The sequence below is a fragment of the Agelaius phoeniceus genome, chromosome 20 (assembly GCF_051311805.1).
Source record: "Agelaius phoeniceus isolate bAgePho1 chromosome 20, bAgePho1.hap1, whole genome shotgun sequence".
NCBI classification, from domain to species: Eukaryota; Metazoa; Chordata; class Aves; order Passeriformes; family Icteridae; genus Agelaius; species Agelaius phoeniceus.
In genome coordinates, this window is record NC_135284.1 from 883,385 (window position 1) to 1,111,425 (window position 228,041).

The 228,041-nt window shown below is 49.9% G+C and overlaps 1 protein-coding gene and 2 long non-coding RNA genes across 13 annotated transcripts; 1 reads left to right on the top strand and 2 right to left on the bottom strand.

Moving 5' to 3' along the window:
• The first annotated feature begins 8,617 nt into the window (after nt 1–8,617).
• On the top strand, nt 8,618–209,484 carry MSI2 (musashi RNA binding protein 2). Of its 11 annotated transcripts, none has more exons than XR_013184893.1 (15): nt 8,619–8,750; nt 8,922–8,962; nt 9,091–9,172; nt 9,540–9,624; nt 13,789–13,830; nt 79,797–79,889; nt 130,121–130,169; nt 159,929–160,011; nt 164,239–164,353; nt 170,067–170,141; nt 183,675–183,782; nt 187,352–187,443; nt 200,462–200,616; nt 202,479–202,556; nt 204,656–209,484. XR_013184893.1 is itself a non-coding variant. In XM_077188823.1 (14 exons), exons 1-13 carry the CDS (start codon nt 8,689–8,691, stop codon nt 200,567–200,569), a joined length of 1,035 nt encoding a protein of 344 aa, XP_077044938.1. In that variant the 5' UTR covers nt 8,618–8,688; the 3' UTR covers nt 200,570–200,616; nt 204,656–209,484. The 11 variants fall into 11 exon arrangements, 9 of the variants coding, with proteins under 9 accessions (XP_077044938.1, XP_077044937.1, XP_077044936.1 ...); XR_013184894.1 differs by having other exon boundaries at nt 183,675–183,737; XM_077188823.1 differs by lacking the exon at nt 202,479–202,556 and having other exon boundaries at nt 8,618–8,750.
• Nucleotides 202,188–204,721, bottom strand: LOC143695555 (uncharacterized). The gene is made up of 2 exons (XR_013184895.1): nt 204,606–204,721; nt 202,188–204,436 (listed from the first exon to the last, which is right to left on the bottom strand). It is a non-coding gene; the product is annotated as an uncharacterized LOC143695555 (long non-coding RNA).
• LOC143695556 (uncharacterized) lies at nt 208,281–212,201 on the bottom strand. Its single transcript, XR_013184896.1, has 2 exons — nt 211,917–212,201; nt 208,281–211,149 (listed from the first exon to the last, which is right to left on the bottom strand). It is a non-coding gene; the product is annotated as an uncharacterized LOC143695556 (long non-coding RNA).
• Between the last annotated feature and the right edge of the window lie 15,840 nt (nt 212,202–228,041).

A 228,041-nucleotide genomic window follows, 5' to 3' on the forward strand; every position in this document is an offset into this window, starting at 1 on the left:
ATTGAGTTTGCCTTCTTATTACTTTCTCAGCTAAGTTTGTGTTGGTTTGAATTTTATTTTGTTGTTGTTGTTGGTACAGAACAGCAAAACACTGTCCCTGAGCTGCTTCAGACCAGCAGAGTCCCATCTGTGGTGAACTGCAGCCACACAGGGAGGTGAGCAAAGAGGGGAGGGGGAATGACTGCAAGAAGTTATGTGCAGTGTAAGAAATGTTACACACTCCATCCTCACTGGAGCAGTGCTGCTCTGATGGTGCATCACAGTAATGCCCCACGAGAGCCACAGAGCTTTAGTGCTGCATCAATCCAAAATGGCCTCAGCCAGGAAGAACACATCCAAGAGCCTCTGCCCACTCCAGCCTTAGTATTTTTCAGTTTCCCCAAGGTTTTCCTTCCCTTGAAAGAGCACCCTAGTATGAAATAGCAGGAAGAATATCTGCTGGGCTCCCGAGGGCCTCCCGGCGTGGTTCCCCAATGATGCAGAGAGTTTCATTTGCAAAGGTGAAGCTGAGGTGCTCCCAAGTGCCAGCGAGGCAAATGTCACCTCCTGGAGCGCTGCTGGGCCGTGGGCTGGGCACGGCTGCTGGCTCAGCCCAGACAGCCCCAGCTCAGCACCTGCTCCTGCAAAATTGGGCAAGCAATGGTGCATGCAGGAGCCGTTTGCTGGTACTGTGTTATCCCACTAATATTTCAAGGATAATGGAAGAGGCTGCTGTCAATCCTGACCTCAAAGCAAAACACATCATCCTTGTTTCCTTTCTCTGCTCACTAAGTGATAGCCATGTATATTTTTAAGGGGATTGTCCTTTGGATTCTTTTTATTTGTCACCCAGTATCAAAGCTCTAAAGGTCACATTTTTCAAGTTCTTTCCTTGGAGCTTCAAAGACTATACATTTACTTTAAACAAAAACTAAAAACCTGGCAGTTTTAGAAAACCACTCCACACCCAGGGACTCGGAAAAGCTCTAAATATCACTGCCAAAGCCCAGGGCTCTCAGCTCAGCTTAAGAGCAGTTTGCTTTTGCTTCATTATCACCAGTCTGTTAGTGTATTTACACTTAGAAACTGCACGTTTGTAATTGTGCCCGTTTGTAAGCAAGCTATGGCAAACAAGTGTTGAGTGCCCAGTTCTCATTTCAGGCAGTTAAATGTTCAGTCCTGCTCGCCCCATCTCCAGGCTCTGACCCAGTCTGGGAGCACAAAGGCTCCAGGTGGAGCAGGGCTGTCACTCAGGGCTGTGGCAGGGAGCACACACAGGCACCGGTGCCAGTCTGACCTGGCCGGGTGCCACCTCCAGGACAACACGTGGTGCCCAATCTGGCACCGAGGCAGAGGGGAGGGAGATGATGCCTGACCCAGCTGAGAGCCTTCAGTGCAAAATTAACCCATCAATGTAATTTGGGTAAGTCTGAAGTGGCAGAGTGACTTCATTACAAGGCAGAGCTCCATGTGGGATCCCAGCCTTTCTTCCTTCAGTGTCTGGAGCCTGGAAGCCATTTCTGCTGGGTTGTCAGCTGGGCCTCACACAGGTTTTCATACAGTTCTCAGTGTGAGCCTTAGGCAGGTGGATGAGCCTGGAAGGGAAATGAAGGACCTAAAGGTCTGGATCCAGCTCAGAAGCAAGGAGGGGAGCATTGTTACAGACCTGTCACCCAAAATCTCTTTCGGATCTTACTCTCCTGACAAAGCTTGTTCTAATTATTTGCATAGCTTGATCTTCACATCAATGGAAATTCCAGCTGAATTTTGGCCAAGAAAGGACGGGTATGTCAGGGCCAGTTGCTTAATTATGTTTACAACTAAATTGCTGCAGTACATCTTCACTTCCTCAAAAGTAATTTTCCTCTGCTCTTTAATTTCATAGAACAATATGAAAGACATGAATCTTCATGAAACTCCTCTCCTAATGCAGCAGAGACTCCACAGTGTTTGCAGGCTTTGCTTTTCATCACATGAGGTCCCAGGGGAGGTTCAAGGTAGGATCCTTGCCATCCCGGCTCAGCAATCACAGAAAGCCAAATAAATAAAGCAGGAAGTTGGCAAAGCCCTGATTCAGCAAAGGCAGAAGCACAAGTTCAGCATTAACCTCTGCTAAAAATGATTTGGAACAGAAGAGTTAATCTCATGGCTGCCCAAAAGTCAGACCAGGGATCCAGGGCCTTGACAGTCACTATATCAGTGCTTTAAATCTAGTGGGAGAGGGTGCTTAAAGCTGAGGAATCTCTTAAATATGGGAAAAGCACTTTCCCTGGTAGGAGGTAGTAACTCAAAGAATGGTTTCCAGTCTGTGGCCAGACGTAGTGGTCGGGTGTGACTGTGGCCAAGGCACTGATGCCCTGAGCGTGGCTGATGTTGGATGGCAGTGGATGGGTGACTCCAGGGGAGGCTGCCACGGCCCCAGCAGCTCCTCCTCACCCCATCCCTCGCGTGGGGAGGCCAGAGATCCCTGGGCAGTGCGAGGAAGGCTGGGCACTGGAGGGTGTCAGGGCAGCAGCTCAGCCAGGGGCTGCAGTGCTCCCCCTGCTCACCAGCACCGCCCTGGCCAAGCCTCTGGGGTGCGGGAAGGACGGTGTAGGATCGGGGTAAGGGCCCTTGTGGATGAAAATCCCCTCCCAGGAGAGGGGTGCAGGGTCTGCCTTTGGGCTGCAGGGGTGACGCTGGGCTGGAGCAGAGGGAGGGAGTGCAGGACGCCGCCTGGAGAGGTGGGTTTGCGCTTTAAACCCGTGGGACAGCCCCGGAGGAGGGAGCGCGATGCTCCCCCAGCCCCGAGCGGCGGGACGCGGCTCCCGCAGCAGCGCAGCCCGGCTCCCTCGCTCTCCGTGCTTATCTGATCTGCACCTCCGTAATGATGTGGTTAGAATTGAATTATGGTGCTTTAATGTAGTTACAGCTACATTTCCCAGGCACATTTCTTCCTGACGTACAGTGCTGGAATTTCGGATGTGGCCAGGGGCTGTGTGTGACTCCTTGTCTCCCGGGCTCGCTCAGCCTTGCCACGTGCTGTGCCAGGCCCTGGCCGGAAAGGCAAACCCAGGAGCTCGAGCCACATCTGCTGCTGAAAATCAGCGAATGACATGGAAAGCCAGGGAACTGCATTAAAGGCAAGCCCAGGGTGACAGCCCTGTGTGCAGGGAGTGAGGCTCCTGCCTGTGGCCAGGCATGGCTGGACAACAGCTCCTGACACGGACGGCATCCCACAGCTGGCTCTGTTTTGTCCTTGTTTTCCAGCTGCAGGAAAATCCCTTCAAAGATCCATGGAGGAAGGGGTGATCTTTAGCCAATACACGTGGTAGTGTGACTTGTGAGGATCTTGTGCCCATTGAAGATCTGGGCCAAGATAGTCTAAAGCCCCATGGAAACTTTCTTGCTCTGTGTGTCCTTTGATGCGAACTTAATGGTCATGGAATTTGCTGTATCAGCAATAAGAATAATTTGATTAACTGGGAAGGAGCAAACAAAGTAGTTAACTCTAAAGTCAGACAGGAAATGATGGGTTTGCCATTTCCATCATGCCAGGGGTGCAGGAAAGCCCAAACTTCAAAATGTGAGGGATCCCCACAATCTACAGTGGGAGCTTTGCAACCTCTCAGGGTGTTTTCATCAATTCTGATCTGCCTGTTGTTAATTTAGAGCGATGGTGTCCTCTGGGGAGTGACTTGTTTTTCCTACCCCTGATTCAGCTCCACACTTGTGAATTTTAAATTCATGTGCATATATAAATGAGTGTCTGTATTTATCCAGATCCTGCCAGTACATGTTTTGCAATAATTCTCCTTGGATGCTCTTGCTTTCTCCCGCAGTCGATTTTTTTGAATGACATGGAACTGATAATGGATGTGGTTTCAGTGTGATCGGGCTGACTCGTCTCATTCCACCTCTCCTGCTTTTGAGCAAGAATGTGAGGACTTGCTGTGTCTATTTTAGATTCCGTCATGAAAGGAATAATTGAGATTGAGATTCTTAGTCACCCAATGCGGAAGGTCAGGGAATTAATGCTGTGTTACACCAGACCATTCATTTACTGGGCCTCCTTTTTTTTTCCCCTTAACTGTCTGTAGAGGAAAACAAATGTGGCTCAGAGAAGGTAACGCATCTTCAACACCGTACACAGCCCCAGCCTCTGATAATACACACTGTTTATCTTTATTTTGGGGGTGTTCCAGGGTAGTTTTATCATCATAATTGATTAGTGGCGACAGGGAGAAAAAAATCCAAGAGTAATAGGAAGAAATGATTCCAGTGAATCCATTGACTCAGTGGTAGCATTGATCTACTTCTGGGAATTATTTATAGGAGAAGATTCATAGTTAATAATATTAGTTAGGACTTTGGGAGCAGTTTATCAGAGGCTCTTAAAGGCCTTTGGTAAAAATTAATCAGGGAGAGAAATAAGGTAGACAGCCTGGTTTCAGGAGAGGGAAGGAAATGGGATTTCTGCCATAACGCCGTCCACCCCAGGGTGAGAGACAACACAAGGGCTAACTTGGGGTGCGTGGATCTGTCCAAGCACAGGAGTGAGAGGCTGGATTTCCAGCTGCTCTATCAGACAGCAGAGCTGGGGAAGTCTTTGGCAAATTCCCCACTAACCCCCTCTTTCAGGTGAGGCCAAGGTGCCCACAGGACAGTGACCCCCCCAGATGCAGCAGCGAGAGCTGCCCAGGGACAGCACAAACCCTCCTCTTCCCCTTCCTCTCCTCCCTGCTTTGTTTTTGGCTTTAACTTAATTGATCCGTATCCTGCAATCCTACCCGCAGGAGGAATGACACATCTGAAAAAAGCAGGAGGATTTGTTTAAAGTGAGCTGCTTGGGTTTTTCGCTGTGTGTATATATAGAATTGCCTGGAAGTAGTAAATAGAATTAAACACTGTGGTTCTGAAGAACAGAATTCTCAGGGCTGTCTGTTGATTTCAAAGCTGACGAAAACAAAGCAGGGTTTGAAATCTTTCCTTGCAGAGCTTCCCCCTCCTCCCTTATCATATGAAAGATGGGCCTGATAATATTTGGGTTTTATTCTTCTTTTGAAACAGTTGAAAAAAATGCTGTTTTCTCAGTTAAGATGAAAATCACGATGTTTTTAATAAGGTCAGTGTAATGTCTTCATTAGCAAATGCTGAAATAATTTGATGCAGATCTGGAACTTGACAGGGAAAAACTCCAGTGTCTACCCAAAATATAGAGCCACATTTGCACCAGGTGTGAACCAGTACTGCTTCCCTAAAATTACTGGTTCTGGGCTAACCTATTCCTGTTTAGGGACTGGCTGCTGTGTTTTTAAGTCACTCCCTCCTGCGCAGCCAGACTCAGTGGTTTTTGTTTGTTTGCCTGCCTGGCCCTGGGCTGCTGAGAGCCCCAGGGCTGGGCAGTGCTCATGGGCATTGGGTTTGGTGGTTTCCTTTCAGCTGATGGAGCAGGTGGAAACAGAGGGGCAGGCAACATGAGAAGAGGTGTAGAGCTCACCACGAGGAAACACAGGTGACGTTAATGGATGGGCAGCCTAAAATGAAATCAAAAATATCCAACGCCTGAAGTCTGCACTCTGCTGAAATTTTGTCTAGAGATATCACAACCAAAGCTGCTGAGTGCTGTGCAGTTAAAAGTGTATCCTCTGCTGTGAATCCCAGGGACACACAGGAAGTCTTTGCCCAGCTCTTGGGAGATGTGGATGGTACCTAGGCAGCCCTGACCAGTCTGACACCACAGACCCTGAAGACATCTCCTACATGCCCTGTGCTGTGTCTCCTCCCTCCGGAGCAGGGCTGGCACAGCCCCCTCCTGGTGTGGCTCTGTGGGTGCTGCAGGCACTGGGGTAACGCCCGAGGCAGAGATGCACCAAGAACACCGATTGTTTGGAATGTCATGTTCTGCATTTTAAATGATCTTTGACTTCCTGGCAGCTCCCCAGCATATCACCCCCTGGAATTCTGTCTAAATAATGTTTGTCAGGTGAAGCCACAGCTGGGCAGCAGGCAGGGCCCTGCTCCTCACTGGGGACCTCGAAACCCACCGGCCGATCAATCTCCACAACCTGCTAAATGATAGATGGAATGTAATATAGGTCATTATTCCTTCCCTATGCGTGAAAATGAATTATTCAGTAAAGATTTAGATCCTTTTTATTATGACACTGAATTTATAGAGCATACAACACATAAATGCAGATTTCTACAGCCCCAGATAGATGAACTCATTCTCCAGGCAGCCTGAGGTGGATGCAGCCCCTTGGCATTGCTGCACAGCAAAGACAGGATGTCCAAGGAACACACTGCTGTCTGGGAGATTGGGACCTGCCACTTCCATACCTGGAACAGCATTCCCAATCCATGCCCAGCAGGTTTAGGAGTCCAAGATCTCTTTGTTTCAGGAATCAGGCTCTCAGGGCCCATGTATCTCCAAGGAGATTTGGGGTCTCATGTCACTTTTTGGCCTTATAAATGCTGATCCTAACAAACTCTGCATCTCAGTCTCTGATATGAAAGGGGAGTTGTAAAATTTGAAAGGAAATTGGTGAGGCTAAAACCTGCTAATGAGAGTAGGGGCTACGTGAGTATGTGGACAGGTGTGATTGTCCCAAATTCCTGTGTCCTGCAGAGCCACCATGGAGGATCTGGGCTGGTTTGAATCAATAGCAGTAACTTTCCTTGTTATTGGACCAAATGCTTCAACTTTTAATTGTGCAGCTAGGGAGAATGTTATCCCTGGCCGGCAGTTACAGATGTCAGCTTTGCAGTTCATTAGCTACTTCCCAAATTCCGCTGGGACTTTGGACTTTTAGCATGAACATTAGAGGCTGGAGAGGAGGAGAGCAGAGGGCAAGCCTGCAAACTCTCAGTGGGCTGGAGGAAAATCTGGGATTGGGGCTGGAACAGCACCTTTGGGGCTGGGTGCTGTCAACTGCTGCCAAAGGAGCAGGACAGCAGCTCCTGGTTTGTCACCCCTGGGCTTCAGGTGCCCAGCGTGTCCCCAGAGCATCCCTGGTGCCATGGGTTTGGCTTCTGCTGTGACAGCAGAGTGCTCAGAAAGAGCAAAACCGACTGAGCAGATTGAAACTGGTCACATCCCTGAACCCAGCCTCAGCTCTGAGGGAGGTGGAGAGAGAACATACTGATAAAGTCTTCCCAAAGCCGTTTGACCTGTAACGTTGCTGATGGAAGGGATAGCAGTGGAGATTTCCTTTTAATATATAGCAATCAAAATTTCTTTCTGAGCCATAAGCAGCTGCACTGAAGTTCCCTCTGTCCATCAGCAAAATCTGTCTTGTGCTTGTTCATTCTGGAACCCCTTTAAAATTCTGCACCGCTGCCAGAGAGATTAAAGGGGTAATATAACCCCAGGAACCGCTCTCCTGACTAGTAATTTCCCGGTGATTATTACAAGAAATAGCTAAGATCTAAAGGAAGCTCAAAGGGGGAGAAAAAGACTGTTCTTTAATCCCCCCCATCCATTTCCTTTGCACATTGGTGCTGCTCACCCTGCTGGGGCAGGGCCGGGTCAGCCCCTCTTCCCTGCCCGCTCTGAGGGAGCAGAGCCTGCCCCACTGCTGAGCCAGAGTTCAGCACTTCATGGCAAAACAAACCAAATAAAGGGAATTATATCCTGTTTTACAGCGGTCAGCATCAGAGCATGAAGAGAGGTGTTTCTCCAGTGGGCCTGACCTCCCAGCCCTGCGCACGTCGGCTCATTCCCACCTTGTTCATTAGTCCCTGCTGGAAAGTACATCCACATACTGCCCCCAGCCCCAGTGAAAATATTATAATCCCTGAGCTGGAAATAGTTGGCAACCCCAAAACAGCTCTTGCAGGCTTGGCTGCTGAGCTGGGAGGTCTTTGGGTGGGAGGCACTCAGTGCTGGACAGGTGGAGGAACTCAAAACCCACTGATGTCTCTGAAAATTTCCCGAGTCCCTAAAATTTAATTTTCCTCTCCTGGACACCCAGCAGGCACTTCCCAGCCCCCGGAATTGTCCCCGGACGCCCGGCTGGGCTGTGTGGGGTGGGGAGCAGAGCAGGGGGCCGGCAGGAACAGCCAGTTTCAGCCAAAGGCCACCCTTCGTGAGGGTCGGGGGGCCTGGACAGGGTGTGAGGGGCTCAGGGGGACAGTTCCGTGAGGGGGGGACAGTCTCAGGGTACAGTCCCATGAGAACAGTCCCGGGGATACAGTCCCATGAGGACAGTCCCACGAGGACAGTCCCGGGGGTACACTCCCATGAGGACAGTTTCTTGTGGACAGTTTCGGGGTACACTCCAATGAGGGCAGTGCCATGAGGACAGTCCCGGGTGTCGCGGACACGCGTGAGGGACGGACGCGCGCGGGGGGGGCGGTAGCTGCGCGGGGAGGGCGCGGTGACGTCACAGTGACGTCACAGAGGGCCACGCGCCGGCGGAGACCCCGCCCCCGCGAGGAGGGGCGGGATGGAGGGAGGGGAGGATGGCGGCGGGGGGAGGGAGCGCCGGCGCGGCGCTGAGCTAAGCCGATCCCACGTGTGACGGATCTGGCTGCTGCCCCAGCGCCTCTCCAGTGAGATCCTCCGGTAGCGGAGGGAGGAGGAGGAGGAGGAGGAGGAGGAGGAGGAGGAGGGGGGAAGGGAAAAAGGGGCAAAGCAAGCGGAGCGAACCGAGCCGGAGCCGGGCCGGGGGGGGCGGGTTGGGCGGGCGGGGGGGGTTCTCTAAGGGGCTCTCACTCGGCGCGGCCATGGAGGCGGACGGGAGCCAGGCTACCTCGGGGAGCCCCGGAGAGGCGCAGCACGACCCCGGGTAAGTCGGCGGGGCGGCGGGGGCGCGGAGCGCGGCGGTGAGGGGCGGTCAGGCGGGCCCGCCCCGCTCCGCGCCGCTCCGCTCCGCGCCCCTCCGCCCCGCCGGGAGCTGCCCCGTCAAAATGGCCGATCCCGCACCGGCGCTCAACTCCGCTCTGCTCTCTCCCTCCAGCAAGATGTTCATCGGCGGCCTCAGCTGGCAAACCTCACCAGGTAACCCCCGCCCGCCGCCCCCTCCCCACGCGTGTCCCGCCCCGCGTGGGCCGCGTCCCGCCGGCCGGGCCCTGCCCGCGCCCCCCATCCCTGACCCTCCTCTCCCTCTCTCTGCTATCTCTCCGCAGACAGCCTTAGAGACTATTTTAGCAAATTCGGAGAAATTAGGGAGTGTATGGTCATGCGGGACCCCACCACCAAGCGCTCCAGGTAAAACCGCCGCCCACCCCGCTCGGGCTGACAAACTTCGCGAGTTGCGGTCGGGGCGGGTGGACCCGCAGCCCCCGGTGCCGGCCCAGAATCGCAGCCCCGCATCCCCCCGCACGCGTGGGGCGCTGCGGGAGGGCTCTCCCCGGCCGCATCCCTCCAGCCCGGAGCAGGAAACAAAGCGGCCGGTGGAGCCGGAGAGGGGCCGGGGGTCGGAGCCGGCCGCCCCTGCTCCCGGAGGCTTCGGGGGAGGGCAGTGGAAGGAGGGGGACCCAGCGGTTTATTTTTATGACTTCTCCCTTTGGCTCTAATTCTCATCACCACCCCCCCCCACCCCCCCCGCCATCCCCTCGCTCTTTGTCTCTCGCAGAGGCTTCGGGTTCGTTACGTTCGCGGATCCGGCGAGTGTAGACAAAGTCCTGGCCCAGCCGCACCACGAGCTGGACTCCAAGACGGTAGGTGCTGCTGCGGGGGCTGCCCGCCGCCCTTCCCGCACCCGCGGACGCGACCCGGCCGCTCCGAGCCCCGCTCGGGCCGGTGCCGCGGGCGGTGCCAGGCTGTCATTGAACCGGGACCTTGCGTGCCTCGGCTTTTCCTTTATATTTTTATAGACTCTGCGTTTTAACTTGCCAAAAGCGGTAACTTTCTTTTTTTTTTTTTTCTTTTTTTTTTTTTTTTTTTTTGAAATCGGAATTCACCCATACCGACCGCTGGCTCCTCCCCCGGCCTTATATTTTATTGAGCGGTGACATTGAAAAAGCCGTGGAGTAAAATCCAACTTTTTTTGGTGTTGGGCTGCGGCGTGCTTTCTGCAGGGAACTTTGTGATTCTTTTGATTGATTATTTATGTATTGTTGAGCGCGTTTCAAGGTGGGAGTGACTTACTGTCAAACCGAGAAAGCTGCTGCTGCTCGTGTCATTTCCCAAAGTCATTTTTTGGAGAGGTCCCCTCACCTGTGATGGCAGGGCCCCGGCGAAATGCACGCGGTAATTTATGGGAAGCTCTGCAAGAGCTGGAGAGTGGATGTGGTAGAGAAGCACAAGTCTTAATGTGTTGTTGTTTCTCCAGAGCTTTTTTGCTGCGCTCAGTCTCCAGTGCATAATATGAGGAAAAAAATGCTTGGGAGATGCAGCTGATTTTTTTTTTTTTTTAATAAACATTACATTTTTAGGGGGTTTTTTAAACAAAAATTCCACACCTGAGTTTGCCCCCTGCCCCATTGTGGTGCTTTCAGTGTTGGGTCAAACAAAAGGTGTCGGGCAAGTGGAGCTCTGGGCCCTGTTTTCTCCCTGTGAGCAAGGCCAAGCAAAAAGATGAAGTTTTGTGCCTCCTACTTGGTTGTAGTTTTGAGCCTCGGCAGAGCTGGGAGGGGAGGGGGGAAGGACACTGCTAGAGGTCATCAGCGCTCTGGTGCTGCTGGCTCTGGAGGGGGCTGTGTTTTGGGAAGGGAGCTGTCTGCAGAGACATTCTGCTGGGCACATCGAGCGTGCTCCTTGCTGTCACTGGGGTTTACAGGCGGCGTTCTGGGGCTTAAGGGGTTTATTTTAACCTGAGCCTGCTGTTAGGAGCAATCCTGTCTCGGTGCTGCAACATCTCACGGGTGCCTGTGTGTGTGCGAGATTATAGTTCAATGAGGAAAGGGAGAAGCAGGGAGCAAACATGAGGATGTGTTTTTTTTAAAAATGTAATTTATATGGAAACAAAAAGCCTAAAGCTCTTGTAGAAGCAGGTGGAATCTAGTGTTTTAATTCGACCTACAGATTCTGCTGGGCTTGCCTGAACATGAAGCCCATGCTTTCACATGCCTTAATAATTTGATTTTAGGTTTAATCAGATATGGTAAGATAACTGATTCAACCGTGCTCCTGAAATTAAACTCGCCGTACTTTTCATGTACAGCTATATTCTCTATGTGTTTTTAAAGATAAATTTAGATAAGAAGAACAAAGGCAAACAGTATCTTGAACAAGAGTTTAAAAAAAAAATCATGGGAGGACACCCTGTCATATTTCTGACTATAATTAGGTCCTCCCCCAGCTTTTTTCTTGTATCACAGTCTAGTCCCTGCAATGTATTAATTTGCTCTTCTCTGGGGGAGGGGTGAAGAGCTTCACTGGGGCAAATCTGCCTCGGTTTTGGTTGTGTGATAATGATTGAATCAATCCAAATACAAAACTGACCTTAGAATCAGTAATTCAGCTTAAAAGTGAAGCACGGAGGCAGGCAGGTCCTTTCAGGCGTGTATTTGTAGAGTATTGTAGTAACTGTTGTGCAGTATAACAAGGCATTTGACTCTGTTTCAACGTTCAGCACAGGAGGCAGATCGGTTGGGTATTGGCATGGAAACGTCGCTCTTGTTTACAGTTACGTTAAAAGCTTTGTTTAGGTAATGGCCATTCATATCAGAAATAGTATTATAGTCATTTCCTAGAGGACTTGTAGATACAGTAAGTAGAATTGTACCTAACTAACTAATTTTTTGGTAGAACTTTGGTTTTTTGTTTTTGTTTTTTTTTTTTTCTTTTTGGTTGTTGTTTAAATAGTTGACAGGGTTATGCAAAAGGTATGGATTTGCCACATTCGTTGCTAGTGTTTGTTTTCAAAGGCTGGTGGTGTTTATGCAAAAGGTTGTGGGAAGGAAAATTCAGTTCTTTTAGAAAATCTGTCGCTGTGGTGCAAGGGACTCCATGCTCTTTGAACTGACCTTCAAAAATGAATGTGTTGCTTTGGAGTTTAATGGCTCTCCCAGCTTTTTACCAGCAGGACTTTGCAGTGATGTCCCTCTGGTGGGCCTGGTGTTCTTTGGTGGGAAAACCTGTAGGTTTGGAGCAAACGTAGAAAAGTGCATATTTTTCCACCTTTGGGTATTGCTGTGGAAAATCCGTACCTGTTGTATTTCCCCAGTAGACAAATGCCTAGTCAGTGCTGAATATATTTGTAGATAATGTTAATCTCTATGAAAAGGTTAGCTCTCTAGATAAATAATTTTACTTTTTATGCTTTTTGAACAATAAATGGCATGTAATCGCTCATTTCTCAGGTGTGTCCTAAAAAAGGTACAACATTTGTATCTGATAGAGGCAAATCAGTTTATCAGTTGCACATCAAATGTCTGCGGTATTTCCCATTTTGACAAATTAATTGAGTAAAACTGCTTTTTAGGAGAGACCCGTGGTTATTTAGCAGTGACAGGAATATTTATCACCACAGGAATAACAATACCAAATGGAAGCATCTCCTTTTCATCATCAGGGTTTGCTTGAGGGGGGAGAAACACAACAAAAGCCAGTCCCAAACTCTAAAAAAGCCCGTCCTCCTGAATATGCTTAACACTGCCAGCGTTAGTGGCATCACTTGGTTGCACAGGCAAGGACAGCACTGAAAGCAGTTGCAGGTTGCACGGTTCAGGTAGGATCCAGTACTTCAGCACATCCTTTTCCAGACCCTTGTTGTGGAAGATGCCTGTGTGCAGGTGCTGCTGAGAGCCGGCAGCGAAGCCGGCAGCGCCCAGGCGCTGTATGGCGATGTAGGGGAGCTGCTGGTGGAAGGTCTGGTGGTTTTGTTTACATCCAGCCTTCAGCTGCCTGCTCCCTCCCAACACCACCGGCTGCCATTTCTTTGTGTCTGCGGCGGTGCCTTTTTGGTTTCGTGTAATTTTTGAATGGGAGAGAGGAGTCCCTTTTTAGAGATGACCCCCGTGGAAGTTGTGTGGGGTTGCAGAATTAGCATTTGGGAATGCAGAGGGGACGTGCTAATTCATGCAGCGCAAGGGGAGCCAACGCTGCATCTTAAAACAGGCCAGGGGGGTAAAGCAAGGATTTTTTTCCCCCCCTTTCTTTTTGTCTGTGGTGACGTGCTTCATACATGGATAGTTCGAGTAACTCCTTAATGGAAAACCTTGTTTAGGAAGTTGTTTACTTTGAGTTCAGTGCGTGTATATTTACACACATGAAACTCGTTTGTACCTTACTCCCCTCCCTTCCCGCCCCAGCCCAGAAATGCCCCTTTGGAGCTTTCTATTGCTCACATATTTTCTTTGAGAGTGAGTAAATCTCATCAGTTGGGCATATTACTATGGAGGAGACTCTAGTCCTTCAAATGTTTCAGTTTTAATAATTGAAATGTGAATAATTTGACTTTGCTTTCCTTTTTTGTATGGTGTTGCCTGTCAGTTATCAAAACAAAGCAGAAAAAAAGAAGTAACTGTAAACCCAAGTGCAGGAAGGGGCAGGTGTCAAAGCCACCAAGTTAAGATGTTGGTCAGGAATGCTGGCCCTCTTTCTGTGCAACCTCTAGGGCATGTGGGTAGTCCTCAACATGCAGTTTTGGTGGTGGTCCAGAGCTCCCTGAGCACCCACGGGGATTGCTGCCCAGAAGATGATGGAGGAGAAGTGCAGGACAGGTGTTTTCTTCCTGTCTTCCCATCTCCCCACCCCTGCCAAACTCCCCAGACAAACCCAGACTGTGACCTATCATTTCCAGAGTAGCTCTGGATGACCCGGTGTGCTGAATTGCAAGCCTGAGAAATGAGGGATTAATAATTCAGTGATTTAAAATCAAAATAATGTGAAATGACAACCAAAGCTACCCTGTTGATTTCCCCTTTCTTTTTCCTCAGATTGACCCTAAAGTTGCGTTTCCCCGACGAGCACAGCCCAAGGTAAGTAGGAGGATCGATAATAGGATTTCAGGCACACAGAGAATCATTGTTGCCAGGCAGTTCGGGTTTCAGCCGGGGAATTGGCAATGAAAGCTTTTAAAGCTGCTGCTGGGGGGGTCAGTGCGTGGCTGAGGCCCAGGAGGCTGCTCTGGGTCCGTGCAGAGCTGCTGGGTCGGGCTGGGCAGCGGGAGCGGTGCCTGGGCGCCGGGCTGGGTTTATGAACAGTGCTTGGATTAAGTGCAGGCTTCAGGCTTGTTTTGAGCTGAGCTTTCAGTTCTGTGGTTGTGATGGATGGGGATCTATCTCTGCCTTCATTGTTTGCAAATTTTCTTTTGTGTAACTCAAGAGATGTGTGCGGAGTTGTGTGTAAGGCTCGCAGGGCAGTTCCTGGTGAGGCTCTGGGGGCTGCTGGCTGTTCTGGGAGTGTCCAGCTGTGAGGAGTGTCCAGCTGTGAGGAGTGTCCAGCTGTGAGGAGTGTCCAGCTGGTCAGGCTGGCCGGAGCAGTGGCCTGGCGATGGAGTGGCCGCTCCTGGCCGTGGCACGGGGACCTGCAGGGACCCAGGCCCTTGTGCCCCTGCGCTCCCTCCAAATGCCCCTGGTGCCGTTTCTCCTGCAGGAGCTGCCCGTGGAATACAAGTGCTTGTTGCTCTTTAGGTTGTGCCTAATGAAAACAAATCAGTTTCAAAGCCAGACTTGCAGCGTGTGGATTTTGAAAGCCAGAGGCTGAAAGAAAACTTTTGCAATTGACTTTTTTTAAATTTGTTTTTGAGAGTCTATTGGAAAAACTTAATTTAACTGATGTATGGCACTTGTGTACACACTTGTCATCTTGGGTAACTTCAGTCTTCTGGTAACAACGGGAGAAAAAGGCTGCAAAGTTGTACATGCAAGTCAATAAGGAAGAGAGGTTTAAAGTTGGTGGTGGGAAACTACCTGACCAGAAGCCTGAACTGTTATTGCATACAGCTCCTCATGAAAGCAAGCAGTGTAACTGGGTGTGTTGAACCATGATGTTAAGAATTGCACAAAACAGGCATCCAGGAAAAACCCTGTGTCATTTCAAACCCCCAGGCATGGCACAGGAGAGGTGCTGGGGAGCTCTTAAAAAAGAAAGAGAGCAAACCCCAACAGCCTACTCGCAGAATTTTAAACCAGACTAATGTAGGCAAATGTTTAGAGGTTCTTTTCTTCCTAGGACATATCTAATTACTTATTGGTGAATAATAGTGTGCCTGGCTTGCTTCTGCACTGAGCAAAGAGTTTATAGTGTGTGGGGCTCGTGGCTTCTGGATTATGTTGTTGGATTGATGCCCTCTGTAATATACAATTTAAAGTTAACAGAATTTTGATCTTGAGCTTGATGGGCCTATCCCCCTTCCCAATACCTTTTAAAGGTTAATTTACATTTTAAACTGTCTTCAGTGCCAGTTATCTGTTTCTACAGTGTTACTTGGAGAAGTTTGTAATGGGCACAACAGAGCTGTTAAGCTGTCCCATGTGATTTCTTCTCTAACAATTAAAAAAATGAGGATGTGTTTTGTGTTGAGCATATTAGTGACTTAAATTTTTGCGTTAAAGAATGCAAAACCAGGTTGTATTGACAAAGGGGGTTTTGTTTTTCTACACGTAGGGGGTTTTTTCCCTTGTTTTTTGGTAACAGACATCTTTCAAGCGTGGGGCAAATGCTGGAATGGACATCAAATTCCACTCTTAGCAGGAGCTCGCTCTCTCTGGAGAGGTCAGCAGTGTCTGCTGCTGCTTTTTACACAGTTGTCCTTTCTAAAGTGTTGGGATTTCTACGGGGCACTTGAAAAAAATCTGAAGATTGAAAACAGCCTGATTTGGAGACTGGAGAAAATCAGATGCAATAAAGAGCAGATTTTACATCAATTACGATGTATTATTCTGGCAACCATTTCATAATCTGAATATTTTGTTTTCTGTTCTTTTAATTAGATACTGAATTAAGGTTTTGGACTTTACTTGTTCATTTATCCCAGTTGAATAGCGAATGCTCAGCGTTAAAATGTGACTGTACTTTAGTCTAATTAACTAGCTAATGCTTGGGTCTGTGGAGATTAATGGCATTTAATGAAATGTCTCTGTCTCTCTAGGTGCAAGGAGAGAATTTGTGTTTTGTTTTGTTTTGGTTTTTTTCCCTGAGTAATCTTCCTTCCTGGTATGTTTAGTAAAATGGGGATTTGTTTGGGGTTTTTTCTTTTCCTGTGCTTTTCCTGGCAGTGCTGGGGGCTGGGGTGAAGCAAGGCTGGGGGTGCATTCCCCCTTCTCGTGCCTCCATCCATCCATCCATCCATCCATCCATCCATCCATCCATCCATCCATCATCCATCCCTGTCCTTACAGCTGGGCTTTGCCCCTGCCTTTTCCAGCCCACACTCACTTGTTCCTCCCCTCTCGATCAGTGGAGTTGCCCAGCCCTGCCCTTTCCAGCCCCAGCCCAGTGAAACGCTTTATTTCGGGTTTTCACACCTCTCTGGTGATGCAAATGCTCCCGAGCCGGCAGTGGCAGGTTGGAACAGCCCAGCGTTCTTCCCTGCTTTCCTTAGAATGAGCCTGCAGAAACCCTCCTGAGTGCCTCCCCTGGCTTCCCGGCTGTGCAATCCTGCTCTCCTTGGGAAGGCCAGCACCCCTTGAAGCTGTTGTTTCAGGAAATCTGCTGCAGGGTTGAGCTCCTTGGGCTTCTGGTGAATATATGTCTCCTTCCTCGGGGCTGCTGTTCCTTGATAAAAATCTGCCTTGCTTCCAGTGCTGGAAGGCACTCTGTAACAGGAGATCATTTGTAACTCTGCTGATTTAACAAGTCCTTCAAACGCAGCAGTGATGGGGTGCCAGGAGTTTTGTACCCCCCTTTAGAATACTGAAGACCACAATAATTGACTCACTATTACACATAGCCTGCCTGCTCTGTTGGGTTGGAGAATATTCATCACAGGGCTTGGTGCAGGACTGTCCTGGCCCCCTGTGCCCCAGCCAGCCCCGGATCCACGCGGTGCCCGTGGCCAGCTGGGTTTCCTGTCTGCTGGGCACTGTCTGAGCAGTTGTGCACATCTGGTCCTTCTTGGGCAGGAGGCAGTGCCAGCAGCTCTCCTTTGGCGTGGGACTGGGGAGCTGCCTGCTCCAGAGCAGCAAATGGAGGGCATGGCCTTTGGGGATAGCACCCAGGCTAACCTGGGATTGTGTTTTAAAGCTAACCAGTGGATTTGGATGTCTGATTCCAATTAAGTTAGCTGTGGGTGGGGTGTGACGTCCCTTGGCTGTCTGATAAGCCTCAGCCAGAGTAGCAGGGAGAGATTTTATTCCAAAGCAAATGATGGACCTTGAAAATCAAGAGTTCTGTTTGTTTTCTCCCCTGCTTCTGCCTATAAACTCCTCCAGGTTAGTCCTACTACTTCCCATCTTATTTTAGGTGTTAGGTAGACTTTGAAGTTTCTTTTTTTTTTTTTTTCTCAAAAGAGAGTGAACTGGACACAGTAGCAGAACTCAGGATTCTTCCCTTCCTGCCCACCCTTCCTTCCCCACCAGGCTGTAAAGAGCAGCAAGGTCAGACCTTTTCCCAACGATTTTTAAAGATTCTTTTTAGATTCCCCTGCATTTGCAGGTCTGGGTGGAGTAAGAGAGGAAGTATTTCCTGATCTTGGCATCAGGCCTGGATGAGTAGCTCGATGATAATCATGGTACCATCTGTGTGCAGAGCAGAGTGAAGTCCTTCCCAGATGGTCTGGGGGATTTCTTTGGGTGGTCCACGGCCACTGTTTGGGTGTCTTGGATCCCTGGTGCAGGGTAAGCTGCTCCTGGAATCTGCTTCCCTCTGGCTTGGATGGGCCAGTGGAAAAGTTTCAGAGTCTGAGTGAACGCAGCCCCAGGCAGTGGAGGGTCAGGGTTTAGGAACCCAGGCAGTGGAGGGTCAGGGTTTAGGAACCCAGGCAGTGGAGGGTCAGGGTTTAGGAACCCTTGTCTGTGGGCTGGGGTTTGTGCTCTCTGTGCTGTGGCAGAGGGGGACCTCTGTCCCTGCATGTCACAGCCAGAGGAAGAAGGGGCTGTGCAGGGCCTTCTGTGGAGTGCAGTGAGTTCTGTCAGAAGCAGGAGCTGAGCTGGATTTCTGTACCTGCTGTATTTTGGAGATGTAAACATGTATTTCTTCTCCCCAATCACTCAGGTAGATTGTTCATGTTGTCCTGAATCCCCACAGACTGTCTTGTGCTTGTTAAAATGTCTGTATTTCCATTCTCATTGCCTAAGGATGTCTTTCATGTTAGGAATAGTCCTAATGTACTTTCCTTCCCTTTGACATGCTGCTAACTAAAAATTAAAATTGAACACTGTCTGACCTGGGATTTTTTTAAAAAAGGAGGTTCTACATTGCCTGTGTTTTCCTGAATTGTTGGATTATTTTTAATGGCATCTACCAGGTGACTTTTGTGCACTTGAAAATGCCAGGAAAGGTTCTGAGGTAGGGAGGTCAGGGAAATGGAAGGAGAGCAGCATGCTAACACCCCTGTGCATCCCCTCTGCTTCCAGATTGAGTACATCTCCTCTGCAAAGTGCTGAGCCTTTATCAGCCCGGGGGTAGGTCTACTAATGACTGATCTAAAACCATCAAATTCATTTATTTGTCACTGCCAGTGACAGGCCAGTTAATGCTAATGGATTCTTTTTTTAGCCTGTTGACTCTGGTGATAGTCTCATAAATGTTGTGAAATCCAGAGCATTAAAGGCAACTTGGAACTTATTTTTAGAGGAGAGCCACTGAAACAGGGCAAGATGGGATGTGTGCATCAAGATGTATGTTGTGCTGAGAAGGAGCAAAGAACAATTCTAGTTCATTGAGCTCTACCTTGGGTCCTGCTGCTCCTGAGAGTTATTTGACTTTTCAGTTGTACTTAAGTGTTCTCTTCAAATGCACTTTGGGTCATGCTATAAAGTGAAGAGAAGCTGTAAATAGTCAGTCATCTTAGGGAAAACCAGCTTGTTTCAGAAAATGGTTCATCTCAGGGCCTGAGTCTTCTCTGCCCCTATTGTGTGAAAGCACTTAAGCATATACTTAAGTTGGCATAAGCATGTGGGTAAGTGCTTTGCTGAATCAGCATGGGCTCAAAGCACGTTATTAAATGCTTTGTTGAACTGTGAAGCCCGTAGCAGAAAAGATTAAAAGATTACTTTGTGTATTTGACAGTACTTTGTATATGGTCAGCTCCATCACTTCTCCTTCAGATAGGCAGTTTTATCTCTCTCATATTCCCCCCTCCACCAGAGGATCTCACTCACGAGAAAATACTATTCTGCTGTTTCCTCAAAAAACTGATTACAGGTCAGTGTGGCATCAGACTTAAAAAAAAAAGTCATTATTGAAGCTTAATTTAGTCTCTAGCCCTGAAATCACACGTTCTGTTTGCCTTAGTCACTGGAATAATTCTGTAAACTATGTGAGTAGTGTTCAACGTGGCCTATGATTTTTAGGATATTACTGCTGCAGAAATTGTGGTTTGCTGAGTAATTTGAAAGTTACTGTGAAACTTTGTAGCCAGATCAGCATGCGGTATTAATAAGTTACTTCTAAACTTTGGCATTTTACTGCTCTCCTGTTGAAAGTATTGCTTCTATTTTTTGAGTGCAGAGAAAATCTGAAGAATGTTGGGAAGTTGTTCTCCCCTGCTCAGTCATTCCCCGTGCTGGGACATCTGCAGCTGGGTGCATTGTTGTGACTGAGTGGGCTTAAATGAAGATTGGGAACTTTGTATTATAAAGAAGGACCCTGCTAAGGCTTATGCAATTCTGCACATGAGGAATAATCCCAGAGACCTCAGCGAGCACAGTGAGATGAAGACAAGGCTCCTTAATATGTTGGTGAAGTGTAGGTGGCAGGAAGGGTGAAGGAAAAGAAGTATTGACAGCAGCAGAAAGTGCCTCTGCCCTGCCCTCCCCCAGCAAAGACTTGCATTAATTTCCCATTGACTCTGATGTACAATAGGGAAGAGGTTTCAAGCTGACTGAAGGGGCAAAGGTCCAAGAAAACTACTGTAGCAAGAACTGATGCAGAGTGACAGTAATGAGGTGGCCTGGCAGGTGGGAGGGAAAAATGGTGGGGTGGGGGAAAGAAACTAATATCTGGTGAATTAAGTAGTTCCCAGGGTTCAAAGTTAAGTCCCCCTGGTTTTATTTTCCTTCGTGTGTGCCACACAACTGTGGGATGGGGCTGGGCAGGGCTCCTTGGGTCCTGGTGCAGCTCCAGCCCTCGTGGCTCAGGGCTGGGCCCCTGGGAGTGCTGGCGTGGCCCAGAGGGTACAGAATTCCTCTGTAGTGCTCCCAGACCTGGGCTGTGCTGTTTTAATCAGTGTTTTAGTATGCCTGACTCAGAGCTCATTTTTATGTTGTTCTGTGGGTCAGTTTTGCATCAAAGGGAAGGTGAGGAGCATAGGGTGAAGAGGGGTTTTGAAGTTTGGATTTATTTAAAATAGGGACTGTGAAGTGCAGACAAGACTTTGAGCTTCATGAATGCTGGTGTAAAGAGAATGCCTGCTGGATAGAGAGTCTGGGGAGGCTTTAACCACTTGCTGGATGAACACTGCTCAGGAATCTTCCCAAAGGGCAGTGTGGTGTGGTGTGAAGGAGGGTGCTGGGTGTGCTAAGTCTCCATGAATCCCACTGGACTGGGAGATGCTGCTCAAGTCAGGGGCCTGGTTTATGGCAGAAGCTTGCCAGCTGCAAGCCCTCAGCACTGGCAGGTTTGGTGCTTGTTGCACTGCTGGAAGAAGGTGTTGATGAAGGGGATGTTGCCAGGGATTCTTCTGCAGTGCTTGCTGAAGGAGTGAAGCTCCTGTTTTGTTATCCTTTTGGCTGTGTAATCAGTCATTTCTGTTCAGAGCTGTGTTGGTGTGATTCCCTGCTCCAGCCCGAGCTGTGTGCAGGGCTCCATATGTACATGGAGCATTTATCCTTTTGCCAAAGGTTTGCAAAGTGTGGGAATGAGTGTAAAGATGTTTCTTTGCCGGTGAAATTCGCCTACTTCTGCTGTTGTGTTTGGCAGACCTGCAGAGCCTATAGGAAGCAGCATGGTGTGTTCAATGAATTGTGGGAGGGAACAGAAAAAATGGAAAAGAAATCCAAAGGTAATGCTGAGATGGGAAATACGATAGGAATTTTCTGAGGATGGGGAGTATTGCCCCACCTTTCGGTCTGGGACTGCTACCAGCCACTGTGTTGGGTGGTGTCAGGTCTTGTTCTCTGCCATGCCTCAGGATCCCTGAGAGATCTCTCCTGTGAGTACTGAGCAAGCCCTGAGACCACTACAGCAAAAACTGCTGGCTTCTTGCAGCTCGAGTTCCCTCTCCTCACAGTCTCTACTGTAAAGTGCTTGGGGTTGTTTTGATTGATTTGCACCAACATCTCATCTTCCTCCCCAGTCACTTTCTGTAGGTCAGCCCTGAGACTCCGGCCCTGGACGGCTGCTGGCCTGCTGAGCACACACCAAACATTTAACTGTACCCTCTTCAAACGCTGCCTGGTGAAAAAACCCCTCCTAAACCTGCTATGGCAATGTCCCAGGCCCCCTGTTGGCTGGGTTTGTCCTGCTGTTGGCTGGGGTTGGGAGCTGAGGCAGCAGAGTCACTGTTGGTCGGACTCTGGTGGTCCTGGCACAGCGTGTAGGACCCCAACCAAGGCCCTGTGGGCCTGGTGCTGATGCTGCCATTGAGGCTGGAGATGAGGGGTCAGAGGAGGAAGGGCAGCAGGGGATTTTGCAGAGATGTCAGCGTGGCACAGAGCTTCCTGAGCCCGGTTTGGTGCGGCACTGAACGGCTGCTCTGTCTGAGGGGATGTTGGCAGCATCCCTGGGCTGGGGAGGAAGTGTGGGAGGCAGAGCAGCACTGTACGCTGCCAGCTCTTTATGCCACTTGTCTTTGAGGGGTTAACCTGGGGTTTTTTGTTGTTTTTAACGGCTTTTGACTGTGAAATTGGTGAGGGAGGCCCTGCCTGGAGTGGCAGTGCTCTGGTTCAGGCAGGAGCTGTAACTGCTGAGGCTCCTGCGTGCGCCGGCACTTCCGAGCTCCAGGGAGGGGAAGCAAGATAAGGATGCACAGCCACAGCATGTGAAAGGGAGCTGGTGCCATGAATTATGGCTCATGCTGGTCTCATGGCTGCAAACCAGCCTGGGGGCTGGGGCACAGTGCTGGGGGCAAGGGGGGAGCCTGCCAGAGGACTGTGGTGGGCTCGGAGGGCTGCCCTCAGTAACGGAGGAGAGGGGAATCGTGCTGAACTGCAGGTGTCCTGGGGGCCTCTGCCTCCAGATAAGCCTTGGCTGCTCTTCCCCACAGCCATGCCAGAGGCTCCTCTGGGGGCTGGCTGGCTCCTTTGTGCCGCAGGCCGTGCCCACTCCCCTCTGGGTGCCCATGGGAGCAGCTGGGAGGGATGGTGCCGTGCTGTCCCAGTCCTGTGCAGATGGGGATCCTGTCCTGATGTGTTTGCAGAGCTCTGGGGACAGGCTGCCCCAGCATCCTGAGCCTCTGTCCCCCCACCATGCCTGCCTGGGGGCATTTCCAGCCCACCTGGGACCCCAGGGGTGGGTGGCAATGGGGATCTCCTGCCACAGCACCTTTTGTGCTCTAAACTCCTGCCTCACCTAATCCCAGGAGCTGGGATTGAAGCAGCAGGCTCTGTGTGACATGCCTGGCAGTTTATGTATGAGAAGGGAATTGTGATCGTCCTGTGTTTTATTTTTTCCCCTCTCTTTTTCATCTGGTCACAGCCACTATGTCATTAATCTTCCCCATCAAATACAATGATAGTTGAAAGTCTTCCACGGTTATGATTCCCCCAAAGTTTTGTGAGCATGGCTTTGATTTTGTGGTAGTCATAAGGAGTCAGTTTAGATTTTTGGACCTCTTTTTGTAGGTATTTCCAGTGGATGTTTTAGTAGAGGCATTTGTCTCCTCTCTCGATTAAGCATGTATATGCAATAGGAAAAGAACAAAATAGGGAATAGAAAAAAATATTAAAACAATTCAGTTACCAGTCCAAAAGCCTTAGTGCTAAAGAGCCATGAAGAAGCTTTATTGGAACTATAATTGCAGACATAAGCAGTGATTATCTGTCTTGGTGCCTTTATAGTCCCCATCACTGTCATCTGAACGCATGAAGCTGATGATAGAGTGAGCAGAACATTATTCAGCTGGTGCTGTGTAATCCTGATCTCTTGCAGTGTGTGGAAAGTAACATAAAGAGTCAATTCACTTGAAAGTGATGGGGAGAGAAGCAGGTAGGAGAGGACAAGTATTGTTGCAGAACACCTTACTCATGAATCTTATTTCATCCTGGTTGCAGCTGAAGGAATGCAGGGGCAGGGTAAACTTCTTACATGGACATGGTCAGACAAATTTTGCTGCTTCTTAATGTTCGTAGAGGTCTTGGGCAGGTGCAGCCCTTGGTGGTTGAGGAGTGCCTTGGTGTGTTTCCTTGAAATGCTCTAAATTGGCTCCAGCTGAGAGAAGGGCAGCAGCACCTGCTTGTCCTGCATTCCTGAGAACTGGCGATTGTTGGATCAAGGCAGGCAAATGAAGCTGCCAAGCACTTCTTGAGGTGGAACAGAGATCAGAGAGCAAGTCCTGAATTTCTTGGCTGATTATTGGTGCTGGTTATGCAGGTGAAAATGTGCTCTGGGCTGTGAAGAGGCAGAGGGAGGAAGAGGTGATTGGTGGCTGGGCAGCTGAAGCAGCAGCAGCAGCATGTGCAGAGGCTGGGCATTTTTTGGGTGAGGCCAGGATGGGGCCCAGGTGATTTGAGTTAACCTCACCGTTGCTCCCCTGCTGATGAGGCAGGTGTGTCCCTCACCTGAAAGCAGTTATCAACCCCAGGTCTGGTTGTAGTTGTGTGCTCTGCTGAGGGCAGTCACTGGAGGAGGTGGTAGGAGCCAGAGCTGCTGTGGTCTCCTCACAGACAGTCTACCATGGTCTGGGGCTGCTTTGAGCCATAAGAAGGTAATGCTTTGGGGGTGATTTTTGGGGTGGGGGAGGCATTTGTTTAATGGGAGACTGGTTGTACTTTTTTTCCTTTTTTTTTCCCCTGTAGTTTTGAGGCAAAAGAGCTATTTTAAAGGAGGACAGTAGATGCAGGGGAATCCAAAACTTGTAAGCCTGCTTTTTTATTTACTCTTGCACTGCATTAGGACCAGGTGAAAAACTGATCTGATCATGCATGTTTTTGATGGACTTTTCTTCATTTCTTAGTGATGATTGTGTTTATGTTGGAGTTAGCAGGACATATTCCATAACTTCTGTTAGAGCAGCTCAAAGCAAAGCTTTTAAGTTGCTTAGTATGCTCCAAGGGCATTTCAAAAACAAAACCAGAAATCTGCTAGCAAAGTGCCTAGGTAGACAGAGAATAGGGAGTGCAGTTTTTGGAGCTGTGTGCCTGCCTGCCCACTATGTGAAAATAAAGTGAGATAGTGATGGTTTGAAAGTTTCTGGTCTTGAGCTGAGTGAGCTGTGAGTGAAAAACCGATTCTTGGAGAAGTTTTATTGAAAATGTTAGTTGATAATCTGTGGTATGTAGATTCCTAGAGACATCACCATCCTACTTTCAGGAAAGACTTGTGTGCTGAAATGACTTTAAACTAGTTTAAATGTGGCCCTTGTTCTTACCACACAGAAATGAGGTAAGTGATTGTCATCACCCTTGTTTTATGGATGTGCAAAACAGAAGTGCTGCTCACGTGTTCTGCAATACTTGAAACAGGGAATTGCTGGTGCCTTAGAGGAGGGTTATTCCAAACCTGAAGTGTGCTGGGGCTGCACCTGCTGGGCTGTGTGTTCCCAGGTGCTGGGGAGGAGGGGACAGGCAGGGTTTGGGGGCTGAGGTGTCCTGGCTGTGCTGTGGGCAGTGCTGGCTGAGGAGCTGCAGTCCCCAAAGTGCGTGAGGCCATGTGTGGAAATGGCCTGGGTGTTGCATCATTGGAGATGGGAGTGAGTCAGTCATGAAACCCTCTGCAAAAGGCTTTTGTAACTAGTACTGCCTTACTAGAAACAGGTGTTGAGGATAGGCCTGGCTTTACTGGGCAGGTGAAGCCTCTTAAGAGTGGTGCAAGTGGTGCCCTGAGTGAGCAGAGCACAGGCAGACACAGGGAAGGCTGTGCAGTGTTTAAGAGGGAGGGGTAAGAGCAGACTGAGCACGATGCCTGTGTGACATCTGCTTGGAGCTTCCAGACCTGTGGTGAGCTCCCGTGGTATGGGGAGAGAAATGGGGAGCACGGTGCCTTTCTGGGGGAAGCTCTGTGTGTGTGTGTGAGTGCACAGCAGTGCTGCATGCACAGAGGTGTGCTGGGGAGCTGGGGCTCTGCTGTGGGCATGGAGAGGGGAGGCAGGATTGGGCTGGAGCTGTGGTTCTGAGTGCTCTGGGCCTCAACCTCTGCCTTCCCCTGTGGCTGAGAGATGCGGGGTTCCAGCCCTGGCTCATCCCTGCCCTTCCTGGGTTCCAGCCCCACATCCCTGGCACATCCCTGCACTGAGGCAATGCCAGGGCAGCAGGGGCAGTTCAGTTCCATCCCCACAGGGCCAGGGCAGCAGGGACAGTTCCAGTTCCATCCCCACAGTGCCCGGGCAGCAGGGACAGTTCCAGTTCCATCCCCACAGTGCCAGGGCAGCAGGGACAGTTCAGTTCCATCCCCACAGGGCCAGGGCAGCAGGGGCAGTTCCAGTTCCATCCCCACAGTGCCAGGGCAGCAGGGACAGTTCCAGTTCCATCCCCACAGTGCCAGGGCAGCAGGGACAGTGCTGCCAGGCTCTGGTGCCCGCGGTGGCTCTGCCGGATGCTCCCAGGCTTCGGGCTCCTCTGGCAGCAGCGCTGCAGAAATGAGGAGTATCATTGTGTTTTATTGTGGCTTCTAAGAAACGCAGCGTGTTTGTGCTTCGGGGAGCCCCAGGGGCTTTGTTTTTCACCAGGCCTGAGCTATTCTTCAGCAGAGCCTTCCTGGAGCGTGAGCCAGTTCTGCCCATTAGGACCGAGAGACGGGCCTGACTGATTTCTGCTCCCTGCTGCATAATAAATCTGATACTAAAATTAGTGTTGGTCTCCCTAGGCCATAATTCTTGCTGAGATTATAGAGAATCGTGTGTGCAGAGAGGAACTGTGGTTATGTGTGTTTGGGTTTTTTTTATAACCTTGAGTGTCCAATTTCCAGGTTTTTTACTTAACCCTCCCATCTCTTTCCCCTTTTCCTCTCTTTTGGGAAGTGCTTAGCCTTTCTGTGTATTTTGGCTATTTAAGCCTCTGTCACTGCAGGCAGATGAGTTCCTTGGGAGCTCTTCTGAAGGTTTTGTAATTGAGTCTTTTACCACGGCGACAGGATATTATTAACCTTCAGTAAAGCAATTTATTTCATACTCCTTTGTGGGGATAAGCCTTTTTTCCCCCAGGAAAATATGTACGTGGAAAGGGTTTTGCGTACAGAGGTAGCTCGACTTGCAGCAGTGATTATGATTTTAGGAAAATTAATAATTTACACAAAAAATAGGCAGTTCTATTTGCATCAATTTAAAAAAACCCTTTGGTCCTGAATGATCCCACTCCTGACCAGTGTTTTATTTTCAAGAACAGACTTTTTGCCTGTTGGTGGCTTTGAAAAGAGGTTGTATTTCATGTTAGAGCTCTTGATATTTAGCCTGTGTGAGCAGTAAACCATTTTGTTGTGGTCTTTCAGATGGCCTTAGGAGCGACCTGAGAGCTGCAGGGAGGAGTTCCTCATGGGGTCTCCCTCTGGGCATGGCCTTTGCCCTGAAATCAAATGCAGACTAGTCCAGAAGTCGTTAAAGATTGGGTACTGCCAGAATAGCAATTTCTAGCCAGGGGGGAATGCTGGATAAGTGGCCAGCCTGGCTGAATCCCTTGTGCTCCCTATTGAGCACAGTGACAAAGGCTCTGGGGTTTGGGGGATCCAGGCTCAGGTGTCACTGCAGCTCCCTGTGCTCTGGTTTTTATTTTAAATAGAGGATCAGAATTTTTCTTTTCCCATCTCTAGTTGGACTTTTTACTTCAGTATTCTGTTAACTTAAAAAAATTAAATTTACAATGCACTTGGCCTGTTGTTCAAGATACTTGCTGTTACAATGCTGCTTTCAAGGGAGTTCAGCACACCTTGCAGGAAGAATATGTTATTTTGGCAATTATATCAGATGGAGTAGGGGTATTATTCCCACATTATACAACGGAGCTTGGACGAGAGGCAAAGTGCTTTGTCCAGAGCTTTAGGTTTATTAACACACTTGAGTCTCTTGGCGCCGTGCGGAGGCTCTAATTGCAGAGTCATCATTTCCCCACTCTCCACTGCTGCTGCTGCCTTGGAGTGAAATGGGCATCCTGGGCAAGGATGTGTCTGTGGGGACTTCTGGTGGCCTTGGGTAGGGCCGCCCAGCCATCTATCTCCTCCTGCTCTTCCCGTGCTCAGCCCCGTGCTGCTTTTCTGCCTGTGCTCCCAGCCCTGTCCCATGAGATGGGCTTTTCCACCTGTGGCAGAGGTGTTCTGTGCATCTGGGCAGTGCAGGCTGCCCGTGGCAGGGGCTGCAGCTCTGCTGGGGCTCACCTGGGCGCTCTGGGGTGTCCTGCTGGGTGCCCTGTGTCCTGTGCCTGGGGGTTCATGCAATGGACCTGTCCCTCCCTGGCAGTTGGTGGCTGTTGCTGTGTTTTGTTGGTAGCAGTCAGCTGAGACTTGTAAGAACACAGGTGAGCACCGTGGCTTTGCTTTTGTCCTGCAGCTCCCCAGGCCTGGCTGTGCTGCAGGGGGACACGGGGGCTTCTCCAGAGCCCCGTGGGTGCCTGGCCTGTGCTCAGCCCCGTGGGAAAGGGCCCTTTCCTGGCAGGTCCTTCAGCCTCTCCTAAAATTCCAGAGACACGTTACATGCGAGAAAATGTTCTTGCTACAGAAAGACTTCCTGGCCCCTTCACATGCTGCTTTTGTAAAACTTTGCAGCTGGTAGATTTATTCTTAAATCTTCAACCAGAGAATCTTTCTATTTTAAAAATGCTTAAAATATAAAATACATTTCCCCCCTTTTTTGCTCCGTTGTTGTAAATGAGCCCCACAATCCGAATTTTTTTTTTTCCTTTAAATCTTCCCCACCAGAGATTTAATTAAAATATTGTGAAAGGCAGTCATTGAAAATGAGAAACCTTTTGAGTGGAAGGCACCCTGATTTCCCTCTGCAGAGCTTTTTGTCACCATAGAGATGAAAAGAGAAGCTCAAAATTGCACTTTCCCCTTGTGTGTTGCTACTGAGGGGCCGTGGCTGCAGGTAGCAGCTGCACTAAGATCAGCAGGGCTGGCTGGGGCTGAGGCTTTAACTCTTTGCAGGGCACGAGCTCTGGGTCAGGATTTCCTTCCCTGCTGGAGGCGTTTTTCTTAGTCTATTATTCTGTTTTAATTTCCTGTACTTCGGGGCTGGAATTTATCTGGGTTTGTGGAGGGAAGGCACGCAGGGGCCCATCCTTTTGTCTCCAGAACAGCAGAGCTCAGCACCTCTGAGCACAGCGGGTCTGCTCTGAGCACTGCCAGTGTCCTGAGGTGTTTGTGCACTGGGGAATGTGTTGGAATCCCACTCAGCCTTTTTCATTTTCTTTCTTAAATTTTTTTTAGTATATAAATCATAATTTGTCTTTAGTATTCGAGCCTATCTGATTCTCCCTTAAAATAACTAAATGTTGGGCTTTTTTGTTGGTTTTCTTTTTAAAATCAATGGGTTAATGGTATCTTTTTTTTTCCTTCCAGTAACCCCTCTGGAAGTGTAGGGATTACTAAATCAAAAATACATGCTGTGAGTGGTAAAACTGCTCTGCTACGGTTTCAAAGACAGTCCCACAAATTGAAGATTATTGGAGGGGACATGACACTGGGCAGCGTTATGCTTTTAATCATTTTAAAAACAAATTTTTCTCCCTAATCGAGTGAAGAGCAGGCTCAAGTGGATTCTTGGCACAAACATCTCAGACAAATGAAAGTAAAATGTATATTGAAGCTGTCTGCTGTTGTATACTTTATACCATACCTGTTGTGGTGACTGATCTCAAATGGGAGCAGTGGTTTAATTTTAAGCTGTTTGAGTGAGACCTGTTGTGGTTAAACTTCCAGATAGAAAGTGAACATAACCCATGTAATGGCATTATTAACGGGGAGTATTACTAAATTGTAAGTTGCAAATTAATGGTTTAACTCTGAGACTAAATATACAGCTGTGTTCTTGTGTAATGTTACAAGACAAAATTAGATCAAGTATTTAAAAACAGAAGGGCCTCATCCAGACCCCGTGAGTGTCTTCCCAAGGACTTCACTGGGCTTTCCCACCTGCAGTCAGGGTGCAGACCTGTAACCCCAGCACAGTCACTAAAATGTGTGTGTGCCCTCCGCCCTGGGCTGCTAACATCTGATTACCCAAGGTACTCACATTTGGAGCAAAATAATGGCATTGTTTCCATGGTGGTGGGGACTCGGTTGGGTTCAGCATGTACCTCATGGAAGCAATGCTGTTGTCTGTGTGTATCTGAGTTCCTGCAGGATTATATATTAATTTTGAAATGAAACAATATTTGGGAGCTAGGCTTGGCTCTGATGCAATTTGCCCTTGTGCTTTCCTTGACTGTTGCTAATAAGAAGTGCTGGCCTAAATCAGCATCTTGAAGAATCATCGATTTGCTAATTGCAGATAATCAAGTCTCTGCTCCCTGCTCACGCTGAGACCACTTTTGTTTCCTGCCATTCTGGCAGGATTCAGGCAGCATCTCCCAGCCTCTGACGTAACCAACAAAGTGGGTTTGGAGCACCCACGTGGCTCGTTCTCAGAGGTGACAAAGTTATTGGTATTCAGGCTTGATGAATGAGGAGCTGTGATAGCACTGACCTTTCTGGCCAGAATGAGCTGTGGAGGTCACAGCTGGGGAAGGGGATGTTCAGAGAGCTGTGCTGGCACAGCTTTGCAGTGCTCACCTTGGTTAGTGCAGCCCTGGGCAGTGTGTGCTGACATCAGCCTCTGAAATTGTTCTGAATGTGTGTGGTAGTTGCTTGTTATTTTATTTGTTTTGTAAATGTGCTTCCTCCCCCTCTGTGTTCAGCTAGGGGGATGTTCCTGTGAGCTGTAGACTTTGCAGAGTGTTTAAATGAAGCAGGGGCTGATGAAAATTTGTGTCCCATGGTTAGCACTGTCAGGAGAGTTGAGGACAGGAGGTGCTGCTCTGTGTCTTGTCCCAGGTGTCCTGGCCTGTGGGCACAGCAGGTTGTGTGGGTGCTCTGTGTTCTCTCCTGCCCACCTGAGCCTGCCACCCTGTGCCCATCAGGCCTTTTTCATTCCCAGGCTGGATCAAGTCTCACTGAAGGCTGGTGAGCTTTTCTGATGACTTCATGTAGAACAGCAGTTTAACTCAGACCATGAGGAAACAGGAGGGAATAAGAGCCTTTCTGAGGAGGATTCTGTTAGCTGATGGGCATTGTCCTTCTGTGGGTATTGGTCCTCTGGAGAGCAGGGCAGGCCCTCTGAAGCCCCTTGCCTGGCAGGTCAGGAGCTGCAGCATATTGCCTTGGCTGAAGCATTTTGATGCAATAAGGAGGGTTTTTCCTGCAGCCCATCTGGCTGGGAGCTGCTGTGTGTGTGTGCCCCAGAGCTGGACACACAGCTCTGCTCTGCCAGTGCTCGCTGCAGGGCTGGTGCTCAGCTGGCAGAGCCCAGCTGCCCGGGGCCTGCCCCTGCTCTGGGTGCTGTGGGGTGTGCTGGTGGGGCACCCAGGGTGGCAGTGCCCCTCTCAGGGGTCACAGGGACAGCAGGGAGTGCTCCCTGTGGGTGGGTGGCTGCTGGAGCCGGTGCCAGCCCCGCTGCCGCTTTAAAGCCACACCAGAGGAACAGATGAGCACTGGACAGCTTAGGTTACATAATCTCTTTTGGGTTTAATGTCAGGCCTCCCTGAGCCCCATCCAGTGCCAGCTCCCAATCTGGCTCGTAATACTGCTGAATGTCCTTTTAATTTTTATTAATAGTTCTCTTACTGTAGTGTTGCCTCTGCCTGGCTTTGTGTGCTGTGCGTGCCTCGGAGTTCAGTGCTCTGCCCCCTGAGGCATCCCCTGCCTGGGCTTCCTGCTCCTGCACCAGCCTGGAGCCATTCCCATGGGCCTGCTTTGCTGCTTCCAGAGGTTTTTTCCAAGGGTGTTGTGGGGAGGGAGGCAGGAGGATTGTCCAGGGTCAGAGCCTGTGTGGGTCTGGCTCCTCTTCTTTGTGAACAGAGCCTGGTCAGAGCAGAGCAGGACAGGGGTGCTGGAAGTGATGAAGGTGATGGGGAAGGTGAGACAGCAGAGACCACAAGCTCTGGCTCCACCTGGATGGGCTCTTACTCTTTGCAAGCACAGATTTGTCAACTGGACTAACTTTTTTTTGAGTTTGGTTTGTTCATGTCTAAATGAGCTGGTTTGTTTCTGTATTGAGTTTTTATCTTTTGTAAACAAAGTTCAAGCTCCTCACTGTTTTTCTCTCTGATCACTTGGATGTAGTAAAGATCAGCAGTGATTTTGGGTGCTGAAGAGTTGTGTGTTTCAGAATACCAGTGCTTTTTGCTCATCCCCAATTCCATAAGTAGGTGCCTCTGCAGGTGTTCTCCACTCCTGCTAGGATTGGTGCTAATTCTGTGTGTGTCCCCTGATGGCTGGTGTTTCTCTGACAGCCACTGATTGTTTAGTATTTAAAAGAATAACATAATTAAAATATATGCAGAGGGGAGAAGGAACTGAGATGTTATTTCAGACCTGGGTCTAGGAACCAAGTAGAAACCACAGAATAGGTGTGTTTCAAGAGGACATGGTTGAGCAGCCACATCAAGCCTTGGATTACTTCTGTGTTCCCTGGGACAGCTTCCCTTGCATTAGCTCCTGCATGACATTCTGTGCCAGTTAAATAGCTGAAAAATATTGCAGGGAGGATCTTTAATGCCTTGTGAACATCAGTGTGTTGTAGCAGCTGTTTGAAAAATGAATAATAAAGCCCTGAAGAGCAGAGTGCAGTACCCAGACTGCTCTGTGTGGATGCTTTGGGAGCATGCTGGACCAAGGCAGGGCTCTGAGCTCCTGGAATGTTTTACTCCCTCCTTTGATTTAATTTTACTGCTTTAAATGATTTCTTTGCTGGGAGGGAGGCAGGGTTAGCTGAGGGGGGAAGGATGGATCTGTTTAGTTTCTTTGCAAGCCTCACACACCAGTAGCTGGTGCTCCCTAAACTCTTCCTGTGAGTAAACCATGGAGCAGAACTGATAATGCCATCATGGTCTTGACTGTGAGCCAAACTGTGCAAAATCCAGTAGTGTGTCTGAATGGCTAAAAAAGCCCAGAATAAATCATGAAGTGCTGGTAATGCAGTCACTGCTGCTGTTTGCCACAGGGGTGGATTGCAGTCTGTGATCCCTGGGTGAGTAAGTCTCTAAATTGTATTCAGAGGTGGTGTGTGGCATAGCTGGAGTACCACAGCATCACTGCTCTGTAGCATCAAGGACCAAGAATCCAGCACTATTGTTTTATTTTGTTTGTTTAATTTTATTTATTTATTTTTATTCATGTGTTTTTTGGGCTGTTTCATTTTGCTAGTAGATCTGTGCAAATGAAAGTCAAGACCAAGATGTGTGGAGAACATTAATTTTATTTTATCTATAAATATATGTATGAACACACACATAATGGGTGCCAGAATCTCTTACATATTTGTGTTTGTTCAAGTGTACAAGAAATGTGATTGACACCACAGAAAAGGGAGAGGGAAAACGAAATGAGTTATAGCTTTTGGTCCCTAAACTGCCATTTCTTAGTGTATCCTAGAAAAGCCTTCACCCTAATGGTGCTGAGCAATAAATAACACAGGGAAGAGTAATAGCTGCCTATGGTAGCAAATTATAGTTGATTTATTGCACATAATATATACAGGTGCAGCTAATTTAATTAAACACAAGACCTTTTAAATGCTGTAAAGCCATCCCTCTCTAAAGCCAATCAGCCCTGTGGTGCTGTAATAAGGCTTTAAGTGAAATAAGCAGCATTACAAGCACAGTTCTATTGGTCTGATCAGCCTTGCATGTGTTTGAGGGAGGGAGTGTTTTTCCATAACCATTAAAGCCACTTTAAGTCAACTTATGCCATGACAAAGTCCAATTTAATGTACTGATGGAAGTTATCCCATTTCTGCCTCATCATGGAGCAGCAGCTCCCATGAACCAGCATATGCAGCTTGTTATTTTCTTGGCCAGCTGAGGGGTGCTGTGCAGGGGTGGAGGCTTGGGTGGTGTGGGATCTCACCCTGGGGATGGGAACAAATAACAAACAGAACTTGTGGTTCCCTGGAGCCTCTCTGCTTGTCTCCTATTCATTCCCCATCTGAGATGGGAAAAAGGGGGCTGTGGAAACTCCTGTACAAGAGCTTGTGCATCACAGGCTGCTGAAAAGGCTTGGGATGGAAGGGGCTTTGTTAAAGATCACCCAGTTCCAACCCTCTGCCCCCATTCACTACTTCAGGTTGCTCAGGACCCTGTCCAGCCTGGCCTGGAACATTTCCAGGGACGGGGCAGCCACAGCTTCTGTGGGCAGCCTGTGCCGGGGTGTCCCCACCCTCACAGGGAGGGATTTCTTTCCAAGGTCCCATCTAAGCCTGCCCTCTGTCAGGGTGAAGCCACTGCCCCTTGTCCTGTCACTCTGTGCCCATATGAGAACTCCCTCCCCATCACACAGGTGAGCACAGCAGCACTCTGGGGTCCTTATCCCCTGTGCTCCTTTTCCCAAATCAGAGGTGTCCGTGGGTGTATGTGTGGGTGTGTTTGCACAGAAATACACCTCCAGCCTGGCTGGGAGCTGCTCCCCCTGCTCCCTGCTGCTGGAATTTCCCCAGCAGGGCTGCTGCCTGCCCTGCAGTGCCCTCAGCTCATCACCATGCTGAGCTGAGTCCCCACCCTGGGATAATGGGGGAAATGCTCCACGATACTTTGGCACCATCACTTGATTATTTGTGAAAGCCTAAAAGGCTCAAGTAGCTGATTGATTAATTTTTCTCTAAGTTTTTCTTCCCTCTGTTGCCTTCATTTGGAACATGTAATCAGGGAAGGAAGAGGCATTAAGAATAGATGGGTATGCATATGAATGCTTAATTTTTTCTAATTCAGGCATTCATGTGGGCACATGTATCCTGCTGCACGCTGTGCTAAACAAACCTCTGCCAGCAGTTCTGGGGGCAGATGAGTGAGTTTGGTGTGGTTTTCTAAACCTGCAGTGCTGGAGTTCTCTGCTCTGGAGCAGCTGCTGTTCCAGCACTTGGGCAGTGTGAGGAGTGTCCCTGGGCATGGCTGGGGTGGGTGAGTGCTGGGCTTGGTATCTGGGAGCACAAATCAAACTTGTACTTGACCTTTCTATCCCTCAGCACTGGAGGAAGGCCAGCAGCTCTGCTGTAAATCTTTCTGGCCCCTTTGCTCCGGTCCAACACTCCTGTCTGTGGCACTTGGGGCTTCCAGGTGCAGGTGTGGAAAGGTGATTGTTGGCAGGGGCTGCTGGGGGGGTGTGCAGCCAGGCAGGAGCATCCTGGGCTCAGGAAGGGAGCAGGGCCTGGTCCCACCTGAGCCTCAGGAGCTGGAGCCACCTGGCAGAGGGTTTGGTGTAGGGTTTGCTGTGCTCAGTGTTGGTGGAGAGGAGAGTGAGTTGTTTGTGGATTAAGGGGTAGTAGGAAGAAAAGCCCCAGATGGCTGCTTTGCAGTTTATAATAATTATTTTTCCAAAAGAAGTAGAATTCCCAAGCTTAAGAAAACTGAAATGAAAGCAACTTCTCTGTTGGTTCATGTGGTGGCTCCATTGAAAGAAAATCTTGGATTTCTTTTATTCCTTCTTTTAAAATTCCTTTTCTGAGTAGTCCTGTCTCTGTCTGTGGTACTTTCTGGACGAGGATCTCCATGCCTCAGTTTCTTATCTGTTTAATGGATAGGGTAACAATTAATTTCACTTCTCAAGGATTCTGTTGTGAAGTGCTTTTGAGAAATCTGGCCTGAAATGTCACATTTGATAAGGCTGCTTGAGAGCTTCCATAAAAACTGCTTTTAATCCAAATTATGTTTGATGATAAAATATTGTGAAATAGATTGCTCCTTCTCCGGGCTCACTTTCTGTGTTAGGATGTAGAAGAGAGCTGAGACCTTGGAACCAAAACTGGAGCATTGTTTGAAACCTGTAGTTTATTTAATGGTTGGGGCAGAGAGGAGAAAATTGTCTGAACATTGCCCAGAGAGTGAGAATACTAACTTCATGTTTTAATTTCTCTTGGAAAAAAAATAACGCTGTGTTCTAAGTAGGTCCAGTATTTGCCCTTCTGTGCTGTGCTAATTCTCTTCTTGTACTTGTAGTTCTGATTATGTTCCCTCAGCTGGTACTTGAGGAAACGTGTTTGTCTTTGAGCATGTCTGGTGACTCAGACACGTCTCCATAGCATCTGGTGAGCGTAATTGTCATTATTAATCTGCCCCATGCCAATCTGTCCTCAGCAGCAGCAGTGGGAGGGAGGGAGGGAAGGTGCTGCATGGCTGGGTGTGCTCTGCACAGAGGGGGCTTGGGGGAAAGGTCAGAGAGAACCTGGCCTTGGCTGAGGTTCCTGTGCTTCCTGCCTCTGCCTCCAGAACCATCAGAAGTTACAGTCAGGGCTCTGCCCAGTGGGGCTGCCACGGGAGGGCTCCTGGAAGGGCTGTCCTGCCTGTCCAGCATCCTTGGCCCATGTGCCCTGCTCCAGTTATGTAATGCTGCTATTTCCAAGGGCTGGGTGAGTGTGTGTAAGGTAATACCTGACTGTAGGGCTCAGAGATTCCTTGGAACCAGATACAACTTGGCATTCTCTCCAGAGCTTTGTCCATTTTCCATTTTAAACACAGCTGAATGAAGTCTCCACAGTAAAGTCCCTTCTTCCATCTCTGGCTTGTGTCAGGGCTCTGCTGCCCTGTGGCCTAACCACAAGGTGAGCCATACATTAGTTTTAAAATGATTTTTTCCCTGGGCCCAGATGCTCTCTGTCCTTATGGGAAGGCTCTAAATGCTCTGTCTTCACTACAGGACCTCTCTCTTCCCAATTCAAATAATCACAGGCTTTTCCTTTATTCCTGCTATTAATCAAACTTGACTGCCTGCTTAATGCCTGTCTTCCTTTTTTTTTTTTTCCCTGACATGATGATTTTGGTTGTTGCTTCCATAACAGGATTTTGTTGCCTTTGGCTTCACAATAAATTGGGGAAATTAATAGTATATGATTGAGAGTGCACACTTTAAAATAAGTTAAATGAGAAATAGGTATTTTTTATTACTATTAAAAATACCTTTTTTATCAGTCCTTTTGTTTTGAGCAAAGGGCACATTCTGCTTTAACTATTTTATCATATGTGTGCTATTGTAATTTACATAAATGAATTTTAAATACAGTTATAAGCTGTGGGAAGATGTTATTGTCTCTGCACAATGAATGTGGAGATTTATGCTGTGCATACATCTTGTGTTAGATTAACATTTGTTCCCTCGTCTCTGTTGGATAGTGTCATGATGGAGCCTTGAAATCTTTACACAGGTACTTCTCATGCTTATTTAAAACAGCATTTGAATTCTGCTTTTTCCAGTCCATTCATTTCATGTAAATATGCCTTTGGATATTTGACTCAAATCTGATGACATTGACAGAAATAATAAAACTTCTGTTAGGAGTGAGATGGGAACTGCTGTTATGCCCTCCCACCCCCTACCTAAATACCAAACAATTCCCATTTTTCCAGGGTTTGTGTGTGCAGAATTCAAGCTCTTGAGCTGTTCCAGTGACGTTGGTCCAGACATGTGCTTAAACTTGTCTGTGAGGAAGGTCCCAGCCTGTTTTCTGCAGTGTCTGTCTTGTGTCCAAGGCTGGTGACAGGAGCAGGTTGAGCTCCTGCCAGGATTATTACAGCCCTGAGCTGCAGTGCCTGTGACCTGGAGGGTGCTGGGTGTGCTCATCCCTCTCTGGAGGAAGCCTGTGGATGTGCTCTGTGTGTCCCAGGGGGAGGTGATGGCAGGGCTGGGAACAGAATTACAGCAATTTGGGTTGAGGACCTGCTCTCTTCCCACCCTTGCCACTTCTTGCTTTTCCTCCGAGGGGAAAACAGCCTGAAAAAAGGCACTTTGTAAATTCTGCAAATCCTTTTTCAGGGGATGTGCTGGTGAGGTTAGGGTGGGGAAGCCCACCGTGGAAGAGGGGTTTTTTTCCTCCTGGAGCTCTGGCTTGGGCAGGAGGGCTGTGTGTGCCAGGATGAGTAAGAGAGCCTTTGGAACACGTCTGGAGAGCGAAGCTGTCGAGCTGGAGCAGGGCTGCTTGCTGACTTGCCAAATACAAGGCTCTGGTAAATGCTCTTGTGGGGGCACTTAGCCTGCCTGTTGTGGGGGAGGAGAATAACAATTTGACTTGGGGCTGGTGATTATGCTGTGGCTGTGGTTGAATTTCTCTCAGCTGTAGTGGTGTTTTGAGTTCTGGGGACAATTACCAGCTCTTCTAGATGTCTCTTTATTTCCACATCTTAAAAACGGCCATTTGGGGCAGATCCACCTCAATGCCGTGCCTTTCTTGGAGGCTGCCTATTGAATCCTGCCTGTCAGGAGTCAGGTTTTACTGCTTCCCTTCAAGTGAGGGCCTGTTGCTGGGAGCTGGGCTGGAGTGTGTGCACAGACACGCAGAGGGGTGCAGGGATGCTGAGTCCCAGTCAGGCATTCCCATCCTGGAGCCCTCCATGTGGCTGTGTGGAGCTGCCAGTGGTGGTGTTCAGTCACAGCCTGGCTTTGCTGCCAGCTGGAGTCTGTTCCCATTGTCATTGAGATTGTTATACTTATCATAAATGTTTCTTCTTAAAATAAAAATTGAGCCAAGGAGGGCAGAGCGGCGTGGGGCTGTGCTGGAGGGCTCGGTGGTGCTGGCTCTGTGCTGGGCACTCCAGGGGCTGGGATGGCCTCTGTGGTGCTGGCCATGCTCCTGGGCTGTCAGCACCCTGATGGGATGGACCAGGGGGCTGGGGACAGGCAGCCAGGGCTGTGTCTGGCCCTGCTGGGGCAGCTCCTGCCCATGGGGGGCACAGCCTCAGCATTGCCCATGTCCCCAGCACCATCAGGGCTCTGTGTGAGGATCTCTGGGTGTGCCAGAGGTTCTGTTTCCAGAGGGTCTGGGGCAGGGACATGCAGGGAACAGTCTCTGCTCCCTACAACCTGAATTCTCTTTGCAGGGCTGGGAAGCACTGCCAGCCCTGCTGAGAGAGGAGCAGTGCTCTGCAAAGCCATGGGTTTAGTTTTTACAGCTGGTTTAGAAGGGACAAGAGAGTAAAACTGCAGTTGAAAAATGGGGAAAAGATATGTGGAGTTCGAATAATCCACATATTTTTTGTTCTTGCTGTTTTCTGTTTAAAATGGAGTTTGTTACAGGTCTGAGTAATGACTGGTTATCTGTAAAGCAATAAGGTTTTTAGGAGGCTGTGGAAAATAGAAAATGTTTGCTTTCAAGGGATAGGTTGTTCCTTTTTTTAAATCTTGGCTGAATGAATTCTGCTTCTAAAAATGTATGTCCATGTTTCAGTGAGGCTTGGTGCTTTTTTGTATTATCCACTTGCTACAGTGAGAGTTTTCGATGCTTTAAGTTTGCATTGCTGCTCTCTCTCTCTCTCCCAGCTTTTGGTGTTGGCTCTCATGTCCAAGGAGTGCTCCAGTCTTAATTTCTTGCTTTTGGGCTGTTATTAGCTTCCATGGGGAAGGTATGAATAATGCTTATTGTTAGGTAAATACAGGTGCTGTGTGGTTTTCCATAGCAACATGCTCACCTGGAGGTGGTTTCAGACCTCTGGGGACTCCCTGGAGGATTTGGTAAATGAATCCATTGGGAGGTGTCCTGCTGGGCAGATGTGGTCAGGTTCTTGTGGTGTCCCTGTAGCCTGGCTGATGTCACCTCAGCCAGGGGAAACAGTTAATTGGTGCTGTGTGAGCTGCTGTGTTTCCCTTCAGGTGGCTGTGGCTCTTGCAGAGGCTGCTTCTCTGTGGTGCAGAGTGTCTGTTCCAGCTTTTGCTCAGATTGAGCCCTTTGCTCACTGAGCCCCATGGAGGAAGGCAGCTCTGGCAGGAAGTCTCTAGGCCAGAGCTGCAGCCATTTACATGTGCCAGTGATGAGTAAGTGCCAGAGAGCAGAGGAATGCTGGTGCTCTGATGGTCCTGGAGTCATTACAAAAACACAAGGAAATGAGTGTTTGGAGTCAGAAGCTTTATCTTGGGAGACAAGGGTTGCTGAGCCTTGTCACAGAGGCACAGCACAGACAGGGAAGTCAGAGTTGGGATTATTCATGGAGCAGTCCCAAACCCTGTCATGGGCAGGTGGATATTGCTGAGGTGGGTGCTGTGAGCACCAGAATAACCTGAGGGGGTGGATTAAGAGATGGAGCTGCACGTGTAGTGTGTAGTGCCTTAAATCCCCAAAGCAGTGTGCAGTCACTGAGCCCTCCATGGGAAATGTCCCTGCCTGTCCCATGGATGGAGGAAACCAAGGCACAGAGCTGGGCAGGTGGGTGACAGCCTGGCAGTTGATGCTGAAGCTGTGTTTAAAGGAGTGCCTGGTTCTGAAATCCATGCTGAGTTAAATAGACTTCATCATGATGGCTTGAGCTAATCAAAGCTGTGGTGGGCCTGCTGCAGACCATCCAGTGCTCTCTTGTTTCCTTTTCAGCTCTGTTACTGACTGTGACAGCAGCACAGTGCTGTGAAGTTCAGGAATAGTCAAATTGAAACCAAAAAGCTGCTTTCTGCTCTGAGAGGAACCAGCTGGAAGTCACTGCTGCTGGAGCTTGAGACCAGTGCTGTGGCTGGATTCAAACAAACCACCTTCTCTCCCTCCCCCTCACCTATAAATTCATGTTCCATAACATTATTCACTAAAATTCCAGCATGGATAGTTGAAGCTGAAATGTTCTAACACACAGCAGAATAGTTTGGGCATCCCCAGGCTGACCTTACTTCCCTGTCTGATGGCTGAGGGAATGGCTGAGCCTTGAAGTTGATGCAGAAATTACATTTTGCAAGCTGTTTTGTCTTTGCTGTCTTTGAAGGATCCAGCTGGTGTTTCTGGCCAGCCTCACCCATCTCTTGGGAGAAAGCATGAGGTCATTCAGCCTCCATTTGCAAGGGCACTGAGCAGGGCAGAAGGCTGGGGTTATTTTAAGCTTCTACTGACCAGTGCAGGATTTTAGACAATAAAAAATACTCCTGTCCTGCTGCCTGCTGCCTTCAGCTGCCCATATTCAGGAGTTTATATCGTCTGTGTGTAAGCTGCCATGCAGGAGGAAGCAATTCAGCATGGGAGTAAGTTTGTGCAGCTCTGTATTTTTGGTAGGTGTTTTTATATCCTTGGGAAAGCTTGGCTGTGACAGCTGTGCGGGGTAATGCAGTGTAGTGACAGCTTTGGGTTGTGCTGAGGAGCTGCAGCGTGCTCTCCCTTCACTCAGAACGCTGCTCTGGGCTTTTGTGTGTGTTTGTTTGTGGAGCTGGCTCAGGCTGGAGATCAGGAATTGTTCCCCCAGAACAGAGGGTGCTGGCACTGCCCAGGCTCCCCAGGGAACGGGCACGGCCTGAGGCTGCCAGAGCTCCAGGAGGGTTTGGGTGGCACTCCAGGGATGACCAGGCTGGGGCTGGTGGCTGCTTTAACCCAGCAGAGAGGGCTGGGTTATCAGAGGTGGGCTGGGCACTAAAGGGCAGCTGGAGGGGCCGTGGTCAGCCTGGCTGTGCTGGGCAGTGGTCAGCCTGGCTGTGGAGGCCATGTTCGGCCCGGCCGTGGAGGGGCCGTGGTCAGCCTGGCTGTGGAGGGGCCGTGGTCGGCCTGGCCGTGGAGGGGCCGTGGTCGGCCCGGCCGTGGAGGGGCCGTGGTCGGCCCGGCCGTGGAGGGGCCGTGGTCGGCCCGGCCGTGGAGGGGCCGTGGTCGGCCCGGCCGTGGAGGGGCCGTGGTCGGCCCGGCCGTGGAGGGGCCGTGGTCGGCCCGGCCGTGGAGGGGCCGTGGTCGGCCCGGCCGTGGAGGGGCCGTGGTCGGCCCGGCCGTGGAGGGGCCGTGGTCGGCCCGGCCGTGGAGGGGCCGTGGTCGGCCCGGCCGTGGAGGGGCCGTGGTCGGCCCGGCCGTGGAGGGGCCGTGGTCGGCCCGGCCGTGGAGGGGCCGTGGTCGGCCCGGCCGTGGAGGGGCCGTGGTCGGCCCGGCCGTGGAGGGGCCGTGGTCGGCCCGGCCGTGGAGGGGCCGTGGTCGGCCCGGCCGTGGAGGGGCCGTGGTCGGCCCGGCCGTGGAGGGGCCGTGGTCGGCCCGGCCGTGGAGGGGCCGTGGTCGGCCCGGCCGTGGAGGGGCCGTGGTCGGCCCGGCCGTGGAGGGGCCGTGGTCGGCCCGGCCGTGGAGGGGCCGTGGTCGGCCCGGCCGTGGAGGGGCCGTGGTCGGCCCGGCCGTGGAGGGGCCGTGGTCGGCCCGGCCGTGGAGGGGCCGTGGTCGGCCCGGCCGTGGAGGGGCCGTGGTCGGCCCGGCCGTGGAGGGGCCGTGGTCGGCCCGGCCGTGGAGGGGCCGTGGTCGGCCCGGCCGTGGAGGGGCCGTGGTCGGCCCGGCCGTGGAGGGGCCGTGGTCGGCCCGGCCGTGGAGGGGCCGTGGTCGGCCCGGCCGTGCTGAGCAATGGTAAGCCCGGCTGTGGAGGGGCCGTGGTCGGCCTGGCTGTGCTGGGCACCAGGCTCTGCTCAGCCCCTCCTCCTGCAGGAGCCGGGTTTGGCGTGTGTCCTCTGCGTGACTCCAGTGCTTTCCTGTCTCTGTTTATCTTGTCTGCCCTCCCCTGAGCTTCCCGGAGCCTGAGAGGAGGGACTCCTGCTCTGCCTCAGCCAGGGAGGGCCCTGCTCTCCTCCTCACCTCTCTGGGTGCTGCTCTGACACCAGGAGAATCACACTGCTGATGGAAGTGTCCTTAAGTGCCATTTGACACACACACAGAGCTCACATCCCCTTGTAAGCATTTTAATCCATAATGCAGGAAAATGGGAGGGAGTTCTAAAATATTGCAGGTAAAGAGCTGATGGTGTGTGGAGATGTTGGGATTGAGAGAAGTTGTATGTACTTTGATTCACATCTTTTTTGTTTGTTTGTTTGTTTGTTTTGGAGGGTTGTTTAGGACATCTCCTAATGTCATTTCAGGTTTTAGCAGGGCCTTGTTGATCCAGGAGTGGAAGTTAAGGGTAGAGAGGAGAATGTTTGCAATTAGCTACTTCCATGATAAACATATATATCATAGTGACTGATCTATCTATCATGATATGATTTCCATCACTTTGATGTATTTGGGTGATACTGAGGGGAGAGGGAAGCTTGCTTTCCCTGAAAAATGAATCTGAAGCGCACGTTGATGTTGTTTTCTGTCCTTCCAGTCTCCTCCCTGACAGAGTGTAAAGTTTGTGAGGCAATGTAGGTCTAATGCCATCACTGTCACTCCTTTGCCTCTTGAAACATTTCTTGCAGCTGCCACCCTACAGATAAAAACTTGCTTCCTAAGCCAGCAGGATTACTGTTGGAAAAGGTGATGCATTCCCTTTTGCAGGCACTGAGAAGTCCTCTTTCCCTGTGGCTGAGGGTCCCTTGGGGTGGTGCTTGTGGTTCCAGGCCCCTTGTGCTTGTGTGGTGCTTTTGGCACAGCCAGGTGTTGCATTGAGAGGGTCCCTCTGTGAGTGGGAGAAGACATTTTGGCTTCCTGGAGGAGTTCCATGGAGGAGCACTGGTGATGCAGGGTGGGGGGCCTTGCCTGGATGCTGTTGGGGCTGGGGGTACCTTGGGGACCCTCATTTCAGAGCTGCTGGAGACTGGCAGCAGATGTAAGCGAGTGGCTGAATTGCGGCAGCTCAGCCTGTGAAATGTCAGATGGGCCCTGATGTTGAGAAGTTCAGAGACTCTGAGCTGCATCTCCTGGGGGGGAACGTGGCTGGGCAGTGCTGTGGCAGGCAGCCCTGCAGCGCCCAAGAGCTGCTGCCTTCTGTGGGTGATGTTAAGCAAATAACTTCTTCTCTGCTCGCTGTTTTTTATGGCTTTTCCCTTGTTTAAGAATGGATGCTTGAACTACATGTTTACTGAAATGCTGTTTTGCTGGGAGATCTGAATGTTTGCCAACATCTAAACATGAGTGACCTTGGGATTTGGAGCCCTTATGCAAGGATCCAGGAAGGACAAGGTCTCTGCTGAGATGTTGCCTGTGACTGTGCCAGAGCTCTGTGTCACACGAGCTTTGGGATCCTGCTCAGCTGCTTAAGGATGTGCCTTGGTACACGAGCCTGTGTAGTCCAAAGCAGGAAAGTTTGCCTCCTGGATCAGGAGGGGAATATTGTTGAACAAGTTGCAGCCTAAAGGACATCTCTTGTTAATGAAATTTGAAGGGAGGTTCTTACTGGAAGGAATCTCTTGATCTTGTTTTAATGAAATGTGAGGAGTGATGGAGTGTGATCTTGAGCAGGGAGAGCTGGGTGGCAGGCCCAGAGAGAGCACTGAAGCCTTAGTGCAGTCTCCTCTCTGGTGTTCCTGCCCATCTTCAGCCACCCCAGCAGTGTGATTGCACTGCTCCAGCACAGCACCAGGGGCTCACCAGCAGAGCTGCTGCTCTGCCAGAGCAGGGCTTCTCTCTGTGAGACGGGGAGATCCAGCCCTGCCCAGCGTGAGGTGGAGGAGACTGAATCAAATCTTCCTCCCTGCCCCGTAAAATGAATATTTTCCTTTCTGCCAGGAGAACCTGGGTGATGTTTCTCTTGTGTTGACTTCTGTAAATCAGGTCTGCACAAGCAGTGCTCTCCTCCTCTGCCATAGAGAAGCCTTTGATCATTGGCTTTGCTTCTCAGCAAAGAGCCTCCATTGCAGCAGGAGGGCGGCTGGCGGCGAGGGCTGATCGATACTGACTTTTTTAAAACATTTTCTACTTTCAAAGATTAAATATTGTACTAGACTTTATGATTTGAGGTCATTTTAACCTCCTACCTCTGGGCTAAGACAGCTCATCTGCCTCTCATTTTTCAGGCTTTGTTACATATGTATTTGAAGCCATATGTAGAATAGTAAAAGCTTGTAGCTCTCTCCTGGTAGCAGTTAAAAAAGGAGAGGGAGAGTGTGAGAGGCACGGGCTGTGTGACAGCTAATACTCCCCCAGCTTCTGATTGGAATTCAAAGAGGGTTTGCACCATTTGCCTTCTGTCTTATTTCCCTGCATTAGTGGTTAACCTCAGCAGGACACTCCCATATTATTATTATTTTCTTGCAGGAAAATTGCTCAAAGAAAATGAAGTTCAAGTCATATCAGGCAGATTTTATTTCTAAGCCTGTAAGGGGAATTCCTTCTGAATGGGGCACTCGTGGGGAAGGAGAGAGGCAGAAGCCTTATTTAAGAGAAGTCAATCAGGAGATCTGTCTCCTCCCACAGCCTGCCAAGGCTGGGAGATGTGATGGTGAAAGAGGTTGATACTTGTCCTCCTCTTCCTTCTGCACATCTCCTGGTGACATTAGCCAGAGGAGATAAGTGGAGAATATTAATTCTGGTGCCACTGAAGTGTGAGCCTAAGATGTGAGGGGACCCTGGCACTGCAAACTCAGGCTGCCTCTCTTCCTCTCTTTACTTTCTCAGTAGAATAATCTGCCTCCTTGAAATTCTTCCTCTGTGTCTTTTCTTTCTGGTTGTTTGGTTTCTCATTAAAGCAGCGTTGTGTTTTGCTTTGGGGATGATTGTGTAGCTCTGATCATGCTGCCTCCGATACGTTTATTCACTTTGGAAAGCAAGTGGGATCCTTTAGGATTAAAAGCCCGCATGAATGAATGGGATTTTCTGGTTTTGTGCATGTGAGTATGCTTTTGTGTGTAATCTGGTCTATTTTTGTACTTTGGTTTTTTAGCATGCATGCAGGATGGTTGCAGGCTTTTTCGAGGGGCATTTTGGAGAGCGAGGCTGATGCTGGGGGTGCCCTGCAGGTCTGTGCCCTCTCCTCCCTTCCCCAGGGTGTTTAGCATTCCAGCAGCAGGCTGTTGTGGCTGAGCCCAGCCGAGCCTGGAACGCTGCTCAGAGGTGCAGGTGCTTTGTATCGATAGGTATTTCCATTACTCTTAAGCTGGATTCTGATTTCAGCAGTCGGGTTTCCATGTCCCGAATTGGTTTTGGTGATGGAAATGCTTCCTAGAAAAAGTGATTTGCTGTGCACTTCTCTTCGCCCTAAAGGAACGTTGTCAAGAATCGCAGGGGAAGATTAAACACTTAGTCTTGCTCTCCTAATCTGAATTGTTCTGTGAAAGCTTAATTTAAAGAGTATGCTCCTGATCCAAATTTGCTGCTCCCCACTGGCATTCAGCTCTGAGAGCGTATCTATAACACACAGGATGGTGAGGGGGAGGCATTTTAACCTCTGCCAAGAGGAAAACACAACAGTTGGGAGAGGCACAATGTAATGGTAAATATTTTATTGACATGTTCCAAACATATTGGATGTAAATTTAAACACTCTCTGAGCTTTGCGAAGTTTCCTCGTTTGAGTTTTTTACGTTCCTGTAAATCGTGGTTCATTAATTGGCTGTAAAGTAACGAACATCTGAGGCAGTGGGGAGCCTGTGGTGGCTGGTGGGAGCTCCCTACCCTGGCAGAGCCCCTCAGGGCAGCCCTGCTGGGGGGGCTCAGTCCCACCTTGGGGGCCCTGGCGCGGGCACTCCGTGCTTGGAACCCTCTTGGCTCCACTGCTCTCCAAAAGGCACGAGATAAACCCACACTGGTGTGAGGGATGGCTCAGGAGGTGGAGAACGGGATTTTCTGGCTGCTAAAGAGGGTACTGGGGTCTCCAGAGAAATGGCAAGTTCTGTGTAGACTTAATAAAGATAATAAAACCTTTAAAACTGTTACCTTCAGGTATTGCCACCATCCTGTTTCCCTTAGCAGTTAGCCCTGATGTGGCTGCTGGTCCATAACTTGTGAGGAATGACACTGAATGTGGGGCTAGGCTCAGTTCTTCACTGGGAAAGAGAACAGCAACCTGCAGGAGGAGCAGGCATGGCTCCCTCTGCCCCGTGTCCCCAGGCTTGTGGAATTATTCCCCCTGTGTTTCCTTGAGCAGGACAGAGCAGAAAACCTCAGGGCAGTAGGAGATGAGAGCTCCCATGTTCCCAGTTCCATGGGCTGTGGAGGGGTGAGGGGACCTTGGCGGCTGGTGGAACAGTTCCTGGGAAACCTCATCTTCCAACACACACCCTTCACAAGGACAGGAGATGGAATTGTCCCTCTGTGGCTCTAGAACCTAAGTGTTTGTCCAAAAAGCAAAGAGAAGAAAAATATGATTGGGTCTGCAGCTTGCTATGAATGTTGCACTGAAATGGGATTTTTATAGAGATGCATCCCACTGACTTTTATCAGCACCCTCATAAATTGAAGGTTCTTCATTAGATGTGCAGTAAAAGATTTTACTCTCGTAACATTCTGAAAATGTTTCTGTTACCTGCCCTTGGATGTTGGCTTTCTAATGGGCGATCAGTAAAAAGGAAAATAAATCCAGTTTTGGATATGCAGTTTGGCTCCAAAAGGTTATAGAGCATTTATTTCAGTGCAGTTCTAAAATTCCTCTGCTGGAGTATTTTGAGGTGCTTTTTTATTTTTTTTATTTTTTAGTCTAGCTAATTAGATTTCTGGGGCTCAGAGGACTTGGCTGGCTCTGTCTTTGATGCTGTGAGGAGTCCAGAGACAATGATGATGTGTGTATTTCAGCTGTTAGCTGCAGTGTTTGCAGGAACCAGTGACTCAGAAGCTTTGGCTTTCCATCCAGAGGTGGCCTGGTTGTAACTGTTGCTCTCCAAAATTCATTACAATGTTAGGGTGGGATGTGTGTTTGTTCCTTTCATAGACTTTCCAGGAATCAAACCTTCCATTCAGAGCCAAGGTTGAGAAAGCAGCTTTTTAAAAAATAAACAGAATGGGCTTATCTGTTTTAGTGGGTCTCCCTTTTTGGAGCCTTACAACAACTGAGTTACTAAATCTTTTTGAAAGATGCATCTTCAGAAATGAGGGGCTTGGTCATGTGAACAAATTACTGGCAGTGGAGGTGCCTTAACACAGTACAGCACATCCCCATTGTGGTGAACACACAGGGCTGTGGTTGTGAAACCAACCCCTGCTGCAGCCACACCTTCCCCATCCCGAATGCACAGACTTGTCTGCCACCTCCAGAGCAAGACTTGAAGGATGAGGACTTGAGCAAGGCTTCTGAGAGGATGTTTGCAGGCTGGAACACCTGTTCCGGTTCAAATTTGGGCGCTGACTTGTGAAACATGAATTTTCTGATGTTTATTGAATTGTCAGGAAAGCAGGCAGGAAATGTGTGTGAACGTGTCCCTTACCCTTCATTTAGTAGCATCTCATGCATAGAGGTGCTTAGTGATACCCATTTGCTCAGAGTTTACTCTGGAGCTTCTTTTGAGCAAATGTTTTGGAGACTTGCCCTCTCCTCTGCTGTTGCTCTTTACCTGCCCTCCCTGGGTTCATTTTCCCCATTATCTCTCATTAGATGGGCTGCTGGATGAGATGTTAATGATTACAGGCTCCAGCTCTGCCTGCTGCAAGGAGGACTTGTGGGTAATCCCAGGAGAACAAAGCTGTTAAACTTGCCAATTGCCATAGGAAACATTGCTTGAAGGAAGCAGGAAACAAGGCATCTATTATTATTGTTTTACCTACAACCTTGATGAGAAATCTGTGTATCCTACAGAGTCCTCCTCCTCTGTACCCACCTGGGATCTCACAGAGTCCTGTTGAGGGCACGAGTCCATGCACTGACATCTAGGAATGTGGATCACAGCCAGGTCTGTGGCTCACCAAAGAAAAGCTACTTACAAAATTCTGTTGGGGAGGATGAAGGGAAGGATCAAAAGGAGCCAACCTTTTGTCATCTTGTAACGAGCAAAGCACTCTTGTCAGACGTTAGTTATGGAAATGTCCCTTTTACAGAGAGAAGAGTGGTCCTCCCAGCATTGTGTGTTCAATCTGTGCTTGACCTCAACACAGCAAGTCTTCTTACACATGGATTTTTTTTTCCACCTGCATCTGCTTTTATCTTGCCTTAGCTCCCCTGGCTCAAGTGGTGTGTGCAGATGTGCCAGTGCAGATGTGATGGGACTTGAAGAGAGTTGCCAGATTAGCTGAGCAATGCTATTTTTTTTTTCATTTTGCCATTTTAATCTTGGTTAAACCTCTTAGTCAGAGGGTGATTTCCATTTCATCTTGAGTTATGTTGGGCTTCCATGCTCATTTCAAGCTATAGCTTGCCTCCTTAAGTTACTGATGTAACCCTTGTTACTGCATTGCCCATGGCTGAAAGGAGCTGTACCTACTCCTGGGTATATAAATATTTTCTGTTTTTTGTCTTTGTTTGTCAGGCATTTGGGTTTGGTACGAGCAGGAATGGAAAAGTTTATGCTTGTTTTAGGGGAAAGGCAACAAATGTTTATCTGAATGATCAAAGCAGAATTTATGAGGAAATACAATGGAAACTATTCCTGGCTGTTTAGAAGCTGATGTATAGGGGTAGCCAAGAGGAACAGAAATGAGAGGAAAAAGTGAACTGAGTACACTCAAGTCAGACGTCTCCTGGTCCTGAACTGCATGGTGTTCTCATTAAGAATTAAGCGTTAAAAATGTTTTTTCTTCATGTGTATTTAGTACTCACTATGGATGTGTAACAAAGGACTGGGAAGAGAAATGGCTCTGCTTGCTGTGAACCCACAGAAAACGGTATTTTTATTCTGAAATATTTTTGAAACACCTAGTATTGAGTGCTTTCCACCTCCCTCCTTAGCTGGCCTGGCCATTGACCAGCATGTGCTGCAGGGTGAGAGCAACCCTGGCTCTCCTGGGCAGGCCAGGTCTGGTGCCATGGTTGCTCTGCTGCATTCCAGGTTAATGAGCCTAAACTTGTATTCTCAGGCCTCCATTTTGTGTCTCATCCAAAGCCTGCTCTTCCTGGGATGAGGACAGCGTGCTGAGCTGCCTGACCAAACTGTGGTCACTGCAGCCAGGCTGCTGATCTCGTTAAGGTGACCCTAATGAGCTGTGACAGCCTGACGAGTTCAGGCAGCGGCTGCTGGAAGGGAGCCGGGGCTGGGCTGAGCAGGGGCTCCAGCATTTGTGTTACCTGGCCTTAGCAAATGGATTTCAGCACTTCAAAACATGACAGCCAGGCTGGGGGACTGCTGGGAGACACACCTGACAGGGAGTTGGAGCAAGTCTGCTGATAGAGCCCACCCGTGACTAAACCTGCTTCTTTCAAGTGGGTGAGATGTGTCCTGTGTGCTGCTGCCCTGCTGGCATGCAGAGTGCCAGGGAGTGCAGAGGTGCTCCTGTGCACCCTCACACACAGTGGGGTTTGTCCCTTTCCCACCACTCGCTCTGGAATGATTCCATCTGCAGAAGGTTATCTCTGCAGGTCCTGGTGGCCTCATTCCTTGGCTTTGGCAGTCCCTGGCCCCTCCTTCAGAGGAAGGTGATGCCTCTTGAGTTATTCCTGGGAACTGGCTGTGTGTGTGTGGCTCACTGGTAACAAACCCCTTGACATCTCACTGCTGTTTGTTTCACTGAGAATTACAATCTGTCCCCTTGAGGCAGCTTTCTGCTGTCTTGTTGCTGGTGTGCCTTTGGGGCCGAGGTGGGACAGCTTGGGGGCTTTAATGTGCATTTCACCATGTTGTACCTGTCTCTGCTGTCTCTAATAGTCTTCCTGCAGGTTCTTAATTTTGTTCATTAATCCTGTGGATACAGATACTCCCCTGCTTGCCCTAGGCAGGATCACTTAGGGAATAGTTTCTCTCTTGATCCTTGCCATGGCAGCTCTAGGCTGTTGCTGAACCTTCATTCTTTAGATGGAAATCAATGCAGTTAATGTCATGCCAGCTAAAGCTGTGCTGATACTAGAGACTGTATGCTTGAAATTTGAAAGTCTTTGGAGTTCAAAGACTTCGGTTGCTTTCTTCAACTTCTGGCTTGGTTTAGGCACTTGGTGAACAATATGGGTGGTGGTATCTATCCATAATGCTTGTCTCAGAAAAACCAGGTTCCAGCTGTTGCATCTGTGCTGAGGCTGCTCTGAATTGGTGACTCTGGTGGCAGTTGTCTGCTTTGTCTCTTTTCTGCTCGCAGAGGTGACAGGGAGAGGATTGCCCTGGTTTAGAAGTGCTTGCAGAGACAGGAGCCTTCAGAGGGTGTGGGAGATGGGAAGGTGCTGCTTCAGCTCCTCAGATGGGCAGAGCTGCCAGGGGCTATCCAGGGATCTCCTCTGAGACTCAAACAGGCTGCTGTGTTTATAGTAACATATATTTAGAATACCTCCCTTTAAGAGGGTAATCCAGGCTGTCTGCTGTGGATTTATACTGCAGGTCACTAATGTGAGCTGGGTGACTCCTCTTTGGAGTTTTCTAGTTCTTTTTGGAGTTTTATGATGCATCTTGGTAACTAAGTCTGAAGTTCCTTCTTTGGTTAGTAACCAAGTACTAAACAACCATCTCTTGCTACAAGGGGAAGGAGCCTCATCTCTGCTGTGTGCCTTCTTTGGGGCTGGACTCTGTGTAGTATTAAAGTCAGGTTGCACATGACACGGTGTTGAGTATTTAACAACTCTAGTAGCCACAGGTTGTGTTTTAAAAGGAATCCTCTGTTGCCTGCTCACAGCAGTAATATTAATTAAAGCCTGTTCCTTCCATTTTAAGCATGAGTTTAGGCAAGGCTGTGAAACTGGTAAGTCTTTGTCTTGTCTGCTTGTCATGCCAGTGTTGAGAACATCTCCTGGAGCCCAGCTGTCCTTGTGCCCTTTGCAGCATGGGGGCAGAGCTGCCACCAAAGGGAACCAGTGAAACAGTGGCCACTGGGAGAAAGAAAAGGGATAAAACTTGCCAGCTGAGTTGTTACTGGTCTGCCTCCACCTCCTCTGGAGGAGTTGTTTGTTAACAAAGGTACTCACAGCTTGGGGAGTGCACCATAATCCTTACAGGTCATTTAAAGCAGCGTAGGCAGTTAAAGATTAATTTTGCATGCAGTGACCTCTTTATTTTTAACTGCTTTGCCTCCTGCATCTTCAGAAATAACAAACAAATGCTCCAAACATACCAACCCCCTTGGAAGACAATGATTTCATTGTGGCTGTGAACATGACATACATTACATAAATATTGGTGCTTACATGCCTGCTGATTCTTTGTCCTTGGATGTGAGGCTTCCAGCCCCGCTGGTCATGTTTCGTAAGAGCTTGGGAGGAAGCACAGCAGTGCAAGACACTGACGTTAGTGCTTACCCAGGCTGCTTTTCTAGCTCAGGCTGCTCTGCAAGGTGGATGTTTTCCTGTTAATGTGACGAGGCTGGTTTATCTGTCACTTCTGTTGAGCAGGCCACAGCTGCTGTGGCACTCGTGTGCATTTATCTTGAGCTTTGAGGTGTCTTTATGCTGGTTATTGCGGGATGCAGAAGAGCTTTATGCACACAGTTCGAGCCCTGTGCCATCTCTGGAAGAGGAGTAGCAAGGCCTGATCCCTGTGGAGGCAGAGGAGGATGCACAGGGCACTTGTCCTTGCAGCACCCCGTGAGGTGTGGTGGGTTCTGCCCTTCTCCCACGCGGGGCTGTCAGGGCAGCACAGTCCTCCCACAGCCACGCTGCTCTTTTAGCTCCATGGTGGGGTTTTGTGCTAAGGAGCTGCGAGTCCCAGTTTTCAAACCCTCCTGGTGACTGGTGCTAGAAGTGGTTTTAATTTCCTGAGGGCTACATATAACTCCAGTGGAGCTATGAGTTGCTCTCTGCTTGTTTCTGTAGCTACGTCGCACTTGCTTGCAGAGAATGAAATCTAAATCTCTACGTGATCTAACAGTAGTTTCCTAAAATATGAGCAAAATCAAAGAATGAAGAATGTGTGTTGTTCAGAGCAGCTTGAGAAGCTGAAATACCGACTGAAGTAGCTGAGAGAAAACAAAGTAGGGGGTTTATGGGGTTTTTCTCGATTGTTTAATGCGTTAAATGAATCTTTGTAGCAAAGCCTTTAAATTAAGTCAAAGTAATTGTGTATATGTGCTCCTGTAATTGTAGGGTCACTGCCTGGGTACAGGCAGCAGAGAGAGGATAATTTTGGTTCAGTATCTCAGTGCTTGGATCAAAGATACTTTATCAGACTTTATCAGAGGTGGCTCTGTGAGAGAGCACTGCCGTGTAACCTGCAAGGAGCCTGGGTGGGAGCAGAGCGTGGTCAGCTTGTTTAACCTTTGAGTGCCTCTTGGCTCAATGGCCCTTGGATACTGCTACTTCATGGAAAAAGTTCTAAATATAGTGCTCGTTTGTTGTTGAGTAATGACTCTAGAGGGTGGATGCTGGGGTTTCCAGCTCCTTGCAGGGCCTGAGCTGTGCATGAGCGAGATACTGGAAATGAGACCATTAATGAGGACTTGGTCTGGTAGTGCTGCTGAGCACTGATGCAACTTGTTGATTTATTGTAGAATATTCTGTTGATTGTCTGTTTGTCAAAAAAGATCCCTGAGATTAAACCTGAGGATTGTTTTTAACCCATTTTGTTGACTTTTCATTCCCGTCTTTACCTGGTGTGGTCAGCTGCCAGGCATAGGTTCTGTTCATAGGTCAGCTTGTAAAGGGGAAAAGATTTTGAAGGTAAATAGAATGGGCAGGAAATGTTTTGTGGATAGAGATCAGCAAGACCATCTTTCTTTGGAAGAGGGAGAGATGAAATCCAGGGGAAGGTGAAAAACTTTGTCTTGGGACCCCCAGGAGGTCAGTGATGAAGCTGGGTTCTGAAACTTTTATCAGTTCTTTAACTAAGACATCATCCTTCACCAGATCCTTCACATCTGGAAGTCCAGAAACCCTCTTGGTTTTAACCACCAGTGAGTGAATCTGCTTCCTTTGTGGCTCTGTTTTCCCAGAGCTTTTACCTCAGAAGACCCTAACATCTTGAACAATTTCCCCGTGCAATGCTTGCTTCATTGCTGTTTCATTTCACTAACTTTCACTTGAAAATCAGATGCTTCCCTATCTTTTCTTTTTACTTCCTTGTACAGCTTCTCCCTGTTGCTGCAGCTCATTAAATCCTGCAGCTGTGTGTTATTTAACATCATAAAGTGGTTAGAGATATCATTCATATAAAAGGATACAAAATGAATGTGCATTGTAATTCTAGTCTCGAGGTAGCAAACTTCTCTCCGGAGTTGTGACTTAACTTATGGCTTTGTAAGAGCTTTTACTCGCCTTTATTTAGCTCTTTTCTGATTCCTAATGATTAGTGTGTAGGTAACTATATCTCTAATGCAGTTATTAAGTAATCTGTATAATTATGTACATTAGTCTGGGTTGCTGGAAGCGTCGGTTCCCTCTCCTGCCCCGAGCTGGGCACGGGCAGGTGCTGAGCTGCCCTGCTGCCCGCTGGCACCGCGCCCCGTGTGCGCCCTGACCCCGGGCACAGGGCTCCTGCTCTGCTGGGAGCTCATGCAAATAAAGCCATGCACCAAACCCTCTGGGGAGGCAGGGCTGCCAGTGCCAGGGGCCAGCCTCCCGGGTGCAGGAGAAGGTGGCAGAGCTTTGCTTTTCAATTATTTGGTAATGAGAATCTCGCTGGTGTTTGGCACAGGGATTTGTCGCAGCCATGGCAGCTCTGATAGATTGGATTGGTGTTCATGGCTCGTGGGTGGAATGGAGCTGGCTCTCACCTCTGCTTTCTTCTTCTTTGTTTCTTCAAAGCAGTTTGCCTAGCGTTTCTGTGCCTGCCTTTTTTAATTCTGGAGGTCATGTATTTCCTCTCCAGGAACATGGTGAGACTTGACCGGTGTCAATCACAGAGGAAGCCAGGGCTGATAGGATCTGCTCTGCCCCTATCTGATTTTCTGGAAGGTTTTGTGTGTGTGTGTGGTTTGTTGTTGTGTGGGCTTCTCTGTTTGTTTGTTGTTTTTAAATCCAAGTGCTCATTTTGGGGCCTAATTGCCATTGTTTCTGCGTGCATTCTGGATCTGTGTCAGGGAGTTTGGTAGCTCTGCAGAGCCTCTCTGAGCAGCACAGGGGGGCACGGGGATAGCCAGGCTTGCCCTGTGCCCTGCCTGGGGAGCTGCAGCTTTGCTGGCTCCTGGCAGGATGCAGAGCCTGGCTGCCTCCCGTGCTGCTCCCCGGGTGCTGGCCCTGCGTGTACGAGCGCGTCTCGGGGCAGGGGAGCTGCGGATGCGGGAGTGAGTCCCAGGGGCACTGCCATGGAGCCATGGAGCATGTGCCTGCCTGTGCCTCCACCAGGCTGCCTTGCAGCTCCTGGCCCTGCATCCTGAGCTGTGGGCTGTGGGACTAGGCTCTCCCTCCCAGCTCCACCCGTGCCTTAGTGGCAGTGGGATGCCTTCAGGACTGTCCTTGTGCCTTGCAGGACATCTAATAGTGCCTTTTCACACACTCCCTTGGATAATCATTAGAAGCATTTTCTCCTTTTTATTTTTTTCCCTCTCTCTTTTTTTAATCATCCTGGCCAAAGCAAATGGGATAAGGAATTAGAGCAAGCTGAGGCTGGTATAATATACTAAACTATGACTCTAACAGCAATTAACGCAAAGGAATGAACATTTACAGTGCCCTGCAGTTATCCTTAGTGCTCAGTGGTAAACTGAAATCAGCCTGGTGTCTCTGGGCTCGCTAGACTAACTGCCATTTTTATTACATTAAATGGATTCTTGCTCATTTTTCCTTCCATTTTCAGGCTTCTCTCAGGCTACCCTCCTTCCCCTTAACAGTGACCCCGAAAGATGAGTGCTATACTTAGTGCAGCTGATGTTTGACACAGTTGAGGGTGTGGAGTCTCCCTCACTGGAGGCATTCCAGAGCTGTCTGGCTGCAACCCTGTGCTCTGGCATGGCCCTGGCTGGCAGGGAGGTGGCACCAGGTGAGCCCCTGTGCTCTGTTCCAGCCTGACCTGTTCTGGGATCCCACAATTCTGTCCCTTTGAAAAGGGACTGGTTGTACCCTGCTGCTCCCACACCTGTTCCTGAACTCGTACAAGTTTGGGGCAGAAAGTGGACAAGGAAGAGCTTGCTGGGGAGGTTGGTTTGGTGGGGACACAGGACACAGCCACGAGCTGTTAGTGCTTCCCAGTGAGGTTACCATGTCCTCACCACTTGGTGTGAGGAGAAGGGAGAGACCCTGAGTTACAGCAACTTGCTGCACATGTATAATATTGGTGTATGAAGAACATCTGTGTGAAACACACGCTTTGGGCAAGAAAAAGAATGTGTAATGTAAGAAAATACTGTTACTTAATACAGTTTTTGCTTGGAGGCTACAGTCAACACATGCCGTAATACTTCTCGCTCGTGTGATACAGTAGCAGCATGACACTTCAGATTTATTACTTTTGGTTTCTCTTTAAAGAAATCCTGAATCTGGAATCAGAAGAATGCTTTTTTCCTCTTGAGCTGCAGAAGGGAAAATGTTTCAAAATGTCATAAATCAAAAATATATTAAAGGCCAACAAACCAGATGAAAACTTTTTTGGAAGATTGTATATAATGTTTGGCAGAAGAGACTAATGTGCTGTGGTTTTTGGCTGAATTTAGAAATGTGAAATACTCTAGGGTCCATCTCCTTGAAATGAGCTATTTTTATGTATTTTATCTGTCTATATATTAAAACAAGACCAGAGGTGGTTGCGTGTGTATAATGTAAGTATTAGCATGTGTGTGATTTATGTTAAGTACAGTTAATGCATTATATAAATTGAATTACACTTTGATATAGAACATTCAATTACAAAATGATTTCTGTAGTGCAAGCACTCAGATACCTTGATCATAGCCAACAGATTCTGTATCCTTGTTGACTGCAGGGCTGGCAATACGTCATTTTTTTATGTAGACTCGTTTCTCACAGACCCATATATCTGCAGATTTCACAACAGGTGTGTTCTGTGTGTGTGTGTGCTCTGTTTTCCTGGTAACTCAGAGGTGCACCAGGGACTCCAGGGAGGCTTGGCCGAGGTTCACCCTGTGCAGCAGGATGGGTGCATTGAGCCCTGGTGGCTCTGAATGAGCTGGTTTCGTGTGTGTGCTCTTCAGGAAACCTCAGTGACACGTTCCTTGCCTTCTGCTGCCCTTCCCTGCAGCTCTGTGGCTGTGCTCGGTGTAACCCGTGTGTGGCTGTGCGCGGTGTAACCCGTGTGTGGTTATGCTCAGTGTAACCCGCGCGTGGCTGTGCTCGGTGTAACCCGTGTGTGGTTATGCTCAGTGTGGCCGCGCTCGGTGTAACCCGCGCGTGGCCGCGCTCGGTGTAACCCGCGCGTGGCCGCGCTCGGTGTAACCCGCGCGTGGCCGCGCTCGGTGTAACCCGCGCGTGGCCGCGCTCGGTGTAACCCGCGCGTGGCCGCGCTCGGTGTAACCCGCGCGTGGCCGCGCTCGGTGTAACCCGCGCGTGGCCGCGCTCGGTGTAACCCGCGCGTGGCCGCGCTCGGTGTAACCCGTGTGTGCCTGCGCTCGGTGTAACCCGCGCGTGGCTGTGCTCTGTGCAGAGGACAGGGTGTGGGATGGTCTGTTCAAGCTGCTGCTCCCTCCTTGGAGCTGGGCCTCCTGCCGCAGGTTTCCAGGACGTTCCTGGCATTTCCAGCAAGGACAGCCACCCTCCAGAGTGCTCCTTGGCTCTTCACCTAGGGAGGCCGTTTCCAGTCAGAAATTCCTACAGCCCTTTGTCCTGCTGGGAGTCTGGCACTGCCACTGCCCCGTGGTACCTGTGCTGCATGGAGGGGTTCCCTTTTCCTCCCCACACAGAGGCTGCAGTTTTTTAGGGATGAGCTTTAGATCCTCACTCCCTGGTCACGTCAGCACAGTTTGCACTCCTAAACGCAGCTGCACACTTAGGGTTCAGGTCACCTTACAGAGATCTGCAAATTCTCAATTTTAAAAACACGTCTTTTGGTGTGGAATTCCTTGTAAGCCCTATGTAGGTACCAGCAGGCTGCTCTAGGGTCTCCCTGGAAATAGCAGAGGCTTCTCTTAAACCCCTTAGGGTCAGGTGCAGTCAGCGAGGGTGAGAGAGGGCCGAGCCCACACCTGACTGACAGGGACTGAGCCCTCCCCAGGGTGCTCAGGAGGTAAAAAAGGCGACACAAACCCTGCAGCATCCCCTTCCCTCCTGCTGAACCCTTCCCTCCGTGCCGTGATGCTCATAATGCTCCCGAGTTTCGCTGTTTGCAGTGGGGACGTAACAACTCAAAGCTACATGTAAACAGCTTTGTTGGCTACTTTTCCTTTCCTTGCTTATATTGTACACCTTAAATGTGCTATTTCTTTTGGCATAATGGCAAAATCACTGCTTATGGGAACCGCGGTAGATAATACAAAAAGCTCTTTGAAAAGAGCTTTATCAGAGTACAAAGTACTTGGAATTGAAAGCCCCTAGAGGGTTGCTTTATTTTCCCCCTTCATTCAAACTTGTAGTGGTGCAGGATCGAGATACATCATGCCCTATTTTCAGCTGATTTGCATGTTAGAGAGAACGGAGTAATTGGTGTTTAACCAGAACAAAAGAGGATCTGTTTGCTAAAAGAAAAAGAATTCTTGAAGTAGACCCTAATACATATACTGCCTTTGTCTCTCCTCTCATTAAGAATTGAATAGGATGGCCTAGTAATTAGAATGTGGAAGGCATTGCTTTGGTGTTGATGCTTTTTGAGCTAATTGGTTTGAAAATTATATTTGATGTTGCTCTAAGGGATGTTGGCACAACACCTTCTTGGGACAGGGACATCCTGTACTCCCATTTCGCTGCAGAAATGGGTGCATTGAGGCAGGGTTTTGTCCTCTGCTTTGGTTTTTATAAATTTTATTTATTAAACCCATATTTGCCTTCCCAACTGAATACACAGGATGCACTGTCACATGTAAATAATTCTTCTCTTGCTGGTATGAAAACCTTGAAATGACCTTGGAAAGAGCTTAGCCCTCTTTTCCCAAATAAGTGCGTAATTCAGCCTCTGGTAAAGTAGAGTTTTGAGCTAAACTAGGTTTGGATTTCTGCCCTTCTGCATTCTTGGAACGGTTTTGTTGTTGTTGCTTGTTTGGTTGGCTTTTTGTTTCATTTTTGTTTTGACAAAAAGATTAAAACAAATGTTGTTCTTGAGCAGACGGAAAGAGGACAGGTCTGGAATTGTGCAGGAGGCTCTGGTCAGTGTTTGTGCTCGTCTTGAGTCTCATCCCTGGTGGGGAGGACATGAGGGTGATTGTTCCCTCCGTGGATCCTTCCTTTGGATCCTGAAATTGAGTTGCTTTAGTATGAAAACTTGGTAACTTAGAAACATTTTTTGTATCTCTTGGGATGCAGGAGGGAGCCTTGCTTTGGACCAGCCTTTGGAGCGTGTCCCCTGTGCAGGGAGTGGGGTTTGGGTGGGTTGGAGGTACCAGGGAATTCAGAGGAGGAAAGTGCATTTCCTAGGCTGAGGGATACATTTCACAGTAAAGATTCAGCCAAAGAGAACTTCAGGGTGTTTTATTTGCTAATGCTGTTGTTCTGTGGAACAAATTGAAGTCTCAAGCCTGTTGTTGGTTCTCTGCAGAGTCCTATACAATCATCTTAATAAAGTATTGCACTGTGGAGGAGTCATTGTGTTACGAGGATGAAATGAGCTTCTAAAATTTCCCCCAAGGTTTCAGTGATAAAAAGAACAGTTTTAAAAACGACTTTAGGTTCTGGGGAGTTTGTATTTAGCAGTGTATTTGTAATTTAAATGGATTCAGTCTCTCAATGAGCTGCAGCTTGTTTTCTTTACTTTCCAGGGGTGTCTTTTCTCCCTTCTCGTGGTGGGTGGGCACGTGCCTGCCCTTCCTCCGTGGTTTTGTTTGGCTGCTCACCAGGGGAGGGTGTGTGGAGTTTGGTCCTGCTCTAACATCTGTGTGTTTGTTGTGCTGCAGCTTCAGCGCCCTTCAGACTGCGTGGGTATCTGAATGTCTTAGATCTCTTCTCTTTGGCTATCAGCAGTGGCACTGAACGGTGTAAAACCTGCTGGCCACCCTGAGCCCAGGGCTGGGACTGAGCTGTTAGGATGGATTTCCTGACCTGCACTCCAGGATGCTGGGTGCTGCTGAGCACCCGCCTCTGCTCCCTCCCACCTGTGCATTGAGATCTTCAACAAACTTCCACTTTCCCCTTCCTGCACTCTCCACGTTTAAAAGTGGCCCTGAGAGGCAAAAGGTTTAAAAGGGGTTAAATAAACTGAAAAACCTGCAGTGTATTTCCGCTCAGAGTTGAAACAAGATGTGGACTGACTCAAAATGAAATTTTTCTTTTTTTTTTTTTCTTTCCTTTTAAGTTTTGCCAGAATGAAAACATGTTTGTTTAATCATAGGCAAATTCGTCCTTCTGGTTTTTTGGTTCTGTTTTGTTTTCAGTTTGGCCAGCAAATTGAGAAATGAAACTGTTCTGCCAGCATGCTTCCAGTTCAGATTGCTCTGAGGAGCCGGGTGAATCTCCCCCTTGCACACTTTATCTAGGAACCATCAGAATTTCGCTGATTAATACCTTGGAAATTATAAATTAACCATATGGAACTACTTCAGTTTAAGTAACTTGTATGTTCTGGTGCTAGCTAATCCCCTTAAAGCGTGGTTTTAATGACCAGTTTGTTTTCACCTGAGGTCATTAATGCTCTAAAACCAGCTGTTAACTGCACCAGAGAGGTTTTCCCTGCCCAGGGAGGAGTGCTGCTGGGCACCCCGTTTAATGGTCTAATAATGCTTTATTTCTGCCCTACCTTCCGGACATACTGGCTGTTTTTAATGGCTCTGTTGGACAGAACCTGTCTGTTTTCTGTCTGCGTGGGACTGATCTTGCAGCCAGCTGGGGGCTGCTGGGCACTGGGGCAGGAGGTGTGAGCGTGTCAAAAAGTGAAAAAGGGAAGGATGAGCCTGCACAGCCATTGCTTTGGGCATGGGGAGCAGGGGAGGGAAGGGGTGCTCAGCCTCTGCCTGCTCCCTGGCTCTGCCAGATTGGGAATCAGAGTCATGAGGAATATTAAAACGTCAGACAATGTAATTCTCCCGCTCCTTCTGCTTAATTTTTGTGCTAATTTATTGTTCCTCTCTGTTCCTACTTCTGTCACCTAAATGCAAATGCCCTGGCAGCCTGCTTTATGGATAACACTTAAAAAATAATGGTGCAATAATGAGTGGTGAATTGCAGCAGAGATCTGCTGAAGTGCCTGCAATATTCGCATTAATTCCAAATGAATTAATTGCAGTTAATACTATTGTATTTAAAACCTGTCAGAAGCCATAACAATGATTAGGGTGTAAGAGTAAAATGCTGTTTCAGAGCAGCATCAACATGTTTTAAAATAGCAATAGCTGGTGTTAAAGTGTGTCTGACCTAATGGCCAGCAGCAGCAGCAGCTTTTGTGTGAAGCCAGTCAGGACAGATGAATCAGAGGCATCTGAGGAATGAGGGGCCCTAAACTCATTCATTTTCCCCTTCATTGGGAGCAAATGGGTTCTTTGCCCCAGTGCTGTAGGTAGGGTGAAGGAAGGGTTTTATCTGGCAGGGCTGTGGATCCCATTGATCTCTGCTGCTGAACCTCATCTGTCACCAGGGCTGGTTCCAGGGGAAGGTGTGAGAGGAGCCTTTCTTTAATGTTTATTTCCAGTCCTTCAGAACAAGTTGGTGCTGTGGCAAGTAGGTTTATTATTCAGGAGTTAATACTCATGAAGTAAAAGCATTCCAGAGCCGTTCAGCTGAGTCCTTGGTGAGGCAGGAACTTCTTTCAGTTTAACCACTTGTATTTGTATTTTAGTTCTTAGTGTCTGGCCCTGAGGAGCTCTACACCTGCAGTTTGTCTGCTGATAGTGGAAAGCACAGAATATAATCTGGCAGATGAAGACAGCTGCATTCTGTTCATCTCAACCATGAGTTCTGCTTGATGATTTCTCGATACAGTTTCCATCTGACACAAAGGCAGGGACTAATTCTGGCATGTGTGGGACTGATAAGATTTCAGACCAGATCTTTCTTCAAAAAAAAGAGAAAAAAAGGAAGAAAAACCCCTTGATGTGTTCCATAGTGCAGTAATCAGTTTCCAGGTTCTTTAATTAGATCTGTACTTTAGCTGATTTAGCTGCATGTCTCAATACACAAATGATTTATAGAGGGAAGAAAAAGTATGTGTTAATCCTGACTGAGTGATACTCTCTGCACTTGTTTGTATTACATATCCTACAGCATTCAATCTTTTCCTTCAACATGGAATTGGACTTAATTTCTTAAAAGAAATTACAGAGCTTTACAGTTGTATTGTTAACAGCTTTTTATTGATGTAGGTTTGTATGTGTGTTTACATTTATATGTAAATGTAATTATTTAATGAGGATTAGCAGTCAGCGAGGCCTTCTCTTTCCATTTCATGTGTTACCAGTCATTTGCAAATTCATTTCACTGTAGGTCAGAAATTATGGTTACTCTTACAATTAATGCATGAGGTATCCTGGATTCACCATTTCCTTGGCCAGCCCTTCTGCTCCAAATCTTACCTGATCTCTTCCAAAAGCAGAGGGGGTTCAGTGTGGCTGCTGCCTGGTGCTGGCTCTGTGCTCTGAGCCCAGCTCTGTGTGCAGCTCCCCTTCAGCCTGGGCCAGTGTCCCCTGCCCTTGGGCCACCAGCTGCTCCAGGAGCAGTTCTGCTTCCTGCCTTCTCTGTAGTTAGAATAGAATTTGGGGCCTGAGGGTATCCTGGCTCTCTAGTAATTGCATCATTCCCACTATTAACTAAAGAGAGCAGATTCTTTTTTTAATAAAAGCTTCCTCACATATTCTCGAGTGTTGTTTTAGTTTGCAGCTACTCTCGTTGGAATGCATCCAGACACCAAGTCCTTATGTTTCCTGCACGTCCCCAAACTCTCTTCTGGGTAATTTGCATTTCAGCACTGCTCGGTTGTACTTTGCTCAGTTTGAGGGAGGGAAGGGCTGGGCGGTAGCATATGCTGATTTGCATATGCTAATTGTAACATGGATGCTTTGCTTCCTTCTGGCAACCAGACCAGGATATTTTTGGTGTAATATCCTGTTGGTTTAAGGTGAGAGGTAAATCAGAGCTTGTTCTGCTTGATTTACAGCTGGAATCTTGATTTGAGGTTTGGTGGTAAAGGTCTGAGATGCTTGGAGGGCATGATCAAAAATCAGGGAGCTGAAGGGTGGGACTTGAGTTGTTGCAGAAACTTGGGAAACAAAGTTGGTGGTTCACTAACAGGGAATAATAAAGGAAGGGAAGAAGCAGTGCAGGGCTCTGCTGGGTAGCAGCATGTGTCATTGATGCCTCAGCCTCCAGCAAACACTGCATCTGCAGCACTGCTGCAAGGGGTCAGATCCCACAGCTTTGGCTTGGTGAAAAGGTGCAAGTTCCCAGGTACCAGATCATGCTCAGTCATCTTCTGTGCTTTTTAACAAAATCAAGATGGGAGGGAAAAGGATTTTGGGAGGGGAGATGAATAAAGCCTCCCCTGAAAAAGTGTTCCCTGATTAGCTTTGAATTTGGGGGTTCCTTTCCAGAGCTCCTGGGGTGTCGGGGAGAGCTGGCAATTGCCACAGAATATAGCAGAAATGCACACAAAAATGGCAGAAAAGGCTGTGCATGTCACTGATAATTGCACTGTTACTCTCAACAAACTGGCTGCAGTGCTGGCTGGATTTACATTCAGGATCCTCAGAGCAGCGAAAAGGTTTTGTGTGCTCTGACTCACGAAGCTGATTTTAAAGAAAATGGGCATTTTTAAAATCCTATTTTCCTTCCATTTTCAACCTCCTTTGATGAAGACACTTGAAACACCTTTTTAACTCTACATTTTAAATGCTTTTTTATAGCCATGAAATACACCCATGTGTGGTTTTCAGGTCTTTTTAATTTTTAAAAGCCCTCCTTATTGCTGCTGCATAAGGAGAAATTTTTAGATTATGGGGAGAAGCAAATGTGACATTCTGTTCCATATTAAAAGTTAATTTAGGGCAGAACTGCAGACCAAAAAGTGTCTTTTCTTCTCCTATACCTCCTTGTAATGTAATTGACCCCTAATACCTGTGCAGGATCTGGCACTCAGACAGAGGGAACCAACTGCCCAGGGGCACGGTGTGAACACAGCAGGAGAAATTTGCCTGACTGGAATCAGACTCGTGATCTTTGAGGGTTTTAAAGCCTGTTACAGCATGTTTTTGTCTAAAGCAGAGCTCTGGTGGCAGGTCTGGGCAGCAGTGAGGTGATGCAGGTTCCCTGGGAGGGCACAGCAGGAAGGTGTCAGGTCCAGAGGGGAGAGCTGGGCTCCAGCCCAGATCCAGATTCCAAGTCTGGCCCTGGTGAGCCTTGATGAAGGGCAGAGCTCAGTGCCCAGAGTGAGCCCTGAGTTGATCTGTGTGCAGGAATACCTCAGTCCCGTGCTGGCTTTGGGCACACCAGATTATTAAAAGTGAGGAGTTAATTCAGATTGTGGTCCTGGAAACAAGGCTCTCCCCAGGACAGCTCCTGGCATGGCTGTGATTGATAAAAGCCTTTGATGCATTCTCCTCCTGAGAGAACAGGTTTGTGTAAGGGTCCAGGTGGGGCACAGCCCTGTAGAGGACAAAACACAACTTTGTGTGGAGCAGAAGCTCTCAGGCTGAGGCAGGCACAGCATCCTCCATCCCTGTGAGCCTGGGCATGGAGGGGCAGCGCGGGCACCTCCTGGCACTGCATCAGCTGGGTTTCCTCAGCACAGGTAGCAACGGGAGGGTTGCTGCTGAGGCTTAATTAGGCAGTTGTAATTTTCTATAAAATGCATCATAAAACCTATTCATGCCGTATATTGGCATGGCAGAGTTGCTCCAGGCTCGCTGGCTGTAGAATGCCCGCTTTAGGAAATTGCCTAAATCTGTATTTTCCTTGGAGCAGTGCTGGTCAGCCCCACAGGTTGTTAATAAATATTTTATAACCTTCTATGAAGGATTATGAAAATAATTTGAATATCTAAATGACTGGGTCTCCTTGGCCTAAGCAGAGCCCAGAAGCAGGCTCTTGTTCATGTCTCTGACCTCTCTTGGCATGCCATCAGATTGCCCAAAATTGGAGCCCCTACATAAGCACTGTCCTGTTCTTACTGCCTTTGAGTTTCTTTTGCCATTAAATCTGATTTTTTTTTTTTTTTAGCTCTAGTGGGTAAAATACATTTTTGTACTTTGACACCACTTAAAGTGAAGGATTTAAAAATACCTTACACACATTGATTTAGCACAAACTACTTAATCTGGGTTGAGGAACCTCTTTTCGCTATTTCACAGTCACAAGGGTGGGAGGAGAACCCGTTTCCACCTGCCTCAATCCTTGCAGCTTTTATCTGTCCCGTACAACAGAAAAGAAGGGGAAGAGAGAGAGAGGCTGACACAGCAGTCACCATAGCTGAGATAGTGGGCATCCATAGCACAGGTTTACTGCAATTTTTAATTTGTTTTTGTGAACCTTCACCAAGCAAATCCACACAAATGCCATTTCAGCCCTGAGGGGTGCCTGACCCTGCTGTGGCAGGGCAGGGCTGCCTGGAGCCCTGAAGCCCCAGAGCAGAGCAGAGGCAGGAGAGTCAGATGTGTGTCCCCAGGCTGGAGCACAGGCCTGGGAGGGAAGGAGGAGAACGTTTGGGGTGGGCACGCCAGGGTGGGAGCTCTGGCCCAACATGGGTGGGGGATCTGGCAGCCTGGCTCCTCTTCATACTGGGGTTACTCACAGCAGCAGCTTGGATGCTTGATGATATTTGTAGGCTTTTAGGGCTCTTCACTCTGCTAATTTGACATTATTGAAGTTCTATTTCCCCAACTGTGCTGTGGGCTAAAGCGAGAATGACAGCTTGCTTGTTATTTGCGTGTGCAATATTTATGTATGTAAATGACTGGTGTGTTTGCCTTTATCCCTCCATATAAATACAAGAGATGTATACAAATATAATGAGGAGGTACAGGAAGCTCATTTTGTTTAAGCAAAACGTGGAGCATTAAGCCATCATGCCCTGACACTTGTTCTGTGCTGGAAGACAAAAAGGGAAGCGTCTGGCTTTTGTTGGGAGACGTGGAAGTTGCTGCTGCTTTCCACGTTGGGTATTACGGCTTCAGCACGTCAGAATCATTGGGGGTTTTATTACTATTATTTTTCCTTTTGGTGAAGACTGAGAAAAGACAAAGACTAAAAATAAAACCCATAATTTTTGATACAACTGTGGAAACATGGTTAGAACTAACACAGCAGGTGGCTAAGGGACTCGATCGGCAGAAACCAGCAGTGCTTTCAGTGCAATCAAAGTTAAGTGCAGAAATTTAATTAAATGGTAGCAAGGCTGGCAGAAACTTTGTAAAGCAGCAGTGCATTGTCAAATCTAACAATTATTCCAAGGAACACAATCCACAGATGGCGTCTAATTGATAAATTAAGGTTCTGGTGCCTGATTCCACTTACACTTAAAGGTTCTCTTTTCTTAAACAAAACCTTAAAATTTTAAGGCTGCATCACTGTTCTGAAAACATAACAAGCTGGGCTGGGATTTTTGGCTTGAGAAACGCACGCTTTGTGTTAAAGGAGAAGGCGATTGGCTTCTATTTGCCTTGTCTGACTTCCATTCCAGGGAGGATGTGGGGTGTTGCTGGTAAGGTGCTTACCTGGAATCTCAGGTATTCAGACCTCCTGTAGCTGCTGGGGCAGGTAGTCACATAATCTCTCCCAGCTTTTACAGGCCTTTCCCCTTGCCTGTCTGCCCCTTGAAGCTGTCTGTGGATTCTTGGGCATCAGCAGCAGCAAATGCAAACCCTTCAGAGCTCCGTGCCCTGCCTGACAAGTCCTTTCCAGCGCTGGGCTGGTGGCCCTGAGGGAAGTGGCTCACATCTCATTGCTGGGGTCACATTGCACATCCTTTGGAAGGGCTTCTGGGCTGCTTTTCTGTTTCCCCCTCTCCCTGGTGTTGGTGTGAGGGGACCCAGAGTGTATCTGCCAGCTCCTGCAGCAGCCCAAGAGCAGCTCCAGGTGACATCCTGGGTGCCTGGAGAGTTTAGTAAAACAAACAAACAGGCTTTATTTTCCCTCCTTCTGAACTCCAGATATATCAGGGATATTTTGTCTCTGTGTGTTTTTGAGTTCCATGTGTAAATACTGTTCACTTCCCAGGGTTCAGCGTAGCACTTCAGAGAAGGGGCAGGAAAGATTGAATCCAGCTCTTCAAATACACTTGGCATGTTGTCCTCTAACGCTGGAGAGGGTCTTTTCCCCATAGCTAGTGGCACTTTCCCTCCCAGAGTAGTGTTTTGAACAAGGATGGGAGTTGAAAGGCCATGAGAGCACATAATAGCTGTGTGGAGTATGGAGATACACACACACCTGTGTGCACAATAAGTGTTTGTCCCTTGCTGAAAAAGGAAGAAAATTGTTTGCCTTGCAATTCAGTCTTTTCTTCTTTATTTAAGCAATTTTAGAAGATGGATGCAAAGGGAAATGATAGTTTCATTGTATTTGTTGTAAACCCAGGGCACAGATGCCCTAATTGCTCTTGTGAGTTTTTTTGTGTGTGTTTTTTTGGCATTGCCCATGTGGTAGTAAATTCTCCATTAGCTGGATTCCCTGTGATGGAGCTGAGGCCGTTCTGAGCGATGGAGCTGAATCAGTGCTTGTTATTTTTGGTTACTAACAGTGTACTTGAATTCAGGAACTCGCCTGCTCCCTTCCCCCTTGCTCCCCTCCTGTGCCTAAATATATCCCACCAGTCAATCAGCACTGGCAGGCATCAATGCTATGGCTGTCAGATCGAGTTAGCTCTGGAGAGCCAGAGCACTGGCTGGGGTTTTTGGGCTTGGAAATGTATTCAAATAGTGGCATTGTCATTTGACTTGCAAATAAGTGTAGTCTGGTAATGGGGCCCTTGTATGGAAAGAATGATGCAGCACTTCAGACAAATCTATGTCTTCTTCCCATGAAGCAGATTAGAAATAATACAATCCACACTGGTGTTTACGGCTGCACGCTCAGTGAACACAGACATTTCTGAATTTTCATTAATGGTGGATTTGTAGTTTTTAATGGAACAAAGAAAAAACACTGGAAATCAAAGAAATGCTAATGCCTTCCTGAGAAACTTAGACAACATTTGGTTTAGAGGGAAATCTGCTCTGGTTGGCATTTTCCCTCTTAATTCTTCTCCCCTTATCTGGGCTCGTTGGGTGGTTGGTTGCTGGAGAGCAGCACTTAAGTGAACAGATTATCTTTGCTGCTGCTCCTTCCCAAAGGAAGGGACTGGCCTTTGGTGACGGCATAGCCATTGCCACAGCAACCAGGCAGGATGTCACAGCTTCACAAGTGTGATTTTACATTCAGAGCAGCAGCAGGAGCAGATGGATATTGGAAACAAAGTCCCCAGCCCCTCCCAAAGCAGTAGCAGCCCTTCTCAGCAGGGCTCTCTGTGACTCCAGGGGTGGCTTCAGTGGAGCAGGGAGTGCTGGTGGCAGCACTGCCCTGGCAGTGTCACTGTGCCCCTTCCTGACTTTGGGACTCGTGGAGGGAGAATGAGCTCACTCAGGAGCTTGGGCTCAGCCCTAGCTTGGGTGTTGTTTCATTAACTTTGCAGGCAGTGTCACTGTGCCCCTTCTGACTTTGGGACTCGGGGAGAGAGAAAAAGCTCACTCAGGAGCTTGGGCTCAGCCCTAGCTTGGGTGTTGTTTCATTAACTTTGGTAGTGGCTTCATTCTCTTGATGCTGAGCCCAGCAGGAGGAGCAGGCCCAGCCTTGCTGTGGTAGTCAGACACGTTGGGAGCCTGGTGCACAGAAGTTGATTGTAACACCCACCCACCGTGTGGGCAGCAGCCTCGGGAACATATGCTCAGTCTGTTTTCCCAAAAAAGACAATATTGGAAACAGATGCAGGAAGGGGGGTTGCACTCAGTAAAATGTGAGGTCAGGGGCTCTGGTTTGAAGCCCAGGATCTTGTTGAGCATCCCAGCCGAGGGCTCTCGGGGGAGGCTGCAGAGTCACACAGCAGGCACAGGGGGTGCAGGAGAACCCCAGAATCACTGGCCCCGTGTCACAGTAGCCCTGTCCCTGCTCTGTGAGCCTGGTTGCTGTCCTGGTTCTGCAGTTGAGGTGCCTGGGTTGTGCCCAGGTGCCAGAGCCCTGCAGGTGCCAGGGGTGCCCTGGGTGTACCCAGGGCCAGCTGAAGCTGTGCCCTGAGCTGACTCCTGTGCTCCCTGCAAAGCCCCGAGCAGAGCCTCCTGCCAGGCTCTACTGAGCAAACTCCTTGGACTCCTGTGTGTTACAGCCACTTTGGTGCTGATCCGAGAAAGAAACAAAACTCGAGAGCCGTGGAGCTCAGGTGACTCGCCCAAACCTGGCCAGGTCTCCTCAGACACTCCTTATTCTGCTGAAAATTGTAGGCTCCGGTCTAGTGGGCTGAGGCACTCTGAAATTATGCTCAAGTTTAAAGTTTCAAAGGAGTTAGGTATCAAATTTGCACGGACTTGGATTTCACTAAGAGCAGAGTATCTATTTTTGTCTTGCAGCAGTAGGGTTGCAGACCAAGATCCCCTTGTATTTTTATTTTATTTGACTTTGAAAACACCAGCTGTGATCCTGTACACAGTTACTGGTATGAAGCACATGAAATTTTAATTAGCTTGGGTGAAGAGAAGGGAAGTTCTGGTAATTGATTTAATATATAAATGCCCCTCTGCTTTCTTTAGTTTATGTGCTGGAAAGATTGTATTAAAATTTTTCCTATAACAGGGGAGATTTAAATGCACTTTTAGAACTGTCTTGAAATCAAAAAGTGAAGTGCCTCCAAACTATTTAGATGAAAGGTACTATTGATATTTCACTATTTCAGATAAAAGTAGATGATATCATTATTATAATTTCTGTTATTTTTACTGTTAGTGTCTTAATGGAGCCAGTCAGTGAGCGCTGAAAAGTGAACAAAGGAGCATTGGTGCTTTATATCCAGACTGATCAGACTGTGCTGGTGTCACTGTGGTCGTGGGAGATCACAGGAATTTCCCTTGATGGGGCTCCCACCTTTGCTTTCTCCTGAGCTGCTGCCCACCTGTGTGCCTTTCCTTCCACCTCTGTCCCTGCACAGAATTTCTGGTTTTCTTCTCTGCGTTCTGCGCTTCTTAGGGAAGCAATAAGAGAGAAGATCCCTCTGAACTCTCCAGGTGGCTCTGTAAGAAACACAGTGACTCTGGTATTAATACCTGCTCGACCTGGGAGAGGCTCCTGGTGCTGGGAGTGATCTCGGTGCTCCCCCAGTATTTTACAGACACGCACTGAAAAGCCTCTTTATTCAGTTTGACTGTTGCTATTATGTGGCGAGGCATTCAATAAAAGTTGTGATTTATGAGATGTGTGTGGCCGTTGTTGTTTTTTGCTCTGTCATCTATCAGGGAGAGAAAAGCCAGGCCTGATAATTCTTGGCACTTGGTTTTTTCAGTTAAGAATGTCAGCTGTCAGGCTGTCAAGAGAAGTTATTTCTCTGGGTTTTTTTTTTTTAATAGGCAGAGATCCTGCTTCATACTGTGCTGGGTTGATAAGGGAGTGCTTTCTGTGCTGCTGAAAAGTGTGTCCCATGGTAAGGCCCTTGGTGTGTGCCCACTTAAACTTCAGTGCTTTGTGTTTTCAGTGTGTGACAGCACTTGATTGCTTAATATACAAATGCATTCACTTTCTTTTTTTGCAGCTTTTATGTGGTTTTTTTCCCCCTCCTCTCCCTTTCTCTCCTCCTGAATGGAATGGGGTTTTTTTCCCCTTCTCTGTGACTAGGTATTTAAAAAGTGCTCTTTCGCAAAATATGTGCACATTAGATAATCTGGTGTTGCATAAAAGCTCTTTCATATTTTGGGGGCCTCATGCATGCATAAAACAGGCCTAATTGAAGATAGAGGCTGTTTGTCACGAATGTGAAAATAAGGATAGGGGACAGAGGGGAAGAATTATGTTAAATACCAGGGTGATGTGTTTTTTTCTCTTTTCCTTATTAGTTATTTGCAAAAATGTATCAAAAAGTCATTTTGATGCAGTGCACAATAGTACCCAAAACTTGTGCTCTGCATCCTAAGTGCCTGGTTAGAGCACAGTTAGAAGCTGAAATCATTCCTCGATTAGTCCCTGGAGTCCTGTAGAAGTCTTTAACTCTCAGCATGTGGTCTGTGATTTAGCAGTGGATGAAGGATTGCTGAGCTGCAGCTGTGTGGAGAACCTCACATTTTCCAATCTGCAGCCTCTGCCCTTCCTCCTGCAGAGCACCCATCAGAGCCTCCCCAGAGCTGGCAGCAGCTTTGGGGCTCAGGAGAGGCAGGCTCTGCTGGGTGGGTGGCACATCCTGTCAGGAAGGGCCAGGGAAGGTCTCTGGTGGCCCTGCAGCTCTTGGGGACGGGGGCCTGGCTTGCAGCTGTCATGGTGTGGCTGCAGGTACGGCTGGTGGAGACCTTGTTTTGGTGAGTCAGTCTCCATGGAAAAGGCAAACATTTCCTCTGTGTAATTCAGGCTGCACAGCTCACTTACATGCTGTACATCACATTGAAGGTGTGAGGCTGGAGAGGTGGGATGAAAGGTTTGATTGTTAACCTCTGTGAGCTGCTCTGATGTACAGCACTGTGTGTGTGCCTTAGAGATGGTGCACAGCTCCTTACAAATGTTTTAGTCCTGTGTCTGTCTGTCCAAGGCAAGGCACAGGGCTTCTGCACTTAAATCAAAATTCCCACTGTAGTTCCAGGTCCTGCAGCTCCCAGGAGGAACAAAATCTCCAGATGGGCAGCAGTGGTGTGCAGTGAGGGTCAGGCTGGGCTGGGTTTGTTCTGCAGTGCCCCAGCTCCCCTGGCTCTGGCTGCCTGCAGCCCTGCTCCCAGCACAGCCTCAGGAGCTCAGCCCTGCAGCAAGCAGATGTTAACAGTGCTCACTCTCTTGGCTGGAGTCACTGCACAAGTGCCTGTTCATGGGAAGTTGTCCCAGCTTTTCATGTCCTGCCAGACCTGGAAATCCAGTCATCTCAGTCACTTGGCCTTTTTATGTGACATTTTTGGCAGTGTTGTAATGATCTAGGTACTTGAAAGTCTGTGAGTGTATTGAGCTGTGATAGGCTTTGATACTGGCAGGGTTCTTGTGCTGGGGAAGATGGGGAAGGAGTGAACATCCAGCCAAGTGTTTATTCTCACTAACATCATTATTATTAGAGACCTGTTGGTATTATAGATCAGGTAAGAATGAGTCTCTCCGTCGTAGCTGGAGTTGCTCTGTGAGCCAGCCCAGCACCTGGAGGGCACCTCTGAGCTGCTCCCTTGGACAGGGAGCTGTGGTGGGGCATCCTGAGGAGCAGCTGCTGGTGTTCACAGCTTGGTTGGTAGCACAGAGCTTGGCTGTGCCGGCTGGGGCTGGGCTGGGCTCCCAGCGTGTCCCTCAGGCTGCCATGGGCTTAGTTCCCTCCTGTCTGGGGGAGCCCCTGAGCTGCTGTGGGGAGCCCAAGCCCGTGGTGACAGTGCTGGTTGTCCTGGCACAGCTCCCTGTGGGGAAGGAGCACGGGAGGTGCCTGCTGAGGCGGGCAGGCAAACCTGAACCCATCCAGGTGCTGCTCAGAGCTGGTTCCCTTCCCCTGGCTGCTGTGTCCTGCCCCAAACACCAGGCACAACCACATCCCCCCTCACTGAACCTCCTGCCAAGTGCTTGGGGTTACAGTGTTAACAGCTTAAATAAATTCTTCCTGGAGATAACTGATTTATTAGGCTCCTACCCTTCTGAGGGCAGAGCCAGTCGCAATTAACAAACAAAGCAGCGTGGGGCAGTTATCACTGTGGGTAATAAATCTTTTGATGTTGGGTATGGCTGGCTGTGATGGGCTTGGAGAGCAGAACTCCAGACAGAGTGTGACTTCAGCATGGGCTGGTGGCAGGGACTGGCATGGCACAGGAACGGTGCTGTTTGTGTGCCCAGGTGTGTGCTGGAGGGGGGCCGTGGGCTGGTGTTGGGCAGCAGCACCTTTGTGGTGGTTTCACAGCGTGCCTGCCCTGCTCGTTCTCAGCAGGACATCCAGGGGCAGGAAGCAGGGATGTGTCGGATTTAGGGAGCAGCAGAAGGGCCCCTGTGGTGGTGAGCAGCTCCTCTTCCCATCCCTGCCTGGCTCTCAGTGCTGATGGCACGTGGCTGAGAAATGAGCCCTCCACGCTCTGGTGGGGAGATGCTGTTGCTCCCTGGTGGCATCTCTGTTTGAATAAACAATTGCTCCCAGACCTGTGGCGTGGTTTCCAGCGCTGGGGAGAGATTTCTTGCTGGGTTTGTAAAAATGATCTAAATGGATGCGACACTGTGGCCATAAAACATCTGTAACATTACACATTTAGTTATGTTACTGGAGACTTGAGTTCATTTTGATGGGCAGTATTTTATCTGCTACTTTTCCCCTTCTGAAAGCAAAGCTTTCTGTAGAGGAGGATTTATAGAAATATATTTCTAGTACAAAAAAAGTCATGCACATTAAGATGTTGGAGTAAAGGAGAAATAATGTCTTTTTTTGGAGACCTTGGCTGATTTATCTCTTGCTTGGTAGTTTGATATGGCCTTCCTAGCTAGGAACAATATTTTTTTATTCTTTCTTTAATAACAATAATGTCAGTAACAATGTCTTGTGCTATTCCAGCATCTTCAAATCAGACTTTCAGCGGGTTAGGCATTTAATGAGTGAAACCTCACAGGCTCCATTGAGCTGTGGGGATATATTTCTGTTCTTTTTGTGGAAATCAAGGCACATAGCACTCGATTGTGCAACGCACTCGACCTAATGAGGCTTCCCCAAACGCTGTGAGTTCAAATGTGTGCTTAGATGCTGAGCCCTGCAGTCTCCAGCTGAGCTTCTCCCAAGACTCTTTGATAGTCAGTGCTGTGCAGGCTGAAATGGCTTGCCCTGTGGTCACTGAGTGAGTAAACATCACACAGGGAGACAAGCTCTTGGAGCTGTGAGATGCTGCCTTCCTTTGGAAAAAGGATGGATGTTTTCTCTTGCCTTGCTTCCCCTCTTGGTTTGTGGTGCAGCTCCTCAAGGGCCCTTTTATTCCCAGTCAAGGGTTATTTGATCTGCTTTGGAGTGACAAGGATGTTGGTTTAATAAAAGCTGGTGGGCTCCCTCCCTGGCGAGGGGAGCATCTCCCCTTGGTGAGCTGGAGGTGGGAGTGCTGCAGTTCCTGTATTTCACCAGCCCATTTGTGTGTGAGGGGCAAAGGATAAAAGCTAACACAGCATTTCATAAAGCTGTGCAAGTATTTCAGCAGCAGTAATAGGCGAATCTGGGCATTTTGCAAGATTTCAGTGGTCTCGCCTCAGAGGGAAAGCTCAGCCTTGTGCAGAGCCTTGCAGCTCCTTGGGCTTGGCTCAGCAGCTGAACTCAAACCTGCTCATCAGTTACTGATTGCCATGTGCAGCTAGAGTATGTAGATGAAATTAATCAAGGCTAAGGGTTAAAGTTTCCATTTGTTCTTTTCAGAGAAATCATCTGGAGTGTGTTGGGAAGGAGGTAAATTGCTTCACACATTTCTTATTCCTTCCTGTGAATTTTTCTTGTTTTAGCAGATTATCTAGAATCTTAACAGAGAGCTCCCATCACTGATTTTAGAGGGTTATCATGAAAAATTAGTTGATACTAACTTAGAAGCATTTAAATTATGTCATGCTCTCTGCACTGTAGAGGCAATAAATTTCTTTGGACTGGCCTCAGTGTTTGGAGCTGGAAGAATTTACAAACTCTGGCAGAATCCTTTTCCTCTCCAGTTGAGGCTGGGTTCTAGTTGGGTTTTGTTGAGCACTGGGTTACAGGGCTTGTCCTGAGCCTCCCAGGAGCCTTTGTCCCTGACCCTGGGGCAGGCTGGGGCTGTCAGCCTGTGTGTCCTGGCCCAGCTTCCTGCTCCTCTGCACAGCAGAGTGCCTCTCACTGCTGTCCTGCACACCCTCCTGGGCTGGGAGAGCAGGGACAGCCTGGGGCCTTCTCCTTCCATTGATCCAGGAGGAAAAATCAGGGCTTGGGCTGTGCTTTGGGAAGGTGAGGAGTTGGTTCCCCACTTCAGTCCATCCTGCTTCCCCTTTGAGCTGTGCTGCAGATCGACCTTGAACGTGCCCTTGGGGACATTGTCCTCCAGCAGGCCATTGAACTGTGGCAGCCAAAGGTGTTCTGGGTGTATTTTGGCACAGGACATTTCCTTTAGGAAGGTGCTGTAACAGGTGAGAAACTGGTGCAGTGGGAATGGTCAGTTAATCTGTGCTCCCACTGAGTGCTGCTGGCAGGGCTTCCAGAGGAGGTTCCTGGGCAGAATGCATCTCCCCTTCCTTCCCCTCCCTCCCTCTCTGCCTGCACAAGGTGAAGTTTTGCCAGTAGCCTGTAGATTGAGGACCAGAGGCTTAATTGCTTCCCACTGGGGCCTTTGTCCCTCATTACTTGGGCATTGCACAAATCCCCCTCCCAGTCACGTTGGGCAGTGCTCTCCATTTGTGGCCCCGAGATGTATTAATTTAAAAATAATTATCTTCATTTAAAGTTATTAATGCAGTTTTTAAGCACTGCTGAACAGTAATCAGGCAGGCAGGTTGGATGAGTTGTCTGCACTCAGTGAATATTTAGAGTTACCTTCCTACCATGCCATGCAGGAGGAGCTGAAGCAACCAGGGGGATTTAAATAGGTTTGCTTTGCTCCCTGTTCTTGCCTGTGCTTCTGTAACCTGTAAAAGAGTTAACTGGAGCACAGGAGGTGGGAGCAGCCCTCAGGGATGTGATATAACTGGTTATAGCAAGGCTGTGGGGCCAGGAGCTATTCCTGGGCTCTGGAGGGGGGAGCCCTGGCTCTGGTGAATTTTACTGTATCTTTTGATATGAAGCTTGCAGGCAGATTTTGCTCAGAAGACCTGCTGAGCTCTCCCAGCTGGGGCTGATTTCAGGCTTGGCTCTCCCATGCAGGGAGCTCTGTGTGGTGGTGGTGGTGGTGCAGGTGAAGGTGTGCTGTGCCTGGGGGTGTATGGGACACCAAGGCTGGACAGCAAACCCTTCCTGTGGGAACAGCCCCTTCCTGGGGCTGCTGTGCCCGTGGCACAGGCTGCCATCACCTGACTGTACCTGCAGGAGGTGAGCGAGGGGCTGGGACTTCACCCTGGGAGCTCAGCCCAGCAGCAGCTGGGAAGATGGACCAGGAAGGGCTTTGCTTGGCCCCTGGCCAGGTTCGCTCGTGAAACTCCAAGGATGGTTTTGGCAATTGCTGCCAGTTCAGTCTGTCTCGGAAAAATCAGTTTGTGTGTTCTGCCTCCTGCTGATACCACAGCCACCAGGGAGGGAAATGCACCAAAACCCTCCCAGCAGGAACAGCAGAGCCCAAGGCAGCCAAACTCCAGGAATATGGCAGGGACCAGGTTTGGGCTGTGAATGAGTTGGGAGAACACAACCCATGTGTGCTTTCCCAGAAATGAGAGGAGCTGATTTACCCCCTGGGACTGTGTTTGGATTAAAGGGCTCTTTCATTCCCTCGTCCCTTCCGTAGCCTGAGCAGTTCTCACAGGATGACAGGAGCTTACACGGGGTCAGGCACAAGGTATTTGCTCTGTTTAAGTCTTGCTGAAATCCTATTTTGAATCCTGGAGCGTGCTGGATGTGGCACCTAAAGCCAGCTGCTCTGAGGGATTGCTCTCCCTGCTCCAGTGCAGCACAGAGCCCAGCTCAGCTCCTCCATCTCTGTGCAGCAACACCTGGAGCAGGATGGTTCTGGCTGTTCCCTGTGAGCACACACAGCTTGGCAGCTTTCACTAAACGCTGCCTTTCTCCTCCTGTCTTTGCATCACATTTCAGTTGAGTTTTTAATAGCTTTTTGGAACTTCCTAGGGGGATCCCAGAGGCAAAAAACTAAAAAAAAAAACCTGGAGTATTCTTACGGTGTGTGCGCTGCCAAAGCAGCCTGGCAGTTCTGTTAACAAGATCACTTCCCCTGTTACATGAATTATTGTTGTTTTTAATTAGAAGTAATGCTGTAGTTTGAATGTACAGCACAATGGGGTATAAAATGCAGTTCAGCACAGATACCAAAGCTGGTTTTTCCAATTAGAAACCTATTTAGAAGGTGGATCCGCTAGAAATGATGGAATGCCAAACTGCAGATGAGGTGAACAGGCTGGGACACACGTGCACCCCTGCCCAGGCTGTTGTAGGAGAGAGAGGAGAGTGCACTGGAAAACAGTTACATATGCATAATTAGCTTAATCTGAAATTAATGCTAATTTCAGAAATTTGTGATGCAGGTTCACTATTAGTACTCTAGTCCACTTCCACTACACTGAGAAGTTGAGGATGCAAAGCCTCAAAGTGGTGAATTCCACACTGGAGTGGGCCAGAACTGGGTTCAGCGCAGGTTCCCAGGGTGTTCCTCAAGCCCCATGTGCTGGGTGTGCGTCTCTGTGTCCTGCTTTGGGATTTTACATGGATTTTACTTCCCAGCATGGCCTGCCAGTGGCACACTGGGGCTCCAGTCTGTGCCAGCTGGGTGTCAGCACTCATCCTTTCCACCCTCAGCATCCTGAGCCAGGAGCTCTGCACTAGAACTGGAGGCAGGGGACAGCTGAAAGGCTGTGTAAAGAGTGGTTGGGAAATGGTACTGAAAGCCATTGCCCTGAAGTTAAATATGTAACTTCTTCTTTGTTGGATGTAGACAGGGCCTTGACTCATCTAGAAGGAATGGTGGATACTTACTGCTTGAGATTTTGGAATTCTGGGAATCCTGCAAAATATTTCATGAGCTTAAAATCCTCTTCTTTCATTTTTACTAGTCAGGATAATAAGAGAGTTTTGGTGGGGAAGGAAGAACCACAGAAGGTGATGAGCAGCGTCACTGTGTGAGCGTGAGGGACGTTCAGGGGTTTGGAGCTGGAGCCCCCAGCTCTGTAAAACCTCATTTCTTCATTTCATTGGCCAGGCTGGGTGTAGCTCACGTTTGTATTGACACGTTTGAGTGGGACCAGACTTTTGTTCCCAGAGGCTGCATCTTCAGCCTGTTGTTTGGAGGAGATTTACCTGATACGGCCCAAACTGATCTAATTACAGCCACAACCTTGCACCAAAAGGCATAAACTGAGCAGACTCGCCTGGCTAAAGCAGGGAAGGCTTCCTTCCTGCTCCTGCACCTCCTGAAGTGTTTGCTCAGTTTCAGAGCACAAAGGCAATTCTATTTTTCAAAAGCCAAGCCAGTAAAGAGAATGTAACCTTGAATGCCTCCTGGCAGGAGGAGTCACATGTGTTTTGATTAACTCAGCACCAGCACCGTACACAAACAGAGCAGTTCTGTGATGCTCACAATTAAAGGGGCTCACACCAGCTCAGCTCTGCCTCTCCTCGAGTCCTTCTGCAGCGAGAGAGAGACACCTTCAGTACACAGACCCTGCAAACCCTCTGGGAGCCACGGTGTGCAGAGCCTGCAGCAGCCAGGGTGGATATATTACCCTGCACATGAAATCCAAAGACATGGAGCTGCAAGTATTGTGGTTTCAGAGTGACCCAGACCTCTTGGGGTTGTTAATAAAACATGGGCTTGTGATTGATTCACACAAATTGCTTCCTATTAGCCAAAGCCCACTGTTGTAGCCAGGAGAGGGCAGGTGGGGCTGCTGGCACAGGGTCCAAACCCACCAGGGCTCCCGTGACACCATTGCTTTGGGGTGTCCCTGTTGTGAGCAACCCCCAGAAAGCAGATTGTGAATTTACCCACAGGAGAAGGCAGAGATCCTCAGTGACTTTGACTGGAGGAATTCAGAGTGGCAGGGTGTGCCCAGGTGTGCAGGCCGTGTGTCCAGTGCCCTGCTCTGCTCCTGGAGCCACCTGCTCTGCATTTTCCCTGGGGAAGCCTGGCCCTGTCCCATCTGTGTGGCTGCTGAGCGAGGATGTGTGGTTGGAGCAGGGCTCAGGGGCTGTTTCCAGCTGCTCCCAGTGCCACACAGCTCCTGATGCTGCACAGTGGTGGCTGCCAGGTGTGGGGAGCAGCTCACCTGGCCGAGGGGCAGGGAGGGAAAGGGCCAGGGCAGCTCCTGTGCAGGGGCTGTGAGCCCCAGAGATAATGATAACACTAGAAATGAGCCTGGCTGGCCAGCGTGGCTCTGTGCTGAGGGCTGTCCCTTCAGCTCAGGGGGAGCAGCCTGCTCCTGCTCCCACCTGCTGCTCCTGCTCCCACCTGCTGCTCCTGGTCCCTGCTGCTCCTGCTGCTCCTGGTCCCACCTGCCCGTGTCCCACCTGCTCCATATCCCTATGCCCATGGTCCCACCTGCCTGTGTTCCATGTCCCACCTCCCCACCTGCCCATGTCCCACCCACTCCATGTCCCTCCAGGTCCCACCTGCTCCATGTCCCTGTGTCCATGTCCCACCTGCCCGTGTCCCTCCATGTCCCTGTGTCCATGTCCCACCTCTCCATGTCCCACCTGCCCATGTCCCTGTGTCCGTGTCCCACCTGTCCATGTCCCACCTGCCCCTGTCCCACCTGTCCACGTCCCACCTCCGCCCTGCCCAGGCTCCTTACCTGGGCCAGGTGAGGCCGTGCTGCCTCTGCCACAGGTGGGAGGGAGGCAGCAGACCCTGCTGTAGAGGCACATCAGGGTGTGCATTTTCTGTTCTGGTGCTGGGGGGAAGGTGGGAACAAAGCAATTGAAGAGTCTCTTCAGGGAAATGTGGATTGTAAAAGCAGACTTAATTTTGTGCTTCGCTTTGGTACCAAAGAGCTGATTTCTGAAACCATTTCCCAGCTCGCAACGCATCTCTAGGCATTAAAATGTTGTGAATTTGCTTGTCATTACCAATATTTTCTTTGACTGAAGCTATTGAAACAAAGTGGTCGTTTTTTTTTTCCCTATAACCTTCAATCTTCGAAAAGCAGTAGCTCTCTTTTTCTTTCTTTCTTGGTCAAATATAAAAATGATGATAATTTCAAATACTGCTTTAGAATAATTGCTTTCCTCCCTCTTTTGTATGACAACAGAAGCTTGGCCTGATCTTAAATCAGATGCTGGCAGGCAGAGGGCTCTTGACAGCCCTGCAAAATCCTTTAGTTACAAGTCGGCTTTAGCCAGTTCTTTATTTGTAAATGACAATTTTCTACAGAAAAATATATGCTTGGGCTTCAATTTTGGAGCCCTAGATTGCAGCCAGGAAAAAAATAATTGAATTTTTACACTTTTTTTTTTTTTCCTCCTCTCTTTTTCTTCCTAACTTAAAAAAAAAACCCAAACAGAAAAAGTGAGGCTGTGTGTAAGGTGTGATTGGGACTGATCTGACCTGGGGATGGTGATTCCATGGGCCTGGGCTGTGGGCACAGACAGGTTCCTGGAGGGGATGGTGATTCCATGGGCACAGGCTGTGGTGGCTGGAGGATGCTGCCTTGGCAGTCTGGCTGTCTTTCATCATTTGATTACTTTAAAAGTAACTGTGCAAGTTCCTGTTAAACTGACCCGTGGAAACTTAATAACACATCACTTGGATTTGATGCAATTGTCTCTCCCTTCCAAGGAGCATTCAGCCTGTCTGTAGGAAAAGGAGGGGCAAAGGCACCTCTGCTTTGAGACAGTGGCTATGAAGATACAATGCTTGGACTCCTTTTTCACTTTTATTTGCATTGAGAAGCACAATAAAAATCATTTATTAAAAAAAAATATCCGGGGGCTAGAGTTGTTATTGAGAGCCTTTACTCAGCCATCTCTCAAATAAAAACAAAACAAGACAGAGAAAGAAGTATCTAATCAAATCGAATTGAAATTGCTTTTGTAAAGAAGTATTCTCATTATCTGGGTTAGGGATGGGATCTGAAGAATATTTCTTTTTTCCACATATTGTTTGAAATAATCTGGTTAAACCATATGCTTGTCTTGTAATTTCTTACAGATGGTCACAAGAACAAAGAAAATATTTGTAGGTGGATTATCGGCTAATACAGTAGTGGAAGACGTGAAGCAATACTTTGAACAGTTTGGCAAGGTAAGTTCTGCCCAAATGAGCACTACATAGTTGTTCTTTCTTCCCTTTCTTTTTGAAGTGTGTTTTGAAAAACAAAAGTGCATTGAGGACTGAGCTCAAAGGAGGGCCAAGTTTTTGCCTTTGCGTGTCATTTCTTGAAGCCTCTGGGATTCCTTTTCTGTTTGTTGCTTGTGTGTGTACAACATTCCCAACACTGTTTACTTCCACTGAAGAAAAAAGCATCACTGGGAGGTGAACCTGTGCCTGTTCAGGAAGAATCTGACCCTTAGCTGAATGATTACACAGTTGTCTTCTCCATAAAATCAGCGTTCTGTTAGCCCCGATTCCAGTGGCAAAAAGGGCAGAGAGACGTATTGGAGAGCTCATTAATTTGTGAAAATGCCTGGAGGAACCACGTGAAAAGCAAGAGCAATGTGGAAGTCACTAGAATATCCACTTCATTTCTTACTAGAAAATCCTTCTGCAAGTATGTGTAGAATGCTGGCGTCATTGAAAAATAAAAAACAACAAAAAAAAACCCACAGCAAAAGAACCCCTGACCAAAACCCCAAACCAAACAAGTTTATGCAGAGAAGGAGATGTGAACCTTGCCAGAATAGTCTTTGCTGTGATGTAAGAGCTCCCTCCCCACTGTGCAGGCTTTGGCTGGTGCTTGGTGGCACTGACTTCCATGGAGCTCCCTGGGTCCCCGTGGCCTCTGGACCATGGTTCAGGAGTGCCACGGGTGACAAAGTGCCTGCTCTGAGAGCAGCGTGTGGCACCACCCTCTGCCAGCCCCACTGCCAGGGGGCTCCATGGGTTCCAGCTCCAGGGATTCCAGCCCAGTTCCTGTCCTTTGGAGTGCAGCAATTGGTGCTTTAATGCAAGATTGCGTGAGGACACAGCAGGGTGTCCCAGAGCAAAGCAGCTCCCGTTCCTTGCAGTTGGTTTATGTTTCCTTTGTCTGCCCTGAAAAGCCTGAGCCAGGCAGGATTTCGTTGAGGGCTGAGGAGGCGAGTTTATAAATGGTTCCTGTGCTGGATTGATAGTTGTTTTGCAAACCAGTCATTTTATTTTCAATAATAATCTTCGATTCCGGCAGGATGTTTACAGCCTGCTGAGCCTTTTATTAAAGGATTACATGAGCTTTTGGATGTTTCTTCTGTAGTTACTTCTAATTGCAGAACTCCACTAACCTGTATTTTTCAAGTTAATAATAGTTTCAATATAAGTGCTTTGCATATTGTCTGGATGTTGTCTTAATATAGTCTTTTTAATTTCACCATCTGGTAGTTTCATGCTTGCAGTTTTACAGTCCCTGAGAATGCAGCAGCCAGGCTGTGACTGGGGACTCGGGACACTTTGGTTCTGCTTTCATGCTCTGCCATTCTTGAGACAGCTTAGCAGAGCTTTGCCTTCCCAGAGGCAGCACTTTGGAAAAATCAAGTGTTTTTTTCCTTAAGTGTCTTAATTTTGCAGGGTAAAAAATTTAAGGAGGTGAAAATTGCCCCCAGGTTTGGGTCAAGGTAGGAGCCTATTGGCAGGTGAGCACAGCTGGGGTTGTCCTGCTGAGGCTGAGCTCCTGCAGGAGCCAGGCTGGCAGGGCTTGGGCCCTGTCACTGCAGGTGACCTGGGTCACAGTCCCCTGCTCCAGCTTGTTCAGAGTGTGTGAAGCTGGTGCTGCTTGGAGCAGAGGCTGCTTGGCTGTGTGACCATGACCTGACCTTGCTGCAGGTGTGGGGTTCTCCCCACAGCACTGCTCCTTGTCAGCTGGGACTCTTTGGTTTCAGGGTGTTTTGGGGTGATTCTCCTCAGGCTCTGGTTGTCAGGATGTGGTCAATGACCCTTAGAAATGGGAGTTTGGTTCAGCTGAATTAGAAGACTTGTTGACCTGCTGTGGACAGTGGGGTGCTCTGTTCAGACACAGGACCCAGGGCTGGTGCTGCAGGACCAGCCAGTCCTTGTGCTTCCCCCTTCCCTGCCCCTCCAGGATTTCCTTGCTGGGGTGCAGCCCTGTGAGGCAGGGCCTGTGCTCAGCACACAGCCTGGCTCTCCATCAGTGATCCACATCCACTGGCCAGCTCTGCCTTTGCTCAGAGCTTCCTTAAAATAAAGCAAATTGCATCAGACAATTAAAGTGTGAGGAGCCGCCCGTGTTTGATAAGAGCATCTCAGATGATTTGCTCTTTGAAATGCTGAGCTTATTTATCAGCCTGGAAGAAATTGCAGTTCCTGCAGTCCTGTCTGTACTCGCTGTGCAGAGCAGCTCTGCAGCCTGGGGAGGTGGTTTGGGGACTGGAGGTGGCTCTCAGCACACAGGATGTGGGGACAGCAGCCACCACCAGCTCTGGGGCCAGGTGGGCTCACTTGTGGAACTGGAGTTGGCAGGAAGGGATAAAGTGTTGAATTTGAAACTGCAGCTTTTTGAAAAGTCAGTGCCAGAACCTTTGTCTCCAAGAAAAGGAAAAGCTGTAGTAAACCCACTGTAAATAGTGACAGTAATAATATAATATTTAATTAGTAAACCCACCAGTGACAGTGCCTGATGATAGAGCACCAAAGTGTGTGGCAGTGACAATTCCTGAAGCTTGCCTTGTAAGATTGCTCACAGTGATGGTCCTGGCCCTGGGGGCTGCAGCAGTGCCCGGGGCAGGCAGGGCTCAGGTGTGCCCAGGTGCTGCTCCCTGCACAGGGCTCCTGCAGAGCAGCCCAGCCTGGCTTGTGCAATTCCACTTCACATGGCCAACTGTGTAATTAGTTTGGAAGACTTATGCCTAGTCATTGGTTTATCCTAATCGGCTTTGGCTTTTCCCAACAACAAAGTGAGCTTATTTTCCTAAGCTGAAACAACTCTGCTCCCTTTGTTCCTCTCTTTTATTGTCTCATTCCTTTCATTCTGTTTTACTGCCAAAGTTTTGTTTCATTAGGCCTACAAGTCATTTCCAATCCAGTGGGCTGCTACAATAAGGCCTTTATAACTCAGCTGCCCTGGTTCCCATGTCCCTTCTGGTCCAGAGCCAGGACTTGTGTTTGACATGGGATTTTAACCCTTTGGTGCCCCTTGGTGGGGCTGAGCCCGGCTCAGGGATCCCAGTGATTGCGTGCAGGCATTAATTGATGGGTAATGGGCTCCAGGTAACGTGTTCAGGCCCAATTATGGGGACAGAGCTCTCAGTGAGAACCTTCTTACTGTGGTGAGTGGTGGTGGGAACAGTGCTGGGAATGAAAAGGCCACTGTGTCCTTCCAGCAGGGTGGGAACAGTTCTGCTGAAGGTATGTTCCAGTTGTGCTCAGCTATTAGATCAGCCCATGTTGGACTGTTCTTGTAGAAAAATCACATTTTCTTGTGTAGGAGAGAGCACAAATTTAAATTTATCCTTTTTGGAACCAGATTGGTGATGTTTGAAGGAGATGTGGGGAGTAGTTTTGTGGACAAACAATACTTTTCCATATTGCTGTTTCAGACTGCTGGAGGAGCAGTCAGTGCTGGTGGTGGGGCCCCAGATGTTTTACTTTCAATCTGAGAGCATTGGCTCTTCAATTTCCCTTTCACAGTAATCCTAAAGTGACTTTCAGGGAAAGGGAGCTCTGTTTTTTATTTCAAATTTCCAGATGAAATTGGACCAACCAGCCTGCATGAATTTTGTTTTCTGCCCTGGCTTGCTACAAGGTCCCTCAGACCTATTGTAGCCATGTTTCAGCTTCACTTGGAATATGTTGTTTCCTCAGGAATGGCTTTTAAGATTTGGAAATTTTGAGACAAGACAGGATTTCTGAATTACCTCTGTGGATTTGAAATGTTTTGTACAGTCACTTGTCATTTCCTGTGAGACACAGAACAGACCAGTGGAATAATAATAATAATAATAATAATAATAATAATAATAATAATAATAATAATAATAATAATAATAATAATAATAATAATAATAATAATAATAATAATAATAATAATATCTGAATTCTGAGATGGTTTTTTTTCTGTTGAGCTTTTGGAAATGTGCAGTTTTCTCATCTCTTCCCTCTGTAGCCTGCCTTAGTGTCTAGTGTCAGCTAAGAGAGAGGAGGTGGCTCCTCACACCTGTCCTGCCCCAGGCACACCTCCAGGTGCTGCCTCACCAGGAGCTAAGGCTGTGAACACCAAAATGTCAGAATGAGAATTTCCTCCTTTGGTTGTACCGTGCCCTGCATTACAACGTGGACCCTGGTGCAAACAGCAACCAGTTTAACTTTGGGAAAATAACCTTTGTAGTGAAGTGCCTGTGCTTTCAGTGCCAGTGTGTCAGGAGGGAAGGAGGTGGGATCCACACCGAGGATTTCAGCCTAATCTCGTGGTTTACATAAATCACTCTGTGCTCTCCTCCCTGACAGCTGTGAAAATATAAATCAGGAAAAGAGGGGAGGAAACTCCTCCTTGTTTGGCCAGGCTGTCTGGGTGTGAATGAGTTAATGCACTGCCCTGCTATTAAGCACTCCAGTGGTTTACTTTTCCCTGAGACCTCGAGTACGGCCTCTGAAGATGTTTTTACAATAAAGTTGTTAGCATGAGAAAAGGTGGTTTTCTCACCATGGGTTCATTTTGGGGGGATTTGGGAGTCTGTGTGGAGCTGGGGCTAAGGCCAGAGTCAGGAGGTGCAAGGAATTGTGCTGGTATGAAAGTGAGAGCTTAGTTAATTTAGCCTTGGCAGAGAGTTGGAATTGTATTGTCACCTCAGTTGGACATTGATATGTAGATTTAACGGTCAATAGGAGACATGGATGGGCTGTCCTTAAAGCATTTGCTTTGCAGAAAAGTCATTTTTCAGTTTGACAGATTGCAAGCTTTTCACATTTTTCAGCACTGTATTTCCCAGTTCAGTACTTGGGAATTGATTATGTTTTATGAAATGAAGGGATAAATTTGGACTCTTATTTACATTGTAGTCTGTAATAGCTGGAGTTCCCTAAACATTTGTAATGTGCAGTAAAACAGAGAATGTGGTGGCTGCCCTCAGTGTTCCCTTCCAGAGTCACTCCAGCTCTAGGCCTGCTGTGGGACAGCTCAGAGCTCATCCTGTTCTTGTTCCTAAGTTATCTGCAGGCACCTTGGCACAAGTTGCTCAGTTTGGATCCCTCATCTCCTTAAAGCAGAGCCAGCAATAAACAAACACGTCATTGTTTGCAGCTCCTGATGGCTTTGGGACAAGGAAAAGCAGAGGTTTTGGAGGCTGTTCTATGGCAGGAGCAGCTGCTGCCTCCTCCACACCTCTGCCCTGTGCTTGTGCTTTAAAATTCCACTGCTTCCACATGTCCCTGTTTCCATGTTGCGCCCATGATGTGCCACAGTATAATGAATGTTCCTTTAAATTTTAGCTTTGGCATGTGATGAGGGATCTGGGATATAAGGGTCCCTCATGGCCTAAAGCACTTCTTATTATTTCTTCTCCCTCCCACACATGCTTTTCTTTTTTTTTTTTTTTAAACAAACTGAGAAACTTGATCGTTGCTGAAAAAGCAGCCCCTGTTTTGTTTCCATCCTGCCAGTGAGAAGCTGTACACAGGAAGTCAGTTTGGAGGTGGTCTGGAATAAGCCACACGCTTTGTGGAAGTGGTTTTGTTATAAATTAGATGTTGGTTTCTACCTGGGTTTTATGAAAAGAGGAAATGTTAAGGCAGGATTTATGGGCACGAGGGCAGTATCAGAGCCCAGCAGAAGTTTGAAGTTCAGTTTTATTTCCTTTCCTCCTCTGGTTGATGAAGTGCTGAGGAGGCTTCGTGCTGTAGCACCACAGCCTGTGGGAGATGAGTGAAATCAATCATTATTCAGGGGCTGTGTTTGGGGAGAGAAAAGTTACATGAAAATACTCAGGTTTCCTCCTCCAACATCTGTGTGAATTTTTTTTTTCTGTGTCTTTGTCAGTTTTACAACTGGGCCAAACCCATGGAAATTATCTATATCCTTTCTGAGACCCCAAGGAAGTCAATTTTGTTTTTCACCCCTGCTTTTATTCCGTACAAATGCCATAGGCTGTATAAAATCCCTACCAAATTGAGTTAATCCTATTTGGTTTTTATCCCTGGAGCATTCCTGGGTTCAGCCCCAGTCAGGGGGGCTGCAGATGTAGGAGTTCCCTGTAGGAGATGATTTGGGTTTGCTGGGGTGGCATCTCTGAGCCCTGTTTGGGCCCATGGGCCTGGCTGGAGCTCTGCCCCAGCAAGCTGGGCTGAAGGCAGGAGATGGTGGTGTTAATCCCCAGCACAGGCACCAGGGAAATATCTGATGGACATTTTCCATATCTGCTGTGAAATTGCATCAGATTCCACTTTGGCACTTGTCTGGAAGCCTCCCAGAGTTATTCTGGGTGCAGGTGCTGCTCCTGCCATCCCTGCAGGGCACTGCTGCTCTTTGAGGAGCTGCACTGGGGGCCCAGAGCTTGGCTTTGGCAAAACAAAACCCCTGTTTTAGCCCTGGTTCTCTGATGAGAAAACAACAGCAATTGTTTAAACCTGGCACAATGTAATTGCAACCTGCACTCTCCTTCCTGCTCACTGGTTTGGGGAGGCTCACAGCCCAGGTGAGCTGGTTAAATAAATCACAATTGACTGGGGAGTCAGCATTTGGTCAGTGCCATCATCCCCCATTGTGGACACCTGAGTGTGTTCCAAATGCAGCTGAGTCTGGGCCACAGAGAAAAGGGCTCTTACAAGTGCCCAGGAGGAACTTCACAGAAACTGTTCCAAACGTGGAGAAGAGCACTGGGAGCAGGTGTAATAATGCTTTTTCCACGTGGAAATGAATGGCCATATTGATCAGTCCTAGAGATGAAATACCTGAGTTTTGCTCACACATGGAATATTGAGGTGAAACCAGTTTAATTAAGTTAATTCTGCAGATGTAGAATATGAAATTCATTTGATGTCCATCATACACATGTCTCTCTGTTAGGAAACACCTTATAATTATTTTCTTAGGGGAAAAAAAAAGTGCCTGCACATGTTTGGGTAGAAATGGAGTGGTGGCCAAGTCCTATCAATAATTTCCAGCCCTGGTGATACCTGCCAGCCCAGACAGGGAGACAGTGGTACAGTATATGCATTTATAAATATAACTACAGAAACCAGGACAAGGGCAAAGTAGCTCAGATGAAGAGCCAATTAAGATAATCTAAGCAGAATGAGGATTAACTGCCTCTTAATCTGAAGGGCACCCAAAATGCATGTGGCCAGTTGAGATCAAACAAGTGTTGTCTGTGTCTGGGATGTGCACCAGGGGTTTGGGGTGAGCAGGAACGAGCAGGGAGTGCTCACCCCCCTGCCAGGGGACAGTGGTGTTGGGATGGTTCTGGGTGGCACAGAATGAGCCTCTGGCTGTGGTGTCACCTCCGTGGCAGTCTGGAGAGCATTGGATATGGCATAAAGAGATGATGGCAGGTATAAGGGGAGTTAACATCTTGTAGTTTTTCTTTCCCTGAAAGAGGAAAGCGCTCAGAACTATGTCAGGGAAGAAGCTGCTCTGTGTTTTCTTTCTAAAAAACACTTGAAAAACCATTTTATTTACCATTTAGCCTGTTTATTCTACTGCTGGCCTGACAGGGTGTGGTGGCTGTGTGCACCTGAAATGGGGGGGCTGGCAGCTCCTGCTGGGGGTTTGTGGGGACCAGGGGGTGCCCAGGCCCCGTGCTGGGTACAGGGGGTGCCCAGGCCCCGTGCTGGGTACAGGGGGTGCCCAGGCCCCGTGCTGGGTACAGGGGGTGCCCAGATCCTGTGCTGGGTACAGGGGGTGCCCAGGCCCCGTGCTGGGGGTGCCCAGGCCCCGTGCTGGGGGTGCCCAGGCCCCGTGCTGGGTACAGGGGGTGCCCAGGCCCCGTGCTGGGTACAGGGGGTGCCCAGGCCCTGTGCTGGGTACAGGGGGTGCCCAGGCCCCGTGCTGGGTACAGGGGGTGCCCAGATCCTGTGCTGGGTACAGGGGGTGCCCAGACCCCATGGTGGGTACAGGGGGTGCCCAGACCCCGTTCTGGGGGTGCCCAGGCCCCGTGCTGGGTACAGGGGGTGCCCAGACCCCATTCTGGGGGTGCCCAGGCCCCGTGCTGGGTACAGGAGCTGCCCAGGCCCCCCTGGCTGTGCCCCCTTTGTTGGCAGTCAGTGTGAGCTCCGTGGTGGCTCTGCAGGTGGAGGTGCCCGTGTTGGATCTCTCGCTCTGCTGAGTGGTTTAGCGAGTTCAGATCCGTGCCATGTTAATTGTCAGGACTGGGAGGGTGGGAGCAGATTTCACCGGGGGCAATGGAAGGGATCCAATGAATTTCCACTCTGTTTCACCGCTTGGCAAACCAGCACTTACTGTCACTTTGCATAAATAGGTTTATTTCAGAGGGTCAGCCGGCACCACTCCCCCTTCCCCTGCCGGCCCACCCTCCCCTGGAGGAGAGGAGGCCGACGAGCATTTAATTTCCCCAGCAGCAGGTGCTTGTCATCCATCTGAAGAAAGCTGCCAACATCTGGTGCAATTGCCTCGGCAAACGCAGTAACAAGGCGCCTGCAGTTCAAACGCAGAGAGAGCATTGCCTCTTTAATGATAACAAGCTGTTGGCTTCCCCTCTGAGATGAATTCATCTCACAGATGTTTGTCTAGTTTTGGCAATCTTATCACTATAGCTTTGGTGATTATGCTCAACTGGAGACTATTACTATAAAAGAAGTTTGAACTTGTTCCATTTTTGCATTATTTATTTATTTAGCCATTTATTTCTCTGCTTTCTGGATATAATTTGTATCAACAACTGTACTGTTGGTCCCATTACCCGAGTACCCTCAGATTTTTATTGCATCTGCTGAACAGTAGCTCGCTACTTGACTCCCACCGCTGGCAAATGTCTTTCAGCCACGCTGACGTTTTTAACATTCCCCATCAACAGCTTTGTGGTTTGAACCCTCTATTTAACACTACATTTTCTGGGATTACTTGGCGCTGGCTCTGTCTGTTCTCTCTAATAACTGCAATGCACTCCCTGGTTCTGCAAGGCGTGAGGGGCCAGGAATATTCTGGATATTCTGGTGACCTTGGCAGGGCTCTGTGATGACAGCCATGACCATCTTCATTGGTGGATCCTAAACATTTCCAGCCTCAGCCTGATCCCACGGAGCATGGGGACCTGCAGGCCAAGGGCTCCAGTGCCTGTTTGCTCTTGTTTGCTTTTCTAACATGCCTGGCTTTTTTTTAAGGAGACAATTTCTCCCCGAACATGTGGAATTTAATTCTGGTAAATAGGATTTATTTTTGGAAACGTGCTTGTGAATAGGTGACTCATGCCTGAATGAAGATGTGTCACTGTTGGTGGGGACACCACGTATATAATTTCTTAGGCTATAAATAGATGCCAGTCCAAGTACTGGTGACATGGTGATGCTTCACACCGACTCGTTAGCTCAGCCTGGCTGCTGAGGAGAGTGTTTGGAGTGTCAGTCTCTCCTGCTGGAGCAACAGTTTCTGCTGATGCTTATGGAATAACATCAATAGATTGGTGGAATCCTGGGAGCACTTTAATTGGCACAAGCAGGTTCCCGTGCTGCCGGCACGGGGTGTACTCGTGTTTCTTCTCTCGTTGCAGAGGTGGAGAAACTGAGTTTTGGGGTGTTTGTGTGCTTGTCAAAAGCCAGGGTTACCACCTGCAGGCTCCTGAGACTCAGAAACTGGGTTTGCTTGTTTGTTCCTGTTGCTGAGGAGCTTTGAGCTAAACACACAGGATCAGAGCTCGCTCCCATTTTCAGATCCTGCAAGGACCAGTCCTTTTTCCTGTTGTTGATGCTAAACCGTGGCTCCATGTTGTTGTTTGCTCAACACCACTTACCCACCAACACAGCACATATGGTTTAATGGCTGTCCTTTTTTGTGCTTCTGCTGTAGTTACAGTATTATTAAAAATCCATTAAATTTTGATGTACATCATAAAGTATGTGCTCCTGTGAATGCGAGCGTAGATAATTATTTCTGATGAATAAACCAAAAGGACAAGTATGTAAGAAGTTCATCCTGCAGCTTTCAATTTTCATTATATACATCTCCTGCAGGGGCAATCGTTGTGATTGTTGCAGCTGGTTATTTCTGTGGCCTGGCTCTCCCTGGAGATGGATGATGACAGTGCAAACTTGAACTTGCACGAGTGCCAATGTTTCTGTGGGCATATTTGTAGATAAATGGTTAAGCAGGAGAGGTAACCCTTGGGAAGGCACAGGGTGTGAAGAGGCTGCCACACAGCAGAGACTTCCTCTGTGTTGGTTCATTGTGCCTGGGCTTTGTGGAATCTGGGAAAGTAACCCAATTATTTCTCATTAAAGTAACCCAGAAATGCAGCAACAAGCAAGGTGTCATTGCTAAAACAACACCAGGAAGCCAGGCAAGCTCTTCTTGGTGTCCAGGGCCTGAAGCAGGCAAAGGAATCATTAAAAATAATGCATTATAGTGTCCATAAAGTTTCCTGCAGAATATAATGGCCCACAGGGGCCTCGCCTAGTTTTCCATATATGATATGGTTACAGCATCTCATTAACTTTCCCATAACACCAAATACACTTCTCTTGAACACCCCCTTCAGGCTTCACAGGTTTTGCCAAGTATTTCCTAATAAGCAGGAACTTCAATATTTATCCTGCCTGCCTTTTATCCCCACTGGGCTGAAGGAGTGGTTGGCCTCTCTCCTGCCCCTCTGATTTCCTATTCCTGAATGCTCTGGGCAAACCCAGCTCTGGCAGGGTCTACTCCTCTCACTGAGAAGATTTCCCTCAGTTTTCCCAGCTCTAGTTTGAAGAGTTCCCCCTGCTATTTCTTCTATTTAAGAGCATGTCTGCACCCAGGGATTACCCTGGGTATAGCACATAAACTCTCACAGAGACCTTGGTTTTTGAAGCAGCACAGCCCAAATGACAAAGCCAGATAAGTGCTAGGGAGATCCCACCAAGTCCTCTGTACCTGTGGATTCTTTGCAGCTGGGTGTTGGTGCTAGGGCTGCCCTGGTGGGCTGTGTGTGGTGCCCTGGAGAGGCTCCTTCAGGGCTGGGCCCTGCTGCAGGTTCAGGTAGGCTGGTCCTGGGGGAAGGGGATGTTTTGAGCTGCTGTGGCTGTGAGGAGCTCAGGGATAAAGGGAGGGATGGAGTTGTGCCTGTGCTGGGCTTAGGAGTTCAGCTCTGCAGACGTGGCACTGATTTGCTGTGTTATTTTGGTCTTATTCAGGTCTCTGTCCAAAATCTGGGACTGGTGGTGTGGCTTTCCCCTTGCTGCTGTGACTGCAGGCTGTTGCAGGGGTGAGCTGGCTGCGTGCAGCACCTTGCTGCGACCTTGATCAAAGTCACAGTGCTGCTGTGAGAGCAAATGATGACAAATAAATTCACCTTCACACAGTTTAGTCTAGCTGGCTTTGTTCCTCCATCCCTGATCCTCCCTGCAAAGGGTTCTGTTTACTTTCCCTGAAATGGAAGAGGCCCTGCTACACAGTCCTCTTTCAAAAATAAACCTCTGAGAAGGAAAACAAAAGAGAAGGAACAAAAATCAGGCATTGTCCGATTATACAGAGCAGATCCTGATTCTGAGTTCCAGGCAGCTGGAGCCAGAGGTTTGTTTAAGTGTAACACAAATTCTACCATTTTTGGATGGTTTGAAACTCTCTGTCTCTCCCTCCTGTACTTTCAGAAAACAATCAAAAGAGAGAACTGCCCATCCTGTCAAAAAGAAGAGCTGCAGAGATACAATACCCAGGATGGCAAAAGCAAGGGACAAAAGCACATCCCACCTTTGTGCTCTGCCTCCCTGAGAGTGGCCTTGGAGCTGTGGGGTCTTCATGGCAGCCAGGCTTAAACTCCTTGCTGGCGTCAGCAGATGCACCTTTAGCAGTTTGCAGTCATGTTTCTGAAGTAAATGAGCACTGAATGTTGGTTATTGCCAGCCTCAGAAGGGCTGAGAGGGATAACTGGGAACCTCTGTAATGCCAGAGCTGCACTGTGTTCATCAATAATTAGGATACAGGTTCCTGGTGGGAAGTAGGTTTTGGTTGACTCGCAGGTCATGTTTTCCATTTCTTTGCAGTTTAAGTGGAGAGGTTTATATACTTACTATTCCTTGACCTAAAAACTTGCTCTGTAAAAGGTACAGAAGGTGCAGGCTGAGATAATGCATCCTTTGGGGCTGGAGGCTCACTTCTGACCTGTGTTTACATGGTGTAAATCAAACTGGGGTAGAGCTGTGCAAACAGGCCAGGGCAGCTCGTGCATCAGGGGCTGTTCAGCCCTGTCATGCTGATAATGCTGGGTGAAAATGCTGCTGCCCAGGACTTGGAGCACCTGGGACAGTGGAAGGTGTCCCTGCCATGGCAGGGAGTGGAACAGAATCCTCAAGGTCCCTTCCAGCCCAAACCATTCCCTGGCTCTGTCTCAGCTGGGTGAAGGCTCTGTCTCTGCTCCTCCATGTGCCATCCCTGACTCTTGTGGCCTCCCCAGGTAGGGCTGGGCTGGGCTTTGGTGCTGGCAGCCCCAGCAGCTCCAGGTGCAGCTGCTGTGAGCCACAGCCCGGGCAGGAATCCCTTCCCTTGCTCAGAGAGCTGCTGAAATATTCATGCAGAACAAATCATCCAGTTTAAAGCCAACAGCAGGCGGAGGAGGGAGCAGTGGGGTGTGATGCTGTGGTTTGTGCAGGGACATGTGCCTGCTCTGCTGCTGGATCCCCCTGGCACAGTGCCCTGAGCCAGGTGGGCACGAGCAGGATCTGTACTGACCTGGTGCTCTTAACTGCTGGAAGTTGTTGGGGTCCTGGGAGCTAAGGTGAAATGAGAAAAGGAGCGTTGCTATTGTGCATCATCTCTGCCTGATGGGGAGAGTGCTTGGAAAAACTTAACTGCTCCTGGGACTTTCCCACACTGACTGTCTAAATCAGCTATTTTTCCCAGATGGTAAATCCAGGAGACTTCCTCAGCAGCCTGGTGGTAATAATAATACTTATATAGCACTTTACATATTCCAAGTGCTGTCCAAAAAGCTGATCTGTCTTGTCTTCTGCAGAGTTGTGTAGTAAAACTTGAAGGATATTGGCCTGAATTTGTAGTCGTTTATCAGCCATCTATCTGTGGGCGAATTTACTTTTCTGATGGCTTGTACCATGTGAGTAAACTCATTTCTCCTGTGGATCTTGACATTAATTCCAGTCTTTCATCTTGGTAGTGGAGATGATCTTTAAGCAGAGCAGAGAAGAAAGATGTCTTTCTAGCTATTGCACTGCAAAAAAGATGAGCACAGCTTTGGAGAAATATTTCAGCCTGTGTAATGTATAAATGAATGTCGGCCCTGAGGAGGAGTGTGGTGTTTCCCTGGGGAGTGACCTGGCTGCCATGTGGCTCAGGAATGGCCATTGCCTCTCTGCCATCATCTCTCCAAGGCTTTGCTGTTCTTTGAAGGAGTTTCCAGGCAGAGGGAACAGGTTTGCACACCTGCCTGCAGTTAAGGAGTTGTTTTCAATCCCCTTGGTGGTTTATGGCAGTCCCAGGGGCAGTGTGTGCTGTGCAGAGCTGTCCCTCAGCCAGGTGTGCAGTGCTGGAGGCTCAGTGCTCCACAGCCAGCCCTGTGTCCCCTCCTGCTGTCACCTCGGGCCCAGGGCTGGCACGGGCAGGGCGTGGGATGGGGAGGCTCAGGGGCTGGCTGAAGGCTTTGGGAGACTGCAGGAAGCAAAACATCCTCAGTGAAAGGGGCCAGGGAGAGAGCCAAGTTCCTCGAAAGAGGACCTTGCAAGGAAGGCGCAGATGACATGAAAAAGTAATTAAAAGGAAAGCCCTAATGGGACGTTAGGGGGAGATGCAGCTGGAACTTGAATAAGCAAATGTAAAGAGGGAATTAAGTTTGTAAGCTTTCCTCCCAGGAACTGCTGGGGAAAACAGGGCAACAGCTTCTGCTGATGTAAATCAGCTCTGAGCCTGCAGCCGAAGGCTCCAGCCTGGCTCATTTGATATTTGCTACTCCTAAACCTGGAAACACACAGGGAAAGAGGCTGTGGCGTTCTGCAGAGGTGACATGAAGGACATTTGATTCCAAAGTGAAGGATATTGACTGCAAAAACAAAGGGAAACTGTCGGTAATGTAGTTTGCCTGGGGCAAATTGGTAGTTTGCGATAAGTAATATTAATTTAAGTGTATAATGCTTTAAATTATCTGGGTAATTTAATCTATGTGATTTTAAAAAAATGATTTATCAGCTTTGATCTTGAATAAAAATAAAACAAACCAAATGAAACAAAACCCTTCAATTAATATTAGCACTTTCACTCTGGAGAGTAATACACAGCAGAGACGTTTATTTTTAGCTGTGAAGAATTTGCATGTGTGTTTCCAGATGTGTTCTCAGACTTGGTGCTGCTTAAAATTCAGCTACCACAGTACGTAGATGCCAATTTTCTTTTCCGTAGCATTTTGTCTCTGCCACTGTGGATGTAATTTTTTTTTCCTTTTTTTTTTTCTTCTTTTTTTCTCTTTTTTCTCTTTTCTCCCAGCAGAGGTGGTGGAGGGGGGTGTGATGATTAAGGCAGCCGGTAAGTCTCTTAGCTTGCTCTGAACTTTCCTCCCTCTGCCAGGAGTGACCTATTTAGATGAGGCCCTTTGATGCAGTTTGGGGAGGTCAGGTGAGGTCGGAGCTCTGGCCGTGCCAGAACTCCCAGAGATGCAGGAAGCCGGGAGCTGGTGGAGGATGAGGGCTGAGCAGGCAGTTGTTTCAGCGCCTCCCCTCCCTGCCGTGCGTTTGTTCTCCCTCTGGATCCCTGGGACAGAGAGGGACGGGGGCCCTGCAGAGCAGGGAGAGGCTGGAACGCCCCTGGGCAGGCACAGGGTCCCGTGGAAGGGCTGGGCTGGGCTGGGTTCCCTCTGCTCTGCTCAGGGATCTCTCAGCAGATGCAGATGGCAGCCCTGCCTCCCCTGCTCCTCCTTCCCAGCATCCTGGCAGCCTCTGAACAAGGGGCTGCACAGATGGGTGAGATCCTCCAGCCTCTCTAATTCCTCTAATTGCCCTGTGCAAGAAAGGGAAGGAGGAAGGCTGCTCCTCTCGGCTCGGCTGTCCCAAAGTGAAATCCCAGCTGAGCAGCTTAAAATAGCTGGTCAGCTGGCTGTGAGGCCGGAACTAGCCCGGGAGCGTGCATCTGTCTCCCAGGAATGCTGCCTGGTCATGGGGCTGGGGAAATCAGGACTGGGAGTGTTTCAGTGTGGGACAGGCTGCAGTGGGATGGGGAGCAGCCCGGGCTGTCAGCAGGGCTGGCGTGCTCCTGTCCTGTGGCTCGTGCCAGGCAGGGATAACCCCGTGCTCACGGATGCCACGGGTCACAGCAGCTGCTGCTCCTGCCCAGGGCCAACCTGCCAGGCCACTTGCAGTGGCACATCTGATAACTGATCCAGCTTCAAAAGGGAGGGGGCAAAAAAGATTATCCCACTGATAGCAGCACGATGCCCAAGTCTGTTTTACCTGTGTGCTTTCCTCAGCACTGCTGCCTCCCTCCCATGGCCAGGCTGGGCCCAATGGCAGCGCTGCTCCTCCTCGGGTGCAGCACAAAACAGATTTTTCTAGTGGCTGAATTTAATCACTTAGATGCAGAACACTGATAGACTGAATCAATTTAATTCCTATTGCTCACGACTGGGAGGGGAGAGAGAGGAGGAGGAAGGTCATAACAATTTAGCAAACAACTTGGCTTAAAAACATAACCAATAGGTTGTCACTGTTGGTTTTCTTTGGTTGGGGTGGTTTTGGGTTTTTTCTGAACCTGCCCAGGCCAAGACACATGGCAGCTTTGGGACGGGGGGAGCACTGTGCTGTGCAAGGTGGGAGAGGTCATTTATTGGTGAGTGAGGTCTGAAGTGCTGGGGCTGCCACAGAGCTGTGGGATCAGCTCCTTCGGGGAGGAATTTGATGCTCCCCCCTCTTTTTTTTTTTTTTTGAGGGACCTGCTGGAAAAGGCATCTTGTAGTTGGGCTGTGAATGTCTGGAATTGCACGTGGTGTCTGAGCATTTGTTTGCTTCAGAGCATCTCAGTGCTGAGCTGCAGGGTGCCTGGGTGGTGCCAGAGCTCCTTGGGAGGCTCTATTACCTGCTGAGGCACAGCCCTGCTCCGAGAACAGGAGGATTTAATTGGAAACGGAGCAGTCTGTGAGTCTCCTTGCAGTGCAGGGCCCTGCTGCTCCTCAGGTCTGTTGCACTTAGGGTTGCAGCCCTTTTTAGGTGAAGCCCAAGGGTTTGGCAGTGCTCTTGTAATGCTTTTTCCAAGGGGCAGAGCACGGGCTGTGCAGGTTCTGTACTGCCCCTCCCTGGAGCTTTGGGGCTCCATTGCAATTTCAGTGGTCCCAGGAGATAAAGGTGAGGAGGTCCCCAGGACTGGCCTGGGTAAACTGTCGATGTCACATTCATCTTTAGCAAGCATCCAGCATCCCAAGAGAAATCAATCCCAGACCCTTCTCAGGGCCTTTTCTCACGCAGCTCTTGCCCTGCTGGGTGCTGCAGGACATGGGTGACACTGTCACTCCTGGGGGTACCTTGTGCCATCCTTTGCAGGGCTCCACCTCAGTGCCAGGGCCTCCCGAGGTGCCCTCCAGCTGGCCAGGCAGAGCAGCACAGCCCTCACCCATCCTGAGCGAGACACAGCAGTGCTGGAGGGATGAGAGCAAACTTGGCCAGCCTGACAGCAAACTTGGTCGCCTGCCACAGCCATTGGCCCATATGCACAGTGGTAAATAAAAGCTGGAGTTGAATTCCTTTCAAGTTTTATATAATATTCGCTACAATATGGAGTGGAGGGGGGAATCCCTCTTAGGAATAGTTTTACCAAAGTACAACCCTGACCTTCTCTTCTGCCAGGGTTGTGCAGCAGGGCAGCAGCGCTGTTCCAGAGGAGGGAGTTGTTGGGTTCATCACAGCTGTGTGAGGCTGTGGCACCTCCAGCAAGAGCCCCAGCCCTGCCCCGAGCTGGCCTGGGCTGTGCTGGTGTTCACTGAGGCTGGTGGCAGCAGCAGGGGATTGCAGAGGGGGACAGCAGCCCTGGTAGCCAGGCAGTGGCAGGAGGTGTTTGCTGCCTGCTCCGCTCTGTCTGGAGCCTGGCACTGCGTGTGCAGCTGGGCAAGGACACGAACCAGAGCAATGACAGAGGGAGCACAGGGGGAGGAAGTTCAGCTGTGCTGAGCGATGGTCAACTTAAAAATAGACCCATCTATTTATAGTCCTGGCAGCCCAGAGCCCCCCGGAGTGCTCCAGCCTGTCTGCATCTCATCTCATCTCAGACAGATGCAGATATATTTATATACACACACACACACACACAGTGGGCAAAGACCCTGCCCTGGGGCTGGCACTCGGGCCATGGACCCTCAGGCTGTCAGGGGGCCTGGCAGAGTTTGGTGCCTTCTCCCTTCCCTGCCTCTGTTGGGAAATGCCCAGCTCGTGGGTGGGTGGCCTCGTGCCACTGCTTCCCTTCCAAACCCCTGCTCCTAGCTGAAACTTAATCAAATTAAATCTTAATTATTTGGGGCCCCAGGACAAAGTTACAATCTTTTCATATACGTTTCAAAAAAAAAAAAAAAAAAAGGAAGGCAGTGTGTCTAGGGACTGTTTCCTGTGAGATTGTCTGTCCAGCACTGAGGACTGTTCTGTTCGTTATCTGCATGCCTATATTCAGTTTAATTCTATGACCTATCAGGCAGGGTCGATATTTCTGGTTTTTTCTTGTACAGCCCCTTGCATGTTCAGGCCTGGCCTATAGCTGGTGTTTCTGCAATGGAAATAATCAGCAGAATAGATAAGGTTTGATGGATGGCACTGCTGGCCAGCAGAGCCAGCACCCCTGGGAACAGCAGTGGTTTTAGAAGGCTCCTGTGGCTGTTCTGGGACTGGGATGTCAGAGTGGCACAGCTCCAGCCTTCCATCAAATCCTGACTCCTCCTCAATACATTTGTACCTCAAGGCCCTTTTTCCTGAATTAGACATGAAGTTCAGTAAGACTTTGTGAGGGAGTTTCTTGTACTTGAAATGAAACCAACTGGTTTTATTCCAGGGAGCACATTGAGGGGAGATTAATGTCTCCACATACAACGCCTCTAAGGGCAGTTGTGGGTTCTTTTCAGGCTTGGTTTTATTTTAGTGGAAGACTGATTCTGTTTTAATGTTTCAACTTTGGGCTTCCAGTTCAGACTTGAAAGCCAAAGCTGCTCTTCCCCTCAGTAGTGCACACTTAAGGGTGGAATTTCTGCTTTAGTTTTCAATCTCTTGCTCTTTTGTCATTTTTTTATCACAACCTTATGTGTTCTTTAAACAGTTTTTTATTTAATAATTTATTCTTTTAAGTGGGTTTAATTGTATAAAGATTATCATGCATAAAGAGACGTCTATAATTAGAAGGGGGGATTGGTGCTGTTAGACAGTGTTTTAGTGAAGAAAATTACAGTGTTCATAAACTGTTTGGAGAATGGAGGTAGCATATATTAACACTCAACAGGTTTTATGTAATCCTAAGAGAGGATTGACTCTTGCTCACTTGGGTGAGTTTTAAGCTCTTCTCCAAGCTTAGTGTTCCACTCTCTTCCTCCTCTTTCTCCTGGTGCAGAAGTGGAAACAGCCCTGTAATCTGCTTGTCCTTTTTCCTTGAAAGCAGGAATATTACTGATAATAATTGACAGTTTTATATTGGTTGGGCTGTGAAGAGATTTGCCTTTGGTGCTGCCCTGCCTCTCCTGCCCCTCACTTGTGCCTGCTGGGGCCCTGGCACCGTTGGGATGGACATGCCCTTGGGACAGTCCAGGGGATTTCCACCTGCAGGGATTCAGCTGTGGGATGCACTCAGGGTGGTTTGGAGCATCCTGGGGCTCTTCCACACTGAGTTCTGGCCAGCTCTCCTGGAAAGAGCACATCACCACTGCTCCTCTTCTTCCTGGTGCTGCTGTTACAGTGTGTGTGCATGGAGCCACGGATAAACACACAGAGCTGTGTGGTGCTCCATTCCAGGTAGGGAATTGATTGGGAAGAATTCCTCTGCACATCATTTGTGAGCTGGAACAAGCAGAAGCTGGTGTGCCATGGCTTGGCAGCCTGCCTGCAGTCCCTGGATTGTCAGAATTTCTTCTCCCTTCATCTCCTCCCCTTCCCCATTGAAATGACACGGCCACAGGGGACCATTGATTTCTGCTCTCCACGTTGCTAATGAAAAATTCCTTGTTGGCTCCTGATTCTCTAAATCCTTCGAGACAGCTGCAGCAGTTCAGATACTGGAGGAGCAAACATGCCAGGCTGGGTGATGTACGACTTGGTGAACTTTAAAGGGACAAAAGGGTCTGCTTTGGTTGGCCATAAACCCAAGCAGGGCTCTTATCCAGGGATTATTGCATTTTCTGTAGCCAGTTTGCTGAGCATATTTTGCAAACTCAGTACACAGTTTCCATCTCTGATGGCATACGAGATTTATCGTGGTTCTTAATGCTTAATAATTGTATTTTGAAGTTCAGTGTCAGCCAAACAAGAGCCATGAGTCTCAGTGATGCTAAATAAAGCCTCTCAGCTTTCCCAGGACTCCACATGCGGTCCTCGTTTCCTTTGCTTTGCCAAGTTCAAGCCATTCATTTTGAGGGAAGGGGAGTATTACTTTTAGATCACCTTGTGATGCTTTGTTGCCACATTTTATGTTCCTGGACAGCACAGTGGTGGAACACCGTCCCTTTATGAAGTGCAGGGTGCAGATGGCAACTCATTAAAACTTTAGTGATAATCACCCTTACTATGGAATTGCCACTTAAATCTGGTTAGTAGAGGAGGAGGAGCAGTGTCACAGAAACCTGCTGCTTCTGGGTGATTTAAAAGCATATGGGATTGAGTGTTTTATGTGTGCCCCTTGTCAGGAGCCCTCAGAGCAGATTGCCAGAATTGTTGAGCAGTTACAGTTTAATGGAGGTACAGGAGCTTTTGCTCTTGATCCCTTTGACAGTTAAGCTGTCGTCTCCAAGTGCATTTGGAAAAAAAAGTCTTTTGAATACAGCTTTTTTTGCAGAATAAATGGAGGCAAGAACAAGTATGTGAGGCAGCTGGTGAGGAGATTTTTGGTCATTTCAAGGTTGGGAAGCATTCTTTGGGGAGCGATGCATCATTGTTACACAGCCTCAAAGCAAAAAAGGTACTTGCTTATTTGTCCTCACTTGTGCAGATGGTAAGAGGAATGGTCCCAGGGGCTAGCTGAAAGCTTGGAAGTGCCTGGCAGCTAGAAAAAATATTTGGATTCAAGTCTCAACACTGTCACAGATTTTACTTTGGGACTTGGAGCAAGTCACTTTGTCTGGGTTTCCCACCTGTGGAATCTGACTGGACTGTCACTGCCTTCACTGTAGGAAAGCATTATTTGGGTGTCAGCAGGACTGAATATTAGCTGTGAGTAGAGAGGGTCTTGGCATGTGTTTTGAGACACAGAGCTGTTGAGTGTGACTGGGGAGGTCCTGACTGCCAGAGGCAGGTACTGATGCCTCCTCTTCAGGCAGCTGCATCCAGGTAAAGAGGGTGCCAGCGTGTTTCAGCCTAGAGGTGTCTAAAAAGCTCCCCAAATAAATCAGCTTGCCTGGGTAGCTCAGGTGCAGGAAGGGTGGGGGTGTTTTTCACTGTTGCAGGGACTCGTGCTGGAGTGTCCCCATGTCCCCTGTCTGTGTCTGCCTTTCCATGAGTTTCCCTGGAGGGCAGCCAGTGCCTGGGCTGTGCTCTCCACTGCTGGCTGCAGGTCTGCTGGCTCTGTGAGCCACCAGCCAGAATTTGGCCACTCTTTCCTCTGAGTCACATCTGTCTAGTCTTCTAAAGCAAACAGAAAGCTTTCCTGCTTTGTCAGTGCTGCTGAGCCAAGCGCTGTGCCCAGGTCTGTGCCCTGCTTGGCTCCCACCATGCTGGCCTGGCTGTGCCCCGAGCTCACACCTCCTGTGCCAGGAAGGTGGGATCCTTGGGAGAGAAACCCAAATTATAGCTAACAGTATCCTGCCCTCAGTCAGCTGTTAGTGGGAAAACCTGATGTGGGGTGGGACACAGCAAGATCTCTTAAAAATGGCCCTTCCTCCTCATTGAAGCTGTATTTGAGTTGATGATCGTCTGTTCAGTGCTTTAAAATGAATTCCTGATTCTGTCCTTGCATCCAGGAGAGCCTGACTGTGGCTCAGTCACTGCCCTGTCGCTCAGCCCCTTGCTGGGGACTGGTATTTAAGTGCCTTTAGGTGATTTTTGCTTCTCCCTGGTTCATGTTTGCCTCGTTGTCAGCAGTCACATCCTGTCAGCCTGAGCCCATGGGGACAGCAGAGGTGACCAGGGCAGCCACGCTCGCTCTGGCATCACTGCAGGGATGCACTGAGGGTCTGAGAGGAGCTTTGGCCTGCCCAGACCTCTCCTGGCCATGGGATGGAACCAGGACTGGAGCTGGCGGGTGCTGCCCATGATGGGCGGGCTCCCCTTGCTCTGGGATCAGCCTTTCTGCTTTAATTTTACAGCTGCATTTTCAAAAGCAGACCAAGGCCTTTTTTTCTCTCTCATCTCCTCTTTAACAGCCACTTGAGCTGTGGGGGACACTGGGCACATGTTTACTGGTAAAGTGTTTCCCACTGCAAATTGCAGGAGAGTTGCTTGGAAGTACTTGAAAATAACTTGACTGTAGCTTCACCTCATCTCCCCTCAGTCCCTCATACCTCAAACAATGTTGCAAATTTTACATTCAGCACCCTAAAATTGAAATGTGCATCCTAGATCTGTGAGTTCTTGAGGGACCCCAAGTGTGAGGAGCGCTGATGGATTTTGAGTGCTCAGCACCGTACAAACCTGGGCAAACCAAATGGACACAAGGGGTTTCTGATCTGTGTATTCATATGCAGGACAGTGAGGAAGTGAAGAACCCACCCTCCTGGAAGGGTTTTATCTTTTGAACAAGGCATGTTAGCAAAAAACCCACCCCAAATGTTTGTGTGCATTTGTTCCAGTACAAACACAGGAGCTGTGCTGGGCTGCTGTGTGCATGCTGGAATTACTTAGTTCTGCTTTATTACTGCCCATACCCCAAAAAACCAAAACAAAAAGAGAAAAGAACATCTGCTAATGCATAGCTCAGGAAAAAAGCTGCAGAGGAAGGGCCACTGGCTGCTGAGCTGGGTGAGAAGTTGAGGGCAGGCACGGGGAGCACTCACTCCTAACCACAGTGTGCTCATGCAGTGTTTGTTGGGGTTTATACCTGGGGATGGTTTCTATGCAATAATAGCATATGCAGATTAATTTTTAATAGAAGTCTGTAAGAGCTCATGGTGCTCTGTTGACAATTGCTATTTTTGGTGGAAGCAGACCCTGAGGCCTTTGCAGTGCTGCTGTGTGTTCAGCCACTGCTGTCTGCACAGGGCAAGTGGGCCTTGAAGCTTTCCATGAGGAAAGGGATTCTTCTCTTGATGTAAAGGAAAATTTCAAAGTCAGGGGTTTGGACCAGTGATTGCAGTACTTGGCTATTAACTTCCTTTTAGTCTCCTCATCTTTTTAAGTGCATTTAGCTCCCAAGTGCACAGATGGGGGGGAGTGGGAGTGATTTAAGCAGAGACCCCCCCTGCTTTTGGGTGCTTGCTCCAGCAAAGGTTTCACTGTGAAATGCTGGCCTCAGAATGTGTCCAGGAATGTGCTGGGGATTGTAAGCACAGTGTTTTGTTTGGTTTTGCAAAGGAAGCTCAGTTTACCTTTAATTGTTTTGTGCATATTTCCAACAGATGCAGTTTATTTTCTGGTCAGTGGCTGCCCGTGCTGGGAATGCAGGAAGCTGGGAATGTGGCAGGCTGGATTCTTCCATGTCCTGGGCCAGAGCAAGACCTGCCTCCCCTGCCTCCTCTGCCTCCTCCCAACACCTTGCACTTGGCTGTTCAAGCCTGGCTGCTAATTGCTTTAGAAATCATCACTTTCAAGCTCTTGGTGGGAGACTTTTGATTTTTATGAGGCTTTTTTGTGGAGAGCAAGAAACTTTGATGTAATTTGAGTGTGCTGGTGCCAGGTGCTGGGCAGTGCCTTGTGCTCCTGTTCACTCCCAGGTACCCAGAGCTGCCTGTTCCCATTGCCCAGTTGTGTTTGTAGCATTTTTCTCAGTGGTCTTTGTGGATTCAGCTGGCCAGGGATGGGTGGGAGCAGGTTCCATGGAGGGCTCCCACATTGCTGTTCTTGTCCCCAGGTGACATGGGTAAATAGACACACAACATGTTATTTATGCATTCAGTAATTGCCTGTTCTTTTGTACTCGCATGTTTCAGCTCTTACTGTGTTTCAGGGATTTGTTCTCTTTGCCTGGAAATGAAAATTCCTCTTAGCTGTTTTTCTAGGAATTGTTTTCTCCCTCTTCCTGATGACAGTGCAGAAGCTGCTGGAGGCTGATACCTCTAGAGAATGTGTGGCTGTTTCCAGATGCCTCAGCCCCTGCAGCAGTGGCTGCAGGGAGCTCTTTGGTTTCTGCTGGGGCTGTGCAGGCCCAGCTTTTATTTTTACCCTGACAAAATTCTGCAGGACCCTTCCCAAGTGCTGGGAGCCAGTGCCAGCAGCCACAGTTCTGCTGCCTTTCCATGTGGAAGGGTTTGGATCTGAGTTCCACTGACTCCTTGCTCCTGCTCAGCATTACTGGAGAGGAGAGCTGGCACAGGAATAATGGATATTGTGAAGGTGAAGTTTGCAAGTACCCCGTGTGCATGTAGCTGCGGCTGTCATTTATTTGTCTATCAAGAGGGTTTGTTTTCCCAAATAACCCTCTGAATTATTCTGTGTAATTAACTCATGAACTTATTTGAAATGATAAGGGGGTAGGGAGGAGGAGAGGAAGCATTTGGAGCTTAGCAGACCGATAGGATTGCATCACTTTTCCCCACTGATGGCAAGGTCGTCTCCAACAGCTGTTCCAGCGTAATTACCCAGCCCGGGCTCCATGGTCGGAACAATTGAAAAATTACAGGGGTCACTGGCTCGGTGTCTTAAATTTTAATAAGTACATAAAAACAAAGTGCTGAGTTATTAAAAATTAATCCTGCTAAGCTGTTGTTTAGGCTTTTTGGAGATGGGAAGCCTTGAGGGTGTCCATTTGTCCACGGGGGCCGGAGCGCTGCGGGCGGTTATCTCTCCGGCAGCGCTTTAGCAGGAGTGCTAAGTTTGATTATTAATTTAATCAAGGTCATGTTTTGTTTTTGCAGAAGCAGAATGAACTGTGGCCCTCGGTAATCCTTTCTCTCCTCTCTAGCTCAGCCTTTGTAATGCCTGTAAGCTGCTCAGAGCGCGGGGCTGGGATATTCACACAGCCAAGTGGATCTTGTGCGAGTGTTGATTATCGCAGCTCCGGCTCCTCCTGAGCACAGGCCTGTTCTATTAGCACCGAGCCTAAAGCTGCCTGCATTAACATTATAAGCCTAATTTTTTCCCCCCCGCTTTTGGGGCTTTGAGTCCTGGTTATAAAACTTGGATCAGAGCTGAGAGCAGGGTGAGTGCATTCTTCAAAGAGCACTTGGCCGTGCTGCTCTTCGGGAGCGTGTTCAGGAGCTCCTGCTCGGCTTCTGCAGCTCTGTGTATGTGCAAAGCCATCAGAACTTGCCACAAGAGAAAGTTGAAACCCTTCCCTGGCCCACCTGGCATTGTTTTCCAAGGCAGTTCAATATAAAGGGCATGCAAAGCAGGGAGGATAGGCTGAGCCTGGGGGTGGGCTTTGGAATGAGACATTTATTTCCTTAAGTTGTGTGCAGGAATTTGTTATGGAATCCAGGAGGAATATTTAGTTTTGTTTAAACATAAATAAAGAAGATGCAGGCTATCTGGTGCCCCAGGGATAGCTGGAGAAAATCATGAGGGGCATTAGACATATAATCTGAATTTTCAGATAGCTGTAGAATAGGATATTGGGTCTTTTTCCTCCATCCTGAGCACAGGCTTTTGAGTTAGCCAAGGTTATTGCTGGCCAGCTTTCCAGCCTGAATAATGGGACATTTTTTATATAGCAGGTCTAAAACTTTCCTGAGAAACAGTGAAAACTTTGGGGACCTTTTGGCCAAGCTGCCCCTTGGAGGAGGAGAGCTCTGGAGAGAGGGGCATCCTCAGGCTGGAGCTGACTTCACAGCCCCACTCTGCTCCCTCCCAGCGTGACCTTGAGCTGCTGAAATCCACAGCCAGGAATATTAAGATTAAACTGATGCTGATTTTGGTTTTCACTGTAATTTGCTGGGCTGTAATTGATGGTGTAGCTCACAGCTGAGCAGTGACCATGTGAGTCTGCTGAGAGCCCACAGGCCTCCTCCCTCTTTCCCTACACCCCAAAGAAGCAGTGGTGAGGTTTTTTCCCCTCTTTAGCCAGGACTAGAGGGCAGGGCTGCGCAGGGAAGGCTGTGCACTTCTCCCTGCTCTGGCTGCTGTTAGCACACAGTGCTCGGGGTGATGGAGGGGTGATTGCATCCCTCTGGAGCTGCATGGGTCACCCACAGCAGTGCTGCTCCCCTCAGCACCTGCGCAGAGCTGCCTTTCACTGTCTCCCCTTCTGTGAGCAGCGGGGTGAAAGAATAGCAAGAGCCTTATTAAGATGTTTTTAGGTAACGTTTGCTCAGCTGCGAGATGGCAAAGGATTTTTTCAGAGTCTATTAGGCAGCCACTGCTATGGAATCTTAAAGTTGATTTGAAAAATTGGCACCTAATGGTTCACAACTGGAATAAATTTCCAGAAATTGGACCGGGGAGAGAAACTTCTGCCTGCGTGTGTGGTGTGGTGAGTCCCTGCACCAGCGAGGGGCCGCCGCTCCCTCCTTGCTCTGCCCGGGATTTTTCCCCTCTAATTAGGGAATGTGAGGAGTTCAGATCAGCTTCTGTTCATTTCTCTGTTTTGACAGAGTTGTTTGATGAGGAGAGGGCTGCTGGGCAGAGACTCTCCTCCTGCTGGAATCTCTTTCTCCTCTTTCCTCCTCCTGCCGCGTTTTGTAAAGGCCAAAGCCCGAGAATCCCTGAAAAATTAATGGGGCCTCAATAGGTGCTTTGCACCTGCTGCTCCCCCCTCTGGCACCCACTGCTGGTCCCTGCTGAGCAATCTGCAGGAAAGAAAAAATCTTCTGTATGCAGAGCTGCCCTGGAGCAGAGTGGGGTGCCCTGGGTCACCCCGACCGCGCTGCGCGCTCGGAGCCGCTGTGCCGGGGTGCTGCAAATGTCAGGGCAGCTGTGTCCCCAGCCCGCTCCCTGGGTGCCACCAGCCGCCACCAAACCTCATCAGCCAGCTGCTGAATAATTGAGAGAGCTGCCTCAGAGGAGCTGGGCACAGGGGAAAGGTCTCTGCCTTTAGAAAACATGAAAAAGTCTCTCATTTTGCTGTTTGAAATATTCAGAAGGATCCTGGAGGGTTCTGAACCCATAAGCACCTGCTTTTTTGTCGTTATTGAAAAGCCCTCTGTGCTTTTCATCATTGTTATGCAATTTCCAGTTAGCTGGGGCTTGTTTTCCAGCCGGGATTTAGCAAGAGAGGTGCTGGAAGGGTTAATTTTTAGCTATAAGTCATCTCTTCCCCTTCTGTCTCCTGAGGTCTCGGGCTCTGCCTCTTCCACCAGGACAGAGGGACACTTGTTTCCCTGTCCAGCTTTGGTGCCTGGCTGAGGGTGCTCGAGTCTTTTCCATGAAAACTCCAAGCACTCCTGGTTTGCTGTAGCACTGATTTGTCTGGAGCAGAAGCCAAGGCTGAGTGCTGAGCCATGTTCACCTTCCTGTGCCCTGCCCAGCTGGGATGGGGCTGTGCTCCTGCATCTCCTGGGCTTCCCTGCCCTCCAGGATTCCCAGAGAAGGGCAAAGGCCTCCCTTTTTCCCTAAGTAGGTTGGGGTTGTTTTTACTCCCTTTGTTAATGGAACACTCCCCCCTCAAAGAAAAACCAAAATAAAGTGAGAAGTCTTCTCCATTTGGCGGTGTGTAAAGGCTTTTTAAAGCTAAACAAGAAAACCAATTATTTTTCTAACTGCTTTACTCCTTCAAATCTTTCACTGTAATGGAGATTTAGAATCCATCACTGTTTAGCTATTATTTCTGTGTAAAGAGTCATGCCCTATTGCACCAAGCAAACAGTCAATTTTTTCCATTATACTTTGCTGCAAATAACAAGGGTATGGAATAAATGACCCATTTTGGAGCAGATCTCTCTCTGTGAGGTGCCTGTGTCCCTGGAGGAGGGCAGGGAAGGGTTAAGGCATCCCTGGGAGTTCTCTCCACTGGTGGGAGCTGCCACAGGCAGGGCAAGGCCAGCACTAAGCCATGTCCCCAGGTGCCACATCCACACATTGGGCCATGCCTGAGAGCCCTCTTGGTGGGGCAGCTTTTGCTAAAACCCAAACCCAGCCCTGCCCTGGCACTGCCCGGGGTCAGAACCTTCCCTGGAGGCAGCAGGGTCCCTTGGGATGGCTGCCTGGGGAACAGGCAGGGATCAGGAGGGCGATCCCTCCATCTCCTGCTGCTTCTCTGACTTCTGTTTAAGTGCAGGGGACTCGCAGGCGGGTCTGTGTTGTGTGAAAGTGTACTGCACAAATATGTAGCCAGCAGCTGTTTTTTTTTTTAATTAAACAGACACTTGAGGTTAAAAATCCCCAAGTTCAATGTAAACTTCCTTCTGTGCTATTAAGTTTGGATCCCATCCAAAAACTGGATAATTTTATTTTATGTCATTGAGTCTGTTTGTTTACATTTTGCATTTCATTCACATTTCACTGTTGGGTTTTGCTTCCCAGCTCAGCCTTCACTGCCAGGGAGCAGCTCCTGCCTTGGAGCTTTCCGAGGGGGAGGGCACGGTGCAAGCACAAAAACTTGGGTTTATTTAGTGCCTTTTCCTGTGTTTTGAGGCGTTTCAGTGGCAGCAGTGTCTGGGGCAGCTCTGCAGGGCTGGGCAGTGCCTGGGGCAGTGCCTGGTTCCTGTGCCAGCGGCTCTGGGGACTCGGAGCTGCCGAGCAGAGGAGGATCCAGCTGTCTCCCAGGAGCAGCTGGAAATGACAGTGAAGGCTGAAATAGGAAAGTGTGATAAATTAATGGACTAAAACACCGTGAGGGACTCGTTAAAAGAAATAGCTTTAGGAGAAGCTGTGAGGAGGATTGGAGTGTGAAGGGGAACGGGCTCTGCCAAGGGCCCGGGTGTTCCTGGGAAAGAAGGGGAAGGGCTGGTGCCTTTACACCATCTGATCATTAGCAGAAATTGATCCTAATGGGGAAGTTACAGCTTTTAATATGGTTGAGGGAAAAGGGAGGAAGCTGGAAGAGTTGATGTAGGCTGGCAAAGGAGGGGTGATGCCTCCCCAAGTGTCTTGGGGTTCAGCACCTGCAGAGGATTATTTGACTGAGGAGCAGAATCAACAAGGGAACCAGAGGAAGTAAGATTAATAGATTTAGCCTGGATGTTGAAATTAAGTTTAAGACTATCAGTAAGTGAAAGGAATAGCATAGACTGTTTCTTAAGACATTGAAGGTCTGTTAGACACAGAATGTGCCATTTTCCCAGGATTTTCACACTCATATTTCATTCTTCTTCTACAGTGTTTGACTTGCATGACTAAGTAAAGACTTTTTTCTTTCTCCTTCCCCCCTGCTTCTTTTAAAACTATTTTTTATATAGCCTGTTCCCAATTGAGGCTTTTATTGAGAAACAAATGCTTTTGGTTAGCTTCTGTGTGGAATCTGTCCAGCTTTAAACCACTGCCACGAGCAAAATTCATTGACAGAAAAAAAAATCAAAACAAACATTCCCCAAGATGGGGCACTTCTTGAAAGGGAAGGAATTTTTATATCTGTAGGTCTGTGTATAATAGCTGCACATGCATGGCACACAGAGACATTCCTGGGGCCCTGTGGGGAGGTTACATAAAGCCCAGCCTGGGCTGGGAGATGGGCACAGGTGTGTTGGGTCAGTGTGGTTTGCAGTTCAGGAAGGGCAGGAGTGCCCCTGTTCCCTGGGTGGGGCTGGTTTGCTCAGGGGCTCCGAGGGACAGAGTGCCTGGGAAGAGGCTTTGGAGCTTTTTGGCGATGTGGGGTTTGTTTTGTTTTGTTTGTTTTGTTTGTTTGTTTGTTTGTTTGTTCCTTCAGCTGCCTTGGCTCAAGGGAGCACAGTTTGAGTCAGGTCTCCTGGGTAGCTGTGTCCCTCTCATGCAAGCCTGTGTTTCTTTCTTTTCCCTTTCCTTTGGGCAGGAGCTTGTTCCAGCTTCCCTTCCACACTGAGCCTGCACCCCCTGCCTTTGCTCACAGCATCCTGTACCAGAGAGGGGAAGGCACTGAGCAGTCTCTGTTTCATCTGCCAGATGTTGTTCTGTGCTCTCACTGACCTTGAGCAAAGCCAGGTGCTGCAGAGGCAGAGCCCAGCTCAGGTCTGTGCCCTGGCAGTGCTGTGGGCTCTGCCCCACCTGGCCCTGGAGCTGCTCCTGTGGCAGCACTGGGCTGCCCAAGGGTGCCAGGAGCTAAGGGCAGGCTGAGGACAATCTCCTCTGGTTTGTGAGCTCCACATCTGCCACAGCTCAGTGCTGGACAGCTGCTTTGTGCTGCTGCTCTCCTCTCTCCCACCTTTTTTAAATTCCAGGGCAACATATTGAGGGGCTTGATTTGTTCTTGTTCCTGCCTTTGTTTTTCCAAGGCACTGAACGTGTTTTAGACAAACATAATGAAACAATTTAGAAAAATAAAAGGAATGGAAATAACCTTGTATAAAGTGGCAGAGAAAAACCATTCTTGGCATCATCAGCTGTGCTCACGGTGAGGCACAAACTATCTCAGCATGTCAAAGACACTTAAATCTGCTTCATGTGAGAAGCCCTTTGTGGAGGCAGCTCTGCAGTGCCTCCGCTGCTGGTGGGGTACAGAGAGGCTCTGGTGTCTCCTGCCTTTGCTTTGGTTTGGTTTCTCACAGGATGGTTCTGGCCAGAATTTATTATTGTTTCAGATCTGTCGGACTTCTGATCCATCCTCTTAACCAGTGCAGGGTGTAAAGAAGCAATAATTAAAACTCAAAGCCCAGACCAACCTGCACCTCACTGTTGAGTTCTTCCACTGAATGGCTGGAGGAACTGGGCTCTGTGGGTGGCTTTGTCTTGCTTTGATTTCAGAATAGTGGTACCTCCAAACCTCGTCTGTTTGGAGATGTTTGCAGTGTGGATGTGGGGGCTTTGGAAGGAGGATCATTTTCTGATCTGCCTAGAGAAACAACTGTCTTTTATCATGGTTATTGCTGGGGAGTCTTAATGAACAAAAAGACCTCCTGTCACAAGAGTCCTTAGCAAGATGTTTGTATTTTTTTTAAAGGGAAGAAAATTGTTTCTTCCCCTTTTTATTAAACAGTAATGCAGGTTCAGACTGTGTTCTGGTGAGTCTTTAATTGGCACAAAAGGGCAGTTTAGCTTCATCTTAAGGAAGAGTTGTCAAACAAGCTGGAATTGTTTGGCACTCAGAAACATGCTGAGCAATAGGCCGTGATTTGCATCTTCTTCTCAAACATCACATAGTGCTGGAAGTTACTTCATTGGCATGAAATGAGCTTCTAATGAAGACACTTCTCCAACGATGATGCTGCCCCTGCAAGCAATAGATTTCTTGTCAGAAGTGTAATTTCTGGCTGGAGAAGGCAGGTTTAACCCCCAGTGTGTTGTGGCAGCATGAGTGGCACTGAAGGAGCTGACTGGGCAGGAAGGAGTTCAGGGAGCAGGGACAGACTGGGCCAGACTGGAAATGTGCTCTGTGCTCTGACAGCCCAGGCTGTGGCACGTCCCTCCCTTTCCCCATGCCCTGCATCTCTGGAGATTATAAACCCCAGATCTTGTTTTGATCAGCGTGCGGATGTTCTGGAGCATCTTGAATTGAATCAAAGCAGCAAGAAATTGGTTTTTGCAAAGAAGCTTCTTAAATGAAAGAATTCCATTAGGTAATTTTTTTTTTTAAATCCATGTAGTAATTCCTTTAAATTCTGCTGTGTATCTCTTGTATAACATAGTGGTTTGGGCCATTACTGGAGCATATTTCGTTAACAATGTTTTTTACTTCCTGAGTGTTTTCTGGGGCTCCTTCTCCTGGCTGGGAGCTGGTGCTGTGCTGCAGAGCCTGGTGTGGGTCAGTGATGCTCAGGAGGGCCGGGTGTGCTGTGTGATGGTGAAGGATGCACACAGATGTGCTGCAGGTGTGCAGGTTCTCCCGGGTGGAACTGGCAGCCCTGAGGGTCCTGGGTGCTCTGGGAGCCTCTGCCCCACCAAGCTCAGCTCTGCTGGTCAGGAACAGGGCTGCTTCCATGTGTGGTGTGCTTTGTGATCAAACACACAAGGAATCAAGCTGGAAACCCTTTTGAAGATTCCGGCTGTTTGTTCAGAGAAGAACACGAAGCAGAAGGCTTGTGCTGCAGCTGTAGGAAGTTTCTCCTCCAGGAATGGGCTGAGCTCCTGAGGGGGCACAAGGACACCGGAGGGGCTGTGCTGTGGCCCTGGAGAGGAGAGGGGTGCTGGGGGGCTCTGCAGGCTGAGCAGCACTCTCAGGGTGATGGTGCAAACCCTCCAGCTCTGGGGGTGATGGCAGAGTCCTGCTCCGTGCACGTGCTGCTTAAACCCTTCCAAACCGAGGCTGCTCTACACCACATTGTTAATTTAACCTTTTGTTCTAATCCCTTCTGTGGCTCTCAGGGTTTAGGAGCAGTCCAGGAAGACAGGGGAGTGCTGTGCCCTGGGCAGGGCAGGCCCAGCAGTGCCTGTGTGGGGCAGAGGCAGAGGGCAGAGCCTGGCAGGGCCGTGGTCAAGTGTCACTGGTGGCAGCCAGCTCTGCTGCCCTCATGGCAGCCAGCTCTGCTGCAGCCATGGCAGCCAGTTCTCCTGCCCTCATGGTAGCCAGCTCTGCTGCACCCATGGCAGGACTCTCCTGCCCTCATGGCAGCCAGCTCTGCTGCACCCATGGCAGCCAGTTCTCCTGCCTTCATGGCAGCCAGCTCTGCTGCACCCATGGCAGGACTCTCCTCCCCTCATGGCAGCCAGTTCTCCTGCCTTCATGGCAGCCAGCTCTGCTGCACCCATGGCAGGACTCTCCTCCCCTCATGGCAGCCACTCTCCTGCCCTCATGGCAGGACTCTCCTGCCCTCATGGCAGCCACTCTCCTGCCCTCATGGCAGCACTCTCCTGCCCTCATGGCAGGACTCTCCTGCCCTCATGGCAGCCACTCTCCTGCCCTCATGGCAGCCACTCTCCTGCCCTCATGGCAGCCACTCTCCTGCCCTCATGGCAGCACTCTCCTGCCCTCATGGCAGGACTCTCCTGCCCTCATGGCAGCCACTCTCCTGCCCTCATGGCAGCCACTCTCCTGCCCTCATGGCAGCCACTCTCCTGCCCTCATGGCAGGACTCTCCTGCCCTCATGGCAGCCACTCTCCTGCCCTCATGGCAGCCACTCTCCTCCCCTCATGGCAGCCAGTTCTCCTACACTGCAGTGCCCACGAGGCCTCCCTGCAGTAATTGCCGAGGCTGCTCCGAGTTCCTGGGGATTCCTTTTCCCCGTGCTGAGGGAGCTCATTAGAGCAGCACTGCCAGCATGGGCCCTGGGTAATTGGCAGCACAGAGCTCGGGCAGCCCCTCCTGCAGTCCCCAGCCCTGCCCAGCCTGGCCTTGGGCTCTGCCAGGGATGCAGGGGCAGCCACAGCCCCTCTGGGCACCCTGTGCCACCCTGCCAGGGATTCCTTCTCAGTACTGGCTCTAGCCCTGCCCTGCTGGTTGTGAAGTGCTCACAAGTGTCTGTGGTGGGTGCTGCTGAGGCTGGTTTTGGGCTGGCACTGGGGTGTCTGTGGTGGGTGCCCAGCTCCCATCACCCCAGGCAGCTGCTGAGGCTGGTTTTGGGCTGGCACTGGGGTGTCTGTGGCAGCCTGAGCCCTGCCTCCCGTGCCAGGAGTGCGTGGTGCCCGCCCTGTGATCCCGGGGGATTGGAGCTTTAGTTGGATGGAGACAGCTTTTAGGTCTCAGGTTTCATTGTGTTGTTGTTATTGTTGTTTTCCAAATTCCCTTCCAATCCATCTGCTCTCCTGACATCCTTTTTATGTTGTTCAGAAGACGGGGAAGGAGTTGCATTGTGAGCACGGTCAGGTCAAACTCCTCACTTTTATCTCTGCTCTCTGGTAGGTGATGGGCATTTGGGGAATAAAACACTAAGAACAGGGTTTAACCAGCCTTTGTTTGCTATTGTCCAGCTGGGCTTGAGACAGCAACAGAGATGGGAACAATAAACAGGGAGAGGAAGGAGAGATTTTAAACAGAACTGTTCTTTTTCTTCTTATTCCGGTGTTCCTGGAATCTGACACATTTTGGTTTTTAGTCCCAACTGTATTAGTAAAAATAACAGACAAGCAAGGTATGTTCAGTGCAGCTCAGCACAGCTCTGCTTTTTGCTTCGTTTTTTATGCATTTAACTGCATAACATTTTTATGCAAATGCCAAAGTCTCCCCTTTTTTCTCATTGCCCCTGGTTAAATCTGTGTTCACCACGATGTGAGAGGTGTGCAGCTTGGTTTATTGGTTTAATGTTATTTGTAAGGATGTTTGCAGAAAGCTTTGCTGTCTCAGGTCACCATTGGGAGGTTTTTCTACTTCGTTTTTTCATTTGGCCTTCTGTGTTTCTGGGGGCTGGTCTCTCAGTCCCTGCTCCTGTTCTTTTCCTTAAAGCAGGTGACTGATTTTCACAGCTGATCACAAAATGAGGGAGTCTGGCAGAGAGCGGTTGTTGGGCCAGTTTTGTTATGCTAAAGAGCTTTTAGTCTTTAACATATTGTATTCTCCTGTTTTGGTGCTCTGGAGCATCCTTGGGGATCTCAGCATGACTGGCCCAGGATTGGGTTCTGCCCCCCTCACTCACATTGTAAAATCCTGTGGAATGAAAGAGAATTTCCTCCCTGGCTTTGTTTCAGATCATAAGTACCAAGTTATATACCAAATTACTAATACTGTGCTATCCCCTTCTTTCATCTTTTTTTTTTTAATCCAATCTCTGAGTGATTTGCCTTGTGGATGCCTGTGGACTCTTGGGGATGTTGTTTGTGCCCGTACCACACCCCGTGCCCTGCTCTGCTGCCAGGCACCTGGGAGGAGTTTTGGGAGGTGCAGGTGGGGCCAGGCTCCCAGGCAGGGTTTGCTTCCCCTTCTCTCCTCTCTGGGCTTCGTACCCACCCGCCCCATGGGAAGTTATCTTTGAAAATCTCCACCTCCTTCCAAAGGCTGGTTTTAATAGCTGCACTGCTCTTAATTTCTAAACCTCAGGAGTAGCTCTCCAGTAGGAATAGAGGCTGGAAAACAAAGCAATCAAAGGAAAGCTGTGCTGCTCTCTGGGCATGTTTGCTTAGCAGGGTCCCAGGGGATGCTCAGTGGAGTTCTCCTGGCAGTGTGGAGGGTGGGAAGCTGCACCCACAGCATCTCCAGCTCCTGGGGTGTGTGAGGTGTCCCCAGAGGAGAGACCCATCCTGCTGCACGTCACAACAGCAGCCCAGCCTGTTCCACCCAAGTAAATAACTCTGGGAGCAAATCTCTTGTCATACTGCCTTTATAAATACCTTTTAAATGAGAGACAAGACACGGTGGAGTCACTGGAAGGGCATCTCTGGAAGGTGGAGGAGCCTTTTCAGATCTGCTTTGTACCTGGTTGTCATTGCAGCCAGAGGAACTGAGCTGCCCTTCACTGGCTGCAGGTCTTAAAAAATCATAACTTGGGGATTGAGGATGGAGATTGAGGATGGAGATACTTCTGCATCTGCTGGGAGCTCCCTTGATGGGCCAGAATCCCTGGGAAGGAGGAGAGGAAGGGGGTGGTGGCCCTGCCCAGGGACCAGGGCACAGCCCCCAGTGAGCACAGGAGCTGGCACATCAGGGCACACGAGGCTGCACACCCTCGCCCCAGAGCACGGAATCTGGATGTGCTTATTAGATTTTCAAATGTTATTTAGCTTGATTGCAGCCTTTTTACAAAAGGAGTTAAGACATGGATATAAAAGATAATAGAACTATAAATTGCAAGTCAGGTTCTTATGAAATCAGTAAATTATTCATTTAGCAGTTGTGTGTGTGCTAATTTCATGTTGCTATGGTAGCTCGGGGTGGAGCAGGGAGGTCAGCCTGCGAGGCAGGGAGCTTTGGGGGGGACAGAGTGTGGCACACAGCCTTCAGCTGGATGATAAATTGCCTCTTTATCTGCTGTTGTCCAGGGAGAGCCAGAACAAGCCACTGAAAGAGGTGTTTCACACCAGGTAGCGGGTTTTGGAATTAGACCAAAAATCACACATTTCAGTCTTGAAATTAGTTTGAGTGTGCTTTGTCTTTGTGACATCTCTGCTCAGCCTCTCCCTGGAGACAGACAGATCCCAGCATCCCAGCCCCAGCTTTGGGCTGCCTCCCTGGCGCTGTGGAAGGTGGAAATAAGATGATCTTCCACCCAAACCACTCTGTGGTTCCATGATCCTGTGATCCCTGCTTTCTGTGATCCTGTGATCCTGCCTCTGCTATTGCTGGGGCTGCCTGTGGAAAATGGGGTTTTTCTGCTCCTGCTTTCAAGGAGGGGGCATTGTTTTCTCTTGGCACCAGCAGTGGTGGGTGGCCAGGCAGGTACTGACCAGTCTGTGAAGGACAAAGTGAAACACTTTAAAATGTGGCCAAGACTCTTTCATTCCACACCCAGTATTTTTGGGAAATGTGAGTCTTCTGAGCTATCTCGGGTACAGCAGTTGAAGACAGGATTTGTAAAGTGAGTGTGTCTTTACTGAGTGTTTCCCAGAAAAAATGGGAGGAAGGAGAGCAGAGCCCCCAGAGCCATGCAAGCCAGGTGTGTCCAGGCAGGGAGTGAGGGCTCCAGGCTGCCACTGTCCCCTCCCTGCTCCAGATGAGTTCCAGGCACCCCTGCACCCCTGAAACTCATCTGGCAGACTGTGGTACAAACGACCTGTGAGGCTGCATTTCCCAGAGGGAGCAGCATCTCTTCCACAGCAGCAGTACCTGCTCTGCTGTGCCTGCTTAATTGAGCCCACTGTGGATGTTCAGGAGCGTGGGTAGCTCATTTTTTTTTTTTGTTTTTTCCTGGGGACACCAAGTGCATGGAATCTGCATATGGGGGAGTGTTTGTGGTCTTTTGCACTGGGCAGTCCTCAGCCTTCCTGCTGGCCCACGTGCCAAGTGCTGCTGCACTCAGGTAAGGAGATAATGATCACATCATTAAGACACTACTAAGGCTGGCATTACTTGTTAGGTCAACATATCGATCTTGACATTACGCTGCAAGATTTTTTTTAGATAATGCCTGTCTGTCCTGCCTCTTGCTCCAGGAGGAGGAAAGAACAGGGGGAGAGGAAATGCAAAACTGAAAGTGTCTTGACACAGATCTTTTTCCCCCAGAATAAAAGCACTTTGCTCCTTAAAAGATTTGTTGTGCTGTGGAGACTTGCAGCCTTGTTGCTGCTGATGGGATTACTGGCAGATTTCCTTTAAGTCCATAGAAATCCCGAGGTAGTTGCTGGGCTCTGGGCAGAGGAGTTGGTCATTCTAAAAGAAGAACCTGCTTTAGCCTCGAGTGTTTGGGTGCCCAGAGCCTTGCTGGAGGCAGATGGCTTGGAGGGAGGCTGAGCTGGCCTGCCCTGGGGCTTGGCCCCAGTTCCCATGACCAATAAATGTCCCCTCAGTTCACTCCCCAGACACCCTCCCTGTGATGGTGCAGCTTTCCTTTCCAGCTCAGAGATATTTGCATTGTACCCATCCTAGAGCATATTAGAAATCTTGGAAAGGCCTTTCCTGTCTCCCTGCAGGATGAAACACCTCTCACTTTTTAATAAATTCTTGTCTCGTTATCTTTTCTGTATTGAAGCTGTCCAAGCCAGTTTTTCTCATTTCATTGGGCTCTTTATATTGTGCTACTTAAAGGCAATTTGTAAAAATAGCAGCAATTTTACTTTATATATGTATGCGTGTGTGTGTTTGCTATCACTAAAGCTTTATTTGGTAATTTAATCTGGGCTTACTGACTGCACTTTTAAGGACTTATAAATCAAAAGTGATAGTTCCAAAAACACATGATGTTTTTTAGTCCCTGACTTGCAGAGAAGCAGCACTTACACCAGTGCTGAGCTGGTTCACTATCCCTCTAAATATCTTTCATTAAGAACAGTCCATATGGTGTGTTAGGGAGAAGGGGAGTGCAGAGCAGAACCTGTGTCTGCCAAAGAAAACTGTTTTGATCTAATGTTGAGCATAGTACAACTTTGGGGGAAAAAAATAAACATTGTCAGATGGGTCCTGCCAAATTTCGTGATTTATCAAGAGTTTCAGGCTGTTCAGTGGGGGTTTTTTTTCTTCTGAATACTCCAGTTTCGGGAGTCTTGTGATTTACACAAGACTGTTCATTTTCATTTTTTAAACATGTTGTAGGAAACACCCTCAAAACATGGAGCCCGGAAGCTGCAGTGTCAGCAGGTTAACGAATACTTTGCTGTATTATATTGAAGATCTGGTGGGTTTTTAATGCCTCTTGTGATCTGGAAGTGGTGAGCTGTGGAACTTCAGGGTTTGTGTGAAAGAGGAGCTGGGAGAAGGTGACTTTTTTAGGGTGTTTGGTGTATGGTGTTTTCTGAGGTAAATCCATCAGACTTGTTCTCCCATTCCCCTGGAGCTTCACTGCTTTCACACGCTGCTTCTGCTCACCGGGTGAACGCTGCACTGAAGTAAATGTTACAGGAATAAGGTGGGGGGAATTGCAGTAGAAAATGAGCAGAGGAGGAAGATGAGGAGGAGTCCAAAGGGCTGTGTCCTCCAGCTGAACAGCAAGGTTGAGATCTGGCTGCTCCAGCCTGCCGTGGATCTGGCTGTGAGATCAGCGCTGTGGCCTTACTTATGGGAGGGGATAAATCTAATTTCTAGTGCACTTAAAACTGGGTTAGCAAAAGCACAAGCAAAATGCTGTAGAGAACATGTGCCTCAGCCTTGTTGGGTGCGACAGAGCCTTCCACTTTCCCTTAAATCCATTTCCCAGCTTGCAGCCACCACTTGGAAATGCCCAATTATAAATTTGTGAGTCTTTTCATTGCTTGTTTCCAGGTTATTTTTCTTTCTTTCCTTTTCTTTCCCCCCTTTCTTTTCCCTTTGCCTATTTTAAGCCTTGGCTCCAGAATGAACGCTCCGCTTCCCACAGTCCTTCATCACGCAATGTTTTCAGCAGACACTCAAGAATTAAACATGTACAATTTCCATAATACTGATTATCCCTGTTTAAGTGCTATTTTAGAGGGTATTAATTTCTGTTGCAGTAGCAGCCGCAGCACTTAGCGCCACCAGCCCAGTTTTCCCTCTGTGCCTTAGGCTCGAGTTTGGCGTGAGCTGGGATTTGGCTGGAATTGCTGCCCACTGCTTTTAGCCCCTGTTTCAGTGAGAGAGGAGGGAGGCAGAGCCACCCTGGCAAGGAGCTGGTGCTGGACTGGAGGAAGGCTGCCTCTGTCACTTCTGATATTTTCTGATTTTTGTATGCAGAAACACAAAGCACAATTAGAATAACAGTTATATATCCTCATTGTTATTAAAGCTTGGATTAACATGACATAAAGTTTTGTCTGGGGAGCCTTTTGCTATGGCTCAGGGAGCATTTTTGTGTGACAGTAATAGGCTACAGTTAATATACTTGAATGATACCAGAATCTGTGTAATAAGACAGAACAAAGGGGGTTTATTTGAAGCTGAATTACAAAGGTGGAATTATCATTGTGAACAATCCACCAAGATCGCAGCTTAATTATTGTATCTGGCGTTATTTCTGTGAAATAATGTGGAGTCAGGGAAGCAGGGTTAAAAAATATCCCTCGATCTTGGAAGGACATCTTGTCAGTCAGGAGGGATTGATGTGTGGACCTGTCACCTCATTCTTAACACCCAAATCCTCTCTTTGCCCGTTTTTGCCGTTTGTTTGATTTACCGAGCCTGTTTGCCGTGATTCAAGAGGCTCTTGTCACGTTTCTAGGAGAGATTCATCACTGGGACATAATCCATTCAAATAGCTTTTGGGCAAGAAATAAAAAGTGTTTGAAGCCAAGAGGTTTCAAACAAACCCTTCAAAGGCAGCTGTTGGGCCCTGCGGAGAGGGAGGAGGGAGGGCAGGGTTGTTCTCCAGGGCCTGGGGAGAACAAGGAGGGGAAAGGTGGGAGCAGTTTGGGGGAGGCAGAAGCTGGCACTGGGGAGTCTGCAATGGACAGGAGACTTCAGACACATCTCCCCTGCATGTGGCCACCAGAGGTTCAGCACACATGGAAGTGGCACCTTTGGAAAACTCTGGGCCATTTTCACGTGTGAAATGTTATTCAACTATCTTGTGTTTGTGTGGACAGTTCTCCCCCTCTGCCTGTGCCTTGAGTCCCTGTTACACAGATAATAAGAGTGGGGGAGGAGGATTCCTTTTTAAATTTTCATATATAAACTAAAGAAAATTGCTTCTTTCTCACAGAAAGTGCTTTGGTGATGTCAGGAGCGGGAGGTTGAATTGACTTCAACAACAAAAAAGCCCTCTCAGAACAGCCGCCCTTGTTTTTCCTTCAGCAGGCTTTAAAAGAGGAGTGCTGTGGTTCCAGGATCCCGGCTCTGGTGATTACCCTGTAATCCCCATGCCGTCCAGGGGTAATTAAACATTGCAGCTGAACCTTGGTTTCAGATGCCTGGGTGAGGCTCTGTCAGGCTGATGAGATTTGGCGTTGTTGACACGTGTAAAAACTCAATTTAGCCAGCGGTAGCCGTGGTTCCTGGGCACTCAGCCCCTCTCCAAACAGGCTGACCTGGGCAGGGCAGGATGCACACACCTCCGAGGGCAGGGGGACAGGAGCTGTGCCCAGCACAGCAGCTCCACTAATTGCTTTCTTTTGAATATTATATTCAGCCTTAATAGCCTGCTCTCCTGGAGGATTGCCTTTCCCAGCATTTGTTGTGGCTCTCTCCGGAGTGGGAAGGGGAGGAGCTGCAGGGAAGGGAATCAAGGTGGTACCTGAAGATCCCATCCCAGCAGCCCAGAGTGGTGTTCCTGTCTGAGTGCCCTGATTGAGCTGGGCTGGAAGGGCCAGGCTGCAGCCAGTGTCCCCAGGTGCTGAGTGGTGGCAGTGGCGTTTCATGTCCTGTAAGCCAGGGCTGCGATTGCAGCCACACGGTGATGATTTAACATAATGATGATTTCTGCCCTGAACAGGCTTAAGAGAATCATTCCCTCAAGTGCTTTGGGCCCCTGCCCTCTCATCAGGACTAACTGGGGTACTTTAAGAGGTAAAGAAGAGTCCAAAGCCCCGAGCAGCAGAAATCAGAGCAAGTGCTTCGTGTTGGTTATTTCTCCTCTCGAACTTGTGGCGTGGGTGGTGCAGGGATGTGCTGGGGCTCTGAGCTCAGGAAAATCCACATCCCAGGCTCTGGGTGTTGCATAGCTCTGGTCTATCCAAGCAGGTTCTGAAAGCAAAGCCAGGGACTTGTCTTCTCCTGTTCTTATCATTAATTTGTGGCAGTGGAGAATCACTTGTGCTTCCTGTGCGTGGGCGCTGCGAGCTGCCGGAGCGAGCAGCCTGTCTGTGTGGGGGCACTGCTCCTACAGCCTCAAAGTCATTTCTAAAAAGTGGTGTGTCATCAGGGTAATGAGTTTGGTCAGAGTACAGTTCTCTGACCACTCACCCTGCCAGCAGCTGCACAGGGGGAGGATTTGGAGTGCTCTGCACAGGCAGAGCTGCTGCAGCCAGCACCCTCCACCTGCTGCAAAGCCAGACTTGGAGGGTGGGCTTGGGCCCCCTGGCCAAAAAATGGCACCTTCTTGGCTGCAGCATCATCAGCATGGTCACAGAAAGGGTCTGGTTTGCATACTGTTTTTCCATAAATTAAAAAAAATCCCTAAATGTAGAGAGATAAGCTGTGTTTGATTTGGGGTGCAAAAATAAGGGAGGATAGTTCTGTTTAGAACAAACAGCCCTGGAAAAATATTCCTTAATATGCAAGTCAGTATATGAAAAGAACAATAAAAGGGAAAAGGAGCCAGCAGGAAATAAAATGAAACTTTTTTTCATTACAGTCAAAGAGAACTTAGATGAGTTTTCCTTTGCTAATAAACTGAAGTTTGATTCTGCAGCTGAGCCTTTAGCTGGAGCTGGCTGTGGCAATTGTTCATCCCTTTTTTTTTCAAATCTGGGCAATAAAAAAGCCCTTCATGCATCAGGAAGCCTCGTAATGCAATCCTTGTCTTATCTTCACACTTATTCAGCAGGTATTTACGGAAGGGCAGCAGGAAGCTCTTTAAACCCGATCCTGTTACTTTGCTCAGGATGTCTCTTAATCAGATCTGTATCCCTGAGTCTGGCCTGCCCTGGGACTGCTGCAAAGGCATCTGTGAAAACACCCCTGGTTTCCTGTGAATAGAGTTTTTCTCGGTGTTCTCAGCAGCAGGGAAGGCTCTGAGCTGGGTTTTGTGTGTGGCTTCAGGGCACTCAGGGAAAGCCCGCAGGTTATTCATGGAATGCCAGGATGGTGTGAGCGGGGAGGGACATGAAAGCCCATGCAGTGCCACCCCTGCCATGGCAGGGACGCCTCCCACTGTCCCAGGGTGCTGCACGCCCTGTCCAGCCTGGCCTGGGGCACTGCCAGGGATGGGGCACCACAGCTGCTCTGGGCACCCTGTGCCTCACCACCCTCAGGGAGGAATTTGTGCCTGATATCCCTTCCAAACCTACTCTGGTCATCTTGATGGAGTCCTCTGGGCTTGAGTGCTGTGGCTGCAGCACACCCAGGGCAGAGGCTGGTGCTGAGCTGGTGCTGTGGTGAATGAAATGGCAGTGTCCCTGTTGCTGCAGCCAGGAGGGAGGGCCCGTGTTTAAATCTGGCTTTGCAGGCAGTGGTGATGGCAAAGCCCATCAGGAGAGGCAGCTGCCCCTCCTCTGGCGCTTCCAGAACCAGCTCCAACCAGGCCTGGTGGGCAGCACCTCCAAGTAGTGTTTGGAAAAGCAAACAGATTGCAACTTTGCAGCGCTAATATGCAAAGGAGCCCTGTGAAGGGAGGAAGAATTATTTCTGCTGACGGTGCCTAATGTTCCGTGAAAGTAAAATCACCAACGCCTCGCACCTGGCTGGCTGGAATGCTGAGGGAGCAATGTTCCAGCATGGCATTGCTGGGCTGCCGGCCCAGAGGGGAGGAGAGGGTCCTGCCCTGGCCCACGGCACCCCTGGCACTTACCTGGATGTGCCCACCTGGCCTGAGGGCACCTGAGGGAGTAAAGGAGCTCCTTGGATCTTTGCTGCTGCTGGCTCTTGTGATGTTTGATCTGTTTAAGCTTCAGCTGAGGAATGGGTTTGCACGGAGCTCTCAGCCTTGGCTTTCCAAAGAGCAGAAGTCCTCCAGCCTTTCAGCATCAGAAGCTTAAACCTGGAAACCTAACAGCACCAGTGTGAGCCCCAGTAGAATGGTTAAAATTATTGTGTGTGCATATAAAAAGTACCCCTTGGGTGGGTTTGCCTCGGGTCTTTATTTGGTGACAGCTCCCTCAGGCAGGTGGGGAGGGCACATGGAGCAGGATGATGGAGCTTGGATTCTTCATTCAGTTCTGAATCCCACAGAAAACGCTTGCCAGAAGTTGTTCTGTTGTTGGGGAAGTTTGCAGGAAATAATGCAGAGTCTGTGCACGTGTGCAGGGAGATGGGGCCTCAGTAAAGAGCTGGAGAAGGATGAGTGTGGGAGGGGATGCCCCAATGCCAGCAGGGAGCTAAGGCAGAGCTCCAGGATGGTGCTTGGCCCTGGGGCCACGTGCAGGTCACTGAAACGTCTGTAACTCAATTTCCCTTCTAGTCCCACCCTCTTCCTTGTCTGTTCGATGGGTGAAACACAAGGATGTTTTGAGGCAGGGTGAATTAAGTGTTTGTAAGGGAGGCTGGATCCTCTCCAGCAGATGTTTGGAACAGGATTCTGTTCCTGCCTCTCTGGGGAAGGGCGGTAGCAGCAGCTCCATGATTTAACCCCAGTTTCAGATGGAATGACTGGGTTTGGCTGCTGTGGCCCCTGTCTGTGGCCAGCTCAGTGTGTGTGTGTGTGTGTGTGTTACACTGATGGGTACAAAAGTGTCATTGCAGGAGCCCTTGATTTGCTTGTGTGACATGTGCCATCTGTGTCACCATCCAGAGCTATTCCAAGCCCTGGGTGGTGGCACCCTGGGGCCTGCTGCTGTCCCTGGGGACTCTGTGAGCCTTTGGGCAGTGCCACATCCCTGCCCGTTCTCAGCTGGACAGTCCTGCAGAGCACTCTGAGCTCTGTGGGGCAGTTCTCCATGGCTGAAGGGCTCCACCAGCACCTGCTGGGTTGTTCACCCTGTCCTTGGGGTTTGTGTGTCTGTGGTGACCTCGAGGAGCTGTCTCAGGTCCTTGCTGCAGGGTGTACCCCTGTACCCCATTCCCTGAGGGTCCCAGAGCCCTGGGCTGCAGCTGGACATTGTTCCCTGTGGCACTGCTGGCCTGGAGAAGGGCAGGGGACAGGGATGTCCCTCTGGCTCCTGCCTCTCTTAATCCATGTCAGAAATGCAGCACTGGAGCCTGTTTCCCTGTCAAGCCAAGGGGATCAGGGGAGAGCCGCTTGTGCTGCAGGCAGGGATGGTTCTGGACAATTGGACCTGGCTGCAGGACTTGATTGCAGAGTCACCCCTGCCCAGGCTGCAAACCCCTGCCCACAGCTGGGCGAGGGGAGCTCTGCTCTCTGTATTGCCTGCAGCTGGATTGCCTGGTGCAGCACATTCTGGAGTGCCTGGTGCTGTGCCTGGGAGGTGAGGGACCCTCCTTGGCAGAACTGTGTGCTCTGTGTCCCATTGCCATGCAGGGACCCCTGGCTGGGTGGGTGTATCCTCCCCTTTGGAGAAATGTCCCTGCAGTTTATCCATCCCAGCCATTCTGCTGCTGGGGAGGTTATTGCCTTATGCCACTGCCTTCTTGCCTTCTTTCCCTTGCTCTTGTCACCACCTTCCTTCTCTGCAGCAGCCCCAGAGGCTGAGGACAGAGCTGTTTCATGTTTCTGAGTTGTGCATTGGTTTGGTGGGGTTTTCTGCCAGAGCCTGTGTTCCCTGTTGGTGTTGTTGGCTAACAGGTGCTGGAAGTCTAGGGGCACAAGGGAAGCTCTCAGTCAAGACAGCAGGTAAAGGAACACTCCAAGAGTCCTCAATAGTTTATAACTTGATGGGAGCTTTGCTTTCATCAATACTCCCTGTTATTAATGCCAGAGAAGGAATTAATGAGAAATGGTCCATGAAGTCATGTTTAATTTGTCCTGCTGTGGAAGGCTGTTTTTTCTGGAGAGCATTAGTCATTCTTACATCCCCCTTGGTAGAGTAAGCGTTGAGTAACACGCTCATGTTTTGCAGGAGCATTTTGAAGCCCGACAGTAGCCCCAGTGCATTTTGGCAAGCACTGGGGATGCTCTTTGCCATGGCACGGCTGGTGAGCAAGCCCTGAGATTAACGTGATTGAATGACTGTTTTAATTTCAGCCCTGATGGAGCAAAATTAGTTACAATGATATGTGTGTGTTGAATAAAATTGTAGTTTTATTAGCTATAATTGCTGAAGAAGACTTTTTAAAGCCTTGACTGCTGGGGGGAAAAATTGCCAGCACTGGAGTTTGTGCTTGCACAGTATGGCATTGATTGTTAGCGTGGTGCACAATCCATCACCAGGGCACATGGGGAGCTCACCCTGTGCCCCCAGGGAGCACAGAGGAGGTGAATCCCTCCCCAGGGAGCTGGGAGCCGGGGTTACCTGGGGAAGCTGGAGCAGAACTCCCAGCCTGGAGGTCCCTGGAGCCCTGGCCAGGATGGGGTCAGGCTGGTGGCAGAGGGACCAGCCACGCTCAGGGTTGGCTCTGGTGGGGTCATCCGTGCTGGGACAGTGCTAAAGGAGCCTGGGTGTGATGGTCAGGGGGCCTTGGGGAGCCCTTGGGCAGGAGACAGAGCTGTGCTGGGAGGAGAGGAGTGTGTGTGACAGAAAGAGGGGGGATAATTTGTTTCTTTGTTTAATTCTGTTGTAATCAAGCCCAGAGGCCTGGTGTGGGGGAGCCGTTTCAAATCGTCTGCCATGCAATAGGCATTTGTCTTAATTTATGTGGGGGGAGGTTGTAAATCTGTAGGAGCTTGGATTTCACATGCGCATTTCAAATAACAGCACCTGACAGTTCACTGGCAGCTCAGAGGTTTTTCTGCTTCAGAAAACAAAATATTGGAGGAGTTGTGCGGTGTGGATAAATAATTTGAGGAATTAGACCAGAATGTCCAGCACATTTTTCTTGGAAGAGCAGAAGAGGTGATAGACCTGTAAAGTTCAGGAGTCAGGGATGGAGGGAGGAGAGGCACAACTGAATTGTTGGGGCTGAAAGTTGTCCTTCAGTGATTCCTTCCCTCCCCAGCCCCAGCTGGAATTGCCCTCCTGATCCACTCCAGGTGTCAATCCGTTTGTCTGCCCTAATTCTTCTTTACCTTGAAGGGATGGAGAGCAGAGTGCCAGATCTGCTGGGGAGTGTGGAAAACACCCCCTCCACCCCAGGGAGGCACTTTGGGGAGCACAGGAACACCTCAGCCTGCTCTGGATGTGCTGGAAACTCAGGGTTTGGATCAGGAAAAGCCTTCCTGGGCTGGGTGGGGAGGCACAGAGGCTGCTGTGTGTCCCTCCAGTGTAGTTGTGGTGGTTTCAGTGTGGAAGCTTTACTCAGTGAGTAAACTGGACCCAAATGGAAGAAGCAGAACGTGGAGGTGTGGAGTGGTGGTGGGAGTTGCTCCTGTGCACACAGGCACACCCTGTAAGGAAGGTTGGCTTCACAAGGAGGGCCCATGGGCACCTCTTGGGTCTGTGTCCTGCTGGCATCGTGCAGTTGGAGAGATACAGGATGAGGCTTAAAGTTTTCCAGGAAAAAAAATGGTTTGGTCCTTCTGCTTTCAGTGGCAGCACAGTGCTCCAGTTTCTGCAGCACCACCCTGGAGATTCCTCTGGAGCCAGTGCTGGCTTTTGGAGGGCACTCAGCCTGTGGGTGACAGCGTCAGTGACCAGGGGCTGCGCTGGGTCTGAGCAGCTCCTCGTGCAAAAGAGGAGTTGAGAATCCCAAAGAGGAAAGTAGGAGGGATGACTAGAGAATACTGTGTGTTCTTGTGCTGGGCTAGATCACTTGCATTAAATTCAGAGACTTTCTGGGTACAATTAATAGTCATTTTATTTAGGTCACCCTGGTTTTGTTGCTTTAAATGTATGCCTCCATTAAAATGGAAGAAAATCAAATACATTTATCTCCGTGGAGCCTTTTGTGAACTGGTTGGGCATATTTTAAATAACCCTGGGAACTGTTAGGATTATTAAAGCCTTTGGCTCCTCCAGGTTTTTTTTTCTTTCCTCCTATTCTCCCCTATTCCTCCTTCCAGGCAGTGAGTAATGAAGTGGTAGAGCCCTTCCTTTTCTCAGAGCCCCAAGTGGATTGGAAAAAAAAGAAGTTAAATAAACTGAAGCCCATTAGTTAGGCTTTATGTAAGAAACTGGGTCTGCATTGGCTGTATGGATGGGCTGTGCTGGGACAGAGAAGTCTGGGGGCCTGAAGTGTCCATTTTTAACCAGTGTTCACTGGCAAGTCTGTTTTCTTCTTTTTTTTAGTTACCTCAAGTCCTGAGACTGTTCATTTTGTACCTCTCATTGATGCTCAGAATGAGTCTGCATTAATCAGCTCCTTCAAGGCTCCATCTGGAGCCATGCTCCATGTGAGGAGGCTGCCTTGGGTTCCCTGCTGGTGTCTGAGTGCCCTGGGAGGGGGTGGCTCAGCCTCCCCTCCTGTGCTGGGGCATCCAGGGCTTCCCTGGGGCTGGGGTCCGGCCAGCAGCACATGGTGGGTGATGGCCAAGCCTTGAGGGTGGCAATTCCATCTTCCAGGCCTGCTTCTAGCCCAGGAAAAGCCTTCCTTGCCTCTTGTGTGCAAAGTGAGGGCTGCATGTTTTGAGCTGAGACCTGGAGCAGTTGCAGTTGAGCATCTCTGGATCTCGGCGAGGCAGGGGCTGGAGGAGGGGTTAACTTGGGCACTCACAGCCCTGAATGTGCTCGAGTTTCTGCTGTGGGCTGGTTTTTTTTCTTCCCTTCCCCTGAAACAGGGATCAATTTGCTTAGTGCAGGGTTTACTGGCGGTTACCTTGACTGTGTCCCTTATTTCTCCTTGATGAGAACTTGAACAAGCCGCTTGTGTTTGCCTCCCAGAGAACCGTGAGAAACGGGCTGTGTGTGTGAGGCACTGTGGTTTGCTCATTCTATTCAGCCCTTTGTATATTCAAATTCTTCTAGTTTGAGTTCTTGCTGTTCTGCCAGATTTCCATACCATTGATGGGTTTTCTGCATTAATAAGTTTCTCTCCCCCCTCCCTCCCATACCCTCGCCACCTTTTTGCAACTGGTGAAAAGTTTTTCTGAGCCCTCTCCACATTGATTTTCTTCTCCTGCTTGTCTCACCAGCTCTCAGATGTTTTATTTTGCAAAGCGTTAATAGAATTTTCCTTTTGCCACTGCACTTTATCTATTCAGGAGGTTTCAAGAAGTCTCATTGTGTCACTGGACTATGGAGGAAAGAGGCTATTCTTCTGCTACAATGGCTGCCCTAAAAAATAACGCAGGGTGGGGTAAGCACAGAAAGGGCAGAGACGGAGATAAAATGTTCTGACCTTAGGAAAGAGAAAAGATAACCAATTAGACATTGTTGAAAGGGCACCAGCTGGCTCAAAGAGCACCCCACTGATCATTTTTTCTTCAAGGCATACTTGGGCCGCGACTGAACTCAGCTGCAGAGACGCTCCCCCCGTGCAGGTTTCATGTGTGCAGTGTCGGGGCTGAGCCTTTTCCAGGAGCTGCTGCCCAGCCCTGATGCCAGCAGTTGGTGCTGCTGGAGGGGGGCAGTGCCCACTGCAGGGTGCCTGTGCTCCTCGGGGCCCCGGGAACCTCCCTCCTGGATTAGCCCTGCAGCCCGTGCTTGTTACTGCTAATAGGGATTTATTTGCATGAAAAAGATGCCTGCCAAGATCATCATTCCAGCTTGGTACACATGGCACAGAGCCCTGTTTGCCCAGAGGATGGTGTTGTGTTGGACAGGTGGGAGAAGAGAAGGGAACTGCAGAGCCCAGTGTGGCTGGGGGCTGCAGCCAGAGCCCCTCAGCCCTGCAGGGCTGGGTCTGGTGCCATTATCAGCCCCTCCTCTGCCCCTCAGCCCTGCAGGGCTGGGTCTGGTGCCATTATCAGCCCCTCCTCTGCCCCTCAGCCCCTGAGGAGCTCTTGAGGCTGCACAGGAGCTCTGGGGTGCTGCTGCTGCCTGCAGTGACTGAGGCATGGCCATGCTGGAGCATCTCTTCTCTCCCTAACCAAGCCAGCAGTGTTTTTGCAGTCCCCAGCAGGGTCCTTGCAGGAGGAGGTGTCATTTTGGCAGGACAGTAGAGCCTGCACTCAGCCTGGGGGGACAGGAGACGTCCCTGTGCTCCTGCACATCCAAGAGCTCCAGGGGTTCTGGGATGGGGTTGGAGAGAGAAAATTCCATATTGAACCTTTTGCAGCAGGGGTTGGGTGGGGACAGAGGGTGGCACTGGGAGCTGTGATGCCCCAGGAAACAGCAGCAGGTGCAATGTGTAATTTTTGGTTCCAGTGAGGCCAAGACCTGCGAGAATGAAAAATAAGGATTGCTGAGCAAACATAACCCTGGAGCAGAGATAAGCAGGGTGAAGGGCAGCCTGGTCCTTATCTGCCTCCTGGTATTGCTCATCCTGGGGAGTTTTCCCCCCTGGAGGGCAGACAGACAGCAGGACAGAGGGCTCTGTGCCTAATGCAGTTTGGGTTTTTCAGTGCATCAGCACCTTTAGGTCTCAGACAAGATGGGTATCAGGAGACCTGCATTTCTGCACCCTCTCAGGCCACTGCTGGCACTTTCTACAAAACATTTTGACTAAAAAAGTTAAGAACAACTTAAGCAGAGACGAGTTTTCAGATGCATTTCGGGCATCATGTAAGGTTTTGCTGCGCTGTATTTCTTTACAATCTCCTGGAACATATTACAGTCCTTCAGAACCTCAGGGAGGTTCAGCTTGTGTTTTCACCACCTTCCCAAACTCTTCCTCCCCAGCCAAGGCTGAAATTTTTCACAGACATAGGCTGGATGTCTGTCTGTCGCCTAAGAGGACACTTGGGGGGACAGGTGGACCCTTCAGTGGCACTGGGTGAGATGAGGAGAGCATGTAACTGCATTGTAGATCACTTAGCTGAAATAAATGATTTATGGAAAGCCAGAGTACAAGCTCAAGGAAGTACAGAAAAATTATTGGTGGGAAAAAAACCCCAAAAACCACAAACAAAAAAAATCCCAAAGCCACACCCCAGACAAGCAGTGGAGTCCTTTAGAAGATGAAACCTTTTCTTTAAAGTTCTTCTCCCTTCCTGCAACACCTTCTGTAATTCAGTGTTAGAGGTTTTCATCATCCCTGAGTTTACAGCAGGGGATTGCAAGTTTAATTTCATCTCAGAGCTTGTCCAGGCCATGTCCAGTGCACATGGACCCACCTGCCCCAGTCCTGCAGCCTCAGAACAGCAGCTCGAGGTGTGATAATGCTGGGGAATCAACCCCAGCACCACATCCTTGTGCAATAAGTGCAAAATTTTAGGTGTGGCTGCACAGATTAAATGGAGGTGGAATAAATCATGCAAATCCTAATGAAAGTTGAAAGCAATTTGGTTGCACTTCAATACGTTTCATCAGTCATCTCTCTTCTGAAGTGGAAATGCCGAGCCTGATGCGAATTAAAGTTTCTCCCTCCTCCCTCTCCCCTCTCTCCTGCAGCTTTTCAAAAGCCCTTTTGAAAACCTCTGAATACCTTTCTTGGCTGACCACATTTTACCCTGCTCGTACCTCTTTTAACCTAATTCTCAAGCAAGACAGTGACTCTAAATTTGGAGGAGTCATGGGCTTGATTTGCATCCACACTTCCTCCCTTGGCCCTTGCCGGTCTCCCTGCGAAAGGGAGATGAGGCACGGCCAGGGACTGATGTGAAGTGGAAGAGCTGCTGAGATATTTGGCTGTTCAGTGGTCACTGCTCTGCTTCAGGATCAGCTGTCAGCAGGGCAGGGAGGGGGACACCAACAGGATCCCAGGGGGAGGAGCTGCCCCTGGCCAGAACCAAGGGGTTCTGCTCTGCCTGTCCCCCTCCCTGGCGTGTGTGGTGTGTCTGAGCTGCCAGCTGTGTTAAAGCACAACTCTCCCCTCTTTGTCTTGCAGGTAGAGGATGCCATGCTAATGTTTGACAAGACGACCAACAGGCATAGAGGTAAGAGGGACTGGGGGCTCTCACCTCGCTGTGTGTGGCAGCTTCTGCATGGGGGACCAAAAACCAGATTCAGTGAGATGAGCCAGTGGCTAAATCATGGCACTAAATCCTCTGTCCTGCAGGTAGCAGAGGAGGGGTGGTTGGCATGGAATGCCCCATGCACGTGGATTTTCTTGTTAGGAGTGTCTTTCCTGGTCAGTCTAATGGCCAAAGTCAGGGATTGTAGTAGCCTGGAAAGTTCAGCAGCAGTGAGCAAAAGCCTTGCTCAGGAAGATGAGCTCTTCCAGCCAGGGAGAGTGTGTGAGCAGGCAGTGCCCTTCCATTTGTAACAGGGACCTCTTCAAAGCTCTTGCTTAGGTTGAAAAGTTCAACCTGTGACAACTTCCTTTTATATCCAGGGAATTTTCCACCCTTCCCCATGAAATCCCCCTTAAATGGGCCATAAATACTCCTCTCCATTCAGGATCTCAGCACGGTGTTTGTTGCATTTAAAAGCTGCCTGGTGAGGAGCTTTGGTGCTGGGCACAAGGTCCCCCATGGCCCTGTGGCCTGGGGGCAGCTGGGGGGCTCAGCTCCCAGCTAGGGGGGCACTCAGCAGCTTTGGTCTCTGACACAGGTGCAGGTGTCTCCCTTTGCTGAAATGTCCCAAATCCCAGGCTGGGTTCCCCCCTGGCTCTGAGCTCTGATCAGATCCCAGGCTGGGTTCCCCCTGGCTCTGAGCTCTGATCAGATCCCAGGCTGGGTTCCCCCCTGGCTCTGGGCTCTGATCAGATCCCAGGCTGGGTTCCCTCCAGGCTCTGAGCTCTGATCAGATCCCAGGCTGGGTTCCCCCCTGGCTCTGAGCTCCAGATCCCAGGCTGGGTTCCCCCCTGGCTCTGAGCTCTGATCAGATCCCAGGCTGGGTTCCCCCAGGCTCTGAGCTCTGATCAGATCCCAGGCTGGGTTCCCCCAGGCTCTGAGCTCTGATCAGATCCCAGGCTGGGTTCTCTCCTGGCTGTGAGCTCCAGATCCCAGGCTGGGTTCTCTCCTGGCTCTGAGCTCTGATCAGATCCCAGGGCTGGGTTCCCCCAGGCTCTGAGCTCTCTGTGCTCTCAGCTCGCTGTGCCTGCCCTGCCCAGGCTGTGCTGCCAGGGTGTGCAGGAGGCTGTGCAGGGACAGGAGAGCAGAGCAGGGCTGTGTGAGCCCTTCCTGTGCAGGATCCTGTCTGGTGTTGCCAAGGTGACCCTGCTCTGTCCCTGGCTCGGTGCTGCTGTAAGCACTTCCAGGCAGGAGGGCACAGCAAGTGTTGGTGTCTGTGCTCTGGGAGTGCTGAGCTCTGCTCTAGCAGCCCTGCCTCAGCCCTGCTTCAGCATTTCTGGGCTCTTTGGGGAGCCTGCAGGCCTGAGCCTGGGTAATGAGCCCCGCAGGATGCATTGGATGCATTCCTTGGCCAAAACCATCTTTCCACTGCCTTACCAGGAGCAGAGTCTGCTGAAGATGAGTGCTGCAGGTCTGGGGGGCACCTTAGCTCCTGTGAAACCTTTTGGGTTTTCCACAAAGGGCTCTTTTCCCACTATGTGTGTTGAAGATGAGAGGCTACAGGTCATCCTTTCTTTTACCCCCTGGGAATTCTGTGAATTTATTGGCTAATTTTTTTAATAGCTTGTTTTTCCTACATGTAAGCCGTGACATTTTGCTCCGCATTAGCATCCCTGTGTGAGCTCCTGGACGAGATCTAAGTGGGGAGGGACTAAAAGCCCCTAAGGACCAAAAGCAGGCTCCAAATGCCCCTGGATGGAGCATGGATGATGTTACCCCACAACTTCCCCTGAGCCCCAGAGTCAGACTGTGCACCCAGGTCTGTCCCTCTGGGGCCAGGTTGGGCTGGAGTCCCTTTCCTGGTGAAGAAGGGAGATCTCTGGCACTCAGGAGACTCAGCTCTGTTTGGGAGGCTGTATCCAAGGGAACAGGCTTACCCACTGCTGGGAGAAGGGCAGTGCTGCCTGTTTGCTGGGATTAGCCAGAATTCTGTGAGCAGGGAAGAGGGGCTGCACAGCTCCAAAGGACAGAGGGGGCTGAGCTCTGGGCCCTTCCCTGCCAAGCACAGGTGGGAGGAAAAATCAAGTACAAAAAGCAGAGTAAGAGTCATCTTCATCTTCACACTTGAATTTATCCAGCCTTTTGTGGCATTTCTTCCTGCTCTGCACAGGTAGCTAGTGCTAATCAGCCTAATGAACTGGCTCAGGGCTGGGGTGATGAAGTGAGTTCTGCCGCCTCCACCGCCGATAAAATCACCCCACATTTTACAAATTGTGGCACTCTGATTGTGGTGGAAGCGTGTTAAAAATGCACTAGTGTGCAGCAACAGTGTTAATGGCAATTCTTAATACCACTTGTGGGTTGCAATCTGTATCTTCAAATTAGCCAGGGGAAGGAGGAATGGCAGATAAAACATCCGCTGTGGTTTGCTGCGCTGGTCTCTGCCTGCAATAATCACCCTGGGCACAGGGAGGGAGAAGGATTAAAATTCACTCCCACTGCTAGAAGGTGAGATGAATTTCCTTGCAAGAAAATGGAGAGGGTTTGTTGACACAATTCTGGCACGTGTGTGTTGCTCCTGTGTGTGCGTTTGGGGAGTGTGGAACTCACCTGCCCCAGCACTGCTCGGTGGAAATGCAGGGATTGAACCAGGCAGAGGAACAGGGGTTCTCAAAAACTGCTCACCCTGCCTGGAAAACCCCACCCAAAATAAAACTTCATGCCTGGCATGGAGCACTTTGTGTCTGTGGTGGACTTGATCTGGGAGATCTTTTCCAGCCTTAATGATTCTATGATTCTATAACCTTAGAAATGCCATCAGGCCAGTCATGCTGTGTCTCTGCCAGGGGTATTTTAATGTCCAGCTATTCCTGGATGTTCTCTAAGGAAAATAAGACTCAGCTCTTGCATTTCATGCTGATCTGTTTAGCCATATTAAAGGCAGGCTGCAAAATCTGTGTTTAATTGGAGTGATTATGGTTTTGTGTATTGTAGGCAAGACAATCCCTAGAATCACTGGGGTGATCCAGGGGTTCTTCTGGCTGTGGGCACACAAAGAACCAGCACCTGATAAACAAATACCCCTGGGGCAGCTTGTTTAGGTGCCTTTTTTTTTTTGGAAAGAAAGTGTTGGTGATCCTCTATTTCTGTACTACTGTATTCCTGCAGTCTTCTAAAAACCACACACAAAACTTCTCCCAACATTCTGGCAGATCACTTCTGTCACTTTTCTTCACTGCTTAAAATTTCATAGAGCTGAAAATTACTGGGTCAATCTTGAAAGGATTCAGTAATTGGAAAGAAAGGGGAAAAAAAGAGGGTGGTGTTATTTTGTTACCCTTGCAAAGTGCAGATAAAATCTGGAGTTCAGCATTAGTTATTGATCTTTGGGGGTGGAGGGAGCCTGGCAGGATGATGATGTCCTTCTAACTTCATTATGGAGAGGAGCTCCAGGAAGCATTTCAATGTGCTGGGCTGGGGCAGTGCCCTTGGGCTGTGCACAGGGTTTGCTGTTCCCAGCAAAGCTGAGCAGAAGCCCCAGACCCAGCAGAGGCTGCACAAGGAGGAGCAGAGAGGGAGGCACAGTCACATCAGTCCAGGGCTGCCAGGGTGGCCTGTCCTGAGCTGATCCAGCAAGAGCTGAGGTGAGCCAGGAGAAGGGTGCAGTGGTTCCTCACCTCAGTGGGATGCCCTTGGTCCCAGCCCGGGTGATCCCTGCCCAGCCTGTGCCCATTCCCTGGCTCCCTGCAGCCTTCAGCCGCTCCAGGAGCTGTCCAGGGCCCTCAGCACAGCAGCCCCCTGTCTTGGATTCACAAAAAGCCCGAGATTTTGAGTGAGTGACCCCCCCAAGCTGTAATTGCAGGACTGAGTGTAATACTATATGTTTTTCAAAGCCGTCCAGCCCCCAGAGTTGTTTTCACATCAATTAACCCTCTTGCACAGTTAAGGGTGGCAGTGGAGAGAGGAGGGAAGTGACAACGTGTGATTTGGACTCCTTTAATCTTAAAACTGAACAAAATTAATGCTAGGCAGGCTGTCTGCAGGGTACAGACAGCATCCTGTTGGGGGTTCAGATATGCCCAGGGACGGGCGCTGGCTGTGCAGAGCTCTGTGGTCACTCTGGGGCTGCTGCAGCCTCTGCAGGGCTCTCCTGTTCCCTGGGCTTGTGAGGGGCTGCCCAGGCAGGGGCTGAGCATCCCCTTGGCTGCCAGGTCCTTGCAGAGGGGCACCAGGACACTGCTGGTGCCTCGTGTGGCATCGTGCCGTGCCCAGGGGTGGGGGTTTATCTGAACCCACAGAGCTCAGAAAGGCTGGTGCTCCCCACCCCACAGCACAGGGGGGCTCTCCAGCCTTGCCAGGGGCTCTGCTCTCAGGGAAGAAGGGGAGGGCTGAGCTCCATGGCTGTGCTGTGTCCATCCAGCAGATTTCAGGGCGTGGGTGTAATTGTCCAGGTGGAAGCAGTTGGCACAAAGGTTGTGTTTCTTGGGAGAGTCAGGAGTGATGCTGTTAGGGAGACATTGGCTGTGCCTTGGCAAAGGAGGAGGCTTTTCTGAGGAGAAAAACAGCCTTTTGTGTTCTGTCCAGCTGCCAAAACCTCGGTTCTGGAGCTGATCTCTGAAGTTATAATTGACATTTTTATAGATGAGATATAAATATAATTAAGTCACTGCAATTATTTGTTTATCGCCATCTCCCTCAAGTCAAGCAAGGTCATGTGCATTTAAGAACTCGTCCCCAGGCAGTTTTGAGAAAAGAGTAGTTAAAATATATAGAAATAATTGCCTAATTTGGTCATTTTGAGTGTAGCTTTTCTTGGCAGCAGCTGGCTGTAGCACCGAGCATCCTTAGAAGTGCTTGGAGGGAGCCTTCCCTCAGCTCCCAGGTTGTGCTTTTTGGGAGGACAGGGCTGAGGCAGAGCTGCTCCAGCAGGTTTGACCCACAGGTTTGGGGAGAGCATCCACAGGCACGGCAGTGATGCTTTTATAAAACATAAATGCTTTAAGGGCTTTGGATGAGAAGTGTGCCACAAGCTCTAAATGGAGGCAGCGTTATTGTTATTGCTTCCCGGGGTGAGCTGGGCTGTTATTCCCCTGTCAGCTGCATCACTTCTCAAATGGGGCTCCAGAGAGTGCCAGGGCTGTGCTGGGCTCCCTCCCCTGAAACCCATCCCAGGCACTGGGGCTGGAGCAGAGTTTAACCCTTGGTGACACAGCTGAGCAGTGTTTATCTCCTCCAGGGGATATGGGGAGCAGCAGCTGCCCACAGGGGGTTTGGAGAGATTTTTAAGCAAATATTTGCTTCTAAACTTCACGTGAGGGCTGCAGAGATCCATTAGTTAATATTATTTACCATTTACACACCTATCAGTGAACACCATCAGTCACACCTGTCTGTTTGGATTGCAGCAGTGACATGTGCCATGTTAATATTTTATATGTGTGTGTTTTTAATATTACATCCAGCTTATAAATATTCATTTCTTAAACACATTAACGGCTGCAGTGCTGCGGAGCAGCGCTGACACCTCTGCTCCGTGTCACCGGTTCTCCTCTAGCTGGGGATCCAAACTGGGAGCTGGGATGGCAGCAGCATGAGGAGAGCTGCTCTGCTTTCAGGGCTGGGGGACACTTCCCAATACTCCCATTTGGCACCAGTTTGCCCCCCTCAGGCTCTCACCAGCTGTGGGGACTGTCAGTGTCCTCCTGGGGCAGTGCCATGCCCGTGGCTCACCCAGCTCTCTTTTGTGTTAATAAACACAGAACAAAAAGGAAAAGCTGCCAATTCTTGGATCCATCTCCCCTGTCTTTTAATTTCCTGGCCGTGCCTGTGGCTGCTGTGTGGGGACACCTGACATGAAGTGTAAAAATAACCAGAGCCAGGCCAGTGTGAGCCCCCATCCCGGCTCAGAATAGCACATCAGGCTCCTCCAGGACATCATGGAACATTTTGGGTGGCTACAGCCATCCTGCCCCTGGCCTCACGCTGCATAATGCCACCTGAGGCTTGCAGTAATTGCCCACTCTGTGCTGCCTGTCAGACCTTATTGCTTAATTTTGTGCCCGTAATGAAAATTCCATCCAGAGGAAGAGACGAGCGAGCAGCTGCCCCAAGGAGGAGATGTCTGTGGATGCTTCCTCTGAAGGAGGGGAGAGGCTCCACTTGGGCAGCACTCAGGGAAGTCTGGTCTCTTCAGGAAGTGTAAAGTGAGGGTTGTGCCAGTATTTCTGAAGTTTTCTAGATGAAGATGATGGTTCTGTCACACTTGCAGGGGGTGAGCTTGTGTTAGAGACACCACATCCTGTGCCCAGCTGAGGCTGCCTTGAGGAGTGAGGTCATTTAGTACGAGCTCAGTTTGCCTTCTCACTGTCACTGTCACTGCCAGCTTGAGTGACAGAGAAATTAGCACAAATCCTGGTGATCTCTGAGCAGAAAGAAGCCCTAAAAGCCACGAATAAGTTCTTGCTTGTGAATCTACCCAGCTGATGAAACCCAACCCCTTTTGCTTCCCGAATGCAGGAGCCAAGTGATTAGCAGGGAGCACTCTGAGCCTTGTGGGACTGCTTGGAAATGTTAATTGAGGAAAGGCCAGAAACGGGAGGAGAGCAAAATGCAACATTTCCATAGACAGGCAGTGTGCATACAACAGGCAGAATTAAAATCAGCCTGGTGACCTTGAGGAAAGAGGCAGCTCTCACAGCGTGCCCAAAAATGTGATATGGAAACAGGGAGAGATGCTGCTTCTCTCCCTCCCTGGTGTGCTGGCTCCTTCTCCTGTGGGTCTGGGCATGTCCTCTCCAACCTGCACAGGGGGAGCTTTTGTTCTTCACGCACCTGTGCTTTCTGTTGGTTGGGTTTGGTAATGAATCTTGTGGGGTTTTGGTAGGGAAGGTGAGGAGGATGCTGCAGAAAGGGACTGGTTTGTCACCCCACAGTGAGTGTTCCCTGTCAGCTGTGCCCAGTGCTGCTGAAGCCTTGAATTGTACAAGGTCATTGCCACATGTAAAAGCCTCCTGGTGATCTGTTTAAGCAGATAACACATCCCCTATCCCCGAAATCTTGAGATTCAGCAGAAACAGAGGTTACACAGATAATGCCGGTAACGAAGCTTTTGCCCCTGAGCCTCTGTCAGAGCAGGCTCCACCACTTGCTCTCCCCATCCTCACATCCCTGGTGTGGTTTAAGTGTTGGGAGTGTGGGGGGATGCTGATCCAAGCTGTAGGTGCACCTGGGCAGGTACCTGAGCTCAGGTGAATGCTGTGGCTGCCAGGGTTGTTTGTGCAAGGCAAAAGCTCCAAGTGACTCTGCTGCCAAAGGAGGACTTGTCAGGGAGGTGGAAAGGGAAGATTTCTTTAATTAGTTTGATTAAATGTCCTGGCATGGAGTGATTTTTGCTTATCCTGTATGTTTTTTGTATATATAAGCTGAAGTAAGAACATCTGGCACTTTTTTCACTGGATCCGATAGAATAAGTTGAAAAACTGCTTCTTTCAGAAAACTGCAGGTCGGCACATTTGGGTTGTGGGTTTTATCTTTTTAATTTATTGAGTGTTTTCTGGACCAGAAAACTACCTTCAGCCAGAGTAGTAATTCACAGATTGCTCCCCATTTTCAAGCCCCTTCCCAGTTCTGAGAGCTTGCTGAGTTCCCTGCTGTGGGAGGAATCAGGAGCGAGCAGATCCAGTGCCATAACCCCCCTCAGCCCTCCTGGGTCACTCCAGACTCCTTTGGGAATGGAGCCCTGAGTAAGGCCAGTGAATCCCAGGTCAGATGTGGCAATGGGAACGCTGGGTGTGGATCCAGGCCGGGTCTGTGGCTCACACTGTGACCACAGAACCGTCTCTCCATAGTTACTCTCACTGGGACCACTGCCAGCCCCAGAGCCAGTCAGGTGGGGGTTGAGGGGTGACTTCAGTCACAGCAATGCCCTGGTGATGAAATCTCCCTCCCTGCCCCTTGCAGGAGTCACACATGAACACACGTGTGCTCCACACGTGTCCACAGAGCACTGGAAATTAGGGCAGGATCCGTAGGGAGCAGCCTGGCAGGAGAATTCGCTTCCTTGTGGCAACAAATATTCCCCTGTCAGCTCACAGGGAGCTTGGATGAGCTAAAATCACTTTAAATCTTGGTGGGGGCTTGGCTTTTGCCATTTCTGTTCCTATTCTAGCAGCTCTGTTCCTCCTCACCCTAAACCCAAACCGATAAAGAGGTGAAAATATTGGCTTTTGTGCTGCCTGGATGCAACTGCAGGAAAAGAAGCAAGTCAGATTACAGAATTGTGGGGTTTGTTTCCCACTCCCCCACTCCTGGTGGCCTCCCACAGGTTATCCCCTGGCCCCTTGGCCTCATTCTGCTCCTTCCCTGGCAGGGCAGGGGCACAGAGGCTGTTCCATAGCTGGCCCTGTGGCTCAGGAGCTTTGGAGCAGCAGGAGGGTGTGGGAGCTGGAGATGGGCTGCAAACCTGCCCGGGGAAGGAGCAGCTGCAGAGGGAAGATGGGAGCAGCTGTGGGTATGAAATTAGTCATTCTATGAAGAAATGGATTTGATAAATAATAAAACAGTGGTATTAACAACAGATGCTTTCCAGGTCAGATGACTTTGATAAAAGCACCCAACAGCCGTGGGTAATGGTATGAAAAATATGTATCTATATTTATAGATCTATTTATATGAAAAGGCATATAAATAAGTGTGTGTGTATATGCTCTCTGTAAATGTACCTGACATTTTATTTCTGGTTTAAAATGACAGTGGAAGTGTTGCTGCTCCCGTTCTTCACAGGCTTTTGAGACTTGTCAAGAAAACCTGAAATTTGATCAATTCCCCAAACCCAGAGCTCCCTCCCCTCCTCTCCACAGCACAGGCTCCATTTGTTTTTATACTCATACCTTTTCATTTTGATAACTGTTTTGATTTGTAAAATACCATGCCTTATACAATGTTTCCTTTATGATGATGTAGTGTGCTCTTCTTATCTTTCACCTTAAATCTTTGATAAGAGCATTTTAAAAATGAAATTGCTACCTGGCACCATTACACACTCCTGGCTGCCTGCCAGCAAAGAGGGAGCTGCTGGAGGGGAGAGGAGAGGAGAGGAGAGAGGCTCTGGAGAGGCTTCCCGAGGATGCAGGAGCTGGCTTGGGATGGAGGAGGCTGAGGAAGGGGAGGAAGCACCCAGGGGTGACCCCTGCCCACAGCTGTGCCGGGTCAGTGCCAGCCCTGCTCCTGCCACGCCAGCATCCCTGGCATTCCCCTCTCATCCCTTCTGAGTTCTGCATTAATCCAGTGCCTGTCCTCTCAGGGAACCTGCAGGGGTCACTTCATTTTCCCCTCGGAGCTGTCAGGCTGAACTTTGGCCATGGGATGTTTTGGTAGGGTAGCCCAGCACTGCTGGAGTTTCCTGCACATCCAGGTAATTGAAATGTTTTTGGATAACTGCTGGTGGTGCACAGAATGTGATTTATCAGGGGGGACATCAGCAGTGGAATATCAGTAAATAGAACTGTCTGACATGGCAGGTCATTTTTATTTTAATGTGCTGGATTTAATGAACTCTGGTTGTTATAATTGACACGGTGGTGGAATGCATCCAGCCCCCTCCTGATGACATTGGTTGCTGCTCTGCCCTTAGTTAGTGCTGTTCCTATGGCAGGAGAACTCTCCCCCTTGCACTCCCAAAGTGCCAGGGCTTGGCTGATAAATTGTTAACATTTAGCATTCAATACTATTAGCAATAAACGTAGCTGAAAACTTCCCCAGGTCGTTCAGGCATTATAAGTTGTTGTTGTTGTTGTTGTTAGTAATAATAATAATAATAATAATAATAATAATAATAATAATAATAATAATAATAATAATAATAATAATGGGATCTCTTGGAAGGGTGTTTGCAGAGGCTGGAGGGTGTTCCCAGGTGCTGGGGACGTGGCTGTGGCCATTCCTGCCCTGACACCTTCCTGGGGCTTGGTGGGGTTGGAGAGCATCGAGGTCAGAGCCCCACATCTGCTGTCAGGTGATTTAGCAGCATTTGTGTCCAGCCTAACCCAATGTATCTCACCTCGCTGAGAAGAAAAAAAAAAAAAAATAATCCTGCATCAAAATTACTGCTTTTGGAACTGTCTTGTCTCTTTTGAGTAGGAACTGGAGACAACTAGACAAGCTTCAATGGAAGCGAATAAAGAAACGTTACTTTGTGAACACAATCTCTGGTACCAGTCACTTCTCAACAGCCATTCAATCAAAATGCTAATGGCAAAGGCAACAAGGGAGTGAGGTTATTGTAATCCTAATTGATAGGCTGCAGGGATGGGGTTTGATAAGTGCTGTTGAAGAGATGTTTTTGAAATATGATTCCCTTTAATTACAATGATACTAATAAAAACTGAACAAATGATTTAATGATAGTTTTCTAGGTAGCAGCCCAAAGATTTTTGTTCTGGTTATTTTGGAAGTTGTTGGTTTTTTTTTTTCTTTTTTGAACCAGAAATTATGGAAATCACCTTAAAAATAAAGCCGTAGTGGCAGGTAGTGACTTTATCTCGACTTGCGTGGCTACTTTGCATCAGAATTAATACTGTCACCTCTGAAGCTCTTGAATAAGAAATCCAGTCATTTATTTATACAATAGACTTTGCTGAAAGCCCACAGTTGAAGCCACACTGCATGTAGGAATGCATTTAATATCTAATGCTTATAATAATTAGGATCAATTATGCCAGCAAGGATTTGAAAATACATTTTGAGGGGGGGGGCTGCAGGATATTCAGGGGGTTTTGCAGCACGGGTTGGATGGTGTCAGTGGAGATCATTGGCATTCAGAAGCAGAAAGCTCCAAACTTTCCCAGGGCAGCAGCATTTTCCATGTCCCCTGCCGGGTGGGAGAGCTGTGCCAGTGCTCCATGTTCTGTGACTTGCATCTTGCCTCTGGAAATAGGAGCACAAACAGGAAGGGGAGATCTGTCACTGACAGGCAGCCTCTGTCTCAGCTAATTTTTGATGATTTAATTGATAGCAAAACAAATAATTTTTGGGGGGGGTGTGTGTGTTTTGCTGCTGTTGGCGTGGGCAGGGGCTCCTGGGACGGGGAGGATGCTCTCTGCTGCCTTTCAATTTGTCAAGCTCTCTCTCAAAGATCTGCCAGAGAAGAAAGGGTAATTAATAGGCTTGAAGTCATTTCCGATGTGTCAGTATTTCTGCCTTGCTTCCAAGTGATAATGTTGGCTGGCTCGAGGCCCCTGGGGAGCCTTCCATCTTATTAACTTGTCTAGGAGAAACAGTGAGTGGGGACAGCTTGGGCCAGTGGGTGACATGAAATAAGGATTTGTGCTGCAGCGAGCTGTAAACACGGGGGCCAGTTGAGTAAAAAGTGGAAAGGAAAAAAAATAAAGGAAGAAAAAGATATTAAAAAGGCCACTGGTCACAAGTGCAGCTGATGGAGGGGGGATGTGCTTTATTTAGGGCAGCCTGTCCTCAGCACACAGAGCTGGAGCTGATTTGTGCTGTGTCACCCATGGCCAACTTCAGCAGGACCAAAACTGGGTCCTGGTTCTGTCTGGGTCCTTTTGAGTCCCCTGTGGTCCAGCATGTGGCCTCTGCTGCTGGAAAACCTCGTGTCAGATGGGCTCTGGGGGTGTTTGTTTTAAGCAGAGGTGAACTTGGAAACCTGGTGCTGTCCCATGGGTTGGGTCCCATCCTGCCCAGCTGAGGGGCCTGCATGGCCAGGGCACACAGAGCCAGCACCCCGAGCAGCTCAGAGCCACCAGTGGCTGCTGGAAGGGGACCTGTGTGTCAGCAGCCCCCAGGCTGGTCCGTGTGCTCATGGCTCTGCCCTTTGCCAAGGCTGTGCACCCACCTGTGCCCTCACATTGGGGCTGTGCACCCACCTGTGCCCTCACAGCAGGGCTGTGCATCCCCCTGTGCCCTCACATCAGGGCTGTGCACCCACCTGTGCCCTCACATTGGGGCTGTGCATCCCCCTGTGCCCTCACAGCAGGGCTGTGCACCCACCTGTGCCCTCACATTGGGGCTGTGCACCCACCTGTGCCCTCACAGCAGGGCTGTGCACCCACCTGTGCCCTTCCATCGGGGCTGTGCACCCACCTGTGCCCTCACAGCAGGGCTGTGCATCCACCTGTGCCCTCACAGCAGGGCTGTGCACCCACCTGTGCCCTCACAGCAGGGCTGTGCACCCACCTGTGCCCTCACATTGGGGCTGTGCACCCACCTGTGCCCTCACAGCAGGGCTGTGCATCCCCCTGTGCCCTCACATTGGGGCTGTGCATCCCCCTGTGCCCTCACAGCAGGGCTGTGCACCCACCTGTGCCCTCACATTGGGGCTGTGCACCCACCTGTGCCCTCACATCGGGGCTGTGCACCCACCTGTGCCCTTCCATCGGGGCTGTGCACCCACCTGTGCCCTCACATTGGGGCTGTGCACCCACCTGTGCCCTCACAGCAGGGCTGTGCATCCTCAGTTTCACCTTCTGTGCCTTTCTTGGCTCAGTTGTAAGTTCTCCTCCACTGCACAAGCGTGAGGGTGGCTTCAGGAGCTGTTGAGGGGGACCCAGTGGGGACAGTGCTGGTCCCAGTGGACAGACTGTTCCTCGGGGCTGTTCCTTTGAGATGGTTTGAAGTGGCAAACCTTGGTGTTTTGGGTCACTGGGAAGGAACAGGATGTATTTCATGTATTGACAGGTTTTTGTTCCTTCTCTGTTCTCTGCTGATCTCTCTGCTGTTTGTCAAGCTCACCTCTCCTGCTCCAGAGAAGTTTTTATTGCTGAACATCTCTGACTGCCTCTTGGCAAAGTGTGAGGTGGCCACAGTGAGGAAAGCAAGGAAGCCACCTCAGAGCTCTTCAGGGATGAAGCCACTTAACTGGCAGGTTCTTCTCTTCCTCTGCAGAGCATGTCTCTGCCCAATGGAGTTCCCCTTGCAAGCACTTATTAGGGAAGCTCTGGTATAATCTAATTAAAATTTGGTTTAATATTCTGTGAAAATGAAAACTGAATCCTCCCTGCTTGAAAGAATGACCGTGCATGTATTAGTCCTCTGTTTTGTTGTTGTTGTTGGCTTATTCAAATATTAACACTGCCTGCACGCTCAAAATGATGGTTTGTGTCCATTAACAGGGCTTAATTCCCAAATTTAATGATGAGTGATACACAGGAGTTGGTGAAAGCTGCTTGCTGGATATTTTTTATTATGTTTTTTATGCTAATGTTCCTTCCTGGAGGTAAATAAGAGGAGGGATTGCTGGGCAACATTATTACTGTGAAATTAAAATAAAGTCTCATTATTTGAGGATGGAATTTAGTGGCTGAAGGTTTACTCTTCATCTGCAGCTTCATTCTGAATTCTTCCAGCTAATTACCTGCTGATTAGTTGAGGACAGGCATTGCTCACCTTGGCCTTGAGCATCAGGTTATCTCCTGGGCAGGGTGTTGGGGTGGATGTATTTGGTGCATGTGGAGAAGGCACTGACCTCCAAAAAATTGGCAACAGCAACTTCCCTGCATTTTCTGGTGAGACTTAACTCTTCTTTAGGGAAAAGCTTTTTTGGGAGGAAAAAAAATATATTGAATTTAAAGCTGGATTTTAGTTAAAAAACAGCCACACTTTTTATTCTTGCATTGAAGATGGGAGAATTACCAGAAAGTCAGAAAACCTCCAGCTATCTGAATGTTTTCTTCCCTTTCCCCACCTGTCTTTCTGAACTTGATTTATGTGGAAATATCTCTGTTGCTGATCTGTTGAAGGTTCCCTTCAGTGACCAGCAGAGAGGCTGCTCTGTGTGTGTCTCCTGTGGGCAGAAGATAACTTTAAAAAGCACAATGTTTATCTGCAGAGAGCAGGAGCCGCGGGATGGATCACCCAAAACTTCCTCTGCACAGGGAGCAGGGATGGGAGGATCTGCCAGGAAAAAGTGTTGGGAAAACCCCTTCAGAGCAGATGTGGGGATTGCAAAGTCTCTGGGTGACATCCAGGGCACTTTCCCAGCTCGGGCAGGGCAGGCAAAGCCAGCACACCCTGCTCCCTCCTCCTCCTCCTCCTCCTGGAGGACAGGGCACTGAGGCTGTGCCAGGCTGGAGGGGCTGTGACCAGCACTCTGTTGTGATGGCAGCTCAGACAAGGGCTGTGTGCAGGGCTGGGAAGGAGAGCCCTTATTCTTGAGAGTCTGAAGGGAAGGTGCTCAAGGGCACAGCGAGGCTTGGCAGGGAGAGCAGCCTGGCTGCACCCAGGGTCAGAATGGCAACCACGGGGTCGTGGTGTGTCCACCTCTGTGTGAGAGCACAGAAGCACCAGCAGAGAGCCCACAGAGCTGGCTCAGTGTGCTCATGCACCGGGGATTGTGCCATGGAGCCCCAGGTGTGCCCAGCCCTCGTGCTGACCACTGAGCCCTGGGGCTGACCAGCCTGGCTGGGGTTGACACCACCTGGGGTGGGTCAATGTTGAAATGACCAAAACAGCCAACAGCGGCTTTCATACCAATTCCCAGGCTCACAGAGCTGACCAGAGATGATTTTGGCACTTGCCACGAGCGTGCCCAGCCAGAGCAGTGGCCATGCAGGCACCTCTGGGGGCTGCGTTATTTCCCAGTCCCTTTGTACTCCAGGGATGGGAAATAATGCAGCCCCCAGAGCTGCAAATCTCCCATCCTAGGATGGATAGGGGCTGTCAGGCAGGTGCCAGCCCCACCAGGCTGAAAGCACGATGCCATCATGAAGCAGATCAAGACATGAAGTCTTTAAAGGCATGTGTTGGATGTGTCATATCACAAGGGCTTGCTGTGCTGCTGATAAGGATCAGCCACACGTTATCTGTGCCTCCTCGCTGTACATTTCTTACAAGCTGATAAACTTTGAGCTGGATGGGAACCAGGTGTGCCACATCTGGAACGGGGCTGGACTAGCTGCCCGGGGGCTGATAATGGGGTGATAACAGGACCTGCTGTTCCAGAGCATTCTCAGCCCCTCTGTCCAGGGCTGGGGGGCTGCAGGTGCTGCAGTGATCCTGCCAGCCCAGCCCTGCTCCACAGTGGCCAGCAGAACAGGTAAATACCAGAGAGGATCAGTGTTTCAGGAGGGGGATGCCTCGCTTCACTTGGCATTTCAATCTCCTCCAGCACCAGGTTGGAATAAGCATTTTTTTAGTGTGTGGTGATTTATTTTGTTAAAAACCAAAGCATTATTCATAATTATGCAGTTTTATGAGAGTATCCATAGCAGTGTTCTTCCTGTGGTTGGCTGTGGGAGCTGGAATAATATTTGAGCAAGAGCCCTGGGGAAAGGACGCGCTCACATTCGGCGCGGGGCTCAGCCTATTGAGCTGGGGTATAATTACCTCTATTCAGCACCACTGCTCCAGTTATCAGCCAGCGTCAGGGGGAAGGCCAGAGCCTCAGAATGACACAGATTGTTAGAGAACATCAAACTTTTTTAATGCAGTTAATGATCCTCAGCTATAAATAGCCTGTTCCTGGTGACTGGCACTCAGGGTTTGTGCTGAGCTGCACGGTGCTGTGGCTTGTTGGGGTTTCTTTTCTCCTTCCACACATACTGTAGGTCCTTCCACCCAAATGCTTTACAAACAGGGTAAATAGACCCTTTCTGGGTCAGGAGGTGAAGGTCCTGCCAAACAGGAATATGAGGTGGGAGTCTGGCAGCTTCATCCTCTGGTCCTTTTGACTCTTGTCCCCCAGAATAGAGATGGCTCCTCTGGGGCTCCCCACCTCTGCCATGCCACTGAGTAATCTGGAATGGTGAGACAGGCAGCTTTCTTGTATGCTGTGCCCCACAATTTCCTCTGTCCTTTCTCCAGTTAAATAGGACAGTAGGTTGGTGGAGGAGAGTTTGGAGATGGGACTCCCTGACTTTGGTGGCAGCTGCAGCCCAAGAGCTCGAAACAAGAAGGGCTTGGTCCAGGGGAGCCCTTGTCCTGGCAGTGCCCTGCTCTGACCCAGTAAATCCTGAGCAAGTGTAAATCTGCTGGGGGAGTTGTCTGCAGGAGGCCTGGCCAGAGCATTTCTCTGTGCTCAGGCTGCATCACGAGCAGTTCCTGCTCCCTGGGAGTGCACAGATCCCTGTAGGTTGCTTTACCCTTTACAGGATGGGATTTGAACCAGCCAGGAAGTCTGAGAGCGGCGCTTGAGAGCTCGGAGTGCGCAGACACGCTGAGCCTGTTGCTGGAGGCAGGCTGTGGGGCTGGGATGGGGCACCAGGCCGAGCTCCAGAGGCTTTCTACCCAGCAGCTCTGCTCACTATCCCAGCAGAATAATGCCAAACCCCCCAAAACCCCGACCTGCCTGCTGAGCTGGAGCGCAGCGAAGGAGCGGCCGCGTCTCCCGCTGCCCGGAGCTGCGGTGAGATCTGCCACAGCTTTGTTCTGCACAGCCTGCAGGGACCAGGGAAAAGGTCATCTCACACACACTGCTCCTCCACAGAGAGCTCTTTGTCTGCTCTGAAAGCAGGGAAGCAAAGGGGATTCTCATGGAATGCCTGCCCTCCCTGCCCCCTGTGTTCCCAGCTCGGGTCAGGAGCCCATCCGTGCTCATCCACAAGCTTTGGCTGCTTTTTGGGGTCTGGCACCTGGGGACGAGCCCAGGCATGGAGCTGGAGGGCTGGGCACTGTGAGAACACCCCAGGGAAGGCTCAGGGTGTGTAATTAGTTCCCTGTTTCCCCTGCTGTGACTGCTGCTCCTGGCGCTTTTGTTTTTAAGGATAAAGATTTCAGCGTTTTCCCCGATGGTTTGAACAAAGGTTGAGCGCAGGGAGGAAATCCATAAAACAATGTCACCAAAACACAGGGAGGAGAGGGAAGCTTTAATAAAGCTTTGCTGGGCCTGTGCACCTGGGACTGGAGCAGGAAGGAGGCACTGGAGAAGGTCACCTCTGAAGGTGGCAGATGACAGAGCAGCGTGGCTGCGCTCGGGGGGAGCTTTGGCAGGAGCCCATCCATCCCAGGGGTTTGCTCATCCCATCCTGCAGCACAGATCCCCTGGCATCCTGGGGCTGGGCACAGCTGGGCAAGGTGCTTGTGCTTGGGTGGGACAGGGATGGATGGAGGGGAGACAATTTCAAAGGAGCCCTTCACAGCAGGGAGGGCTGTAGCTGTCGCAGGAAGGCAGAGGACAAGGGTGAGGCACTCAGTGATAGCAAATCATGGATTTTGGATGGCTCAGCAGAGAAAGTCCCTCTCTTCTTACCTCATCTGTCTGTGCATGGTCTTGAGAAGTGGCTGCAGAGGAAGAGAAGCACCTGCTGTACCTGAGGAGCATTGGGAAGCCTATTTTAGATGTGATACTTTAAAATTTAGATGTCATTATTAGCAAAGGGCTCTGGGTTTTGTGCTTGTCTTAGCCTTGTTTTCCTTCTCCTTTCCCAGCAGATCCCTTTTACAGAGCTGCTCTGCTCTGTGTGGTCCCTATTAAAAGTTTCCTTTCCCAGGGTGATTCTGCTCCTTTGTTGCATCTGGTTCTTGAACACTTTATACTATCAAACAGCAAAACTGCTTTTATTGATGCAGCAAAGAACAATGGGATTTCTCCAACAGTGCTCCCAAAATACACTTGTGGCTATTTTTTTTCCCCTTTTTTTTTTTTTATTGCTGGCTTCCAACAGTGGAAAAAATGATTAAGATCTGTTAGGTTTACTCTGGTCACTTCAATGGGAGGTTGGTAATACCCACAAACAGCTCCATAAATGGGTTATGTCCTGTGCTCTGGCAGGGCTGTGCTGCTGCCCAGACAGGCACTGGGAGAGCAGGAGCATCCTCAGTTTCCTGGAGGGCTGTGGGGGTCACAGGGGGCTGCTCACACAGGGGCTGTGCCTGCCTGGCCCCAAGCCCTGCACAGCCCCTGGGGTCACCTCCTCAGCACAGGAGCCACTCCCCAGAATGTCTGGATTCAGGTTTTCCATGTGAACAAGTGTCAGGATAAGTTTGTCTGCTATATAAAACAAAATTATGCCATGTTTAAAATGTGGCCGCTGTCAGCCTTTGCCCTGGACCTGTGTAAAATCTGATCACTCCTGACTGTCTGGAGCTATCACTGTGGAAGCAAGTCTGTTTGCCCTGTTCCAGGGGAGGAGTGTGCAGCTTGGGGTGGCTGCTGGGGCCAGGAGCATCTCTGGTGTTAATGAGGAGCCACTGTGAGGGCTCCAGGCAGTGCCAGGGGTCTCAGCAGTGAGGGTGTGCTGTAGTGAGGGTGTCCTGCCCTTGGCTGGAGGAATGGGACAAGCTTCAAGGTCCCTGCCAGCCCAACCCAGCCACAGAACCTGTGATTCTGTGTTACCTCACTTCACCTGTGGCCCTGGACAAAAATCAGCCATCAAGCCTACATTAAAAGGTGTTTTCCCCCACCTCATGTACTTCTATCAGAGCTTTCCTGGGAACACACACCCCAGCAGTTTGAGGTTTTTTTGTTCTCAGCCCGTGCTCGGGGGGAGAGCTGGGTCAGCATTTGCAGGGTGTTTGAAGCTGTGTCCCACACCCTCGGTGGTGGTGGGAGCTGGCCTCTCCCTGGTGCTGAGAGCTGGTTTCCAGGAATAGCTGAGCAAATACTTTGCTCTTCACATGTGTATCCAGAGGAGCAAGTGGTGTGTGCATTCAAAGCATCTGTCCTGGCCGGGCTCTCTCCCTCCCAGCAGTGTGCATTGTTTGCTTAGGCAAATGCTGATATGGTGTGTGAGCAGCAGGGATGGAGCCCTGGCCAGGGATATTAATAATGCCCAGGAATGTTGTGTGCTGCTGAAGTTCTAGCCCAGAGGGTCATACTGCACAGCTCAAAGGGATTAGCTTAACCTGAGGCTAAGCTGCTCATTTTTGCTGGTATTTCCCTTGACCCTAGTCAATTATTTCAATTCCTTGAATAGTTTTCTGTTGTTTGGTGCCTGGTTTGTTGTTCGTTTGCACTGTGATATCTGGGGGCAGCAGGGAGTCCATGCTCTCCTTGCCAGGCAGGGCTGGCAGTGCCTTGGGATGCAGCCCAGGGAGGGCAGGGAAACTGTCAGGGGCTTGTGGGTGCAGCAGCAGCAGGATTTCACCAGGGCAGGGGTGCAAATCAGCAGCTAAAGCACAGAGAGGAAAGGCACTGGTGAGGCAGGATGGGGGGCTTGCTGCCCTCCATGGGGGAACACCTGTGGAATGTGCTCCCCTTGTTCACCTGAGTGAATGTGAGTTGGTGCCTCCCCACAGGGCTGCACCAGTGTCACACTGGCAGCACCAGTGTCCCTGCTGGGTGGGTGCTGTGCCTGGGGACTGCAGGGACAGCTGCCAGCAGCTCCCCCAGCCCGTGCTGCAGCCTGGCCCCTCACCTGCCCATCCATCTTCTGCTGCTGGTGTGTTAATGAGGGAAGGACACCTGATGCTCCCAGCAAAGTGCCCTTCACTCTGCCTTCCATCCTCTGCAGCGTGCAGGAGGGCTCTGCAACCTCTGCTGGCAGCCCAGGGCTCTGTGTGTGTGTTCTGGGGGGCTCTGTCCCCCAGCCCTGAGCTGTGCAGGATCCAGGTGGGCAGGAGTCACCTTGGGCGAGCTGCTGGGAGCATTTCCCCCTGCAAAGTCACTGCTGGAGATGCCTCATTTCTCTGGGGTGCCCCTGGCAGCTGCTGCACCCCAGAGTCCATGGTGGGGGGGTTAAATGGCAGCAGCACAGGCAAGGGGAGGGCTCTGGGCTTGGCAGGTGCCTGGAGAGGAGCAGCAGCAGTGGCAGGCTTTACCCTCGTTCCTCCACCATGGAGCTGCCTTGTGCTTCTCCTCCACTTGCTGAAATCAAGCAGAGTTTTTTAAAAATTAATTTTTTAATTAAAATCCCTTTTAGTTTGGGAGAGTGGTCAGCTCCAGGGACACAGAGACTCGGGAGGTGAAGCATGGCCCTGTCACCAACCAGGGGACACTGATTGCTGGTGCCTTTTGATGCCTTAGAGTCTGAAACTGGACCATTGCTGGGATGTGGCACAGATGGGCCTGGATGGGGGCAGGCTGGGGGGCTGCACCCACAAATGCCCCATTGCAGGTGGGCACGTATTGTCCCCCCTCTTTGTCACAGCTTTGGGCTCTTGGTTGCAGAACAGACAGCTCTGGGAAAGAATACTTGCACTTTTTTAATAACCTATTTCTATAATTGAAGGATTTCAGATTTCTTTTGTAAGAGCAAGCGCCTGCTTAAACATGGAGACAAATACAACCAATAATATGTACTTGAAATTTAATGCAGGCTAATTCATTTTGGCACAGTCCCAGATATGCTGATTAAATGGCCTGTGAAGTGCTACAATATCTTGATAATGTACATTCCACATTTGATTATATAATCAATTATGTTGCACCTAATAACATTTAAAATTAGTGGAAAAGCTGTGAGCAGATTGTATCAGGTGCAGAGTGGGTCTTGGGCAGCTTTAAAAAAACTTCTGCCAGAAGGAGTAAGCGTAGATGGATCTTCAAATACTGTTCTTCAGGAAACCAGAGACTTGATAAAATTCCTAAATTTTATCAAGTTAATTTAGTGACTTCAAATTTTGTTAATTTAGTGACTTGATTTAGAATAAAATAAGCTGTCTGCTGCTCCCCTGGTTTGCTGCTGGGAAAGGGACTCACATTTTCTGTCTAGAGATGACCTTGCACCGCGTGTTCAGAACAGCCCCGGTGATGTTGGCAGTAATGCTGTGGTCAGACCCAGAGCTCAGCTCTGCCTGTGGGGCTTTTCCTGCACCCAGCAATGGGAACCAGAGCTCCCCTTCACTGGCTCTTCCCTGCCTGGGGATCCCGAGTGTTCATTGCTGTTCCTCCAGCACGTGTGACACTTTCCTGTGCTGCTGATTCCAGCTGTGGGCACTGCCTGCTCCAGAGGGACCCCTCAGCTGGGTGCTCACTGTGATGGGCAGCCCCGAGCTGGTGCCTGGGAGCAGCCAGGATCATTTGGCAATGACTGTCATTCCTTTGGGGGAAAGAGAGTGCTTTTTGGGTGACTGGCAATGGCAGGTTAGGGGGAATTTGGCCTGGGTTTTATGGCCCTCCAGTAGGAGAGGGTTGATGGGAAACAAATGTGTTATGGCCCCAGACAAGCTGTTGCTCCATTTTTTGTTCTGTTTAAAGCAGCACTATCAACCAGTTGGAATATAGGCTTGGAGTATCGCAGGGAGTAATCTAATTAGTATGAAGTCAATTCACTAGTTCCTTTTGTATCTCGTGATTAAATAAGTGGGAAAATGGCTTGAAAATTAGGTGCTAGAACAACCCAATTACATTTCTGTAGCTTTTTGTATTCAATTTCATAAACAATTTTGCTCTTCGCTGGTTAATCAGTGAATGCCTTTTTCCAGTTTGAAAAGCACTTTTGAAATTATAATGCAATTAAATTGTGTGTGGATGTTCTGGCATAGCGAGCGCGAGGGCTGGGGGCCTGGCAGCCAGCCACGCTCTACCTTGACAGTAATGAGTTCCTGAGCTGGCAGCTTGCTGGTGTCATTCATAATATTGTCCAGGCTGGGATGCTGAGAGAGGCCCTGCTCCCTCCCTGCCTCTCACTGGCAGAGGCTCAGCGAGCGCATCCCCTGTGCCAGCAGCACCCAGAGGAGTTCATCGCTGAGCTCCAGAGCAGCTGCCTCTGGGCTTTTTCCTTTTTATTCCCCTCTTTTTTATTCTCTTCCTTGTGTGAGCCTTTGCAAGACTGGAGGTTGGAGAGGGATGTGGGGTATTAAGTGTTGTTTTCCTGGGGATGTGACAGGGACGAGTAGAACACCTCAGTGTCCTGTTAGCAGGGAATCACAGGATGGTTTGGGGTGGAAGGGACCTTAAAGCCCATCCAGTGAGTTTTTCAGTGCTAGCTGTTTGTTCCTTGTCTCGTGGTCAGTTCAGGCTCCTGGGGAAGGGTGACCAAGCCTGCCTGATCCCAGGATTTACAGCCCAGCAGCACAAGGGGAGAGGCAGAAAGCTGTGTTAAGAGAAAAAGAAATAGTGCTGGAAATAATGACTTGCTTGGCAGGTTTTAACAAGTTCAGTAATGGTATTAGGTGCCCTTGGCTCAAGATAGTAACCTCCTCTTAAATGATCATTACCTGGCTAATAAAGAGCTCAGCGCGGGTCATTACAGCTTAATTTAGACGTAGCATCCTGTTTGGTTTGCACAGCGTGGCCATCTCTCAGGTTGTTGGATCCATTGCCTGGATACGAGGCTGGGATGTGGGATTGCTTGGGTTTTCACATGGGGGCTCTCCCCCAGCCGTCCCTTCCCAGGCTCACCTGGGGAAGAGGAGCTGGCCTCAGTCGGCCCTGAGTGAGCACAGCCAGGCAGGAGGATGTGCAGGAGGGGGGCCCAGCCTCTGCTCCCCCCAATGAGCCCTTGTGCTTCTCTCACCCCATTAGCAGCAAGTTTCATGTGCAAATAATAATTACAATAACCAACCCCCACGCATTATTAATATTTTGAAGGCATCTCTTTGATAAGCCCATCTTTTCAGCCAATTTCCTATTTCTTCGGAAAGCAAAGCATCTTTCCTCCCAGTTTTGTAAATCTGTTGTTAAAAGGAAGAAAAGGAAATGGAAAAAAGGATTCCCCCCCCGCTCCAAACCCTGACACCAGGCTGGGTTCTGTGCTGCCTTTGTCAGCCCTGGATGGAATTATGCATCATGAATAAAAACTGCTGTCAACATGCATTGGGTTCGAAAACATTAGAGCATATGGTATGTGATTATCTGTATTGTCAAATGCAATAAAGTGAATTTGGATATAATAAAAAATGTAATATTTTAGAAATTTGGTAATAAACTGTGGAGGAATTGACAGGCAGAGAGTATCTGATGCCTGTGGGCAAACAGATAAAGATGGCAGGACGTGGCACCCGGTGGCTGAGGCAGCATCAGGGGCTTGATTTTCTGATGGGAGCCTGGCTGGGCTGACTGGCACCCAGGGTGCTGCCCCTTGTCCCTCCTGGCTGCCAGAATCTGTAGGTCTCACTAATGAATAGGCAGAAGTACAAGGTTCCCATTCTGGTTGTAGATGGACTAATTGGATTTTACAAATACTTGGGGTTTTCCTCTCTGATAGCAGAAAGGAACCTTTTGGAGTCTGCTGTATTCTCCTACCCAGCAGCATTCCCATACTATTGGCTCCTTATGAGGCTGGGAAATCTGTACCTGAATAACAGGGAGTAGTGAAAGGCTGTTAGGGTGGGGCTGCTCCCAAATAGTGAGGAAAAAGAAAAGGTGGAGATAATTTTCTCCTGCAGTATCTCCCAGTCCAGCCTGATGCTCTCATCCCCGAGCTGCTGACAAATCTGTGCCCGTTGTGACACGGATGTCCCCAGCAGAGAGAAGCTGAACTGGGAGCAAACTTCAGGGCCTCCTGTGTAGAAAATTCTGATGGAAAAGTGCAGATGTATCACACGTACCTGCAATTTTTCTTAGGTCACTGCTAATGCTTCTAAATGATCTGCGAGCGCATTAATCGTTTCTGTTAATTAACAATATGATAAAAGTGGCATTTAGTAAGCTCAGCGTAGTGTGCGTCTCAGTCATTATGTACTCAGTGCTTAGGTTTGATTTCAGAACGTTAATAAAATAAAATTTTAATGAAGGTTTGTTGTTATGAAAGATTTATTACCAGGAGCTGAGGTGCTTCTGCCTCTCGCGGGGTCTGTGACAGGCACGGGGGTCCCCGGCTGCTCCTGCACTGAGAGGGCTCGACTGGGACCCCAGCCCTGCCCTGATGGTGCCCTGTGCACCTGGAGACCTTGCTCAGAATGGCTCATTGGAGAGGGGACAAGTCCCTGTGTTCTTCATCCTCCCCTCAGGAAAATCCCTCCCCAGAGCCGCTTTGGGTGGATTTTGCCCCTTTTCACCCCGAGGTGCCTTTTCCTGTTTCTGAGCAGTTCTCACTTTGGAAATGCCACACAGCTGTGGGAGGAAGGAGCCTGAGCCTTGCAGCTTTCCCAGGCAGAAGCAGAGGAGGATCTTGGTGGTGCCCTTTGTCCAGCCATGCTCTGACTGCTGTGCCTGAGTGGGGCTGGCCTCACCTACCCGCTCATTTCACTGTGAGAATTTACTCTCCTGTTAGGGAGAATTTACTGACACTTTAAAGAGGTGTCTGTGTCTGCCAGGAGAGCCTGACTGTGCCCCAGACCTGAGGTGTGCATTAACACCCAGTGGATGCACAGATCAAGCCTTGGTGGGTGTCAGCCCCAGCAGCAGGGCTGGAGAGCACATGCTCCAGGTAAGTGAGGATATTTTCCATCCTAGAGCACAGGTTTTAACCCCATATTTCCCTTCCATCTGCTGGTCTGATTATCACAAGGGTGAGGCGAGATCCTGGTGGTGCCTTCAGGTGTGCTCACCAGTCTCCCCAGCAAAGCCTCCTTGGAGATGAGGTAAAATGTGAGGCGAGTGTCTCAGGTGATGGCTGTGTCCCCTGAGCGTGCAGAATTGCTCCTTTGCAAACCAGAACCTCTCCTTCCTTCCTTCCTTCCGTGTGTTTGCAGCACAGGAAATTGGAGTAGTAGGGAATAACAGCTTTTGTCAGCTTCTGTCCTAAGCAGGCTTTGGCTCTGACAAGCTGAGCTGTGGTATGAAAACTCGGAGCAAGGGACAAGGAGGTGGGTGGGATGCAGACCACAGAGAGTATTTAAGTGACTTCTCAAAAGGCACAACAAAGGGAGGCGGCAAAGTCAGGGCTGAGTTTTCAAGTTGTGACTGTCAGGTTCTGGGGCTGAGGAATGAGTGGCTTTTCCCTGACACAGGATTAAACCCCCAGGTCCCCATTCCCAGACTCTGGGGGTTATGACCTGTAGTACCTTCACAGACAGAAGTTAAAAACATCCATGGTTCACTGCCTTCTGGGTCATTAAAGTGTCCTGTCCCCTCTGCTCATCTGTGTGCTCTGTTCGTGTGCAAAGACAAGATTTGGTGACAGTGACCACAGGACTTGGTTTCACATCCCCCTCTCTACCCCCACCTGCCAGTTTATTATTATTATTATTATTTTTATAAGACAGCCTGGCAGGCTGGGAGCTTACTAAGGAACTTTTTCCTCTCTGATTACAAGGGATGTGTGAATAAAGTAGAATGGTATTGATTCACACCAATCTATGCATCGACTGTGTGGGAGCCACTTGCAATTCCCAGCAGCACTGGAAAGCTTTGCAACAGGGAGAAATATGACCAGGCAAGTTGAGAAAATAAATTAAACTAGTGTCAACTTTTCTTGTTTCTTCCCTCATTATTAATGGATGGAATGGGGCTCGTTTATCAAGAAGAGGAAAAATTAATTGACACGGGCTTTAATGTTATTATGCCTGGCTTGTCTGGTCACATTTCTTCATTTTTAATTTTTTTTTTTACTTTTGAAAGGCATTTTATTACCTTTCACAGGACCAGCTGCCAAAACTATGGGTATAAACAAGAAAGCAGGTGCATAAATAATACCACAGCAGGGCTGGACTTTTCTGCATTTCAGAGCTGAAGTAGCTGAGATGTGAGGAGCAGAGCAGAGGTGGGTGAGCAGGGCAGCTCCAGAGCCCTGGCACAGAGGGGAGCCCAGCCTGAGCTGCTGTTTCCTGGTGGATGTGCTGGGAGGTGCCAGGCTGGGTATCCCCCTCTGTCAGCACAGCCACTCCTGGGGCAGCTCCCCTGGCAGGGCTGGAGGGACCCCGGGGCCCATCCCAGGGACAGATGGGGGGGTCAGGAGCAGGGTGGTCCTGTGGAGCACTCAGTGTGACAGGGGGCTGACCCTGCTCCCACAAACGCCTGTGGGGTGATTCTTGCTGGGCAGCAGGAGCCAGGTTTGGGCAGAGCCCTGCTGGTGTGAGAGGCCTGTGCAAATCTCCTTTGTCCTCTCCCTGCTCCTGTCCCCTGCCCTTGTAGGGACACTTTCCACTGTCCCAAGTTGCTCCAGGCCCTTTCCACCCTCCCAGGGAGGAATTGAAGTGATCTGTGCCTGCAGGTGGAAGTTGGTGTGATAGGGCTGTGCGAATCCCCTCCTTTGTCCTCTGCCTGCTCCTGTCCCCTGCCTTGTTCTTTGGGATTGCTGTGCAGGACAAAGGAGCCCTGGTGATCCCCTGGTTCCCAGAATATTTTCAGGAGCTCTGTGGTTGCTGTAGGTGCAGGATGAGGCTGTCCCAGCTGCAGGTTCACCAGCAGTGTTGGCACAGCTCGGGCACAAGCAGCACAGCAGATGGGATGGAGTGACTCGCTGCACATCATCAGCTTGGGACCCAAACCAGGCTTTAGCTGCAGTGTGTTCACCCACCAGGGCATCCTTCAGGTGGCTGGGGAGCCCCTGGGGGCTGTGCCTGCCTGGTGATCTGGGTTTGGCTCAGGTGGTGGTGGAGGTGCTGTACCTGTGGCATTGCTCTGCCTGAGAGCCCTCCAGGGTTAACCCCAGCATTAGCCTGGTTTAACCTCTGTGGCCTGGGATGCACTCACCTTGTTCTGCTCGTGGAAAGGCCAAGAGGTTTGGCAGTGAGACCTTTGCCAGGTGAGCTGCTTTGGTGTCACCCTCAGTGTGTGCAGCCACAGCTGTGACCCGGATCACTGTGCAGCCAGAGCTGGCCTCTGGGAGTGGTGCTGCCAGCCAGGGAAGGGAGATGCATTTCATAGCCCTGGTGTCGTCATCTCAGCTATGTTTTACCAAGTTTGACATAAAAACTCTCAAGTGATGACAAAAGTGTGAAATGTAGTTGGTTAGAGTGTGAAAAAACCCAAAATACAGAGCACGGGAGTCCTGACATTTGGTATCTTCAGTCTGGCTTCTTAATAGTATTTATGGCTTCTGACTGTTCTTTTGCAGTATTTTAATCTGTTTATGGTTTCATTCCCTTCCTCTGAGCAATGTTTGTCTTATTTCTGGAATACCATGGCAGAACCTGCTGAGCTGACTGTGGAGCCACCTTCCCACAGGGCAGCTTTGGTGGCTTGGCATCAAAGGAGCTTTTCCACAGAATCCCAGAATCACTGGGGTGGGAAAAGACTTCCAAAATCACTGAGTCCAGCCTGTGCTTGATGCCCACCTTGTCCCCAGAGCCCTGAGTGCCACCTCCAGCCCTTCCTTGGGATGGGCACTCCAAACCTCCCTGGGCAGCCCCTTCCAACCCTTTCCATGAAGAAATTCTTCCTGGATTCTTCTCTTTTGTGGTGTCAGGGTGTGTTGGAGGACGTGTCCTGCACCACTGCATGTCAGGTGTCTGGGCTGGCATCACTTGGGTGCCTGTTGGTGCCCATGAACCAGCAGATGAATGGAGTGGGCTGACTCCTTTGGCAGCAGATGAATGGAGTGGAATAACTCCTCATTCCCAGTAGATTCCAGAGGAGGGTTTTTCACCTGAAGGTCATGGATACATGTCTCAGCTTCCTTTAGTGCTGGTGCTTGGCTCAGAGCCTCTCGTTTGGGGCATCTGTTTGCCTCTTACTTTATTTTTCTATCTCTTTGTCTTTTCTTTTACAGAAAAGATTATTCAAATGAATATTCAGTTTTATTCATTTGAATAAAAAACCCAACCGTTTGACTCTGTTAAATGCTTATCTCTTAAATAGAGCTTGTTAGCTTCCAATAATAGCTTCATTCAGAAGGATGCAGTATAATTTCATTTTAAAACGTGTGCTCCTTGACAACCAGAATCCTATTTCTGTCACCATTTTCAACAGCCGCCTTTGTTTTGGGTTAATCTTTTCCATGCACTTTCTGAGAACCAGCTTTTTGTTGACTCTTAGTACCTCTCAGAAGAAATAATTGTCTATTTAGCCCAGGAAGGTTTCTGAGAGTTTTGGTAATTTAAATATGAGTTTGTATTCATTATGGGAACTAATAAGACCGTGCGTGCGGGGGGATCTTTGTGTGGGTGCAGTTATTAAAAGTTGGAATTTGATACCCACAAAGTGGAGCAAGAAGAGCATCAGAGAATGGTCACCTCTGGTTTTCCTCTCCTTTTCCTCTCCTTTTCCTCTCCAGGCCAGTGTGACCAAGTGCCACAGGTCTCTCAGAAACCCACAAGTGCCTGCTAACACCTACAGATTGTTGTTTAATCTTGTAAAATCTGGAAATGCAGAAAGCTGGGTGGCCATCTGATTTAATCAGACAAATAATTTCTTGATAAATCTGTGCTTAAGCCATATGGAGTGGGATGAGGGTGGGAGATTTGTTTCAGTCCAGACACGTAATGAGTGCAGCGGCTTCCTCGGGTGTGCACATATTAGGGCTAATCTCCTAAATTCCCTGTGCCCTCCATCCTGGCACCGACACCTCACACAAGTTGAGAGAGGAGCCCTCAACTGCAGCACTCGCTAATGAGCTGCTAATGATGAAGATGTTGCTGGTGCTGGAACAATTAATGACTTGTAGCCCCAGCCCGGCCATCTCATCCCTGGTCCAGGCTTTGCTCCCAGCTCTGGGATTCCTGGGATGCCAGATTCGGGCACTCAACCACAAAAATCCTCGGTTTAACTGCAGGTCTGTTTAAGGTAGATTTAAATGGAGAAATTTAGAAGGCAAATGAAAGACGTGAGTTATGTAAAAAAATGGAAGCTGCTGCCTGCTCTAGGTGCAGAGCAGAGCAGGGCGGTGAGCCTGGTGTGCTGTGTGATGCCTTGGAGGAGGGCTGGGACCCGTTCCTGGTGATCCTTTGGGTCTGCAGTGGAAGGGGAGCATTCCCCACGGCTACAGGCTCTGTGCACTGCCAGAAGAGCTGCCCGGGGCTCACCTGGAAATGCCCTTTCCTCCCCAGGCAGAGGCAGGGCTGGGGCTGTCCTGTCCCTGTGCTGCCTTCCCCAGTGCACAGCCCAGCAGCTTCCAGTCTGGGGATGGGCTTCATTCATTAGCATAATTAGTGTCGGTGTTCACTCACGGAGCCCTCTCCAGCACACGAACCGGGGTATTTTCCATTAGCCTGAGGTTTTTTGTTCAGGCAGGAGCGGGGAGCAGGGTGGGCTGCCAGGTGCCTTCAGTGCACAGCCACAGGCAGGCAGCAGGCATCAAACAGCCCAGACCAGCCCAAATCCTCGGCCCTTTGAAGCAGCACTGAGAAGAGAGGAACGATTAGATCAGAGGCCTGAAGTGTAATGGGTTCCTGGAGGCCTCAGGATGTCCTGATGAGGTATTAGAGGAAGTAATTCAGGAAGAAAGGGACAAATAACCACCTCCGGAGCAGGGCTGACCCGGCAGCCAGAGCACACACAGCACACAGGGCTGCTCTGTGTTTGGGAGCCTCTGGGGTTTTTCTCCTTGCCAGGGGTAAATGAGGAATCATCTTCTGTCTTCCCAGATTTTTATGGTTTTTGGGTCGTGTAATGAGTCAGCTCTAATGGAGAAGTCCCGTGGAATTAAACAAGAGATGAAATCAATATGGTTCCATAGAAATATAATTGGGTTTTGTAGAGATTGCTCTTAAAAACCTTTAAGGTGTAAAGGAAAATACAGCCCTATTGTAGTTTCCGAGCCATCATGTAACTGGGGTGTAACTATCCATTAAATTCTGCAGGATGGATCAAAAAATCCATAAGGAGGTTTTAATTCTCCATTAAATCCTATGGAAGAGCTGGAACAGAACAGTATTAATTTTCCCTCAGACAATGCTTCTTCCCTCCATTAGGCTGCAATAAGCTCAGGAACAGCTCCATAGGCAGCAGGTGTAGCCACACATGTGTGTTGTTATGGAAGTTTTCCAAAGTCCCAATGGCTAAATAATGCTTAATTAAAATGAAATTGTTAAATTTAACTAATGTTTTCCTCACCCCCTCCCCTTTTTGTATCTTTATTAAACAGGATTTGGCTTCGTAACTTTTGAAAACGAAGACGTGGTGGAAAAAGTCTGTGAAATTCATTTCCACGAAATCAATAATAAAATGGTGAGTGTTGGTGCTGTGCTGTGGGGGTGCCAGGGGGCTCTGAGCCCCCTCCCTGATGTGTGCCGTGCCCAGGGGAGGTGGGATACCCCTCGGGGAGGGTGCTGGGGTCAGGGTGCTGAGCTGGCAGCCCCTGCTGTGTCCCCAGGGCCCAGGCAGCTGCCCCAGAGCAGCGTTGGGTGTCAGAACCCCGGGGCAGGGTGTGAGCTCAGCTCCTCCTGCACACAGCCCAGCTGAAGTTCCTCCTCAGTGGCAGGCAGGTCCCAGGTTGTGGGTTGCCCTGAGCCAGATGAAAAGGGGCATTTGTATTTCAATTGCTGCAGTAACTTTGATATTTTCGGCTAAAATATTCTTTTTCCCTTTGTCAAAACATCCTTTGCTTCTCAAATGTGTATTCAGATATGCATTGTATATCGGTCTGATATGTGTTCACAGACTTTAAATTTAATAATAGAGCTTTTAGTGTGGATAAGATCAAAGCAATCTCCTTGGCATATGCTGGAGGCCTGATTCAATATTTGACTTGCTAATTTTTCCCAGGGCACTGAAATAATATTCCTCATATTGTTGCTCCCTGCAATATGCATCTGAAATAAAAGTGAGGGTCCCTTGGCCAAGTGTGGGGTGGGTGGTGGGCAGGGCTGGGGCAGTGCCCCTGCTCCTGTGGGAAGTCTCTTGCTCCATTTCCCATGGATGCTGTGGATTTGCCTGTCCCACTGCCCCCAGCCCCTCCTGCCCTGGGCTCTCCTCCCTGACCCCCTGAGTGCCTCTGGGCTGGGGGAGCCTCGTTCCCTTTGTATCCTTCCTAAATGCTGCTAATCTGCCTTAAAACAAAGGAACAGAACAAACACCACCCAACAGAGCCAGTGAGGAGTCACAAACAAAGGAGAAACACTGGGGTGTGAATTCAGGGGTTGCCAGGTGGGAGGGGAGAGCTCCCCTCCAGGATTCTCCTGTCCGCAGCAGGAGGGACACTCCATAGGTTCAGTTATCCCCACCAGAGGCTTTTCTCTGGAGCAGGGCTCAGGAGGGCCCTGGGGAGGTGCAGGGGGAGCAGCAGGTGCTGGTGAGCCCCAGGCAGGGTCAGTGTTTGGTGTTCATCTCTGCATCTGCCCCCGTGGGCTGGGAAAGCCTCAGCTGGCTCTGGGCATCTCCTGGCAGGGGAGGAATAGCACAGAGCTCTTGGGGGGATTCCTTCCCAGGAAGGGAGCAGGGAGCATGGGGCAGGCTGAAAACACTCCAGGAGCCTCAGAGAGAGCAAGAGAAACAGTTCTGAGTGTTGGTGTTTGCTGTTGGGCAATTAAAATGTCCCCTTCCCACTCCTCTGCCCGCTCGGTGCCCCCTCCAGGTGCCACCATCTCCGAGTGTTCCCTTCATGTCCCTCCCTCAGCCCTGACTCTGAAAGCAGCCCACGAGCAGGGGATGAGCCACGAGCCCGTCTTGGGACTGAGTCATGGCCCTGAGCTGTGTGTGCAGCTGCACCACAGCCCCTGCAGGGCCAGGGAGCTGTGTGTGTGCTGTGACAGGAGCTGGGGCTGACACACTGGAGCTGCCCTGGTGTGACACTCAGCTGCCAGGGGCACTGCTGGGCTCCTGTCACACGGGGACCGTGTCCCTGAGCCATGGAGGGGACGGGCTCTCACAGCCCGAGGCCATGGGGTTTGGTGAGCTGCGACTGGGACACCCTGTCCTCATCCCCATCTCTGCCCGTGTCCCTGTCCCTGCCCGTGTCCCTGTCCCCATCCTGGCCTGTGTCCCTGTCCCCTCCCTGCCCGTGTCCCTGTCCCTGCCCGTGTCCCTGTCCCCATCCCTATCCCCATCTCTGCCCGTGTCCCTGTCCCTGCCCATGTCCCTGTCTCTTCCTGTGTCCCTGTCCCCTTCCCTATCCCCATCCCTGCCTGTGTCCCTGTCCCTGCCCGTGTCCCTGTCCCCTCCCTGCCCGTGTCCCTGTCCCTGCCCGTGTCCCTGTCCCCATGCCTGTCCCCAAGCCCAGGTGGCTCAGTTGCCAATGCCCAGCTCCGTGGGCTGGGGCTGTTGTTCCCCCAGCTCCCTCCTCCTGCTGCTGCTGCTGTCCTGGCCGTGTCCCCAAGGCAGGGCAGGCAGAGGGCAGCAGGGCCGCTGCTCCCCAGCCTATTTCCAGCTCCAGCCTCCCTGGCAGGCTATTTTTAGCTCATCCATTCTGCTTCTGTTGCCATCCATAAAGCTTAGAATGTCAAATGTAATATTAAACGAGCAGTGGGACAGTGAAAAGAAAATGCCAGCGAGGTATTTAATAAATGGAAGTTGGAATTTATGTGGGAGGCCAGAGATGCTCCAAACATTGCAGGGGGACAATAAACCCAAACGAGCTGTCCTCAGATTGTTGTTCCCTTGACAGGAGCAGGCTGCTTTGCAAAGAGCCACCTGTTTTTCTAAGGAAGAGTAAAAGTAGCTGGAAGAGAAATGTGGTGGAGTAATTACCTTCCCTTAGATCCCCCTGTGGTGGAGTCACCCACATGCTGGGTACAGTGCTGGTGAGAGGGGTGATGAGCTGAGCCTGAGTCAAGCTCTCATGTCAGCCTCTCGAGCAGCTGACTGAAATGTTGGCTATTCTAGAACAGGCTGGGACACTCCCAGCACCTGTGGCTCTTCCTCCCTCTCAGGCTGGGATTTTGCAGGTTTTGTGGGCCTTGGGCTCTTCCAGGGATGGGGCAGCCACAGCTTCTCTGGGCACCCTGTCCCAGGGCCTGTCCCAGACCTTTTAATTCCAAGACCCAGCCATTGATCAGTAAAGTGGTAAATCAACAGACCCACAACTCAGTGCATTTTTTAAACTAAGCTGAAAGCCCCTGTGCTGCTGCCTGGTGTGGCTGGCCTGGTGTGAGTGACACGTTGTCCCCAAGGTGATCGCAGCCCCTCACACATGGCTGGCACAACAAAGTCTCCTTGTCTTTGGGTGGCTCAGTGGGGGTTTGTGCATTGTGGATATTCACATTCTGCTTTCCTCAAAATAGCCCTGCTTTCCCTGGAAAGCTGTTAACCAGGGGTTTGTGAGACATCCTGGGCTGAGGGCTGACAGCCTGTTTTGTTGTGCTGGGTATAAGAGGCTTTTCACTCCCCAGCTCAGCCCTCCTGGCTTCCCGTGGCTGAGACTGCTCTGCTTGACCCAGGAGTACCCCAGTGCAAGGTTAATTCTCCAAACTAGACTAAACAAAAATAGTGAATTTTAGTTTCCCTGCCTTTTTTTTCTTTTCTTTTTTTATTTTTTTTAGCCTTAGAATTAAACCTTTCTTTGTTGGGCTGCTGAAAGTGTAGCACATCCTCGTATGAGGAGGTGGAAAAAATCTGGAAATTATTAAGATGCCCAGAAACTCTGAATTGAAAGTTTGAGTGAGGTCCAGATGTGTGTACAAAGACCCTTATCAGGCACTCTCAGGGGCAGTTCGATGTGGAGCTGAGTCCTGACTCATAAATCCATACACATTTCCTCTTGGAGAAGCCCCATTGCCTGTCCTGTCACATTTGGGACATCCCTCCAGGGCTTTCCCCTTGAGGTAACTGTGGCTCTGGAATGTCCTGGCCATCTCCATCCCCTTCCCTGCAAGGACAGGGCTGGATTCTGGCAGAAGAGCAGCCGGGCCCCTTTTCTTTCTGCTTTTGCTGTTGATGAAGAGGCACCACCCAGGTCCCCAGGATATCCATGCTGTGGTGCTTCACTCCCGTGCCCACGTTGTCCCAGTTTGCTGATGGGATGGTGCATGGGCAGCTTGAGCAACTTCCCAAGGCAGCAGGAGTAACTGAAAGTGAAAGAATGCAGATCCTTTATTAATAGGGTTTACAGAAATTTTCTGCTGGGTAGAAATATTGATTCTTTATTCCTATTTTAAAAGGAGCTTTTTGTAATGATCACTGGGAGTCGTTCTGTGTTATCGATTGCAGCGGAGCCGTGCTGGAGCCCTCCCTCCATTCATCCCGCTCCCACTAGTGCTGGGTTCCCTTTCAGGAACACAGAACTTCTTAAATCAGCACTTCTGTCATCTTTGGGGGCTGCAGTGGGTGGTTAAAGAGACACACACGTTGGCTCTTTCAAACCTGGTTACGCTGTTCTGGAAGTTCACCTTTGAGCGGGAGGAGGTGCGGGGAGGCAGATGCTAAAAATAAACCTCCCCCCCCCTTAAGTAGATCAGTTCTGCATTTGACATTTACATGGAATTCATTTGCATCTCATTTGTACATGTTTCTGCTCAATAGGTAGAATGTAAGAAAGCACAACCTAAAGAAGTGATGTTTCCACCAGGGACGAGAGGAAGGGCACGTGGATTGCCGTACACCATGGACGCGTTCATGCTAGGGATGGGAATGTTGGGTAAGTGCAAATCCCCACACCTGTGTGGGTGCCAGCCTGCAACTTTAGCAGGGGTGGAGTGAAGAAAATAATCCTGTCTGTGGTAAATGATTAACTCTCCCCCCCCCCCCAGCCTGGAATATAAAAAATTTGCATTTAAATGGATGTTTTAAATAGCCTGTTTTACTCTTACTCGCAAAAATAGAATGATGAAAGATGCAGTGTGTTCATTCTGACTAAAAATGATCTCTCCCCTTTTTTAGAGGAATTGAGTCACACATTATTCCCCTTCTTTTAAAGGTAGCTTTGACAGTTCAGCACAGATAATTGAAAATCTTGCTGGTTCTTAAATGGCATGGATGGAAGAAGTGGGGGGATGCGGAACAGGACAGGTCACAACAATAATTACAAGTTTCAAGGAGATGGAATGGTATTTTAGTCCTGAGTATTGTGTCCAGAAAATACTAATTAAATGGGATAAATGATACTTAATGGCAAATTCCTATTTGTGCAGGAGGTCTATTTAGTTATAATTGGTTCTCATTTGTTTCTGCCTAGATAATTCTTTCTAAATAATGTGACAACCCCAGTTACTCTGTTCTCGGCCAAAATGCTGCTAATCCATTGCCAATGTTTTGGGGTTTTTTTGTAAAACACTGTATATTTTAAACTTTCTGCTCCCTTTGTATCCCTGAACTTCCCCTCAGTTGCCACCTTCTGTGTCCATGAAGCACGTGGGAATGGGAGGGCAATCTGGAGGTGTCCCCAGGCAGCAGTGAGCCTTTCCCAGGCCAGTGTCCCCCTTCAGGATGCTTTGACTTTCCTCTCCTGGGTTTAGATGATCCCAGAAACCGAGCACAAAGCCCAGCCTTGGGATCTGGATTGCCCTGAGCTCTGCTGAGCAGATTCAGGGGCTGGCTGAGATGCTGGAGGACCCCAGAGCCCCTGGGGTGGGTGTCAGGTCAGAGGACCCAGTTCCTGCAAGGATCAGGCTGCTACACTGAGGTGTCTGACACCAGGCACTGCTTGATTTGATAGGAAGAACTTGCTGCCATGTTTGCTTTATCTCAGAATTAATAGTGCTTCTGTTGGTGTGGCTGGGGTGATCCATTTCTGGATGTGTAATCAGGTTACTGCAGCTCATCATCTGTTTTGCTGTCCCCACGCTCCACCACCACCCTGCCCCATAGTGTTTGGAAATCACATTTTATGCTTAAAATATTTATCTTGCTCTAGTCAGCCTGTGATTTCGTTACCTGTGTGTTCCCAGCCTGCCTGAGCCAGTGTACTCGGAATTCTGCTGTTCCTCTCCCAGCTGGGCTGCCCCTGGTGGGGTGTGAGGGAGGCCAGTGTGCCACCGTGCTGGCCTGTCCTGCTGGCTGCAGGAGAGACAGCAGCTCACCCTGGGAAGCCAGAAAGATCCATGGCCTCATCCTCCATCCACCGTGTGGCCTCAGCCCTGTTCCTTGCAGCTGGGCACAGAGGGGATGGAGCTGGATCCACCCCAGCGTCCTGAAGGGAAAACTCAGCCCCCAGGTGCAGTGTGAGTCTGTTCCCACTGGGGCTGGCTGTCTGGAACAGGATCCTCTCAAGCTGTGAGAATTAAGGGAAGCAGCCCTCAGTGAGTGGAACTGCACAGAGGGAGAGCTGGGGCACCTGTTGGAGCTGCTGCAGTGGGGTCAGCCTGGCCAGTGCAGCTGCAGCCAGTCCCACACTGCTCTCCCTGCATTTCAGACTGGGGGGACTGGCTGAGCATTGGTGATTGATCCATGGTGAAGGCCAGATGCTTCATTATCCACTCGAGCTGGTTTTTCATCTTCCAAGTTCCTGCTTGCTACCGTGGCACTGTGTTAAATAATTAAGTGCTAAACAAGGAGATTGCAGCACGGGAGAGCAGAGCTGCTGGATGGCTCTCAGAAAGCCCCTGTTTCAAAGGCTGCAGAGCCTGTCCCTGCAGGAAGAGGGGCATAATTAACCCATCAAATGATCAGACACAGAGTTCCATCACTGCTGCTGCTGATTGTTCTGTGGGGACTCACGAGGCCAGGTCAGGTCTGCCCCATTCTGTTCCTTGCCCAGCTGGACGGAGCCAGAGCAACTGGGGCTGCTCTGGAGGGGTTTTTATACCTGTTTCCAGAAATCCTTGCTCAAGGTCACCTTCTCCAGCTGCTGTTCCTGGGCAGAGGAGGGAATCAGAGGAACGAACGCACGAGACAACCCCAAGGAAGGAGCGGGGAGCGACTCCCTCCAAAGCTATTAAGGAAGTTGGTCTTTTTCATTAATCACAGCCTCCCCAAGGAGCCTGCAGCAGCCAGGGTCTAAAGGTGCGCAGGCAGCCGCTTCTGTGATGATTTGGTTGATTGGAGCAAAATTAAAGTGTTCTGAAAGGATTTTTTGACTGGGAGAGCGGGGGCAGGCTGAGCCTTCTGCCAGGACGGCTGCTGGGCTGGGGCTGGGGCTGGGACACGCTGCTCTCAGGGAGAGCAAGGGCTCTAATCAGCCTCTCTGCACAAAGAGTGGAGCAGAGTCAGTCCCACTCCTCTCCCTGTCAGCCCAGCCAGCAGTCAGAGCTGCTCCCCAGCCCCTTGCATGCTCACAAACAGGCCCTGTGTGCCCCTGGGTGGCTGAGTAGGAGCAGTTTGGTGACCAGGAAACCCTCTCTGTGCCTGGAGCCTCACACTGGCACCTGGCCCTGGTGTGCTCTGTCACCCAAGGGTGTGGGTGTCACAGCACTGCCCCAGAGCTTTTTGTGCTCTGTTCAGGTCTGTGCCTGGAAACTTGTAAAGAAGAGAGCAGCAGAGGAGCAACATGAAGAGGAGATGGTTTTTGTGTCCCCTCTCATCTGGAGCTGCTCTCTGTGTCTGGGACACTGCAGTCACCACAATGGTGACACACAGCTCTGGAGGTGACCCCGTGCTGCCTGCCTTGAGCTGGGGCTGGCAGCACTCATTTTTCCTGCTGGTGGGCATCATCCTGGTGTTTAATGTTAGAATTGGGCTCCTTTCAGCTTGCAAACCCCTCCAGAGCTGGGAGCGCTCAGCCCCAGGCTCACCCTGTAGTGCTGGAGTGATGTGAGGTGGGAACACGGGTTTGGGCAGGTCCCTGGCAGGGCTCTGTGTTCCTGCTCACGCTCAGTCTAGGTGGGCTGAGCTCATGCATTAGAGAAGCTTGTGCCCTTCAAAGAAAGTCATTCCTTTTTCCACCAGACACTGTTCAATGGAGTAGCAGCTGCAACTCAGAGCAGCATTTGGAGACAACATTTCCTTCCTTGCATTTTCTGGAGCATTTGAACTAATTTTGCACGGGTCCCCTGGCTCCTGTGTGCTCAGCATTCTCACATATTGACCATGAGCTTTTGTCCACCCCATTAGCAAATTTTAAAATGAAAAGAGTTCCACAGCCTGGACAGGAGCTGGGTAGAAGCAGTGGTGTGAAAGTGGTTTGGCTGCTGGTTTGAGTTCTGCTTGTGTGCACAGGACAGTCTTGCTTTGAAGGAGGCAATGCAGTCAAAACTTGGATTTTTGGTTCACTTACCAGGAATTGGTCACTCCCCAGGACTACCAAGGCAAATCAGCTTCTTGGTGCCCAGTGCAGGATGAGGATGGCACCTAATGGGAATGTTGGGTAGGTCAGCAGGGCCATCATTTGGCCTGATGAAGCATCCATGTAGGCGTGGTGTTAAACACCATTGATATTCAGCCAGGCAATGTCCCCACGAGGATCAGGCTTCGAGTCGTTAGAGCAGAGCTGGGCACTGCAGCAGTAAATGAAGAGGAAAATTGAAGTAATGTTGTATTATAAATTTATGATTTCATCTGCCTGACTTTGAGAGCGCTGAGTGCTGGCGGTGCCAGCAGAGCCCCCGGGCAGCTTGGCTGCTGCTGGGGCTGTCAGGCACAGCCAGGTCTGGCCAGGGACAGCAGGGCTGCCCTGGGGTCAGAGCCTGGACCGTGCCAGGGCAGGCAGCAGCAGAGGTGGCATCCAGAGCACCGTGGGCAGCTGCCATCCCCCACCGTGCTGACCTGGCTGGGGCCACAGGTACCACACCTGCAGAGCTCAGGTGCTGCCCAGCACCGTGCCCTGACAGTTGTGAGCTGGCAGATCTGCTTCACAGCTGTCTGAGACAGAGCAAACTGAGTTCCTCCTGTTGGCAAGGAGAGAGGGGCTGCAGTGGACGCTGCAGAGCGATTTTTCAGGGGTGTTAATGGCGCTACTTACTTAGCAAACAATCCATTTATCAATAGTGTTGCTTAAGAAAAAAAAGAAGGGAAAAAAGGTTTGTAAAGCTTAACTCTGAAGGATCTGACTTAATGACAGAGGTGATTAATTTCAGAGGGAATCCAGCTGTTGAGCTGTGCAAGGAGGGCTCAGCAGCGTGTACATACCCTGGGCGTCGCGGGGCTGCCTTCCTGGCACTGCCTAATCCCACATCAGAATTCATCCAGGCATTTTTATCTTCCACTTCTAGATTATGATTTATAGTAGGCTGCACGTATGTACAAATGTGATCGGAAATGGAGGGGCTTGCTGCAGCAGGAGAGCAGCTGAGTGATGGATGAGTGTGTTACAGGATGAATCCAGGCAGGGGAGCAGCCCCCCACAAGAGCCACTCGGCTGCTGAGCCTGTTCTGGGCTCCAGCCCAGCTGCTGCCAAGATTCCCACTGACTTCAGACAGCAGGAGAGAACTTTTCCTGATGGGCTCTTGGTTTGGAGAGGCCTGGGCTGATGCTGAGGCTCACTCTCTAGTGTGCAGTGCACTGGAATTGTGCGGCACAGTGCCTGTTTTTAAGAAAACTGAGTGAGGAAGTGTTGAGGATCAATGTGAGGTTGGAATTTTAGGAAACCCCCTGAGTGTACAGGGCACCTTGGGACATTGGCCATCTGGGTCAGAGCAAATAGCCCCTGTGGGACCGAGGGAACGGCTGTGGGGAAGTTAAAACAGGGGTGGCACAGTGTGTGACCCGAGGCCAGGATCAGTGGGACACCCAGCACATCCCTTCACAGGCAGGGGAGTGAAACCAGCAGAGTTGCCTCTTTGTGCCTTCACTGTTTTTATTCACGAAATGCTCTCAAGTGAGTTTTTCCCCTAATAAACCTCCCAAAGCTGCCCGAGGTCGGCTGCTCTGCCTCAGAAGGGGCCTTCAGAAGCACCTCGGGCAGCTTCCTTTTACTTTCCTGAAAAATTAAAAGCTCTTTGACTCCCTGGCTCGTTTCTGCTGCCTCCAACTCTTTGATGTGTTAACTGTTGTCCTTCACACTCCCGGGATAAAGAATTACTACTACCTTAATCTCCAACTGTCAATAGCTCTGAAGCAAAGTACATTCATTGTAAGCTCTCCAAATGTCAGAGCAAACCCGTGTTATGTGTTTAGCCTTAGCATTTGGCATTTACTCTTCCAGCTAACAAGTATGCACAGTCCTTGGGCTCCAGACACCAAAGTGCATGTTAATTACCAGAGTGACAGGGCTCCTGCTCGGAGCTGGGCCAGCGCCGCCAGCTCGAGATGTTTCTATTCAGGATAATGATGAAACCTCTCTGCAGTTTGGCATGAGCGGAATAAATCTGATTTTTTAATACCCTCCGTAAAATTAGGTCTTACCCATCCTCTCTGTCGTTGTGCATTGTGTTAAAAAACAAACAAAAAAAAAAAACCTTCAAAAAACACCTTCATTAATCCTTAAACTTCTCTCTCTCTTTTTTTTTTTTGTTTTTTTTACATGTCTGTGATCAAGGTTACCCGAATTTTGTTGCAACATATGGCCGAGGATATCCTGGATTTGCCCCAAGTTACAGTTATCAGTTCCCAGGTATGTACATTTCATTTGCAGATATGCTTTATTTCCCCTCTTTCCTTCTTTTTTTTTTTTTTTTTTGTTTTTTTGGGTTTCTTCCTTTTTTTTAAGTCTGTAGCTGCAAGCTGAGACAGGCAAGTCTGCAGGGAGCATCTCACACAACAGCAATTTTATTATTTTTTTTTTTAGCATTTTAAAATAGACTTTTATAGCAACATATTTTCAACACATTTTTTTCCTGATGTATAAATTGGTACTGGTTATTTGAAAACAAACTTCTTAAATTAAAACCATGAAAGCAAGAGAGATCACTGGAGAGCTGTCCCCCTCCCTTTGCTGGGTTTTTCCTTTGTAGAGCTGCACACAGGGACCCGCACACGGCTCCCCGTGCTGGCCTGGGGTAAGTGAACCTGCACTGCTGAGTGCACAGCCCACCCTGCTGTGTCTGGGCTGGCCCTGGGGGTCCCTCCCAGGAGCTGCAGGTGTGTGGGGCTGGCCCTGGGCTCGGGTGGGATCCCCCTGCCCTCGGCTCGGGGGCAATCAGGCGATGGAAGCACAGGACAGGATGGTTTGGGCTGGAGGGGACCCCCAAAGGTCCAATCCCTGCAGTGAGCAGGGGCACCTTCCACAGGGTCAGGCTGCTGAGAGCCCTGCCCAGCCTGGCCTTGAGCACTCCAGGGATGGGGCATCCCACAAAGCCCATCCAGATGTGCCCTTCCCAGCACATCCCACCGTGGGATGGCACCACACAGGGCTCAGGGTTTCCTCTCACCCCGGGGCTCTCCCAGGCTGCTGGGACAAGTGAAGCAGTGGCTTTGCTGTTTGGAGGGGCAGGAGGGAAACCAGCACCTCACAGGAAGGTTCTCTAGGGTGGCTGAGGGTGTGGACAGTGCTTGGCTACACCTGCAGCACGCTGGGGCAAACGTGGAGCCGTGTGTGCAGCCCTAGGTCATCAGGATGAGACCCTGCTGTGGAAAAATGCAGATTGTTGTCATCTGTAGAGTGAGCAGATATCCTTGGGATGGGGTTATTGTGTGGCTGTTTCTTGCAGGACTGATAACACCGAGGGGAACAGCCCTGTGAGGGTTTGTTCACTCGAATTCACAAATGCCAGGGCTCTTCTGGAAGCTGAGCCACCTCTTCCCACCTGTGGTACATCTTCCCACCTGGACCAGGCCAGGTCTGAAACAACTGGGGTGTCAGGCAGACAGCAGAGCTGCTGGGGTGGCACAGGGCTGGTGGGGGACAAGGCAGCTGTCCCCAGATGCAGGTGACACCACCTCTGGTTCCTCTGGAACCGGCAGGACAGTCTGGTCTGGCAGGATTGCAGCCAGGAGCTGGAGATGAGGAGGAGGCCTCAGCAGGTGTTTGTGTGTTGTCTCAGGCTCTGACTCCTCACAGTTCTATGTACCAGCTGATTCATACAAAGGCATTGAAGGAGAGACTCCTTTGATAGGTTTAATGTCAGAAATCTGCAGAGGTTAGAAGAGATTAATTACAAACATGTCTAAAGCAGCTGTGTTTGCTCACTGACAGCAAAGGCACCCTTTGACTCGACCCTTCCTTAGATGTATTTTTATTCAGGGCCTGTTTTTACCAAAGCAGGAGTTCCAGTTACCGCCTGGTTATTTTCAGTCTCCTGCAGAGATTGAATATGGAAAATAAATCCAGGTGTGTTGTCCCCACCAGGAAGCTGTGGGTCACTGCAGGAGAGCAGGAGATGCTCAGGGCCCTGTCTCACCTTGCTCAGTTCCCCTGCTCCCCTCCCACTCGGATCAGTTATTCCTTAGCAGCAAGCAGAAGCTTTCCAGAGTTGTTGGGAGTTTCTCAGGTGCTTTGGGCTCAGGTCTCCACAATCACAGCCCGTTGGAGTGTCCTGGCCGGAGGTGTGGGCTGGGGAATGGTGCAGCAGCAGGATGGGCTGTCCCTGCTGCTGGGGATGGGACAGGAGGGGCTGTCCCTGCTGCTGCAGTGTTTGGGGCAGAGGGCCCAGTGCCACAGGGCACAGCTTGGTGCCACGGAGCCTTTCAGGAGCAGGGCAGGAGGAAGGTGCCAGGTTTAAAACCTCGGTGTTGTGATTTGGAGGGAGAAGATCTTGGCTGTTTGTGCAGGAGCGTGCTGGGTGCGAGAGCTTCCCCTGCCTCCTGCCCTGGTGGTGCAGCCTCAGTACAAATACACAGAAAAATGTTCAGTCACACTCTGGGCTGCTCCCAGGAGTTCTGCCACTACCCACCTATTTGCATTCCCATTCCCTTGTCCCTGTGCCTCAGGGGCTGTCCCATGTCCTCTCCCATGGCACGGGACAGCCCCTGGCTCCAGGGGCAAGGCACGCAACCCTTTGGCAACTGCTCTATCTCCTCCTATCCCATTATTCCTCCCAGCCCTTCCTCATGCAGTACATTGCCTCTTTTATTTTTTATTTTAATTGCAATCATTCCCTTTCTGTGTATCTTCTTTTTTTTTTTTTTTCTGGGACTTATCTTTTCAGTTTAATCTATTAATTTCTGTTCTTATTTCACTTTGCAGACTATTTGCCGATTTCACAAGACATAATTTTTATCAACTAGTTCTTAAAGATGCATAACAAATTAATCGGGGTTTACTACAGTGCTAATGAGAGAGAGACAGAGAAAGCCTGGGTGGTCCATGTTTAATATCAATGTCCACTGAAAAATTGCTGCTCTTACTGGCTGGTTTGATTGACTGGACTTTTTATTTTATTTTTATTTTTTTAAAGGCTCCATATCCTCACTGCTTTGAGTTTGCTTTTTTTTTTTTTAATTATTTTTTTTTCCTCTGCTTTGTTATGAGTTTTTAATGCCCACTTGGAATGTAACTCACAAGGATGGGGTCAGGGGCGTTCCGAAGGCATGACTTCTCACAAACTTCTTAGAAATCACTTTATCAATGCAGCGAGAAGGATGATTGGGTTGATTTGGTCTCACAGACAGCCCCAAAGAGAGTGACTGGCCCTCTTTAACGTGGGGACATCCAGCAGTGGCACAAACCCCACCCCGAGGGGCGTCCCCTGTCCCTGCAGGGCTGTGGTACCCGGCTGTGCCACCCCGTGTGTCACAGCCCCACACCTGCCCCACTGGCCTGGGGCTCTCTGGGAGCTGCCACATCACACGAGGGCCATGCTGAGATGCCACCCAGAGAGGGGCTCAGGGCTGCTGCCCCACAGCAATTCCTGCTCCCAGAGCAGGGGCTTGGAGCAGCCTGGGACAGTGGGAGGCGTCCCTGCCCCTGGCAGGGCTGGCACTGGGTGAGCTTTAAGGTCCCTTCCAACCCAAACCATTCTGGGTTTCTCTGATTCTTTGATCTAACTCTGACCAGCGATGGTCCTGCACACTCCCTGCAGCTGCTTCTCCTTCCAAACTTTGCTTGCAAATCATGGGCAAATTTCCTAAATTGTGGCCAAGCTTTCCCTGCTTCAGCTGCATCACCTGCGCCTCTTCATCCCCACCCACATGGCAGGAGAGCTGCACGCCTCCATCCATTGGCTTTATTTAACATGACCAGATTCTGGAGTTTTGGGTAGAAAACACCATTCTCTTTAAATTCTGCTCTTCCTGAAGTGTTGCTGCCCATTTGATAAGTTTGTGAGAAGTATGGTGCATGCTTACAGTAGAACTGTAATGCATTTTAATGTTTGTTAATCCACTTGTTTAAAATGTCAGTGTCAAAGGCTCTACAATCCATGGCTGTGCTGTTCATTTCATTAAAGATGCTTGATGTAATACTTGGGTAGTTTTCTTTTGACTTTTCTGCAGGCAATAGCTTTTTTTAATCTGTATGGCTTCTTATTATTTTGTTTGGGGTTTTTTTGCTATGAATTGCTTTGCTTTTGTGAACTTGTCTTAGTGTGCATGATTTGCAAACATTTCAGCTATTGTGATTTTTCTCATTTTTTGTAAATAGTCCATCTGTGCTTTTCTTTTTTTTTTCTTTTTTTTTCTTTTTTTTTCTTTTTTATGACTTTTTTCCTGTAAGTAACTGAGGTAGAAAATGATAATAAATTGTTTACAACGGATTTGCTGTGTTGCTGCTCTCTTAGCTTGCAATTTTAATAATTTGGTTTGGACACCCCAAATAACCAGTACCAATGACAGTTGAATAAAAGAATAAAATCATCACTCAAAACGTGTGACCCACTGTTTGAAGAACCTGCAGAGGAACAGTTACATGCAAGGTGTGTTTACAGCAAAAATTATACCAAAAAAAAAGACAAAATGCACTCCTAACTGGGGGGAGAGGAAATTGCAGCATCCCCCCTGGTCCTCCACACTGTGGTGGGATGTTCTGCACTGTCCTTTATCCCAGTTATATTTTCTCCCATCATCACCTGAGTGTTTGGGGATTGTTGAAGTTTCATAGAAGCCTTCAGGTTAGAAATTTAAATTATTTATTTTAATTAAGGGTTTGTTTGCTTGTATGTTTGTTAAAGCTTATTAAAACCTTTGTATATGGTGAGAGGTGAGGAAAACAAATATTTTCACAAACTTTGCAGAGCTCAGGGAAATATATTTGCTTATTAGTACTGGTGCTGCAAAGGCCATGGGCTCAGCCTTGGGTCACGCTCCTGCAGTGCCTGGGGCAGTGGAAATGCAACACAGGATGGTTCAAAGTCTCAGACTGATGGGGTTTGTTACTGTGAAAGCATTTAAACCAACTTTCTGTTGAGCTTAACTCAGTTTCTTTCCCAATGCCAGTCCCACAGTGTTCAGCCATCAGCGTGGGCAGGGAGGTACACAGTACCTGTGTACAGTTATGTGTGGTGCTCCCCTAGGAGGTAAGAACTAGAAAATAGGAATTTTCCAGGTGAGGAGAAGGAACTGGTGCCAAAGATAAGAGGAATTATTATGTTGTGCTTAAGGCTTCTTTGTCATGGTGTCTTGAGAGGAGGAGGAGCAGGAGGAGGAGAGGGAAGGAGGTTCCTTGTCTGGGGTTTAGGACACCCCGATGCAGGTTCTGCTGCACAGGTTCCCCCTTGGTTAATCACCTCAAAGGAGAGTGCAGTGGAGATGGAAAAGGGTGTGGCTGCAGCATTCCAGAAAGCCAACCATTCCCTCTGTCCCACGTGCAGTGGTGTAAAACACCCAGCCTGGGGCATGTGGTGCTTCATGTCCCCAAGACACATTGCCCTGTGCTGGAGCACCCAGCTTCCTACTCTGGTGAGGTAAAGGGATTTTAAAGTGCTGCCTGCCCATGGCTTCTGTACCCACAGGGAGTGAGGAGGTGTGTATTAATAGGGGTCAGCTCTGTAGAGCACTCTTCAAGCACTGTTACACAAGTGTGAGGCTTGTAGAACATTTACTAATGGGAGCAGAGTTTGTGTGCTCGTGATACTGGAGTGATCAAACGTAACGCTCAGAAGAGGAGGACCTGGTGGCAGCTGCAAAATAGGAGGAGGAAATGTAAAACCTATTTTCAATTGTTCAGTTAGTTAAGCCTTGTACCAGCAAGAGACATGGAACAGAGCTGGAGATTTTCTCACTCCTTTGTCTAACCCTTCCTTAACTGCTTAAATCTGCTCTGCTCTCCCCTGCACTGCATGCCTTGTTTAAACACATCACTGCATCTGCATGGTTTACAGAGTGCATTTGGAATCTCTTGGAACCACCTGAGTTACCTCTTCCCACCTCTCTGTTTCAGCCTCTGGCCCTGAAAACAAAGCCTTTACACTGGACCTGGTTTAAAATTAAGCTTTTGGGTGTTCTGCTGAGGAGGGGCCGTTCCCATTGCAGGCGCATCCCTGGAGGGAGGAGCAGCTGGAGCTGCAGACAGCAAACTGAGAAATTAATATAGCAGAGCCCATAAATCTCCAGACAGAAGGTTCTCCTTCAAGTTCTGCTTAGATTATTGTGTTTTCTTGCAGGAAGAAATGGTCTCTAGAGCTGTTCTCTTGAGTCTGAGCAGAGCTGAAGCACCTTTGCCTTTAAGGCAGGTTTTTTCTGAGAAAAGCTGTGGATTTTGATGTTGCAGAGAATTGTGTAAAAGGCTTTTTTCATCTTCTATTTCCCCCTACCCCTTAAAGTAACCTTATTGTTAGATTTAGGGTGAGATTTTCCAGAGAGGAGCTGTTGGTGTGTGTTGATGGCTCCCAGCACTGTCAGTGGCAGCAGAGCGTGGCTGGTGACAGTGAAGCCTGTCCCCTCTTCCTGCCCCATCCTCTCAATGTGAGTGAGGCTGCTCTGGAGGTTTGGCTGTATATCATGTCTGGCTGAGGCCCAAAACTGCCCAGGTCCTTCATTAGACTTTTCTCCACTTATAACTTGAATAACTGAGAAATAAGAACATCTTGAATGTTGAACACCGATTGTCCTGTTCTCGGCTGCTCACTGATCTGTGCCTGGTGTTAGAGGCTTTAAAACTTGAGGTTCATTGCCCTGAAAATGAGTGATCCTGAAGGGGCAGAGAGGAGAGAAAAGGCATAAGAACCAAAGCTGCTGGTGTCTGTCGAGGTCTGTGTGTTTTGGGGCGGTGCTGCAGCTCCAGAGCGATGGATTCAGCTGAGAACAGGCCACAGCTGCAGTGACCAGGAGGGTTAATGAGAGCAATTATTCACAGGAGTAAAGAGGCGTAACACAAACACTGGTGTGTGGAGGAAAACATGGATAACCCTGCAGAAGGAGGAGTGTGCTCTGGTAATGCCCATCCTGCCCTAAGGAATTCTCCGTGTCCGAGCACGATGGCTCCCCTGCCTTGTGCCTCAGCAGAGACAATTTTTAACTAAAGCTGTTCAAAACTGGGACTGGGGTTGCAAAGAATTGGACAAGATGTGTCTCCTTATAGCACAGAAACGTTCAAATGTGAATGTTTTAGCAGTAGGTTTCCAGCTGGCCATTGAGGAGCTTCCACGTCCTGCCTTGCCCAGGAGCTGTGATGGTAGCTGCTGCAGCAAGGCCTTGAAGATCTCTGGGCTCAGATCCCAATCCTCTCCTGTGACCTCTCTCATAGTATGGACTATGCAATGCCCAGTGGCAGTTCTCCAGTGAGGCACTGGGAAGGTCCCTGTCTGCCAGTGCTGGGTGAGCTGCACAGGAGTGGTGAAGAGTTCCCCACCCTCTGGTAACCTTGTCCTGTGATTTACTGCCTTCTCTTTTATGAAGTTGCCTCTTTGCATTGAATTTTTTCAGCTTCAGCCTCCAGACATGAGTTCTTTTTATGCCTTTGTTCATCATCAAGGACCTGTCTTTAAATAATACTTACCCAGATAGTGTAGATCATTCATAAAAATTGAGACAAGCAGCTTAACCAAACAGCTCATTTTCTTTACCATCAGAGCAGCGGAAATGAGCCTTGAAGCAAATCAGTGCCACGTTGCTGAACTCCAAATAGGTGCCTTAATGTGCTTCCATCTCACCTGCCCTTGTTCATCCAGCAGCAGGTGACTGAAATGCAGAAATTCAGAGCTGCTGAATTGGCACCAGTGAGCTCCTGGGTGTTCCTGCCCTTGCAGCCATCCTTTCCTTTGTACTTCACTTGTTGATTAAAAATCTGTGATGAATGTTTGGCTTTGGCCTTTAAAATGAGTTGTAGTGAGTCCAAAGGAGGCCACCAAGATATGAAAGGGATGGAGCACGTCTCCTGCAGGGAAGGGCTGGGAGGATTGGAATTATTCATCCTGGAGTAGAGAAGGCTTCGGGGCAGCCTACAGGAAAGATGGAGAGAGACTATTAACAAGGGCCTGGAGGGACAGGACAAGGAGGAATGGCTTCAAAATGCCAGAGGGCAGTGTTGGGTTGGATATTGGATGTTGATAACCTAAATCAGCTACCAGCTTTTGCTTCTTGGTTTGTGGTTTTTTGAATAAGTAGTTTTTTTTAAAAACAAACTGTTTGCCTTTGAGAAGTTTCCCAGTTTTCAGTGTAGTGAAATAACTGCAAAAGGGTTATTGCACTTGAAATGCCACAGAATGATAATTTGGGGACAAACAAGGCTTTGTCTCACTGATGCATGAAGTAATTACTGGGCAGAAATGCACCATTCTCATCCTAAAAGGATCACAGCCTGAGAGTCCCAACAGCTGAAAAATGGGGCATTTACTGTACGTAAAGTGGAAGTGCCAAATTCTGAATGAACTATATTTGGGATTTATTGTTTTGTTGAAATTCCAAAATGGGAATATTTGCTCAGCATAAGATCCATCTGCAAACAGACATGGAGGGTATCAGAGATGGGACAGACCTGGTCCAGGCTGTGCCCTGGATGATGCAGGGGCTCTGGGATAAGGGTCCATGATGCACATGGATGTGTGTTCTGGGTGAAATTCCCTGATTTGCTGGAAGAGATTTTAACAAGGTTGATGTAACACAATGGAAAAAGACAAAGGGAAGCACTTCAGGGTCTGTTTCAATACAGACGTTGGAGCAGGCTTGGAGATACTGAAAGTGTTAATAGAATTGATCAGACCCTTAGGAAAGTACTGTCCTGTTTCCCTGGAGCTCTGCCCTGCTGTACTGGGTCCTGTTCCTCAGCTGTGCTGTGGATGGAGAAAGCTTCATAGACTCTGCAAACTTTGAGAAAGCTTCACAGAGTCTGCAATCAAATCCCAAGGAGTTAATTGCTACTAAGCAGTGGTAATGAGTTGTGAATGATGTGGTAGAACCCCGATCTTTGATCAGTTCTAGGGAACATTTGATTTCTCTGGGTGTATGTTCTTCTCTAAATATTCAGCACTGACTTCTTCATCTCAACCTTGGAGTAGTAGCAGGTTTTTTTTCTTTCTCATTTGTGTTTCCTTACAGAAAGGGAGGGGGAGTGTGAGACAGAGAGCCTGGAAGATGAAGGTTTTAAACATAAAGGGATTGTTTTGGGATGGAGCTTTCCCTTGTGTGTGTTCACCATTAAAGACGACATTTTTGCCCGGTAAATTGGACCCACGCCTGCCTGCCTTCAAAAAAAAAACTACCAGGCTCTTCTGCTTCATGGTTTTGAGTCTCTGATACTTTTGAAATGAAGCCTAAAGATCCTCCAAAGAGGATAACACAGCCTAATGGAAAGAATAATGCAAGCGAGAACCCATCTGAAATGACAGCTGTGAGCCTGGTGCAGCTTTTCAGGCTGATCAAAGCTGCTGGGAACTCTGTGTGAAAAGGGGGGATCAGCCCCTGGGAACTCTGCTTGAAAAGGGGGGATCAGCCCCTGAGAGCTCTGCTTGAAAAGGGGGGATCAGCCCCTGGGAGCTCTGTGAGTAAAGGGGGGATCAGCCCCTGGGAGCTCTGTGAGTAAAGGGGAGATCAGCCCCTGGGAGCTCTATGTGAAAAGGGGGGATCAGCCCCTGGGAACTCTGTGAGTAAAGGGGGGATCAGCCCCTGGGAGCTCTGTGTGAAAAGGGGGGATCAGCCCCCCAGCTCCCTTCCCCACTCAGCCTGCACATGAATTCATGTTCCAGCCTTTGCACTTCTCTCCTGGGAGATCAAGTGATGCTCCTGCAGGGCTGGGGTTCAGGTCAGCCACTGGGGAGCACCAGGGGTGTAAGGAGTGAAGTGTTGGGGGTGAAGGAGCCTCTGAGCTCGATGCCCTCAGCACAGGGACCCCCAAAGACCCTGCACAGACCAGTCTACTGCTTATGTGTGAGCACTCCAAACTCCCCGTGAGCACAGAGCAACGGGGTTGCTGCTTAGGTGCAGTTTCATGGTGGCTTTTATTTAATTCTCTGTGCCTGTTCCATGATTTTGGCTATTTTCTGAAGCCAGGTGGTGATTTGGGCATCTCAGCTTCCATTTTCTTGTTTTAAATCCCTGTGCTCATTGCTGAAGTCTGAGCATGCAACCTCAGGTGCCCGAGTGCTTTTGCCATTAAGAAGAAATTCTTTGCATGATATTTCTTGATGTAAAGATTAATTTTGTGATCTTTGTGCCCTTTTTTGGGTTGATTGCTGTTGTCTGAGTGGTTGTCAAGGACAGGGTTGTATGTGCTTTAAGGATGGGGTCTGCAAAGGCTGATCAGAGGGCTGAAGGGGTCAGTGATTTCCCTTAGAGCCAGAGCTGCAGGAAGAGGGTCCTGGCAGCAGGAAGGGGGGGTGCAGGTGGTTCTTGGGTTTTTCCCTTGTGGTTGCCTTGTAGCCAAGCCCAGGCTGGAGGGCAGGAGAACTCAGTGATTGAAGAAGGAGTGGAGATGGAGCAGGGCAGAGATCTGTGAGCCCCTAAAGCCCGTGTGAAGACTGGCCCTCTCAGGCAGCATTGCCAGATTTGTTCACAAAGCCCCTGGAAATCTGCTAAATCCTGGGCTCCCACTGCAGTGCCCAGAGCAGGGCAGTGGGGCTGTGTGCTCCAGCCCAAAGTGCTGCTGCAGGGCTGTGCATCCTGGGATCCCCCTCTCCCAAACCCACCTGTGCCTTGGAGAGACAACAGCCATGGACTGAGTCTGGGAGCTCAGGGCAAAGAATTTAACCCAGATCTGTCCATCTTCCCTCACTGTTTCACTGTTTAAAGTGAAACTATTGATGCAGGAAGCAGGAAAATTTATCTGTGAAAAATTGCACTTGGAACGCTGGTTTTGGCTCATTCTGAGCAATGAGAGAGCATGAAATTGCTGTGAATCCTCAGGGCTTTCCTGGACAGTGTGTGAGCCCAGAGCAAAACGTTTATTGTAAAATACCTTCTAATTGCAGTGCTTAAAGTGGGCACTGCTGGCTTTGCAATGGCTCTGGGCTTTGTTTCCTCTGGGCAGCTGGGAGCAGTGGGCACACAAAGCACAGGGGTCATTTGAGCAGGAATCAGCGCTTTAAACAAACACTGGGAATGAACTGAGCTCTCCCTCCACCCTTTTGATTTTCTGGGTGACTCCAGAAGGCTCAGAGGGAGTGGGGCTGGTGCTGGCCATGCTCCTGATTGTCCAGGGTGGGACCCAGGGGTGCTGCCATCAGTGCTCCCCTTGGCTTCGAGGCGCTCTTGTCCAGGCACCCATTGCTGGCACCCAGTTGGCTCCGAGCTGCTTGTTAAAATGAGCTGGGAGGCAGCTGGGGCAGGGAGCAGAGGGGCTGCTGGCACCCCACAGCCCTCTGTGCTCCTGGGGGTGTCCCCACAGCAGCATCCCCAGTGCCATTGCTGTCTCCTGGAGATGCCTGCACTTCCCAGGCATTGCTGAGGGAAAAGAGGGGCACTGGGGCTGTTCTGTCACTGCTGGCTACAAATTCTCCTTGCTGGCATCCCTGTCAGGCAGAGCAGGGTGGTGTCAGCTGCCCATCTCTGCTGAGGGGGTCAGGGAGGCACAGAGGTGCCACGCTGAGGTGGCACAGTGGTGGAGGTCACACAGCATTAGTGGCTCAGCAGCAGTGACAGGGAAGCTGCTCCCAGCTGAGCCAGCCCGTGGATGTGGTGCCTGGCAAAGGGCATTTTAGCAGGGCATCGATTGCTTTCAGTGGGCTGGGTTGCTGGGGGGCTCCTCCAGTGCTGGAGCCATCCTGTGAGTGTGTCAGTGGGGAGGGTTTGGCCAATCTTGGTAATCAATCCCAGTTTCCATCTCGGGCTCGCGGGGCTGGCGGTGCTCCCGCACGGAGAGAGCAGCACTCACACTTGAGCTGTTTGGAGTGCCGTGTCTCAGGGATGCTTTTATCTCAGAACTGGGATAAAAGCTTTCTTCGGGGGCACAGGGATTAATTTTTCACACATCTGTCCACTGGAATGCAATAAGGGAGCCTTTGTTCGGGCTCTTTCCGTGGAGCGCCTTCTCCACCCTTGTTATTTCACTCTTCTTTTGCATGGCAAAACTTTTTGTCCTGCATTTCAAATAGATCCTGAGTGTCCCTGGCAGCTGAACAAGAGAAACAAACTTTCCAGCCCTGTTTTTTGTGCTGTTCTCAAGGGATGCTTGGTGATTTGAAGGGTATTTGATTGGTTTTGGCAGAGGCATTTTATTCCATGGAAAATCCACAGCTCCTCCAGTCCCCTGTGGATGGTTTAGGGAGCCCCTGGAGCCTCCAAATGAGAGATCTGTGGGTGGCCAGCTGGTGGTGGAGGTGCCATGGGAACGCTGAGGACACTGCTCTTGGACCATGGTGGGCAGGGAGGGACAGGGGACAGTGCCAGCTCTGCTCCTGCCTGAGCGCAGCGGGAGGGCCCAGAGCTTGGCCCAGACACGGCTCTGCATGGAAATGAAGCCCCAGAGCCTCAGCCCTTGTCCTGCACATGCTTTCCTTGCTCTTTGGAGGGTGGTTTGACTCTTGACACCAAAGTCCTCTCACTCCAGCCCAAATCATGTGTGGGGGGACCCAGCCAGGGTTGATGGCTCCATCCAGTGAGAGGGAGTTAAACACAGGTTCAGCACTGGTTACAGCATCCCCCAGTGTGGATGTGCTTCCCCCACATCCCACTCCACGGAGGCTGCAGCAGTTACCAGCAGACAGGCTCACCAGAGGACCAGGCTGGCTGTGCAGTGCTGCTCTCTGTGCACTGCAGGGAGCACCACCACCCTGGGGATCCTCTGCATACATTCACCTGTGCTATGTTTTTTTCCCCCCAACAGCCCTATTACCATATTTAAATGCAAGTATGTCTTTTTTTGATTGATGTTTTAAGTAGCTTCAAGTTATTCTAGCCTAGTGCTCTGCTCCTTGGCCTGGTAGCTGAGCTGTAGCTGAGCCATAGTGCTGAAGGTAGTGGGGCTGTAGTGTGCTGGGCTCTCTCTCTTGCTCTCAGGCTCACTCTTCTCTCTCTCCGTGCCTCAGTTGCTCTCCTGTGGTTCCTCAGCCTTGCAAAGCAGCTGTGATCGTGGTCCTGGTGCCTGCTCAAGGACCAGGTTCCATTGTGGTGGCCACCCCAGGCTTGTCCTGTCGGGTGGCAGGAGCAGCTGGAGCTCCCAGGGACCAGGAACCTCCCTGGAGTCATTGCCCTTGGGGTTTGGGGTTCTTGCTGATTGCCTGGACTTTGCCATTGCCCTCTTAAAATACATTTATTGAAAGTCACAATCTCTGGCAGATCTTTTGAATGTTAATTAAATAAATCTTGCTGGCAGCATTCCATTCCTCTGCAAGGGCTCGGTTCCCTGGAGCAGGGGGGATGTCATAGAGCTCCTTGATCTGCGGCTGGTTTGCTTTCAAGAGCGTTTCCTTCTTTACTTCTTTCCTTCTTTCCTTCTTTACTTCTCTCCTTCTTTCCTTCTTTCTTTCTTTCTTAAACCACATTCCATTGAATTTTTTCTGCTTGATCCCAGCAAATTTGTGATCTTGACATGAGCACCTCCTCATCTGTTCCATTCCTGCTTTGTCTATAGACCAGCACATTATTATCACCTGCAGATAAGCCAGGAGGAGAATTCCCTGGTTGTTTGTGGAGCAGGCTGACCCTGTTCCTGCAGGAGCGTGGAGGCACGAGCTGAGAGCTGCAGGCTGTGCCTCCAGCCTGTCCTCCTTGGCTCCAGGCTGTGCCACGGCCATTCCTCCTGTGCCCAGGGGATTTGTGCCCGCAGCGGGCACTGGCCAGGGCTGGGCTGTCCCAGGTGGCACGGAGGGCCAGGCTGGCAGCTCCAGGTGCCTGTGGCCCTCAGGGACTCGTGGTACCCACTGGCCTGTGTCTTTACCCTTCTCCTTTTCTCCACGGCCAGGTTTCCCAGCAGCGGCTTACGGACCAGTAGCAGCGGCAGCCGTGGCGGCAGCAAGAGGATCAGGTAGGGGGGCCCGTGGAAGAGCAAACCCTCAGAGTGCAGGGTCAGGTAAAAGCTCTGTCGGTATTCTGTGTGGCTGCAGCTCTCCATCATTTCTCTGATTTTCCTCACACTTATCCTGGGGATCTGAAAACAATCAATCAAAATGAAAAAATTAGAGAAAAAATAAGTAATCAATCCCAATCCAAACCCAAACTACAAGCAGAGGCCACGGGGGCTGGAGCACCTGCAGGAGATTGGCATGAGAACTGCCAAAATCAGGGTAGATATTCCAATTTGTTTCTTTCTTTATTCCTTTATTGCGTTGGTTTCTTTATTTGTTGGGTTTAAATTCGAGGCTCTAAAAGACACCCCAAAAAAGATCAATTTCTGTTTTCAGAAAAAAAGTTTTGGTTTCTCACAGGAAGCTGGGGTTGGGTTGAGGTGGTGGCAGCAGCTCTGGGTGCTCCCGCCGTGCCCAGAGCTGCTGTCACCTCCTCCACCATGGCCAGCACAGGGCATCTTGGGCTGGCATCACTGGTGCCATTGTCACCAGCACACAGCTGACAGTTCACCATCCCTGCCTGCTCCAACTCCACCGCTTCCATGAGGAACCACAAAGCTTTTCTTCTGTCCTTCTGAAAACTCTTTACTTTTTTTTTTTCCCCTTAAGGGAAATAAAGAAATAAATCGTTGCCAATTGCCGTTACTGCCTTAGGTTTAAATTTTGCTAAAGATGTGAATCAGCACTTTGCTCAGGTGGCAGAGTTCAGAGCAGCCCTCAGCGAGCCGTGGGCTCCCGCAGCAGGCCGGGATGGAGCCGCTGCAGGCACAGAGCCGCTGCCAGCCCCGCGTCCTCTGTGCCAGCGTGTCCCAGGGGACACGGGGCTGGCAGCACCTCCCAGCTCACTCAGGGCTGCGCTGGGCGCTCTCGTGGCTTTTCGGGCAGTGCCGGGGTTGAGGAGGCGCTCCCGAAAAGCCCCAGCTGCGTGAGGGAGCAGAGGTGGGCGCAGGCCCAGGCGTGTCTCAGCAGGAGCCTGGGGCCGTGAGGCCAGAGAAAGACACCAGGAGAACTCCGTTCCATGCAAACTGGCACTGCTTGCAGGCTACAAAGGACTCTCTGTACCAGTTCCATCCTGTGGCATGTAGAGAGCGCCTAAGGGGTGACTTGCCAGCCTGGTTGTGGGGATCCCCCAACTCCCAGCTTCTCCTACTGCCCCGGCACAGAGGGGGAAAAACAAACCCAAAGAGGGAAAAAAAAACCATCCCAAACCCAAACAAATGCCAAGATTGCTTTTGCATATGCTTCCAGGAAAACAGACCTCATTGTTTCTGCCTCTTCCTCATGTTTTGCCCTTCAGGTTTTGTTTTACGTGCAAACAGACCTGGTGAGTTGCCCCTTAGCAAGGCACAGAGGGTTTGGCTGGATTAACGTTGCTTCCCTGATTATTATTATTATTTTTTTTAATCGGAGTGCTTTTGGTGCCCATTACAACTGAACTGAGCATTGATCAATTCTGTGCCTGAAAATCATTTGTCTTTAATTTGAGTGTTTTTTGGTTTCTCTTTTGTTGGGTTTTCTGATTTGTTTTTTCAGTTTTTTTGTTTTTTGATTTGAACTTGCAATACGAAACTAAATCTAACCCTAAATTAACAACACCCTTTCTGGCAAGTTTAAAGAGCAGTATGGTGTTTGGAAATGTCTTTTCAAGCCTCAAAATTGCCTGCGTGCACAAAACTGGCAAAAACCCCAAAACTGAATCCAAAGAGCCCCCGTCCCGCCCCAGCCCTGAGGTCTCAAGGAGGAAGGTGGGTTTGTCACCGGCCCCGCTCACATCTGCACCAAGCCTGGTCTGGGAACGGGGGGGTTTCTGTAGAGTCATCTCCATCCAGAGCTGGTTTTGGAAGGGACATCCTGGGTTTGCCACTCCATCAGCAATGGTAGTGAATTGTATCCAGGAGCAGTGGAGTCCGATCGATCTTGCGCTGCAGTGTACGGGCCCGATTCATTACAAGAAAAATGGCTGGGGTTTTTCCTTCTTTCCTTTTCAGTTGGGTTTTTGTTTTCCCTTCACAAATTCGCACAGCCCTCCTTCACACGTGCCTGGTCCAAAGCACAGAGCACAGCACGGCTGGCCCTAACTGGCCCCTTTCTGCCAGGAAATGGGAAAGAGCTGGCAAACACCCGGGCAGGCGCGTCCCACCACCCCCAGCTCACTGGGAGAGCTCTGCCCAGGGCTGCTGGAGCACAGCACAGAGCAAGCATTGGCCAGGAGGTTCCTGGAAGGCATCGATGGCAGTCCATGTCATCCATGTCCCCATCACTGCTGCCTCTTCAGCAGCTCTCTGGCCCCGTCCCGCCGGCTCTTCCCCACCTTCCTGGCGTCAGTGCCAGCACAGAGACTGAGCACCCTCAGAGAGCATCCACCTTCAGTGCGTGTCTTGTTCTCCCCAGGAAGCTGCAGCCCTCTCACTCCAAGCCCCTGGGCACTGGCCACCTTGCTTTGTCCCTGGGGTGACATTCCTCCTCTTGGGACACACCTGCATGTTTGCTGAGTCAGCAGGGAGCCTGCTGGGGGCAGGTACCTGCTCGGGGCCTCCTCCTTGCCCTCACCCTTTCTTTTTCTATGGCAGCGTGTCACCAGCTGACCTTGCTAGATAAACAGGTTCTTCTGTGTCACGGCAGGTCTGTCCTACAGCCAGCAGAAAGGGCTGTGTCCCTGTGCCCGTGCTCAGTGCCACCATAAATCCCCGTCCCGCGTGGCTGCTCGCGTGCCGGCAGGGTGAGCGCGGCCGTGCTGCTCGGCATAAATCACGTCCCCGTTTGACATCCCAGTGATGAGGGGACAGCTGAGGTCCTTCCAGCAGACACAGCTCTGGCCACATCCATTCGCTCCGGGTGGGGCTGTGCTGCCGAATCCCTCCACTGGTTTTGACAACCTCACCCATTCTTGTATTTTTTTAATGAATTGGGACCTGAGCCACGGAAAACGAGCAAAGTTAAAAGTCTGAATGCTGCAAACTCCTCCTAGACAACTTCACTATCAGTGTCACGTTTCTTTTGAATCCACCTGACATATTTTACGTGTAAAACATTTTTGTCGTGTAAATGCTTTTTTTGAAATACAGTCATGGGGGGGGCACATTTTTCTCTTGCATTTGACATGGGAGGGGTTCATCTGGCAGGAGAGCGAGACGAGGAAAATTTGGCAGGAGAGGGTTTTCGTTCCTTCCTCTTTGGTTCATTGACAAGCCTGAGATTTTTCCAGTTCCCAACCTGTTGCTACCAGCTGTTCCTCCCTGAGGACTGGAGACAAAACCCCTAAGGCCACAGGAATCCAGCCCTGTCCCAGCTCCCTCGGGCAGGCTGTGCCCGCCGAGCCGGCCGGCGGCACTCGGCGCAGCGCCACGGCGCCAGGGGCTGCTCCCCACCCCAACCCCTGGCACATCTGGATTTTGGGCCCCAGTCCCGGCTTGCCAGTGCTGCCTTTGAGCCCTGCGCCCCAACAACCCCTTACTGGACTTTATACTTGCCAGCTATAACAAATCTCGTAACGTGAGCTACTGACCTTGATGGTGAGTGTGAGCAGTTATGTTTTGTTGTTTTCTCTCTTGCTTGGTTGGGGCTGCTGTGAGAGAGGGTGTCTCTGAGGCAAACTTTCCGGCCTCTCTTACACTCGGACGTGCACACCTCCTCTCAAACACTCTTCTGAGCGCTCTCAGCGGGAAGGTTTGTCCACACCTATTAATCCTCTCTCAGTGTCCAGCTTCTTGTTAGTAGCAGCTGGTTGCATGTTTTTTGCTTGTTCGGACGAAACGGTTCAAGAAACGACTCATATCAACTCTTGAGAAATGTCTCTATTTTTTTGTACACTTTCTTTCTTTTGATGTTTTTTATTAATTTCCCTTACTTAAAAAACAAAACACCTGTCGTCCCGTAAAACATTTCACATCTCCCCTTGCCTGTTCTTAGAGTGTATGTATCTGTGGGACTGAACTAAATGCATGCACTGTAGTAGTCGTACTGGTAGCAGTAGATGTAGTTGTAGAACATGCATTGTCGAGTTGATATTATAGGCACCATCAACGCGAACGAGCGTGGCAGATAAAAGCAGAGCCTTGGTCTGATTGAAAGCGTAGGGATAACACAGCAGAGAGCTGCTGATGGCTTGGATCCATAGAGCCCTATTCGTTAAATCCCATTATCTGGAAGTTTAAATTGAAGCCGGCTGTAGGCAACCTATACCCTCTGTACAAGAACCCGCACATGCTCTTATGCTGATAGTAAAACTGACCTTTTTTAATTCAAATTAACCCCCCTAGGAACTGAAACACTGACTATAACCGTATTCTCTTATTTTTATTTTGTATCCAAAAGAACCTAAGATATTTTTCAAATCATTTTACAATCATGGTTTCTCCATCAGCCTGTTACTCGTCCATATTAGCCCATAGACTCATTCGTTGGCGGTCGTAGACCAGATGTGCCACACGCAAATCACTCCATTTGGGAATCCAATAATTCCGTGTGTGAGGCGGCTCCCTGCAGCCTGTCCTGAGCCACCAAGTGATTGTTTGTAGGTCATAAACCTTAAATCTTATTATGCAACAGAGACTCCGAGCTAGTGATGGGTCGTACTCATTGCCATGTCACCCAGCTTAAGGGAACATTTTTAAATGAAGATTTAACATTTCATAAATATCAGCATGAGGAGTTCGAGGCAAGTTCATCCTCTGTGCCGCGAGCCAGCAGTGGCTTTGCTTCTCCTGCCTGGGTTTCTGTGCTAAACTTGGAAAATGCAGAGACGGCGCTGCAGTCAGTAAATCCAACAGATGGTAATTGAGATCCCGAATTAGGCTGTGGTTTATTTGTTGTTTAGTTTGCTGCTTGTCAGAAAACACCCTGATGGGAGCAGAAAAGCTCCTCTCTGGTGTGGTCACCCCTCTCCTCCTCCCCATGCCCTGGCCATCCCCAAAGCCAGCTGTGCTGGGTGGGAACCTCTCCCTGCTCTGCTGGGCAGAGCCACACACTCATTAATGCACTTCAGGCAGCAAGGGCTTTCAAAGGAAATAAAATATCCAGAGTGGGCTTTCCAGTGTAATTAAGGATTTGTGTCTGCTCCTTACCTCTAATAGAACATTGAGTAAATCAAGCAAACAAGCACTGGGGCTGGCACAGTGCAAGGTGAGCTGAGCTGCCCCTGGTGCTGCCAGGGAGATGAACACCCATGTGCCAAGGCAGGGATAAGGTTCCCTTTGGATCTCAGTTTTCCAGGGAAAAGGGGAGCCCGTTGTTCATTGCACCCCAGCACCTGATGAAGTCAGGAGTGTGCCTGAAACTCAGCAGAGCGATAAATTGCATGGGGTTGAGGAAACCTTGTCTGACACCTAAGGAAGGTGCTCCAAAATCTAATCTACTCATAATTTAGCAAATTATGGCCATGAAAAGGGGGACAGTGGTTGGGCTGTGTGTGCAGGGGGAGAGGAGCTATGGGAGATGTCAGGAGGAGCATTTCAAATATCCAGCCATGAACCAATTTGGGATTTCTACGGCCCACTGGGAGGACTCCCTTGTGGCACGGTGTCTCTGGTGGAATGGCTCTCCCTTTTTTATTTTCCTCTATAAAAGTACATAAAGTTTAATCCAGGCTATATAATCTCAAAAGCCAGAACCTAACAAGTGCACCACTTGGGAGCAGCAAGGGCTGGAATTTCTCACTCCACTGGAACGCCAGTAATTACATGACAGAGCCTGGCGGGTGATGCTCTGGGAAATTAATGGCTGCATTGGATTTTATCCTTTGCTTATCTCCCTGGCAGAGGCAGCTCCTGCTGGGGAGCACGGCGGGTGGCCAGGCAGGGCCCCCACTCTGGGGGGGCTTTGGGGAGGGGTGGGAGCAAGGGAAATCACCCTGGTTTGAACAGGAATTCCATCGGCCAGGCTCGACACGCAGCAGCCCCAGGTGGTGAATGCACTCTGGAGGAGCCACTCCACATTCCCATGGGTAGTTTTTTGTTACTGACATACTGGGAGCCCTACAGTTACTTGTCTGTCTACTACCCCAATTTTAAAAATAACAACAATGAAAGAGGCATCTTTTCTGTTTGGCTCAGAAGTGCTGTGCTGCTCCAGGATGGGAATCCCACAGGTCCTTTTCAGAGCAGGCTCCAGGCAGAAGAAACCCTGGGTCTTGTTTTACTGTAGGATGCCACTTTTGGATCTTTTTTGATCCATGGGGGACTGAGCTTCTTCCTGCAGTGCCGGGGAGAAAATTCAGTAGATATGAAACAATTTGGTGCTGCTGCTGCTCGACCTTGGCCACAGCAGCCAGTGTTTGACAGGGCACTGGGCTGAAGTCTATTGAGGTTAAAATACATCAGCTTTAATCAATAATTTTGTAATAGAAAATCTTGTGCGCTTGATAAATCATCTCCAGTGCAATTAGTGACCACCTCTGAAGTGCAGTTGAAGTTAATCTGTAGCAAATTTAGCCGGTAACTTTTAATAGTCTTTGCCATCAGGAGAATTATTTTCCACGGGAAAATGCTCCTCAGAATGCTCATCATGCTGTTTTATTTAGGGAGAAAATCTTCTCTGGGAGGGTGGGGATGCACAGGTTGTTGAGAGAAGCTGTGGCTGCCCCATCCCTGGAAGTGACCAGGAGCTGGAGCAGCCTGGATGGTAGAAGATGTCGCTGCACATGGCAGGGGGTTGGAACAACTTTGGTACCCTCCAAAGCCCTGCCACAGCCAATTATCCATGTTTTATTCCCTTTCTCCCAGCGGAAGCTGGGGGACAGAGCTGTTGGCAGTTGTAATTAGACTTTGTTCCCTGCAAGATGCAGACAAGTTGTTGCAGAGCTTGAAGTGGGGTTTTAGCAGGTGCTCTCCAGGGCATGAGATCTTCCAGCACAGGATGGTGTCCCGTGCATTTTAATCCCTAAACAGGTAAAATGCTGCCAGAGCTGAGGGTAACTTGCCTCTCCAGCAGGCTGTTACCCATTAGTGGAACAACTGCTAACTGTGAGGCAGCCCGCGTTGGACTGACACTCTACTGTCAGTATTTTCACGCTGATTCTCTCCCCAAATGCTTTAAAAGTAAATACATAATTACAGTGATGTTTTTTCTCCCTCTCTTCTCTCTGAAATAGAAGGCTGCCAGAGGAGCAGAGTAGTTTTTCCTTGCAGCAGATGTTGGTGTGCATCTGGCTCCGTGTGAGCTCAAGAAGCACGGTGGGTTAGGAGTTGCCAGAGAGTGCAAAATGGATCTGCAGGTATATAAACCTGAGCTGTTTAAAAATAATGAACTCACTAAGCTGGGGCCTTTGTGAGCATTTCCTGATGGTTAAAAGAGCCCAGAACTCTGTGCCCTGACTCTGACTGGGGTGTCAGCTGCCAACAGCGTGGCTGGTGCCACCAGCTCTCCCCCAGGCACCATGTGCTGGGCAGCAGCTTGCTTGGTGCAGAGCCTCCCACAGGAGGGGATGGCTGCACAGGACTGGGGGCTTGCAGGCTGGATGCCTCTTCTGTTTCCTGGATAACCTCCCCGTGCTCCTGAGCATCCCCTCAGCCTGTGGGATCAGCAGTGGAAAGGTGCCCCCCAGGCAAGGCTCTCCTGCTACTATGACTTGAATTATGCAGCAAAACAAAGACCCGTTTTTTGTTTAATTTTCCTCCTGTATTGTCTGTTATTGTACAAAAGGCTTCAATTTCAAATTACAGGAGTGATAGCCAGTTAATGTGGTACAGTGGGAGGCCGGAGTTGCTGTTGCTATGGCAATGGAGTTCGGCTCATTTGTTTTGTAGATGAGTAATTACTACGCAATTAGAGTAGGCTAAAAATAAAGGGGCCTTTTGTTCCTTCTTACTCATTAATATTAATAAAAGACCTGTCCGGGCTGTGGTAAACAATTAATGCAGATGTGGTTGCCCATGGTAGAATTAACAGCAGCTTTCCTGCTCCTCGGCATGAGGTGAAGGCGCCGGCATCACCTGGCTCAGCTCTTCCTTCATTTTAAATGGAAAAATGGTTACAGAGGGGTCTGTGATATCCCAGCAGCTGAGCTTTAGCTCTTATTTGCCAGTTGGATGGGTGGTAATAAGTGTTAAAGCTTGGTGTGCAGGCACAGGCAGCGGGAGCAGCGCTGGGGTCGGCGCCTGCGACACAGCGAGCGCCCGCAGCCGCCGAGGGCCCCGCCAGGAACCCAGCAGCAGCAGCAGCTCCTGGTGCTGACAGATCCTCATTCATCCCCCTTGGAGAAATGCCAGGGCTGGAGCAAGAATCTTGCCCAAAAACCTGAGCACAGGCAAGGACAAGCGGGGTGCTGCTGAAATAACTCCAGCACGGCATGTTACAAACACAGATCGACAAAAAAGAGTGTAAGGAGCAGTCCCCCAAGCATTTGATGTGAAGTAAAAAAATTACAGTACCCTTAGCCTGGACATTAGGATGAAATTCTTCTCTAGGAGCGTGGGCAGGCCCTGGCACAGGGTAGCCAGAGCAGCTGTGGCTGCCCCTGGATCCCTGGCAGTGTCCAAGGCCAGGCTGGACAGGGCTTGGAGCACCCTGGGGTAGTGGAAGGTGTCCCTGCCCATGGCAGGGGGTGGCACTGGATGGGCTTTAAGGTCTCATCCAAACCATTCTGTCGTTCTGTGAGGTATGTAAACATTAATTACATCACATTTTAAATTAGCTGTAAAACCAGTTAAATTGGCAGGAACCAGTTAGGAAATGGACTTGACAGCGTTTTTCTGCCTCCTTGGTTTATTTGTGAGGTCCAGCTGAGCTGGTGAGCATCCCGTGCCTGCAGGGAGGGACAGTGGAGCAGCACAGAGCTGGCAACAGGGCTGATGAGTGGTCACCTGCTCCCTGCATCATCCCTGGGCTGCTTGGCACCCCTGGAAAACACCATCAGGAAGGCAGAACCTCTCCAAAAGGCAAATACCCCAGCCCAGAGCCCTGAATCCTCTGCTGGGGGGGCTGTGGGTGCACAGAACCGCATCCCTCCCAAACTGTTTAACTAATGGAGGGAATCGTAGCAGAGCCTTTGTAAGGTCGACATTTGTTTGTTGTTAAGGATCTAATTAGAAACATGAGAGGAAGCTGAATGGCTGCTTGCTTGGCTAATTAGCGACATGCACGAAGACCACTTTGAACTTCAAGGACACAAAGCTATTAGCGCTTACATCAAAAATGGATTAAACTTCTGTGCTTTTATAATGATTAAAGATGAGCCGCTGGAGAGGAAATCCTTTTGTGAGGCTGTGACAAGAGCTGGCTCCCTGGCTGCAGCTCCTACAAGCCAAGCTTTGTGTGGCCTCCGTGTCGCGCCCGGCCCCGCGCGAGTGACACCACTAACACACGCTATGGAAAATGGGATTAGGCAGTAAATATTGATCGCTGGCAAAAAGTTACAGCTGAGCCGCAAAGTGCAGCTATTTGTCCTGCAGGAATTAGAGCAGCTGGGCTCGAACACGCTGAATTTTGTGCCTTCTGCAGATTGGTGCACATCAGCAGCTTCCAGATGTGGTGGATGCCTTGGATGTGTTAAGTGCAGTACTTAGTAGAGCGCAGGGGCTCACATGCAGCACTGGGTTTGTGGAACACCGGCACCAGGTGAATTTTTATCTTGCCTAAGCTTGTGGAAGCTGCCCAGCTCTTGCTCGGGGCTCATCTCAGGTAGTTCAGCAGTTGGTTTGTGTCGTGCTGGGCTGGAGGAGCAGTGTGGTGGGAGGACACTGAGGCTGCAGCAGGAACAGTTTCCTCAAGATCCCAGGTGCCATTATCACCCCATTGTGCCCAGCTCCAGGAAGGTGGGCAGCACTCAGCCCTCCCTCCTGGTTCCCACTCACTTCCAGCCGTAATTGCCAGCTCACCACCCACTGCTTGCTGTCATTACCCTGCGATATTTTGATGTGTGAAGCCATTTCCGAAGGGGCTGCAGCCGCAGAACAACCTTTGAAAGTGTGACTGCTGCTAGAAAATAACGTACAAATAGTACGTTGTTAGGGCAGATCTCGGTGTGCCTCAGCCTCATCACGACTTATTTTGCTGATGAGCCCGACAGTTGTTGTATTTTCCTTTTTCTCTGCAGGGCCAGTGTAGCTGCAGGGGAGGGATAACCCGGGGCAGCCTGGCTGCTCCCCATTACGGAGCCTGTTGGGGTGACAGGGAAGGCACAGCTCTTGCCTTTGATTTTCCAGGCAGGACCGAGCCAGCTGTCATCTGCAGCTCTTCACACTTGCAGAGGAGCTGTGTCTGCCACAGGGTTCTTAGAGAGAGAGTTTGCTTTTCAAGTCTGCTTGGGAAGAGCAGGAGCAGAGGGATGCAGGTCCCCATGAGAGATGTACAACATGGCAGCTCTCGTCGTGATGCCGGCGTTATTTGTTTTCCTGGTTTGTCTCCCACTTTCGCTTCCAGCGAGTTGGGAGCTGTTTGTACCTTGTTATTCTCCAGAATATCTGTGTGTTTCCAGCTCATTATTTCCGAGACGTCCGTGAGCTGGAGCATTGATCCGAGTTCGAGGTGCGCCACACGCTGCCTCCCACAGAACCCACGCTCTGTAAAAGCTCAGGCACGAGGAAGCGATGCTTCCATGGCTCAACCTGACCAAAAAGGAAGGGGTTTGGAGCTCTGTCAGGTGATTGGTGTAGAAAGAAAGAGCCTGAATATGAATCTTTATTTCTCAGTGCTGTGCCAGTGCACTCCTGCAGCCTGAATAGGCCACTGAGAACCAGGAGCACCGATGTCTTATTTCAGACTGGCGTTAATTTGTACATCCAGTCCCGGGTAAATGACATTCTGGTTGTTAGCAGCTCTGAAAAGCAAGGTACAAACTCCCATTAACTTCAGCCCTGACTGCACAAAGAATTAGCCTTGGCCAAGCGATCTGTAACATGGGTGCAGCGCTGCTAATGATATTTATAAGGCTCTGAGCACTAATGATGTAAGATCTGCATGCGGCGCTGAAGTTGCGCTGGTTATTTAAGGTATCAGCGTCACGCTGGGAGTGCTGCTCCGTTAGTCATGCGTGCGACAGCGCGGCCATCAGGGCTCCCCTCTGGGACACTCGGTCCCCAGGGAAGGGGGGACTGTCCCCTGCCACTCGCTGTGGTTCTGCTCTGTGTCCTCTGCAGAGGCAGCACAGCAGGCTGGAATGCTTGGGGACAGGTGATGCTCCTGCTGTGAGAGTCTTCTCTGAAAATCCAGCAGTAAATGGACCCAAGTGGCTCAAATTCTTAAATTTACAGAATCCTAGAGCAGGGTGGGTTGGAAGGGACCTTAAAGACCAACCCAGTGTCCTGGGAAGGGACACCTTGCACTACACCAGGTTGCTCCAACCTGGCTTTGAAAGGAAATGCCACCAGGCTGTGGGGCAGCCCCCTGTCCCAGCTGGACTGCTCAGTGCCCTGTGCCCTGCCTGCTCCCATCCCTGCCAGCAGCATTCAGTGTTATTATATCATTTACTCCTTCGAGCTGGAAGATGATGTTTGCAGCATGTTCTATGAATTTTTCATAAAGATAGAAAAACAGACTAATCTTGTGAGCTTTGAGTCTTGGTGGTGGGTAATGGCTTTGATTTAAAGCATTTTGTCTTAATGATAGTTATATTGAAAATTTCCTGCTGCTTTCAAGCACGTTTAGTTATTATCATAAACATTGATGGTGGAAATGCCTGCCAAATTGTGCGTGGCTGTTTATGGCAGATGAGAGAGTCATCCAGAAATTATAGCTCTGGAGCAACAAGTTGTGAAGAAACCTGTTTGTGCAGGAATCCACCCTGAGGGCAGTGGGACAAGGCAGGAACAAGGAGGGTCTTGGAGGAAAAAAGGTCTGGAGATGACCAGCTCTGGTTGTAGGGTATGCTTGACAGGAGATGAAAAATGAATTTATGATGAGAATCATAGAATCATTTATGTTGGAAAAGACTTCTAAAATCAGTGAATGTTACTTTAACTCCACACTGCCAAGCTCCCCCATCCCTGCAGAGCTGCTCACCCCCATGCATGGCTGCCCTGGGAGGAGGATTATCCTGCCTCTGCTCAAAGAGGGAATCCACTGAATTGTGGTGGTTTCTTTCCCTCATGAGCATTTCCTCACCTGAGCACTGTGGCAGGGAAGGCAGACACACATTCTGCACTGTTCCTCACCTGGATTTTTTTTTAATTTAAAATACTCATATTTGTTACGAGTCACTGCAGAGGTGTTCAAGTCTTGGGGTTTTGGTGCTGTAGGAGAGGGAAGGATGTCCCCAAGGCTCCACGTGGGCTGTGTGCAGGGGACAGTGATCCCCATGCAGTGTCTGTCTCAGTCCTCTGTCCAGATTGCCCCTGCTTTGTTTCCTTTGCAATAGAGCATATTTTAGTGGTGCCTAAGTGGGGTTTTTGTCATCAGGTCCCATTTACTGGTCCCTAAGGGCCTGACTGTCATCCCAGTACCGTGTGAGTTCCCCCTGTAGGACAGTGATGTCAAAATCCTCACGTCTCTTCTCCTTTTCCCTTCCTCTTTTCCTTCATCACTCATGGCTGAGTTGGGTTTATTTGGGTGAGATTCCAGCATGGCTCAGTTGAGTTTATTTGGGGGGGATTCCAGCATCCATCTTGTCATGCTTTGCCCAAGCCCAGCAGCCTTGGGGTCCTTGTTAGCAAATGCCAGCAGGAACCCTGACTTAGAAATGTCTCAGGAGTTCATGGAGGGAGAGTTTATCTTCCAGCACTGACCTTTGTGGTTGAACACAGCTGAAGGTGTGGGCAGGGTCTGTGTGAGCGTGGCAGTTTGCAGGAGAAGGCTCCAGACACACATCCCTGCCTCCTGCCCTGCCTCAGCCTGGGCTGCTTTGGCTTCCAGCTCTTGGCTCCTTGACACAAAGCACTTGGCTGAAGGTGGAGGAGCCTCCCACACGCATGTTAAATGGGGATAAAGGCTCTGCTGAAGGATGGGCTGAGATAAAGCCTCACTGCCTGAAGAGGTCCAGCTCCTGCTGTGCCAGCCCTGCACAGCAGCTCCCAACTCCACAGCACCAATATTGGCATTGAAAGATCCTGCTGGGGCTGCTCTATGAAAAACCCACATTTTTTATATCCTTCTGTGTCCCCTCTCACATTCCCTCAGTGCTTTTCAGTGCTCCCAAGGCACCGTGGCACTGGGCAGAGTGGGCCTGAGGCTCCCCAAAGCCTGTCCCTCAGGCTTCACCTGCTGATCAAAATTTACAGGCTCAGAGTCTTCTCTGTAAGAAAAACCACAGCAAATTCAAAGTGAAGCAAGCAAGACATTAGCCTGCCCTGTTCCATCACTGCCAGAGCTGCTGGCTGCTGGCCCTTGATCTCCATCAGCACAGGAAGGAGCTTCTGTAGTGCAGGGATGGAGGATGGCTGGGGCCGAAGATAAAAGGTGGTTGGCTGTGACTTACAAGCACATCTAATCTTTGCACATCTCTCCTGACCTTGATCTATCACAGGGCTTCCTGGGGACGCTTGGGATTGCGAGTTTTGCATAGAGGAAGCCTTGGAGCTGGAGGTGCTTAGGCACAGTCTCAGAGCTGTGAAGTTGCCCTGCTGCAGGATGGATTCCCATGCACTTGGTTGGGAAATGGCACCTGAAATGAGTCCTTTGCTGCCAGGACTTCCTGAGTGCTGGCAATTCTTGGAAGGGGAGCAGATGGCCCTGCTGAGTCAGTCTGATGGATCCAGAGTCAGGGGATTCCTGGTCAGGTCAGCCCATGGCTCTGGGGACCAGGCAGCAGCTCAGGCTTTGCTCCTGCTCCTGGCATCAGGTCACAGTCAGTGTTCCCTCCCCTCCATGGACAGCACAGTCCCCTGGCAGTTCTGCAGCAACAGGCTTCCAAACATCTGCCCCCAGTTCCTGTTCTTGCCATGGGATGTTGGTGGCCAGGGGAAAGGCTCCAATTCCTTCCAGCCTGCAAGGAATTAATGTGGGCTCTGCAATTCCCACAGTTCACAGCAGCCTTGGACAACTCCTGACAACCCCCAGCATCAGGAATTTTGTCATTGGTTTCCAAAATGTGTTAACTTTTCTTGGTGATGCAGTATCTGGAGTCTGGAGGATTGCAGACATTTTTCCTTTTCCTTTTAGTGTCAGGGTACTCCAGGTTTGTGTAAAACAAACTTATTTCCAGGCAGTTCTTGCCAGAACACATCAGGATTTGCCTGTGGGGAAGTGGTTCAGGGTCCCTTTGCTGTTGTGATGGTGAAGGTGCCTCTGGCTCCAGGTGAGCTCACCTGAGCTCCTGGAGGAAGGCAAACACTTAGCAACTAACCATGGCTGAGCAAATCATTTAAATACAGCTTTCTGAGCCTCCTGCTAATTATGGGAGCTTTCTGTTTCATTTGTAGGGTCTGGAATGAAGTGTTGGCTCTGGAAAAGCTTCCAGCTTTTTCTGTGGAGTTTTCAGGCACCACATGGAGAGGTGCCAGGGCATCCCAGCCTCCACACAGCCCTTCCAGGCAGTGGAGCAGCCTTTGGCATGCCCGTTCTCCCTCCTGGGAGCAGTGTGCAGTGTTCAACCCTGGTCAGCAGATGAAAAATTACCTTTCCATTCCCCACCTATGGATATATAACCAACCCACTGCCAGCTCTCCCTGCAGGTGTGAAAGCCTGACCTCCAGTCTTGAGAGATGCAAATGAGAGTGGCCAGGGTGGGATGTGGGGTGTGGGGGCACAGAGAGTCTCTCTGGTTCCTCAGGTGGTTGTTCTGGAGGTTTCTGTGGGGTTTGCAGGAGTATTTTCCTAACAGGATGCCCCTGGCCATGCCAGGTCCCGCTGTCACTCGGAGCAGCCAACTGGGTTTTCTGTGTGACTTGGCAGGAAAATTCACATCCATTTTATTGAACCAAAGGGAAGAAAAGGGGGGAAAAGTGCTGGCTTGTAGTAATAAAGGGCTTTGGAACATCTCAGCTGGATATTTTTCTTCACGAGTGAGAAGGCCAAATGTTATCTTGACATTTAATCTTTAATAATAAAAAAAGGCTCTTTGTTTGCCAGCGAAGTCCAAAATCTGTTTACTCTCTCATGCCTTATTTCTTTGAACTTGCTAGCTTAGATGTCCTACTTACCCTCCCCTGCTACCAGTGCAGAGCTGTGGTGAATCATTTCTGGTGCAGAGCTGCCTTCCCTGTCCCCACAGAGCCCCCAGCTGCCAGGTGTGCTTCTCCTGCCCACCTCAGTCATTTGAGAACTGGAGTCCCTCTGGGTGGGCGATGCAGGGGAAGGGGCCAGGGCAGCAGAGGTGCAGCCTGTGCCTACCCCAGCACTTTGTGAGAGCACAGGGCTGGCTCCAGGAGAGCCCTGTGGTCAGTCCATGCAGCTCTGGCCTGGGCACCGGTCACTGCAGGCCACCAGACCTCATAACCCTGGTTTATGTGGGGATCAGTGGGAAGTTCAGAGGAAAAGGCTGAAGCAGCCTTGGGGCGGCCTGGAAGGTGGGGATGGAGGTGATGGGGTCGGTGCCCAGGGGGTTTGGGGCAGGCTGTGGTGTTGGGCCATGTCCAGCCCCGCTGGCCATTGTGTCCTGGCGCTGCCCATGGTGGGGACACGGTGGGGACACGGTGGGGACACGGTGGGGGTGGGCAGAGCAGGCTCCCTGTGCCCCCAGGGGCCTTGCAGGTACCACCCAGGGGTAGCTCCAGCTTCCCGCAGCCATCTCCATCCAGCTCCTCCCAGTCTGCTGACTTTCCTTTCGCATTGAAACTTCTTCCTCATAAATTCTACATCCAAGAGCAGCCGTGAGAAATGCCAGAAGCCTGATCATCTAACATGCTTTAATATCTAAATTTCTTCTTCAGTATCATTCTTATTTACATTGTTTTTCTTTCTCAAAAAAAAAAAAAAATTAAGGGAGGAAAAAAATTAAATTTTCTTTTACTTCCACATTAGGAGGTGAGTTGTCATCCACCCTCTGGAATTCTTTTTTTGCTTTTGATCTTTATTTATTTGTTTAATTTTGGTTGATGTCCCAAGCATGGTTTTGGAGACGAAGGTAGGTCTTCGCTCTCCAAATCAAAAGGAAAAAAAAAAAAAAACCTAAATAAAACAACACTCTCTTTGGTCATATTTAAAAGAGAAAAATCCAAACTGTTCCATTCCATATCATTTAAAGAAAAAAAAAAAATCAACTACTGAACTATTTCTACAGCTTACTGATCTAAAAGGGCGGGTTTTTTCCAAAAGTATTGAATGGATCCAAAAAACGATTTTCCTAGACATGATTCAAGTTATTTGCTGTCAACATTTTAATATCAATATTACCACAATGTGTAGTCTCAAACTAGTTCCTTTGTAGTTTGCATGGGATGTGAATGCTGTCTCGGCGTGCCCAGACCTAGAGAACTTGTTACTACTGCATGAGCATCAAGTCAGATGTTGAAAAATACCTATTATATTTTGTGATAATTTGGTGAAAATGAGCACCTCCAGTCTCTGGTTGCAGTAGTGTGTTGAATGATTGTTCTTTTTTTTTTTCTTTTTTTTTTTTTATATATATCCATATATATATTTTTGGAGCTCTAAGCTTCGTAGTAGTCCGGGCTGACTCTTCTCCAGTACTTGCTCTCCTCTCGCATGGCCTTGGTTAAGTGTTAGAATTGGGCCTAGGCTGTTTATTCTGGTGTTTGGCTTTGTAATTCCGGTGCATGCCCGGCGTCTGGCCTCATACCCAGCTTTATTCTCTGCACACCAGTCTTGAATAGCTACAGTGCTCAACCGAATTTTGGCGCACCCGCTTCCCCGGCAGGCTCCACCCCAGCGCGGCCCGGAGGCTTCCCCGGGGCCAACAGCCCCGGGCCCGTGGCGGATCTCTACGGCACGGCCAGCCAGGACTCCGCCGTGGGCAACTACATAAGCGCCGCCAGCCCGCAGCCGGGCTCGGGCTTCGGCCACGGCATCGCCGTAAGTACCCCGTGCTGGGGGCTGGGGGGCTTGGGGGTTTGGGGTGAGCTTTGGGGGTTCAGGGCGGTGGGGACCCCGGGGCCAGTGCGGCTCCTCGCTGCCAGAACCTGCCCGACCCGTGGGTACCAGCTGGATTGTGGAGCAATCACTGATTATTATTATTATTATTATTATTATTATTATTATCTGGGCATTGCAGCTGGCATTGGCAAGGGGGAGAACCTCCAGAATCATCAGGTCCAATCAGCCCTTGAGAACCAATTGCCCTTTTATCACCAATTTATCATTATTATCACTAATTGCCATTTTAAGGAGATTATACTTCATGGGGGCACTGGCATTGCGCCAGCATCAAACCATGACAGCCAAATGTTTTGCACAGATAAACAAAACTCCACAACTTTGTGAAAGTTGTAATGTTTCCAGGGATGGGGACTCCACCACTGCCCTGGGCAGCCCATTCCAGTGATTAATCACTCTTACACTGAAGAAATTTTAAGATTAATCACTCTTGCACTGAAGAAATTTTGTCCTAATATCCAACCTGAACATCTGCTGGTGCAAACACTCCTTTGGAGCCGTCTGCAGCCAGACATGACCTGTCTCAAAGAGAAATATTTAATAAATATGGGATTTAAATCCCTCCTTGTCCACATGGGCTTTACACCAGCCCAGCTACCCCTCCTGGCTGCTGCACCCTTTGGCAGGCACTGCAACAGTCCCTGCTCCCCCTAAACGAGCAGAATCAGCTCATTAATTTGGCTGGTGGGACCCCCAGCAGGGGGACAGGACATGTCCTGCTCCTCTTCACCTGTTTGCTGCTGTTTGGGGTCCCTCCCAGCCCCCAGGAGCCGCAGGTTGGAGCGAGGGGCCGGGCTGGGCCGGGGGGTCCTGGGAGGTGCCTCCCAATGCGCCTAACGTGGGGCTGTGATTGCACTAATGAGGGGCAGAGATTGGCTTAACAAGGCTGCACGTGGCTGTGTCACCTGTGTGTGAGCATGAATGGGGCTGGGCTGCCCCGTGGCACCCCAGCACAGACTGCAAGGAGGCTCCTGCCCTTTGGGAGCACAGGCAGGAGCTGCATTTATCTCCTGCACAGTGAGGAAGTGCAGAGGCTCCCCTGAAGGTCCCTCAAACCCAGAGGAGAGCTTCCCTCCCTGATGGAATTGGATGGGGGCAGCAGGAGTGTGGTGCAGACAAAGCTCCTGGAACTGTTATTTTTATTGCAGGAAAGACAAACAAACTCTCTGCCTGGCTTTGTGCCCGTGCGCTCAATTCCCATCCCGGGCCTGCCCCTCCCGTGGTCACACCACGGACGTGACAATCCCTGTGGATCAATTCCAGCACAAACATGGAATATTACTGCTCTGCAAGGAGCTGCACCCGTTCAAACTGCCACCTGTCACCACTTACAACACCTCTTATTTCCATTTTTCAAGTGAAAGGACACCAGGTCCAAGCCTGGGTATCCAGATTTGTCTGCACTAACACTGCCCAAAGAACCATTTTATAATTGACTTGCAGATTGGTAGCCTCTTAATTCCCCCAATAACTGCAAAGAATCCCATAGCTTTTATTACAGATATATTTATTTAACACTCTCCATTTACTAACCCTGGTTTAAAAATAAAGAAGGGAGAACCCCAAAGCTTATTTTTGCACCTGGGGGAATGAGAAGATGATGGTCTTGGAAAGGTGACCATAGGGCTGAGCACACCTGGTGACCAGAACAGCTCTTGGAAATCCCTATTCATGCTGGCAACACAGTCTTTCAAGTCCTTTGATAATTTCTTGGCAAAAATTAATAATCAGCTGTTCCCATGTATAGAGCACTGATGAACTTAACAATTGTACAATTTTAGGGACCTTTGATTGCAACGGCTTTTACAAATGGATACCATTGAAACGTTACACATGGTTGGTTGCCATCTCACTTGGAGGTATTACAGTATATCCCATTTGTACTTTGTGCTGAACTACCATCTCCCCTATATTTACTTTAAGTGAACAATTTTTTATCTTCATTTCGTCTTTCCTTGGCCTTTAATCATTCCTTTCTGTGATTTGTGTTACTCAATTCAACCTCACGGGCTGGAAACTGGAAGACAGATCCAAAGCTAAACCAAAAGTCACTTTTTCATCTTCATGATGCTTCCTGCAATAATTTGAAGAGGCAGAAAACCCAGGAAGCTGTGGGGAATCACCCCCAGTGCCAGCAGCCAGAATCCCAGTGGGATCAGAGATCTGCTCCCAGCGCACTGCTTTAAAAATAGCTGAGCCCCACTGCTTTATTACTGAGAAACCATCATTCTTAATTAAGTGCTGTACCAAATATTACAGCTAAAAGATAACATTGTAACTTGTAACCATAGAGCAATTATCAAGATTAAAAAAAAATTAAACCTGAGCAAATTAAATTAAAGGCATTACCTGAGCACCGCAGCCCTGGATCGCTGCCAGTTTCCTACCCTTTGAACTAAGCTCCAGTTAATTAAATGTTTAATTTTTATTTTTTATTATTATTTGGCCTTTGGCATATTCATCTTTGCAAACAAATATTCTTAACACTCGGAATGGAATAGATTAGAAAATGCAATGAGAAGCAGAAGTTATCCCAATTAAATGGCACGGGTCTGCCTCCAGAGCTCTGGGCCCGGACAGGCAGATGGAATGGATGTGGCAGATTTTATTTCCCTGCTTCTTGCCCGGTATTACATGATCAATGTCACATCATTTACGTTCAAAAATCAGTCTGTGAAATTAGAATTAAAGTTAGTCAGGGGGCTGGGAACTGTGGAAAACGTTCGGAGACTTTAAACTACATAAAAATAGATTTATACGTAAACACTAGTGGATAAAGGGGGTTTCTATTTACTCTCCATCTCCACACACACCCCCAAGATTACCTGAAATTGTTCTGTCAATTGATTTGCTCCACCAAGGAGTGTTTTTTATGGGAAAGAAAAAAGTGCCATAAGCACTCTTGCTTAATCCCAGCTATTACTTGCACGTAGCAGGGCCTGTTCTGTGATCAATTTGTCAGAATCCTTCACGTCAGCCTCTGGAATAGTGAGGTGGTACCCGAGGCCAGCTGGAGCCCGGGCAGAACATCATCACTCAGGCTAATAATGCACAGCCCTGCCAGCCTGATGGGCTGTAATCACTCCTCACTCACACAGCCCATCACTGCAGCCATCACTCACTGGCCAGGCTGAGACTCGAACCATTAACGACTTAAAAACAAAGTGCTTTTAATGTTGCTCATTACTAATTAAAATAGATTTGGAGAGGAGGAAATGAGCCTTATTATTAATTCCTCGAGGAACACTGGCTTTGAAACGCTTGTGGCAGCGGCTGCTCCTGCATCCCCGGGGCAGGATTTGGCTGAGCCGCGGGTCCTGGGGCAGGGAGCAGTTTCCACATCCCTGCAGGATGCTGCTGGGAGCTCACCCCAGCACAGCTGCGTGGGGATGGGCTCTGGAGGTCACCAGGGAGCATCCTGTCCTGGCCCTCGTCCCCGGGAGTGGCTGCCTGCAGAGCCAGTGCCCCAAATATTTATATTTCTCTATATTTCTAATATAAATAATACACATCATATATCACAGCTTTAAGCACTGGCAGGGACGGAGCGTTGGAGGCTGAAGCTCCTGTATAAAATAAATCCTGGCTGCCTCAGCATGCCCAGGTAAAACTTGTCACCTTCGAGGTACTTCAGAGAAAACCCATTTTACCAGAGCTGGGTGAATTCATGGCAGAACAGATGCCTAAGGAGCCGTTTTTGTCCTGGCCATACATCAACTCACATTTTACTGTTCCTAAACTGGAAATAAGAGCAGGGACTACATGAGACCCCCCTCTCCCATGGGGGCTGTGCTGGGAACACCTCAGCATTCCAGCCCCCTGCATCCTCCCTCGGGGTGGATGGGGCAGGCTGTGGCTGCAGTGTTTGCAGACACTTCGGGGTTTTTTGGTTAAAAATCCTAATTTACCTCAATTAACTGTCCCTCTCCGTGTCCATGTCCACCCTCTCTCCACGCAGAGTCTCTCTGGATGTCCGGGCAAGACAGGGCGAAGTTTCTGAAGGGGCCCACGGTTGGGTGATCTCATCAGACTTTGAGCACTACATCATCATCACCATCACCATCATCATCATCACCGCCAACGCAAACTGGAGGTGGCACTCGAAGGACTTGGGTGGTTTAAAATCTCTCTCATCATCTCATGAATCTGCTGTACTATAAAAACAACAGCTTTTAAAAGTATGTATATAAAACCCATTTCTTGTTCGTTTTATTTTCTCGGTGGGTTCCCCCCCCTCTTTTTAAGCCTCTCCAAACCCACATCTTTTCGTAGCCTTTTGGACATAGTCTCGTAGCCACGTAGTCGCAATTCTTTGTGTATGTAGCAAGAGCCTAACCATAGTGTAACTGTTATATTAAGGGGTTTCTTTTGCTTTTTCTTTCCCACCTCCCCTCTTCCTCCTCCTCCTCCTCCTCCTCCCTTCTGTTTTACGTAGTTGTTGTTGCTTAAAGGATGCTGAGATGGTGACAGGAGCCTGGGCCGCGGGGGAGCGGCGGGCAGGGCACGGGGAGGGGGGAGCAGCAGGTTCTCTGGCCCTTCTTTTCCTTTGTGGCGTCTTGGTTACTCTAATTCTCTCTATTTTCGGCAATAAGGCGAGGGCGACAAACTTTTTGCGCGTCCTTTTTCTATATAAGTGCTTTTTTTTGTTGAAAGAGGTGATATAAGGTTTTTTGAAATTGTGAATTCTGAAAAAAAAAAAAAGAGAAAAAATAATAAAGTGCTGTAAATACAATTCCATTAACTACATAGAAACTATTAAGAAAGAGAAATACAAACCTATTTTTGTGATGGAGTCAGCCTAAGGCAGTTTCTCTATGGAAATGGAGGAGAAAAGACAAGGGAGTTGTAGCCTTTGGGAGTGGCTGCTGGGGGCTGTGGTGCTGTGGGACCCTCCCAGCCCACCCAGGTCACACCAGCAGTTTGCTCTCACACGTGCACAGCTTACAAAGGAACAGTCTCGTGGGGTTTTTATTTTAATTTAAAACCTGCTTTTCCCAAAACTGATCAAGAAGCTACGATTTTTCCTACTTAGCGCATTTACGGTTCAAAGCACACCTTGATTTTGGTTTTGTTTTTTTTTTGTTTTTTTTGTTTGTTTTTTTTTTTTTTTTTTTTTTTTAATCATTGTTTTAAACTAGATCAACTTGCTGTCCAGTCATTTCAGCTGCTCTGGGCACCCCATGTGGGCAGAGCAGCGTCCAGCTTGCATGGTTTCCTTTATTATCCATCACTTCCTGTATTGTCAAATTAGAAAGCAACTTTGGTTGGTTTTGATTTTTTTTTCTTTTTTTTTCTTTTTTTTTTTTTTTTTGGGAATACCTCAGTGCTACAAGTTTCACCCTAGAAGCAACGGAAGATTTTAATTTATTGTAGTTGTAAACAGAATTTAAAAGAAATAAAGTATAAAACATCATTGCACTGTGACTGGTAGGGGAAAAACTGACAGTTTCCTATTTGCACATGTTTAATATTTGGCTGTTATATATATGGTCCTCTGTTGGGGGAGGAAACTTATGAAGGATATTTTTTAATTTAATTTTTTTAATATTGGTAAATAGGCCTGCAACAGCAAACTAGAAGTACAACATGGTAGGTGGCATTAAGAACATACTGTAGTGTGGATATATTTCTTCTTTTTTTAACGTAATATTGACAAGTTTTATTAATATTTTTTTAAATTGTTACGTTTATAAATTTGGTACTTTAGGTACAGCCAGTATAAGACACTGAATGCGACATTTGTTAAAAAGAGCTGCTGCACTCCTATTTTTGTAAATTTTACTAACAAGTAGACTAATGTAGACATTCAATAGACAAGGTAGAGCAAGGCATCTTTAACAAAACAAGGCACCATACTGCTAACCGAAAGGAGAAACCTTGTTTTTCTTGTTTTTAAAAAAAAATCATGCTTTTTATGTAATATTTTAGGTTTTTTTCTTATTTCAGAACAACCAGGTTTAAGCAAAATGCTGGACGCTTTTTAAATATTGAGACTTGATCAAGTAATAAAAGAAATAAAACCGAATTCTTTAAAAAATAAAAAGGTAAAAAAAAAAATACTACGAACCAAATTCCCTGCGATTCAGTGTGCCGTCAGGGAATTTTTTATTGCTATTTTGTCAATGTTGATGATGTACTGTACTACCAGTTGGTTTTCCTCTCCATTCCCTGTCACCTCATAGAATATTCTTTGTTGATCATTGTTGTATGTTAATAGTGTATAAAATGGCTTATCTTGTAAGAGTGCTGTCCTGATGGTAGTGTAGTGAATTTTTCCCCCCCTCTTTCTCTCTTCCTCTTCTAGTACATATTGGTAGGTGTATCGTAATTCAGGTTAAAAATTTAGATGTAGTTATTCAGATTTAGGACCAGTAAGGATAGAACTTTCTCTTATTTAAGAAAAAAAAAATGCTAATAATTTTGGGAAGGTTTTCCTTTTTTTGTTTTTTCTTCTCTATTTTCTTTCTGTGCTTTTTTTTCTCTTGTTTATTATTTTTCTTTTGTTGATCTGATGCGGTTTCAACTAACCAAAGGTCTCACAATGTTAAAAATGCTGGCAAACTCTTAAGGCATTTGTAGATCCCCACCCATGACTTTGGAAAGGGGATGTGCCATACTACCTTAAATGCTAATGCTAGATATGCAAAACTGGATTTTTTTAATTTATTTTTTAAAAGAGGGAGGCACGGTATATTAAAACGATTTTACTAAGAGAAAAAAAAAAAACATATTTTTTTAAGAATGCTCAGAAGAAATTGCTAATCTGTGTGAATATGTTTTAGATGTTTATATACCTTTTGAGAAGTCCCAGTGGCCCATAGCACAAATGTCGTGGAATCCAAGATGTTTTGATGTGGCTACCTAGACTAAGGTTCACGTTAGTCCCCCACTCATCTAGAAATCAATTTTGAAGGATTTTTTTTTTTTCCTTTTCCTTCGTTCGTTTGGGGGTTTTTTGTAAATTTTTCAGCGCAAAGGTTCAGCTCCACCTTTGTTTTACTCAAGCCCAGGAGGGAGTGAAGGATGGTGGAACCATGGCCTGGTTTGGGCTGGAAGGACCCTGAGGCCCACCCAGTGCCACCCCTGCCATGGCAGGGTCACCTCCCGCTGTCCCCAGTGTCCAGCCTGGCCTGGGACCCTGCAGGGACAGAGCCCTTTGCCCCCAGATCTCCAGCTGGGGTGACCAACAGGAGCCATTTCCACCACCTGGGCGACCTGGGCACCCAAAGGGCCGGGGGGCCACGTCCCCACCACCAGGGACATTCCCCAGGAGCCACAAGTGCTTGGGACCCTCCCCTCCAAATAACCCCAGTCCTTCTTCGGGACTGGCTTGGTTAAGGCAAAGCCTGATCTGTCCTTTGGGGTTTTTATTTTTTCTTACACTTCATAAATGTTCATTTTGAGTTGAATTTGTAGCTTGGACTTTAAGGTAGCATGGCTCTCTTTGCTGTAAGTTGATTTTTTTTTTCCATTGTACAGCAGCGTCTGCTGGTGAATGTCACACATCTTGCTAGGCTTAGTTAAATCATTGGGTAATTGTGGGTGATAACGACCTGAAAGGTGTTGGGATTTCTTTTCTTCCCTGCTTTCATCTGTAGTGTGAATGAGGGCTAGCGACTCCAGCCACACGTCCCTTCCTGTTTCGTTTCTGCCATTCACTCAATGCAACATAATCAATAATAAAGCAATATAGTTTACTACATTTTTACTGAAGGCCAGCCATGGTTCTGTATGATATTGCATATGAAACTGTTTACAAAAACAAAAAAACAAAAAAAAAAAAAAAAAAAAAAAAAAAGAAAAACAACACTAACTCATAGCTGTCTTTTACGCTATGGCGATGTCTCTTGGGTGGAATCTTCTGAATTCTTTTTTTTAGTGGTTTGGTTTGTTTTTTTCAAAGCGACATAGTTGAGAGACAGGGAGAAGTGAGGTTAGTGTCAGAAGAGCCAGGATGCCTCGCAGACACACGGGCACAGACACTGTAGAGTTTCCTACGTGCAGAATCCAGCCGGCCCCGCGCGAACACTACGTGAGGAGATTCTGTAAGCTAAGCAATACTTTAATACTGTAATAAAATTACCAAAAAAACCACAATAATAATAAATAATTAATAATAATAATAATAATTTTTAAAAAGGAAAAAAAAAAACCTTAGTCTGAGAAAGCAAATCCTCGTGATGGGTTGTCGGCCCCCCCCAGCAGTCCGACCGTGTTGTGTGGAGAGCTCGGTGTCCGAGCAGGGCCCGGTGGCCAGAGGGGTCACCCTGGCCCTGAGGGGTCACCCTGGCCCTGAGGGGTCACCCCAGCCCAGCAGGGTCACCCCAGCCCCGGGCTCCTCTGTCCCGTGACCGTCGTAGGTAGCACCCCCGTCATTCTCTGTCGTACGAGGTCTGAACTCCCATCAGTACTAGGATGCAAGTCAGCATTTCAGGTGGTCATAAATGTACCTAAATAAACTATGGCACAGTGGCAGGCCTAGCCCTTCCTTTTATACTTTAGTATGAACTGATGAGAACTTTGGTAGTGACTTTTTTTTTATATATATACATATATATATGTATCTATATATATCAAGCATCTTTCAGGTCTCTGTGTATGGCTTTCTGAAGCCCTGTTGTAAAATACTATGTGGATGGGGGTCTCTCACATCACAGATGTGGAAAGTATAATTTTATATTTGTATTTTCAAATAAATAAGTTTGTGAAAGGTTTCCATCCTCTACTGTGGTCCAGAAATCAATGTGTTTGTCTGACGAAAAAATACAATAAACTGTTTTGAACAGATCCATGGAGTCCATTTCATTGGGGGGGAGAATATTTATCTCTGGGGGGTGAGATCAGCCCCATCACCCCAAAACTCATCACCTTGTTGCCTGTCCTGCACATCCCTGCCCTGTCCCTGTGCCCTGCCAGGCACACCTTTGGCACCGTCGGTACTGATGCTGTTTCCAGGAGGGGCAGTGGGCACCCCAGTCGTGCTGGATAAATTCCCAGTCCCCCACACCCTTGCTGTGTGTTTTCCTCACGGGAGTGACCCCCTCTCCCAGCTCAGTTCCACCGGAGGCTGTTTCCCTTTGGCTCTTGGCCTGGAGCAGAGCCAGCTCCCCCCAGCGCTCCCCTGGCTGTAAACACTCATCACTCATTAGTCCTTATCCCAGGCTCACAGGTGCCTTTCCTGGGGAGAACAGGGCACTGTTCTCCCGTGGGACTGGGCAGGGATGGAGGGATCCGAGGAGGGATCCATCCCCTCCATGCTGAAGGTCAGGATGCAGGACGGGCTCTCTGCAAAGCAGCCAACACATCAAGCCCTTAATGGGATTGATGATTAGTGGAGCACCGAGGGGAAAATTAGATTAGGAAAACAAATGAAAATAATTTCGGAAGTCATGTTTGTTCGGGGTGGAAGGAGCTTCCACTGCGAGGGCTGCAGGAAACGATTTGACTGCAATCCAGAAGGAAAAAAGGAGCGCGGGTCTGGAGTACATTAGTGTGGTGGGAGGCCGGGAATAGCAGCCACTTAACCCTGTCATTCAGCAAACATTAGTGAATTATGAGTGTATTATATGTGGGTGATGTGTTTTGTGCGAAGCCCGCGGGCCCGCTGTAGCAGCGCTGAAATGGGAGTGGGGGTCGGTGTCAAAATGTAAATTTTTATACCAGCTCTGGAACAAAAATAAGATTTTGTGTTCGCCTCCCAGCTACTGAAATCAAATTGCAGCCGAAATCAGAGTTGTAAAATAAGCAAGAATTTCCCTTCCCTGTCAAATTAGTGCCCCGATAAAGAAAACAAGGGAGATAAATGTGATTTACTTCCTCTCCCTCCTGTCATAAACATTTATGGCCGAGCTGTAACGCTGAGCTGCAGGAGGCAGCTGGGGCCACTGGGGTCGTGCAGTGTCACCCCCGTGGGGGTCTTGGGGCCCGGAGCTCCTGCACCCTGTGCCACATCCCACCCTGTGCCCCACAGGCTCTGCCGCACCCCAAGCCACAGCTGCCTGTCCTGGCTGTCCCAAAATCTCAGAGTAAACCCCACGTTTATTAACTTGCAGGACTTGAGCACCCTCTGCTCTTGGGCAGAGCCGTGCATCCCCCATCACACAGCTCGAGGCTGCAGCAGAACCCAAGGCAGCATTTGTTAATTATGAGCTTAAGCGCTCCCTTTCACGGCTATTTACAAGGGCCGCCTCATTATTAATACAGAATAATAAAACAGAGGGGTTTAAAACTCATTTGTTCCACTGGGTACCGGCCCCTGTGGTGGCACGAGCCTGGATGCCACCCAGCCTGAGAGCACCAAACCCTGATGGGGATGAAACCCACCCCAAAAAACCCTCCCCTCTTTGCCATCCTGCATTAAATTATTTCAGATACCGTCAGAAATGAGCAATCCCAGCAGCTCCACGTGCCGAGGGCTGCAGTTTTCAGCCGGTCACGAGGTGGTGGCAGCGCCTGGGTAAGGAGAGACACTTGTAATTCATTAGTGCTTTGCAAAGGGCACCGGTACTTGACTCTGTTTGTGCATTAGCAGAGGCTGATTCCTGCTCTTTACCTCCACGGCAACGGCTGGAATGGCACGGAGCAGCTCCCGGGGGCCGGGCTGGCAAACACAGCCGGCAGAGAATCTGCAATGGGCCGGCTTGGAAATAACTTAAAAACCACCCAGTGCCACCTCTGCCATGGGCAGGGACAGCTGCCACTGTCCCAGGCTGCTCCAAACCACATCCAACCTGGCCTTGAGCACTTCCAGCTTCTCTGGAACCTGTGCCAGGGCCTCCCCATTCCCACAGGGAAGGATTTCTTCCTCGAATCCAAACTGAATCTGCCTTCCTTCAGCTTGAAGATGTTCCCCTTGGAGTGGCACTGGCCCTGGAGCGGGTGAGAGGAGCCCGTGCGCTGCTCCTGCTCGCCAACAATTACTGATTAAAACTGGTTACAAAGGCAGGGGAGGCTGAAATGTGCATTAATGGGAGACCCTGCCTCGTGCCAGCCATGGGGAGAGGGGAGCAGGTACAGAACGAGCACCGGCAGTGTCCCCATGGCCTGGTGACACCCAGCACGGACCTGCCACCTCCTGCAGCCACGGAGCCCGGGCTCTGATGTCACAGAAACATCAGCCACAATAAAAAGCAGGAGAAAGTTCCTGCTTTTGCCTTTTCTGAGCCCACAATGCATTTTGGCCACCAGTAAAACTGCTCAGGATTTGTACAGGGCTTTACCTCTTCAAAGCAGCAGCTTGTTCCTCTCAGCCCTTTCATCCAGACATCCAAAGTGCTTCCTACCCTTTCACAGCCTTTTGATGGGTGGGGAATTCCTCTTTTTTGATATTGAACAAGTGAGCCAGGCTGGGCTGTGGGCTCCCAGCTCTCCTGAGCGGAGGTGGAGCCCAGGCCAGGTCCCGTCCCTGTCCCTGTCCCTGTCCTGCCCCAGCAGTGCCTGGTACCCGGCACAGGAGCCCTGAGATGAGATGGTGAGGGGGGTGGACACCGGGAGGGGAAGAGCGCAGCCCCCAGGCCGGGCCCGGCATCACCCCCGGGGCAGCACCGACCCCTAAGGAGAACGGGCGGGCGAGCAGTCGGTGCTGACAGCCGCGACAGCGCGAAAGGCAACGCCCGCACCCATCCCGCATCCATCCCGCACCCTCCGCATCCATCCCGCACCCTCCGCATCCATCCCGCATCCATCCCGCAACCCCCGCATCCATCCCGCACCCTCCGCATCCATCCCGCATCCATCCCGCATCCATCCCGCACCGATCCCGCAACCCCCGCATCCATCCCGCACCCTCCGCATCCATCCCGCACCCTCCGCATCCATCCCGCATCCATCCCGCATCCATCCCGCACCGATCCCGCAACCCCCGCATCGATCCCGCACCCTCCGCACCCATCCCGCATCCATCCCGCAACCCCCGCATCCATCCCGCACCCATCCCGCATCCATCCCGCACCCATCCCGCAACCCCCGCATCCATCCCGCACCCTCCGCATCCATCCCGCACCCATCCCGCATCCATCCCGCACCCTCCGCATCCATCCCGCACCGATCCCGCAATCCCCGCATCCATCCCGCATCCATCCCGCACCCTCCGCACCGATTCCGCATCGATCCCGCACGTCCCGGCAGCGGCGCGGACACCGCAAGGTCAGCGGAGCGCCGCGCATCCCGCACATCCCACACATCCCACACATGGCAGAGCCCCGCATATCCCGCACACTGCAGTGCCCCACACACCCCACACATCCCGCACGCCCCGCACAATGCAGAGCCCCGCACGCCCCGTGCCCAGCCGGTGGCACCGGAGCCAGGGGAGGCTGCGGGGCCCCGGCCCGGCCGCTCCGCCAATGCTCCGCCACCATCAGCAATCAGAATTTCCGCCGGCCGCTCATACAAAATCAAGAGGCAAAATAATTGAGTCAATAGCGCTGCGAAAGGATTGCTCCTTCAGCCCCATTCTTGTGCTAACAATCCTCCAGCAGGGCCGAGGATTCAAAAGCTCGGAGAATCAAAAAGGAATTGATTTGATTCAGAGCTTTAGCCCGGGCTGTATTTAACACATCATTTTTGCTTGCTCTACATAGAGCAGAAACTGTTTGAAGGCAGAGACGGGGGAGCACAGGAGCAGGAGAATATTCTGGATTTGCTGCTTTTCCAAGAGAGTTGGACACACACTGTCCCCCCAGAGGGCTGAGAGACCCTGGGGACCCACACAGAGACACCCAGGGCTCCAAATCCCCTGAGCACCCACCGAGCCTGCACTAAAACGGGAGCAGAGGAAAGGAAGGGAAGGAACACCCGGACACTTGTTCATTGTAGCTGTGATCATTTCTGTGAGCCCTTCTCGGCCTGCTTTTTATCTGTGACAGGGGCAGAAAGCTCCTCATCCCACTCCAGCTTCCCGCCAATGAAGATAAACAAGAAAAGGCAGAATTTCCCCAGATTCCATTAAACGTGAGGGCAACGACCACTGGGAGAGGATCAGCCACAAGAACAACTCCCCAGCCACTCCAGGGCTGCTCTAGAAACCACACATTAAAACATCAGCAACGCCGAGGCACCTCCGAACACCCAGGGCTGAAACACTTCCAGAAAAACCTGAATGAACTGCAGAACAAAACCCAGCAAGTGCCAAGAACATTCCAGCAGTTTCTCTGCTCGCCGTGTGGCACATGGAGCTCTGTTAAAGCCTCTTGGGTCGTTTCACCCCTGACAGAGCCCAGCTGGAGGCTGGCACAGCGGGGACCCCCAGACCCCCACCCAGGCAGCTGATGGGATGTGTTGATGAGCCAGTCATGTCGCTGTAATAAGGAGTGTTTATTTGAATAATAAGGTCAGGGAGTTAAGTAGTTGGTATTCCACTCGTAGGAAGCAGTTTGCACAGTGTCACTAATAATTAAAGGGGTTTTTTGACTAATCTAGTTGCTCTTCCTAAATATACTCCACTCTGTTCAAGAAACTCATCAAAGCAGCGAAGTGATCTTCGAGGTTATTAATCTCCTTTGCTCCACAGCTGGAGCAAATTTATTTGCTTGAATTAGCATGTAATAAACTTATAATAAAGCTGCCATATCCCTCGCTTTAGAGCTATAGTTTGTGTAATGGGTAGTTAAATGTAGGTAATGCAGCCATGGGCTGTGGGAAAGCAGGAGCTCACCACAGTGCTGTGCTATCCCAGCACTGGGGCTCAGCGGGATCCCTGCCAGGCCGGGAAAAGCCAAACTTTTTGGAGGCCAGTGGGGCAGAAATTACGGAGAAATTGTTCCCTGTGAGTTTGGGGAGGGCCTGGCAGCTCAGGGTGCCCAGGGCAGGCTGGACAGGGCTGGGAGCACCCTGGGACAGTGGAAGGTGGCCCTGCCCATGGCAGAGGGGTGGAAATGGAATCTTTAAGGTCCCATCCAAACCATTCCGTGACTCTGTGGCTCTGCCAAGCCCATCAGCAGCCCCTTTACCCTCTCCAGATCCCCAGGAACACTGAGACCTGTTTATCAAACCTCACAATACAGCAAAGGAGGGGTCCCCACAAACAGCGGGTACCTTCCCTGCCACCAAGGGAGAATTAGCCCCAAAAACACCCTCAGGCTGCCCAGGAGGGGCGAAGCCCCAGCACGGTGCAGACCCAGGAGCAGCAGGGGATGCTCAGGGTGGCACCAGAGCCGCCAACACCAGCAGCACCCACAGATTGGGAATATTTCAAACAGGGCTGAGCTCGGCACAGGGTGTCCAAGTGAGAGGAATTAATTTGCTCCAGTTCACAAAGTTGAGCCTTTCTAGGCTGCAGCTTCCCAGGAGCAATAAATCCTCTGCCCTCCCCTTCCTGCAGCGCTGCTCTGTGCCTGGGAGGGGCAGGTGGAGACGGATGGGGCCCACAGCAAAGTTCAGCTGCACAGGGAGCCTGGCCCCCACCTCCTCCTCACAGGTTATTATTCACACAGCCCGGGCAGTAAATAATTTTTCCCTCTCTCCATTTCAGCTCTTTTCTGCTCCTGCTCCGCGCTGGAGCAGGGCCTGAGCATTAGCCAGAGGTGTCAGAGGTGTTAGACAAGGTATTAAGGAGGTGTCAATGGTGAAATAGCTGGGATTACAGTAAAGTCTAAATAAGGTGTAAAATAAAACCAAAGGTGATAAAGTCGTTGATAAGAAAAGCTGGAGAAAAAATAGGAGTGCAATTATTTTTCATCCTGCTTGTTCACTCTCACAGTGCATTATCTATGGCTTTGCAAAGACTTAAGTGAGATTTTTTTCCCAGTCTATGGTATTTTCTGCAGGCAGCTCCACAGCCCCTGCACGGCAAGGGAGCATCAGCAGCTGCACACAGACCCACACCTGCCCAGGAGATGCCCCTTGCTCCTCCCGCATCCCGGTGCAGGGGACCGAGGGGGTCCTGGGCAGGCTGTGACCCTGGCAGGGCCCTGAGCCGGGCTCACCCTCCATGGCAGGAGCACATCCACCATCCCCACCGCCCTCACCAGGCTCAGGAGAGCTCAGGAGAGCTCTGCTCCCCCGCCCCGAGCCAGCCGTGCAGGGGGAATGCAAGAAATTACTCCGGATGGCAAATGTACAAATTAGCCTTGATTACTCTCCGGGTCTCACAGCCTCCTCTTCCTCGGGCTCATCAGCCCCGTGTGTCTGCAGAGCTGCTCTGCCCCTGCAGGGCTCGGAGCCAGGGCAGCCCCTCAGGGCTCCCCGCAGCCCCCAGGGCCCCTCCAGGGCACCCCCAGGAGGAGGGAGGTGCCTTTGTGCCTTTTCAGCGGCCAGAACTGCAGGGGGATGCAATGGCAGGGCTCTGCTCAGAGTCCCTGGCTCTGGCCCTGAACCCTGGCCCTTTCTGCCAGACACAAACCAAAATCAGGGAGGTTTTTTGGGGTTTTTCAGAAAAAAAAAAAATCACAGGGGAATAATTCTGGTGAGGAGAAAAAAAAAAGTTATTTAAAAGCACATTCATCTGCAATTCTCCCAGTGCTGTGAAGGGTTATTAACTGATTGGATTTCATCACATCCCACTTTGCTGCTCAGAGGCTGATTGTCCCAGATTTGCATTTCTCCTGGACAAGCAGCAGTCCCGGCCCCAGGCTGGGCACAGGGCCGTGCCATGGCAGCAGCAGCTCAGCTCCAGCCCATCATGGTCCAGCCACAGCTCTCCAGGAGCACCTGCCCAGCAAAGCACCACAAAGCAGCAGCAATTCCATCTGGGCGTGCAGAACAGCCCAGCCTGGCCTGGGGATGAGCAGGTGGCAGAATCTGGGCAGGGAGGACAGAGCCAGCCTGGCCCTGGGGTGGGGATGGCAAAGGGCACAGCCTGGGGCTCTGCCCTGGAAACCCACCCAGTCTGAATTAAAGATCATCTCATTCCCCTGCCAGGGTGGGACACCTCAGGCTGCTCAGAGCTCCATCCAGCCTGGTCTGGAACATTTCCAGCCCCGGTTTTAATGTCCCCAATAGTTCTGCAGGTGCAGGGTGTTGGCCCCAGCCTGAAGCACACACACACAGAGCAGGGACAGCCAGGGTGCCCTGGACAAGCCTCCCTTGCCAAAACATTTCACTCCTGGCCCACAGCAAAGCCCACAGGAGCTGCACCCCAGCACCAGCAGCTGCCTGAGCCCATCAGCCCAGCCAGCACCAGGGTGATTAATATTGAACATCAACAAACAAAACAATTGCAAAGTCAACAGTTTAGGGGAGGAGGGGCTGCCACAGCCCCGCGGTCCCCAGGATTATTTTAAATGTGCAAAATGCCATCTCTAAATAATCAAACTGCACTGCTGCGACTCGGAAATTGCCACCCACGGCTACGGCTCCAATTTTAAACGCATCCTCAAGTCAATCTTGGTAAATTCCACATTAAATATTGATCAGCCCCAGAGAGGGCTGGGGCTGCGTGTGCAGCATGGATGTGCCAAATTCAAACAGCAGCAGCTGGCAAGGACAGACTGCCCAAATCACAGCACAGACCCCAGGCCAGGACACAGACCAGGAGCCTGTGACATCTCCAGGGGCAGGGGCACCATGATGGCCCCATCCCACCAGGAACCACGTTCCAGAACCTGCCTGGATGAGCAGCACATGGAAACACTCAGAGGAGACAAGGAAGGATCCCCAGTGATGGACAGTGCCCAAAGCACCACGAGGAATATTTATTTAAACATGGACACAGGAAGGAAGGAGACAAGCATCAGTGCTTCCTTTCTAAAGACCCCAGCTCCAGCCATATTCCATGGAAGTGCATGTCCAAAAAATTCAAGTTACAGCATCAGGGCAGTTCTGGTTCCCAAATTCACACCATCACTCCTTGGAGGGCTCCAAGGGGGGAGGTCTGAACCACCAACATTCCCACTGATCCCATTGGGAAGGGGTTTATGATTGTTGGGAAATGATCCCTTCTATTTCCAAATTCCCAAACATTGTGCACATGTGTGTGCGTATATATATATATATATATATATATATATATATATATGCTTGGAGAATTATGAAATCATACTTGAAACCCAGATTCCAACTCCATTTCCCAACCACTTGTATAAAATTTTCATTACAGATTGCTGCCCTGCAGTGGAACCAGAGGGCAACTTTATTAGAGGCTGCCTGGCAGCAGGAGAATGAGCCAGTCAACAGCTCCAGATATTCCTCTGCGAGACATGGCAGAGTGCTGGAAATGGAACAGATTATATAAAAAAAAAGTAATTCAGAGCAATTTCTAGTAAAGAGTCAAAGAACCATATAATTCAACATTTATATAGACAAGACTTCAAGGGAACTCTTCAAAATAAAAAAAGAGGACGAGGTAACGGTAAAAAACTCTGGTTTGATTTTTCCTCTTTTTTCAATTTCTTTTTTAACCTGCCCTGTTGGTTTGTGCCACCCTTGGCTTGGCAGCCCCTGCAGGGACAGTTCCAGCTCCCAGTGCCTGTCTGGCTGCTGCTGCCTCCAGGGCAGCTCCAGCTTTTCCTACCAAACCTGCCAAGCAGGGCTGTCCTGCTGCACCAGCCAGGATGGGGATGATCATTCCCAAAAGTGCCCACAATTTGCAATTTTCCTCTTCCTCCTCTCCCCTGGCTCAGTTATGGTGCTCTGAGAGGAGCAGACAATCCCTTTTCCTGTGATTAATTGGGGTGGGAGCTGCTGGTACCTGCAGCCTTCCCTTGGTGCTGCAGCTGCAGGAGCCCCGTGACTCCCCCGCCTCGTTTGTCATCTCCTGACACTGATAAAGAGCTGCTCCAGGAGGGAACATATCCATATCAAAGCTGCTTGGATCATCCTTTTGCAAACTATCTGCTGCATTTTCTGGCCTAGTTTCCTCTCTGATCTCCAGCTCCCGTTCCTTCCCTCCCTGAGCCCCAGCACCCAGGGCTGAAGGGTCCTGGGGAGAAACGGGGTCACTCTGCTTCCACATGGTCCAGCCTGAGCCAAAAACACTTCTGCAGCCAAGGGTGCCCGTGGTGGGATGGAAACTGTCCAAGCTGTGATGGGACTCACTCTCAGGCAGCACCTGACACGGGACAGAGCTCCTGGGACTGGGATGGAGGAGCTACAGAACCCCTGGGACTGGGATGGAGGAGCTACAGAGCCCCTGGGGATGGGATGGAGGAGCTACAGAACCCCTGGGACTGGGATGGAGGAGCTACAGAACCCCTGGGACTGGGATGGAGGAGCTACAGAACCCCTGGGACTGGGATGGAGGAGCTACAGAGCCCCTGGGGATGGGATGGAGGAGCTACAGAACCCCTGGGACTGGGATGGAGGAGCTACAGAGCTCCTGGGGATGGAGGAGCTACAGAGCTCCTGGGGATGGGATGGAGGAGCTACAGAGCCCCTGGGGATGGGATGGAGGAGCTACAGAGCCCCTGGGACTGGGATGGAGGAGCTACAGAGCCCCTGGGACTGGGATGGAGGAGCTACAGAACCCCTGGGGATGGGGATGGAGGAGCTACAGAGCCCCTGGGACTGGGATGGAGGAGCTACAGAGCCCCTGGGGTGAAGGATGAAGGAGGGGATGAGCAAGACCTCAGCCAGCCATGGAAACACTGAGCTGCTGCCCACAACCAGCACAGCACCTGGCCATGGCATCAGCTGGCCATAAACAGATGTTAAGTGACCAAAACCAGACATTAAGGGGCCATGTGCAGCCTCTGAGAGCAGCAATCTGTACAGGAGGCTCCTGGCTCTCACCAGGGCACGGGGGGAAGGAGCCCCCAGAAACAACTGCAGGGAAAGTGGCACCTCAAGGTGCCAACAGCCCATGGGTGACTTTGGGGCCCTGGTGGAGGAGCAGGGAATTTGCTGTGGTGCACCTGGAGCAGCCCACAGAGCTGCTGGCCCAGGGATGTGAGTGCCTGGAGACCCCAGCGGCATCTCCCACCCCTCCTGAGAGCACCTCCTGCTCTCTCAGCACCATCAGCACCCGCCCAGCACCCAAACAAACCAAAACTAACACACCAAACTTTCTGACAAACCAAAAACTCCCTCCTGGCTCCCAGCTCAGCCTGCAATTCCTGGGAATTGTGTTTCTGACAAACCAAAAACTCTGCAATTCCTGGGAATTGTGTTTCTGAAAACCAAAAACTCTGCAATTCCTGAGAACTGTGTTTCTGACAAACCAAAACTCTGCAATTCCTGGGACCCAGCAGGAGGGTCTGTGCTCCCTCCCTTCAGCAGCCTGTGTCAGCAGTTTGTTCTGCAGCCCTGTAGGTTCTTCAGTTTAAAATAAAATAAGAAAGAGGCATTTTCAAAGCTTTAATGGCTTTGAAAACAACACAGAGAGCTCTCTTTACTGCAGGAGAGGTTAATGATCTCCCTGTGCTACAGAACCAGACTGGACATCATAATAAATAACCTTAATAAGATATAAACATCACCCAGAGCTGCTCGGTGCAGAGAGCTGGCAGGAGCTGGAGGCATTTCCATGATTCAGGGGATGCAGGGGGGATCCCACAGTGAAGGAACTCAGTAAAGAGGAAAAGCTTTACTCACCCAGAGAGGGAGCATTTCCCACCCTGCTGCCACGGGCTGTGCCCTGCTCCAGGGGCACTGAGGGGCCCTGCACGGCCAGCAGGGTGACAGCGGGACAGGGTGACAGTGGGACAGGGTGACAGACACCGGGACAGGGTGACAGCGGGACAGGGTGACAGCGGGACAGGGTGACAGCAAGGCCAGCAGGGTGGCACCAGGTCAAGGTGACACCATGTTAGGGTGACACTGGGTCAGGGTGACACCAGGTCAGGGTGACACCGTGCCAGGGTCACACCAGCCCGGGGTGATACCATGTTAGCGTCAGGGACAGCCCCACAAAGGCAGCACAGAGGGGACACAGCCCCACAAAGCAGCACAGGGGGGGGACACAGCCCCACAAAGCAGCACAGGGGGGACACAGCCCCACAAAGCAGCACAGGGAGGGGACAGAGCCCCACAAAGGCAGCACAGAGGGGACAGAGCCCCACAAAGCAGCACAGGGGGGACACAGCCCCACAAAGCAGCACAGGGAGGGGACACAGCCCCACAAAGCAGCACAGGGAGGGGACACAGCCCCACAAAGGCAGCACAGGGGGGACACAGCCCCACAAAGGCAGCACAGGGAGGGGACACAGCCCCACAAAGCAGCACAGGGAGGGGACAGAGCCCCACAAAGGCAGCACAGGGGGGACAGAGCCCCACAAAGGCAGCACAGAGGGGACACAGCCCCACAAAGCAGCACAGGGGGGACACAGCCCCACAGAGCCAGCACAGGGGGGACACAGCCCCACAAAGCAGCACAGGGAGGGGACAGAGCCCCACAAAGCAGCACAGGGGGGACACAGCCCCACAAAGGCAGCACAGAGGGGACACAGCCCCACAAAGCAGCACAGGGGGGACAGAGCCCCACAAAGCAGCACAGGGTGGGGGGACAGAGCCCAGCTGATGCAGGAGCCCCGATCCAGATCCAGCAGCGCTCAGCAGCAGGGAGGGGAGGGCTCGGCCCGGCCCCCGGGCATTAATCACCTCTGCAGCCCGGACAGAACTATTCATCAGCAGCGTATCAGCCCTGCAGCCCGGCCAGGCCCCTTTGTGTGGGTCCCTTCCCATCAGAGCCAGATAAGATTATCAGCCAGGAGCAAGACACCCATTGAGCTACACCTGACTGGAAGAATGGGATTTTATTTTATTTTTTTATTTATCCCCCTGTCTCAAAGATGAGCTATTTCTTGTCTTGTCAGACCACATCCTTTTCTTGAAAGAACCAGCTTTAAGAATCCAATTTGTCAAGCTGGACAATCATTTGAGAATCCATAAAAAGCCTCGGTGACTTTATCAAAAAAAATAAATCAGAAGGTTTTAAATGGTAACTGAAAGGGATTTGAAAATAGGTTGAGTGGCCTACATCAATTAATCTTCAGAGAGCTGTGGCTTTGTGAAGCTGGAGTAGCAGAGAAGTGTCAAAAACTAGTTACTGGGCTCGAGGAGATGGAAGTCATCGATATTTCCCCTCTCCTTTTTCTCTTTTCCTCTCTCTCTGACTCTCCAGAGCTCAGTGAGGGAACCCCCCTGCCACAGGGCAGTGCCAGCTGGGCAGGGCTGGGGGGCCAAGCCAGGAGGGGGCAGCCAGCAAGGGCCAGAGCTGCTCTGGCACCCTGGCTGTGAGCTGTCATTGTCACTGCTGCCACCGAGGTGACAGGGACACAGGCCTGGCAGGGACACGGGGCTCTGCTGGCACTCAGGGGCCACGAGGGACACGGGGACACCCGGGGAGGGACATGGGGACACCTGAGCAAGGACACAGTGGCACCTGGGGATCCCCAGCTCCACTGGGAAGGGAGGGAGGGAGAGAGAGAGAGAGAGGAGGGCACAAGGACAGAAATGAAATTATTCCAGTTCAGCCTCGGGGCCACCATGGCAGGGGTGGCACTGGGGGGGCTTTGAGGTCCTTCCAACCCAAACCATTCCATGACTCCATTATTGCAATAATGAGAATATATTCAATATTGAGCAGCATCCTTGGGCCACCTTTCCAACTCCTCGTGTCCTGCCCTGCCAGCTCCCTCCTGCTCTCCTCTGGGTGTCCCTGCCCATCCCTGGTGCTGCAGGGGATTCCTGCCCCCTCCCCATCCCAGAGCCCTCGGGGCTGGCAGGGAATGCAGGAGCTACAAAAGGAGGGATTTAAATGGGCAGGGAGAGCCAGACCCTGGAACTCCCCCTGTGCCCAACCAGGGTGTGACAAACAGAGCCCCAGGGACACCTGGATGGAAACAACAGGGTGCACAATTTGCCATAAAAATAAAGAGCTTGGGAGGAATCAGGAGGCTGGGAAGGGAAGGGAAGGGAAGGGCCAGGCTGCTCTGGGATGTGAGGGGCTCCAGATGGCTCTGCGGTTTAGTGCAATAAAAAATTTAATCTGACAGGCAAGTGTGGGGCTGGAGAATAATAATAAGACAAATAATTTCCTTAAAAAAACCCGAAAGGGATCTAACAGCTCAAAGATATCTTCATTTGCTGCAAAGAGCAGAGACCATCGGTTATTTACTGCAGTTGGGAGCACATTCAGGAGCTCTCAAACGCTATTTTGTTGCAGAAGCACAATGTAAGGACACTTTCCTCGCTTCCCAGCCGGGGGAAATAGATCTGCCTTGGAACTTGGCCAAAGGGCTGCGAGTTCGGGCTCTGAAGCGAAGGTGATAACTTTACCAATTAAATATGGATGTGATTTGTCCCCCCCTCTCCTCCCCTGGAATACTTCTGCACTGCCATTAGGTGATGATATAAAGACACAGGCCTCCTGGTGCAGCTTAATTGCTCCTATATAGAAAAATGATGAGCTCCATTGCTCTGCACAAGGGCTGCTGCGGCCACTTGCTGCCTTATTAATAGGTGATAGCGACGTGGGTTTAATTCTGGTGCCCCAGGAAAAGCAGGGAGGCAGCAAAGCCCTGCTCAGCAAACACCTCAGCGCTGCTAAACTGCTCCACTGAACAGCCAGGGGCTGAGGAGACACTTTGTGTTTAATCACACACTTAAAGCGTTTTGCTGAGTTGATGCTCGGTGCAGGGCAGACAGGATGCGCTCCCAATTAACTGATCTTTTATCCCCATATCCTGGTATTTTTCTTTTTTATTGATACGCAGCACAGACAATCCTGTGTTTTGCAATCTGCTGCTCCATGATTTTCAGTCCAGGGTGAAGCCTGGGCGAGCTGAGGACCAGAACAAAGCTGTTGTTTTAATGAGCATGGGCCTCAGAAGGGGCTGGGAGCAGAAGGGGCTCTGGGATATCCTCCCCTGGGATGGGGAGGGGGCAGAAATCCCCTGCAGCACCAGGGATGGGCAGGGACACCCAGAGGAGAGCAGGAGGGAGCTGGCAGGGCAGGACACGAGGAGTTGGAAAGGTGGCCCAAGGATGCTGCTCGATATTGAATATATTCTCATTATTGCTATAATGGAGTCATGGAATGGTTTGGGTTGGGAGGACCTCAAAGCCCCCCCAGTGCCACCCCTGCCATGGCAGGGACACCTCCCACTGCCCCAGGTGCTCCCAGCCCTGCCCAGCCTGGCCTGGGGCACTGCCAGGGATCCAGGGGCAGCCCCAGCTGCTCTGGGCACCCTCACAGGAGAATCCCTTCCCAATATCCACCTATTATTACTATTATTATTATTATTATTATTATTATTATTATTATTATTATTCAGCCTTTGGTAAAGCATTATTACTGCAGGTTCTCAGTCTTTACCTCCTCAGCAGCCACTAAGCCTCTCCTAAAAATCCAGATTTCCAGATTTCCCTCTGCTTTCCAACAGTGTCTCTAGGAAGGAGCTTTTTTAAGGGGTAGGAAATTGGGGAGCACGGAAAGCAGGCGGGCAGGGCCTGCAGGGGGTTTGCATTCGCTCCTGCTGAGGCTCCCAGGGTTGATTTTCATCCCCAGAAGCTGCGTTGGGCACGGGGGGAGCGGAGCCACCGCTAAATGGACGGCAACAGGAAAAGCTGCAGCCACAAATGGCCTGAGAAAAGGCGTGATGAGATGTGACTGCCCTGGGTGCTGGGAGCGCGGAGAGCGAAATGGGAAAAGACCACCTGGACGAGGAGAAAACGCTGCTGATTGCTCGGGGAAAAACGGAGTTAAAGATCATTGGAACGGACAGGGCAATCTGGCGGCGGCGGGCGCTGGGATTGATTCCAGGGCGAGGAGGGGCTGCGAGGGGCACAGGGGACACGGGGGGACACGGGGGGACATGGGGGGACATGGGGGGCACAGGGGACACAGGGGACACAGGGGACACGGGGCTCCGGCCAGCCCAGCCCAGCCCAGCCCCGGGGGGATCGGGGCTGCCCCTGCCCAGCGCTGGCTCTGCCGGGAGGGAAGCGGGAGGGAACCAGCCCGAGTTAGGGAGCAGAATTTTGGGGTCACACAAGTTTTTGGGCGGGCCAGGCCCCCGCACCTCTCCCCAGCCCAAGGACCTTGTCCCCAGCGATGCTCTGTGCCCCGGGCTGTGGGTTCGCACAGCCGAGGGTTTTCCAAAGCTCGTGCAAAGGTTACCGCCCAATTAACGGGACCAATTAACGCGCCGGAGCAGCACCAGCTCTGTCTGCCCTCATTTCCAAACCCAAGGCCACCGGCAGCTCCCCCCACACACCCGCACCGATCCTGGAGCACATCGCAGCGCGGCGCCGCGGCAGAGACCAAGATAACGATGATGATGTGCCCATCTCCTCTGCCTTGGGCGTTTTTAAGCCATCTCATTTCCGAAATGAGCCCATTCCTCCATTCCTGCGCTGTGCATGACAACCTGTTGGGCCCTCTCGGGCACGGGCAGATGGTGGGGCCGCACTCCCGCATCACCCCTGGAGCGCCAGGCAGGCTGGGACCAGCCCTGCTCCGCTCAAGGTCACAGAACCACGGAATGCTCCGGGCTGAAAGGGACATCAGAGATCATCGACTCCCAGGCCCCTGGCACTGCCGGGATTCCTCCCTGGAAGGGAGGAACGGAGGTCACAGAGTGACCCAGGCCCCCCCCGGCGACCTGCCCGACCCCTCTGAGCTCCTGTGACACCAGAGGGGAGGCAGAGCCCTCGGGACGGGGATTTGGTTTGCTCTGGGTGCTGACCAAACCTGCAGCAGCTCTGGAGCCAGCTGTGGGATAACACCGTGTGAGAGATGGAGCCTTGCACAACAGGAACAAGACGCATTTCCCAAAACGTCCCTTCTCGTGCCATTAATTATGTCTCGGGTTACTAAACACAAGCAAATTAGGATGATTTCCTTCCCAGCGCCACGAGCCTGAGTTTGCTATTCCCTTTCTCTCAGCTCTTCCATTAGCTTTTATAGATGATTTCCCTGTCAGGCTGGCCATGCCTGCTCACAGCTCCCCAGCATTCCAATCCACCCAATCTACGCTCATTGCAACTCCAAGTGCTCCACTAATTCCTCTCCTCATTGCAATTCCACATTCCCAAATACTGGGAGCGATGGCAGCAGCGCTCCTGCCGCTGCTCCCAAATTAAATGAGCCAGGAGGAAAAACATTCCGAGACGTTTTCAGCCGAGCCTTTGTGCTCTGAAGGACGTTTTAAAGGCAGGGAACACAACCTGGCTCCTGCGGATTTCATCACCAGAAATTGCAAACGGGGCTTGGAGCAGAGCAAAGAAAGGGGTTAAGAAGATGTGACTTGCTTTTCCAACCCTCCCTGTGTCCCACAGAGCAGGGCTGGGCATCTTGGCTGTATTTTTGGGGGCTGGAGAAAATAAAGAGCCATCAGCAGCAAAAGGTGGAGCTCAAATAACCTTTTTAACCCAAGGAATTGCAAAATCAAGCACATTTTTATAAAGCTGCCGTTCTGGAGAGCCCCTCGAGAAAGGCACATGGAAAGTACCTGGAGAAGAGGCTGTGGCACCACAGAAATTCCCCCTGGGCCCCTCCATGTGCCCACCCTGCCCCACAGTGCCAGGAAGGAAAACAAACAGCAGCAGAAAGCAGAAAACTTTCAGTCTCTCTGCTGTTAATTATGATCTTACTTTGCACAGAGAACCTGTCATTCAGGCGCCGGTAATGGATAGTTTCTATTTCAATTCTCCCTCCACCCTATTATCTTTTATAAAATCCAGCCAGGCCGGTGATGGATTGATAAGGGCCGGTCCCGGCAGCTCCCATGCACACCCAACTTCTGTATCTTTTTAAATATTTCACTTGCTTGAGATCTTTATTTCACATTTCGATTTCCTGTAGTGCAGTGAATTTATCTTAGTCACCCAGTCAAGTTCTCTCCGAGTCTCTCTCATCTTCTCCCCTCCATACAGCCCTGGGATAAACCCAGCCCTGGGATAAACCCACAGCCCAAAGGGGACCTCGGGAGCCCCGGGCCGGCCACCAGCGGGAAATTCAGCACCCAAACCCCGCTCTGGCCCCTGCCAAGGCAGCTCCAGCTGGGCTGGAGAAGCGTCTGGAGGTTCGGGGCAGCTGCTCCCGGCAGGGAAAGCCCAGGGGACAGCCCGGGATGGCCCCGGGGCGGCGGCCGTGCCAGGCAGAGCCCTGCCGGGCCGGCAGGCTCAGCTCAGCCGCACAGGGATGCGCTTCACCCCTCCGAAGCGCAGAGTTTTAAATATCTCAGCAGCGAGGAGCAGAGAGCATCGCACGGGATGCTGCCACAGGAACCCGCCCCGGCAGCGCTGTCCGGCCGGGGGAGGAGATGGGAGCACTCAAACCGGGATAACAGCGGGAAAAAAAACAGCGAACAGGTAAAGGAGAGTCACCTTCCCGCTGGAACGGGTAAAGGAGAGTCACCTTCCCGCTGGAACGGGTAAAGGAGAGTCACCTTCCCCCTGAACGGGTAAAGGAGAGTCACCTTCCCGCTGGAACGGGTAAAGGAGAGTCACCTTCCCGCTGGAACGGGTAAAGGAGAGTCACCTTCCCGCTGGAACGGGTAAAGGAGAGTCACCTTCCCGATGGAACGGGTAAAGGAGAGTCACCTTCCCCCTGAACGGGTAAAGGAGAGTCACCTTCCCGCTGCCGTGCCGGTGGCAGCGCCGAGCGCGATCAGGCAGCACCCCCTGGTGCCACCGCGGCACCGGCAGAGAACGGGAAACGGGAAACCTGGAGAGCCGGGAAAACGGGAAACCTGGAGAGCCGGGAAAACTCTGCCCGGGAAGGATGGAGAGCCGGGAAAACGGGAAACCTGGAGAGCCGGGAAAGCTCGGCCCAGGAAAGCCTGGAGAGCCGGGAGAACCCTGCCCAAAAAGGCTGGAGAGCCAGGAATCACTGCCCGGGAAGGCTGGAGAGCCGGGAATCACTGCCCGGGAAGGATGGGGTTCGCCCCCCGCCCTCCCCGCAGGGAGGATGGGGATCCCCCTGTGGATGCCCCGCAGAGCCAGCCCAGCCCGCCTGCCTCACCCCGAGCACGGACTCCGTGCCTGTCCCTGCTGCCAGCAGCTGCAGGACCAAGGGATCCGGGGGATTTCCCTCCTGGGGAGCAGCTCTGGTTCAGGGCAGCACACGGAGCTCGGGTCCAGTCCCCTCCCCAGCTCTTGGGGCGATTTCCTCCCCCAGGGTCAAAGCCAGCAGCGGGGCACCCAGTAAATCCATCTGCAGAAAGGTGATTTATCTCCAGGGGAAGCCATGGAAATTCCCAAACTCTCTTAAATATCCATTTTCTGGCTCTAAACCATCAGTAAGTTGCCAGCTGGGGAACGCATTTGTCTGCTCCCCTCTGTGTATTTTCTGCTTTTCATTATAATTTGCTAAATAATACATTACAATGAGTTATTTATCACACTCAGCCCTTCCACGATGCCTCCTCCATGGCGGGGAATTTCACCCATAAATCAGACACACAAATACCTGCTGGCATGGCTGCAGGTTTAACCCTGCCCCACAGCCCCCAGCTCTGCTGAGA

Excerpts from the sequence above, each read along its gene's own strand:
- MSI2 (XM_077188822.1), top strand. The coding sequence starts at position 8,689 with ATGGAGGCGGACGGGAGCCAGGCTACCTCGGGGAGCCCCGGAGAGGCG. Across the intron at positions 164,354-170,066 it reads GCTAGGGATGGGAATGTTGG|GTTACCCGAATTTTGTTGCA; the intron begins GTAAGTGCAAAT and ends TCTGTGATCAAG. Across the intron at positions 170,142-183,674 it reads TTACAGTTATCAGTTCCCAG|GTTTCCCAGCAGCGGCTTAC; the intron begins GTATGTACATTT and ends CTCCACGGCCAG.